General features: G+C 34.6%; 3 protein-coding genes and 1 non-coding gene across 5 annotated transcripts; 1 reads left to right on the plus strand and 3 right to left on the minus strand.

Moving 5' to 3' along the window:
- Positions 1-53,949: 53,949 nt before the first annotated feature.
- Positions 53,950-56,970, minus strand: LOC139876524 (uncharacterized). 2 transcript variants are annotated; one of them, XM_071863861.1, is made up of 3 exons: positions 56,650-56,970; positions 54,699-56,341; positions 53,950-54,557 (listed from the first exon to the last, which is right to left on the minus strand). In XM_071863861.1, the coding sequence occupies exons 2-3, from the start codon at positions 56,211-56,213 to the stop codon at positions 54,225-54,227; spliced, it is 1,848 nt and encodes a 615-aa protein (XP_071719962.1). In that variant the 5' UTR covers positions 56,214-56,341; positions 56,650-56,970; the 3' UTR covers positions 53,950-54,224. The 2 variants fall into 2 exon arrangements, with proteins under 2 accessions (XP_071719962.1, XP_071719961.1); XM_071863860.1 differs by having other exon boundaries at positions 56,631-56,970.
- Positions 56,971-64,316: 7,346 nt separating this feature from the next.
- LOC139874901 (aspartate--tRNA ligase 1, cytoplasmic-like) lies at positions 64,317-195,746 on the minus strand. The gene is made up of 12 exons (XM_071862291.1): positions 195,738-195,746; positions 195,590-195,632; positions 194,544-195,022; positions 66,797-66,907; positions 66,551-66,664; positions 65,922-66,215; positions 65,710-65,820; positions 65,543-65,620; positions 65,022-65,101; positions 64,772-64,887; positions 64,546-64,660; positions 64,317-64,443 (listed from the first exon to the last, which is right to left on the minus strand). The coding sequence occupies exons 1-12, from the start codon at positions 195,744-195,746 to the stop codon at positions 64,317-64,319; spliced, it is 1,677 nt and encodes a 558-aa protein (XP_071718392.1).
- On the minus strand, positions 191,717-194,295 carry LOC139877180 (uncharacterized). Its single transcript, XM_071864592.1, has 11 exons — positions 194,290-194,295; positions 194,156-194,237; positions 193,941-194,062; positions 193,650-193,732; positions 193,101-193,219; positions 192,811-192,975; positions 192,600-192,693; positions 192,317-192,509; positions 192,111-192,130; positions 191,923-191,978; positions 191,717-191,793 (listed from the first exon to the last, which is right to left on the minus strand). The coding sequence occupies exons 1-11, from the start codon at positions 194,293-194,295 to the stop codon at positions 191,717-191,719; spliced, it is 1,017 nt and encodes a 338-aa protein (XP_071720693.1).
- Positions 195,747-265,771: 70,025 nt separating the features above from the next.
- Positions 265,772-265,878, plus strand: LOC139879099 (small nucleolar RNA R71). Its single transcript, XR_011769950.1, has one exon. It is a non-coding gene; the product is annotated as a small nucleolar RNA R71 (small nucleolar RNA).
- Positions 265,879-288,358: the final 22,480 nt, after the last annotated feature.

Genomic DNA, 288,358 nt, shown 5'->3' on the forward strand with positions numbered 1-288,358 from the left:
TATTCTCCTAACTCCTCTAAGTAATTTCTTTCAAAGAGTCACCTTCAACAACTAAATCGTCACCCGCAATTTATCAAAATCCACAAATCCGAGCACTAACACTTGCTCAATTTTCCACATATTGGGAAAACTCCACCAATCTCGTACCGCGATATCAATCTCCTTAGCGTACCCATACCAAGTACAATGCTAATAATCACAAATTTGCATTACCGCAACCAGCGGTATCTCTTGCACTCAACGTCAAAATACGGAAAACTCCATTAACCCTTCAAGTTCTCTCTACTAAATCTCGCAACAAGCTACATCCATAACTATATCACCCAACGCGATCTACTAGGTCCACTATGCCGCGAACCAAGTCTTGCATTAATCCAAATCGAGAAGGATTCATGCCGCGTAAAAACTCCGCACTTCATCGGCTCACAACGCACTACTCAATCGGTCAATCATATATGTCCTCTATTTCAAGAACCAACTTCCCCCATCTTCACAACCGGGTTATTCCTTTAACGAAGGAATCTCAATATCGCCAACTAATCACACCAGGGACGCAAACTTTCCCATTAGTCAATCCGCGCATGATCACCAGTCTCTGGATTAATCCAGGATGAAGATAATACACCACGTGCTAAACCATCATCAACTATCGCCACAGGGTTTCTCCCCTAAACCCAACAACACATCCATACAATACGGCTTCCTAGCACCAGCATGGAAACTATTTGTGTACTAGAATCCTGTCAATAGCGAATTATCATCCCAACAATTCGCAATTCGTCACGCGACCTCCAAAAGTATTCACCAATGTCAGGTGAATCCTCCAACCTAGACCGTCCGTTAAGGATGGTTTTGGCATTTCAATGCGGCTAACGGGTCGCATCACTAGGGAATGCACCCTCGCAAACAAACAAAACCCTCGTGTCTCTATGTGAGACAATCGGAAATAGAACTCCCCGCCTCACAATCATCCATAAAGTGGAATAATCCACTGAAAATTCTCACGGTCACGTTTCCCGACAGGGAAAATACAGTATTCACTACCATCTCAAACTCGTACTCACTCGACAGTACTATCCGAGTTTCACACCAACCCAAATTTATATCACGAGAGTACCCACAATAACAGTTACATTCTCTCACTTCCGTGATCTCAAACTTCACACTTGGTCTCATACCGCACTTCATATTGCACGACCACATTACACAAGAAGACTTACGCTTCACTTGATCTAATACCACCGGAGATTCCTCGGGCGGCAGTAAAAAAATCCCCCACTTAGGATTCAGCTCCACACTTTCACCGCCAAGATGATAACATCCCGCGGAATTGTTATTCCAAAACACACATGACCATTTTCACCATTGGTCATATACTCTGAATCATCACGAATTCGCTTCAGGCTCTCAGAGCCGACATACACATTCGTTGGGAATGTCGTACATGCGATTACATCACACCTTCATACCACAAATCACCATTTACAGCTCTTCATCGTTCGCAAAATGAACTTTACTAAAGTCCCACGTACGCCTCTAAGCAATAGCATATACCACTCTGCTTAATCAGTCATGCATCTCAGTCGAGATCACCCGACCTTCAACGCAATGAACCTTTATCAACAAGTGCTCGCTCTTACGGAGAAGAGTGACCAACCCGACACAATAATTGCATCGACCGTAATATCAACACTTCATCATAACCTTCGGTCTAATCGACCCTTAAGTCCGTCACCGGCTCACCGGTCATCTTTACTCGTCTAACACTTAAAAGCAACAAGATTCGCTCATCCGTCACTTCCTAAGATTATTTATCAAAATGCTCTTAAACTTCGAATTTCGCAACCGTCGAATTACTATCACCCATCGATCACTATTGCAATCTCCGCTGTTCCCAAGGGTATCTCACGGGAACCCTAAGCATAAAGTGATCACACCACTACCGGAGTTGAACATTACACCAGCAGGTATACAAAGGCACCTGTCGCAGTGTCATGCAAACTCCCACCGCAACCTATCGAGATTTAGAAACTCGATCTTTAGGTTCCATACACCCGATGTCACCAACTTCTCCACAATAATGACGCGAAGTCATACCTACCCGACAAACCTTACGGTTTATTGTCTTCTTAAAAGTTCCTAGCGATTACACGTCACCTACAATTCCACAAGGCCAAACGATATAGCCTAATGAGGCCCTTCATCTAATACTAAGGAGATGCTCGGGAACACCAAGTCTTACACCCTTCTACATCTCGATAACACCACTACTACAAGGGTTATTCCATTAGGAATGTTACCATATAATCCATAACACACTAATGCACTAACGCAATCACCGTCATACGGGTCCCACTCCCATGAGTTTAACGACCCAAAGACTCCTCGATTCGCCAATTCCAAGGCGACTCACAACAAGAATCCCAACACGATTCTCTAACCACACACTCTACCGAGCGTAACTCAATGAAATGTCCCATTCTTATTGATTAAAAACGTTCCATATTAATTGATTTCGTTGCGAGGTTTTGACCTCTATATGAGACGTTTTTCAAAGACTGCATTCATTTTAAAACAAACCATAACCTTTATTTCATCAATAAAGGTTTAAAAAGCTTTACGTAGATTATCAAATAATGATAATCTAAAATATCCTGTTTACACGCGACCATTACATAATGGTTTACAATACAAATATGTTACAACGAAATAAGTTTCTTGAATGCATTTTTTACACAATATCATACAAGCATGGACTCCAAATCTCGTCCTTATTTAAGTATACGACAGCGGAAGCTCTTAATAATCACCTAAGAATAAACATGCTTAAAACGTCAACAGAAATGTTGGTGAGTTATAGGTTTAACCTATATATTATCAAATCGTAATAATAGACCACAAGATTTCATATTTCAATATACATCCCATACATAGAGATAAAAATCATTCATATGGTGAACACCTGGTAACCGACATTAACAAGGTGCATATATAAGAATATCCCCATCATTCCGGGACACCCTTCGGATATGATATAAATTTTGAAGTACTAAAGCATCCGGTACTTTGGATGGGGTTTGTTAGGCCCAATAGATCTATCTTTAGGATTCGAGTCAATTAGGGTGTCTGTTCCCTAATTCTTAGATTACCAGACTTAATAAAAAGGGGCATATTCGATTTAGATAATTCAACCATAGAATGTAGTTTCACGTACTTGTGTCTATTTTGTAAATCATTTATAAAACCTGCATGTATTCTCATCCCAAAAATATTAGATTTTAAAAGTGGGACTATAACTCACTTTCACCAAATATCACTTCGTCGAAAATTTGACTTGGCCACGAGTTGATTCACGAACCTATAACAATATATACATATATCAAAATATGATCGAAATATATTCACAATATTTTCTTTATTACGTGTTGTCCAGTTAGCGGTCCGATGTTAGAAGTCCACAATTGATCGTACAGAAAAGAAATCGATATATATTATCTTGAATCAATCCACGACCCAGTGTATACATATCTCAGTATTGATCACAACTCAAACTATATATATTTTGGAATCAACCTCAACCCTGTATAGCTAACTCCAACATTCACATATAGAGTGTCTATGGTTGTTCCGAAATATATATAGATGTGTCGACATGATAGGTCGAAACATTGTATACGTGTCTATGGTATCTCAAGATTACATAATATACAATACAAGTTGATTAAGTTATGGTTGGAATAGATTTGTTACCAATTTTCACGTAGCTAAAATGAGTAGTTTTTACCAATTTTGTTTTGCTCGCCATTTCTTCGTTTCTAATCCGTTTTGAGTGATTTAAGAGGCCACGGTTTCGTATTGAACTTGACTTTATGAAACTAAACAGAAAAGGTATAGGTTTATACTCGGAAATACAAGTTACAAGTCATTTTTGAAAGAGGTAGTCATTTCCGTCGAAAGAACGACATCTTGATGACTGTTTTGAAAAAACATACTTTCACTTTGAGTTTAACCATGATTTTTGGATATGGTTTCATGTTCATAAGAAAAATCATTTTCCCAGAATTATAGCTTTTAAATCAAAGTTTTTCATAGTTTTTAATTATCCAAACCAAAACAGCCCCCGGTTGTAACTATGACGGCGTAAATCCAGTTTTATGGTGTTTATCGTGTTTCTGGGTTTTAAATCATTAAGTTAGCATATCATATAGATATAGATCATGTGTATAGTTGATTTTAAAAGTGTAGTTAGAAGGATTAACTTTATTTGCGAACAAGTTTAGAATTAACTAAACTATGTTCTAGTGATTACAAGTTTACCACTTCGAATATGATAGGTTTTTATGTATGAATCGAATGATGTTATGAAAATCATTACTACCTTAAGTTCCTTGGATAAACCTACTGGAAAAGAGAAAAATGGATCTAGCTTCAACGGATCCTTGGATCGCTTGAAGTTCTTGAAGCAGGATCATGACACGAAAACAAGTTCAAGTAAGATCATCACTTGAAATAAGATTGTTATAGTTATAGAAATTGAACCAAAGTTTGAATATGATTATTACCTTGTATTAGAATGATAACCTACTGTAAGAAACAAAGATTTCTTGAGGTTGGATGATCACCTTACAAGATTGGAAGTAAGCTAGCAAACTTGGAAGTATTATTAATTTTATGAAACTAGAACTTGTAGAATTTATGAAGAACACTTAGAAATTGAAGATAGAACTTGAGAGAGATCAATTAGATGAATAAAATTGAAGAATGAAAGTGTTTGTAGGTGTTTTTGGTCGTTGGTGTATGGATTAGATATAAAGGATATGTAATTTTGTTTTCATGTAAATAAGTCATGAATGATTACTCATATTTTTGTAATTTTATGAGATATTTCATGCTAGTTGCCAAATGATGGTTCCCACATGTTTTAGGTGACTCACATAGGCTGCTAAGAGCTGATCATTGGAGTGTATATACTAATAGTACATACATCTAAAAGCTGTGTATTGTACGAGTACGAATACGGGTGCATACGAGTAGAATTGTTGATGAAACTGAACGAGGATGTAATTGTAAGCATTTTTGTTAAGTAGAAGTATTTTGATAAGTGTCTTGAAGTCTTTCAAAAGTGTATGAATACATATTAAAACACTAGGTTAACGATCTTGTTAAATGTAAGTGTTGTTACATGTAAGTGTTGTTTTGAAACCTTTAGGTTAACGATCTTGTTAAATGTTGTTAACCCATTGTTTATTAAATCAAATGAGATGTTAAATTATTACATTATCATGATATCATGATGTATTAATATATCTTAATATGATATATATACATTAAATGTCGTTACAACGATAATCGTTACATATATGTCTCGTTTCAAAATCATTAAGTTAGTAGTCTTGTTTTTACATATGTAGTTCATTGTTAATATACTTAATGATATGTTTACTTATCATAATATCATGTTAACTATATATATATATATCCATATATATGTCATCATATAGTTTTTACAAGTTTTAACATTCGTGAATCACCGGTCAACTTGGGTGGTCAATTGTCTATAAGAAACCTATTTCAATTAATCAAGTCTTAACAAGTTTGATTGCTTAACATGTTGGAAACACTTAATCATATAAATATCAATTTCATTTAATATATATGTATAAACATGGAAAAGTTCGGGTCACTACAGTACCTACCCGTTAAATAAATTTCGTCCCGAAATTTTAAGCAGTTGGAGGTGTTGACGTATCTTCTGGAAATAAGTGCGGGTATTTCTTCTTCATCTGATCTTCTCGTTCCCAGATGAACTCAGGTCCTCTACGAGCATTCCATCGAACCTTAACAATTGGTATCTTGTTTTGTTTAAGTCTTTTAACCTCACGATCCATTATTTCGACGGGTTCTTCGATGAATTGAAGTTTTTCATTGATTTGGATTTCGTCTAACGGAATAGTGAGATCTTCTTTAGCAAAACATTTCTTCAAATTCGAGACGAGGAAAGTGTTATGTACAGCCGCGAGTTGTTGAGGTAACTCAAGTCGGTAAGCTACTGGTCCGACACGATCAATAATCTTGAATGGTCCGATATACCTTGGATTTAATTTCCCTCGTTTACCAAATCGAACAACGCCTTTCCAAGGTACAACTTTAAGCATGACCATCTCTCCAATTTCAAATTCTATATCTTTTCTTTTAATGTCAGCGTAGCTCTTTTGTCGACTTTGGGCGGTTTTCAATCGTTGTTGAATTTGGATGATCTTCTCGGTAGTTTCTTGTATTATCTTCGGACCCGTAATCTGTCTATCCCCCACTTCACTCCAACAAATCGGAGACCTGCACTTTCTACCATAAAGTGCTTCAAACGGAGCCATCTCAATGCTGGAATGGTAGCTATTGTTTTAGGAAAATTCTGCTAACGGTAGATGTCGATCCCAACTGTTTCCGAAATCAATAACACATGCTCGTAGCATGTCTTCAAGCATTTGTATCGTCCTTTCTCTCTGCCCATCAGTTTGTGGATGATAGGCAGTACTCATGTCTAGACGAGTTCCTAATGCTTGCTGTAATGTCTGCCAGAATCTTGAAATAAATCTGCCACCCCTATCAGAGATAATAGAGATTGGTATTCCATGTCTGGAGACGACTTCCTTCAAATACAGTCGTGCTAACTTCTCCATCTTGTCATCTTCTCTTATTGGCAGGAAGTGTGCTGATTTGGTGAGACGATCAACTATTACCCAAATAGTATCAAAACCACTTGCAGTCCTTGGCAATTTAGTGATGAAATCCATGGTAATGTTTTCCCATTTCCATTCCGGGATTTCGGGTGGTTGAAGTAGACCTGATGGTTTCTGATGCTCCGCTTTGACCTTAGAACACGTCAAACATTCTCCTACGTATTTAGCAACATCGGCTTTCATACCCGGCCACCAAAAATATTTCTTGAGATCCTTGTACATCTTCCCCGTTCCAGGATGTATTGAGTATCTGGTTTTATGAGCTTCTCTAAGTACCATTTCTCTCATATCTCCAAATTTTGGTACCCAAATCCTTTCAGCCCTATACCGGGTTCCGTCTTCCCGAATATTAAGATGCTTCTCCGATCCTTTGGGTATTTCATCCTTTAAATTTCCCTCTTTTAAAACTCCTTATTGCTCCTCCTTTATTTGAGTAGTAAGGTTATTGTGAGTCACTATATTCACAGATTTTACTCGAATGGGTTCTCTGTCCTTCCTGCTCAAGGCGTCGGCTACCACATTCGCCTTCCCCGGGTGGTAACGAATCTCAAAGTCATAATCATTCAACAATTCAATCCACCTACGCTGCCTCATATTCAGTTGTTTCTGATTAAATATGTGTTGAAGACTTTTGTGGTCGGTATATATAATACTTTTGACCCCATATAAGTAGTGCCTCCAAGTCTTTAATGCAAAAACAACCGCGCCTAATTCCAAATCATGCGTCGTATAATTTTGTTCGTGAATCTTCAATTGTCTAGACGCATAAGCAATCACCTTCATTCGTTGCATTAATACACAACCGAGACCTTGCTTTGGTGCGTCACAATAAATCACAAAATCATCATTCCCTTCAGGCAATGACAATATAGGTGCCGTAGTTAGCTTTTTCTTCAATAACTGAAACGCTTTCTCTTGTTCATCCTTCCATTCAAATTTCTTCCCTTTATGAGTTAATGCAGTCAAGGGTTTTGTTATTCTGGAAAAGTCTTGGATGAACCTTCTGTAGTAACCAGCTAGTCCTAAAAACTGGCGTATGTGTTTCGGAGTTTTTGGGGTTTTCCACTTTTCAACAGTTTCTATCTTTGCCGGATCCACCTTAATACCTTCTTTGTTCACTATGTGACCGAGAAATTGAACTTCTTCCAACCAAAATGCACACTTTGAAAACTTAGCGTAGAATTCTTCCTTCCTCAATACTTCTAACACCTTTCGCAAATGTTTACCGTGTTCTTGGTCATTCTTTGAGTAAATAAGTATGTCATCAATGAAAACAATGACAAACTTGACAAGGTATGGTCCACACACTCGGTTCATAAGGTCCATGAACATAGCTGGTGCATTAGTTAAACCAAACGGCATGACCATAAACTCGTAATGACCGTAACGTGTTCTGAAAGCAGTCTTTAGAATATCATCTTCTTTCACCCGCATTTGATGATACCCGGAACGTAAGTCAATCTTTGAATAAACAGACGAGCCTTGTAGTTGATCAAATAAGTCATCGATTCTCGGTAGTGGGTAGCGGTTCTTGATGGTAAGTTTGTTCAACTCTCGGTAGTCGATACACAACCTGAATGTACCATCTTTCTTCTTAACAAACAAAACAGGAGCTCCCCATGGTGATGTGCTTAGTCGAATGAAACCACGCTCTAAAAGTTCTTATAATTGGCTTTGCAGTTCTTTCATCTCGCTGGGTGCGAGTCTGTAAGGAGCACGAGCTATTGGTACAGCTCCTGGTACCAGATCTATTTGAAATTCAACGGATCGATGTGGGGGTAATCCTGGTAATTCTTTAGAAAATACATCGGTAAATTCTTTTGCGACGGGAACATCATTGATGCTCTTTTCTTCAGTTTGTACTTTCTCGACGTGTGCTAGAACAGCATAGCAACCTTTTCTTTTTAGTTTTTGTGCCTTCAAATTACTAATAAGATGTAGCTTCGTGTTGCCCTTTTCTTCATACACCATTAAGGGTTTTCCTTTTTCTCGTATAATGCGAATTGCATTTTTGTAACAAACGATCTCTGCTTTCACTTCTTTCAACCAGTCCATACCGATTATCACATCAAAACTCCCTAACTCTACTGGTATCAAGTCAATCTTAAATGTTTCGCTAACCAGTTTAATTTCTCGATTCCGACATATATTATCTGCTGAAATTAATTTACCATTTGCTAATTCGAGTAAAAATTTACTATCCAAAGGCATCAATGGACAACTTAATTTAGCACAAAAATCTCTACTAATATAGCTTCTATCCGCACCCGAATCAAATAAAACGTAAGCAGATTTATTGTCAATAAGAAACGTACCCGTAACAAGCTCCGGGTCTTCCTGTGCCTCTGCCGCATTAATATTGAAAACTCTTCCGCGGCCGTGTCCATTCGTGTTCTCCTGGTTCGGGCAATTTCTAATAATGTGGCCCGGTTTTCCACATTTATAACAAACTACATTGGCATAACTTGTTCTGACACTACTTGCTCCGCCATTACTCGTTCCGACACCATTTGTTCCTTTCGTTCTGTTAACCCCTGGTCCGTAGACCTCACACTTCGCCGCGCTATGACCATTTCTTTTACACTTGTTGCAAAATTTGGTGCAGAACCCCGAGTGATACTTTTCACACCTTTGGCATAGTTGCTTCTGATTGTTGTTGTTGTTGCGGTTATTATTGTTGTTGGGATGATTATTGTAGTTGCTGTTGTTGTTGTTATTATTGTTGTTGTTGTTGGGCCATTTGTTGTAGTTGCGATTGATGTTGCGATTGTTGGGATAGTTGTTGCGATTATTGTTGTAATTGTTGTTGTTGTTGTATTGGTGATTCTTATCACCATTTTCCTCCCACTTTCTTTTGACTTGCTTCACATTGGCCTCTTCAGCAGTCTGTTCTTTAATTATTTCTTCAATCTGGTTCACTAGTTTGTGAGCCATTCTACATGCCTGTTGTATGGAGGCGGGCTCGTGTGAACTTATATCTTCTTGGATTCTTTCCGGTAATCCTTTCACAAACGCGTCGATCTTCTCTTCCTCATCTTCGAATGCTCCCGGACATAATAGGCATAATTCTGTGAATCGTCTTTCGTACGTGGTATGATCAAATCCTTGGGTTCGTAACCCTCTAAGTTCTGTCTTGAGCTTATTGACCTCGGTTCTGGGATGGTACTTCTCGTTCATCAAGTGCTTGAATGCTGACCACGGTAGTGCGTAAGCATCATCTTGTCCCACTTGCTCTAGATAGGTATTCCACCATGTTAACGCAGAACTTGTGAAGGTATGCGTAGCGTACTTTACTTTGTCCTCTTCAGTACACTTACTTATGGCAAACACCGATTCGACCTTCTCGGTCCACCGTTTCAATCCTATCGGTCCTTCGGTTCCATCAAATTTCAAAGGTTTGCAGGCAGTGAATTCTTTGTAGGTGCATCCTACACGATTTCCTGTACTGCTAGATCCAAGGTTATTGTTAGTATGTAGCGCAGCTTGTACTGCGGCTATGTTTGAAGCAAGAAAGGCACGGAATTCCTCTTCGCTCATATTCAAGGTGTGTCGAGTAGTTGGTGCCATTTCCTTCAAAATAGTCAAATGAAACAAGTTAATCATACAGAATATTAAGAGTAGTCAATAGTATCTCGTAGCATAATATGAACTCATTTATAAAAGCTTTTTCTTCATATTAGCATTTTATAAGTTTAAAGTCGGGTAGTACCTATCCGTTAAGTTCATACTTAATAGCTAATATACAATTCAACTACTACAATTCTATATAAAAAACTGATTATAATAATATTTCGCGTTCAAACTTTTACACAATATTTTTCAAACTTACAATACCGCTTATTTTACATATAGCATGAAATATAGCACACAATAAATTTGATACAAGATGGTTGTGAAGATAATTCTAGCTAGTACACAAGTCGTTCAACAAAGGCAATAAAGACACGTAATTCATATGTCCAGAAACAAGTCATGCATTTTGGTTTTACTAGGACTACTTCCCATCCTTGGTCTTGTGGAACATAACTGTTATGGCCGTTGATAAGATAGCGTGTTGTAACGTCGTCAAAGGAACGAGGGTTACGTAATGTCCAATAGTCCCGTAACAATCTAAAAACCTCATTTCTTACCCCAATTACCGACTCCGTCACTTATGGGAACGTTTTGTTTAATAGTTGTAGCCCGATGTTCTTGTTCTCACTTTGGTGAGAAGCGAATATTACTAACCCGTAAGCATAACATGCTTCCTTATGTTGCATGTTAGCCGCTTTTTCTAAATCACAAAGTCCTATATTCGGATATATTGAGTCAAAATAATTGCTTAACCCGTTGCGTAAAATAGCATTTGGGTTTCCCGAAATATATGCATCAAAGTAAACACATCGTAACTTATGGATTTCCCAATGTGATATCCCCCATCTTTCGAACAAAAGCCTTTTATAAACCAAGGCATTCTTGGAATTCTTCGAATGTCTTACAAACTGATCTCGCCTTAAATAGTTGTGCCGAGGAATTCTGACCGACTCTAGACAAGATTTCATCAATCATGTCTCCGGGTAGGTCTCTTAAAATATTGGGTTGTCTATCCATTTTGTGTTTTTATACTGTAAAATAGACAAGAGTTAGATTCATAAAAAAAAATACTTATTAATACAAGCAATTTTTACATATATCATAAAGCATAAGCACACTATATTACATATATTACACCACACGAATACAACTATCTTATTCCGAATCGCTCGTTTCTTCTTCTTCGGTTTTGGTTCGTTTTGCCAAGTTTCTAGGGATATATGATGTTCCCCTAATACGAGCCGTCGTTTTCCACATTGGTTTAGAAAAACCTGGTGGTTTAGAGGTTCCCGGGTTATTGTCACAACTTAGGAAATACGGGTGTTGACGATACATATAAAGTTCATCGGGTTTGGAATCAAATTTCTCTATTTTTATGCCCTTTCCCTTATTGTTCTCTTTTGCCTTATTAAATTGTGTTGGGGTAATTTCTATAACATCATCGGAATCCTTGTCGGGATCCGATTCATCGGAGAATTGGTAATCCTCCCAATACTTTGCTTCCTTGGCGAAAACACCATTGACCATAATTAACTTTGGTCGGTTGGTTGAGGATTTTCTTCTACTTAACCATTTTATTATTTCCCCCACTGGTTCTATTTCTTCTTCCGGGTCCGATTCTTCTTCCGGTTCCGACTCTTCTTCCGGTTCCTCTTCGGGAACTTGTGAATCAGTCCACGAATCATTCCAATTTACATTTGACTCTTCATTATTATTAGGTGAGTCAATGGGACTTGTCCTAGAAGTAGACATCTATCACATAATATCAAACATGTTAAGAGATTAATATATCACATAATATTCACATGTTAAAAATATATAGTTTCCAACAAAATTTGTTAAGCAATCATTTTTCAAGTAAACACGGTCGAAGTCCAGACTCACTAATGCATCCTAACAAACTCGATAATACACACTAATACAAAATTCTGGTTCTCTAAGACCAACGCTCGGATACCAACTGAAATGTCCCGTTCTTATTGATTAAAAACGTTCCATATTAATTGATTTCGTTGCAAGGTTTTGACCTCTATATGAGACGTTTTTCAAAGACTGCATTCATTTTAAAACAAACCATAACCTTTATTTCGTCAATAAAGGTTTAAAAAGCTTTACGTAGATTATCAAATAATGATAATCTAAAATATCCTGTTTACACACGACCATTACATAATGGTTTACAATACAAATATGTTACAACGAAATAAGTTTCTTGAATGTAGTTTTTACACAATATCATACAAGCATGGACTCCAAATCTCGTCCTTATTTAAGTATGCGACAGCGGAAGCTCTTAATAATCACCTGAGAATAAACATGCTTAAAACGTCAACAAAAATGTTGGTGAGTTATAGGTTTAACCTATATATTATCAAATCGTAACAATAGACCACAAGATTTCATATTTCAATATACATCCCATACATAGAGATAAAAATCATTCATATGGTGAACACCTGGTAACTGACATTAACAAGATGCATATATAAGAATATCCCCATCATTCCGGGACACCCTTCGGATATGATATAAATTTTGAAGTACTAAAGCATCCGGTACTTTGGATGGGGTTTGTTAGGCTCAATAGATCTATCTTTAGGATTCGCGTCAATTAGGTTGTCCGTTCCCTAATTCTTAGATTACCAGACTTAATAAAAAGGGGCATATTCGATTTCGATAATTCAACCATAGAATGTAGTTTCACGTACTTGTGTCTATTTTGTAAATCATTTATAAAACATGCATGTATTCTCATCCCAAAAATATTAGATTTTAAAAGTGGGACTATAACTCACTTTCACCAAATATCACTTAGTCGAAAATTTGACTTGGCCATGGGTTGATTCACGAACCTATAACAATATATACATATATCAAAATATGATCGAAATATATTCACAATATTTTCTTTATTACGTGTTGATGATTTTTAGTTGTCCAGTTAGCGGTCCGATGTTAGAAGTCCACAATTGATCGTACAGAAAAGAAATCGATATATATTATCTTGAATCAATCCACGACCCAGTGTATACATATTTCAGTATTGATCACAACTCAAACTATATATATTTTGGAATCAACCTCAACCCTGTATAGCTAACTCCAACATTCACATATAGAGTGTCTATGGTTGTTCCGAAATATATATAGATGTGTCGACATGATAGGTTGAAACATTGTATACGTGTCTATGGTATCTCAAGATTACATAATATACAATACAAGTTGATTAAGTTATGATTGGAATAGATTTGTTACCAATTTTCACGTAGCTAAAATGAGTAGTTTTTACCAATTTTGTTTTGCTCGCCATTTCTTCGTTTCTAATCCGTTTTGAGTGATTTAAGCGGCCACGGTTTTGTATTGAACTTGAATTTATGAAACTAAACAGAAAAGGTATAGGTTTATTGTGGGAAATACAAGTTACAAGTCATTTTTGAAAGAGGTAGTCATTTCCGTCGATAGAACGACATCTTGATGACTGTTTTGAAAAAACATACTTTCACTTTGAGTTTAACCATGATTTTTGGATATGGTTTCATGTTCATAAGAAAAATCATTTTCCCAGAATTATATCTTTTAAATCAAAGTTTTTCATAGTTTTTAATTATCCAAACCAAAACAACCCCCGGTTGTAATTATGACGGCGTAAATCCAGTTTTATGGTGTTTATCGTGTTTCTGGGTTTTAAATCATTAAGTTAGCATATCATATAGATATAGATCATGTGTATAGTTGATTTTAAAAGTGTAGTTAGAAGGATTAACTTTATTTGCGAACAAGTTTAGAATTAACTAAACTATGTTCTAGTGATTACAAGTTTACCACTTCGAATATGATAGGTTTTTATGTATGAATCGAATGATGTTATGAACATAATTACTACCTTAAGTTCCTTGGATAAACCTAATGGAAAAGAGAAAAATGGATCTAGCTTCAACGGATCCTTGGATCGCTTGAAGTTCTTGAAGCAGAATCATGACACGAAAACAAGTTCAAGTAAGATCATCACTTGAAATAAGATTGTTATAGTTATAGAAATTGAACCAAAGTTTGAATATGATTATTACCTTGTATTAGAATGATAAACTACTGTAAGAAACAAAGATTTCTTGAGGTTGGATGATCACCTTACAAGATTGGAAGTAAGCTAGCAAACTTGGAAGTATTATTAATTTTATGAAACTAGAACTTGTAGAATTTATGAAGAACACTTAGAAATTGAAGATAGAACTTGAGAGAGATCAATTAGATGAATAAAATTGAAGAATGAAAGTGTTTGTAGGTGTTTTTGGTCGTTGGTGTATGGATTAGATATAAAGGATATGTAATTTTGTTTTCATGTAAATAAGTCATGAATGATTACTCATATTTTTGTAATTTTATGAGATATTTCATGCTAGTTGCCAAATGATGGTTCCCACATGTGTTAGGTGACTCAAATAGGCTGCTAAGAGCTGATTATTGGAGTGTATATACTAATAGTACATACATTTAAAAGCTGTGTATTGTACGAGTACGAATACAGGTGCATACGAGTAGAATTGTTGATGAAACTGAACGAGGATGTAATTGTAAGCATTTTTGTTAAGTAGAAGTATTTTGATAAGTGTCTTGAAGTCTTTCAAAAGTGTATGAATACATATTAAAACACTACATGTATATACATTTTAACTGAGTCGTTTAGTCATCGTTAGTCGTTACATGTAAGTGTTGTTTTGAAACCTTTAGGTTAACGATCTTGTTAAATGTTGTTAACTCATTGTTTATTAAATCAAATGAGATGTTAAATTGTTACATTATCATGATATCATGATGTATTAATATATCTTAATATGATATATATACATTAAATGTAGTTACAACGATAATCGTTACATATATGTCTCGTTTCAAAATCATTAAGTTAGTAGTCTTGTTTTTACATATGTAGTTCATTGTTAATATACTTAATGATATGTTTACTTAACATAATATCATGTTAACTATATATATATCCATATATATGTCAACATATAGTTTTTACAAGTTTTAACGTTCGTGAATCACCGGTCAACTTGGGTGGTCAATTGTCTATATGAAACCTATTTCAATTAATCAAGTCTTAACAAGTTTGATTGCTTAACATGTTGGAAACACTTAATGATATAAATATCAATTTCATTTAATATATATATAAACATGGAAAAGTTCGGATCACTACACTCAAAACTACAATCGTTAGACTTATCGCATTCCATTACGGAATTTAAGTCCTCGACACGCACACACGCATACAATAAATCGGTCATCCTAGTTACGATGGGTAACTAAAACCAATAACAAATCTCAATAGTGCTCCCACTACTTAGGGTGACTAAGTACGCACCAAACTCGTGAGTTGGCTCACTCACTTGACTAACCGAATCCACCGTAATACTTCCCGACTCGTAAAGAACTCGATGTGACAACAAGCACATCACTCGAGACTACTATATCCTAGGAACCAATAAAAGATTCCTAACACGTCCCGTTCTACCCCAACCATGCCACGTTTCCTCCGTTCGGTACTTGTCATGTCATGCTTGGTGTTAAAATACACTTTCCTAATAATGGTGATCAGTCACTATTACAAATGCGTACCTTACCATTTTCACATGGTCATGCAAGGTACTTTCCCGGACTGACGCAACATTCACACAAAATAACACGCGATAACTCCTAGTACCCGAATGACCCAAGTCCTTACCGTGAACTTGATCACTCAAACCGCAAAACATGCGAATCTCTCCAATAGATTCGTCACTAGGACACCGCACCAAAAGATACATGTATATATACACCAATATACAATAATAATAAACGTACACAAGTATACCACAACAACAAGTCAACCTACAACCTAGGTGACTATCACTAAAACAACGTCCAAGTTTGCCTACTTACATTAGGCACTAGCGATCTAAGGCACTAATTTACACATGAAATAGGGTCCCACAAAACTCCACATTGGACAAGCACAAGTCCTAGTTAGTCACCTACTCTAAGGCACTAACAAATCTCAATCCGACCCGTAATCCTACAAGTCCCGCAATTAACGCACTACTATCAATAAGTCTAAGACTAGGCACCTATTCCAAGGTCACCAAGGTCACCTAATTCTCTTAGACCATGCTCTGATACCACTTGTAACAACCCAAATCCGTTTAACCAAAAACGGAGTACATTTTTTTTGTTAGGTCCCATTAATATAATACATTTTCAACTCTGTTTTAATCGAAACATAACATCATAATGATACGTTTAACAATCTATCATGACCCTTGGCACACAAATTACACTTTACAAAATCATTTGTAATAATGACCCGATCACAAGAAATACGGGTTAAGACTCAATAACCCAACCCAATACCAAGAGCATAATCCTGGGGACTACCAAATCCCCCATCCGCGTCCAAATATCCAAAAGCTACCCTGTCGAGCCCATGCGCTCCTAAGCATCTAGTCTACAACTAGCTAGCTTCATAATCACAATACATGTAAAAAGGTAAACAACGAGAGGGGTAAGCATAAAGCTTAGTGAGTAGAATAAATATATACATGCATATACAACTTACCTACTCGCAACCACGACATCACATAAATACATATAATCACATACCCTTTCGTATCAATAGCTAGTATCATCGAATCGTACAACTAGCAACCTCATAAGCAATCAATAGCTAGTATCATCAAATCGTACAACTAGCAACATCATAAGCATAAATAATCATAATAATAATTAAATGCTACTAACAACAAATTATGAACCATGGTTAACCAATCTTCGCAAGGGAATGACTTCACGAAACAAGTCATCGATGTTCATAACAACCGTTAGCTTCCAAACACGGCTATGGCATGCTAACCCCCGAGGTGTTCTAAAAACGGCTATGGCATCACCCCCAAGTGTTCCAAAAACGGCTATGGCATCACTTGATCAATGTGTGAGTAAAACACGGCTATTACTCACAATCATGTACACAAACACGGCTATGTGCACAAATAATATGGATAACAACGTGGGAGTAAAACACGGCTATTACTCGCCACTATATGCACAAACACGGCTATGTGCATAATTGTTAAACGTGGACAAAACGGCTATGTCCCACAACTATGGTCACAAAAATGGCTATGTGACACCATTACTACGGGCACATAAATCATATACGTACATACATAGATATTCCACTCACCTCGTGAACTCGAGCATTACAAACCATGCGCGAAATCCCCACCACACGCGACCGAGCAAGATTTTACCTATAATACGCATATAGGTATACACATAATCAACATACAACCTCATTTGAACTCTCGACCCGCCCGAATGAACAACAAGTGCAAAATATACCCTTTTGCACTTTTAACGCTACCCGAAGGTCCAAAACTAACGAGACTAGTTCCCGCGTTCTCGAAATACCCAAATATGTCAACTTTAACCTTTAAACGCATACTAGCTTGTATTTTACACAAAACCCAATCTATGGTTGACCAAGTTTGACTTTATTGCTAAAACACCAAATTTTTAACCTAAAATCACTTCTCGCGAGTAATTACATCAAAAGCATCATTTAACACTTAACAAAAGCGTTTAACATCCAATTAATCCAAATTAGTGTCATCCTCAATTTTGACCCAATTCAAATTGCTCATTTTGACCAAAGTCATAAAACGCCCCAAAATCACTAACGACTAGTGATTATATTTCCAAGACAACCACTAACACTTAAATCAAGTATTTACCTACTTGATTTACCAAAACTTGGCTTAAAACCCATTTTGACACATAAACCCTAATCTTGACCCATTTCAAAATTAGTCAACTCAAATACACCCAAAAGGGTTCCAACGCTTCCAAAATTACTAAACTAAGTGATTACACCCAAAACCAAAGCCTAATCATGGTCAAAACTTCAATCAATCCAAAACCCGCCATGTATCAAAAGTAACTAGTTTCCATAACCCACTTCATCATCTAAATGGGTTTTACAACTAAAAAGCTAAAAACCCTAACTTGAATATCAAATCATAAAGATGAATTTCGGAGTTAGAACTTACCAACACTACCAAAATGTAGCTAAGAACGCAAGGAACAACTTTAAAACTCGCGACTTGACCCGATTCGCCCTTCTTCTTCCTCAATCAAAGCTTTCTCTCACTAAAACCTTATCCTCTCTCTAAAATTGGATGTGATGAAGTTGAGAGAGTGTTTAATGAGTTAGGATAAGCTTGAATCTGCTTTTGAGTCTCCAAAACCGGCCACAAGTGAAAAGACCAAAATACCCAAAAAGATTCCATTAAAATGGGTCAAAAAAGACATTACAGCGACAATTGTCGCGTTTTGCGACACCAGGATGCGACACGCAATACTCAAACGCGACAGAAAGACAGAAACCATGTATCAGAAGTTGTCTCGTTTCGGTCATGTTTGTCAGGGATCACGACAGACCAGAACGCGACAAAACACACCCGAACTCGACAGTTTACCTGATTTTCTCCAATTTCACTTTTAAAACATCCCAAAGTCCAACGTGGTCAACTACTTACATCCAAACCATTAATTAATCATTCTTGGACTTCAAATGATGCCCCGAGCGTCATGTTTAGAAAAACGGGGTGTTACAGTAAGTCCATGAACGCGTAATGCTCATGGCCATTCTTGCAACAGTTTGACACGACATATTTCACTATGTCATACCGAGCTTGAGGAGTGGTAGTATACTATACTAGTATACTTTCTTTCTGGTAAAGCGCATGTAGCATCTTTGGTTTGCGCATATGGTCAAGATCTATTTTGGGATACTCAAAGACCGACTAAATCCTAAACTACAATTATAAACTACGATGACGTTTTCTGTATTACTCGATTATCGATTGCATTCAGGAAACAAATTACGGTAAAAGGTTTTTGGTGAGAACATAAACCCTATAAATACCATCGGCCATTGTTACGGTCAACCCAACGATGGTGGAATTATTTAACCATCCTCTCTAGATCATCATCTAGGTTAGGGTTATTCGGGATAACCGGACCGGAGAGTTAAATTCGTAGAGTTCTTAAACGCTCATTTACTGGAGTCAACATGAATTCAGTCCGTGTTATGTTCAGGCGCATTACGTTTTATCACATAGTGGATGAAATACTCGTTACGCATCATTGTTACGCACAAAACGTGTATTACACATGTATGCTTGGGACATAAGACGCGCGCAACAATTCTGCTCATCATAATGCGTGCATGGCCATATTACATATTGCGTGATTATGGGGCGCGTTATTGCATTGCATTTTATGGCATTACAAATAGTGTAATTGTATGGTGACTCACTATTCAATGTTACTGCTCTTTACGGTTACGCGCGGTGGCATATGCAAAAGTTCAATATGATATCTTTACAATCTATTATACCGAACTTGGGGGACTTGATGATACACCTATTTCCACATTAGGCACTCATGTGTATCACGTGCTTGCACACACTTACTAATTAAAGTCTTGCACTAACCCTGGGGTGCGCCCAGACGATGGTGCGCCCAGATGAGGTGCGCATAGACATGTGCGCAAAGACGAGGGTGCGCCCTGGAAAAGGGTGCGCCCAGAAAGGAGTGCACCGTGCACCCAGACGGGGTGTACCCATGCAATGAGAATGGGTGCACCAGACGACCAAAAGGGTGCATACAGCTTTACTTAGTGCACAAGAAACAATCATATCCTTATTTAACTATGATCCTTTTCTAACAATAGTTTCTTTATTTATGGATATTATTTGGGAAGGATCCATAATGAATTAAGGGGCATTTAGGATTAGGGTTTCACTATAAATCTATAATAATAAGCCCAAATGTCATTCGTTCGATATGTGATATAACAGTTTAACAATCATAATGAACCATCCTCTAAGGAATAAGATCATAACAATTTAATGATCTTCCACAATTTATGAGGTATGGCCTAAAGCCCCTCACCTATTGTTTTTCTTACACCTCGTGTAGGGTTTTTCCCTCGCCGACGATTAGACTCCGGCCTTCAACCATTAACCACCCGCTTGAGATAATCATCTCGACTCGGGTTATCCACGGTATCCGGACCAGAGTGTTGATGTCGCTGTTTCCCAAAACCCATCTCTTGCACTCGGACGTATCTTTGCCCTAGCCGCAGATTTATGTTCGATCAACTCCACAGAGTGAACTGCAGTTTACGAGCAGACTGAAAAACTTTATAAAAATTAAAAAAAATTCTTTTTTTCAGTACGTAAGCACAAACTGAAAAACATGTGCATATGCTAGGTGCATTCAGTCAACATGTGCACATATTGACTTCAGTTTGTGAGCAGACTCGAAAAAATTAAAAAAAAAAAACTTTTAAAAAAAATTAACGACTTTTTTTCAATCTGCTCACATATTGAAGTTCAGTCTGTGGGCAGACAGAAGAACCTTTTTATTTATAGAAAAAAAATCAATCTGTAAGCACAGATTGAGAAACAGGTGCATATGCAATGTGTATTCAGTTTTTGTAGTTCTCTGGTTCTCTCTCACCGTTAGTTCAAATGGGATCCTCACTATATATATATATATATATATATATATATATATATATATATATATATATATATATATATATAAATTAATACACACATATATATATATGTGTGTGTGTGTGTGCGCATGTGTGTATGTATGTCTATGTGTATTTATTTTTTATTAATAACATAATTTATATATAATCAGAAATTACATACTTTTACGTATAGAAGAAAAAGTCATCTTCCCATTATTCCTAAACATAAAATGAGTGTTATTCATTGATGTACTAGAGTGAGATGTTCGAAGTGGATTTTCTCAACCTTTATCTTTTACATAACATGTTCTTCGGGCTTATGGTTGTATTAAGTAAACTTCTTTGATTGTGGGCATGATCCACCACATTTACATGATCTACGGTTTGGCGGGCCTATTGGGTTGTGGGCATGGTCCATTGCATTTACACGTTCTATTGTTTGGTGGGCCTGTACAAAAAGTGCCTTCTTGTTTTGTTATAGTAGGATGATGGTTAAAGCAAAAATTCCTACATTCGTACCGCCATTTGTATTCTGGAGCACACAATCTTTCATAGGAATAGGTTCCGAGAGTACATTGGGGATCTTCGCGATGAGTCCGAATTACTTGTGAAGTGAGTAGCCGTCCTAAGATTAGTCGGGTCGCAAAGCTAGTTAGAAACTCATGTAAAGTTTAAAAAAAAAAAACATCGGGCAATAGACCCTACTCAGTTTATGCCAATAAAAATAATTAATCAAAAATTTAACAAATATCAGCACCTAATTAGGATGCAATATCGCGACGTGTATTTTAGATTATTATTTAACCAATTTAAATAAGCATAATTATAGTAATAACTATAATTAACGTAAATGTTTTTTGAATTATGCGACCAAATTAAATGATAAGTCGACCATATAATGATAAACTGATCATTCTTGCACAATTATTGCTTCCTTATATGTATTGTAGTGAAATTATAATTCAAATTAAATAAATACCTGTATTCAAAAAACTAGCGAGAAGTAGTAGGAATGTTGCTATTGTAACCGAGTTTCTTGTCATATTGAGTTGCTGAGCCCAAAACCAGTTGTTAAATTCACGTGTCGACTAGATTATGATGACCAAGAGAGTTTTATAGGAATTATATAAGAGGTTCAAGAAAATTATATTGTAAATAAAGAAAACATTGTATGATCGATACTATATTGTAAGTTTGGTAGCCAAAAGTCTGGTATTTCAATAGAATCCATGTGCATCAATAAATAGACAAAATTACATGGATAGTCCTCGTGGTTTACTTTTTTGATATGCTGTCCCTGAACTTTTAATTTTACGTTGGTAGTCCTTTGACTTGTAATTTTTCTAATTGCAGTCTCTCCGTCAATTAACCATCTATTTTTCCGTTAAGTCATCGCACATGCATATCATGTGAGGGTATTTTTGGCATCTTACTTTACTTTCCTATAAATGGCAGTGATGGGATTTTGAAGGTTTCAAGGGTGGTGTATCTGGTGGTTAATGTGTAACATCCCGCCTTTTTCCGTTTACTTTCCGTTTAACTATTTTAAAGTCCGTTATATATTTATAACATCTTCCGTTAATAAGTTTTTTAAAATATTTCGTTTAGGTAATTCACGCACCCGCTTCAAACTTGAGGGACTAAACTTGCCAAGAGGCCATAGTCTTGACTAGGTCAACTAGTCAACCATGACCTCTCATCCATTCATTTCACCTCCTCTTTTCTCTAATACTTCAACTTTTCTCTCAAACTTCAATTCAAAGATTCATCATTCATTTTCAAGTTAGCAATCAAACATCAAAACAAATTACATATTTGGAATCCTTGCTTCCTCCTCTTCAATTCCATACCGATTTCATCAAGTTTGGGTAACTTTCTAAAATCACTAGATTCTTTGTTCTTGATGTTTTTAACTTATAAAAGTGTTAATTAGTGTCTATGGCTCAAGTCTAACATGAATATATGATTTATATGCATGTTCTTGTCATTTTGATGTAACTAGCTTAAACTTGAAATGGGTGTGTTTAATCTTGAGATTTGGATACTTAAATGTTGTTAGATGTTAAAATTGCATGTATTAAATGTGTTACTAGCATCACTAGCTTCAATTTGATGTGTGGGTTGATTAAGAAAACTTCACTAACATAATTATTGATTTTGTGATTTTGAGTTAGGATTTGATAAGAGTAGAGTGAACTTTTGATGCATTAAATGCTTTGCATTGTTGTTTGTAAGTGTTTAGTTGTATTGTATGAGTAATTACCTACAAAACGGCGTATCATATGTGTGCATTAAATTCCCGAATCATCTAAGTGCATTTATGAACTTGAAAACATTTATGGTGAGCATTTAATGAGCTTTCAATTTGGTTTTGGTTTTGGTTATTGTAAGTGATGCTTTTGGCTGAGGAAATATGTTTAGTTGTATTCCTCATTAAATTACCTTTTCAACGATGTATGGTATACGTTTTAAGTGTTTACGGATCATTTGTTATGATAAAAAGAAGTTTGGTTCGAGACTTGTCAAGTTTTTTAAGCAGTTTCACTGAATCAGATAGGGATGCGGTGCATCTGCCTTGGATGAGGCGCATCTGCTACTGATGCGGCGCATCACTTGCAGATGCGGCGCATCTGGAGCAGACTGCTCAAAGTGGTCAAAATTCGTTTAATTCCCGCTATGCTACGCACCTCCGATTAACATGTAACTTGTTCTAACATGTTCATATATGATTATGGGACTCAGAAAAATTGTTCGAGACCCGACCCGAACGTGTTGACTTTTTTGTTGACTTTGACCAAATTTGACTTTTTGTCAAACTTAACCAAATGTTTATGCAATCGTTCTAACATGCTTTTATACTTGTATCTTGCATGAAGCTTGACAATTTGATTCACATGCTATATAATCGAGTCGTAACGAGCCATAGGACTAATTGAGCAACTTTGACCAATCGTGTTTACCGTTATTGATACAACCTACTTGTTTAGGTCAAGACTAGCAATTGTCCTTGCACACCTTTACTTGTAAAGTACTTTAATACTCTTGCGCTCAAGGTGAGATCATAGTCCCACTTTTACTCTTTTAAACTTACATTGGGATGAGAAAACATAAACGTTTCATTTTACCAAGTGAACACAAGTACGAAAACAAACATTCTACATACGAGTTAGAACAAAATCCTCAATTCGATTATCATTAGTTACACTTGCCGGGTGTAAGCGAGAACTTATGTTGTATGGCCATACGGGTTTGACAAACCCTCATTCGGACGGTTCGCTACCGTTATTGGATGAAATATATTTTCGAGAAACAGTGTATGTTCTAACACTATTGTGATGGAGTTCTATGGATGGAAAGTTAAGCCTTGATAATTGGGTGCTCGTGATAACAAATTTTAGAATGGTTTACTATTATTTCAATGCTATAAATCTTGTGGTTCATTTGTACTTACTTACTTACTTAAACCTATGATTTCACCAACGTTTTCGTTGACAGATTTCTATGTTTTTCTCAGGTCCTTGAACGTTTTGTGATACATGCTTCCGCTCATTATTTTTGATACTTGCATTGGATGTCGAGTATATATGCATACATGGAGCGTCTTTTGGCTACTTTTAAATTGTGTCGCATAGGTCTCACTTGTACTTATAACGTTGTAACGTAACTTGTGGTTGAACTATTCTTGTAAACTTTGAAACAATCTTTACATTTGAAATGAATGCGACATATTTTTGGTCAAACGTTATTTTAAAGACTTACGACCACGTAATGGGACCTAAGTAGACGGCGCCGTCAATGACGATTTTGTCGGGTCGCTACATAATGTGAGGCTTTGATTTTATAGGTTAATGGTGCTCAATTGGGGTTGCATTTTCATGTTGTATCTTGTTTTGGGAGAGAAGGTTATTTAGTTTGTTCAATTTTCATGTTGTACTTAGCGAGTTGTGTTTGTTGGTCACTGTTAGGCGTATAATTAACAAGTTGTGTTGTTGGTCAGTGTTAGGCGTACAATTAGTTGGTTGTGTTTGTTGGTCAATTGTAGACGTGTATGTTGAACACAGTTTCTAATACAAGAGATCGGTCGAATATGCTCAATTTGTAATCATTTTGATCATTTGATCTTTCTATATATATATATATATATATATATATATATATATATATATATATATATATATATATATATATATATATATATATATATATATATATATATATATATATATATATATATTGTAACAACCTAGTTTTGGGCCTAGTAGGTAATGACCTATTTACCCTTCTAGGTTATTATAGTGATTTTAATAATTATGTGTTTTTATAATTATTGTGTATGGGATAATGTGCGTTTTGTGACAAGGGTCACAGAACATATTTTCTTTTGCGAATCGGACTTAAAATGAATAAGTTATTAAAGATTTTGGGTTTCAGATAACTAATAAATACCCGTGTGTAGTGGGATGTGGGTTTTAAACCCTTTTAATGTATCTGTATCTCATTCATTTGAGAAGTTTCTTCCCAAATACACTTCTCGCTCCTTCATTTCTTCCCCAACTTTAACCCTAATTTTGTAAAGTGAGATTGAGCTTAAATCAGTCACATAATCTTGTTCCTTGTGTTCTCCTGATCATTTTAAGGTAAACATGACTGATTTCATGATCGAAATCAGTTGCAAATTGAGTTTTTGTGTGGTTTTGATAAAAAGTGTATTTGTGAATCAAAAGTAGAGATTTAATGTTGTTTTGAGTGTCAAATTGATGGATTTATAGCTCAAACATAGTAGTGAATGATATACGGTCATTTTTAGTGTCAAAAACAAGTTTGGGAACAAGAATTGAGTGATTGAGTGAAAAAACCCGTAGGTAACCTACTGTTGTTGCGGAAGAACACAACCGTACGGTTGCAGTTTGCAACCGCACGGATACATGATGCAACCTTACGGGTGCATGTGCAACCGTACAGATGCAGTGGTGTTGTGCAACCGGACCATTAACCTGCAACCGCAATGGTATCATGTGCAACCGCATGGATACATGGTGTAACTGTACGGATGCACGTGCAACCGTACAGATGTATATCCAAACATGAATTGTTGTTTAAATGACTGTTTTCTAGTCGTTATGCTGTCCATTTATAAACTAAGGACTATGATACCATGACTGACTTGAGTATGTATTGATTCTCAGGTGATAAACGGAAAGGTGAAGACTCAGTGATATATGACAACTGAGTACTTGTGCTTCCAGGTGAGTGGGATTATCTTTATGGATGTGATTATACAGTGACAAGTATAGTGATAAGTGCCATTTTTATGATTAAACTGTGTAATGAGTCTGTGACCAGTGCAGTGACTATATGTGATTATGTGCGCACCCAGTGCTAACGTCGATGGTGTTTTTCCGACGTAAGAGGTCAACTCTATTTACCATGGTGTCGGGTAATAGTGTTGGGTCCGTGATTACTAATTGGTGGTATAGTGTGAATGACGAGTGCGTCATGTCTGGAAGAATATACCAGTGATTCAGTAATAAGGGCCATCAGTATATTCTAGCTTGATCAGCTATGAGTTGTCGGTCCTCTTGTGTATGACTTTAAGTGATTAGTGACCAGTGCCTTTAAGCTGTGCTTGATGCTTGTAGTGATGTCCACCTAGATATTGTCATACTTAGCGTTATGCTAATTCCCCCACAGTGTTTTGCCCTGCAAGTAGATATTAGCAGCTTTTGGTGAATTTTGCAAGGCAAGCGAAGATGTTTGACACTCTATTACTCTGATGTTTTGTAATAAGCAATATATACAAATGGTTTGTATTAATAACGTAACACCTGTGATTTTGTGTAATCATATAATTATGTAATTAATATATGATGTGTAAATTATAAAGTCTTTCGCTGTGAGTATAAAAAAAGGTAAAAGTACGGTGTTATATATATATATATATATATTTATATATAATGAAGGGATCAGGGCCGGCCCTAAGAGGGTGCAAGGTGAGCAACTGCTCAGGGCACATGATTTTTAGGGGCCCAAAATCAGAGAAACTGATTTTAAGAGTTGAGGTTTGCATTTGAAGAAGAAAGTTGCAGTTTTGTGACTTTGCGTTTGTATCAGTATGAGGAAGACAAAATGTTTTGAGTATCCCCTTAATTACCCTATCTTATTGTATTGTACTATATATAGTTGGGGTCCTTCAAGTTTGTTAATTAAACAATCTAGACCCCTATTTCTTTGTAAGTAAAGCAACGTATAGTCATAGTCAAGTGTTGTCTTGGAATTACAAATATTATTTTTATATTGAAAAAATTATTATAGTTACATTTTTGTTAAACTAACCATTCTAACTGATCAAAATGGGTAATTTGGTTTGGAGTATTTTCCTTTCCATTAGTATATGTTAGAAAACCAATCTCCTTAATAATATTACTCCGTGTTATTAACTCATCATGATCACGTTCTGCATATTATTAAGTCGTTATAAACTAATAAGTTAGCAAAGTAAATTGATATGGAATATGTTATTTCTAATTAAAAAGTAATATTCTGTATTTTTATACTAGTATCTTGATTGACATGAAACGTTTTAATTTAAGCTCATAAAAACAAGGATTTTTCTATTATTAGTCCTTAGGGTCATACTTAAGGAAAAATTTCAAACTTTGATGATTGTATATTTTACGTAGTGGAGTAGTTATTTGATGTGATTTTTAGTTATGTACAAAAAAAATTCATGTCTTGGTTTATTAATCATAGCTTTAAGGGCTTTGTTTAGATAAATCCTAAAAACAATCGGTTGACTTATTACAAAATGCATTAGGCATATTTTCTTATCTCGACGGGGGCATCAAAATCTTGTCTCGCTCAGGGCACCTAAAATCTAAGGACCGGCCCTGGAAGGGATCCAGAGATAATTAAGAGTGAGAGAGAACCCATAGAGCCCTCAGATTGAGTTCAATCTGCTCACAGATTGAGTTTAATTAATTAATTTTATTGGCATAATTTGAGTAGGCTCTATGGGTTCTCTACCACCCTTAGTTCTCTCTGAATCTCTTCATTATATATATATATATATATATATATATATATATATATATATATATATATATATATATATTGGTAGGATCAAAGGAGAAGTAACCAATCGGGGAAAGCTGAGGAAGAAATTTTTTCTTTTTCGTTTTTCGAAAAAACTTTGTTCTAAAACTTAATAAAAAAGATTGAATTTGGTTGTGTACTTTTAACAAATCCAATGGTTTTGTTATATTAATTTCAAATTGTATGCTTTAGTTTCGCATTTGTAATGCATAATTAAGTTTATGCAGGTTAAGTTCATGCTCGTAGGAAATTAATCTGACTTGGATTCCCAAAGTGATTTCTCTAGTGACGACCCAAAATAGTTTGCTGAAAAAGAAGGTTGATGAATGAGAAGGTTGATGAATGAGAAGGCTTCTTTTTCATTGAAACTTCTACCCTTGAGGCCATAAATGTAGAACCTACTTTCTTACGATTGTTGCAGAGATTTATAAAACAGTTAGTAGAGACATCATGTTTTGCAAATGAGGAAGCCGAGGGGGGAGTTCAACCCTTTTAAAAGGGCTGAACTTTATTGTTAAAAGGATCCTGCATCAAGAGGAAGCAAGATTGGTGGTTGCACATCTTCGTAAGACACATATATGTAGCAACGAGTTGTTAAATTATGCTTCTCAAACTAAGGTAAACATATGTACGAAATTGTGTATTTGTGGTCAATGTGGGTGCTAACTTATGCTTCTTAACCTAAGGTAAACATACATAAATCTCTCAAAAGGCTTTCTTCATCGATTTCTTCGGCCGATTATGTTCATCTCAATCCCAATCAATTTAGGATATACTAATTCTGACTGATCATCACCAGTTAATCCATAAGCATCGGTAGGTAATTCACTTCTGACAAATTTGTTAGTGTTCCCGTTTATCAATTTTTGATTTTTATTTAATTGAAATTATTTTTGGAACATTTATGTAATTGACTAATTGAATGAATTTTTCTAAAATATTACGGTGTAATTAATGAGAAGTTAACACGTGGCACGAATAAAGGGGAAGTTGACACGTGTCAGTTGTTAATAAGAAGATAGAATTTATATTACGTGCTTTATATAATGTATAGATAGAATAGATAAATACTTGTATTTTAACGAGGGTTGTCTTTACTTTGTTAAAATACATACAAAGGAAAGAAAAAAAAAAGTATCATTTTACTCCTAATGAATATTAATCAAATGACAACTCAAACAAGGTAAAACGATAGCAAAGGACAATTTGGCAACAACAAAAAAAAGTGTACGGAAGCCAGAGCTGTCTCCGAGACATGTGCGTGCAACCGAACATGGCCCCAAATTTTTAGGGGGCCCAAAATTTTAGAAATGTCTATATAATAAATAATTATTTATATAACGTGAAATAATATCATTGAGATAAATGTTTTAATTTGCAATTCGTTAGTTTCCAAATCATGAACTTAAAAATATTACTAATCATGAACTTAAAAATATTACTATGTATTGAAAGATTTAACGTTTTTGAGATCCATTTTTATTAATTGAACAGGGCCTTCAAAATCAACGGAACGGCCCTGATGGAAGCTACTCTTCACATTCTTTATCTTTTTAGTATAAGGATTAATATATTTGTTATCATATGGTTTACGAAAATTTTATTAGGATATTTCATATACTCATTTTGGAATATGTGATGTAAGAGCAGGGGTTTAAACATGTGATATAGTAACTTGAGCTGGACTCACCAGTGGCTCAAAATGAGCGAAGTTTAAATATTTTTTTTTGAAAGGCAAGCTTGCATCAGTCCGGACCTAAGCTAGTCATCATTTGCACACACACACGCGCTTTCGGGCAGGAAACCCGAACCACACTCTGAGAATCTGACCCTTAAACCGTCCCGAGGGGCAGGCGGGCCGGATCTTAGTCCTGGAGCGGGTCGGTAAAACCTTCCCTTTGGGCCACCTTCAAGGAATAATGTTTCAATTCCTAGAGCGGGTGACGAGGTTCGAACCCGAGACCTCTAGCCCTGCGAGTACACAAGTGTAACCGCGGTACCATTGAAGCAATGCTTCGTTGGTGAGCGAAGTTTAAATGAACCCAAACTCGAGCTTGAACATATGCCGAAGCTTAATTATTAATGACTTTGTTCATACATCATGCTCGAAAGTCTGCAAGTCTAAACGCGTCGTTCATTTATATACATTAATTATTAATTTTTTTTTTTGGAAGGCAATTTTGGCATCGAATCCTTTCATTTGCTACCCACGCACCCGTTAGGAGGAAACTCCTCGCATCCATCGCGCAAAACGTACCCGGAATGCTTTAGGTTAACTGTTTGGCCCGCACAAAGTGAATGATACCAGAGGCACAACTTTTGAGAATACCCCATTACCCCATCCCCCCCCCCCCCCCCCCGCGCCAAAGATTTGAACATGCACATATTTTTTCAAAGATATAGACTCATAACCAACTGAGTCTTTTTTACCATTCAACCAATAGTTCGGTAGTAAATTAATTATTAATATTATTTTTATAACAATATAATTATATAATAATTGCTATAACTATTATATATACAAAATAAAAGGTTGAACTCAAGTCGACCATGGTTCTATAATTTTGAACGAGTTGAGCTCGAACTTAATATATTATACTTGAAACGAACCAAATTTGAGCCGTTGTGAAATGTCCCGTTCTTATTGATTAAAAACGTTCCATATTAATTGATTTCGTTGCGAGGTTTTGACCTCTATATGAGACGTTTTTCAAAGACTGCATTCATTTTTAAAACAAACCATAACCTTTATTTCATAGATAAAGGTTTTAAAAAGCTTTACGTAGATTATTAAATAATGATAATCTAAAATATCCTGTTTACACACGACCATTACATAATGGTTTACAATACAAATATGTTACAACAAAATAAGTTTCTTGAATGCAGTTTTTACACAATATCATACAAGCATGGACTCCAAATCTCGTCCTTATTTAAGTATGCGACAGCGGAAGCTCTTAATAATCACCTGAGAATAAACATGCTTAAAACGTCAACAAAAATGTTGGTGAGTTATAGGTTTAACCTATATATATCAAATCATAATAATAGACCACAAGATTTCATATTTCAATACACATCCCATACATAGAGATAAAAATCATTCATATGGTAAACACCTGGTAACCGACATTAACAAGATGCATATTTAAGAATATCCCCATCATTCCGGGACACCCTTCGGATATGATATAAATTTCGAAGTACTAAAGCATCCGGTACTTTGGATGGGGTTTGTTAGGCCCAATAGATCTATCTTTAGGATTCGCGTCAATTAGGGTGTATGTTCCCTAATTCTTAGATTACCAGACTTAATAAAAAGGGGCATATTCGATTTCGATAATTCAATCATAGAATGTAGTTTCACGTACTTGTGTCTATTTTGTAAATCATTTATAAAACCTGCATGTATTCTCATCCCAAAAATATTAGATTTTAAAAGTGGGACTATAACTCACTTTCACAGATTTTTACTTCGTCGGGAAGTAAGACTTGGCCACTGGTTGATTCACGAACCTATAACAATATATACATATATATCAAAGTATGTTCAAAATATATTTACAACACTTTTAATATATTTTGATGTTTTAAGTTTATTAAGTCAGCTGTCCTTGTTAGTAACCTACAACTAGTTGTCCACAGTTAGATGTACAGAAATAAATCGATAAATATTATCTTGAATCAATCCACGACCCAGTGTATACGTATCTCAGTATTGATCACAACTCAAACTATATATATTTTGGAATCAACCTCAACCCTGTATAGCTAACTCCAACATTCACATATAGAGTGTCTATGGTTGTTCCGAAATATATATAGATGTGTCGACATGATAGGTCGAAACATTGTATACGTGTCTATGGTATCTCAAGATTACATAATATACAATACAAGTTGATTAAGTTATGGTTGGAATAGATTTGTTACCAATTTTCACGTAGCTAAAATGAGAAAAATTATCCAATCTTGTTTTACCCATAACTTCTTCATTTTAAATCCGTTTTGAGTGAATCAAATTGCTATGGTTTCATATTGAACTCTATTTTATGAATCTAAACAGAAAAAGTATAGGTTTATAGTCGGAAAAATAAGTTACAAGTCATTTTTGTAAAGGTAGTCATTTCAGTCGAAAGAACGACGTCTAGATGACCATTTTAGAAAACATACTTCCACTTTGAGTTTAACCATAATTTTTGGATATAGTTTCATGTTCATAATAAAAATCATTTTCTCCGAATAACAACTTTTAAATCAAAGTTTATCATAGTTTTTAATTAACTAACCCAAAACAGCCCGCGGTGTTACTACGACGGCGTAAATCCGGTTTTACGATGTTTTTCGTGTTTCCAGGTTTTAAATCATTAAGTTAGCATATCATATAGATATAGAACATGTGTTTAGTTGATTTTAAAAGTCAAGTTAGAAGGATTAACTTTTGTTTGCGAACAAGTTTAGAATTAACTAAACTATGTTCTAGTGATTACAAGTTTAAAACTTCGAATAAGATAGCTTTATATGTATGAATCGAATGATGTTATGAACATCATTACTACCTTAAGTTCCTTGGATAAACCTACTGGAAAAGAGAAAAATGGATCTAGCTTCAACGGATCCTTGGATGTCTCGAAGTTCTTGAAGCAGAATCATGACACGAAAACAAGTTCAAGTAAGATCATCACTTGAAATAAGATTGTTATAGTTATAGAAATTGAACCAAAGTTTGAATATGATTATTACCTTGTATTAGAATGATAACCTACTGTAAGAAACAAAGGTTTCTTAATCTTGGATGATTACTTGGAATGGATTTAGAAAACTTGGAAGTAAACTTGCAATCTTGGAAGTATTCTTGATTTTATGAAACTAGAACTTTTGGAATTTATGAAGAACACTTAGAACTTGAAGATAGAACTTGAGAGAGATCAATTAGATGAAGAAAATTGAAGAATTAAAGTGTTTGTAGGTGTTTTTGGTCGTTGGTGTATGGATTAGATATAAAGGATATGTAATTTTGTTTTCATGTAAATAAGTCATGAATGATTACTCATATTTTTGTAATTTTATGAGATATTTTATGCTAGTTGCCAAATGATGGTTCTCACATGTGTTAAGTGACTTACATGGGCTGCTAAGAGCTGATCATTGGAGTGTGTATACCAATAGTACATACATCTAAAAGCTGTGTATTGTATGAGTACGAATACGGGTGCATACGAGTATAATTGTTGATGAAACTGAACGAGGATGTAATTGTAAGCATTTTTGTTAAGTAGAAGTATTTTGATAAGTGTCTTGAAGTCTTTCAAAAGTGTATGAATACATATTAAAACACTACATGTATATACATTTTAACTAAGTCGTTAAGTCATCGTTAGTCGTTACATGTAAATGTTGTTTTGAAACCTTTAGGTTAACGATCTTGTTGAATGTTGTTAACCCATTATTTATTATAACAAATGAGATGTTAAATTGTTATATTATCATGATATTATGATATATAATATATAATATATCTTAGTATGATATATATACAGTTAAATGTCGTTACAACGATAATCGTTACATATATGTCTCGTTTCGAAATCATTAAGTTAGTAGTCTTATTTTTACATATGTATTTCATTGTTAATACACTTAATAATATATTTACTTATCATTTAACATAACTAACCAAGTGTATCAATATCTTAATATGATTCATATGTACCTAGTAAGACGTTGTTAATCGTTATATATATCGTTTTCGAGTTTCTTAAATTAATAGTCTCATTTTTATGTATATAACTCATTGTTAAAATACCTAATGAGATACATACTTATAATAAAATCATGTTAAATATATATATAACCACATATATGTCATCGTATAGTTTTTACAAGTTTTAACGTTCGTGAATCACCGGTCAACTTGAGTGGTCAATTGTCTATATGAAACATATTTCAATTAATCAAGTCTTAACAAGTTTGATTGCTTAACATGTTGGAAACATTTAATCATGTAAATATCAATCTCAATTAATATATATAAACATGGAAAAGTTCGGGTCACTACAGTACCTACCCGTTAAATAAATTTCGTCCCGAAATTTTAAGCTGTTGAAGGTGTTGACGAATCTTCTGGAAATAGATGCGGGTATTTCTTCTTCATCTGATCTTCACGCTCCCAGGTGAACTCGGGTCCTCTACGAGCATTCCATCGAACCTTAACAATTGGTATCTTGTTTTGCTTAAGTCTTTTAACCTCATGATCCTTTATTTCGACGGGTTCTTCGATGAATTGAAGTTTTTCGTTGATTTGGATTTCATCTAACGGAATAGTGAGATCTTCTTTAGAAAAACATTTCTTCAAATTTGAGACGTGGAAAGTGTTATGTACAGCCGCGAGTTGTTGAGGTAACTCAAGTCGGTAAGCTACTGGTCCGACACGATCAATAATCTTGAATGGTCCAATATACCTTGGATTTAATTTCCCTCGTTTACCAAATCGAACAACGCCTTTCCAAGGTGCAACTTTAAGCATGACCATCTCTCCAATTTCAAATTCTATATCTTTTCTTTTAATGTCAGCGTAGCTCTTTTGTCGACTTTGGGCGGTTTTCAACCGTTGTTGAATTTGGATGATCTTCTCGGTAGTTTCTTGTATAATCTCCGGACCCGTAATCTGTCTATCCCCCACTTCACTCCAACAAATCGGAGACCTGCACTTTCTACCATAAAGTGCTTCAAACGGCGCCATCTCAATGCTTGAATGGTAGCTGTTGTTGTAGGAAAATTCTGCTAACGGTAGATGTCGATCCCAACTGTTTCCGAAATCAATAACACATGCTCGTAGCATGTCTTCAAGCGTTTGTATCGTCCTTTCGCTCTGCCCATTAGTTTGTGGATGATAGGTAGTACTCATGTCTAGACGAGTTCCTAATGCTTGCTGTAATGTCTGCTAGAATCTTGAAATAAATCTGCCATCCCTATCAAAGATAATAGAGATTGGTATTCCATGTCTGGAGACGACTTCCTTCAAATACAGTCGTGCTAACTTCTCCATCTTGTCATCTTCTCTTATTGGCAGGAAGTATGCTGATTTGGTGAGACGATCAACTATTACCCAAATAGTATCAAAACCACTTGCAGTCCTTGGCAATTTAGTGATGAAATCCATGGTAATGTTTTCCCATTTCCATTCCGGGATTTCGGGTTGTTGAAGTAGACCTGATGGTTTCTGATGCTCAGCTTTGACCTTAGAACACGTCAAACATTCTCCTACGTATTTAGCAACATCGGCTTTCATACCCGGCCACTAAAAATGTTTCTTGAGATCCTTGTACATCTTCCCCGTTCCAGGATGTATTGAGTATCTGGTTTTATGAGCTTCTCTAAGTACCATTTCTCTCATATCTCCAAATTTTGGTACCCAAATCCTTTCAGCCCTATACCGGGTTCCGTCTTCCCGAATATTAAGATGCTTCTCCGATCCTTTGGGTATTTCATCCTTTAAATTTCCCTCTTTTAAAACTACTTGTTGCGCCTCCTTTATTTGAGTAGTAAGGTTATTATGAATCATTATATTCATAGATTTTACTCGAATGGGTTCTCTGTCCTTCCTGCTCAAGGCATCGGCTACCACATTTTCCTTCCTCGGGTGGTAACGAATCTCAAAGTCGTAATCATTCAACAATTCAATCCACCTACGCTGCCTCATATTCAGTTGTTTCTGATTAAATATGTGTTGAAGACTTTTGTGGTCGGTATATATAATACTTTTGACCCCATATAAGTAGTGCCTCCAAGTCTTTAATGCAAAAACAACCGCGCCTAATTCCAAATCATGCGTCGTGTAACTTTGCTCGTGAATCTTCAATTGTCTAGACGCATAAGCAATCACCTTCGTTCGTTGCATTAATACACAACCGAGACCTTGCTTTGATGCGTCACAATAAATCACAAAATCATCATTCCCTTCAGGCAATGATAATATAGGTGCCGTAGTTAGCTTTTTCTTCAATAACTGAAACGCTTTCTCTTGTTCATCCTTCCATTCAAATTTCTTCCCTTATGCGTTAATGCAGTCAAGGGTTTTGCTATTCTGGAAAAGTCTTGGATGAACCTTCTGTAGTAACCAGCTAGTCCTAAAAACTGGCGTATGTGTTTCGGAGTTTTCGGGGTTTCCCACTTTTCAACAGTTTCTATCTTTGCTGGATCCACCTTAATACCTTCTTTGTTCACTATGTGACCGAGGAATTGAACTTCTTCCAACCAAAATGCACACTTTGAAAACTTAGCGTACAATTCTTCCTTCCTCAATACTTCTAACACCTTTCTCAAATGTTCACCGTGTTCTTGGTCATTCTTTGAGTAAATAAGTATGTCATCAATGAAAACAATGACAAACTTGTCAAGGTATGGTCCACACACTCGGTTCACAGGGTCCATGAACACAGCTGGTGCATTAGTTAAACCAAACGGCATGACCATAAACTCGTAATGACCGTAACGTGTTCTGAAAGCAGTCTTTGGAATATCATCTTCTTTCACCCGCATTTGATGATACCCGGAACGTAAGTCAATCTTTGAATAAACAGACGAGCCTTGTAGTTGATCAAATAAGTCGTCGATTCTCGGTAGTGGGTAGCGGTTCTTGATGGTAAGTTTGTTCAACTCTCGGTAGTCGATACACAACCTGAATGTACCATCTTTCTTCTTGACAAACAAAACAGGAGCTCCCCACGGTGATGTGCTTGGTCGAATGAAACCACGCTCTAAAAGTTCTTGTAATTGGCTTTGCAGTTCTTTCATCTCACTGGGTGCGAGTCTGTAAGGAGCACGAGCTATTGGTGCAGCTCATGGTACAAGATCTATTTGAAATTCAACGGATCGATGTGGGGGTAATCCCGGTAATTCTTTCGGAAATACATCGGGAAATTCTTTTGCGACGGGAACATCATTGATGCTCTTTTCTTCAGTTTGTACTTTCTCGACGTGTGCTAGAACAGCATAGCAACCTTTTCTTATTAGTTTTTGTGCCTTCAAATTACTAATAAGATGTAGCTTCGTGTTGCCCTTTTCTCCGTACACCATTAAGGGTTTTCCTTTTTCTCGTATAATGCGAATTGCATTTTTGTAACAAACAATCTCTGCTTTTACTTCTTTCAACCAGTCCATACCGATTATCACATCAAAACTCCCTAACTCTACTGGTATCAAGTCAATCTTAAATGTTTCGCTAATCAGTTTAATTTCTCGATTCCGACATATATTATCTGCTGAAATTAATTTACCATTTGCTAATTCGAGTAAAAATTTACTATCCAAAGGCGTCAATGGACAACTTAATTTAGCACAAAAATCTCTACTCATATAGCTTCTATCCGCACCCGAATCAAATAAAACGTAAGCAGATTTATTGTCAATAAGAAACGTACCCGTAACAAGCTCCGGGTCTTTCTGTGCCTCTGCCGCATTAATATTGAAAACTCTTCCACGGCCTTGTCCATTCGTGTTCTCCTGGTTCGGGAAATTTCTAATAATGTGGCCTGGTTTTCCACATTTATAACAAACTACATTGGCATAACTTGCTCCGACACTACTTGCTCCGCCATTACTCGTTCCGACACCATTTGTTCCTTTCGTTCTATTAACCCCTGGTCCGTAGACCTCACACTTCGCCGAGCTATGACCATTTCTTTTACACTTGTTGCAAAATTTGGTGCAGAACCCCGAGTGATACTTTTCACACCTTTGGCATAGCTGCTTCTGATTGTTGTTGTTGTTGCGGTTATTATTGTTATTGGGATGATTGTTGTAGTTGCTGTTGTTGTTGTTGTTGTTGTTGTTGTTGTTGGGCCGTTTGTTGTAGTTACGATTGATGTTGCGATTGTTGGGATAATTGTTGCGATTATTGTTGTTGTTGTATTGGTGATTCTTATCACCGTTTTCCTCCCACTTTCTTTTAACTTGCTTCACATTGGCCTCTTCAGCAGTCTGTTCTTTAATTCTTTCTTCAATCTGGTTCACTAGTTTGTGAGCCATTCTACATGCCTGTTGTATGGAGGCGGGCTCGTGTGAACTTATATCTTCTTGGATTCTTTCCGGTAATCCTTTTACAAACGCGTCGATCTTCTCTTCCTCATCTTCGAACGCTCCCGGACACAATAGGCACAATTCTGTGAATCGTCTTTCGTACGTGGTAATATCAAATCCTTGGGTTCGTAACCCTCTAAGTTCTGTCTTGAGCTTATTGACCTCGGTTCTGGGACGGTACTTCTCGTTCATCAAGTGCTTGAATGCTGACCACGGTAGTGCGTACGCATCGTCTTGTCCCACTTGCTCTAGATAGGTATTCCACCATGTTAACGCAGAACCTATGAAGGTATAGGTAGCGTACTTCACTTTGTCCTCTTCAGTACACTTACTTATGGCAAACACCGATTCGACCTTCTCGGTCCACCGTTTCAATCCGATCGGTCCTTCGGTTCCATCAAATTCCAAAGGTTTGCAGGCAGTGAATTCTTTGTAGGTGCATCCTACACGATTTCCTGTACTGCTAGATCCAAGGTTATTGTTGGTATGTAGCGTAGCCTGTACTGCGGCTATGTTTGAAGCTAGAAAAGTACGGAATTCCTCTTCATTCATATTAACGGTGTGTCGAGTAGTCGGTGCCATTTCCTTCAAAATAGTCAAATTGAACAAGTTAATCATACAGAATATTAAGAGTAGTTAATAGTATTTCGTAGCATAATATGAACTCATTTATAAAAGCTTTTTCTTCATATTAGCGTTTTATAAGTTTAAATTCGGGTAGTAGCTACCCGTTAAGTTCATACTTAGTAGCTAATATACAATTCAACTACTACAATTCTATATGAAAAACTGATTATAATAATATTTCGCGTTCAAACTTTTACACAATATTTTACAAACTTACAATACCGCTTATTTTACATATAGCATGAAATATAGCACACAATAAATTTGATACAAGATGGTTGTGAAGATAATTCTAGCTAGTACACAAGTCGTTCAGCAAAGGCAATAAAGACACGTAATTCATACGTCCAGAAACAAGTCATGCATTCTGGTTTTACTAGGATTACTTCCCATCCTTGGTCTTGTGGAACATAACCGTTATGGCCGTTGATAAGACAGCGTGTTGTAACGTCGTCAAAGGGACGAGGGTTACGTAATGTCCAACAGTCCCGTAACAATCTAAAAACCTCATTTCTTACCCCAATTACCGACTCCGTCACTTGTGGAAACGTTTTGTTTAATAGTTGTAGCCCGATGTTCTTGTTCTCACTTTGGTGAGAAGTGAACATTACTAATCCGTAAGCATAACATGCTTCTTTATGTTGCATGTTAGCCGCTTTTTCTAAATCACGAAGTCCAATATTCGGATATATTGAGTCAAAATAATTTCTTAACCCGTTGCGTAAAATAGCATTTGGGTTCCCTGCAATATATGCGTCAAAGTAAACACATCGTAACTTATGGGTTTCCCAATGTGATATCCCCCATCTTTCAAACGAAAGTCTCTTATAAACCAAGACATTCTTGGAACGTTCTTCGAATGTCTTACAAACTGATCTCGCCTTAAATAGTTGTGCCGAGGAATTCTGACCGACTCTAGACAAGATTTCATCAATCATGTCTCCGGGTAGGTCTCTTAAAATATTGGGTTGTCTATCCATTTTGTGTTTTTAAACTGTAAAATAGACAAGAGTTAGATTCATAAAAAAATACTTATTAATACAAGCAATTTTTACATATATCATAAAGCATAAGCACACTATATTACATATATTACACCACACGAATACAACTATCTTATTCCGACTCGCTCGTTTCTTCTTCTTCGGTTTTGGTTCGTTTTGCCAAGTTTCTAGGGATATATGATGTTCCCCTAATACGAGCCGTCGTTGTCCACATTGGTTTAGAAAAACCTGGTGGTTTAGAGGTTCCCGGGTCATTGTTACAACTTAAGGACTTCGGGGGTCGACGATACATATAAAGTTCATCGGGGTTGGAATTAGATTTCTTTATATTTATGCCCTTTCCCTTATTATTTTCTTTTGCCTTTTTAAATTCAGTTGGGGTAATTTCTATAACATCATCGGAATTCTCGTCGGAATCCGATTCATCGAAGAATTGGTAATCCTCCCAATATTTTGCTTCCTTGGCGGAAACACCATTGACCATAATTAAACTTGGTCGGTTGGTTGAGGATTCTCTTTTACTTAACCGTTTTATTATTTCCCCCACCGGTTTTATTTCTTCTTCCGGTTCCGATTCTTCTTTCGGTTCCGATTCTTCTTCCGGTTCCGACTCTTCTTCCGGTTCCTCTTCGGGAACTTGTGAATCAGTCCACGAATCATTCCAATTTACATTTGACTCTTCATTATTATTAGGTGAGTCAATGGGACTTGTTCTAGAGGTAGACATCTATCACATAATATCAAACGCGTTAATATATCACATAATATTCACATGTTAAAAATATATAGTTTCCAACAAAATTTGTTAAGCAATCATTTTTCAAGTAAACACGGTCGAAGTCCAGACTCACTAATGCATCCTAACAAACTCGATAAGACACACTAATACAAAATTCTGGTTCTCTAAGACCAACGCTCGGATACCAACTGAAATGTCCCGTTCTTATTGATTAAAAACGTTCCATATTAATTGATTTCGTTGCGAGGTTTTGACCTCTATATGAGACGTTTTTCAAAGACTGCATTCATTTTTAAAACAAACCATAACCTTTATTTCATAGATAAAGGTTTTAAAAAGCTTTACGTAGATTATTAAATAATGATAATCTAAAATATCCTGTTTACACACGACCATTACATAATGGTTTACAATACAAATATGTTACAACAAAATAAGTTTCTTGAATGCAGTTTTTACACAATATCATACAAGCATGGACTCCAAATCTCGTCCTTATTTAAGTATGTGATAGCGGAAGCTCTTAATAATCACCTGAGAATAAACATGCTTAAAACGTCAACAAAAATGTTGGTGAGTTATAGGTTTAACCTATATATATCAAATCATAATAATAGACCACAAGATTTCATATTTCAATACACATCCCATACATAGAGATAAAAATCATTCATATGGTGAACACCTGGTAACCGACATTAACAAGATGCATATTTAAGAATATCCCCATCATTCCGGGACACCCTTCGGATATGATATAAATTTCGAAGTACTAAAGCATCCGGTACTTTGGATGGGGTTTGTTAGGCCCAATAGATCTATCTTTAGGATTCGCGTCAATTAGGGTGTCTGTTCCCTAATTCTTAGATTACCAGACTTAATAAAAAGGGGCATATTCGATTTCGATAATTCAACCATAGAATGTAGTTTCACGTACTTGTGTCTATTTTGTAAATCATTTATAAAACCTGCATGTATTCTCATTCCAAAAATATTAGATTTTAAAAGTGGGACTATAACTCACTTTCACAGATTTTTACTTCGTCGGGAAGTAAGACTTGGCCACTGGTTGATTCACGAACCTATAACAATATATACATATATATCAAAGTATGTTCAAAATATATTTACAACACTTTTAATATATTTTGATGTTTTAAGTTTATTAAGTCAGCTGTCCTTGTTAGTAACCTACAACTAGTTGTCCACAGTTAGATGTACAGAAATAAATCGATAAATATTATCTTGAATCAATCCACGACCCAGTGTATACGTATCTCAGTATTGATCACAACTCAAACTATATATATTTTGGAATCAACCTCAACCCTGTATAGCTAACTCCAACATTCACATATAGAGTGTCTATGGTTGTTCCGAAATATATATAGATGTGTCGACATGATAGATCGAAACATTGTATACGTGTCTATGGTATCTCAAGATTACATAATATACAATACAAGTTGATTAAGTTATGGTTGGAATAGATTTGTTACCAATTTTCACGTAGCTAAAATGAGAAAAATTATCCAATCTTGTTTTACCCATAACTTATTCATTTTAAATCCGTTTTGAGTGAATCAAATTGCTATGGTTTCATATTGAACTCTATTTTATGAATCTAAACAGAAAAAGTATAGGTTTATAGTCGGAAAAATAAGTTACAAGTCGTTTTTGTAAAGGTAGTCATTTCAGTCGAAAGAACGACGTCTAGATGACCATTTTAGAAAACATACTTCCACTTTGAGTTTAATCATAATTTTTGGATATAGTTTCATGTTCATAATAAAAATCATTTTCTCCGAATAACAACTTTTAAATCAAAGTTTATCATAGTTTTTAATTAACTAACCCAAAACAGCCCGCGGTGTTACTACGACGGCGTAAATCCGATTTTACGATGTTTTTCGTGTTTCCAGGTTTTAAATCATTAAGTTAGCATATCATATAGATATAGAACATGTGTTTAGTTGATTTTAAAAGTCAAGTTAGAAGGATTAACTTTTGTTTGCGAACAAGTTTAGAATTAACTAAACTATGTTCTAGTGATTACAAGTTTAAAACTTCGAATAAGATAGCTTTATATGTATGAATCGAATGATGTTATGAACATCATTACTACCTTAAGTTCCTTGGATAAACCTACTGGAAAAGTGAAAAATGGATCTAGCTTCAACGGATCCTTGGATGTCTCGAAGTTCTTGAAGCAGAATCATGACATAAAAAACAAGTTCAAGTAAGATCATCACTTGAAATAAGATTGTTATAGTTATAGAAATTGAACCAAAGTTTGAATATGATTATTACCTTGTATTAGAATGATAACCTACTGTAAGAAACAAAGGTTTCTTAATCTTGGATGATTACTTGGAATGGATTTAGAAAACTTGGAAGTAAACTTGCAATCTTGGAAGTATTCTTGATTTTATGAAACTAGAACTTTTGGAATTTATGAAGAACACTTAGAACTTGAAGATAGAACTTGAGAGAGATCAATTAGATGAAGAAAATTGAAGAATTAAAGTGTTTGTAGGTGTTTTTGGTCGTTGGTGTATGGATTAGATATAAAGGATATGTAATTTTGTTTTCATGTAAATAAGTCATGAATGATTACTCATATTTTTGTAATTTTATGAGATATTTTATGCTAGTTGCCAAATGATGGTTCCCACATGTGTTAGGTGACTTACATGGGCTGCTAAGAGCTGATCATTGGAGTGTGTATACCAATAGTACATACATCTAAAAGCTGTGTATTGTATGAGTACGAATACGGGTGCATACGAGTAGAATTGTTGATGAAACTGAACGAGGATGTAATTGTAAGCAATTTTGTTAAGTAGAAGTATTTTGATAAGTGTCTTGAAGTCTTTCAAAAGTGTATGAATACATATTAAAACACTACATGTATATACATTTTAACTGAGTCGTTAAGTCATCGTTAGTCGTTACATGTAAATGTTGTTTTGAAACCTTTAGGTTAACGATCTTGTTGAATGTTGTTAACCCATTATTTATTATAACAAATGAGATGTTAAATTGTTATATTATCATGATATTATGATATATAATATATAATATATCTTAGTATGATATATATACAGTTAAATGTCGTTACAACGATAATCGTTACATATATGTCTCGTTTCGAAATCATTAAGTTAGTAGTCTTATTTTTACATATGTATTTCATTGTTAATACACTTAATGATATATTTACTTATCATTTAACATAACTAACCAAGTGTATCAATATCTTAATATGATTCATATGTACCTAGTAAGACGTTGTTAATCGTTATATATATCGTTTTCGAGTTTCTTAAATTAATAGTCTCATTTTTATGTATATAACTCATTGTTAAAATACCTAATGAGATACATACTTATAAAAAAATCATGTTAAATATATATATAACCATATATATGTCATCGTATAGTTTTTACAAGTTTTAACGTTCGTGAATCACCGGTCAACTTGAGTGGTCAATTGTCTATATGAAACATATTTCAATTAATCAAGTCTTAACAAGTTTGATTGCTTAACATGTTGGAAACATTTAATCATGTAAATATCAATCTCAATTAATATATATAAACATGGAAAAGTTCGGGTCACTACACGTTGTCAGTTGAGCAGTTTAAATTTTAAATGAGCTATGTTCGAACTTGATCCGACTCGTATACACGTATATGTATGACTAATATGTTAAAAATAGTTGGTGAAAATCCAACCAAACACAACAGTTCAATGAACCATAATACCTATATCTAATTGAGATAGTCCAAATGAATAGTACTATTTGGACTATCTCAATCTCACACTAACGCCCTAATTGAGATAGTCCAAATGAATAGTACTATTTGGACTATCTCAATCTCACACTAACGCCCTCAAACTTTATTCAAAGTACGAATCGGCCCCTTCCCAATTTTCCTAAAAAAACCTCACACCTTCAAGAAAATACCAAATGAATAGTACTACCTCCGTCCCTAAATTATTGTCCAGTATTCCATTTTGGGATGTCTCAAATTAATTGTCTACTTCCATAAATAGAAAGGAAAGGAGATATTTCATTGGTGGATCTGGAGAAAGAAGATATTTCATTAGTGGAGAAATAAAGTTAGTGGGATTTCCTAAAACTGTGTGTTTTTTGTCTGGGGACAATTAATCTGGGACGGAGGGAGTACTATTTGGACTATCTCAATCTCACACTAACGCCCTCAAACTTTATTCAAAGTACGAATCGGCCCCTTCCCAATTTTCCTAGAAAAACCTCACACCCTCAAGAAAATACAAAACACTCCCCAACCCTACCCCTTTACCCCGACCCGACTCGCCTCCCCGTATTATAACTATAATAATATTATATAATATATTTCGTCATTTCACCTTTTTTATTTTTTTTTATTTTTTTTTTGTTTTCACCTTTTTTTTCCTTTTTCCAAAAAAACCTCCAAACTTTGTTCAAAAATTAAAACCTCCCCCCAAAACAGGGGAGTAAAGTGTCAAATAACCATTTTCATAAAAAATCTTAACTAAACTCCACCCAAATATTCAACGGGTCATATCTTCTCGCTCGCAACGAGTTAAATTTTTCCGACACCATCGTTAAACTCGAAATAATTTTAGGAACACAATATCACTAACTATACGCAAAATGGAATCTTTTTAAAAAACGCTAAATATTTGAGGTACTTTTCATACACGTTGATTTTGCGTCAAATTTTTAAAAGTCGACAATTTCATAGTGAAACGCGGATATGCACATAACACATATATTGTTAATTTAAAATAACATTTAAATCTTTCACGGATTATACATTTTAGTTCGACTCGAGTTGCGCTTCAACGACATCATCGTTAGCCACGAAATAATTTTACAAACTAAAAGCATTAAAATACATTAAAAACCGAACCTCCGGCGCGAAGCGAGGGTTCGTAAACTAGTTACAACTATTAACGAAATAGAGGAGGGTTTCAAATTAGAGGCTCGACACCCTTGGCCTAGAACTCTTAACCCTCTCACTATTAGTATTAGTATAAGCTAGTTTAAAACGGTTGTACACTTCGAATTTATCAACTTGTGATATAACTTGACTTAAAAACCACTTGGTCATGAGTATGTCTCATTCCCTTAAATACTACTGTATGTATTCATGGTCCGTTGTTCGTTTGACGTGATATACATTGTCGTTTGCAACTTTTAACTGAGGGTAAATAGGTCTGTTTATTTATTTTTGTTTCTGTCATTTTTAGCAGAAAAAATGGATAACTTTTATAACCAATAGAAAGATCATCAAAAATAAAACCTCCTTGAAACTTACGAAACCAAAAACTAAAACAAGCAACCTAACCGAAGCTCACTACATCAAGTAAGATCGAAACAAACCTATAGCACGAACGCCATATGGTAACACGAAAAAAACAAACCTAACTGAAGACATTCGGCTTATTTGGAGTATTTTGTTTGCAATTTATAGTTTATACTTAGTCACAATATAAGCGTAAACCTCAACTGTTTGTCGAGGGTTGTGACTTGTGTCAACGGTAGCCATATGTTACCGTCTTTCCTCTTAGTTAGAAAGATGTTATTAGCGTTCCCCTCGCGCAGTTAAAAACGGAATGAAGGCAGAGCCGTTTAATCTTTTGTTTTTTTTAATAAGAGTGTCTGGTATGGAGTTTTTGGAGCTTTCAGAGTGTATGAAAAAACTCTTATCTAATAAAAAAAATTCTTTGGGCTAAAAGAGCTTAAATCTTTTAAACAGACGGAAACGTTAAAAACTAAAAACTAGTAGAACTAGAGAAAAAGTTGTTAGCTTTTTGTGAGTTTACTCCTTATTTTAACATTTATAACTACTTTGTCAAACACCTAAATAAATTCAAAAAAAAATAAAAATTATCAGCTACCAGCTAACAGCTAAACATGATCAGAACCTTGTGTTGTAGCTCATGAGATAGTGGCTTGCCTCTCTTAGCGAAAGGTCAGAAGCTCGACTCCCGTTGGGTACAACATTGCACACAGGGTTGCCCCTTAACCCTTGAATTCCACCATAGGGTGACTTTCGCACATTGCGTTGCGGTGGCAATGAGGGAGGGAGTTTTACCGCCCATACCCTCAGATTGGGCCGGGTTTCCTCCTGGGCAGCAGTTGAGGCCGGGTTATACAACTGCGGGAGATGAATGCGTGTGTGGTTTAGTCCCCCTGAGTGATCTCAAACTGCTGTTAAAAAAAGCTAAGCATTATCAGCTACGAACGTTTCTTTAGTTTTCTGATAACAATGTTCAATCTTTTTCTGAACAAGTGTCGATCTTTTGATTTTCTGATAACAACGTTCAGTCTTTCTGAACAAGTGTTGACGTGACAGTTGTTTAGCTTGTGAGTGGTCTAATATACTCCCTCCGTCCCTATTTAATTGTCACCAGACAAAAAACACACAGTTTTAGGAAATTTCACTAACTTCATTCTCAACCAATAAAATATATTCTCTCTCCACTATAACCTCTTTTGATTGGTTGAAATACTAAGTGGACAATTAAAAAGGAACGTCCCAAAATAGTATAGTGGAAAGTAATATAGGGACGGAGGGAGTATAAAAAAACACAAAGATAACTATTTTCATGCTAAAATAAAAATATCACTAGCATTTAATTTTCACCGTAGTAATTATGCATTATATTTTCAATAACTAGCGTGTCTTAACAGCCCATTTCAGCCCATTTGAATATATGAGTACACTACAGAAACACTAACGTTTATCCCACTAATGTTTTTCCCACTAATGTTTATCCCTTCAATGACTATACACCAAGGCTAAGTCCAAACTTCCTTAAAACTGTATAACTTCACCCTCACATAAGTACTAACATATGCATTTGCAATATTCAAAACAGCCATTAAATGATATATTTCAACCTAGTAACGGATCACTTGCACATACAAACACATACTTTCGAGAAGACTTCATACGTTCATGATCTATCGCTTAATGTTCATGATACCAACTAATGACAACAAAATTTCTCATAACATATCAATATCAATTTACTTTATACCATTCGCTTTTTCTACCAGACAAAAGATCTCTTTTTCGCGTCAACCGATAAAAACTAATGGGGAGCAAAAAAAACTACGGTTTTTATAGATGACGGTAATAATTTTGGAAGTGTATAAACTATTACAGTCTAATCAAATCAATATATACAGAGGGATATTCAATTATGTTATTGTTGGAAGCTTCGACGAGCCCAACACACCTACTATAGAGGACCTAGATTATACTACACTCACTACACCAACACTTTGACGTTGGTTAGCCTTTAATTTTATGAATCCTTAGTGCACAATAATAGTGAAGCGAAAGTGTCGACCATATATCATTCAGGCGGTATAACCGACCATATATCACTTAGGCGGCAGAGCCGACCATATAATAAAAATAACACAAGTGCACTAAGAACTCAAACACGAACTAAGGCTTAACCGGAAAACTTAACAAAGAACACTTTTATTAATGCAAAATACAATTACAATATTACTTACTTATAAGTTTTCTCTTCTCTAACTCACACTCTTCTTACTTCCTCACAACTCTCACACCTTCTCTTCTTCACTTCTTACTTCTTCTCTACTTCACACTTCACTTACTCACACCTTACTCACAAATGAAATCACCACCCATATTTATACTACTCCATGAAAACTTCTACACACTAGATTTTTTCATGAATAAATATCTAGATATTTTTACCACATAAAAATATCTAGATTTTTACAATTTAACATCTAGATTTTTCTTCATATATATATTAATATCTAGATATTTCTTTTACATTTTAATATTTAGATATTTATATACATTACGAATTTCATATTATCTAAATTTGCATTGTATTTTAACACTCTCCCTCAATGCAAATTTTCTTCCAATGATGTCTTGCAGACCATTCCAAGTGATTCTCTGAATTTTGTAAACTTTGGTTTACTTAGGCTCTTGGTGAATATATCTGCAACTTGTTCATCTGTCTTTGTTGGCACCATCTTGATCTCCCCTTCAAGGACCTTCTCGCGAACATAGTGATAGTGTACTTCTATATGTTTTGTTCTTGCGTGAAAGACTGGATTCTCTACTAGACGTATAGCTGATAGGTTATCACAGAAAAGCTCTACTTGATAGTCTGTTGATTGATGAAGATCTTCCATTAGTTGTTTCAACCATGTAATTTTTTGTGTTGCTGATGATGCCGATCGATATTCTGCTTCAGTGCTTGATAAGGATACAGTTGGTTATCTCTTGCTGCACCATGATATTACTCCCGATCCAAGACTAAACATGTATCCAGTTGTTGACCGTCGTGTATCATAGTCTCCAGTGTAATCGGCGTCACAATATCCAGTCACGTGACATTCTTTTGTTTTCTTGTATAAAATACCAAAGTTAATAATGCTTTTAACATACCTTAAGATGCGTCGTACAACATCAAAATGAGGCTTCTTCGGATTGCTCATGTATCGACTAGCCACTCCAACTGCATAAGATATGTCTGGCCGGCTTAGTGTGAGATAAATAAGACTTCCGACCAACTTTCGATACATGGTAACATCTTGAAGACTTTTTCCTTCATCTGCTCGTAGTTTTATATTTGGCTCCATAGGAGTTGAGATGGGTTTGCAATTAAGCATCCCGTACTTTTGTAAAAGATCTCTCGCATATTTCTGTTGTCCCAGAAATAATCCTTCTCTTTTCTGCTCTATTTCGAGTCCAAGAAAATGTTTGAGTTCTCCAAGCTCCTTCATATGAAATCTGATAGACAGATTCTCTCTTGTTCTTTGGATCTCCTCATAGTGATCTCCCGTGATGATTAAGTCATCCACATATACTAGCACTATGGTTAGTTTTCCTTGATCTTGTTTCACAAATAAGCTAGAATCTGAAGGAGCAACTGTGAAACCACTTTGTACTAGGAACTCGTCAATCTTCCCGTACCAAGCTCTTGGAGCCTGCTTCAAGCCGTATAGTGCTTTCTTTAATTTGCAGACATGGTCAGGATGGGACTTGTTCTCAAAGCCTCTTGGTTGCTCCATATAAATTTTTTTGTCAAGTTCTCCATGTAAGAAAGCGTTCTTGACATCCATCTGCCACAGCTTCCAAGATTTGCTAGCGGCTAAAGCTAGTAGAGCTCGAATTTTTGTGATCTTCGCTACTGGACTAAACATTTCTTCATAATCCAGCCCATATTGTTGAGAAAAACCTCTAGCAACAAGTCGAGCTTTATACCTTTCAATGGAGCCATCTGATCGAGTCTTCACCTTGTAAACCCATTTACAAGATATTGGTTTTACATCTTTTGGCTTTGGAACTAAACTCCATGTCTGGTTTTCTTTTAGTGCATTAATTTCTTCTTCCATCGCTTTCTGCCATTCTTGACTTTGTGCTGCTTCTTCATAAGTGGAAGGCTCAATAGGTATTGATTCATCCACATGAGCAGCATTGGCATACCTCGGATTAGGTTGCCTCGGCCTTGTTGATCTCCGTAATTCTTGCACATGCTCCTCGGCATCCATTTGGCTTGGACGAACCTCTTCGGATGTAGATTGATGTACCCCAGTTTTCCATGGACTCGTTTTCTTAGAGTACGATCCATCTCCTTCTTTAATTGGATCCGATATTTGCTCTTTATATTCTTCTTTCTCTTTTGGAACTTCTTCTAATCCATGAGATTCTGGAAGCTCTATCTTTTGAGGTGACCACCATGAAGAAGCTTCATCAAATACCACATTTCTTGAAGTATGACACTTTTCAGTATTTGGATCACAACATCTCCATCCTTTTCTTGATTCATCATAACCGACAAAAATGCACCGAATTGCCTTCTTATCAAATTTGCTTCGTAGATGATCTGGTACGAAGACGTAACATACACATCCAAAAACCTTGAGATGGTTGACGGTTGGCTTGATCTTCCATAATTTTTCATAAGGTGAAATATACCCCAACTTTGTTTGTGGGAGTCTGTTAATCACGTACGACGCCGTCCTCATACATTCGGCCCAAAATCTACCTGGTACATTCTTACCATGAAGCATACTTCGACAAGTTTCGGCAAGGTGGCGATTCTTGCGTTCCGCCACTCCATTCTGCTGTGGAGTATTGGGGCAAGTTAATTGCCTTCTGATCTTGTGCTTCTCAAGATAGATATTGAACTCAGTCGATAAATATTCTCCTCCATTATCTGTGCGTAAGCACCTAATCTTATTATTGAGCTCACTTTCTATCTTCTTCTTGAACTCTTTAAACTTCTGAAAAGTCTCCGACTTTTCTTTCATGAAGTAAACCCACACATATCTTGAGAAGTCATCAATGAATGTCACCATAAACTTCATGCCTCCAAGTGATGTTTGTTTCACTGGGCCAAAGACGTCTGAGTGTATGAGCTCTAGTGGTGTCTTGGACTGATGCGCTGACTCCTTGAATGGCAATTGGTGAGCTTTGCCAAATTGACATCCAGCACATATTGTATCTGTTCGGATATCAATTTGAGGAAGCCCATTTACTATGTGTTTCACCATCATCTCCTTTAACTTGTTGTAGCCCACATGCCCAAGACGTTCATGCCAAAGATCAGCCGTCTCATTTTTTCGAGTCTTATCCACATATGCTGTTTCAGCAGATAATACATAGACCGATTCTATTCTTCTTCCATGCATAACTGGATTGCCAACCACCTTCACTCTCTTGAATACGGACACATCTTCTGGTCCAAAGAGCACATAGTTCCCTTCTGCTGTCAATTTTGGTACTGACAGTAAATTCTTCTTTAGGCCAGGGACAAGATACACCTTCTCGAGTTGGAGCTTATGAGAGCCGCCTTCATTTGGAATTATTGTCTTTCCAATGTGAGAAATAGACAACCTTGAATTGTCGGCTGTCAACACGACTCTCTTTCCTTTGTAATCATCCATTTCTTGCAGCTTCGTCTCATCATTGGTCATATGATTTGAGCACCCAGAATCGATGATCCAATCATATTTGTAGTTTATTTTTGACTTTAAAGTTGTTGTAAGAGCTTGATCATCTATGTCAGCTTCAACAGAGAGTCCAGTTTCTGCATCCCATGTTTCTTCATTAATGGTTGCTTCAAATGTGACCTCTTTCTTCTCATCTCTTGTGGTGGCCACATTTCCTTCAAAAATTCGCCTTTTGGGGAATTTACAATCTCGAGCAAAATGACCCTTCTTGCCACAATTGAAGCATTCACCATTCTTTCTCTTATCATTTTCCCCATATTGTTGACGATGATCTCTTCTTCCTTGTTGAGCTCCCCCTGAAGCGTTGCCTTTTGATTTTGGGTGACCCTTCCACCCATATGTCTTACTTTCTTTCATCGCCTCTTGTCTTCGAGATGTTGCTTTCTTCTTATTGGTGAAGAGTGCATCTTCTCCGTCTTTTATGGTTACTTCATTCATCTGCTTGGCTAATGCCTCTTGATTAGCCAATAAATTCTCCAGCTCTATTAATGATGGTTGAGTAGGTCATCCTCTCACAACGGCTATAAATCCATTATACTCGGATCTTAAGCCATGGATGATAATTCTCTTCATCCTTGCATCACTCACTTTCTCTTCAGGAGCAAGTTGAGATATCTCACGACAAATAGATTTCACCTTGGTGAAATATTGAGAAATAGATAGACCTCCTTGTGTGATACCCGCAAGCTCATTTTCCAAGAACTGGAGGCGTGCTTCATTCTTCTTTGAAAATAATTTTTCAAAAGTTTCCCAAGCTGCCTTTGGTGTTTTCTCGTCACGGATGTGCTCCAATAGATCCTCCTCAATTGTAGTCTTCAATATAAATAAAGCCTTCCCGGCCTTGATGTTCCATTTTCTTAAGGCTTCAGCATCTTCTTTCGGTGGAGGCGTTGTGTCACTGCCAGCAACTATTTCCCATAAATCATGTCCTTGTAGGTAGGATTCTATACAAGTCCGCCAATAACCATAGTTGTGGTTATTGAGACTCTTGATACCACTGCTCATACTTGCAAGATCTGCCATTATGACGTCCAACATCCAATAAGCTTGGTCCCTGACCGATGAGCTTTCACAGTTCCTAACTATGCTCCGACAGAATCTCCCTTAGAGCCTTGGTGAAAACAAGTCGATGTAAACGTCCAACGTTTACCGATTTCCTCCACTAGAAACGGTCCTGAACGACCCGCTCTGATACCAATTGTTGGAAGCTTCGACGAGCCCAACACACCCACTATAGAGGACCTAGATTATACTACACTCACTACACCAACACTTTAACGTTGGTTAGCCTTTAATTTTATGAATCCTTAGTGCACAATAATAGTGAGGCGACAGTGTCGACCATATATCATTCAGGCGGTATAACCGACCATATAACACTTAGGCGGCAGAGCCGACCATATAATAAAAATAACACAAGTGCACTAAGAACTCAAACATGAACTAAGGCTTAACCGGGAAACTTAACAAAGAACACTTTTATTAATACAAAATACAATTACAATATTACTTACTTATAAGTTTTCTCTTCTCTAACTCACACTCTTCTTACTTCCTCACAACTCTCACACCTTCTCTTCTTCACTTCTTACTTCTTCTCTACTTCACACTTCACTTACTCACACCTTACTCACAAATGAAATCACCACCCATATTTATACTACTCCATGGAAACTTCTACACACTAGATTTTTCCATGGATAAATATCTAGATATTTTTACCACATAAAAAATATCTAGATTTTTACAATTTAACATCTAGATTTTTCTTCATATATATATTAATACCTAGATATTTCTTTTACATTTTAATATCTAGATATTTATATACATTACTAATTCTATATTATCTAAATTTGCATTGTATTTTAACAGTTATGATCTGCACATAACTAGATATAGATGATGAATCAACATCGGTGTTGCAAAAGTCGGCTGACTTGGCCGGCGCTTCGGCCGATGCGTTGGCCGACGCGACGTTTTTTAGGCATGACCGATGCGTCGTTGCTAAAAAATGGTCAAGAGTACAAAGTCAAAGTCGGAAAAAGTCGGCCAAAGTCGATCAAATTCGGTCAAATTCGGTCAAAGTCGGTCAAATGTGGTCAAAGTCGGTTAAAGTCAAAAATTTTACTATGTTTTTATTTTGTAATATTGTATATAATTGATTGATAATTGATAATTGATAATTGTTCATGTTTATTGTAAATATAGTTTATATTTTAAGATTCGATTTCTATATAATATTATATATATAGATATATATTTAATAAAATTATTTTAAAAAGTCAACGTTGGTGAGCCGCCAGACGCGTCCCCGTTGCGTCCCCGTCTCGACCGACTCCTCCCTCCAAGGTCGCGACCGATGTGTCCCCGGCTCGCGTATTTTACAACCTTGATCAACATAGAGGCTACACTTTTCTAATTTGTAAAAATAATTGTAATGAATACTACAAATCAACAATATATGCAGGCATGTATGAATGTCTATTTTATTTATTTGTAACACTGTATATTGTTAGCTTTACTTCTTTAAAGTTAAACGATTACAACATATTTAAATTATAAAAAATATAACCCAGCACATCTATCATAACTTCATCTGCTTCTTACATGAAGAACTCACGAGTATTTAATGGAACCTAATTTCCCAAACACACAATGATCCCAAACTCTGTTCATATATATTTCTGTAAATTATTAAAGATTAATTGAGCCGATAATTACCAGATTATTAAGATCTTAAAACCGTTACAAGTTTTCACTTCTTGATTTCTTTGCTTTATTTTTCTCTTGCATTTTCTTCTTTTTTTCTTCGGCCGTGATCCAAGTATAACCAGCAGGAATCGCAAACGGATCTTGAACGTTTTCTGGATTTGAAACGCTCGTTGATGAGCTGGCATGTTGATATGGAGCTTTGACCCATTGAAACCAAGACGATGAGCTTGTTGTTGTTGATACTATATTGTTGTCTGTTGCTGTAGGACTTGTCGGTGGGGTCGAGAATTCATCCAACGGTTCTAATTCCTCAAATTTCGTGAACGTAACCAATACTCTTATCGTCGGGATCACCGGAATCGCAACCTGAAAAACATAAATGTTATCACACATTACTACCTACACAAATACTTGAAATGAGGTGAATAGTAACCTGCTGACGTCATCTATTTTGTCCTTTTTTAATTTAAAAAAAATTAAAATTTATTTCTCGAGGATAAGGTATACCTTAACGGGAAACGTGCCCGATGGAAGTTTTGTAGTAAGCAATTCGCGTAACCTTCTTATCGCCTTCACTTTATTCGCCAAAATATCGAGCAAAGGCAATAATTCATCCGTACGTAAAGGAAAATCGGGTGAAAGCCACAAAATGGGTCTCAACCCTTTCTTGTATTCGCTCTCGCGGGTCCCATCTTTTCGCCTAGTCACGGTTTTGACTTTTCTATTCTCATCCCCGTCAGCAACATTCTCCATCGAGTGCCTTCTTGGTACGTCTTGACTTTGACTTTGACCATTCTTAGTATCCGGTTTCCTCCAAATATCAAACCATCCTTTCTTTTTCTTTTCACGCTTAAAAATCTCGTTTTCGTGATTAAACCCATCTTCAATCGGTATTTCTCTACGGTCACTATAACTATGTCTATGCTCGATAATCTCGTTTCCGTTTTCACCGTTTTGATCCAATGAACCAATCTTTAACGCTGCTTCAAGTTGCCTACGTTCTTCATCAGTCAAAACGTCGTTAAGTTCCTCACTATCAGTTTCGTTTTCATTAGAATCAGCAAACAACTCATCATCCGATTTAGCTCCCGGGACTTTACGGGATTTTATACTAACAACCACGTTTTGCATATCGTAAACTTTCGCCTTCCAATTCCCGACAAATTCCGTTTTCTCTAACCGTCGCCACGTCATCTGCGGCACAAGAACCGCTTGGGTCACATCAATCCCGGGTCTAAATATATTGGTCTGAGACATGGCTTGAACCTCGTGTTGCACCTCTGTGTCGGTGGCTAACCCACCCGCACCATCTAACGCGTTCATAACTTCTTTGTCTTTATGTGAAATCATACAAAGGGACCCGGGAGGAACTTTCCCGTCTTCCGAACCTTCACCGAGAAATAAAACCGTTTGATCCGCACGTTGTATTCGAAAACCATCAAAACCGGCTAAAGTCATATCCGCCCTCAAATTCGCACCTCGTTTCCAAATCTTGTAAGTATCCGAAGGGGCAATTCGGGAAATAAACGGGATAACCGAACTTTCAAATTGAAAAGTTATCTCCATGTACAAATCCCGCATTCTTCTCATTGTTGCTAATAAACGAGGTAATCGTCTACACCATTTAGCCCAAGCTTTCGGTTGATAATGCTTAATTATAACCTTAGCTATAACTTCTTCTCGGTTGCATATGGCTTCTTGTAACGCACTCCAACCATGCTCGTTTTGCAAACTCCAATCGGCACCGGCTGACATCAGCATTTCGGTGGCGGTTATATCACTTAATTTGACTGCTAAATGAAGTGCGGTGTCACGATTTGGGACATCACGACGGTCGATGATGCTGGAGATGACATCAGCTTTGGCTTCTTCGGCAATCGAGTCTGCTTCAGTACGAATCTTACACGGATCAATTAAAACTGGGAGACCCGCAATTATGTTCTTTAGACCGGTGTAATCTTTGGCCAATACGGCTTTATGAACAGGACTATGGGAATATAGAGCAACATCTATGCTTTCCATTGGTGCAATTAGGTCAAAAACCTAAACTTTTTTGCTAATTCAATCCTATTCAACCATACGAACCAATACAACTCGAAAACCCTCTTTCGAAAACCCGAATTAACTCGAAGTTGGTATTAGATAGGAACCTAAACGCAACCCAAAAGGTGAAATTAGATTCATCAGGTTTTACCAAGTCAGCTGAAGTCAATTGAAAGTTTCATAATATGTGAAATAAACACACAATTAGCTAAATTGAACAATACCCAAATCAAATTAGATAAAATTATGCAAATGGAATGAATATAAATCAAGCAAGATGCAAGAAATCAAACCTAAAGTGTCATAACAAGAGGAAAAAATGTGTTATAACCAAAATTGAACAATACCCAATTCAATTTACATGAAAATACACAAATAAAATTAAAAAAATCAAACCTTTTTATTGTTCTTGTACCTTCTTTAATTGAACACCACTCAGCTACAAAATCCCCAAATAGCAAATATTAATACTACCGAAAAGTTTATGATCCAAATAAGATCAGACAAAGCCTTGAATACACATGTGGGGAGGTTGGATTTCACAAAGATTTGATTTTTTAATAAAATAATGTTCAAGAAACAAGATTTTTTCAAAGGGGTTTGGTAATCGTGTAAGGGGAGTTAAGAAAGAAAGAAAAAAATCAAAGAATATAAACCCCAAACCCCATCAAGTAAGCAAAAGGAGAAAATTGTTTGTGTTAGAAAGGAATAATAATTTTCAAGAAAGCATCAAGAATATTTTAAGAACTAAAAAAAAAAACTATACTTATATCTTGCAAGATTTTAGACAGAAAATAATCAAATTGTTTTTTTTCTTTTCTAATTTACTTTTAAGCAAAACGGTGGAAAAAGTAACATTTAAGAAGTTCACTTTATTTTTTTCCCGAAAAAAACGATAACATTAATAACGGATCCGAAGATCAACTCATACAACCGATACAATAGATATAAACAACGAGCTCTAACTAAAACTAGACAGACCTAACAAACGGCTCACAAATTGGGTAAGAAATCGCTTTTTACAAGAAAATTATATCAACCGAAGCTATAAGATAGAAAACTAAAATACCAGTTATACTACACATTACGGAAAAAAGAACAAAATAATCAACGGAGGCGATCAAAATAACGCCGATCACTACCAGAAAGATTAATTTTGTTCTCATGTAATGCTTGTTAAACTTTTCTCATACATTGTGGGCCTATACTAACTTGCTCAATGCTCATAACAAATTTGCATATACGCCTCACAAATTGATTTTAGTTTATTTATTTATAGTAAAGTAATAGTATTTTATATGATATATATGATTATATTATAGCAAGGTGATTGTTACATTGTAAATACTCGTATTTAATTTAATTCATCTACACTTCCTACACAATTGACTATTGGATTCTTCATTTTAATTCGAGTTGGAAAATGAAATCGATGTCCTTTAGCGGAAGATTGGTTCTTATCAAATCGGTCCTTTCGAATCTTTCATTGTACGACTTCTCGCTCTTCCGTTTGTGTGATTAAATTACTTGAGAGCGTGAGACGTAATTTCTTTTGAGGGGCTCGGGTTTGGGTTCTAAAATAGCGTGAGTCAAATGGGAAAAGGTCATTAAGTCATTCGAGAATAGAGGGTTAAACATCGGGTCACTAAGAAGCAAAAATCTAGCTTTGTTGGGAAAGTGGTGGTGGCGGTTCAAAACCAAAATCAATTCACTTTGGGTCAAAGTCATTCGAAGCATCCATGGTTCTTGTGGTGGGCTAATGTTGGATAATGATAATAATCATTATTCAACACTTGGCATTTGGCATAATATTATTCTTGCAGGTAAAGCAATCGAAGATTCGCAAGTTCATTTCAAAAATTCCTTCATCGAAACAATTGGAGATGGCGTTTCTACATTCTTTTGGCATGATCATTGGATTGGAGAAGACAAATTGTGCAACTTGTTTCCAAGATTATATAGGCTCGAGCAATCTCCTAATATCACTATCAAAGATTGATTGGTCAATGGGGTGGCCTCTTGGAATTGGAGAATATCACCGTATGGGTGTGCATCAGAAGAATTAAACAACTTAACTTCGATGTTGGCTTCATTTCCTCATTCGGATAGAAACAGTGCCGACAAATGGAGTTCTCAAACGATGGATTCAATAAGTTCTTGCCAATAACCACGTCCACGGAATAAAACATTAAATTAAAAGCCCATACAAAATGAGCACCTAGGAAAAAAAGGCCATATGCGGATAATGAAGAACCATAAGACAGAATTACCTGGGATGCCTGTGCCCATAAGAAATCGCAGAGCCACCCATTAATAGTAATAGAACTCTGCGCAAAGAATGTCCGAGTCCTTCTTCCTTTCATGAACCTGTCAGAACACTATAAGAATATGCCAACAAAGACCTTATTAAATACTTGAGAAATTGAATCCATCATTGGCGTTTTTATGTGGTTGAGTAAGACGGTGTAGCTTCCCAATAATCCAATCTCTATTCGCTTTTCTTATTCACTAGTACAATGCGCGCTACAACTAGCACTCCCTTACTAGTAATGGAAAAGGCTAGCGCGCAAGGGCTGATGAAAAGCCAGCAACTCTTTGGGGATCGAGAGATAGGGCCCCACAAGTTTTGAATTCGCCTCTGGTCTATCGAGAGGGAACGGGGAATTCTCAATGAAAAAGTGCTCTGTGAACCGAACGTGAAAGTCGTTTTCCATAAGACGACTGTTCCCGTAACTCTATAGGCTTTTCCATAGCTGCTAGACAAAAAGACCCAGCAAGCATCAGCTCTTCCAGAGAAGGATTCAATCCAGCCACAGGTTTCCCTGCGACTTCGTCTTCCGCTCATAAGTAAGCTTTTCTCCATGGCATATTTTGACTCTGATCTTCGCTTCCTTCATTCGGTTTCGGCTGAACCAGTAGGTTTCCAACCTTCAGAGCAGCTGCTTTTACGCTCAAATACAAATGAAATCCGTGCCCAGTTTAACTTAGCAGTATCTATCTCTTGAGAAGTAAGCTTAGCTGGTCGGCGGATGGAGTGTTCAAAGTAAAAACTTTAGCTTATGAGATTGATGACAACATATTAGCTGATGGTAATTCAATTCCCGGTACCCTTCATAACAATCTCACTCCGAAAAAAATTGAGATATTTGTTTGGAGGGCTCTTCAAAAAAAGACTTCCCGTTAGACTTGAACTTGACAAAAGGGGCATAGATCTTCATAGCGTCCGTTGCCCCCTTTGTGACGACGACTTGAAATCCATGGAACATTCACTTATCTTTTGTAAATACGCGTTAGGAATTTGGGATCGAGTTTTTAAGTGGTGGAACATGGGCAACTTCACAAATTTTAGTCTTCAAGAAATCTTCAATGGTAGTGGTAACGGTGTAATGTCAAATTTTGGTAATAAAGTTTGGCAAGCTTCGTGTTGGATTTGCGCTTATCTCATATGGAAAAAATGAAATAATATGGTGTTTCAAGGCAAAAATTGGAATGCTCCAGTTGCTCTCAATGAGATACAAGTTAAAACTTACGAGTGCATATCCAATAGATCGAGAGGCAGGAAATTCAATTGGAACGAGTGGCTCACGAATCCAAGCACCTATCTCGCTGTCTCATAGTTTCATTGTTTTGTTGCTTTTGAGTTGCAATCTTTGCAGCCCAAAGTTGTAAATTAGTTCTTGTTTCGGGCATGTTATCACAGTCGAATATGCTTTTCGTGTGGTAGTATGGTATCAATCCCTAATGTAATTGTATCCTTATTCTATTGGTAATAAAATTCTTTGCTGTTTAAAAAAAAAAAAAAAAAAAAAAAAAAATTCTTCATTTTAATATACTCAAAATACCCTCTAATATTTTATCTTAACCATTTTTCTTTCATCTTTGTTTAATACTAAGTATTTATTTTAATATACTTTCACATTTCACACAACTTGATTTTATGACGTATAAAGTAATTGTTCTAATATATAAACCTAATAATTGAAGGCAAATGTTATGACCGGTGTCAATGCTCTTTCTTTCAGAACCGCTCTATGAGCTTTTCTGAAAGCTAAAATGTGAAATAGCGTCAATTATTATACGGTTACCTAGTGGTTGACGATATCTTTACAATAGCTCTTAGATCAACCCCCATTATTATAACATGCTGAAGTTATACAAATAATCACATTATAATTCAATTCACTACAAACTAATGGATGGGGCAAACTCTTCTTTTATGATTTTCTTCTATTCCGGTTTACAAAGTAATTTTAACAAGAAAAACATTATATATTTTGTGATGACCCAGAAATTTCGACTAAATTTAAACTTAATCTTTGTATGATTAACATTTCCGACACGATAAGCAAAGTCTGTAAAACTAAATCTCAAAATTTTTGAATTACTTTTATATATTTAAATACCTTCGGTTGTTTTCGACGATTCGCGAACAATTATATGTAAAAAGATACATATATACTATAACATGAAAAGGTAACAATGTATTAATTGTTTGATACCGTACATTAAACTTATTGGTTTAAATATCTATTTGAATGTATATGATAAGTTGAAATATTTATTATTAAAATTTATTTATAATTAACGTCCAATGTGTATTTAAAAACTGATTTATGTATATTAAAAAGATATATACATATATATAATAAACGATAGTAACATTCGTTTATTGATTCAATTGATATTTAGATAAGTTAACTAAAGCGTTTAAGATGAACCAGTTAAACACTAATTTGCTACAGTGTTTTCAAATTGCCACATTACTCAAAATGCTACAGTGTTTTCGAAAATCACTATTTGCTACAGTGAAATTGACTTTGCTACAATGAATTGCTACAGTAAAAATTGACTTTGCTACAGTGAATTGCTACAGTAAAAATTGACTTTGCTACAGTAACTTTGCTACAGTGGTATATTTTATGGATGATTTAAGACTATATTTTGACAAAGGTACGATTCACGAAACGTAAAGTACACGATATAAAATAGTACGCAAGGACGTCTGAAAATCCGGAACCGGGACCCGAGTCAAGAAGAAACGCCCGACGCAACGGACCAAAAATATCTAGTCTACTATGCACAAGAATAAAATATAATATATAAATAATTATATTAATTATTTATATATTTATATTTATTTTATATTATGTCGACAAGCTAGGAGCCAAAACAATGTGAGCTGTCCCTGGTCCTCATGCGAGTCGCATGGCCAGAAGACCATTTCCATGCGAGTCGCATGACTCCAGATTTCAGGCCAGGTTCTATAAATTGCAACATTTTCTGCCGAGTAAAGAAAGAAAAAAACACACACATACATATTACTCCGTATTTATTTTATTTATTATTTATATTATTATTATTATTATTATTATTATTATTATTAATAAGATTATTATTAATCTTATTATTTTTTATTATTATTAGTGTTATTATTTTTGCGATACAAAAATAATAATGTACATCAAATATTACGACGGAGTGCTGTCCAAGTAATTTTTCAAAACGAGTTTCCGAGAAAGCTAGAGCTAAGGAAAATATGGGTTATTGCCAAGGAGGTTATGGGTAATATTCGGGGGTATTTTTGTGAATCAAACCTCGTACTTATTATCTCCAATGCGTCTACGTGCTTTCCTACAATATTGTATATCAATATTTAACTGTGAGTTTCATATGATCCCTTTTACTCTCTACATTTTTGGGCTGAGAATACATGCAAATGCTTTATTAACCGATATACAATATTTATATGCGTGAGTTTCATATGATCCCTTTTACTCTCTATATTTTTGGGCTGAGAATACATGCAAATGCTTTATTAACCGATATACAATATTTATATGCGTGAGTTTCATTTGCTCCCTTTTTAATTGCTTTTGCAATATATATTTTTGGGCTGAGAATACATGCAATTTATTTTAAACGCAATTGATACAAGTACATACTAAATTCTACACCGAGTTTGAACCGAAAATCCCTTAACTTTGGTAACTAGTAACTGCCGGTTATAAGAACTGGTGGGCGCGAATAGTTGTATATGGATCCATAGGGCTTGACATCCCCGTCCGAGCTAGAGCGCTAGCCTTTTAACGGACGTATGCTATTTGAGAAGCGTACACGTTGGTTTGCGTGTATTATTAAGATGATTATACAAAGGGTACAAATTATATAAACGTTAAAGTTTAGTTACCAGGGTGCTCAATTTTGTAAAACCTATTGATAAACGTTTCGGATGAAACAACTGAAATCTTGTGATTCACCTTTTATGTAAAACCTATTGATAAACGTTTCGGATGAAACAACTGAAATCTTGTGGTCCACCTTTTATTTAAAACATATTGATAAACGTTTCGGATGAAACAACTGAAATCTTGTGGTCTACCTTTTATTTAAAACATAATGATAAACGTTTTGAATGAAACAACTGAACTTTTGTAATACACATTGATATACGGATTATGTGTAATATTAAAACTATGAACTCACCAACCTTTGTGTTGACACTTGAAGCATGTTTATTCTCAGGTTCCCTAGAAGTCTTCCGCTGTTTGCTTAGATGTTAGACAAGCTATGTGCATGGAGTCTTACATGACATATTTTCAAGGAAACGTTGCATTCACCAAATCATCACCATGTATCTTATTTTGACTGCATTGTCAACGGAAATACTGTTGTAAACTATTATTTATGGTGATTGTCTATATGTAAAAATCATCATATGTCGAAAACCTTTGATTTAAATATTCATTTATGGTGCGCCTTTTCAAAAGAATGCAATGTTTATAAAACGTATCATATAGAGGTCAAATACCTCGCAATGAAATCAATTAATGACGTGTTCGTCCATATGGATTTGGAGCGATCGTCACATATTTAATTATGATTACCATCCTTAGACGTATTGTAATTAACCGTGTTTTCAACTCTAGTTGTCCTAAAGTCATTTTCCTTGACTAAATCATGTTTCATCCTAGAAAGTATACAAACACAAGCATTTAATTGACTAAAATCGAGAAAACCAGTTCAATGGCCATAATTGATTGTCTTTGACAACGGAATCGACACATATGAAAGCCATTGTCTTAAATGCATGTGGTGTGTATACTTATAGACCCACAGATATTATGTGAAGACATAGTAAAAAAACCAATATATTACACTGGTCAATCAAGTATTTATAAGGAACTAGTCTTCAAATGACCACAGCCGGAATTGGGTATAATTTGAATAGGTCAAGCATTATTCATGGGTTTAGATCGGCCAATAAATAAATATACCATATACTAAACATAGTTTTCTATTTCAATTTTTGTCTTACAAATTATATAGAGCAAGTCAACAACAATACCCAACCACAAAGATATTCTTGATTTTACATTCCATTTATTAATCTATTGTGCATTATTCGATATTCTTGATTCTTGATTTTAGATTCTTTTCTCATTGAATTGAAGTTTCAGAAAATAAACCTAAGTTCACAAAATCATATAGCTTATCCAAATTTATACCAGTCATCTCTATCTTTTTAAAATTATACCAGCAGTCCCTGTGATTTTAAAAGTGTTTGGTGTTGGTCCAATCCCTAACTGTAGTTAACTTCTTCCGTTAAATAATGTCATGTACGGGGCACATGATGGGCAAATAAGTCATTTAAAATTGCTAGTGGTTCGTTCAATGACATATTTGTCAATTATGTGCCCAACACATGTCATCACTTGGAGTTAAAAATTGAACGTCAAACAAAGTTTTAATCATAGGGACTACCATTTTAATTTTGATAAGATAGGAATGACTAGTATAATTTTAGGTAAAACGCATCGACCAATTACCTCAATAATATAATAAGCACGTTTATGAACTGGTATACTACCCAAAGCAGTACGTTCAATAGTTCAACCATAAGAACTTCAAAGTTAAAAGGTACAAGAGAACCACATAAGGGTTTCCTGATCCCTCAGCCAAGAAATTGCAACAATGTGTCAAAAAAAATATGGTTTTGTTGCTAAAAATTCCAAAAATAGACCTTATACCAATAATATATTTACCAAAAAAGCCAATACCAATATTGCAAAATACTATGAACTTCTATGGCTCTAGCCTTCGTGGGTAACGAGGGAAAAGTGAAGCCTTGCGAATATTGTCGAGGTTAAGGAAAAGCATCACAACACGTTCCAATCCAGCTCCGAACCCACCATGTGGTGGGGCCCCATACCTAAAAAAACAAAGCGATTGCGTCATCCAATATGCCCTCTTGAATTTAGTGCGACCCATTACATATTTATCAAGATGTTTTGTTTCAAAAGAAGATATTTACCTGAAAGAGTCAATATATTTTGATAACGGTTTGACATCAATACCACATTCTCGCGCACGTGACTCCAAAAGTTCAGCTACGTGCACCCGCTGGCTTCCTGAAATAACCTCCTCTCCTGAACATAATGCGTCGGGTAGAACTTAACATCCATACATACATACATAGATACACACATACATGTTCAAACATAAACCTTAAAATAAAACATGTTGACAAAGTAGGTCACCTCTAATGAACACATCAAATGAGTTGCTATAATCCTTGTGGTCACCACAGGGCATGGTATAGAAAGGCCGAACTGCCAGAGGATAACGGTACAATATATAGAACTCCGTTCCATACCTACAATTAATCAATAATACTATTAATATAATATAATATAATATAATATAATATAATATAATATAATATAATATAATATAATATAATATAATATAATAATAAAAAAAGCAATACTTAATATGAAGCTGACTTACTTCTCCTTTACAAGTTTTCCCAATTTTCTTTCTGCTTCTGTGTTAAGATCCCCAAGTGGATCTACCTCAAAACCAGCATCCTGAATGTTTGTGTCGGGAATGTTAAGTGAGAGTGTCGGGAATGGTAAGTGACTAATAAAACAAGTGTGTGATTTGATTATACATGTCACATCGGGTGGGTTGACCCAAATGCATACGTTCATATTCTTAATTACATAATTAGTGATCAATAATTACATTAAGCGTTACAATCTACAATTTCAAAATACTAAGATATGGTTTTTAAATGAAAGACCTTAACAGTTAGTTGTACGCACTATAAAAGCGTTACCTTAATAACCTTGAGTCCTTTACCCATCAAGTACACTTGAACCAAAAATTATACAGTAATAATTGAATAGAACTTGAGTTCACCCCTTTGATCCATTTGAAATAACTACATAGATTTAAGTTGCCATATCTAGATATACTGGTTAATATCACTAGCTAGATTAGTGAAGTATGTTATCTCTTTTACTAACCTTTTGCATTTGAATCCCTTGTTCAAAGGTAAGTCGCAACATCTTTGCGGGCTCATTCCCATTCTCATAGTACTTGTACTGCATTATTAATTAATTAATACTATCAGTATCAAAACACAACCACCAATGTTATACCATCAATGAAAGTAAAAACGGGTTTTAATTACCTTTAGAGGCTCGAAAGGATACTGTTTGTTAATATCTTCAAGCTCTTCTTGGCATGCCAGATTCAACTTGTCAAATATATCAACAAAAAGACGGTCCACTAACTCCATCACCTATATAAATCCACGCATCAAAATTAAAAAAACTTCATATCTTCATATTGTATCAGAATAATTAAAATCTACAAATTTGCATATGTGTTGGTTGTCCATACCTCAGAATAGTGATTCTCAATCTCCATTTCCACATCAAGACCTGTAAATTCACACAAATGTCTATGCGTATCCGAGTCTTCGGCTCTAAAGACGGGACCCACCGTAAAAACAAGCCCAAAATGACCACAAATAGCCATCTGCTTGTAAAGCTGTGGCGATTGAGCCAGGCATGCACGCTGTTGTCTGTTGTATTCAAAGTTAAAAACGGCTGCACCACCTTCACTTGTTCCTGCTGTTATTTTTGGTGTGTAAATTTCACGAAAACCTTCATTATGCAGAAACAGCTTAAACAACTGCAGAAAATTATATCAAAATCTGTTGAGCTTAAAGTGCAAAAGCAAACTGATGGTATTTAGTTTAGCATTTAATCCTCTTTCTATTTCTATTTAAGTTATATTAACACTTAGATCCAAAGAGAACCAAGGGTAGGAGAGAACCCAGAGACTCAATCTGTAGTGCAGATTGACTCAATCTGATTGCAGATTGACTCAATCTGTGTGCAGATTGAACTCAATTTGTGGATTCTATGGGTTCTCTCTCACCCTTAGTTCTCTCTGGATCCCTTCACCACTTACACAAACATAAATACAAGAACATACAAGTACATAAAGTAACTAGAATAACATACGAATGAAACTTTATCGACGAGGGTAAAAATAGCTTGATTTGTTTGTGTTTGCAAGTCCAGAAACCGGTTGTTCAATCGGGTATCCTGATTAACACGAACAGCTTGCTTTCCAGCCTGCATACATGAATTTAATGTTTCAATATAAAAAAATACATGACTGTGTTTTTAAAAGACACAACCTAAACAAGTGTCATATTCAACGATAAGTGGTATAGAACAGGCAAGATTTACAGGTGTATTAAATACCTTCAAAGCTTTCTGAATTTCAGCTTCACTTCTAGAAGCATCATCAACATCGAATGGAAGCACATTGGCAGCCCGGTTAACGCAATAGATCTTCCTCACTTGTATTTCAACCTGCATGCATTAAACAAACACATTACATATCAACATAACATTTTAATTTAGATCCATTCAGATACAGAGGGAATGCATCTTACTTGTTACTTAGTTCTTACAATCCTTAAGTTATATTTAAGAATGTTAGTTAAAAAGTGCATATTAATCTTATTCAAGGTTGTAAAAGATGCATCTGTAGAGACCCTAGAGCGGGGGCAGAAATATGTGGGGGCAGGGTGGGGCACCCGCCCCCCGGATTTGTAATTTTCAATGCAAAAATTTTGGATTTTTCGATTTTGCCCCAGTGGATTTTTTTTTGCGCCCAAAAGTCTCCGTATTTTGCCCCAAAGCTTCCGTATTTTGCCTGAAAACCTCCGTATTTTGCCCAAAAAAACCTCCATACTTTGTTCAAAAACCTCCATATTTTGCTTAAAAAAATTGCTACTTTTTTAGCCAAATTCATGCTTCCGCCACTGCCCTAGAGGGACGAGTCGGTCGAGACAGGGACGCGGGGGACGTGACGGGGGACTAGTCGGAGTTGTCCAACGTTGACTTTTAAATATAAATACATTGAATAGATACATATTTGGGACATAAATACTTTAAATCGATGTCTTTCTCATCGAATCTTAAATTGGTTTGGAGTTTTCTTAAGACTAAAACAAGCCATACAAAAAAAGCCGACTTTTAAGACGTTGACATGACTTTTTTTGACTTTGACTTGACCGTTAGACTATCTTTTCTTCGAGTCAGGACCCACTAGTTGAAATGTCCCGTTCTTATTGATTAAAAACGTTCCATATTAATTGATTTCGTTGCGAGGTTTTGACCTCTATATGAGACGTTTTTCAAAGACTGCATTCATTTTAAAACAAACCATAACCTTTATTTCATCAATAAAGGTTTAAAAAGCTTTACGTAGATTATCAAATAATGATAATCTAAAATATCCTGTTTACACACGACCATTACATAATGGTTTACAATACAAATATGTTACAACAAAATAAGTTTCTTGAATGCAGTTTTTACACAATATCATACAAGCATGGACTCCAAATCTCGTCCTTATTTAAGTATGCGACAGCGGAAGCTCTTAATAATCACCTGAGAATAAACATGCTTAAAACGTCAACAAAAATGTTGGTGAGTTATAGGTTTAACCTATATATATCAAATCATAATAATAGACCACAAGATTTCATATTTCAATACACATCCCATACATAGAGATAAAAATCATTCATATGGTGAACACCTGGTAACCGACATTAACAAGATGCATATATAAGAATATCCCCATCATTCCGGGACACCCTTCGGATATGATATAAATTTCGAAGTACTAAAGCATCCGGTACTTTGGATGGGGCTTGTTGGGCCCGATAGATCTATCTTTAGGATTCGCGTCAATTAGGGTGTCTGTTCCCTAATTCTTAGATTACCAGACTTAATAAAAAGGGGCATATTCGATTTCGATAATTCAACCATAGAATGTAGTTTCACGTACTTGTGTCTATTTTGTAAATCATTTATAAAACCTGCATGTATTCTCATCCCAAAAATATTAGATTTTAAAAGTGGGACTATAACTCACTTTCACAGATTTTTACTTCGTCGGGAAGTAAGACTTGGCCACTGGTTGATTCACGAACCTATAACAATATATACATATATATCAAAGTATGTTCAAAATATATTTACAACACTTTTAATATATTTTGATGTTTTAAGTTTATTAAGTCAGCTGTCCTCGTTAGTAACCTACAACTAGTTGTCCACAGTTAGATGTACAGAAATAAATCGATAAATATTATCTTGAATCAATCCACGACCCAGTGTATACGTATCTCAGTATTGATCACAACTCAAACTATATATATTTTGGAATCAACCTCAACCCTGTATAGCTAACTCCAACATTCACATATAGAGTGTCTATGGTTGTTCCGAAATATATATAGATGTGTCGACATGATAGGTCGAAACATTGTATACGTGTCTATGGTATCTCAAGATTACATAATATACAATACAAGTTGATTAATTTATGGTTGGAATAGATTTGTTACCAATTTTCACGTAGCTAAAATGAGAAAAATTATCCAATCTTGTTTTACCCATAACTTCTTCATTTTAAATCCGTTTTGAGTGAATCAAATTGCTATTGTTTCATATTGAACTCTATTTTATGAATCTAAATAGAAAAAGTATAGGTTTATAGTCGGAAAAATAAGTTACAAGTCGTTTTTTGTAAAGGTAGTCATTTCAGTCGAAAGAACGACGTCTAGATGACCATTTTAGAAAACATACTTCCACTTTGAGTTTAACCATAATTTTTGGATATAGTTTCATGTTCATAATAAAAATCATTTTCTCAGAATAACAACTTTTAAATCAAAGTTTATCATAGTTTTTAATTAACTAACCCAAAACAGCCCGCGGTGTTACTACGACGGCGTAAATCCGGTTTTACGGTGTTTTTCGTGTTTCCAGGTTTTAAATCATTAAGTTAGCATATCATATAGATATAGAACATGTGTGTAGTTAATTTTAAAAGTCAAGTTAGAAGGATTAACTTTTGTTTGCGAACAAGTTTAGAATTAACTAAACTATGTTCTAGTGATTACGAGTTTAAACCTTCGAATAAGATAACTTTATATGTATGAATCGAATGATGTTATGAACATCATTACTACCTTAAGTTCCTTGGATAAACCTACTGGAAAAGAGAAAAATGGATCTAGCTTCAACGGATTCTTGGATGGCTCGAAGTTCTTGAAGCAGAATCATGACACGAAAACAAGTTCAAGTAAGATCATCACTTGAAATAAGATTGTTATAGTTATAGAAATTGAACCAAAGTTTGAATATGATTATTACCTTGTATTAGAATGATAACCTACTGTAAGAAACAAAGATTTCTTGAGGTTGGATGATCACCTTACAAGATTGGAAGTGAGCTAGCAAACTTGAAAGTATTCTTGATTTTATGTAACTAGAACTTTTGGAATTTATGAAGAACACTTAGAACTTGAAGATAGAACTTGAGAGAGATCAATTATATGAAGAAAATTGAAGAATGAAAGTGTTTGTAGGTGTTTTTGGTCGTTGGTGTATGGATTAGATATAAAGGATATGTAATTTTGTTTTCATGTAAATAAGTCATGAATGATTACTCATATTTTTGTAATTTTATGAGATATTTCATGCTAGTTGCCAAATGATGGTTCCCACATGTGTTAGGTGACTCACATGGGCTGCTAAGAGCTGATCATTGGAGTGTATATACCAATAGTACATACATCTAAAAGCTGTGTATTGTACGAGTACGAATACGGGTGCATACTAGTAGAATTGTTGATGAAACTGAACGAGGATGTAATTGTAAGCATTTTTGTTAAGTAGAAGTATTTTGATAAGTGTATTGAAGTCTTTCAAAAGTGTATAAATACATATTAAAACACTACATGTATATACATTTTAACTGAGTCGTTAAGTCATCGTTAGTCGTTACATGGAAGTGTTGTTTTGAAACCTTTAGGTTAACGATCTTGTTAAATGTTGTTAACCCAATGTTTATAATATCAAATGAGATTTTAAATTATTATATTATCATGATATTATCATGTATGAATATCTCTTAATATGATATATATATACATTAAATGTCATTACAACGATAATCGTTACATATATGTCTCGTTTAAAAATCATTAAGTTAGTAGTCTTGTTTTTACATATGTAGTTCATTGTTAATATACTTAATGATATGTTTACTTATCATAGTATCATGTTAACTATATATATATCCATATATGTGTCATCATATAGTTTTTACAAGTTTTAACGTTCGTGAATCACCGGTCAACTTGGGTGGTCAATATTCTATATGAAACATATTTCAATTAATCAAGTCTTAACAAGTTTGATTGCTTAACATGTTGGAAACATTTAATCATGTAAATATCAATCTCAATTAATATATATAAACATGGAAAAGTTCGGGTCACTACAGTACCTACCCGTTAAATAAATTTCGTCCCGAAATTTTAAGCTGTTGAAGGTGTTGACGAATCTTCTGGAAATAGATGCGGGTATTTCTTCTTCATCTGATCTTCACGCTCCCAGGTGAACTCGGGTCCTCTACGAGCATTCCATCGAACCTTAACAATTGGTATCTTGTTTTGCTTAAGTCTTTTAACCTCACGATCCATTATTTCGACGGGTTCTTCGATGAATTGAAGTTTTTCGTTGATTTGGATTTCATCTAACGGAATAGTGAGATCTTCTTTAGCAAAACATTTCTTCAAATTCGAGACGTGGAAAGTGTTATGTACAGCCGCGAGTTGTTGAGGTAACTCAAGTCGGTAAGCTACTGGTCCGACACGATCAATAATCTTGAATGGTCCAATATACCTTGGATTTAATTTCCCTCGTTTACCAAATCGAACAACGCCTTTCCAAGGTACAACTTTAAGCATGACCATCTCTCCAATTTCAAATTTTATATCTTTTCTTTTAATGTCAGCGTAGCTCTTTTGTCGACTTTGGGCGGTTTTCAACCGTTGTTGAATTTGGATGATCTTCTCAGTAGTTTCTTGTATAATCTCCGGACCCGTAATCTGTCTATCCCCCACTTCACTCCAACAAATCGGAGACCTGCACTTTCTACCATAAAGTGCTTCAAACGGCGCCATCTCAATGCTTGAATGGTAGCTGTTGTTGTAGGAAAATTCTGCTAACGGTAGATGTCGATCCCAACTGTTTCCGAAATCAATAACACATGCTCGTAGCATGTCTTCAAGCGTTTGTATCGTCCTTTCGCTCTGCCCATCAGTTTGTGGATGATAGGCAGTACTCATGTCTAGACGAGTTCCTAATGCTTGCTGTAATGTCTGCCAGAATCTTGAAATAAATCTGCCATCCCTATCAGAGATAATAGAGATTGGTATTCCATGTCTGGATACGACTTCCTTCAAATACAGTCGTGCTAACTTCTCCATCTTGTCATCTTCTCTTATTGGCAGGAAGTGTGCTGATTTGGTGAGACGATCAACTATTATCCAAATAGTATCAAAACCACTTGCAGTCCTTGGTAATTTAGTGATGAAATCCATGGTAATGTTTTCCCATTTCCATTCTGGGATTTCGGGTTGTTGAAGTAGACCTGATGGTTTCTGATGCTCAGCTTTGACCTTAGAACACGTCAAACATTCTCCTACGTATTTAGCAACATCGGCTTTCATACCCGGCCACCAAAAATATTTCCTGAGATCCTTGTACATCTTCCCCGTTCCAGGATGTATTGAGTATCTGGTTTTATGAGCTTCTATAAGTACCATTTCTCTCATATCTCCAAATTTTGGTACCCAAATCCTTTCAGCCCTATACCGGGTTCCGTCTTCCCGAATATTAAGATGCTTCTCCGATCCTTTGGGTATTTCATCCTTTAAATTTCCCTCTTTTAAAACTCCTTGTTGCGCCTCCTTTATTTGAGTAGTAAGGTTATTATGGATCATTATATTCATAGATTTTACTCGAATGGGTTCTCTGTCCTTCCTGCTCAAGGCATCGGCTACCACATTTGCCTTCCCCGGGTGGTAACGAATCTCAAAGTCGTAATCATTCAACAATTCAATCCACCTACGCTGCCTCATATTCAGTTGTTTCTGATTAAATATGTGTTGAAGACTTTTGTGGTCGGTATATATAATACTTTTGACCCCATATAAGTAGTGCCTCCAAGTCTTTAATGCAAAAACAACCGCGCCTAATTCCAAATCATGCGTCGTATAATTTTGTTCGTGAATCTTCAATTGTCTAGACGCATAAGCAATCACCTTCGTTCGTTGCATTAATACACAACCGAGACCTTGCTTTGATGCGTCACAATAAATCACAAAATCATCATTCCCTTCAAGCAATGACAATATAGGTGCCGTAGTTAGCTTTTTCTTCAATAACTGAAACGCTTTCTCTTGTTCATCATTCCATTCAAATTTCTTCCCTTTATGCGTTAATGCAGTCAAGGGTTTTGCTATTCTGGAAAAGTCTTGGATGAACCTTCTGTAGTAACCAGCCAGTCCTAAAAACTGGCGTATGTGTTTTGGAGTTTTCGGGGTTTCCCACTTTTCAACAGTTTCTATCTTTGCCGGATCCACCTTAATACCTTCTTTGTTAACTATGTGACCGAGGAATTGAACTTCTTCCAACCAAAATGCACACTTTGAAAACTTAGCGTACAATTCTTCCTTCCTCAATACTTCTAACACCTTTCTCAAATGTTCACCGTGTTCTTGGTCATTCTTTGAGTAAATAAGTATGTCATCAATGAAAACAATGACAAACTTGTCAAGGTATGGTCCACACACTCGGTTCATAAGGTCCATGAATACAGCTGGTGCATTAGTTAAACCAAACGGCATGACCATAAACTCGTAATTACCGTAACGTGTTCTGAAAGCAGTCTTTGGAATATCATCTTCTTTCACCCGCATTTGATGATACCCGGAACGTAAGTCAATCTTTGAATAAACAGACGAGCCTTGTAGTTGATCAAATAAGTCGTCGATTCTCGGTAGTGGGTAGCGGTTCTTGATGGTAAGTTTGTTCAACTCTCGGTAGTCGATACACAACCTGAATGTACCATCTTTCTTCTTGTCAAACAAAACAGGAGCTCCCCACGGTGATGTGCTTGGTCGAATGAAACCACGCTCTAAAAGTTCTTGTAATTGGCTTTGCAGTTCTTTCATCTCGCTGGGTGCGAGTCTGTAAGGAGCACGAGCTATTGGTGCAGCTCCTGGTACAAGATCTATTTGAAATTCAACGGATCGATGTGGGGGTAATCCCGGTAATTCTTTCGGAAATACATCGGGAAATTCTTTTGCGACGGGAACATCATTGATGCTCTTTTCTTCAGTTTGTACTTTCTCGACGTGTGCTAGAACAGCATAGCAACCTTTTCTTATTAGTTTTTGTGCCTTCAAATTACTAATAAGATGTAGCTTCGTGTTGCCCTTTTCTCCGTACACCATTAAGGGTTTTCCTTTTTCTCGTATAATGCGAATTGCATTTTTGTAACAGACGATCTCTGCTTTCACTTCTTTCAACCAGTCCATACCGATTATCACATCAAAACTCCCTAACTCTACTGGTATCAAATCAATCTTAAATGTTTCGCTAACCAGTTTAATTTCTCGATTCCGACATATATTATCTGCTGAAATTAATTTACCATTTGCTAATTCGAGTAAAAATTTACTATCCAAAGGCGTCAATGGACAACTTAATTTAGCACAAAAATCTCTACTCATATAGCTTCTATCCGCACCCGAATCAAATAAAACGTAAGCAGATTTATTGTCAATAAGAAACGTACCTGTAACAAGCTCCGGGTCTTCCTGTGCCTCTGCCGCATTAATTTTGAAAACTCTTCCGCGGCCTTGTCCATTCATGTTCTCCTGGTTCGGGCAATTTCTAATAATGTGGCCCGGTTTTCCACATTTATAACAAACTACATTGGCATAACTTGCTCCGACACTACTTGCTCCGCCATTACTCGTTCCGACACCATTTGTTCCTTTCGTTCTATTAACCCCTGGTCCGTAGACCTCACACTTCGCCGCGCTATGACCATTTCTTTTACACTTGTTGCAAAATTTGGTGCAGAACCCCGAGTGATACTTTTCACACCTTTGGCATAGCTGCTTCTGATTGTTGTTGTTGTTGCGGTTATTATTGTTGTTGGGATGATTGTTGTAGTTGCTGTTGCTGTTGTTGTTGTTGTTGTTGTTGTTGTTTGGCCGTTTGTTGTAGTTGAGATTGATGTTGCGATTGTTGGGATAATTGTTGCGATTATTGTTGTAATTGCTGTTGTTGTTGTATTGGTGATTCTTATCACCGTTTTCCTCCCACTTTCTTTTGACTTGCTTCACATTGGCCTCTTCAGCAGTCTGTTCTTTAATTCTTTCTTCAATCTGGTTCACTAGTTTGTGAGCCATTCTACATGCCTGTTGTATAGAGGCGGGCTCGTGTGAACTTATATCTTCTTGGATTCTTTCCGGTAATCCTTTCACAAATGCGTCGATCTTCTCTTCCTCATCTTCGAATGCTCCCGGACACAATAGGCACAATTCTGTGAATCGTCTTTCGTACGTGGTAATATCAAATCCTTGGGTTCGTAACCCTCTAAGTTCTGTCTTGAGCTTATTGACCTCGGTTCTGGGACAGTACTTCTCGTTCAGCAAGTGCTTGAATGCTGACCACGGTAGTGCGTACGCATCATCTTGTCCCACTTGCTCTAGATAGGTATTCCTCCATGTTAACGCAGAACCTGTGAAGGTATGCGTAGCGTACTTCACTTTGTCCTCTTCAGTACACTTACTTATGGCAAACACCGATTCGACCTTCTCGGTCCACCGTTTCAATCCGATCGGTCCTTCGATTCCATCAAATTCCAAAGGTTTGCAGGCAGTGAATTCTTTGTAGGTGCATCCTACACGATTTCCTGTACTGCTAGATCCAAGGTTATTGTTGGTATGTAGCGCAGCCTGTACTGCGGCTATGTTTGAAGCTAGAAAAGTACGGAATTCCTCTTCATTCATATTCACGGTGTGTCGAGTAGTCGGTGCCATTTCCTTCAAAATAGTCAAATGGAAGAAGTTAATCATACAGAATATTAAGAGTAGTTAATAGTATTTCGTAGCATAATATGAACTCATTTATAAAAGCTTTTTCTTCATATTAGTGTTTTATAAGTTTAAATTCGGGTAGTACCTACCCGTTAAGTTCATACTTAGTAGCTAATATACAATTCAACTACTACAATTCTATATGAAAAACTGATTATAATAATATTTCGCGTTCAAACTTTTATACAATATTTTACAAACTTACAATACCGCTTATTTTACATAAAGCATGAAATATAGCACACAATAACTTTGATACAAGATAGTTGTGAAGATAATTCTAGCTAGTACACAAGTCGTTCAGCAAAGGCAATAAAGACACGTAATTCATACGTCCAGAAACAAGTCATGCATTCTGGTTTTACTAGGACTACTTCCCATCCTTGGTCTTGTGGAACATAACCGTTATGGCCGTTGATAAGACAGCGTGTTGTAACGTCGTCAAAGGGACGAGGGTTACGTAATGTCCAACAGTCCCGTAATAATCTAAAAACCTCATTTCTTACCCCAATTACCGACTCCGTCACTTGTGGAAACGTTTTGTTTAATAGTTGTAGCCCGATGTTCTTGTTCTCACTTTGGTGAGAAGCGAACATTACTAATCCGTAAGCATAGCATGCTTCTTTATGTTGCATGTTACTCTTTCTAAATCACGAAGTCCAATATTCGGATATATTGAGTCAAAATAATTTCTTAACCCGTTGCGTAAAATAGCATTTGGGTTCCCCGCAATATATGCGTCAAAGTAAACACATCGTAACTTATGGGTTTCCGAATGTGATATCCCCCATCTTTCAAACGAAAGTCTCTTATAAACCAAGACATTCTTGGAACGTTCTTCGAATGTCTTACAAACTGATCTCGCCTTAAATAGTTGTGCCGAGGAATTCTGGCCGACTCTCGACAAGATTTCATCGATCATGTCTCCGGGTAGGTCTCTTAAAATATTGGGTTGTCTATCCATTTTGTGTTTTTAAACTGTAAAATAGACAAGAGTTAGATTCATAAAAAAAAATACTTATTAATACAAGTAATTTTTACATATATCATAAAGCATAAGAACACTATATTACATATATTACACCACACGAATACAACTATCTTATTCCGACTCGCTCGTTTCTTCTTCTTCGGTTTTGGTTCGTTTTGCCAAGTTTCTAGGGATATATGATGTTCCCCTAATACGAGCCGTCGTTGTCCACATTGGTTTAGAAAAACCTGGTGGTTTAGAGGTTCCCGGGTCATTGTTACAACTTAAGAACTTCGGGGGTTGACGATACATATAAAGTTCATCGGGGTTGGAATTAGATTTCTCTATTTTTATGCCCTTTCCCTTATTATTTTCTTTTGCCTTTTTAAATTCAGTTGGGGTAATTTCTATAACATCATTGGAATTCTCGTCGGAATCCGATTCATCGGAGAATTGGTAATCCTCCCAATATTTTGCTTCCTTGGCGGAAACACCATTGACCATAATTAACCTTGGTCGGTTGGTTGAGAATTTTCTTTTACTTAACCGTTTTATTATTTCCCCCACCGGTTCTATTTCTTCATTCGGTTCCGATTCTTCTTCCGGTTCCGATTCTTCTTCCGGTTCCGATTCTTCTTCCGGTTCCTCTTCGGGAACTTGTGAATCAGTCCACGAATCATTCCAATTTATATTTGACTCTTCATTATTATTAGGTGAGTCAATGGGACTTGTTCTAGAGGTAGACATCTATCACATAATATCAAACGCGTTAAGAGATTAATATATCACATAATATTCACATGTTAAAAATATATAGTTTCCAACAAAATTTGTTAAGCAATCATTTTTCAAGTAAACACGGTCGAAGTCCAGACTCACTAATGCATCCTAACAAACTCGATAAGACACACTAATGCAAAATTCTGGTTCTCTAAGACCAACGCTCGGATACCAACTGAAATGTCCCGTTCTTATTGATTAAAAACGTTCCATATTAATTGATTTCGTTGCGAGGTTTTGACCTCTATATGAGACGTTTTTCAAAGACTGCATTCATTTTAAAACAAACCATAACCTTTATTTCATCAATAAAGGTTTAAAAAGCTTTACGTAGATTATCAAATAATGATAATCTAAAATATCCTGTTTACACACGACCATTACATAATGGTTTACAATACAAATATGTTACAACAAAATAAGTTTCTTGAATGCAGTTTTTACACAATATCATACAAGCATGGACTCCAAATCTCGTCCTTATTTAAGTATGCGACAGCGGAAGCTCTTAATAATCACCTGAGAATAAACATGCTTAAAACGTCAACAAAAATGTTGGTGAGTTATAGGTTTAACCTATATATATCAAATCATAATAATAGACCACAAGATTTCATATTTCAATACACATCCCATACATAGAGATAAAAATCATTCATATGGTGAACACCTGGTAACCGACATTAACAAGATGCATATATAAGAATATCCCCATCATTCCGGGACACCCTTCGGATATGATATAAATTTCGAAGTACTAAAGCATCCGGTACTTTGGATGGGGCTTGTTGGGCCCGATAGATCTATCTTTAGGATTCGCGTCAATTAGGGTGTCTGTTCCCTAATTCTTAGATTACCAGACTTAATAAAAAGGGGCATATTCGATTTCGATAATTCAACCATAGAATGTAGTTTCACGTACTTGTGTCTATTTTGTAAATCATTTATAAAACCTGCATGTATTCTCATCCCAAAAATATTAGATTTTAAAAGTGGGACTATAACTCACTTTCACAGATTTTTACTTCGTCGGGAAGTAAGACTTGGCCACTGGTTGATTCACGAACCTATAACAATATATACATATATATCAAAGTATGTTCAAAATATATTTACAACACTTTTAATATATTTTGATGTTTTAAGTTTATTAAGTCAGCTGTCCTCGTTAGTAACCTACAACTAGTTGTCCACAGTTAGATGTACAGAAATAAATCGATAAATATTATCTTGAATCAATCCACGACCCAGTGTATACGTATCTCAGTATTGATCACAACTCAAACTATATATATTTTGGAATCAACCTCAACCCTGTATAGCTAACTCCAACATTCACATATAGAGTGTCTATGGTTGTTCCGAAATATATATAGATGTGTCGACATGATAGGTCGAAACATTGTATACGTGTCTATGGTATCTCAAGATTACATAATGTACAATACAAGTTGATTAAGTTATGGTTGGAATAGATTTGTTACCAATTTTCACGTAGCTAAAATGAGAAAAATTATCCAATCTTGTTTTACCCATAACTTCTTCATTTTAAATCCGTTTTGAGTGAATCAAATTGCTATGGTTTAATATTGAACTCTATTTTATGAATCTAAATAGAAAAAGTATAGGTTTATAGTCGGAAAAATAAGTTACAAGTCGTTTTTTGTAAAGGTAGTCATTTCAGTCGAAAGAACGACGTCTAGATGACCATTTTAGAAAACATACTTCCACTTTGAGTTTAACCATAATTTTTGGATATAGTTTCATGTTCATAATAAAAATCATTTTCTCAGAATAACAACTTTTAAATCAAAGTTTATCATAGTTTTTAATTAACTAACCCAAAACAGCCCGCGGTGTTACTACGACGGCGTAAATCCGGTTTTACGGTGTTTTTCGTGTTTTCAGGTTTTAAATCATTAAGTTAGCATATCATATAGATATAGAACATGTGTGTAGTTAATTTTAAAAGTCAAGTTAGAAGGATTAACTTTTGTTTGCGAACAAGTTTAGAATTAACTAAACTATGTTCTAGTGATTACGAGTTTAAACCTTCGAATAAGATAACTTTATATGTATGAATCGAATGATGTTATGAACATCATTACTACCTTAAGTTCCTTGGATAAACCTACTGGAAAAGATAAAAATGGATCTAGCTTCAACGGATTCTTGGATGGCTCGAAGTTCTTGAAGCAGAATCATGACACGAAAACAAGTTCAAGTAAGATCATCACTTGAAATAAGATTGTTATAGTTATAGAAATTGAACCAAAGTTTGAATATGATTATTACCTTGTATTAGAATGATAACCTACTGTAAGAAACAAAGATTTCTTGAGGTTGGATGATCACCTTACAAGATTGGAAGTGAGCTAGCAAACTTGAAAGTATTCTTGATTTTATGTAACTAGAACTTTTGGAATTTATGAAGAACACTTAGAACTTGAAGATAGAACTTGAGAGAGATCAATTAGATGAAGAAAATTGAAGAATGAAAGTGTCTATAGGTGTTTTTGGTCGTTAGTATATGGATTAGATATAAAGGATATGTAATTTTGTTTTCATGTAAATAAGTCATGAATGATTACTCATATTTTTGTAATTTTATGAGATATTTCATGCTAGTTGCCAAATGATGGTTCCCACATGTGTTAGGTGACTCACATGGGCTGCTAAGATCTGATCATTGGAGTGTATATACCAATAGTACATACATCTAAAAGCTGTGTATTGTACGAGTACGAATACGGGTGCATACGAGTAGAATTGTTGATGAAACTGAACGAGGATGTAATTGTAAGCATTTTTGTTAAGTAGAAGTATTTTGATAAGTGTATTGAAGTCTTTCAAAAGTGTATAAATACATATTAAAACACTACATGTATATACATTTTAACTGAGTCGTTAAGTCATCGTTAGTCGTTACATGGAAGTGTTGTTTTGAAACCTTTAGGTTAACGATCTTGTTAAATGTTGTTAACCCAATGTTTATAATATCAAATGAGATTTTAAATTATTATATTATCATGATATTATCATGTATGAATATCTCTTAATATGATATATATACATTAAATGTCTTTACAACGATAATCGTTACATATATGTCTCGTTTAAAAATCATTAAGTTAGTAGTCTTGTTTTTACATATGTAGTTCATTGTTAATATACTTAATGATATGTTTACTTATCATAGTATCATGTTAACTATATATATATATCCATATATGTGTCATCATATAGTTTTTACAAGTTTTAACGTTCGTGAATCACCGGTCAACTTGGGTGGTCAATATTCTATATGAAACATATTTCAATTAATCAAGTCTTAACAAGTTTGATTGCTTAACATGTTGGAAACATTTAATCATGTAAATATCAATCTCAATTAATATATATAAACATGGAAAAGTTCGGGTCACTACACTAGTCACAAAAACGCCGCACTGGCCCCCACAACCGCTGAGGCGGCCGCCGTTAAATGTTCCTAATAAAATTAGCATCACTTAAGTTCTTCAAAACCGACCTAAATCGCAGCATAAATATTAAATATGCATACATACACACACGATAAATTAAATAATTAACATAAACGTATTAATGAAATTTACCTGCTGTGAAGCAAGTTTAATCGGATTAGGGAGAACCTTTACAATTCCTTCCACTTCCACAAATGATAGCTTGGTTATACCAGTAACAAACTGTTGGAAAAATTGGTTAAAAGTGTGTTTTCACCAACATTGGACATTAATTAATATATGATGAGTAGTCAATATTAATGATGATAAAAATGAGTTTTGTAGCCACTAGTGAGGGCTTTACAACGAACTAAAGTGTGTCCAAAACGGGATAAAGGTGAATGAGATATCGAGTCTCAAAGTTGTGCATTTAGTGCAAATTCTATAAGGCTTTTAAGATAATTCCAAATTGAAAGTTGTTGGAAACTAAATGATCGAGCTTCCATTATAAATAGGTGGCCTTAAGACTTTGTGTAACACCACAAATGAAACTATAACACACACTAAGGTTTTCATCTCAATCACAACAAGACCTCCTGTTTCGGTTATCTTTCAGGCAAGTGTTCAAATCCGGCAGTACGCTGCTTCGGACCGGTGTACCCTGGGAACAGACGAAGAATCTGTTTAAGGGAATTGTGTCAAACACAAGCCCGGTTCAATCTCCTAATATCGGTTAGATCGTTTTAACTTTATGCTCTTAATCTGATTATTTGTTATACATATTTGCAATCTTGTTATTACGTTTGTGATAATATGTATACTTGTTTTCAGTTTCGTATAATATTTTCTTACAAACTTAAACAGACTCTTGTTCAACGAAACTGTATAATCGGATAGAAAGAACATATATAAATTATCTCTTTAATTTTCTCGATGATAATTAATTCTGTGTCCTGTTCTTTGCTATTATAAACTGCCTTTATTTGTTGTTTTTTATATGCGGCTAGAAACGACTTATATTTTTTGAGTTTATGATATGTTTGCGTTCATATGTAGCTAATTAAATTGACGTGTTTTGTAAATCCTTTTATAAAGGCTTTATGCGTATTTATTTTGTTTGCTATAGAACATGTTTATATTGTTATAGTTAGATAAGGTCGATGATTATGGACTAGATATAAGAATATGTATATATATAAACTGATTGTTTGATTTCAGTTTCGGGTTATAACATGTGATCTAATATAACTATATGGTGATTTGTTAAACTAACTCGGATGTTGTTATAACATTTGATCTATTCGAAACGGAGATTTCAATCGTGCTGCTATTTTATGTGATTTATGAAAATTATTATAGCTGCTAAAATTGTATGCCGACATACATGTTCTTGAAATTATATTGATTATTGATTATTGATTATATAAATATAAAATTATATGATCTCACTATCCACATATACGGTTATAATTTATAATTGTGGTTTTTTTTTTATATTGATTATATAAATATAATATATATGGGAAGTGATCCTCACACACTATAAATTGATCCATACACACCAAATTATATGAAGTACCCATATTACCCTTATTTCTATTCATCCTTTTGATACTTGCTCTTCCCAATATCCTCCACAGATTTCAAACGACTGTTTCTTTTTTCTTTTTCTCATTCCAAGCTTTTTCTAGCTTTATTTTTATTATTACTCCGTAATTCTCATGGTTTATATTTTCTATTTTCCATGATTTAATCATCAATTAATTATGAAATAACTGCAAAGAATTTTGTTTTGGAAAATTTTAAGATTCCGAGTTTAAATTCGAGAAAACCCAAATTGTTTCAAGAAGTGGGTTAGGCTTATCTTACAATAATTTAAATACTTGAAGTAATATTCAAGAAATTAGAGTTGTTTTTTAAGTGAGTCCATTAGGCTTTGAATGGATACACTTATTGTTGATTCATATCCATGGCTCCTTAAAAACTTTAATTAGCGTAAAATATTGAGATTAAAACCCTATTTTCTGAATAAGAGAAAGGGGCTAGGGTAAGAAGTTGGTCACAACAGTGGAGAATGATACTCAGTATAATATTTTGGTCTAGTGACTCTAATCTATGAGTATATTGCAAAACCCACAGAATAAAAAGATTGATATTTCTCATCAGTTAAATCCACATAGCAAGTAGTTTAGATTATAATTTGTTCATTGTAAAATTGGTGGAAGAATAAGAAACTGACGTATTTTGCAATCCACATAGCAATTAGCAGGTAGTTTACATTACACCTTTTCATTGTAAAATTGGTGGAAGAATAAGAAACGTATTTTGCAGTGGGTTAGGAGTTTTGGGTAGAGCAGGGACTGAAGGATTAATTTAATGTAAGGGTAATAAAGGAATTTCATATAATTTGGTGTGTATGGATCAATTTCTAGTGTGTGAGGATCACCTCCCAATATATATATATATACCTGCTAAGGTGTCTTCCACTGACTACATATATAAGGGTGATTCTGTACATGATTTTTAATATTTGATATCTTGCCTTTTGCTTAATTTGTATGCAAATCTGGTTTACAACTACTTGTTCTCTAATACAAATTATAAAGAATGGACTGAATTGCATAACCTAGTGCTATATGTTGCGATTTATTATTAGCATATTTTTGGACTTAATTTGTGGGATTGAAATAATTTGTGATTGATCAAATTATTTAGGTGTCAATATGTTTATGTTTTGCAAATTATATAGGGACATGTGTACGCTTATACGTAGTAGTATTTACAGAACCCTATCACATATTTTGACACTTGTGTTCTTTAGCAAATAGTCTGCAACTATGTCTTGAATGACATGATCAATGTGTTATTGTAGTTGTTGAATATAGTGCTAATATATAATATATAATTATTTATTCATTATAATTATATTTGTGCCATATTATGTAGTTGTTGAGTATAACTACTATACTATTGTCTATTTCTATATCTATGATTGTAAATATAGCCCATTGATTATAATGCTATCTTACGAATTCTTAACGTTATAGTTTGTTGATTATATATTGTGGTGACATTGCGGATGATATTAAATAATTTAATTTATTATTATCTTTGGGATAATAAATTGTATGAAGTTATGAAGTTAAAAGTTGTGTGAAAATAGATTTGCACCGCAGTCGAATGGGGGTATTTCTCATGTTGAGAAATTTGAAAAGTTTATTGATGTAAACTTTAAACGTTGGTAGTAAAAGATTTTCTTTTAGCTGACCATGTTGAGCCTTTGCGAGGTTCTTGACCGAACCTTGCGAGGTTCTTAAATAAACTGCTTCCCAAGTTGCAGAAGGGTAACATGATGCTCAAATTGTGAGCGCGGTTCAGGTTTGGAATCATTCAGATTACTTGTGTGCAAGTTGATCATTCTATAACGTGTATTCGAAAAGTCTTTCGACCGTTTCCGGACTGATTTCGAACTGTATTTCGATCTGTTTTCAAACAGCATTTGACACTGGTTATTGACTGTCTTCGAGACAGTATTTGAACAGTTTTAGACTGTTATTAAACTGAATTTAAACTTGTTTGTTTAACAATTGGGCTTAAACATATTTGGTTTAATCAGTTTTGTTTAAACGGTTTAGTTTAATCGTTTAGTATAAACCTTTTGGGTTTAACATGTTTGATTACATGTTAGTGTTTAAACCTGCTTGGTTTAACTGTAGGGTTGAAAACTGTTCGGTTTACCCGTTTGAGTTGAAACGGTTTTTTAGGTGATACCTGTTTGGTTACCCGTTTGAGTTTAAACCTGTTTGATTTACTTTTTTGGGTCAAAACCTATTTGGTTTACCCGGTTGGGTTTAAACCTATTTGGTTTACTTGTTTAGGTTGAACCTGCTCGGTTTATATTTGGTTGAAACCTCATTGGTTTAACCTAGTTGAGTTGAAACATGTTTGGTTGCACTCAATTTGTTCATGATAAACTGGAAGTTTTATTTTGAGTTGTAAACTCAAATTAAATCAATTCACGTGATACTTGTTGTTTTGTTAACAACAGTTGAGCCATTGAACTTTATGTTTTGTTAAAACAGTTAGTTTAATTCATATTTTAGATGATCTCTAAAGTTATCTTGGTTGCTTCTAACACCAAGGAATGGTTGATTTATACCGGGGTTATCCGTCATGTATGTGTAATGGAGAAAATCTCTTCATGGATAACTCTGCCTTTGATGATCTCAATGACGTACATTGAACAACGTGCTATATGTTTTTGTGATTCATATGAATACGGTGTTCGAATGGTTGTTGAACAAATTTGACTTCATAATAGAGTTTGAATAAGGTCATGTTGACCAAAGTAGAATGTCTGTTGGAGAGGGTTATGCCCTTAATGGTATATTCAAACTATAGATAGGAAACTTGTGTTGAAGCCAAATTAACAAGATCGTCCTTTAAACGTGTTGAAAGAATAACCGAACACATTCATATGGTCCACACCGATGTGTGTGATTTGAAATTCATTTCAACGAGGAATGGTAACAAGTACTTCATTACGTGTATTGATGATAACACGAAGTATTGTTATGTTTACTTATTTTAAAGTAAAGATGAAGCAATTGAGAAGTTTATTGCTTATAAAACGAAGTTGAGAATCAACTTGAACGGAAAATCAAGGTTGTTCGTAGTGATAGAGGTGGTGAATATGTTGCACCTTTTGCTGAATTTTGTGCGCAAAATGGCATTAAACATTAATTCACTGCACCTTACTCACCCCACTCGAATGAGACTATTGAACGAAAGAATAGAACTCTGGAAGATATGGTGAATGCCAGGTTGGTAAGTTCTGGTGTAAGCCAGTCAATGTGGGGGGATGTCATCCTATCGGCAAACTATCTTTTAAATAAGATATCCCAAAGAAAAAAAAGGATGATACCCCATACGAGTTATGGTGGAAAAGAAAATCATCCTATGAGTACCTCAAAGTGTGGGGGTGCCTGGCAAAGGTAGTTGTTCCTTACCTAAGGCACAAAAGATAAGACTGTTGAATGCATATTGAAATGTCCCGTTCTTATTGATTAAAAACGTTCCATATTAATTGATTTCGTTGCGAGGTTTTGACCTCTATATGAGACGTTTTTCAAAGACTGCATTCATTTTTAAAACAAACCATAACCTTTATTTCATAAATAAAGGTTTAAAAAGCTTTACGTAGATTATCAAATAATGATAATCTAAAATATCCTGTTTACACACGACCATTACATAATGGTTACAATACAAATATGTTACATCGAAATCAGTTTCTTGAATGCAGTTTTTACACAATATCATACAAACATGGACTCCAAATCTTGTCCTTATTTTAGTATGCAACAGCGGAAGCTCTTAATATTCACCTGAGAATAAACATGCTTTAAACGTCAACAAAAATGTTGGTGAGTTATAGGTTTAACCTATATATATCAAATCGTAACAATAGACCACAAGATTTCATATTTCAATACACATCCCATACATAGAGATAAAAATCATTCATATGGTGAACACCTGGTAACCGACAATAACAAGATGCATATATAAGAATATCCCCATCATTCCGGGACACCCTTCGGATATGATATAAATTTCGAAGTACTAAAGCATCCGGTACTTTGGATGGGGTTTGTTAGGCCCAATAGATCTATCTTTAGGATTCGCGTCAATTAGGGTGTCTGTTCCCTAATTCTTAGATTACCAGACTTAATAAAAAGGGGCATATTCGATTTCGATAATTCAACCATAGAATGTAGTTTCACGTGCTTGTGTCTATTTTGTAAATCATTTATAAAACCTGCATGTATTCTCATCCCAAAAATATTAGATTTTAAAAGTGGGACTATAACTCACTTTCACAGATTTTTACTTCGTCGGGAAGTAAGACTTGACCACTGGTTGATTCACGAACCTATAACAATATATACATATATATCAAAGTATGTTCAAAATATATTTACAACACTTTTAATATATTTTGATGTTTTAAGTTTATTAAGTCAGCTGTCCTCGTTAGTAACCTACAACTAGTTGTCCACAGTTAGATGTACAGAAATAAATCGATAAATATTATCTTGAATCAATCCACGACCCAGTGTATACGTATCTCAGTATTGATCACAACTCAAACTATATATATTTTGGAATCAACCTCAACCCTGTATAGCTAACTCCAACATTCACATATAGAGTGTCTATGGTTGTTCCGAAATATATATAGATGTGTCGACATGATAGGTCGAAACATTGTATACGTGTCTATGGTATCTCAAGATTACATAATATACAATACAAGTTGATTAAGTTATGGTTGGAATAGATTTGTTACCAATTTTCACGTAGCTAAAATGAGAAAAATTATCCAATCTTGTTTTACCCATAACTTCTTCATTTTAAATCCGTTTTGAGTGAATCAAATTGCTATGGTTTCATATTGAACTCTATTTTATGAATCTAAACAGAAAAGTATAGGTTTATAGTCGGAAAAATAAGTTACAAGTCGTTTTTGTAAAGGTAGTCATTTCAGTCGAAAGAACGACGTCTAGATGACCATTTTAGAAAACATACTTCCACTTTGAGTTTAACCATAATTTTTGGATATAGTTTCATGTTCATAATAAAAATCATTTTCTCAGAATAACAAATTTTAAATCAAAGTTAATCATAGTTTTTAATTAACTAACCCAAAACAGCCCGCGGTGTTACTACGACGGCGTAAATCCGGTTTTACGGTGTTTTTCGTGTTTCCAGGTTTTAAATCATTAACTTAGCATATCATATAGATATAGAACATGTGTTTAGTTGATTTTAAAAGTCAAGTTAGAAGGATTAACTTTTATTTGCGAACAAGTTTAGAATTAACTAAACTATGTTCTAGTGATTACAAGTTTAAACCTTCGAATAAGATAGCTTTATATGTATGAATCGAATGATGTTATGAACATCATTACTACCTTAAGTTCCTTGGATAAACCTACTGGAAAAGAGAAAAGTGGATCTAGCTTCAATGGATCCTTGGATGGCTCGAAGTTCTTGAAGCAGAATCATGACACGAAAACAAGTTCAAGTAAGATCATCACTTGAAATAAGATTGTTATAGTTATAGAAATTGAACCAAAGTTTGAATATGATTATTACCTTGTATTAGAATGATAACCTACTGTAAGAAACAAAGATTTCTTGAGGTTGGATGATCACCTTACAAGATTGGAAGTGAGCTAGCAAACTTGAAAGTATTCTTGATTTTATGAAACTAGAACTTTTGGAATTTATGAAGAACACTTAGAACTTGAAGATAGAACTTGAGAGAGATCAATTAGATGAAGAAAATTGAAGAATGAAAGTGTTTGTAGGTGTTTTTGGTCGTTGGTGTATGGATTAGATATAAAGGATATGTTATTTTGTTTTCATGTAAATAAGTCATGAATGATTACTCATATTTTTGTAATTTTATGAGATATTTCATGCTAGTTGCCAAATGATGGTTCCCACATGTGTTAGGTGACTCACATGGGCTGCTAAGAGCTGATCATTGGAGTGTATATACCAATAGTACATACATCTAAAAGCTGTGTATTGTACGAGTACGAATACGGGTGCATACAAGTAGAATTGTTGATGAAACTGAACGAGGATGTAATTGTAAGCATTTTTGTTAAGTAGAAGTATTTTGATAAGTGTCTTGAAGTCTTTCAAAAGTGTATGAATACATATTAAAACACTACATGTATATACATTTTAACTGAGTCGTTAAGTCATCGTTAGTCGTTACATGTAAATGTTGTTTTGAAACCTTTAGGTTAACGATCTTGTTAAATGTTGTTAACCCAATGTTTATAATATCAAAAGAGATTTTAAATTATTATATTATCATGATATTATGATGTACGAATATCTCTTAATATGATATATATACATTAAATGTCGTTACAACGATAAACGTTACATATATGTCTCGTTTCAAAATCATTAAGTTAGTAGTCTTGTTTTTACATATGTAGTTCATTGTTAATATAATTAATGATATGTTTACTTATCATAATATCATGTTAACTATATATATAACCATATATATGTCATCATATAGTTTTTACAAGTTTTAACGTTCGTGAATCACCGGTCAACTTGGGTGGTCAATTGTCTATATGAAACCTATTTCAATTAATCAAGTCTTAACAAGTTTGATTGCTTAACATGTTGGAAACATTTAATCATGTAAACATCAATCTCAATTAATATATATAAACATGGAAAAGTTCGGGTCACTACAGTACCTACCCGTTAAATAAATTTCGTCCCGAAATTTTAAGCTGTTGAAGGTGTTGACGAATCTTCTGGAAATAGATGCGGGTATTTCTTCTTCATCTGATCTTCACGCTCCCAGGTGAACTCGGGTCCTCTACGAGCATTCCATCGAACCTTAACAATTGGTATCTTGTTTTGCTTAAGTCTTTTAACCTCACGATCCATTATTTCGACGGGTTCTTCGATGAATTGGAGTTTTTCGTTGATTTGGATTTCATCTAACGGAATAGTGAGATCTTCTTTAGCAAAACATTTCTTCAAATTCGAGACGTGGAAAGTGTTATGTACAGCCGCGAGTTGTTGAGGTAACTCAAGTCGGTAAGCTACTGGTCCGACACGATCAATAATCTTGAATGGTCCAATATACCTTGGATTTAATTTCCCTCGTTTACCAAATCGAACAACGCCTTTCCAAGGTGAAACTTTAAGCATGACCATCTCTCCAATTTCAAATTCTATATCTTTTCTTTTAATGTCAGCGTAGCTCTTTTGTCGACTTTGGGCGGTTTTCAACCGTTGTTGAATTTGGATGATCTTCTCGGTAGTTTCTTGTATAATCTCCGGACCCGTAATCTGTCTATCCCCCACCTCACTCCAACAAATCGGAGACCTGCACTTTCTACCATAAAGTGCTTCAAACGGCGCCATCTCAATGCTTGAATGGTAGCTGTTGTTGTAGGAAAATTCTGCTAACGGTAGATGTCGATCCCAACTGTTTCCGAAATCAATAACACATGCTCGTAGCATGTCTTCAAGCGTTTGTATCGTCCTTTCGCTCTGCCCATCAGTTTGTGGATGATAGGCAGTACTCATGTCTAGACGAGTTCCTAATGCTTGCTGTAATGTCTGCCAGAATCTTGAAATAAATCTGCCATCCCTATCAGAGATAATAGAGATTGGTATTCCATGTCTGGAGACAACTTCCTTCAAATACAGTCGTGCTAACTTCTCCATCTTGTCATCTTCTCTTATTGGTAGGAAGTGTGCTGATTTGGTGAGACGATCAACTATTACCCAAATAGTATCAAAACCACTTGCAGTCCTTGGCAATTTAGTGATGAAATCCATGGTAATGTTTTCCCATTTCCATTCCGGGATTTCGGGTTGTTGAAGTAGACCTGATGGTTTCTGATGCTCAGCTTTGACCTTAGAACACGTCAAACATTCTCCTACGTATTTAGCAACATCGGCTTTCATACCCGGCCACCAAAAATGTTTCTTGAGATCCTTGTACATCTTCCCCGTTCCAGGATGTATTGAGTACCTGGTTTTATGAGCTTCTCTAAGTACCATTTCTCTCATATCTCCAAATTTTGGTACCCAAATCCTTTCAGCCCTATACCGGGTTCCGTCTTCCCGAATATTAAGATGCTTCTCCGATCCTTTGGGTATTTCATCCTTTAAATTTCCCTCTTTTAAAACTCCTTGTTGCGCCTCCTTTATTTGAGTAGTAAGGTTATTATGAATCATTATATTCATAGATTTTACTCGAATGGGTTCTCTGTCCTTCCTGCTCAAGGCATCGGCTACCACATTTGCCTTCCCCGGGTGGTAACGAATCTCAAAGTCATAATCATTCAATAATTCAATCCACCTACGCTGCCTCATATTCAGTTGTTTCTGATTAAATATGTGTTGAAGACTTTTGTGGTCGGTATATATAATACTTTTGACCCCATATAAGTAGTGCCTCCAAGTCTTTAATGCAAAAACAACCGCTCCTAATTCCAAATCATGCGTCGTATAATTTTGTTCGTGAATCTTCAATTGTCTAGACGCATAAGCAATCACCTTCGTTCGTTGCATTAATACACAACCGAGACCTTGCTTTGATGCGTCACAATAAATCACAAAATCATCATTCCCTTCAGGCAATGACAATATAGGTGCCGTAGTTAGCTTTTTCTTCAATAACTGAAACGCTTTCTCTTGTTCATCATTCCATTCAAATTTCTTCCCTTTATGCGTTAATGCAGTCAAGGGTTTTGCTATTCTGGAAAAATCTTGGATGAACCTTCTGTAGTAACCAGCTAGTCCTAAAAACTGGCGTATGTGTTTCGGAGTTTTCGGGGTTTCCCACTTTTCAACAGTTTCTATCTTTGCCGGATCCACCTTAATACCTTCTTTGTTCACTATGTGACCGAGGAATTGAACTTCTTCCAACCAAAATGCACACTTTGAAAACTTAGCGTACAATTCTTCCTTCCTCAATACTTCTAACACCTTTCTCAAATGTTCACCGTGTTCTTGGTCATTCTTTGAGTAAATAAGTATGTCATCAATGAAAACAATGACAAACTTGTCAAGGTATGGTCCACACACTCGGTTCATAAGGTCCATGAACACAGCTGGTGCATTAGTTAAACCAAACGGCATAACCATAAACTCGTAATGACCGTAACGTGTTCTGAAAGCAGTCTTTGGAATATCATCTTCTTTCACCCGCATTTGATGATACCCGGAACGTAAGTCAATCTTTGAATAAACAGACGAGCCTTGTAGTTGATCAAATAAGTCGTCGATTCTCGGTAGTGGGTAGCGGTTCTTGATGGTAAGTTTGTTCAACTCTCGGTAGTCGATACACAACCTGAATGTACCATCTTTCTTCTTGACAAACAAAACAGGAGCTCCCCACGGTGATGTGCTTGGTCGAATGAAACCACGCTCTAAAAGTTCTTGTAATTGGCTTTGCAGTTCTTTCATCTCGCTGGGTGCGAGTCTGTAAGGAGCACGAGCTATTGGTGCAGCTCCTGGTACAAGATCTATTTGAAATTCAACGGATCGATGTGGGGGTAATCCCGGTAATTCTTTCAGAAATACATCGGGAAATTCTTTTGCAATGGGAACATCATTGATGCTCTTTTCTTTAGTTTGTACTTTCTCGACGTGTGCTAGAACAGCATAGCAACCTTTTCTTATTAGTTTTTGTGCCTTCAAATTACTAATAAGATGTAGCTTCGTGTTGCCCTTTTCTCCGTACACCATTAAGGGTTTTCCTTTTTCTCGTATAATGCGAATTGCATTTTTGTAACAAACGATCTCCGCTTTCACTTCTTTCAACCAGTCCATACCGATTATCACATCAAAACTCCCTAACTCTACTGGTATCAAATCAATCTTAAATGTTTCGCTAACCAGTTTAATTTCTCGATTCCGACATATATTATCTGCTGAAATTAATTTACCATTTGCTAATTCGAGTAAAAATTTACTATCCAAAGGCGTCAATGGACAACTTAATTTAGCACAAAAATCTCTACTCATATAGCTTCTATCCGCACCCGAATCAAATAAAACGTAAGCAGATTTATTGTCAATAAGAAACGTACCCGTAACAAGCTCCGGGTCTTCCTGTGCCTCTGCCGCATTAATATTGAAAACTCTTCCACGGCCTTGTCCATTCGTGTTCTCCTGGTTCGGACAATTTCTAATAATGTGGCCCGGTTTTCCACATTTATAACAAACTACATTGGCATAACTTGCTCCGACACTACTTGCTCCGCCATTACTCGTTCCGACACCATTTGTTCCTTTCGTTCTATTAACCCCTGGTCCGTAGACCTCACACTTCGCCGCGCTATGACCATTTCTTTTACACTTGTTGCAAAATTTGGTGCAGAACCCCGAGTGATTCTTTTCACACCTTTGGCATAGTTGCTTCTGATTGTTGTTGTTGTTGCGGTTATTATTGTTGTTGGGATGATTGTTGTAGTTGCTATTGTTGTTGTTGTTGTTGTTGTTGTTGTTGTTGTTGTTGGGCCGTTTGTTGTAGTTGCGATTGATGTTGCGATTGTTGGGATAATTGTTGCGATTATTGTTGTAATTGCTGTTGTTGTTGTATTGGTGATTCTTATCACCGTTTTCCTCCCACTTTCTTTTGACTTGCTTCACATTGGCCTCTTCAGCAGTCTGTTCTTTAATTCTTTCTTCAATCTGGTTCACTAGTTTGTGAGCCATTCTACATGACTGTTGTATGGAGGTGGGCTCGTGTGAACTTATATCTTCTTGGATTCTTTCCGGTAATCCTTTCACAAACGCGTCGATCTTCTCTTCCTCATCTTCGAATGCTCCCGGACACAATAGGCACAATTCTGTGAATCGTCTTTCGTACGTGGTAATATCAAATCCTTGGGTTCGTAACCCTCTAAGTTCTGTCTTGAGCTTATTGACCTCGGTTCTGGGACGGTACTTCTCGTTCATCAAGTGCTTGAATGCTGACCACGGTAGTGCGTACGCATCGTCTTGTCCCACTTGCTCTAGATAGGTATTCCACCATGTTAACGCAGAACCTGTGAAGGTATGCGTAGCGTACTTTACTTTGTCCTCTTCAGTACACTTACTTATGGCAAACACCGATTCGACCTTCTCGGTCCATCGTTTCAATCCGATCGGTCCTTCGGTTCCATCAAATTCCAAAGGTTTGCAGGCAGTGAATTCTTTGTAGGTGCATCCTACACGATTTCCTGTACTGCTAGATCCAAGGTTATTGTTGGTATGTAGCGCAGCCTGTACTGTGGCTATGTTTGAAGCTAGAAAAGTACGGAATTCCTCTTCATTCATATTCACGGTGTGTCGAGTAGTCGGTGCCATTTCCTTCAAAATAGTTAAATGGAACAAGTTAATCATACAGAATATTAAGAGTAGTTAATAGTATTTCGTAGCATAATATGAACTCATTTATAAAAGCTTTTTCTTCATATTAGCGTTTTATAAGTTTAAATTCGGGTAGTACCTACCCGTTAAGTTCATACTTAGTAGCTAATATACAATTCAACTACTACAATTCTATATGAAAAACTGATTATAATAATATTTCGCGTTCAAACTTTTATACAATATTTTACAAACTTACAATACCGCTTATTTTACATAAAGCATGAAATATAGCACACAATAACTTTGATACAAGATAGTTGTGAAGATAATTCTAGCTAGTACACAAGTCGTTCAGCAAAGGCAATAAAGACACGTAATTCATACGTCCAGAAACAAGTCATGCATTCTGGTTTTACTAGGACTACTTCCCATCCTTGGTCTTGTGCAACATAACCGTTATGACCGTTGATAAGACAGCGTGTTGTAACGTCGTCAAAGGGACGAGGGTTACGTAATGTCCAACAGTCCCGTAATAATCTAAAAACCTCATTTCTTACCCCAATTACCGACTCCGTCACTTGTGGAAACGTTTTGTTTAATAGTTGTAGCCCGATGTTCTTGTTCTCACTTTGGTGAGAAGCGAACATTACTAATCCGTAAGCATAACATGCTTCTTTATGTTGCATGTTAGCCGCTTTTTCTAAATCACGAAGTCCAATATTCGGATATATTGAGTCAAAATAATTTCTTAACCCGTTGCGTAAAATAGCATTTGGGTTCCCCGCAATATATGCGTCAAAGTAAACACATCGTAACTTATGGGTTTCCCAATGTGATATCCCCCATCTTTCAAACGAAAGTCTCTTATAAACCAAGACATTCTTGGAACGTTCTTCGAATGTCTTACAAACTGATCTCGCCTTAAATAGTTGTGCCGAAGAATTCTGGCCGACTCTAGACAAGATTTCATCAATCATGTCTCCGGGTAGGTCTCTTAAAATATTGGGTTGTCTATCCATTTTGTGTTTTTAAACTGTAAAATAGACAAGAGTTAGTTTCATAAAAAAAATACTTATTAATACAAGCAATTTTTACATATATCATAAAGCATAAGAACACTATATTACATATATTACACCACACGAATACAACTATCTTATTCCGACTCGCTCGTTTCTTCTTCTTCGGTTTTGGTTCGTTTTGCCAAGTTTCTAGGGATATATGATGTTCCCCTAATATGAGCCGTCGTTGTCCACATTGGTTTAGAAAAACCTGGTGGTTTAGAGGTTCCCGGGTTATTGTTACAACTTAAGGACTTCGGGGGTTGACGATACATATAAAGTTCATCGGGGTTGGAATTAGATTTCTCTATTTTTATGCCCTTTCCCTTATTATTTTCTTTTGCCTTTTTAAATTCAGTTGGGGTAATTTCTATAACATCATCGGAATTCTCGTCGGAATCCGATTCATCGGAGAATTGGTAATCCTCCCAATATTTTGCTTCCTTGGCGGAAACACCATTGACCATAATTAACCTTGGTCGGTTGGTTGAGGATTTTCTTTTACTTAACCGTTTTATTATTTCCCCCACCGGTTCTATTTCTTCATCCGGTTCCGATTCTTCTTCCGGTTCCGATTCTTCTTCCGGTTCCGACTCTTCTTCCGGTTCTTCTTCGGGAACTTGTGAATCAGTCCACGAATCATTCCAATTTACATTTGACTCTTCATTATTATTAGGTGAGTCAATGGGACTTGTTCTAGAGGTAGACATCTATCACATAATATCAAACGCGTTAAGAGATTAATATATCACATAATATTCACATGTTAAAAATATATAGTTTCCAACAAAATTTGTTAAGCAATCATTTTTCAAGTAAACACGGTCGAAGTCCAGACTCACTAATGCATCCTAACAAACTCGATAAGACACACTAATGAAAAATTCTGGTTCTCTAAGACCAACGCTCTGATACCAACTGAAATGTCCCGTTCTTATTGATTAAAAACGTTCCATATTAATTGATTTCGTTGCGAGGTTTTGACCTCTATATGAGACGTTTTTCAAAGACTGCATTCATTTTTAAAACAAACCATAACCTTTATTTCATAAATAAAGGTTTAAAAAGCTTTACGTAGATTATCAAATAATGATAATCTAAAATATCCTGTTTACACACGACCATTACATAATGGTTACAATACAAATATGTTACATCGAAATCAGTTTCTTGAATGCAGTTTTTACACAATATCATACAAACATGGACTCCAAATCTTGTCCTTATTTTAGTATGCAACAGCGGAAGCTCTTAATATTCACCTGAGAATAAACATGCTTTAAACGTCAACAAAAATGTTGGTGAGTTATAGGTTTAACCTATATATATCAAATCGTAACAATAGACCACAAGATTTCATATTTCAATACACATCCCATACATAGAGATAAAAATCATTCATATGGTGAACACCTGGTAACCGACAATAACAAGATGCATATATAAGAATATCCCCATCATTCCGGGACACCCTTCGGATATGATATAAATTTCGAAGTACTAAAGCATCCGGTACTTTGGATGGGGTTTGTTAGGCCCAATAGATCTATCTTTAGGATCCGCGTCAATTAGGGTGTCTGTTCCCTAATTCTTAGATTACCAGACTTAATAAAAAGGGGCATATTCGATTTCGATAATTCAACCATAGAATGTAGTTTCACGTGCTTGTGTCTATTTTGTAAATCATTTATAAAACCTGCATGTATTCTCATCCCAAAAATATTAGATTTTAAAAGTGGGACTATAACTCACTTTCACAGATTTTTACTTCGTCGGGAAGTAAGACTTGACCACTGGTTGATTCACGAACCTATAACAATATATACATATATATCAAAGTATGTTCAAAATATATTTACAACACTTTTAATATATTTTGATGTTTTAAGTTTATTAAGTCAGCTGTCCTCGTTAGTAACCTACAACTAGTTGTCCACAGTTAGATGTACAGAAATAAATCGATAAATATTATCTTGAATCAATCCACGACCCAGTGTATACGTATCTCAGTATTGATCACAACTCAAACTATATATATTTTGGAATCAACCTCAACCCTGTATAGCTAACTCCAACATTCACATATAGAGTGTCTATGGTTGTTCCGAAATATATATAGATGTGTCGACATGATAGGTCGAAACATTGTATACGTGTCTATGGTATCTCAAGATTACATAATATACAATACAAGTTGATTAAGTTATGGTTGGAATAGATTTGTTACCAATTTTCACGTAGCTAAAATGAGAAAAATTATCCAATCTTGTTTTACCCATAACTTCTTCATTTTAAATCCGTTTTGAGTGAATCAAATTGCTATGGTTTCATATTGAACTCTATTTTATGAATCTAAACAGAAAAGTATAGGTTTATAGTCGGAAAAATAAGTTACAAGTCGTTTTTGTAAAGGTAGTCATTTCAGTCGAAAGAACGACGTCTAGATGACCATTTTAGAAAACATACTTCCACTTTGAGTTTAACCATAATTTTTGGATATAGTTTCATGTTCATAATAAAAATCATTTTCTCAGAATAACAAATTTTAAATCAAAGTTAATCATAGTTTTTAATTAACTAACCCAAAACAGCCCGCGGTGTTACTACGACGGCGTAAATCCGGTTTTACGGTGTTTTTCGTGTTTCCAGGTTTTAAATCATTAACTTAGCATATCATATAGATATAGAACATGTGTTTAGTTGATTTTAAAAGTCAAGTTAGAAGGATTAACTTTTATTTGCGAACAAGTTTAGAATTAACTAAACTATGTTCTAGTGATTACAAGTTTAAACCTTCGAATAAGATAGCTTTATATGTATGAATCGAATGATGTTATGAACATCATTACTACCTTAAGTTCCTTGGATAAACCTACTGGAAAAGAGAAAAGTGGATCTAGCTTCAATGGATCCTTGGATGGCTCGAAGTTCTTGAAGCAGAATCATGACACGAAAACAAGTTCAAGTAAGATCATCACTTGAAATAAGATTGTTATAGTTATAGAAATTGAACCAAAGTTTGAATATGATTATTACCTTGTATTAGAATGATAACCTACTGTAAGAAACAAAGATTTCTTGAGGTTGGATGATCACCTTACAAGATTGGAAGTGAGCTAGCAAACTTGAAAGTATTCTTGATTTTATGAAACTAGAACTTTTGGAATTTATGAAGAACACTTAGAACTTGAAGATAGAACTTGAGAGAGATCAATTAGATGAAGAAAATTGAAGAATGAAAGTGTTTGTAGGTGTTTTTGGTCGTTGGTGTATGGATTAGATATAAAGGATATGTTATTTTGTTTTCATGTAAATAAGTCATGAATGATTACTCATATTTTTGTAATTTTATGAGATATTTCATGCTAGTTGCCAAATGATGGTTCCCACATGTGTTAGGTGACTCACATGGGCTGCTAAGAGCTGATCATTGGAGTGTATATACCAATAGTACATACATCTAAAAGCTGTGTATTGTACGAGTACGAATACGGGTGCATACGAGTAGAATTGTTGATGAAACTGAACGAGGATGTAATTGTAAGCATTTTTGTTAAGTAGAAGTATTTTGATAAGTGTCTTGAAGTCTTTCAAAAGTGTATGAATACATATTAAAACACTACATGTATATACATTTTAACTGAGTCGTTAAGTCATCGTTAGTCGTTACATGTAAATGTTGTTTTGAAACCTTTAGGTTAACGATCTTGTTAAATGTTGTTAACCCAATGTTTATAATATCAAAAGAGATTTTAAATTATTATATTATCATGATATTATGATGTACGAATATCTCTTAATATGATATATATACATTAAATGTCGTTACAACGATAAACGTTACATATATGTCTCGTTTCAAAATCATTAAGTTAGTAGTCTTGTTTTTACATATGTAGTTCATTGTTAATATAATTAATGATATGTTTACTTATCATAATATCATGTTAACTATATATATAACCATATATATGTCATCATATAGTTTTTACAAGTTTTAACGTTCGTGAATCACCGGTCAACTTGGGTGGTCAATTGTCTATATGAAACCTATTTCAATTAATCAAGTCTTAACAAGTTTGATTGCTTAACATGTTGGAAACATTTAATCATGTAAACATCAATCTCAATTAATATATATAAACATGGAAAAGTTCGGGTCACTACACATATTTATCAGATATGCTAAACGCAGTAGTGCTTATCGCTTCCTTGTGCATGAATCCAAGATTTCGGATATACACAAAGGTTCGATAATAGAATCGAGAAACGTTTCATTCTTTGAAAATGTATTTCCATACATTACAAAATTACAAATGAACCTTGAAAGTTCGTCTAGGATAGACGTGAAGGTGTTCAAGATGAGACACCTAATGAGCTAGTTCAAGAGGAACTAGTAGATATGAGGAACTTCCTCGGAATGATCTCAATGGAGAGATGCCATCAAATATTTATTTTGTGAATAAGATCATTTGATATGAACCCGAGGGATTTCTAAGGAAAATTCTATCTATACAGAATTAAAGGAACTTTCTCGATAAATAGCATGCACATTATGCTTATAGAAGAACTAATACTGAATGTATGAAAAGATATACATGCTATTTTAAACCCTCTTAAATGGTATATCTAAGGCGATGTTTAAGTATATGATGTCGATTTTGTCATGATACAAGGGATATGGTATGACATCTCTTGTGAGAAAAGCTATGGAGAATATAAATGATGCGTCTTTTATTCTAATGCTTTGAACATAAAGTCTATGGAGTACTAGACTTGGATTTGTTAATGATGATCATCTGCAGAGATCAATTAACAACTAATATTTCATTGTGTTGAATATATTTAAAGACAAAATCGATTTCATTCAGTAATAGAAGGATTTGGTATATTGTGAACATCATTGATGATGTGAATTATTCGCATGTTATGTGAATTATGATATTGAATATAATTATTATATGAAGATGTCAATCTTTATTATATCATTATTATCTTAAGATTTGAATTACCTAATCAGAATTCAGATGTAAAAATATAATTTGAGTGCGAGAACTTTATTAAGTTTTCTAAATTCGACGTCTCTAGGTCAAACCTAGAATATGACTAAGAATTGCTCAAATGTGCTAAAAGATGGATCACAAAATATGCAAATCTTATGTGTGAGCATTTGAACGCTTGATTAATTAAAGTCATATTAGATATATATGATTATGATATCAAGTTGAAAGACATGTGAGGGAAGCTTTGAAAGGATAAGCAGTAACCCTAGTTGGTTTATGTAAAGTGAACACAATAGCTTGTAAATGTAGGGGTGTCTTGCGTTTTCTATTAAGAACAAGGTTCATGATAACGCGTTCTAATGTATCTCTAATGAGTTGTACTCTATACGACTTAGCATATGTTGTAAGCAAGTTAAGTAGATACAAGAGTAATCCAAGTACATCTCATTGGAGTTGTATGATTAGGTTAATTCATTGACAGATATCCTGCAGTGATCGAGGGACACTGTGAGGCAAATTGGATATCTGATAAGATGATTCCAGAGCAACAAGTGCATAGGTATTCACACTTGAAGGTGTTGCTATATCGTGGAAATCGTTTAAACAAGCGGTTATTGCTAGATCCATGATGGAATCATAATTCATCGCTTTAGATAAAGCTGGTGAAGAGGAAAAATGCCTACGTCAATTCGTTAAAGATATACCAGATGGCCTAAGCCGGTGTCGGCCATATGTTTACATTGTAATAGCCAATCGGTTATTGGTAGAGCTCATATTACAATGTGTAATGGTAATAATAAGCATATGAGACGTAGACATAATAAAGTACGACAACTAATCTCTAGAGAAATTATCACTATTGACTATGTAAAGTCAAATGATAATATTGCGGATCCGCTAACAAAAGGCTTAAGCAGAGAGTTAGTTTATGAGTCGTGCGTGGGAATGGGACTGAAGCCCGTGAAAGGCTAAGTTTATATGAAGGAAAACCTAACTCAGTTGACTGGAGATCCCAAGATCTGAGTTCAATAGGACAACCTACTTGTATGAACTGGCGACGGTCACTGTAGGGGAGATAATGACTAAACTAGCATCCCCTACACCTTTTTAAAGGGAGTTTACTAATCATGAGTAGACTTCCTAGTCCATTCCTAAAAGTGACATATAAGAGGATAAGCAAATGGCTTTTAATGATTCAACTAAAATAACCATGCGTGGTTAATCAGTAGCCACGCTGTGGTGAATCACCTATGTGAGAGAGAAGTGGGGTCGCTTCGAAGGGTATTGTTGGGGCACAATACTTGATAAGCTCTCGCAGAACCAGGCTAATGTTCATGACCATAATGAACATAACTATGAGGACTTGACGTTATCAGGGAGAGTGTTGTGTGAAGTGTATTGTCGCCTACACAAACGGCAGACGAGTTCAAAGACATCGCCGTCTACTCAGAGCCAGTAGACTAAGTATGTTTTCATAAGCGAAAGTTCAAAGGGTAACACCTACTTATCGTATGCAAGATTCAACCGCTGAAATTTAATCGGAAGATTGTTGTTTCTGAGATCGATCTCCATTCATGTGGGGGATTGTTGGAAAAATTGGTTAAAAGTGTGTTTTCACCAACATTGGACACTAATTAATATATGATGAGTAGTCAATATTAATGATGATGATAATGAGTTTTGTAGCCACTAGTGAGGGCTTTACAACGAACTAAAGTGTGTCCAAAACGGGATAAAGGTGAATGAGATATCGAGTCTCAAAGTTGTGCATTTAGTGCAAATTCTATAAGGCTTTTAAAATAATTCCAAATTGAAAGTTGTTGGAAACTAAATGATTGAGCTTCCATTATAAATAGGTGGCCTTAAGACTTTGTGTAACACCACAAATGAAACTATAACACACACTAAGGTTTTCATCTCAATCACAACAAGACCTCCTGTTTCGGTTATCTTTCAGGCAAGTGTTCAAATCCGGCAGTACGCTGCTTCGGACCGGTGTACCCTGGGAACAGACGAAGAATCTGTTTAAGGGAATTGTGTCAAACACAAGCCCGGTTCAATCTCCTAATATCGGTTAGATCGTTTTAACTTTATGCTCTTAATCTGATTATTTGTTATACATATTTGCAATCTTGTTATTACGTTTGTGATAATATGTATACTTGTTTTCAGTTTCGTATAATATTTTCTTACACAAACTTCACCATTTGCTCACTAGCAAAACCATGATCAACATCCAACACACATTGAACGGTATAACGATCCCTTTTAACAATCATGAATGCAAATTTCTCCCCCTGTGGACAAATCGACTGTGCAAATCCACGTATTATCACCGACTCACCGATCAATTCTTCAGTTAAGGACCTAATTTTGGTCCGTACGCGTGGGGAAGAAGTTGGTTCAATTTGGAGGTTGATGAGCGGAACATCACCGTAATTCGCAGCCAGTGGATCAGGTCCGTCAACGACGGCGGATGTAGTGGCGGCAGCGGGTACTGGATTAGGTACGTTAACGACGGTGGATGTAGAGGCGGAAGCAGCAGCTGCTGCTTCTTTGCGACGACGGAGCTTCTCTTCTTTTTTGGCGGCCTTTTTGCTTATTTTTTGTTCTGGTTGATGTTCTTCTTCCTCCATTGGAAGAGTGTGTTAGGGTTTTGTGATCGTGTTAGGGTATTGTTTTGTGTATTTGTGAAGATGATAAACAGAACTAGGGTTTAATATCGTGTTATATTGAATGAATTGCCGTTTTTTTATAGCCATTATTATGTTCGCTTGCCATCCTTGGATGACAAGTAATACTTGCCGTTTATTTTAAAAATAAAAAATTACAAAGTAATAAAAAAACAATTACAGTCCCTTGGGTTCTAATCGAATAACGGATACCATGTGAAATGTGCATTGTAGTGTTTAAAATTTGGTTTTACACTAATAATATTTGTTATGATTAAATAAATTAATTTAGTGGTGAAGAAAAGTGTTATAGCTAATAATGTACTGTATTTGTTTTTGTAATTGAAAGGAGAAAATGATGATATGATGTTAATTTGATAGTCAATTATGAAAAAAAATATATGTCATGCTCATATGACAGTCAATTATTAAAAAAAAAATATATGTTGTGAATGAGAACGGTATAAGACTATTCTTAACCATGACGTTATGTTATGGTATCACAGACTGCTACATCAGTGTCACATCAGCACCTTCTTCTCATCACTAACCAAAGACTAACTACTAACAACCATGATGTACCCATCACACAATTCCTCACACCTACTAAATTAATTAACTATTTACGGGTACAAGTTTTAGGGCAAAATGTACAACAAATTAATACAAGTATTTTGTGATCAAATATGCTTTACAACGACAAAATGAATCACGATTAATCAACCACTAGCCAAGCACTAGTTGCTAATATTGAGGTGATAGGAAGACTAACATCAACGGCGGGCCAAGCACGGTACCTATACGAGTGGTCTAAAAGGCATTGCAAAAAATCCTAAACCACTTGTAAATCATGATGCACCAAGCTCAAAATTAAATTAGGTATTAAAATTTCATTATCAAATCAATTTAATTCAATTAAAATCTAACTTTTCTCTTAATCTTTTTTTTCTTCGCAAAATGAAGTAATAACAAAAAAGGTCAACAAATACAATCATACAAGATATCTAAACCTAAAAAAAAAAAAAAACAATGACACAAAAACAAACTTAAATCTAAATTTCAGCTAATAGGGCGGAACACAAAAGACAGAAAGTAAATCATGTCTAACAATCAAACAAGGAATAACCTAAGTACTAGCTGCACTAAACAACAATAAATGATCAAGCGTATTTCAGTTACCATTTTAACAGGTAGTGTCTAGTTCGAACATGAGTGCAAAAAAATGGGGGAAAGTTTGGGGATTTAGTGTTTACTCTCTGATCTGGTAACAGTTAATAACCATGTTAGAGATATCTCAAAAGGGTGGTTCACAATCCGGTCCGGTAGGATTTCGATTGGCTAGAGATCGATTGGGGTTTTCTTGGATATGCTGGCTAACGAGGGTTCTTCTTGGTCTTTCGATTGCGATTTTAAGGCGGATATTCTTGGGCTACCCGGCAGGTGGTTTTGTGGCCCAATACTGGTGTGGAGGGTGGGTGCAGTCATTTGTGGGTCTGTGGAGTGAGGTTTGACTTCGGCTCGAGCTTGGAGGTTTTCTAGATTTAGTTTTTTCTAGCTTGTGGTTACGACTCGTTTAAGGTTGGGCGTTTCAGGGATATGTTTAATTCCATCCATGTATTATCTCAATCTAGGCTTCGGTCCGGACTGATGCAAGCTTGCCGTTCAAAAAAAAAAAATTTATCTCAATCTAATCAATGTAATCAATGCAATAGGTCGTTTGGTGGTCGATTGCGGTTCGTGTTGAACGCGAGTTTATTTTAAGTAGATCTCACAATGAAATCTGTGTCACATATAACATCATTAGATTTTTTTTATGTATATAATATATATGTGTGTGTGTGTATTTTTGAAAAAAAAAAAAAAGCAACATTGAAATTTAAAGTGCCTTTTTTCTCGCACAATTTCCCTCTCAGGTGTTGTATTTAAGATTTAGATTTTTTTTCCGTTAGATAAATTTCTAGAAAAATATACATATAGGTAAACAAGAGTTATTATTTCTTGAATGATTCAACAAGATTTTGAAAAGATGTGTGGTTGGAAGATTCATCTCTTGAATTAAGGTACAATCGATTATTTAAATTTGACGCAAATGGTGATTGTGTGTTAGCTGACAGGTTAATTAACGAAGTATGGCATTAGGAATGGAATCGTCCATTGCGATCAGCTACACATCGAGCTAATTTTGAGGAATTGGCGTATGTGGTCTCACAAGTCGTGCTGATTGATTGTGAGGATTCATGGGTCTGCTCAATTAAGAAAGATGATTTTTTTTAAAGGCAAACACACCCACCCACCTACACTAACTCGAATAAATACACCACGAATTGTCCTAAGCAGGACTCGAACCCTCAACCTCAAGGTTGTAAGAGTGACCTAGATACCGCCAAGATGGGTTTTACTGAGTTTGTGAAGGTATGAAACTCAATGATAGATGCTCACTCCCGATGTGATGACCCGGAAATTTCTGACCAAATTTAAACTTAATCTTTGTATGATTAACGTTTCCGACACGATAAGTAAAGTCTGTAAAACTGAATCTCAATATTTTTGAACTACTTTCATATGTTCAATTACCCATTGACTATTCTCGACGATTCGCGAACAATTATATGTAAATAGATACATATATAGACTATAACTTGAAAGCGTAACAAGTATTAATTGTATGAATAGCTTGCGGCTTATATTTAAAAACGTGTTTATAAATATTGAGAATAGATATTAACTTGGTTATGAAACGTTTGATAAATACTACTATATTAATAAATTACGAGACGATGATTTATAGAAGTAAATGACCAAAACACTCAAATGTATGAGTTATATTTCGAGTGGTATAGTTTATGGATAATTTAAGTCTATATTTTGACAAAGGTACGAGTCACTAAACGTATAGTGCTAGTTTTCTAAGCGTGCGAAGTAACGTTCGAAAAACCAGAACCGGGACATAAGTCGAGTAACGACGTACGACTTATCGGAACAAAAATTACAAATCAACTATGCACGGGAATATAATATAATATATAATTAATTAATTTAAATTATATATATTATATTAATATTTAATTATGTCGACGAGCTAAATTATAAAACAAATGTGAGCTGGCAGGAGCAGCCATGCGATCGCATGGCATATAGGCACAAAACCCATGCGATCGCATGGGGTTTGAATTCAGGAGACATCTATAAAAGCTCGATCAGTTTACTTCACAAACACACACATCTATCTATCTTTACTCCGTATTATTATTTATATTATTATTATTAGTATTTTTATTATTATTATTATTTTTATTATTATTATTATTATTATTATTATTATTATTATTATTATTATTATTATTATTATTATTATTATTATTATTATTAAGATTAATATTATTATTATTATTATTAATCCTATTATTATTATTAGTAGTATTATTATACATAACATACTACGACGAGGTCTTGAACGTGTCACTTTCAAAATGGGTTCTCAAACGGGTTAAAGCTAAGGAAATTATGGGTTATAGCTATGGAGGTTATGGGTAATGTTCATGGGTATTATTTGCAAGTCAAACTAGTGTTTATCATCTCCGTTATGTCTACCTACTTTCCTGCAATATTGAATCACAATATTGATACGTGAGCATTCATATCTTATCTTCTATATATTAATATGCATCCCTGACTAGTGCTTGAGTATATATGTTTATGCATGTTTGTATGTTAAATTTAGTCGTTAATGAATCACGAATTTAATACATATATTACTGATAAAAGCTATATGATATGCATGTTTTTGGAAAGCTGGCGAAAAATCAATAATTTTTATTTAGAAATCGCGTAATTTCGATGAACGAATTAAAAGATATGGTCAACTGAATTATGATTAACGTTAATTGAAATTACTTTTGAATCTGCAATTAAGATTTAAACAACTTGTTTATAAGATTGATTAATTGGATTTTCAAATATTACTAATCGAGTAAATGAATTTCTATATAAGGCACGTCTCGTCTTGTTGAGCAATTGTCAAAATTGATTGTATTATCATATTCTAAAGCCTTATAAAAACTATAGTCTAATTTTACAAGAATTGGAAAACTTTGTGAAATGTTAAAATGTTTCGATTGCCATGATCATTCAACTATAGTATTGAGTCAGATTGACTTTTTGAAATGACTTTTGATAACTTTTGTATGTCGATCTCGAGCATTAGGATTGTGATACACTATGACCAGACCTAGCTTGATAAGACATTTATTGACCAACATATGTTCTATAGGTTGAGATCTACGGTTAATTGGTATTCCGAGTTTCGGTTACGTTTCGGTGAACGACTTTATGTGCTGCTAAGGTGAGTTTCATTTGCTCCCTTTTAAATACTTTTGCAATCTATATTTTTGGGCTGAGAATACATGCACTTTATTTTAAACGCAATGGATACAAGTACATACTAAATTCTACACCGAGTTTGAACCAAAAATCCCTTAGCTTTGGTAACTAGTAACTGCCGGTTATAAGAACTGGTGGGCGCGAGTAGTTATATATGGATCCATAGGGCTTGACATCCCCGTCTGTTCCAGGTATAGAAACCCTGGCCTGAACTATAAAACAGACGTATGTTATTTGAGGTTAGTACACGTTGGATTGCGTGTATTGTACATGTTGGTTGCATGTATGTTAAAACAGGGGTACTTATTATATATACGTTAAAGTTTAGTTAACAGAGTGCTCAATCTTGTAGAATATTTTGATAAACGTTTCTGGATAAAACAACTGAAAACTTGTGATTCACCTTTATGTAAAGATTACGCAAAACATTAAAACTATGAACTCACCAACCTTTGTGTTGACACTTGTTAGCATGTTTATTCTCAGGTTCCCTAGAAGTCTTCCGCTGTTTGTTTTTATGTTAGACAAGCTATGTGCATGGAGTCTTACATGGCATATTTTTCAAGGAAACGTTGCATTCACCAAATTATCACCATGTATCTTATTTTTTCTGCATTGTCAACGGAAGTACTATTGTAAACTATTATTTACGGTGATTGTCTATATGTAGAGATCATCAGATGTCGAAAACCTTTGATTTAAATATTCATTTATGGTGTGCCTTTTCAAAAGAATGCAATGTTTACAAAACGTATCATATAGAGGTCAAATACCTCGCAATGAAATCGATGAATGACGTGTTCGTCCATATGGATTTGGAGCAATCGTTATAGTTGGTATCAGAGCGTTGGTCCTAGAGAACCAGGTCTTGCATGAGTGTGTCTAACTGATAGTTGTTAAGATGCATTAGTAAGTCTGGACTTCGACCGTGTCTGCATGTTAAAAGTTTTGCTTATCATTTCTTGTCGGAAATTACATGCTTATCATTCTTAAGTCTAGACACGTTTTCCTGCATTTATTGCATAAATAGTGTATAGACAAAAATTCATATCTTAGCGTATCTGTTACTGTAAACTTTTCCTGACATCTTCCGAAAATTTCTCCGTGATTTATGGAATTTGGTATTATATATACATATGTAAATTATGTATTGAAGAATACCAAACTAAATTCTATAATCTAATTCATATAAAAAATAATCTCCCTAATTATACAAGATGGATCCCGTATCTAGTTCAAATTCCTTAAACTCCGACAGCTATTCTGATATGGATATTCACCTGAATTCCGAAGATAGTGTAACCGGAATGGATCAACCAATCAGCCATCACCTATTCTGGATGAATTGGGGATGGATTCGTAGTCTGCTTAGTCATTGGAGACAAGAAGAAGGTGATCCCTTCCATCCACCACATTTCCCTCTTGGCGAAGAACCTGAAGCACTTACCGGCGAACCTGTTCGAGACACTATTTTCTCTCTCATTTCCAGAGTATCTCGTCACGATAATATACTATCTCAAATTCTGAATCTTATTCATCCGCTTGTCCGAATCAACAATCATCCCGGTGTAATAGAAGAAGTCAACGAGCTTCGCGCTCGGGTAGTGGTTTTGGAGAATATGGTGTAAAGGTTACAAGCACCAGCAGCATCACCACCATCAACAGTACCACCGACAACAACACCAACAGTACCATTACCACCACCAACAATAACCGCATCACAAACCTCAACTTCACAGTATGTCCCACGAGCATCAACGTCATACGCCCTATAAATACCAAGGAATATCAACAACAACAAACGATGAAGTATTGATTCATAACTTCATCGAAGAAATATTCTGCAGAGAATATGTAGTTTCTAAAAGTTTTAGAGATTATATATTCTAATGCATATTATAAATTAGAAGTGGGCGGATAGAAATAATAAAGTGAAACCCTGACAGGAATAGTGCGCAATTTACAAGCTAGACTTGTTTTACCAGCAGCATCAACAGTACCGTCAGTATCACCAACACCGGCAAAACCTGTAGCACTACAAGTTCCGCCAATTTCATAATCACCAACATCATCACAAATCAACAACGCGTATATTGTATCAACGAGCTATGAAGTATTAACTCATTTCCCCTGAAGAAATTATATGTATATTTTATATATATATATATATATATGTGAAATTTGAAATCAAAATAAATCTTTTCGTACTAAGCTATTACATGTGAATCATAACTGGTAGGTACTACTCAGTTAGTTCATGTTACTAATATGCTATACATCCTTCATTAATGACTTAACAATCGTTAACTATAATCTCTGCTTCGACTTAATAGATTCCATTTCATAATAAATCAAGTGTATTATTCAAATACATGATTGATTTTACACTTTCATTTTTGATGTACTTGAAACTTTCCAGAAAACATCATTTGTACCTTGCGAAGTTAGCAAGAGTTCCATAAGCACCAACATGATTCACTGAGGAAATATCAATAAAACTGAATAACGAAGTATTGATTACATTAGTGAAATACTCCACGAAGATTATGAAATCTTTAATGTTTTAGAGATTATTCATTTCTAATCCAGCCGAAAATTAAATGAGCTTAATATGATATTAACTCATTAAATCTGTATTACATCTGAAGAAAATATTCATACATATATTTTCATAAAGACTGTAGTAAAATTCTTCTGTACAAAATATTACTTGTGAAATTTTTAACTGGTAGGTAATACCCGAGAAAAAGTTCACAATTAATATGTTACACTGTACATTCTTCAATTTTGATTCAAAAATTATTGACTATACCCACTAATTTTACAACGCTATACATTCGTTCATAGAAATCTGAACAACCATTCTTATTCAAATTCAATTACATATTCTGACAGAACAGAATCCAAGTCAAGATTTAACAACTGACATCATTCTTAGATCTCTACATCTTTCAAAGCTATACTTTGACTTCAACACTATGAAAGATCCTTTAGCATTGTTATTATCGAAAATAATCTTGCAATCCTTTTCAAAGTATCCAGTTTTATCACACTTCCAACCAGTCAACTTCAACTTTTCAGATTAGCCTTATTGTAACTTTGACATATACGTTATTGTTACCGGGGAACCTTTCATGTTCCACCACATTAGCAGGAAACTTACCAGCAACTTTATTACTCATTGGTTTAAGTCTCTCTGAAAAACCATTATAATTGTTCATTGAAACCCTATCTTGTACTCATCCACATCTTGTAACAATAATTTCCATACCAACTACCGGGAATTAGCAATCAGTATTTCGAATTTCGCAGCAATTCTACGCCAACAGTTATATATATACATATAATGTCTATCTCCTAGACTTACTTACTTTGAATGTGAAGTTTCTGAAAAACACCCCAAACTGCGAAACTAGTTCTCCGAATTTTGAAAAAATGTTGATGAAGCAGCAAAAACTGTAAACTACTTTAACAGTCGAAAGTTTGATAATAAAGAGTAGTGTGTTGGAAAAGCACAGAAAAAGAGAAAATTTGGTACTGAAAAACGGTTAAACAAACCATGAAGGAGGCTGTGGACAAACCACAAAGACGAAATCTACCTTCAAAGAATCCAAATGATTCAGTGTCTGCTGAAATCATTAGCGAACACCTTACTCCTTATTCTAAACCTTCACAGGCAAATTTTCTGCATCATCCTTTGATTCCAGATATTTTAAAAATTCTAAAACATCATCGAATCTTTCATTATAAATATCCTCGATATTTCTGAAGATATTTTCGTAACTATTATTATCCGAAATTATTTATCTCTTCGCGCTATCTGTGTTACATCATAAAAGAAACTATTTTAGTTTCTAAATTCTGAAAATTTCGAAAAAAATGGATGTTTTTGAAGTAGTGTTGGGAATTGAAGCATAAGTTAGTATAATATAATGACACTTGATCAACGTGATTATATTACAGTAAGTCATGCTGAGTTTCTAATGGAACGTGATAAAGGTTCACAGATCACACCCTCATGATAAACCATGTTACATAACTCTTTCATTCTATCTAATCTTTAAACATATCAATAAAATATTTTTCTTGATGATTCGGTCTTTTCCAGATATTCTGGTAATTTGACAAATCAAGATTGTGCCATTACAATTTTTTTCTTAGAACATTAGCTATGTTCATTCCGAAATGTATAGCTACGAATTCTGGACCATTATTCGCTTGACTTAAGGTTGGGAAGAGAAAATGAAAGCATGAATCTCCGAAATATAATGGAAAATATAAAGCCCTATAACAACCCCAAAATTACAAACCGTGTATATCAATGAGTATAGCAATATAAAGACACGGGAGAATGAAAAACACTATAACCCCAAGGTAATAGTAGAAGAAAATAACTTCCTCTGGTGGCAGATGAAAAAGAAGAATGAAGGATACGATAGCCAGGAAAATATCAAGAATCAGAACTGGATTAAGCATTTTCACAATCTATTAGGAAGTATGAAATAAGGAAGAAGATTATAGGAGTGGTGAAAATAAATGAAACGGAAAAGGTCAATTTATAGCAAAATATCAGACATAGCAATCAAGGCAGATTACGCATTTAATCAAAGAAAATCCTAATTTCCGCAATTACCGAAGAATCAAATCTTATTCAGATTATGAAAAATTTCTATTCCTTAAATTCCGGAAATCAATCGTGACTACGTCAAAAGATAAGACGAATCTCCATTTCACTCTTTTACGATAACTTCTCTCATACGCTTCGAGTAATCGGATTGTTTTATCCATATTATTCAACGGTGATAAAATTCTATTTATCAACTCATATTCGTCATGAAAACATTTTTATTGTTAGCCATGACGACCTCACTCAAATTTCGGGACGAAATTTCTTTAACGGGTAGGTACTGTGATGACCCGGAAATTTCTGACCAAATTTAAACTTAATCTTTGTATGATTAATGTTTCCGACACGATAAGGAAAGTATGTAAAACTGAATCTCAATATTTTTGAACTACTTTTATATGTTCAATTACCCATTGACTGTTCTCGACGATTCGCGAACAATTATATAAAAATAGATACATATATAGACTATAACTTGAAAGCGTAACAAGTATTAATTGTATGAATAGCTTGCGACTTATATTTAAAAATGTGTTTATAAATATTGAGAATAGATATTAACTTGGTTATGAAACGTTTGATAAATACTATTATATTAATAAATTACGAGACGATGATTTATAGAAGTAAATGACCAAAACACTCAAATGTATGAGTTATATTTCGAGTGGTATAGTTTATGGATAATTTAAGTCTATATTTTGACAAAGGTACGAGTCACTAAACGTATAGTGCTAGTTTTCTAAGCGTACGAAGTAACGTTCGAAAAACCAGAACCGGGACATAAGGCGAGTAACGACGTACGACTTATCGGAACAAAAATTACAAATCAACTATGCACGGGAATATAATATAATATATAATTAATTAATTTAAATTATATATATTATATTAATATTTAATTATTTCGACGAGCTAAATTATAAAACAAATGTGAGCTGTCAGGAGCAGCCATGCGATCGCATGGCATATAGGCACAAAACCCATGCGATCGCATGGGGCCTGAATTCAGGAGACATCTATAAAAGCTCGATCAGTTTACTTCACAAACACACACATCTATCTATCTTTACTCCGTATTATTATTTATATTATTATTATTATTAGTATTTTTATTATTATTATTATTATTATTATTATTATTATTATTATTATTATTATTATTATTATTATTATTAAGATTAATATTATTATTATTAATCTTATTATTATTAGTAGTAGTATTATTATACATAAAATACTACGACGAGGTCATGAGCGTGTCACTTTCAAAATGGGTTCTCAAACGCGTTAAAGCTAAGGAAATTATGGGTTATAGCTATGGAGGTTATGGGTAATGTTCATGGGTATTATTTGCAAGTCAAACTAGTGTTTATCATCTTCGTTACATCTACGTACTTTCCTGCAATATTGAATCACAATATTGATACGTGAGCATTCATATTTTATCTTTTATATATTAATATGCATCCCTGACTAGTGCTTGAGTATATATGTTTATGCATGTTTGTATGTTAAATTTAGTCATTAATGAATCACGAATTTAATACATATATTACTGATAAAAGCTATATGATATGCATGTTTTTGGAAAGCTGGCGAAAAATCAATAATTTTCATTTAGAAATCGCGTAATTTCGATGAACGAATTAAAAGATATGGTCAACTGAATTATGATTAACGTTAATTGAAATTACTTTTGAATCTGCAATTAAGATTTAAACAACTTGTTTATAAGATTGATTAATTGGATTTTCAAATATTACTAATCGAGTAAATGCATTTCTATATAAGGCACGTCTCGTCTTGTTGAGCAATTATCAAAATTGATTGTATTATCATATTCTAAAGCCTTATAAAAACTATAGTCTAATTTTACAAGAATTGGAAAACTATGTGAAATGTTAAAATGTTTCGATTGCAATGATCATTCAACTATAGTATTGAGTCAGATTGACTTTTTGAAATGACTTTTGATAACTTTTGTATGTCGATCTCGAGCATTAGGATTGTGATACACTATGACCAGACCTAGCTTGTTAAGACATTTATTGACCAACATATGTTCTATAGGTTGAGATCTACGGTTAATTGGTATTCCGAGTTTCGGTCACGTTTCGGTGAACGACTTTATGTGCTGCTAAGGTGAGTTTCATTTGCTCCCTTTTAAATGCTTTTGCAATCTATAGTTTTGGGCTGAGAATACATGCACTTTTTTTTAAACGCAATGGATACAAGTACATACTAAATTCTACACCGAGTTTGAACCAAAAATCCCTTAGCTTTGGTAACTAGTAACTGCCGGTTATAAGAACTGGTGGGCGCGAGTAGTTATATATGGATCCATAGGGCTTGACATCCCCGTCTGTTCCAGGTATAGAAACCCTGGCCTGAACTATAAAACAGACGTATGTTATTTGAGGTTAGTACACGTTGGATTGTGTGTATTGTACATGTTGGTTGCATGTATGTTAAAATAGGGGTACTTATTATATATACGTTAAAGTTTAGTTAACGGAGTGCTCAATCTTGTAGAATATTTTGATAAACGTTTCTGGATGAAACAACTGAAAACTTGTGATTCACCTTTATGTACAGATTACGCAAAACATTAAAACTATGAACTCACCAACTTTTGTGTTGACACTTGTTAGCATGTTTATTCTCAGGTTCCCTAGAAGTCTTTCGCTGTTTGCTTTTATGTTAGACAAGCTATGTGCATGGAGTCTTACATGGCATATTTTTCAAGGAAACGTTGCATTCACCAAATCATCACCATGTATCTTATTTTTTCTGCATTGTCAACGGAAGTACTATTGTAAACTATTATTTACGGTGATTGTCTATATGTAGAGATCATCAGATGTCGAAAATGCAATGTTTACAAAACGTATCATATAGAGGTCAAATACCTCGCAATGAAATCGATGAATGACGTGTTCGTCCATATGGATTTGGAGCGATCGTCACACCCGACCACCCACCTATAAAGATGGGTTTTACTGAGTTTGTGAAGGTATGAAACTCAATGATAGATGCTCACTCCTGAGTCCCGACAGCTCAAGTGAAGACTAATTGGTTATCGATTCTATCGCGCAAAGTGAACATCTTTTTATGGCGTGTGGCTTTAGATAAACTCCCAACTCGCTTGAATCTGTCGAAGAACGGCTTAGAGATTCAACAAATTAATTGCCCTTCATGTCAATTCACTATCGAGTCTTTAGATCATGCACTGTTTGAGTGTTAAGTTTCTAAACAAGTGTGGTCAAGGGTTCAACAATGGACTAATGTGGGGATTCCTGCGGTGGATTCTTGGTCACTTTGGATTGCTTGGCTCGATACTTGGTCGACTTCAACAACGAAAAAAGAACATGCGTACGTCATTGGAGCGGCTTTCATTGCTTGGCTCGATACTTGGTCGACTTCAACAACGAAAAAAGAACATGCGTACGTCATTGGAGCGGCTTTCATGTGGATTATGTGGCGTTAACGGAATGGTTTTCGGTCCTCGGAAATTGAAGAAATGTGATTTGTTTGACTCTATATGTAATTTTCCATTTTCTTGAATTAGATATAAAAGAAAATGTAATTTATCTAGGACCGATTGGTACCGTAACCCGTTTTAATCGTATGTTTTGTGCGCCTCTTCTAGTGTCTTACTAGTAAGAGGTTGTTAATAAAATTGACGTTCGAAAAAAAACATGAGTTTTTATCTAAGATGGGTTCAGTTACCTATTCATGTTATAACTGTTCACTACCTTTTTCTCAGTCACGTTGGTTTTAGATTGGGCGCGTTTTGGTTGTGGTTTATGTTGCGTAGTTTCGGTTTTTTAGTTTTAGTTTGCTTACTTACCGGTTTCCTTATTGGTGTAGTTAACGTTCGATGTTAGATAGGTATAGCCTGATCTTTCTATCTAGGTTCAAGCCTCTTCGTTCTCAAGTTTGTATCTTTTGATTGAAAACGTTTTCTTTTAGAAAACGTTTTCGTTTCTATGAGGGTTTGCGTTATTTTTGTCAAAAAAAAATATATTCTAAGTGCTCAACCATGAGAAATGTATAACGTGAAAGGTCCATGAGAACCACAAAAAGGTTTCATGATCCCTCAACACCTTAATCAATAAATCACAACAGAAAAATTCAAGTTTTGTTGCTAAATTTACCCAAAAAAATGCATATACCAATATATTACAAAAAATATTATGAACTTCTTTGGTTCTAGCCTTCGTGGGTCATGAGGGAAGAGTGAAGCCTTGCGGATGTTGTTTTATGAAAGACAAAACAACGAAAGTTAATTCATCTAGATGATTCGAGTATATGTGGCCTGCATCTTCGATGAGATGAAGCTTGTGGTTCGGTATGATTTTTGCAAACTCCAATGCCTCTTCTTTTTGAACTACACCATCCTTGGATCCATGAACTGTTAACACAAAATCATGTTTTATTTATGCTTCACTTTATCCAACTTGATTTATTGAACACAAAATTTCACCCGAAGCAGACATAGTTTTTGCTGACGATGGTCGGAACTGGCATCAGCGGCAGACCGAAAGCAATAGATTTTTCTCACTTGTACTTCAACCTACATACATTGAACAAAAACATTCCATATTCCATTTTAACATTATTTCTCAAGTAGACAGACACACATATTCAATTTTAAATACACAAGTACATGGTTATATTTAAGAGTGTTCGTTAAAACTTAAAAAAGTGTATGTGTATGTTTATGTGAGTTAAATACATAAACTTAAAAGTGTATCTATTTTTATGTTTTCTGTTTTTAGCGTTATTGTGTTTTTGAAACCGTCCGATTTTGAGTTTCCCGCACCGTTCCTTGTTGAGTCATCGGGGATTGAAAGTTGCGATTTTGTAAAATTTTTGAGCTTGTTCTCGAGCTCGTTGTTGCTTCATCCATTTTTGATGTTGTTGTTCGGGTGTGAGGGGATGAAATTGAGACATAACGAGTGAAATTTGTTGTAGATTGTTAAAATACAATGCAAATTTGGTATTAGTAGATATATATATGTGTAAAATATATAGATATTAATATGTATAAGAAAATATCTAGAATTTAGAATATGGTAGGAAAAATCTAGAAATTTGTATTTGATAGGAAAAATCTAGATATTTGTATGTGTAAAAAATATCTAAATATTTATCCATGGAAATATCTAGTTTCTAGAAGTTTCCATGGAGTAGTATAAATGTTATACCGCCTGAATGATATATGGTCGACACTGTCGCCTAAGTACTATTGTGCACTAAGAATTCATAAAATTAAAGGCTAATCAACGCCAAAGTGTTGGTGTAGTGAGTCTAGTAGAGTCTAGATCCTCTATAGTGGGTGTGTTGGGCTCGTCGAAGCTTCCAACAATTGGTATCAGAGCGGGTCGTTCGTGTAACGACCAGACTTTTTCGACTTGCTTTTGTGCCTTGTATTTTTGCGAAACTGCGATTTTGTGCGTACTATGCTACTTTATACTCTGGAAGCTTGATATACGTGGTTTACTTCCAATTATATGTTAAAACGTGCTTTAGAGCACACGGAAGCCTTTATAACCGTTAGTGTTACTTAACGTTTCGAATAAACCGCGAAATGCGCGCACGTTTGACTTTTGTCGTAATCGGAATATTATGACTGCGAAATATTAATTATTATTTTATAATAATAATTACCTGAGTTTTTGGATGCTTAATTTTAACTAATTATTTACTAGATCACAATAGTTAGTCTTGTTAGACTTTCTACTTTATTGGACCTTAGCCCACCCTACACTAGCTAGTGGCCCAATTAATTAGCCCAAGTATTATTACTAGTGACCCATAATAAATAAAATAAATAAAATAAATTAATTAGTGAGTCATACAAGCATTTGGATAAGGATTATCCATATTGTTACATGGGATTCTAGCATAAGTACATGCTTTAGACAACCACTAACCAAAAAGCAAAATGGTGTCTCCTCCCCTCTCCCTCAAAACCTACGACCTATATGGCCTTCATGTCATCAATCCTTGTCAAAATTTTGCTTATAAATACTAGCCATCTTCCTCTCATTTTACACATGCTCTCATTTGAATTTCACACACACTTACTCTCTTACTTCCTTTCTAGCATTTCTCACTTGTAAGTTTTTGATCTTTTTCTTCTTCTTTCCCCTTTCTAATTCGTGTATCATCATCATTATGGAAGATCAAGCTCTTTAGCCTTGATCTTGATTATATCTTGTTGATTCAAGCATGAATCCTTCACTAACATGGAAGATTCAAGCTTTCTAGCTTTAAATCTTCACCAACTTTGTAGATCTAGATTATTTTAGCTTTAATCATGTTGTTTTGTTAAAAAGATTCAAACTTTTGTTTGTTATCTTCATATATCTTAAAGATCCAAGCTTTATGCTTCAAGATCTTCAAGAACAACCAAGATGCAAGCTTTCTAGCTTGAATCTTCATATCTTGTTGTTGGATCTAAGTTTTCTAGCTTATGATCTTGTTGTTTTGTTATAAAGATCAAAACTTGTGTTTATGGTCTTCATGAAACTTAAAGATCCAAGCTTTATGCTTCAAGATCTTCAAGAACAATAAAGGTTCAAGCTTTCTAGCTTTGCAACCTTGTAACTTGTGTAAATAGGATCCAAGCTCTCTAGCTTAGGGTTCCATCACCTCATTTGACTTAGATTGTGCTCATACTTGTTTGATTGATGTAAAGTTTGTAACTTTGTTTGTAAATAGGACTTGTATTTGTGTTAAGACTAAGGATATGATGTAACCTTGGTTCATCATCCATCTAAGACTCTTAAATGAGTTGTGTTACCACTTGGTCTTAACATATTGTGTATTGATGGTAGAATCTTGGTCAAAAGTGATGCTAAACCATCAACGAGTTGTACACTTGAAGCTACAAGCATCAAGGATGAGAACCGTGATGAGCATCAAGCACCAAGAACCCCACCGGAGCACTTGTCCACTGATTTTCGTATCTTATCAGGCCACCTGGGCTACTGGAAAGTTGATTTTCAGTTAGTTCGGTTCGAGTAGATGATTTTCCGTTTAGGCCTTGTCTTAATCCGAGTTACGGTTTAGGATTTATGGCCCTCCGAGAGTCACTACACCCTATTAACGTTGTGCTGAAATTTCTGACCTACTCGCACTTAAACCGTCACCACGGTCAAACGAAGACGAGTTAGGTTCTGAAAGGTCAGCGGTTAGGGGACTCATATACGGATCCATAGCCACTGACTATGCGTCTTTCGATTTACGTAGAGGTAATAGCAACTGACCGAAGTCAGCCTATTATTTCGATCTCTATTCATGTCAAACTTACTTAGCTTTTATGATGATGAACGATGATGATGATGACACTTAAACTCATTTTATGCACTATTAGAATTTATAAAGACAACCTACTGACCTAGTAACCCTTGATTTAGGTTGACGACCTTTCAGACCGACTTACTACTTGCGTACTTTCATTACCGACATTACCGCTTTTATCACTGTGAGTTATAGCTTCCCTTTTTACTTTAACTATTTTGGGACTGAGAATACATGCGCTTTTTACGTTTTACATACTAGGCACGAGTACTTAAACTTTATATGTGTGTGGGTTATACAACAGCATAAACATTCCCCTTAGCACGGTAACGTTTAGTCATTGGTTTTTTGAACCGGTGAACGCGAATCTTAGATATGGATCCATAGGGTTTGACATCCCCACTCGGGCTAGTCGCGCTAGCATTTAATGGGTGTTTAATACTTCGTGAACATACGCACTTGCCAAGTGTACTTTCAGGGGGTTATAAACGTTAAGTCTAGTTACCGGGTGCACACAGTTATACATATACTTTTCATATTGTTTTGTTACACTGAAATCTCGTGGCCTACCTTACGTTACTGTTACAACTTAAACTATAGCTCACCAACATTTGTGTTGACTTTTAAGCGTGTATTTCTCAGGTGCCTAGAGGTTTCTTGCTTCCGCTGTTAGATTTGCTGTCTTGCTGTTAAGGACCTGCTGTATTAGTTATCCGCTGCATTACTAGAGATGTCTCATTCATGGAACTTTTCTGTTGCATTTTTAGTTTATGTTAATTTCAAACAATGGCTTTGTAACGACCTTAGGGTCAAGTACTTATGTTTATGCTCCTATTCGTAGGATGCACGTTATCTTTTGTAAAACGCTATCTTTTATGAATGCAAACTGGTTTTCAAACAGCATATAGTGTTTGACCGTGTGAAGATCCTGTTGTTGACGAATCGTACACGATGGTTTTGTACGGGGCGTCACATTTGGTATCAGAGCATTGGTTGTAGGGAATTAGGTTGCATTAGTGAGTCTAGACCGGACCTAAGTAGGATTCACTAATAGGACTAATCTACAACTTGCTAGTTTACTTGTTTCTGCGAAACTTACTGCATGCTTTTGCCTGCTTTTTCAACTGTATGATATTACTGCATGCTATTGCTTATCTTCACTGCCATGCGAACTTGTTGTATGCTTATTTCCGCTATTGCATGATTACTATCTGCTTTCACATGTTATTTCTGTTTAGCACTGTTATTATTACTGTCATGCTAGGTTGCTGTAGTGCCTAATACGTGCTTGCTTTATGACTTACTGACATGGAAAATTTATTTTTCCTTGTTCAGATGTCGGATATTCCACCTGTCATCATTTTGGGCAGCGATTCAGACTCTTCGGCCACTTCACCTACCACTGTTGCCGATCCTCCGATCCCGGTGCTTCATCCTCCGGAACCAGCAGCCATACGCCTGCCCCAGTGGTTACCTCAGGCGGAGTCCAGGACCCCCCGGAGATTCTAGCTCTACTTGCCCCAGGACCCTCGGAGCCACAGCCCCGCTCTGGTGGTGTTGTGATTCCCGGGGAATACGGGGACGTTCCGTTCTGTAATGAGCATAACCATTGGTGCCGACGCCTTCCTGATGGACGTGTCATACCGATCCCACCTTTCAGATACCGGATCATGACTACCGGCTACCGAGCACCGCCACCTCCAGCTGTTTTCGACAATTCATCATCCGACGACTCATCCACAGACGACTCTAGTGACGATGACTCCGACGAGGAGGACCCTGATGATGCACCTGTACAGCCACCCTCCACCCCGCCGAAGAAGCGGTACCGTTTCGATGGCACCGTTATTCCGGGGATCAACGGAGGTCGAGCGTTCACTAACGCACATGGTCAGCGTCGTAGGGTTACCGCTCGTAAGCGGGTTGTGCCTTACCCTGCTGATCCTTTCGTGCGTAAGCCTTACCGCTTTGCAGCCTCTACTTCTGAAGCCGGATCATCTGCACCACCTGCACCACCGGCACCAGCAGCACCGCCTGCTCTGCCAGCCCCTCCCTCTGTCAAGGAACTGACGAGGGAGGTGGAGATCCTCCGTGCTCGGGTGACTGAGCTCGAGGACCAGATGTCCCACGTGATGGACATCCTTTACCCACCGTCACCCTAGGGCATTGTAGTAGATTTCATTATGTAATCTCGTTTGTAGTTTCATGTTTTACCTATGTATTGTACGAACTTATGCGGATGTATGCAACTCTTTATTAATGAATGGAACTTTGTATTGTTTAATTCTTGCACAGTGTTCTATTTACGTTACTGTATGTTGGTTTTGCGGTATTTGTACCTGGTTGCGTTACTTAATTGGCATGCGTTGTGTTGTTCCCCTGTTTACCATATACTGTATTATTATATATATTAAATGCTGGATTTTGACTTAAGTCAAAATTTCTATTTAGAAGAGCAATGGCAAACGGACGAGCAGCACCCACAGCAGCACAGATCGAGGAAATGATTGCGGAACGAGTAGCCGCAGCCATGGTAAATGTCATTCCCCCAGCCCCACCGGTTAACCAGAACGTCCAGAACGGTTGCACTTACAAAGAGTTTCAAAGCTGTAAGCCCCACAACTTTAGCGGCACTGAGGGGCCAGTTGGTTTGGCTAGGTGGTTTGAGAAATTGGAAGCTGTGTTCCGCGTCAGTAACTGCTCAGAAGCGAACAAAACCAAGTATGCCTCATGTACGCTGTCAGACAGCGCCCTAACCTGGTGGAACACACTAGCTCAAGCTAAGGGTATTGATGAGGCTTATGCCATTCCGTAGGAAGAATTCAAGGGGGCCATGATCAAAGAGTACTGCCCCAGGGCAGAGATACAGAAAATGGAGGCTGAGTTCTGGGAGTTAAAGGTTGTGGGCAACGATCTTGATGGTTATAACCGTAGGTATCTGGAATTAGCGCTGATGTGTCCCACGATGGTCACCCCGGAGTTTAAGAGAATGGAGCGATACTTGTGGGGACTTCCCAAGTCCATTCAAGGCAATGTCACCTCTTCTAATCCACCCAACGTCCCGGCAGCTATGCGCATGGCGCATACCCTTATGAACCAAATTATCAGCAAAGAACCGGAAAAGGCTAAATCCGAATCGGGAGCCAGTGGTGAGAAGCGTAAGTGGGACTACAAAAACAATGGAAGAACCTATGATCAAACCCCCGCTAAGAGGCCTAACGACGGAAGGAACCCCAACCCGAACACTAGCTTGAACCCCAACTACAAGGGTACTCTACCGCAGTGTAAGAGGTACTACAAGCACCATACTGGGTACTGTAATGTGGTCTGTGAAAAGTGCAAAAGGACCGGGCATATTGGCAAGGACTGCAAGATTCCCATCCCAGCTGTGAGGACCAACCCCAATGGACCAAGAAAGTGTTATGAGTGTGGACAACAGGGCCACTTCAGGAATGAGTGTCCCAACAAGCGAAAGGATGGCGGACCACCGCATGGAAGAGCTTTCAATATAAATGCAAGGGATGCCCGTGAGAACCCCGACTTGGTTACAGGTATATTCACTATCAACAATCTATTAGCCTCTGTCCTATTTGATACTGGTGCCGATAGAAGCTATGTCTGTAGAAACTTTTGCTCTAAGATAGATTGGTCATTAGTGCCTTTAGAGGAGAATATGCTAGTTGAGGTAGCCAATGGGAAACTTGAGAAAGTTGACCAAATTGGCCGAGGAGCTATTATTAACATAGCTGGCGTGGATTTCGAAATTGACTTGATACCCATCAAATTGGGAAGCTTTGACGTGATTGTCGGCATGGACTGGTTGACTAAAGTAAGGGCCGATATTATCTGTGGAGATAAAGCTCTTCGTATACCACAAGGAGACGGTGAGCCATTGACTATTTACGGAGAGAGATGTAACTCGAAGCTGAACCTCATTAGTTGTATGAAAGCACAGAAGATCATGAAGAAAGGACGTCTTGCTGTTTTAGCACACGTGAAGGCTTTAGAAACAGAGGAGAAGAGTGTGAATGATGTGCGAACCGTGAATGAATTCCCCGACGTTTTTTCGGAAGAACTGCCTGGATTACCGCCACCAAGAGCAGTGGATGTAGTGACCCGAACTTTTCCATGTTTATATATATTAATTGAGATTGATGTTTACATGATTAAATGTTTCCAACATGTTAAGCAATCAAACTTGTTAAGACTTGATTAATTGAAATAGGTTTCATATAGACAATTGACCACCCAAGTTGACCGGTGATTCACGAACGTTAAAACTTGTAAAAAAACTATATGATGACATATATATGGTTATATATATAGTTAACATGATATTATGATAAGTAAACATATCATTAATTATATTAACAATGAACTACATATGTAAAAACAAGACTACTAACTTAATGATTTTGAAACGAGACATATATGTAACGTTTATCGTTGTAACGACATTTAATGTATATATATATCATATTAAGAGATATTCGTACATCATAATATCATGATAATATAATAATTTAAAATCTCTTTTGATATTATAAACATTGGGTTAACAACATTTAACAAGATCGTTAACCTAAAGGTTTCAAAACAACACTTACATGTAACGACTAACGATGACTTAACGACTCAGTTAAAATGTATATACATGTAGTGTTTTAATATGTATTTATACACTTTTGAAAGACTTCAATACACTTATCAAAATACTTCTACTTAACAAAAATGCTTACAATTACATTCTCGTTCAGTTTCATCAACAATTCTACTCGTATGCACCCGTATTCGTACTCGTACAATACACAGCTTTTAGATGTATGTACTATTGGTATATACACTCCAATGATCAGCTCTTAGCAGCCCATGTGAGTCACCTAACACATGTGGGAACCATCATTTGGCAACTAGCATGAAATATCTCATAAGATTACAAAAATATGAGTAATCATTCATGACTTATTTACATGAAAACAAAATTACATATCCTTTATATCTAATCCATACACCAACGACCAAAAACACCTACAAACACTTTCATTCTTCAATTTTCTTCATCTAATTGAACTCTCTCAAGTTCTATCTTCAAGTTCTAAGTGTTCTTCATAAATTCCAAAAGTTCTAGTTTCATAAAATCAAGAATACTTTCAAGTTTGCTAGCTCACTTCCAATCTTGTAAGGTGATCATCCAACCTCAAGAAATCTTTGTTTCTTACAGTAGGTTATCATTCTAATACAAGGTAATAATCATATTCAAACTTTGGTTCAATTTCTATAACTATAACAATCTTATTTCAAGTGATGATCTTACTTGAACTTGTTTTCGTGTCATGATTTTGCTTCAAGAACTTTGAGCCATCCAAGGATCCATTGAAGCTAGATCCATTTTTCTCTTTTCCAGTAGGTTCATCCAAGGAACTTAAGGTAGTAATGATGTTCATAACATCATTCGATTCATACATATAAAGCTATCTTATACGAAGGTTTAAACTTGTAATCACTAGAACATAGTTTAGTTAATTCTAAACTTGTTCGCAAACAAAAGTTAATCCTTCTAACTTGACTTTTAAAATCAACTAAACACATGATCTATATCTATATGATATGCTAACTTAATGATTTAAAACCTGGAAACACGAAAAACACCGTAAAACCGGATTTACGCCGTCGTAGTAACACCGCGGGCTGTTTTGGGTTAGTTAATTAAAAACTATGATAAACTTTGATTTAAAAGTTGTTATTCTGAGAAAATGATTTTTATTATGAACATGAAACTATATCCAAAAATTATGGTTAAACTCAAAGTGGAAGTATGTTTTCTAAAATGGTCATCTAGACGTCGTTCTTTCGACTGAAATGACTACCTTTACAAAAACGACTTGTAACTTATTTTTCCGACTAGAAACCTATACTTTTTTTGTTTAGATTCATAAAATAGAGTTCAATATGAAACCATAGCAATTTGATTCACTCAAAACGGATTTAAAATGAAGAAGTTATGGGTAAAACAAGATTGGATAATTTTTCTCATTTTAGCTACGTGAAAATTGGTAACAAATCTATTCCAACCATAACTTAATCAACTTGTATTATATATTATGTAATCTTGAGATACCATAGACACGTATACAATGTTTCGACCTATCATGTCGACACATCTATATATATTTCGGAACAACCATAGACACTCTATATGTGAATGTTGGAGTTAGCTATACAGGGTTGAGGTTGATTCCAAAATATATATAGTTTGAGTTGTGATCAATACTGAGATACGTATACACTGGGTCGTGGATTGATTCAAGATAATATTTATCGATTTATTTCTGTACATCTAACTGTGGACAACTAGTTGTAGGTTACTAACGAGGACAGCTGACTTAATAAACTTAAAACATCAAAATATATTAAAAGTGTTGTAAATATATTTTGAACATACTTTGATATATATGTATATATTGTTATAGGTTCGTGAATCAACCAGTGGCCAAGTCTTACTTCCCGACGAAGTAAAAATCTGTGAAAGTGAGTTATAGTCCCACTTTTAAAATCTAATATTTTTGGGATGAGAATACATGCAGGTTTTATAAATGATTTACAAAATAGACACAAGTACGTGAAACTACATTCTATGGTTGAATTATCGAAATCGAATATGCCCCTTTTTATTAAGTCTGGTAATCTAAGAATTAGGGAACAGACACCCTAATTGACGCGAATCCTAAAGATAGATCTATTGGGCCTAACAAACCCCATCCAAAGTACCGGATGCTTTAGTACTTCGAAATTTATATCATATCCGAAGAGTGTCCCGGAATGATGGAGATATTCTTAAATATGCATCTTGTTATTGTCGGTTACCAGGTGTTCACCATATGAATGATTTTTATCTCTATGTATGGGATGTGTATTGAAATATGAAATCTTGTGGTCTATTGTTACGATTTGATATATATAGGTTAAACCTATAACTCACCAACATTTTTGTTGACGTTTTAAGCATGTTTATTCTCAGGTGATTATTAAGAGCTTCCGCTGTCGCATACTTAAATAAGGACAAGATTTGGAGTCCATGCTTGTATGATATTGTGTAAAAACTGCATTCAAGAAACTTATTTTGTTGTAACATATTTGTATTGTAAACCATTATGTAATGGTCGTGTGTAAACAGGATATTTTAGATTATTATTATTTGATAATCTACGTAAAGCTTTTTAAACCTTTATTGATGAAATAAAGGTTATGGTTTGTTTAAAAATGAATGCAGTCTTTGAAAAACGTCTCATATAGAGGTCAAAACCTCGCAACGAAATCAATTAATATGGAACGTTTTTAATCAATAAGAACGGGACATTTCAGTTGGTATCCGAGCGTTGGTCTTAGAGAACCAGAAAATTTGCATTAGTGTGTCTTATCGAGTTTGTTAGGATGCATTAGTGAGTCTGGACTTCGACCGTTTTTTTCTTTAAAAATGATTGCTTAACATTTTTGTTGAAAACTATATATTTTTAACATATGAATATTATGTGATATATTAATCTCTTATCGTGTTTGATATTATGTGATAGATGTCTACCTCTAGAACAAGTCCCATTGACTCACCTAATAATAATGAAGAGTCAAATGTAAATTGGAATGATTCGTGGACTGATTCACAAGTTCCCGAAGAGGAACCGGAAGAAGAGTCGGAACCGGAAGAAGAATCGGAACCGGAAGAAGAATCAGAACCGGAAGAAGAAATAGAACCGGTGGGGGAAATAATAAAACGGTTAAGTATAAGAGAATCCTCAACCAACCGACCAAGGTTAATTATGGTCAATGGTGTTTCCGCCAAGGAAGCAAAATATTGGGAAGATTACCAATTCTCCGATGAATCGGATTCCGACGAGAATTCCGATGATGTTATAGAAATTACCCCAACTGAATTTAAAAAGGCAAAAGAAAATAATAAGGGAAAGGGCATAAAAATAGAGAAATCTAATTCCAACCCCGATGAACTTTATGTGTATCGTCAACCCCCGAAGTCCTTAAGTTTTAACAATGACCCGGGAACCTCTAAACCACCGGGTTTTTCTAAACCAATGTGGAAAATTACGGCTCGTATTAGGGGAACATCATATATCCCTAGAAACTTGGCAAAACGAACCAAAACCGAAGAAGAAGAAACGAGCGAGTCGGAATAAGATAGTTGTATTCGTGTGGTGTAATATATGTAATATAGTGTTCTTATGCTTTATGATATATGTAAAAAAAAATTGCTTGTATTAATATGTATTTTTTTTATGAATCTAACTCTTGTCTATTTTACAGTATAAAAACACAAAATGGATAGACAACCCAATATTTTAAGAGACCTACCCGGAGACATGATTGATGAAATCTTGTCTAGAGTCGGCCAGAATTCCTCGGCACAACTATTTAAGGCGAGATCAGTTTGTAAGACATTCGAAGAACGTTCCAAGAATGTCTTGGTTTATAAGAGACTTTCGTTTGAAAGATGGGGGATATCACATTGGGAAACCCATAAGTTACGATGGGTTTACTTTGACGCATATATTGCGGGGAACCCAAATGCTATTTTACGCAACGGGTTAAGAAATTATTTTGACTCAGTATATCCGAATATAGGACTTCGTGATTTAGAAAAAGCGGCTAACATGCAACATAAAGAAGCATGTTATGCTTACGGGTTAGTAATGTTCGCTTCTCACCAAAGTGAGAACAAGAACATCGGGCTACAACTATTAAACAAAATGTTCTCACAAGTGACGGAGTCGGTAATTGGGGTAAGAAATGAGGTTTTTAGATTATTATGGGACTGTTGGACATTACGTAACCCTCGTCCCTTTGACGACGTTACAACACGCTGTCTTATAAACGGCCATAACGGTTATGTTGCACAAGACCAAGGATGAGAAGTAGTCCTAGTAAAACCAGAATGCATGACTTGTTTCTGGACGTATGAATTACGTGTCTTTATTGCCTTTGCTGAACGACTTGTGTACTAGCTAGAATTATCTTCACAACTATCTTGTATCAAAGTTATTGTGTGCTATATTTCAAGCTTTATGTAAAATAAGCGGTATTGTAAGTTTGTAAAATATTGTATAAAAGTTTGAACGCGAAATATTATTATAATAAGTTTTTCATATAGAATTGTAGTAGTTGAATTGTATATTAGCTACTAAGTATGAACTTAACGGGTAGGTACTACCCGAATTTAAACTTATAAAACGCTAATATGAAGAAAAAGCTTTTATAAATGAGTTCATATTATGCTATGAAATACTATTAACTACTCTTAATATTCTGTATGATTAACTTGTTCCATTTGACTATTTTGAAGGAAATGGCACCGACTACTCGACACACCGTGAATATGAATGAAGAGGAATTCCGTACTTTTCTAGCTTCAAACATAGCCGCAGTACAGGCTGCGCTACATACCAACAATAACCTTGGATCTAGCAGTACAGGAAATCGTGTAGGATGCACCTACAAAGAATTCACTGCCTGCAAACCTTTGGAATTTGATGGAACCGAAGGACCGATCGGATTGAAACGGTGGACCGAGAAGGTCGAATCGGTGTTTGCCATAAGTAAGTGTACTGAAGAGGACAAAGTAAAGTACGCTACGCATACCTTCACAGGTTCTGCGTTAACATGGTGGAATACTTATCTAGAGCAAGTGGGACAAGACGATGCGTACGCACTACCGTGGTCAGCATTCAAGCACTTGATGAACGAGAAGTACCGTCCCAGAACCGAGGTCAATAAGCTCAAGACAGAACTTAGAGGGTTACGAACCCAAGGATTTGATATTACCACGTACGAAAGACGATTCACAGAATTGTGCCTATTGTGTCCGGGAGCATTCGAAGATGAGGAAGAGAAGATCGACGCGTTTGTGAAAGGATTACCGGAAAGAATCCAAGAAGATATAAGTTCACACGAGCCCGCCTCCATACAACAGGCATGTAGAATGGCTCACAAACTCGTGAACCAGATTGAAGAAAGAATTAAAGAACAGACTGGTGAAGAGGCCAATGTGAAGCAAGTCAAAAGAAAGTGGGAGGAAAATGGTGATAAGAATCACCAATACAACAACAACAGCAATTACAACAATAATCGCAACAATTATCCCAACAATCGCAACATCAATCGCAACTACAACAAACGGCCCAACAACAACAACAACAACAACAACAGCAACTACAACAATCATCCCAACAACAATAATAACCGCAACAACAACAACAATCAGAAGCAGCTATGCCAAAGGTGTGAAAAGAATCACTCGGGGTTCTGCACCAAATTTTGCAACAAGTGTAAAAGAAATGGTCATAGCGCGGCGAAGTGTGAGGTCTACGGACCAGGGGTTAATAGAACGAAAGGAACAAATGGTGTCGGAACGAGTAATGGCGGAGCAAGTAGTGTCGGAGCAAGTTATGCCAATGTAGTTTGTTATAAATGTGGAAAACCGGGCCATATTATTAGAAATTGCCCGAACCAGGAGAACTCGAATAGACAAGGCCGTGGAAGAGTTTTCAATATTAATGCGGCAGAGGCACAGGAAGACCCGGAGCTTGTTACGGGTACGTTTCTTATTGACAATAAATCTGCTTACGTTTTATTTGATTCGGGTGCGGATAGAAGCTATATGAGTAGAGATTTTTGTGCTAAATTAAGTTGTCCATTGACGCCTTTGGATAGTAAATTTTTACTCGAATTAGCAAATGGTAAATTAATTTCAGCAGATAATATATGTCGGAATCGAGAAATTAAACTGGTTAGCGAAACATTTAAGATTGATTTGATACCAGTAGAGTTAGGGAGTTTTGATGTGATAATCAGTATGGACTGGTTGAAAGAAGTGAAAGCAGAGATCGTTTGTTACAAAAATGCAATTTGCATTATACGAGAAAAAGGAAAACCCTTAATGGTGTACGGAGAAAAGGGCAACACGAAGCTACATCTTATTAGTAATTTGAAGGCACAAAAACTAATAAGAAAAGGTTGCTATGCTGTTCTAGCACACGTCGAGAAAGTACAAACTAAAGAAAAGAGCATCAATGATGTTCCCATTGCAAAAGAATTTCCCGATGCATTTCCGAAAGAATTACCGGGATTACCCCCACATCGATCCGTTGAATTTCAAATAGATCTTGTACCAGGAGCTGCACCAATAGCTCGTGCTCCTTACAGACTCTCACCCAGCGAGATGAAAGAACTGCAAAGCCAATTACAAGAACTTTTAGAGCGTGGTTTCATTCGACCAAGCACATCACCGTGGGGAGCTCCTGTTTTGTTTGTCAAGAAGAAAGATGGTACATTCAGGTTGTGTATCGACTACCGAGAGTTGAACAAACTTACCATCAAGAACCGCTACCCACTACCGAGAATCGACGACTTATTTGATCAACTACAAGGCTCGTCTGTTTATTCAAAGATTGACTTACGTTCCGGGTATCATCAAATGCGGGTGAAAGAAGATGATATTCCAAAGACTGCTTTCAGAACACGTTACGGTCATTACGAGTTTATGGTCATGCCGTTTGGTTTAACTAATGCACCAGCTGTGTTCATGGACCTTATGAACCGAGTGTGTGGACCATACCTTGACAAGTTTGTCATTGTTTTCATTGATGACATACTTATTTACTCAAAGAATGACCAAGAACACGGTGAACATTTGAGAAAGGTGTTAGAAGTATTGAGGAAGGAAGAATTGTATGCTAAGTTTTCAAAGTGTGCATTTTGGTTGGAAGAAGTTCAATTCCTCGGTCACATAGTGAACAAAGAAGGTATTACGGTGGATCCGGCAAAGATAGAAACTGTTGAAAAGTGGGAAACCCCGAAAACTCCGAAACACATACGCCAGTTTTTAGGACTAGCTGGTTACTACAGAAGGTTCATCCAAGACTTTTCCAGAATAGCAAAACCCTTGACTGCATTAACGCATAAAGGGAAGAAATTTGAATGGAATGATGAACAAGAGAAAGCGTTTCAGTTATTGAAGAAAAAGCTAACTACGGCACCTATATTGTCATTGCCTGAAGGGAATGATGATTTTGTGATTTATTGTGATGCATCAAAGCAAGGTCTCGGTTGTGTATTAATGCAACGAACGAAGGTGATTGCTTATGCGTCTAGACATTTGAAGATTCACGAACAAAATTATACGACGCATGATTTGGAATTAGGCGCGGTTGTTTTTGCATTAAAGACTTGGAGGCACTACTTATATGGGGTCAAAAGTATTATATATACCGACCACAAAAGTCTTCAACACATATTTAATCAGAAACAACTGAATATGAGGCAGCGTAGGTGGATTGAATTATTGAATGATTACGACTTTGAGATTCGTTACCACCCGGGGAAGGCAAATGTGGTAGCCGATGCCTTGAGCAGGAAGGACAGAGAACCCATTCAAGTAAAATCTATGAATATAATGATTCATAATAACATTACTACTCAAATAAAGGAGGCGCAACAAGGAGTTTTAAAAGAGGGAAATTTAAAGGATGAAATACCCAAAGGATCGGAGAAGCATCTTAATATTCGGGAAGACGGAACCCGGTATAGGGCTGAAAGGATTTGGGTACCAAAATTTGGAGATATGAGAGAAATGGTACTTAGAGAAGCTCATAAAACCAGATACTCAATACATCCTGGAACGGGGAAGATGTACAAGGATCTCAAGAAATATTTTTGGTGGCCGGGTATGAAAGCCGATGTTGCTAAATACGTAGGAGAATGTTTGACGTGTTCTAAGGTCAAAGCTGAGCATCAGAAACCATCAGGTCTACTTCAACAACCCGAAATCCCGGAATGGAAATGGGAAAACATTACCATGGATTTCATCACTAAATTGCCAAGGACTGCAAGTGGTTTTGATACTATTTGGGTAATAGTTGATCGTCTCACCAAATCAGCACACTTCCTGCCAATAAGAGAAGATGACAAGATGGAGAAGTTAGCACGACTGTATTTGAAGGAAGTCGTCTCCAGACATGGAATACCAATCTCTATTATCTCTGATAGGGATGGTAGATTTATTTCAAGATTCTGGCAGACATTACAGCAAGCATTAGGAGCTCGTCTAGACATGAGTACTGCCTATCATCCACAAACTGATGGGCAGAGTGAAAGGACGATACAAACGCTTGAAGACATGCTACGAGCATGTGTTATTGATTTCGGAAACAGTTGGGATCGACATCTACCGTTAGCAGAATTTTCCTACAACAACAGCTACCATTCAAGCATTGAGATGGCGCCGTTTGAAGCACTTTATGGTAGAAAGTGCAGGTCTCCGATTTGTTGGAGTGAGGTGGGGGATAGACAGATTACGGGTCCGGAGATTATACAAGAAACTACCGAGAAGATCATCCAAATTCAACAACGGTTGAAAACCGCCCAAAGTCGACAAAAGAGCTACGCTGACATTAAAAGAAAAGATATAGAATTTGAAATTGGAGAGATGGTCATGCTTAAAGTTTCACCTTGGAAAGGCGTTGTTCGATTTGGTAAACGAGGGAAATTAAATCCAAGGTATATTGGACCATTCAAGATTATTGATCGTGTCGGACCAGTAGCTTACCGACTTGAGTTACCTCAACAACTCGCGGCTGTACATGACACTTTCCACGTCTCGAATTTGAAGAAATGTTTTGCTAAAGAAGATCTCACTATTCCGTTAGATGAAATCCAAATCAACGAAAAACTCCAATTCATCGAAGAACCCGTCGAAATAATGGATCGTGAGGTTAAAAGACTTAAGCAAAACAAGATACCAATTGTTAAGGTTCGATGGAATGCTCGTAGAGGACCCAAGTTCACCTGGGAGCGTGAAGATCAGATGAAGAAGAAATACCCGCATCTATTTCCAGAAGATTCGTCAACACCTTCAACAGCTTAAAATTTCGGGACGAAATTTATTTAACGGGTAGGTACTGTAGTGACCCGAACTTTTCCATGTTTATATATATTAATTGAGATTGATGTTTACATGATTAAATGTTTCCAACATGTTAAGCAATCAAACTTGTTAAGACTTGATTAATTGAAATAGGTTTCATATAGACAATTGACCACCCAAGTTGACCGGTGATTCACGAACGTTAAAACTTGTAAAAAAACTATATGATGACATATATATGGTTATATATATAGTTAACATGATATTATGATAAGTAAACATATCATTAATTATATTAACAATGAACTACATATGTAAAAACAAGACTACTAACTTAATGATTTTGAAACGAGACATATATGTAACGTTTATCGTTGTAACGACATTTAATGTATATATATATCATATTAAGAGATATTCGTACATCATAATATCATGATAATATAATAATTTAAAATCTCTTTTGATATTATAAACATTGGGTTAACAACATTTAACAAGATCGTTAACCTAAAGGTTTCAAAACAACACTTACATGTAACGACTAACGATGACTTAACGACTCAGTTAAAATGTATATACATGTAGTGTTTTAATATGTATTTATACACTTTTGAAAGACTTCAATACACTTATCAAAATACTTCTACTTAACAAAAATGCTTACAATTACATTCTCGTTCAGTTTCATCAACAATTCTACTCGTATGCACCCGTATTCGTACTCGTACAATACACAGCTTTTAGATGTATGTACTATTGGTATATACACTCCAATGATCAGCTCTTAGCAGCCCATGTGAGTCACCTAACACATGTGGGAACCATCATTTGGCAACTAGCATGAAATATCTCATAAGATTACAAAAATATGAGTAATCATTCATGACTTATTTACATGAAAACAAAATTACATATCCTTTATATCTAATCCATACACCAACGACCAAAAACACCTACAAACACTTTCATTCTTCAATTTTCTTCATCTAATTGAACTCTCTCAAGTTCTATCTTCAAGTTCTAAGTGTTCTTCATAAATTCCAAAAGTTCTAGTTTCATAAAATCAAGAATACTTTCAAGTTTGCTAGCTCACTTCCAATCTTGTAAGGTGATCATCCAACCTCAAGAAATCTTTGTTTCTTACAGTAGGTTATCATTCTAATACAAGGTAATAATCATATTCAAACTTTAGTTCAATTTCTATAACTATAACAATCTTATTTCAAGTGATGATCTTACTTGAACTTGTTTTCGTGTCATGATTTTGCTTCAAGAACTTTGAGCCATCCAAGGATCCATTGAAGCTAGATCCATTTTTCTCTTTTCCAGTAGGTTCATCCAAGGAACTTAAGGTAGTAATGATGTTCATAACATCATTCGATTCATACATATAAAGCTATCTTATACGAAGGTTTAAACTTGTAATCACTAGAACATAGTTTAGTTAATTCTAAACTTGTTCGCAAACAAAAGTTAATCCTTCTAACTTGACTTTTAAAATCAACTAAACACATGATCTATATCTATATGATATGCTAACTTAATGATTTAAAACCTGGAAACACGAAAAACACCGTAAAACCGGATTTACGCCGTCGTAGTAACACCGCGGGCTGTTTTGGGTTAGTTAATTAAAAACTATGATAAACTTTGATTTAAAAGTTGTTATTCTGAGAAAATGATTTTTATTATGAACATGAAACTATATCCAAAAATTATGGTTAAACTCAAAGTGGAAGTATGTTTTCTAAAATGGTCATCTAGACGTCGTTCTTTCGACTGAAATGACTACCTTTACAAAAACGACTTGTAACTTATTTTTTCGACTAGAAACCTATACTTTTTTTGCTTAGATTCATAAAATAGAGTTCAATATGAAACCATAGCAATTTGATTCACTCAAAACGGATTTAAAATGAAGAAGTTATGGGTAAAACAAGATTGGATAATTTTTCTCATTTTAGCTACGTGAAAATTGGTAACAAATCTATTCCAACCATAACTTAATCAACTTGTATTATATATTATGTAATCTTGAGATACCATAGACACGTATACAATGTTTCGACCTATCATGTCGACACATCTATATATATTTCGGAACAACCATAGACACTCTATATGTGAATGTTGGAGTTAGCTATACAGGGTTGAGGTTGATTCCAAAATATATATAGTTTGAGTTGTGATCAATACTGAGATACGTATACACTGGGTCGTGGATTGATTCAAGATAATATTTATCGATTTATTTCTGTACATCTAACTGTGGACAACTAGTTGTAGGTTACTAACGAGGACAGCTGACTTAATAAACTTAAAACATCAAAATATATTAAAAGTGTTGTAAATATATTTTGAACATACTTTGATATATATGTATATATTGTTATAGGTTCGTGAATCAACCAGTGGCCAAGTCTTACTTCCCGACGAAGTAAAAATCTGTGAAAGTGAGTTATAGTCCCACTTTTAAAATCTAATATTTTTGGGATGAGAATACATGCAGGTTTTATAAATGATTTACAAAATAGACACAAGTACGTGAAACTACATTCTATGGTTGAATTATCGAAATCGAATATGCCCCTTTTTATTAAGTCTGGTAATCTAAGAATTAGGGAACAGACACCCTAATTGACGCGAATCCTAAAGATAGATCTATTGGGCCTAACAAACCCCATCCAAAGTACCGGATGCTTTAGTACTTCGAAATTTATATCATATCCGAAGAGTGTCCCGGAATGATGGGGATATTCTTAAATATGCATCTTGTTATTGTCGGTTACCAGGTGTTCACCATATGAATGATTTTTATCTCTATGTATGGGATGTGTATTGAAATATGAAATCTTGTGGTCTATTGTTACGATTTGATATATATAGGTTAAACCTATAACTCACCAACATTTTTGTTGACGTTTTAAGCATGTTTATTCTCAGGTGATTATTAAGAGCTTCCGCTGTCGCATACTTAAATAAGGACAAGATTTGGAGTCCATGCTTGTATGATATTGTGTAAAAACTGCATTCAAGAAACTTATTTTGTTGTAACATATTTGTATTGTAAACCATTATGTAATGGTCGTGTGTAAACAGGATATTTTAGATTATTATTATTTGATAATCTACGTAAAGCTTTTTAAACCTTTATTGATGAAATAAAGGTTATGGTTTGTTTAAAAATGAATGCAGTCTTTGAAAAACGTCTCATATAGAGGTCAAAACCTCGCAACGAAATCAATTAATATGGAACGTTTTTAATCAATAAGAACGGGACATTTCAGTGGAGTTCCAGATCGATCTAGTGCCGGAAGCTGCACCCGTAGCTCACGCACCTTATCGTCTGGCACTTTCAGAACTGCAAGAATTACAGATTCAACTTCAAGAATTGATCGACCGAGGGTTTATCCAACCGAGCTCGTCGCCTTGGGGCGCGCCCGTTTTATTCGTGAAGAATAAGGACGGATCCTTCCGCATGTGTATCGACTACCACGAACTCAACAAATTGACGATCAAGAATCGATATCCTCTTCCCCGAATTGACAATCTTTTTGATCAGCTACAAGGATCGAGCGTGTACTCTAAGATCGATTTGCGATCCGGTTACCACCAGTTGAGGGTGAAAGAGAGTGATGTGATGAAGACTGCATTTAGAACCCGCTATGGTCACTACGAGTTTCTCGTGATGCCGTTCGGATTAACCAACGCACCAGCTGTGTTCATGGACCTCATGAATCATGTTTGCAAGCCTTATATGGATAAATTCGTTATCGTCTTCATAGATGATATCCTCATCTACTCCAAGACCGAAGAAGAACATGAGCAACATCTTCGGTTAGTGCTTGAACTCTTGAGACGAGAGCAGCTTTATGCCAAATTCTCCAAGTGTGAATTTTGGCTGAAGGAAGTCCAATTTCTGGGTCATATTGTGAGTGATCAAGGTATCAAAGTTAACCCCACCAAGATTGAAGCTATCAGCAAGTGGGAGACACCCACTACTCCGACTTACATCCGCCAATTTCTAGGTCTTGCCGGTTACTACAGAAGGTTTATTGAAGGTTTTTCACTGATTGCGCGTCCTTTGACCGCACTGACTCACAAAGGAAAGAAGTTCGTTTGGGAAACCGAACAAGAAGCAGCATTTCAAACCCTGAAGCAGAAGTTAACCACCGCACCTATCTTATCTTTTCCCGAAGGCAGTGACGACTTCGTTGTGTACTGCGATGCTTCGAAGAATGGTTTTGGTTGTGTATTGATGCAGAGAACGAAGGTCATTGCTTATGCATCTCGTCAGCTGAAGATTCATGAGCGAAACTACACTACTCACGATCTCGAACTTGGAGCAGTTGTCTTCGCTTTGAAGTTGTGGAGACACTATCTTTATGGGACAAAGAGTACCATATTCACCGATCACAAAAGTCTCCAACACATCTTCGACCAGAAACACCTGAACATGAGACAACGATGATGGATTGAGACGCTAAACGACTATAATTGTGAACTCCGTTACCATCCTGGCAAGGCCAATGTTGTAGCTGACGCTTTAAGTCGAAAGGAGGGAACGGTACCTCTTCGCATTCGGGCTCTGAACATCACCATTCATTCGAACCTCAACAGCCAGATCCGAGTAGCCCAAGAAGAGGCTCTCAAGGAGGAGAACATATCTCGTGAATACCTGAACATCCTGGTCTCTAAATTCGAGGTTAAGGAGTCTGGACTCCGATGTTATGCCGAAAGAATTTGGGTACCTCGTTGTGGAGATTTACGAAGCCTTATACTTGATGAAGCCCACAAGTCGAGATATTCGATTCATCCAGGAGCCGGAAAAATGTACCACGATCTTAAGGAACAGTATTGGTGGCCAAATCTTAAGAAGGATGTTGCAGCTTATGTTGGGAGGTGTTTGACTTGCTCGAAGGTTAAGGCTGAACATCAGAGGCCATCTGGATTACTCCAACAACCAAAAATCCCACAATGGAAATGGGAAGCAATTACGATGGATTTCATCACGAAGCTACCAAAGACGGTGGGCGGATACGATACAATCTGGGTTATCGTTGACCGTCTTACTAAATCTGCTCATTTCCTAGCAATGAAAGAAAAAGATACAATAGAGAGACTTGCTCAACTGTACATCTAATAGGTTGTATCTCGTCATGGTGTGCCTCTATCAATTATCTCAGATCGCGATCCCCATTTTGCTTCCAGATTCTGGCGTTCTTTGCAAGAAGCCTTGGGAACTCGTCTTGACATGAGCACCGCGTATCACCCCCAGACCGACGGTCAGAGCGAATGAACGATTCAGACTTTGGAGGACATGTTGCGTGCCTGTGTTATTGACTTCGGAAAGTCTTGGGAAAGGCATCTGCCGCTAGCCGAATTCTCTTACAACAGCAGTTATCATTCAAGTATTAAAGCCGCGCCTTTTGAAGCGTTGTATGGCCGCAAGTGCCGTTCTCCTATTTTTTGGGCCGAGTTAGGAGAAGTGCAAATCACCGGACCCGAGATAGTCCATGAAACGACGGAGAAGATTTCTCAGATTCAGGCGAGACTTAAGATGGCCCGCGATCGCCAAAAGAGTTATGCTGATCTTAAACGTAAAGACTTCGAATTCAACGTGGGTGACCGAGTAATGTTGAAGGTCGCACCTTAGAAAGGTGTAATTCGTTTTGGAAAGCGCGGAAAGTTAAACCCGCGATATATTGGTCCTTTTGAAATTTTGGAACGTGTTGGACCCGTTGCTTATCGTCTGGATCTTCCGACTCAGTTGAGTGCTGTTCATCCTACCTTCCATGTATCAAATTTGAAGAACTGCCTTGCTCTACCGGAACTTATCATACCATTGGAAGAACTTACGATTGATGACAAACTCCACTTCGTGGAAGAGTCTGTCAAAATTATGGACCGTGAGGTCAAAACCTTGAAACGCAATAAGATTCCAATTGTCCGAGTTCGATGGAATGCCAAGCGTGGACCTGAGTTTACCTGGTAACGAGAGGATCAAATGATGCAGAAGTATCCTCACCTTTTCCCGACTCCACCACCATCAGCTTAAATTTCGGGACGAAATTTCCAATAACAGGTGGGTAATGTAACGACCCGACTTTTTCGACTTGCTTTTGTGCCTTGTATTTTTGCGAAACTGCGATTTTGTGCGTACTATGCTACTTTATACTCTGGAAACGTGATATATGTGGTTTACTTCCAATTATATGTTAAAACGTGCCTTAGAGTACGTAGGATACTTAACTTGTTCAACGGAAGCCTTTATAACCGTTAGTGTTACTTAACGTTTCGAATAAACCGCGAACTGCGCGCACGTTTGAATTTTGTCGTAATCGGAATATTATGACTGCGAAATATTAATTATTATTTTATAATAATAATTACCTGGGTTTTTGGATGCTTAATTTTAACTAATTATTTACTAGATCACAATAGTTAGTCTTGTTGGACTTTCTACCTTATTGGACCTTAGCCCACCCTACACTAGCTAGTGGCCCAATTAATTAGCCCAAGTATTATTACTAGTGACCCATAATAAATAAAATAAATAAAATAAATTAATTAGTGAGTCATACAAGCATTTGGATAAGGATTATCCATATTGTTACATGGGATTCTAGCATAAGTACATGCTTTAGACAACCACTAACCAAAAAGCAAAATGGTGTCTCCTCCCCTCTCCCTCAAAACCTACGGCCTATATGGCCTCCATGTCATCAATCCTTGTCAAAATGTTGCCTATAAATACTAGCCATCTTCCTCTCATTTTACACATGCTCTCATTTGAATTTCACACACACTTATTCTCTTACTTCCTTTCTAGCATTTCTCACTTGTAAGTTTTTGATCTTTTTCTTCTTCTTTCCCCTTTCTAATTCGTGTATCATCATCATTATGGAAGATCAAGCTCTTTAGCCTTGATCTTGATTATATCTTGTTGATTCAAGCATGAATCCTTCAAGAACATGGAAGATTCAAGCTTTCTAGCTTTGAATCTTCACCAACTTTGTAGATCTAGATTATTTTAGCTTTAATCATGTTGTTTTGTTAAAAAGATTCAAACTTTTGTTTGTTATTTATAATACTAAAAACGAACATATATTTCATAGCATTATCCCTCAAGAAAGACAAGCTTTTAGTTGTAATTGTTCTATTTACAAGTGATATTCGTTTAAATAATAAAAGGTGAAGACAAAAGACAGATTCGAAGAATTGAAGACGCAAACGATCAAAAAGCTCAAAAGTACAAAATACAATCGAAGTGGTTCAAATTATTGATGAGAAACATCTAAAAATTACAAAAGTACAAGACGCGAAACGCAAAGTACAAGATATTAAATTGTACGCAAGGACGTTCGAAAATCCGGAACCGGGACCAAAGTCAACTCTCATCGCTCGACGCAACGGACTAAAAATTACAAGTCAACTATGCACATAAATATAATATAATATTTAAATAATTCTTATAATTATTTATATATTATATTTATTTTTAAAAACCGTCGGCATACAAAGAAACAAAGTCTTGTGAGCTGGAAAAAGTGGCCATGCGATCGCATGGCCTGGAAGGCAAAAAGCCATGCGATCGCATGGCAGTAGGTGACAGCCCACACTTCTATAAATTCACGGTTTTTGCTCATCATATATCCATCATCCTATCTCTCTATCTATCACTCGTATATATATATATATATATATATATATATATATATATATATATATATATATATATATATATATATATATATATATATATATATATTTATATTTTAATTTTAATTTTAAAATTCTAATAATAAGGGTATGTTAGCGAATGTTGTAAGGGTGTAAGTCGAAATTCTGTCCGTGTAACGCTACGCTATTTTTAATCACTGTAAGTTATGGTTAATGTTATTTTTAAATTAATGTCTCGTAGCTAAGTTATTATTATGCTTATTTAATGCCGAAGTAATCATGATGTTGGACTAAAATATTAAGACGGGGTAATTGGGCTTTGTACCATAATTGGAGTTTGGACAAAAGATCGACACTTGTGGAAATTAGACTATGGGCTATTAATGGGCTTTATATTTGTTTAACTAAATGATATTTTGTTAATTTAATGTAAAGATTTACAATTGGACGTACATATAAATAACCATATACACTCGATCGGACACGATGGGCGGGATATTTATATGTACGAATAATCGTTCATTTAATCTGACACGGGAATGGATTAATAGTTAATAGACTTATTAAAACAGGGGTGAATTATGTACAAGGACACTTGGCGTAATTGTTAACAAAGTATTAAAACCGTGGGTTACACGCAGTCGATATCCTGGTGTAATTATTAAACAAAGTATTAAAACCTTGTTACAGTTTAAGTCCCCAATTAGTTGGAATATTTGACTTCGGATATAAGGATAATTTGACGAGGACACTCGCACTTTATATTTATGACTGATGGACTGTTATGGACAAAAACCAGACGGACATATTAAATAATCCAGGACAAAGGACAATTAACCCATGGGAAGAAACTAAAATCAACACGTCAAACATCATGATTACGGAAGTTTAAATAAGCATAATTCCTTTTATTTCATATTTAATTGCACTTTTAATTATCGCACTTTTATTTATTGTCATTTTATTTAATTGCATTTTTAATTATCGTACTTTTAATTATCGAAATTTTATTTTATCACACTTTTATTTATCGCAATTTCATTATCGTTATTTACTTTACGCTTTAAATTAAGTTATATTTATTTTTAATATTTTACATTAGGTTTTAACTGCGACTAAAGTTTTAAAATTGACAAACCGGTCATTAAACGGTAAAAACCCCATTTTATAATAATAATACTACTTATATATATTTTTGTATTTTTACAAATATAGTTTTTAAAAATATAGCGTTAAGCTTGTTTAAAAGATCCCTGTGGAACGAACCGGACTTACTAAAAACTACACTACTGTACGATTAGGTACACTGCCTATAAGTGTTGTAGCAAGGTTTAGGTATATCCATTCTATAAATAAATAAATATCTTGTGTAAAATTATATCGTATTTAATAGTATTTCCTTGTAAAAATATAACTATTTTATACACCACCTCGCACACATCAGTTATCTTCATATATCTTAAAGATCCAAGCTTTATGCTTCAAGATCTTCAAGAACAACCAAGATTCAAGCTTTCTAGCTTGAATCTTCATATCTTGTTGTTAGATCTAAGTTTTCTAGCTTATGATCTTGTTGTTTTGTTATAAAGATCAAAACTTGTGTTTATGGTCTTCATGAAACTTAAAGATCCAAGTTTTATGCTTCAAGATCTTCAAGAACAATAAAGGTTCAAGCTTTCTAGCTTTGCAACCTTGTAACTTGTGTGAATAGGATCCAAGCTCTCTAGCTTAGGGTTCCATCACCTCATTTGACTTAGATTGTGCTCATACTTGTTTGATTGGTGTAAAGTTTGTAACTTTATTTGTAAATAGGACTTGTATTTGTGTTAAGACTAAGGATATGATGTAACCTTGGTTCATCATCCATCTAAGACTCTTAAATGAGTTGTGTTATCACTTGGTCTTAACATATTGTGTATTGATGGTAGAATCTTGATCAAAAGTGATGCTAAACCATCAACGAGTTGTACACTTGAAGCTACAAGCATCAAGGATGAGAACCGTGATGAGCATCAAGCACCAAGAACCCCACCGGAGCACTTGTCCACTGATTTTCGTATCTGATCAGGCTACCTGGGCTACTGGAAAGCTGATTTTCAGTTAGTTCGGTTCGAGTAGATGATTTTCCGTTTAGGCCTTGTCTTAATCCGAGTTACGGTTTAGGATTTATGGCCCTCCGAGAGTCACTACACCCTATTAACGTTGTGCTGAAATTTCTGACCTACTCGCACTTAAACCGTCGCCACGGTCAAACGAAGACGAGTTAGGTTCTGAAAATTGGTCAGTGGTTAGGGGACTCATATACGGAGCCATAGCCATTGACTATGCGTCTTTCGATTTACGTAGAGGTCGTAGCAATTGACCGAAGTCAGCCTATTGTTTCGATCTCTATTCTTGTCAAACTTACTTAGCTTTTATGATGATGAACGATGATGATGATGACACTGATGTTATGCGAGGTGTATATAAAATAGCTTTATATTTTACTAGGAAAAACTATTAAATACGATACAATTTTACACAAGATATTTATTTATTTATAGAATGGATATACTTAAACCTTGCTACAACACTTATAGGCAGTGTACCTAATCGTAAAGTAGTGTAGTTTTTAGTAAGTCCGGTTTGTTCCACAGGGAAATCTTTAAACAAAGCTCAACGCTATATTAGTTTACTTTTATAAAAATACAAATATATATATAAGTAATATTATTATTATAAAGGGGGGTTTTTATCGTTTAATGACCGGTTTGTCGATTTTAAAACTTTAGTCGCAGTTAAAACCTAAGGTAAAATATTACATAAATAAAAGACTTAATTTAAAGCGTAAAGTAAATAACGATAATGAAATTGCGAATAATAAAAGTGCGATAAAATAAACTTGCGATAATTAAAAAGTACGATAATTAAAAGTGCGATTAAATAACAATAAATAAAAGTGCGATAATTAGAAGTGCAATTAAATATAAAATAAAGGAAATTAAATATGAAATAAAAGAATTATGCTTATTTAAACTTCCGTAATCATGATGTTTGACGTGTTGATTTTAGTTTTATGCCCATGGGTTAATTGTCCTTTGTCCTGGATTATTTAATATGTCCGTCTGGTTTTTGTCCATAACAGTCCATCAGTCATAAATATAAAGTGCGAGTGTCCTCGTCAAATTATTATTATACCCGAAGTTAAATATTCCAACTAATTGGGGATTCGAATTGTAACAAGGTTTTAATACTTTGTTTAATGAATACACCAGGTTATCGACTGCGTGTAAACCAAGGTTTTACTACTTTGTTAACAATTACACCAATTACCCTTGAATGTAATTTCACCCCTGTTTTAATTATTCTAGTGGCTATTAATCCATTCCCGTGTCCGGTTAAATGAACGATTATTCGTACATATAATTACCCCGCCCATCGTGTCCGATTGAGTGTATATGGTAATTTATAGGGACGCCCAATTGTAAATCTTTATATTAACATTAACAAACTTTCATTTAGTTAAACAAATATAAAGCCCATTAATAGCCCATAGTCTAATTTCCACAAGTGTCGTTCTTTTGTCCAAACCCCAATTATGGTACAAAGCCCAATTACCCAATTTTAGTAATTAGCCCAACATCATGATTACTTCGTTTTAAATAAGCATAATAATAACTTAGCTACGAGACATTAATGTAAAAAGGTTGAACATAACTTACAATGATTAAAAATAGCGTAGCGTTACACGGACAGAATTTCGACTTACACCCTTACAACATTTGCTAACATACCCTTATTATTAGAATTATAATTAAAATTAAAATATAAATTATAAATATAAATATAAATTTTACGTATGAATGAGGAAGAAAAAGATGATGATTTTGATCAGAATTCGGTTGGCTTTATAGGCAGTTTTCAATTTTGGGGCTCCGCGACTCGCGGTGAAAACATCTTCAAACTCCGCGAGTCGCGGAGGTTACTTTTACAGCTCAGTCCTTGGAGTTTTTCTCTGCCGACGGTTTTTTATTTATAAATATAATATATATATAATTAATATAATTAATTATATATTATATTATATTTATATACATAGTTAACTTGTAATTTTTAGTCCGTTGCGTCGAGCGTTAAGAGTTGACTCTGGTCCCGGTTCCGGATTTTCGAACGTCCTCTCGTACAATTTTATATTTTGTACTTTGCGTTTTGAATCTTGTACTCTTGTAATTTCGAGACGTTTCTTATCAATAATTGGAACCTTTTTGATTGTCTTTTGTACTTTTGAGCTTTTTGGTCGTTTGCGTCTAAAATTCGTCGAATCTGTCTTTTGTCTTCACCTTTTATTATACAAACGAATATCACTTGTAAATAGAACAATTGCAACTAAAAGCTTGTCTTTCTTGAGAAATAATGCTATGAAATATATGTTCGTTTTTAGCATTATCAAATATTCCCACACTTGAGCGTTGCTTGTCCTCAAGCAATATTGTCTTGAAATACTAGAATCACTTCTTTATTCTTCACACTTTGTACATCAGTGATTTCTATACGGCGGTATAAACAATGGTAGTAACGATATGGTTTACAGTCCCACATGACTATAAAAATTTAGATCCATTCAGGAAATTGGATCTTTATGAAAACATTTGATCTTTTGAAATCTAGTTTTTACCCTAGATAAGTTTTCTGGAATAACCCTTTACCGGTGTTTGCAAAATATTTTTGTGGGTTTGGTGGGTTTCAGATTTGAAAATTTTAGCTCAAAACTTGCGGTTTTGTGTCACCCACTTGCTAACCTTGTATTTGGAAAGCAACACGTCCAGTTTACTTGTCCCGTATATTACCTTTCGGTAAACTACCGTCCGGTTGTAAAGGAAAGCGTTGAACAAGCAACTGTTAAGGCAATGTCCCGTGACATGCTTTTGATTATGGTCTATAACGTGTCGGACGCAATTACTATCCTTGGTAGGAGCAATAGTAAAGCTCACCCTTATAATTTTTCGGTCTGGCACAAGGTCCTGTCTTTGACCACTATGCAACCATCGTTCTTACGGTTGACACCCGATTTAGTTCAGGTGACCTAATGAATTCCAGGTGAATTCCTAGGATTTTACGTTCAATGGTAATGAACACATTGAAAATAGGGTTTTCAGAAAACAAATCGGTTTGTAATTTTTGATCAAAATATTTTCTCGTTTAAGCTCGAGTTTAGATATCATCGAATTCCATGAGTTTGTAATTCTCAATCTTTAAGGTCAATCTCTAGGATTGAGTAATATCAGTCTTAAAAGCTGATTTTTAATCTTTAAGGAGATTATCCTTTCTGGAGATCTGATTCATTAGTCTTATCCAGCTAATTTGCATGGTGCCCCCCATTGTACGAGATAAATCCTTCTCATGGTTAGGATAAATCTGACCACTTGGCGACCCTGTTTAATGCTGAGGTCCGTGGATTTCCTGCTGATTTTAGGGATGACTTTTCTAGATTTTTCGTCAACCTACAGCTGGTCTGGACGACAACTTCATGACCTAAATCAAGAAGCGCGTGTCTTTTTCGGAAGACTTTACTTCCTTTTAGTGATGGAATTGATTCATCGTGTAGATCCATCTCTTCTTTTCTTTCATCGGGTAAAACAGTTTAGTTTAGTTCAAAGCAAAAGTATTTTCAGTTATTTGTTACAGATATATGTGACATATGTTTAAAATAACTTGGTAAATTTTCCCGCACTTGGCTTTTATTTTCCTTTTTATCGTTCTCTATGAAATGTCCCGTTCTTATTGATTAAAAACGTTCCATATTAATTGATTTCGTTGCGAGGTTTTGACCTCTATATGAGACGTTTTTCAAAGATTGCATTCATTTTTAAAACAAACCATAACCTTTATTTCATAAATAAAGGTTTAAAAAGCTTTACGTAGATTATCAAATAATGATAATCTAAAATATCCTGTTTACACACGACCATTACATAATGGTTTACAATACAAATATGTTACATCGAAATCAGTTTCTTGAATGCAGTTTTTACACAATATCATACAAACATGGACTCCAAATCTTGTCCTTATTTTAGTATGCAACAGCGGAAGCTCTTAATATTCACCTGAGAATAAACATGCTTTAAACGTCAACAAAAATGTTGGTGAGTTATAGGTTTAACCTATATATATCAAATCGTAACAATAGACCACAAGATTTTATATTTCAATACACATCCCATACATAGAGATAAAAATCATTCATATGGTGAACACCTGGTAACCGACAATAACAAGATGCATATATAAGAATATCCCCATCATTCCGGGACACCCTTCGGATATGATATAAATTTCGAAGTACTAAAGCATCCGGTACTTTGGATGGGGTTTGTTAGGCCCAATAGATCTATCTTTAGGATTCGCGTCAATTAGGGTGTCTGTTCCCTAATTCTTAGATTACCAGACTTAATAAAAAGGGGCATATTCGATTTCGATAATTCAACCATAGAATGTAGTTTCACGTACTTGTGTCTATTTTGTAAATCATTTATAAAACCTGCATGTATTCTCATCCCAAAAATATTAGATTTTAAAAGTGGGACTATAACTCACTTTCACAGATTTTTACTTCGTCGGGAAGTAAGACTTGGCCACTGTTGATTCACGAACCTATAACAATATATACATATATATTAAAGTATGTTCAAAATATATTTACAACACTTTTAATATATTTTGATGTTTTAAGTTTATTAAGTCAGCTGTCCTCGTTAGTAACCTATAACTAGTTGTCCACAGTTAGATGTACAGAAATAAATCGATAAATATTATCTTGAATCAATCCACGACCCAGTGTATACGTATCTCAGTATTGATCACAACTCAAACTATATATATTTTGGAATCAACCTCAACCCTGTATAGCTAACTCCAACATTCACATATAGAGTGTCTATGGTTGTTCCGAAATATATATAGATGTGTCGACATGATAGGTCGAAACATTGTATACGTGTCTATGGTATCTCAAGATTACATAATATACAATACAAGTTGATTAAGTTATGGTTGGAATAGATTTGTTACCAATTTTCACGTAGCTAAAATGAGAAAAATTATCCAATCTTGTTTTACCCATAACTTCTTCATTTTAAATCCGTTTTGAGTGAATCAAATTGCTATGGTTTCATATTGAACTCTATTTTATGAATCTAAACAGAAAAAGTATAGGTTTATAGTCGGAAAAATAAGTTACAAGTCGTTTTTGTAAAGGTAGTCATTTCAGTCGAAAGAACGACGTCTAGATAACCATTTTAGAAAACATACTTCCACTTTGAGTTTAACCATAATTTTTGGATATAGTTTCATGTTCATAATAAAAATCATTTTCTCAGAATAACAACTTTTAAATCAAAGTTTATCATAGTTTTTAATTAACTAACCCAAAACAGCCCGCGGTGTTACTACGACGGCGTAAATCCGGTTTTACGGTGTTTTTCGTGTTTCCAGGTTTTAAGTCATTAAGTTAGCATATCATATAGATATAGAACATGTGTTTAGTTGATTTTAAAAGTCAATTTAGAAGGATTAACTTTTGTTTGCGAACAAGTTTAGAATTAACTAAACTATGTTCTAGTGATTACAAGTTTAAACCTTCGAATAAGATAGCTTTATATGTATGAATCGAATGATGTTATGAACATCATTACTACCTTAATTTCCTTGGATAAACCTACTGGAAAAGAGAAAAATGGATCTAGCTTCAATGGATCCTTGGATGGCTCGAAGTTCTTGAAGCAGAATCATGACACGAAAACAAGTTCAAGTAAGATCATCACTTGAAATAAGATTGTTATAGTTATAGAAATTGAACCAAAGTTTGAATATGATTATTACCTTGTATTAGAATGATAACCTACTGTAAGAAACAAAGATTTCTTGAGGTTGGATGATCACCTTACAAGATTGGAAGTGAGCTAGCAAACTTGAAAGTATTCTTGATTTTATGAAACTAGAACTTTTGGAATTTATGAAGAACACTTAGAACTTGAAGATAGAACTTGAGAGAGATCAATTAGATGAATAAAATTGAAGAATGAAAGTGTTTGTAGGTGTTTTTGGTCGTTGGTGTATGGATTAGATATAAAGGATATGTAATTTTGTTTTCATGTAAATAAGTCATGAATGATTACTCATATTTTTGTAATTTTATGAGATATTTCATGCTAGTTGCCAAATGATGGTTCCCACATGTGTTAGGTGACTCACATGGGCTGCTAAGAGCTGATAATTGGAGTGTATATATCAATAGTACATACATCTAAAAGCTGTGTATTGTACGAGTACGAATACGGGTGCATACGAGTAGAATTGTTGATGAAACTGAACGAGGATGTAATTGTAAGCATTTTTGTTAAGTAGAAGTATTTTGATAAGTGTATTGAAGTCTTTCAAAAGTGTATAAATACATATTAAAACACTACATGTATATACATTTTAACTGAGTCGTTAAGTCATCGTTAGTCGTTACATGTAAGTGTTGTTTTGAAACCTTTAGGTTAACGATCTTGTTAAATGTTGTTAACCCAATGTTTATAATATCAAATGAGATTTTAAATTATTATATTATCATGATATTATCATGTATGAATATCTCTTAATATGATATATATACATTAAATGTCTTTACAACGATAATCGTTACATATATGTCTCGTTTAAAAATCATTAAGTTAGTAGTCTTGTTTTTACATATGTAGTTCATTGTTAATATACTTTATGATATGTTTTCTTATCATAGTATCATGTTAACTATATATATATATATCCATATATATGTCATCATATAGTTTTTACAAGTTTTAACGTTCGTGAATCACCGATCAACTTGGGTGGTCAATTGTCTATATGAAACATATTTCAATTAATCAAGTCTTAACAAGTTTGATTGCTTAACATGTTGAAAACATTTAATCATGTAAATATCAATCTCAATTAATATATATAAACATGGAAAAGTTCGGGTCACTACACTTTATTCCATTTTAAATGAATTTTAACATTTTAGTTTGTTTCTTAATTTATGTCCTTTCCGAGGTAACAATAATTTCGGTGTTAAAACCTAGTTTTATCTTTCATAAATATGTATAAACATGATTTTGAATTCATTTAATTGAAAATTTTGAAAAATTTTACTAGAATTGGGTAGTCAGTATATAAGACTAGGGCTGTTCTTTTTTATCAGAGAGCACTAGATTCTAATACAACTACTGCTTTACTAGTATTTTTAATGGTAACCAAGTGTTTAATATAAAAATTTTAAAATCCGAAAGAATTTAACCCCTTCCCACACTTAAGATCTTGCAATGCCCTCATTTGCAAGAAATCAGTAACAATTTAAATTATTGAGGGTGATTTGTGTGAAAATGATTAAATTTTACCAAAGTTTCCAAATATATTGGCGTTTGTTTGCTGAATGATAAATGGTGCACATCATTTGTTCATTCCGTCTTGTTGTTATTTCACATATATTTTGCATCTTGTCGTCAAAATTAGTTGCTTTTGCTGAACTTAATGCCAGTCTTTGAAAATGCGTTGTTTTACCCTGTTGTGTACATAAGATAAACTGCAAACATATATACATATTTTTGAAGTTTGGTTTATTACCCCACATTCAAAAATTATTAAAATCTAAGAATAAAAGTTAGATAATTATAAAAATGATTACAATATTAACAAAAGTATTAAACGTATCAATAATTACAAATTACAAAATAAAAAAAATAAGTATACTAAGGATGATATTGGTACCAATAGGGGTTCCAGGCATAACCATAAGTGCTATAGAATGCTTCGGCAGGGTCATACGTAGGATATGGTGGCTGCATCTCTATAGACCAAGGAGGGAAGATGGGTTTCGGTGTAGGAATATAGTTTCTACCTATATGTTGGCAATGAGCTATGATCTGGTTCTGATGAACTCAATCTTCAAATGCTCTCTGTCTAGCATTTTCGTATTCCTGAGAAGCTATAAACCTATGCATTTCTTGCATCTCATTCCCCCCTCCTACATTACCTTGTTGCTAGTTTCTCTCCACCTGTGGATGTCTACCATGGTATCGTACTGCGGCGTTATTTCGCCTCTTCAAAACTTTCGCACCATGGTATACATTTAAACCTATAGTATCGCGGGGTTCCGGTTCTTCTACTAATAATCCCCCCCGACTTATATCCACACCGAGATATTCACCAATCAAAGTAATAAAAATACCACCTCCTATTATGCTATGTGGTCGCATCTGTAGTGACCCGAACTTTTCCATATTTATATATATTAATTGAGATTGATGTTTACATGATTAAATGTTTCCAACATGTTAAGCAATCAAACTTGTTAAGACTTGATTAATTGAAATAGGTTTCATATAGACAATTGACCACCCAAGTTGACCGGTGATTCACGAACGTTAAAACTTGTAAAAAAAAAAAAAAACTATATGATGACATATATATGGTTATATATATAGTTAAAATGATATTATGATAAGTAAACATATCATTAATTATATTAACAATGAACTACATATGTAAAAACAAGACTACTAACTTAATGATTTTGAAACGAGACATATATGTAACGTTTATCGTTGTAACGACATTTAATGTATATATATCATATTAAGAGATATTCGTACATCATAATATCATGATAATATAATAATTTAAAATCTCTTTTGATATTATAAACATTGGGTTAACAACATTTAACAAGATCGTTAACCTAAAGGTTTCAAAACAACACTTACATGTAACGACTAACGATGACTTAACGACTCAGTTAAAATGTATATACATGTAGTGTTTTAATATGTATTTATACACTTTTGAAAGACTTCAATACACTTATCAAAATACTTCTACTTAACAAAAATGCTTACAATTACATTCTCGTTCAGTTTCATCAACAATTCTACTCGTATGCACCCGTATTCGTACTCGTACAATACACAGCTTTTAGATGTATGTACTATTGGTATATACACTCCAATGATCAGCTCTTAGCAGCCCATGTGAGTCACCTAACACATGTGGGAACCATCATTTGGCAACTAGCATGAAATATCTCATAAAATTACAAAAATATGAGTAATCATTCATGACTTATTTACATGAAAACAAAATTACATATCCTTTATATCTAATCCATACACCAACGACCAAAAACACCTACAAACACTTTCATTCTTCAATTTTCTTCATCTAATTGATCTCTCTCAAGTTCTATCTTCAAGTTCTAAGTGTTCTTCATAAATTCCAAAAGTTCTAGTTTCATAAAATCAAGAATACTTTCAAGTTTGCTAGCTCACTTCCAATCTTGTAAGGTGATCATCCAACCTCAAGAAATCTTTGTTTCTTACAGTAGGTTATCATTCTAATACAAGGTAATAATCATATTCAAACTTTGGTTCAATTTCTATAACTATAACAATCTTATTTCAAGTGATGATCTTACTTGAACTTGTTTTCGTGTCATGATTTTGCTTCAAGAACTTTGAGCCATCCAAGGATCCATTGAAGCTAGATCCATTTTTCTCTTTTCCAGTAGGTTCATCCAAGGAACTTAAGGTAGTAATGATGTTCATAACATCATTCGATTCATACATATAAAGCTATCTTATTCGAAGGTTTAAACTTGTAATCACTAGAACATAGTTTAGTTAATTCTAAACTTGTTCGCAAACAAAAGTTAATCCTTCTAACTTGACTTTTAAAATCAACTAAACACATGTTCTATATCTATATGATATGCTAACTTAATGATTTAAAACCTGGAAACACGAAAAACACCGTAAAACCGGATTTACGCCGTCGTAGTAACACCGCGGGCTGTTTTGGGTTAGTTAATTAAAAACTATGATAAACTTTGATTTAAAAGTTGTTATTCTGAGAAAATTATTTTTATTATGAACATGAAACTATATCCAAAAATTATGGTTAAACTCAAAGTGGAAGTATGTTTTCTAAAATGGTCATCTAGACGTCGTTCTTTCGACTGAAATGACTACCTTTACAAAAACGACTTGTAACTTATTTTTCCGACTATAAACCTATATTTTTTCTGTTTAGATTCATAAAATAGAGTTCAATATGAAACCATAGCAATTTGATTCACTCAAAACGGATTTAAAATGAAGAAGTTATGGGTAAAACAAGATTGGATAATTTTTCTCATTTTAGCTACGTGAAAATTGGTAACAAATATATTCCAACCATAACGTAATCAACTTGTATTGTATATTATGTAATCTTGAGATACCATAGACACGTATACAATGTTTCGACCTATCATGTCGACACATCTATATATATTTCGGAACAACCATAGACACTCTATATGTGAATGTTGGAGTTAGCTATACAGGGTTGAGGTTGATTCCAAAATATATATAGTTTGAGTTGTGATCAATACTGAGATACGTATACACTGGGTCGTGGATTGATTCAAGATAATATTTATCGATTTATTTCTGTACATCTAACTGTGGACAACTAGTTGTAGGTTACTAACGAGGACAGCTGACTTAATAAACTTAAAACATCAAAATATATTAAAAGTGTTGTAAATATATTTTGAACATACTTTGATATATATGTATATATTGTTATAGGTTCGTGAATCAACCAGTGGCCAAGTCTTACTTCCCGACGAAGTAAAAATCTGTGAAAGTGAGTTATAGTCCCACTTTTAAAATCTAATATTTTTGGGATGAGAATACATGCAGGTTTTATAAATGATTTACAAAATAGACACAAGTACATGAAACTACATTCTATGGTTGAATTATCGAAATCGAATATGCCCCTTTTTATTAAGTCTGGTAATCTAAGAATTAGGGAACAGACACCCTAATTGACGCGAATCCTAAAGATAGATCTATTGGGCTTAACAAACCCCATCCAAAGTACCGGATGCTTTAGTACTTCGAAATTTATATCATATCCGAAGGGTGTCCCGGAATGATGGGGATATTCTTATATATATGCATCTTGTTAATGTCGGTTACCAGGTGTTCACCATATGAATGATTTTTATCTCTATGTATGGGATGTGTATTGAAATATGAAATCTTGTGGTCTATTGTTACGATTTTATATATATAGGTTAAACCTATAACTCACCAACATTTTTGTTGACGTTTTAAGCATGTTTATTCTCAGGTGATTATTAAGAGCTTCCGCTGTCGCATACTTAAATAAGGACAAGATTTGGAGTCCATGCTTGTATGATATTGTGTAAAAACTGCATTCAAGAAACTTATTTTGTTCTAACATATTTGTATTGTAAACCATTATGTAATGGTCGTGTGTAAACAGGATATTTTAGATTATCATTATTTGATAATCTACGTAAAGCTTTTTAAAACCTTTATCTATGAAATAAAGGTTATGGTTTGTTTTAAAAATGAATGCAGTCTTTGAAAAACGTCTCATATAGAGGTCAAAACCTCGCAACGAAATCAATTAATATGGAACGTTTTTAATCAATAAGAACGGGACATTTCAGTTGGTATCCGAGCGTTGGTCTTAGAGAACCAGAAAATTTGCATTAGTGTGTCTTATCGAGTTTGTTAGGATGCATTAGTGAGTCTGGACTTCGACCGTGTTTTCTTTAAAAATGATTGCTTAACATTTTTGTTGGAAACTATATATTTTTAACATATGAATATTATGTGATATATTAATCTCTTATCGTGTTTGATATTATGTGATAGATGTCTACCTCTAGAACAAGTCCCATTGACTCACCTAATAATAATGAAGAGTCAAATGTAAATTGGAATGATTCGTGGACTGATTCACAAGTTCCCGAAGAGGAACCGGAAGAAGAGTCGGAACCGGAAGAAGAATCGGAACCGGAAGAAGAATCGGAACCGGAAGAAGAAATAGAACCGGTGGGGGAAATAATAAAACGATTAAGTAAAAGAGAATCCTCAACCAACCGACCAAGGTTAATTATGGTCAATGGTGTTTCCGCCAAGGAAGCAAAATATTGGGAGGATTACCAATTCTCCGATGAATCGGATTCCGACGAGAATTCCGATGATGTTATAGAAATTACCCCAACTGAATTTAAAAAGGCAAAAGAAAATAATAAGGGAAAGGGCATAAAAATAGAGAAATCTAATTCCAACCCCGATGAACTTTATATGTATCGTCAACCCCCGAAGTCCTTAAGTTGTAACAATGACCCGGGAACCTCTAAACCACCAGGTTTTTCTAAACCAATGTGGATCACGACGGCTCGTATTAGGGGAACATCATATATCCCTAGAAACTTGGAAAAACGAACCAAAACCGAAGAAGAAGAAACGAGCGAGTCGGAATAAGATAGTTGTATTCGTGTGGTGTAATATATGTAATATAGTGTTTGTATGCTTTATGATATATGTAAAAATTGCTTGTATTAATAAGTATTTTTTTTATGAATCTAACTCTTGTCTGTTTTACAGTTTAAAAACACAAAATGGATAGACAACCCAATATTTTAAGAGACCTACCCGGAGACATGATTGATGAAATCTTGTCTAGAGTCGGCCAGAATTCTTCGGCACAACTATTTAAGGCGAGATCAGTTTGTAAGACATTCGAAGAACGTTCCAAGAATGTCTTGGTTTATAAGAGACTTTCGTTTGAAAGATGGGGGATATCACATTGGGAAACCCATAAGTTACGATGTGTTTACTTTGACGCATATATTGCGGGGAACCCAAATGCTATTTTACGCAACGGGTTAAGAAATTATTTTGACTCAATATATCCGAATATTGGACTTCGTGATTTAGAAAAAGCGGCTAACATGCAACATAAAGAAGCATGTTATGCTTACGGATTAGTAATGTTCGCTTCTCACCAAAGTGAGAACAGGAACATCGGGCTACAACTATTAAACAAAACGTTTCCACAAGTGACGGAGTCGGTAATTGGGGTAAGAAATGAGGTTTTTAGATTATTACGGGACTGTTGGACATTACGTAACCCTCGTCCATTTGACGACGTTACAACACGCTGTCTTATCAACGGCCATAACAGTTATGTTGCACAAGACCAAGGATGGGAAGTAGTCCTAGTAAAACCAGAATGCATGACTTGTTTCTGGACGTATGAATTACGTGTCTTTATTGCCTTTGCTGAACGACTTGTGTACTAGCTAGAATTATCTTCACAACTATCTTGTATCAAAGTTATTGTGTGCTATATTTCATGCTTTATGTAAAATAAGCGGTATTGTAAGTTTGTAAAATATTGTATAAAAGTTTGAACGCGAAATATTATTACAATCAGTTTTTCATATAGAATTGTAGTAGTTGAATTGTATATTAGCTACTAAGTATGAACTTAACGGGTAGGTACTACCCGAATTTAAACTTATAAAACGCTAATATGAAGAAAAAGCTTTTATAAATGAGTTCATATTATGCTACGAAATACTATTAACTACTCTTAATATTCTGTATGATTAACTTGTTCCATTTAACTATTTTGAAGGAAATGGCACCGACTACTAGACATACCGTGAATATGAATGAAGAGGAATTCCGTACTTTTCTAGCTTCAAACATAGCCGCAGTACAGGCTGCGCTACATACCAACAATAACCTTGGATCTAGCAGTACAGGAAATCGTGTAGGATGCACCTACAAAGAATTCACTGCCTGCAAACCTTTGGAATTTGATGGAACCGAAGGACCGATCGGATTGAAACGGTGGACCGAGAAGGTTGAATCGGTGTTTGCCATAAGTAAGTGTACTGAAGAGGACAAAGTGAAGTACGCTATGCATACCTTCACAGGTTCTGCGTTAACATGGTGGAATACCTATCTAGAGCAAGTGGGACAAGATGATGCGTACGCACTACCGTGGTCAGCATTCAAGCACTTGATGAACGAGAAGTACCGTCCCAGAACCGAGGTCAATAAGCTCAAGACAGAACTTAGAGGGTTACGAACCCAAGGATTTGATATTACCACGTACGAAAGACGATTCACAGAATTGTGCCTATTGTGTCCGGGAGCATTCGAAGATGAGGAAGAGAAGATCGACGCGTTTGTGAAAGGATTACCGGAAAGAATCCAAGAAGATATAAGTTCACACGAGCCCACCTCCATACAACAGGCATGTAGAATGGCTCACAAACTAGTGAACCAGATTGAAGAAAGAATTAAAGAACAGACTGCTGAAGAGGCCAATGTGAAGCAAGTCAAAAGAAAGTGGGAGGAAAACGGTGATAAGAATCACCAATACAACAACAGCAGCAATTACAACAATAATCGCAACAATTATCCCAACAATCGCAACATCAATCGCAACTACAACAAACAGCCCAACAACAACAACAACAACAACAGCAACTACAACAATCATCCCAACAACAATAATAACCGCAACAACAACAACAATCAGTAGCAGCTATGCCAAAGGTGTGAAAAGAATCACTCGGGGTTCTGCACCAAATTTTGCAACAAGTGTAAAAGAAATGGTCATAGCGCGGCGAAGTGTGAGGTCTACGGACCAGGGGTTAATAGAACCAAAGGAACAAATGGTGTCGGAACGAGTAATGGCGGAGCAAGTAGTGTCGGAGCAAGTTATGCCAATATAGTTTGTTATAAATGTGGAAAACCAGGCCACATTATTAGAAATTGCCCGAACCAGGAGAACACGAATGGACAAGGCCGTGGAAGAGTTTTCAATATTAATGCGGTAGAGGCACAAGAAGACCCAGAGCTTGTTACGGGTACGTTTCTTATTGACAATAAATCTGCTTACGTTTTATTTGATTCGGGTGCGGATAGAAGCTATATGAGTAGAGATTTTTGTGCTAAATTAAGTTGTCCATTGACGCCTTTGGATAGTAAATTTTTACTCGAATTAGCAAATGGTAAATTAATTTCAGCAGATAATATATGTCGGAATCGAGAAATTAAACTGGTTAGCGAAACATTTAAGATTGATTTGATACCAGTAGAGTTAGGGAGTTTTGATGTGATAATCGGTATGGACTGGTTGAAAGAAGTGAAAGCGGAGATCGTTTGTTACAAAAATGCAATTCGCATTATACGAGAAAAAGGAAAACCCTTAATGGTGTACGGAGAAAAGGGCAACACGAAGCTACATCTTATTAGTAATTTGAAGGCACAAAAACTAATAAGAAAAGGTTGCTATGCTGTTCTAGCACACGTCGACAAAGTACAAACTGAAGAAAAGAGCATCAATGATGTTCCCATTGCAAAAGAATTTCCCGATGTATTTTCGAAAGAATTACCGGGATTACCCCCACATCGATCCGTTGAATTTCAAATAGATCTTGTACCAGGAGCTGCACCAATAGCTCGTGCTCCTTACAGACTCGCACCCAGCGAGATGAAAGAACTACAAAGCCAATTACAAGAACTTTTGGAGCGTGGTTTCATTCGACCAAGCACATCACCGTGGGGAGCTCCTGTTTTGTTTGTCAAGAAGAAAGATGGTACATTCAGGTTGTGTATCGACTACCGAGAGTTGAACAAACTTACCATCAAGAACCGCTACCCACTACCGAGAATCGACGACTTATTTGATCAACTACAAGGCTCGTCTGTTTATTCAAAGATTGACTTACGTTCCGGGTATCATCAAATGCGGGTGAAAGAAGATGATATTCCAAAGACTGCTTTCAGAACACGTTACGGTCATTACGAGTTTATGGTCATGCCGTTTGGTTTAACTAATGCACCAGCTGTGTTCATGGACCTTATGAACCGAGTGTGTGGACCATACCTTGACAAGTTTGTCATTGTTTTCATTGATGACATACTTATTTACTCAAAGAATGACCAAGAACACGGTGAACATTTGAGAAAGGTGTTAGAAGTATTGAGGAAGGAAGAATTGTACGCTAAGTTTTCAAAGTGTGCATTTTGGTTGGAAGAAGTTCAATTCCTCGGTCACATAGTGAACAAAGAAGGTATTAAGGTGGATCCGGCAAAGATAGAAACTGTTGAAAAGTGGGAAACCCCGAAAACTCCGAAACACATACGCCAGTTTTTAGGACTAGCTGGTTACTACAGAAGGTTCATCCAAGACTTTTCCAGAATAGCAAAACCCTTGACTGCATTAACGCATAAAGGGAAGAAATTTGAATGGAATGATGAACAAGAGAAAGCGTTTCAGTTATTGAAGAAAAAGCTAACTACGGCACCTATATTGTCATTGCCTGAAGGGAATGATGATTTTGTGATTTATTGTGATGCATCAAAGCAAGGTCTCGGTTGTGTATTAATGCAACGAACGAAGGTGATTGCTTATGCGTCTAGACAATTGAAGATTCACGAACAAAATTATACGACGCATGATTTGGAATTAGGCGCGGTTGTTTTTGCATTAAAGACTTGGAGGCACTACTTATATGGGGTCAAAAGTATTATATATACCGACCACAAAAGTCTTCAACACATATTTAATCAGAAACAACTGAATATGAGGCAGCGTAGGTGGATTGAATTATTGAATGATTACGACTTTGAGATTCGTTACCACCCGGGGAAGGCAAATGTGGTAGCCGATGCCTTGAGCAGGAAGGACAGAGAACCCATTCGAGTAAAATCTATGAATATAATGATTCATAATAACATTACTACTCAAATAAAGGAGGCGCAACAAGGAGTTTTAAAAGAGGGAAATTTAAAGGATGAAATACCCAAAGGATCAGAGAAGCATCTTAATATTCGGGAAGACGGAACCCGGTATAGGGCTGAAAGGATTTGGGTACCAAAATTTGGAGATATGAGAGAAATGGTACTTAGAGAAGCTCATAAAACCAGATACTCAATACATCCTGGAACGGGGAAGATGTACAAGGATCTCAAGAAACATTTTTGGTGGCCGGGTATGAAAGCCGATGTTGCTAAATACGTAGGAGAATGTTTGACGTGTTCTAAGGTCAAAGCTGAGCATCAGAAACCATCAGGTCTACTTCAACAACCCGAAATCCCGGAATGGAAATGGGAAAACATTACCATGGATTTCATCACTAAATTGCCAAGGACTGCAAGTGGTTTTGATACTATTTGGGTAATAGTTGATCGTCTCACCAAATCAGCACACTTCCTACCAATAAGAGAAGATGACAAGATGGAGAAGTTAGCACGACTGTATTTGAAGGAAGTCGTCTCCAGACATGGAATACCAATCTCTATTATCTCTGATAGGGATGGCAGATTTATTTCAAGATTCTGGCAGACATTACAGCAAGCATTAGGAACTCGTCTAGACATGAGTACTGCCTATCATCCACAAACTGATGGGCAGAGCGAAAGGACGATACAAACGCTTGAAGACATGCTACGAGCATGTGTTATTGATTTCGGAAACAGTTGGGATCGACATCTACCGTTAGCAGAATTTTCCTACAACAACAGCTACCATTCAAGCATTGAGATGGCGCCGTTTGAAGCACTTTATGGTAGAAAGTGCAGGTCTCCGATTTGTTGGAGTGAGGTGGGGGATAGACAGATTACGGGTCCGGAGATTATACAAGAAACTACCGAGAAGATCATCCAAATTCAACAACGGTTGAAAACCGCCCAAAGTCGACAAAAGAGCTACGCTGACATTAAAAGAAAAGATATAGAATTTGAAATTGGAGAGATGGTCATGCTTAAAGTTTCACCTTGGAAAGGCGTTGTTCGATTTGGTAAACGAGGGAAATTAAATCCAAGGTATATTGGACCATTCAAGATTATTGATCGTGTCGGACCAGTAGCTTACCGACTTGAGTTACCTCAACAACTCGCGGCTGTACATAACACTTTCCACGTCTCGAATTTGAAGAAATGTTTTGCTAAAGAAGATCTCACTATTCCGTTAGATGAAATCCAAATCAACGAAAAACTCCAATTTATCGAAGAACCCGTCGAAATAATGGATCGTGAGGTTAAAAGACTTAAGCAAAACAAGATACCAATTGTTAAGGTTCGATGGAATGCTCGTAGAGGACCCGAGTTCACCTGGGAGCATGAAGATCAGATGAAGAAGAAATACCCGCATCTATTTCCAGAAGATTCGTCAACACCTTCAACAGCTTAAAATTTCGGGACGAAATTTATTTAACGGGTAGGTACTGTAGTGACCCGAACTTTTCCATGTTTATATATATTAATTGAGATTGATGTTTACATGATTAAATGTTTCCAACATGTTAAGCAATCAAACTTGTTAAGACTTGATTAATTGAAATAGGTTTCATATAGACAATTGACCACCCAAGTTGACCGGTGATTCACGAACGTTAAAACTTGTAAAAAAAAAAAAACTATATGATGACATATATATGGTTATATATATAGTTAACATGATATTATGATAAGTAAACATATCATTAATTATATTAACAATGAACTACATATGTAAAAACAAGACTACTAACTTAATGATTTTGAAACGAGACATATATGTAACGTTTATCGTTGTAACGACATTTAATGTATATATATATCATATTAAGAGATATTCGTACATCATAATATCATGATAATATAATAATTTAAAATCTCTTTTGATATTATAAACATTGGGTTAACAACATTTAACAAGATCGTTAACCTAAAGGTTTCAAAACAACACTTACATGTAACGACTAACGATGACTTAACGACTCAGTTAAAATGTATATACATGTAGTGTTTTAATATGTATTTATACACTTTTGAAAGACTTCAATACACTTATCAAAATACTTCTACTTAACAAAAATGCTTACAATTACATTCTCGTTCAGTTTCATCAACAATTCTACTCGTATGCACCCGTATTCGTACTCGTACAATACACAGCTTTTAGATGTATGTACTATTGGTATATACACTCCAATGATCAGCTCTTAGCAGCCCATGTGAGTCACCTAACACATGTGGGAACCATCATTTGGCAACTAGCATGAAATATCTCATAAAATTACAAAAATATGAGTAATCATTCATGACTTATTTACATGAAAACAAAATTACATATCCTTTATATCTAATCCATACACCAACGACCAAAAACACCTACAAACACTTTCATTCTTCAATTTTCTTCATCTAATTGATCTCTCTCAAGTTCTATCTTCAAGTTCTAAGTGTTCTTCATAAATTCCAAAAGTTCTAGTTTCATAAAATCAAGAATACTTTCAAGTTTGCTAGCTCACTTCCAATCTTGTAAGGTGATCATCCAACCTCAAGAAATCTTTGTTTCTTACAGTAGGTTATCATTCTAATACAAGGTAATAATCATATTCAAACTTTGGTTCAATTTCTATAACTATAACAATCTTATTTCAAGTGATGATCTTACTTGAACTTGTTTTCGTGTCATGATTTTGCTTCAAGAACTTTGAGCCATCCAAGGATCCATTGAAGCTAGATCCATTTTTCTCTTTTCCAGTAGGTTCATCCAAGGAACTTAAGGTAGTAATGATGTTCATAACATCATTCGATTCATACATATAAAGCTATCTTATTCGAAGGTTTAAACTTGTAATCACTAGAACATAGTTTAGTTAATTCTAAACTTGTTCGCAAACAAAAGTTAATCCTTCTAACTTGACTTTTAAAATCAACTAAACACATGTTCTATATCTATATGATATGCTAACTTAATGATTTAAAACCTGGAAACACGAAAAACACCGTAAAACCGGATTTACGCCGTCGTAGTAACACCGCGGGCTGTTTTGGGTTAGTTAATTAAAAACTATGATAAACTTTGATTTAAAAGTTGTTATTCTGAGAAAATTATTTTTATTATGAACATGAAACTATATCCAAAAATTATGGTTAAACTCAAAGTGGAAGTATGTTTTCTAAAATGGTCATCTAGACGTCGTTCTTTCGACTGAAATGACTACCTTTACAAAAACGACTTGTAACTTATTTTTCCGACTATAAACCTATATTTTTTCTGTTTAGATTCATAAAATAGAGTTCAATATGAAACCATAGCAATTTGATTCACTCAAAACGGATTTAAAATGAAGAAGTTATGGGTAAAACAAGATTGGATAATTTTTCTCATTTTAGCTACGTGAAAATTGGTAACAAATATATTCCAACCATAACGTAATCAACTTGTATTGTATATTATGTAATCTTGAGATACCATAGACACGTATACAATGTTTCGACCTATCATGTCGACACATCTATATATATTTCGGAACAACCATAGACACTCTATATGTGAATGTTGGAGTTAGCTATACAGGGTTGAGGTTGATTCCAAAATATATATAGTTTGAGTTGTGATCAATACTGAGATACGTATACACTGGGTCGTGGATTGATTCAAGATAATATTTATCGATTTATTTCTGTACATCTAACTGTGGACAACTAGTTGTAGGTTACTAACGAGGACAGCTGACTTAATAAACTTAAAACATCAAAATATATTAAAAGTGTTGTAAATATATTTTGAACATACTTTGATATATATGTATATATTGTTATAGGTTCGTGAATCAACCAGTGGCCAAGTCTTACTTCCCGACGAAGTAAAAATCTGTGAAAGTGAGTTATAGTCCCACTTTTAAAATCTAATATTTTTGGGATGAGAATACATGCAGGTTTTATAAATGATTTACAAAATAGACACAAGTACGTGAAACTACATTCTATGGTTGAATTATCGAAATCGAATATGCCCCTTTTTATTAAGTCTGGTAATCTAAGAATTAGGGAACAGACACCCTAATTGACGCGAATCCTAAAGATAGATCTATTGGGCTTAACAAACCCCATCCAAAGTACCGGATGCTTTAGTACTTCGAAATTTATATCATATCCGAAGGGTGTCCCGGAATGATGGGGATATTCTTATATATATGCATCTTGTTAATGTCGGTTACCAGGTGTTCACCATATGAATGATTTTTATCTCTATGTATGGGATGTGTATTGAAATATGAAATCTTGTGGTCTATTGTTACGATTTTATATATATAGGTTAAACCTATAACTCACCAACATTTTTGTTGACGTTTTAAGCATGTTTATTCTCAGGTGATTATTAAGAGCTTCCGCTGTCGCATACTTAAATAAGGACAAGATTTGGAGTCCATGCTTGTATGATATTGTGTAAAAACTGCATTCAAGAAACTTATTTTGTTCTAACATATTTGTATTGTAAACCATTATGTAATGGTCGTGTGTAAACAGGATATTTTAGATTATCATTATTTGATAATCTACGTAAAGCTTTTTAAAACCTTTATCTATGAAATAAAGGTTATGGTTTGTTTTAAAAATGAATGCAGTCTTTGAAAAACGTCTCATATAGAGGTCAAAACCTCGCAACGAAATCAATTAATATGGAACGTTTTTAATCAATAAGAACGGGACATTTCAGCATCCCCCGAACCATAGCTGATAAATAATAACCCACACAATATGGTATACTTACAGCGCTTTGTGGGTCTCGAATACACATATGGTAAAACAAATCCTGTTCATTTACTTTTTCTTTGTTCTTACCCCTTTGTGTAATCGAATTAGCTAAAAACCTATGTATCACTCTTAATTCGGCTCTATCTATATCCAAATAAGAGTAATTTCCCCCTTTGAAACGGTGATGGCTTGTCATTTGACTCCACACACCGTGTGTATCAAAATTCTCATCTATCTTTCTACCGTTTAGTATCAATCCTCTACAATCGGCAGACGCTAACTCCTCAGGCGTATATATACGTAAAGCCTGAGCCATGTCTAGTAAAGACATGTGGCGCATCGAACCGCCTAACAAAAATCTAATAAAAGAACGATCGGTTAAACTAGCTACCCGATCATTCAACTCTATACTACATAACAATTCTTCACACCATACTTTATATACAGGTCTACGTATGGTGAATAAATATATCCAGTCATTAAAAGAAGAATTACCATACCTCTGTACAAGTAATTCCCTAATTGGCCCAGCCAATTCTACAGCTTCTAAGGGTCCCCATTCTATGACCCTTGGTACCTCAACAACCTTGGAATGAAGAGTATGCAAACCCCGTTGATATTTTGGATAATCTATCCAAAGTCTGTCAAATCTCAGGTTCGGGTGCAACTCTTCCAAGTGCATATCAGAAAAGGTCATGACTGGATGAGGTATATCCTGCTTGTAGTAGTTATCCACCTCCTGTTGTTCCAAATTCTCAGCAGGAGCATTGCGGGCTTGGGATGAAGATTCACCCCTTTCATTCTGTAAAACACATCAAACACAATTTTTGTGCATCCAAATATGCATTAGTGTCAGCAAAATCATCAATCAAAATAATTACAATGACATTATCAATTTATATCAAACTTAAGCTCATTTTCACATTTTTATCAAATCTACACTTTTTCAAATAAGCATATACGAAAATGTTCGCCAAGTTCATAAGCATTCAACTCAAATAACATGTCAAAATAATCATTACTAGCAATTAAACAAGTCTCAAATGGCATTATCTTTCAAAAATCAAGTTCATGAATTTTAGACTTGAAAAAGTCCACTTTAATTCTCAAAATCATGTTTAGGCTCAAAGTTTGGATCATTTAACTGCCTAGACATGTTACACTACTTAATTTAGCAACAATTCATGACAAAAATCGGCCATAACCTGTTTATATCAAAAAGCCCCAAATTTGCTCAAGAACACAAACCCTAGATTATTCAAAATTTGAAGTTTAAGGCTTCTAATCATGTTAAACAGCATCAATCTAGGTTATACAAGCATAATACATAAACAATTTAAGCTTAATTACACTAAAAAGCATCAAAATCAAATTGGGAAAAAAATAGCTCAAGAACATCAAATTTCGGATTAAATGGTGTTTAGGTGTAGAAATTTACCGTTTTTTTTGAGTAATTCTTAGATAGCATCCTTCTCAACATGATTTTAGCAAAAGATTTGGTGATTAACGGTTAAAAATTGGGATTTTTGGGGTTTTTTCTCGGGTTTTTCGGGTGCAGTTTTCGCAGGTTGTTTGAGTTGAGGAGTATGAAACTGAGCTGTTGCAGCTCTTTATTTTTTTCTGTAATCCGACCTCTCCGCGAGTCGCGGGGATTTACCCTCCAAACTCCGCGACTCGCGGAGTTTGGTATATTTTTTTTTTTTTTAATAATCATTAACTTATTAAAACAATTAAGTAATTAATTTTAAAATTTTGTTTCCCTTGTTATTTAGGACGAGGTCGTTTCGGATCGATGTCCTAGTCCGTCCTTCGACAAAATTTTAAAATTTGTCTTTTTGTAGCGATTGTTTTAAAAGCTAAGATTTTTGGGTTTTTTCAATGTTTTTGGCATACTCTAATTCAATAAGATTAAAAATAATGATAATAAAAGTTCTCGTCCCTCCCTCGGGTAAAGCAATTTCGGTTCAAAGACCCAGTCTTCAACTTACGACGAATTTTAAAAATCATATTCTTAACTTAATGAGATAAAGTAAATTTTTGTTTTTAAATTCACACAACTTAAATATGAAATTCAAAATTAATATTAAAAATTCACACCAAACTTAAAATTTGAAATGCATAAAATTAAAAATTTATATTTTAAAAATTAAAAATTCACACCAAACTTAATTTAAAAATTTATAAATTCATATCAAACTTATATTAATTTTTCAAATATTTACAATTTTAAATATATTGTTTTTACAAAGTTTACAATATTAATTTAAGATTTAAATATTAATTATAAAAACATGGTAAAAAAAAATCTTTTTGTCTTTTTATCCCACTTTAATCAATCAAATATTATCAAAAATATGCACCCCTCTTTTCGGTAAAGTAATTTCGGTTCCAAAACCTAATTTAACTCATGACGAATTTTTGAAATATTTTGGGTTGATTGTTTAAAGATATTTATACCTTAAGAATAAACGTTAAATTTCGCAGTGATGTAATAAATTTTTTGAATGATATCAATAATTTCGGTCGCCAAACCTAATTTTATTTAATACTAATTTAATACTTTTTAGCGAACAAATTAGCGTTTATTATCAAAAGGTTAAAAATAAAAATAAAAACTGTACAGACATACCTGTGGAATAGATTTCTTAGTTATATGATCTATCCCATTCATAAGATAGTCGGTTTAATTGGTTTTCCATGGCTACATAGGCGTAACCTCGAGCATTCAGTGTCTTTTCTTCTAAACATATGAACGGTCCGTCTCTGCATAAAGTAACAAATTCGGTATTTGAATAGGTTTGATTATTTGAACATTTACCTCCATGTGACCATTTTCCGCATTTGTGACATCGTTCTAGGTGTCGTGCTCTTCTTTTCGCTGCGGATTTTGATTTTCCTTTACCAAATTGTAACTTATTATCTTCGCATCTGGATTCTTTTCTAACTCCGTCCATTCTTTCTCTGATTACTGATACTATTTCACTCGGTAGTATGTCATTATTTCTTTTAGTGATCAAAGCGTGTAGCATTAGACCATGGTTTAGTTCACAGGCAGTCTTCATTTCGTAAAAACCTAAAAAAAAATAAAAATTCAGAATGGGGGGAGAAGACTAGTTCTTTAGGGTCTGCTAGGGAAAGACCATTCGGGTTCCATTTTCGAGAACTACACGAAAACAGACAATCTAACTCTAACAGAAATACATATTATCCTTTAAAGATTTGATTCTCCCCACACTTAGTTAGCTGTGGTGTCGAAATTGTGATTAACTTCGTTGTCGACTTCCATCGGACCATGTATGTAATGTTTAACTCTGTGACCATTAACTTTAAATTCAATCCCATTTGAATTTATTAATTCTATCGTTCCGTATGGGAAAACACTTTTGACTATGAATGGTCCAGACCATCTTGATTTCAATTTTCCAAGAAATAGCTTGAATCGTGAATTGAAAAGAAGAACTCTGTCTCCTTCTTTAAATTCTTTTGAACTTCTGATTCTTTTATCATGCCATTTCTTCGTTTTTTCTTTATAGATTAACGAATTTTCGTATGCTTCATGTCTTAATTCTTCTAATTCATTTAGTTGACTTAATCGTAGACGTCCGGCTTCCTGTAAATCAAGATTACATGTCTTCAAAGCCCAAAATGCTTTGTGTTCAATTTCTACTGGAAGATGACATGCTTTTCCATAAACAAGTCTAAAAGGTGTGGTTCCAATTGGAGTTTTGTAGGCTGTTCTAAAAGCCCAGAGTGCATCCTCCAATTTAATGGACCATTCCTTCGGATTTGATCCTACGGTTTTCTCTAGAATACGTTTTAAAGCTCGGTTGGTATTTTCAACTTGTCCACTTGTTTGTGGATGATATGCGGTGGAGATTTTATGAGTTACTCCATATCTTTTAAGAACTTTCTCAAGTTGATTATTACAGAAATGAGTACCCCGATCACTTATTAAAGCTTTCGGTGTTCCAAACCTTGCAAAAAGACGTTTTAAAAAGTTGACTACAACTCGTGCATCGTTAGTTGGGAGAGCTTGTGCTTCCGCCCATTTAGATACATAATCAATGGCTACGAGTATATATAGATTATTATGAGATTTTGGAAATGGACCCATAAAGTCAATACCCCAAATGTCAAATACTTCACATACTTGGATGACATTTTGTGGCATTTCATCACGTTGACTTATTTTTCCGGCCCTTTGACAATCATCACAAGATTTGCAAAGAAGGTGTGCGTCTTTGTAAATTGTAGGCCAATAGAATCCAGCTTCATAAACTTTTCTTGCTGTTAGTTGAGGCCCATAATGCCCTCCTGTTGGTCCTGTGTGACAATGGTTTAAAATTTTACTAGCTTCATCTCCAAATACACATCGGCGTATTATTCCATCGGGACAACTTTTAAACAAATGTGGATCTTCCCAGAAATAGTGTTTTATATCACTGAAGAATTTCTTTCGTCTTTGTTACGATAATCCTTTTTCAAGGAATCTATAAACTAAGTAGTTTGCATAGTCTGCAAACCATGGAATTTCTTTATAATCTAACTTCAATAGATATTCATCAGGAAAGTTGTCTTGTATGGCTGATTCATTCAGAACTTCTAATTCGGGATTTTCAAGACGAGAAAGATGATCAGCGGCGAGATTTTCTGCTCCTCTTTTATCTCGAATTTCAATATCAAACTCTTGTAAGAGTAAGATCCAACGGATTAATCTTGGTTTAGCATCTTGTTTTGAAAATAGGTATCTAAGAGCAGAATGGTCGGTATAGACCACCGTTTTTGCTAGAACGAGATATGATCGAAATTTGTCAAAAGCAAAGACAATAGCAAGGAGTTCTTTTTCAGTAGTTGTATAGTTCGTTTGTGCTCCTTGTAATGTCTTACTAGCATAATATATAGGTTGAAATCGTTTTTCAATCCTTTGTCCTAAAACGGCTCCCATTGCAAAATCACTTGCATCGCACATTAGTTCAAATGGTAGATTCCAATTTGGTGTTATCATGATCGGTGCATTAGTGAGTTTTTCTTTAAGAATATTAAAAGATTTGATACACTCATCTGAAAAGATGAATGGAGCATCCTTTTCTAGGAGTTTATTCATAGGAGTGGCAATTTTAGAAAAATCTTTTATGAAACGTCGATAAAAACCGGCATGCCCTAGAAAACTCCTAACTCCTCTAACATTGGTGGGATGTGGAAGTTTAGCAATTACATCTACTTTAGCTCTATCCACTTCAATTCCTTCTTTTGAAATTTTATGTCCAAGAACGATGCCTTCTTTAACCATGAAATGGCATTTCTCCCAATTAAGTACTAGATTTGATTGTTCGCATCTAATTAGCATTCGTTCCAGATTAACTAGACATGATTTAAATGTATCACCGAAGACTGAAAAGTCATCCATGAATACTTCCATGCATTCTTCTATCATGTCGTGAAAAATCGCCATCATACACCTTTGAAAGGTTGCAGGGGCGTTACAAAGTCCAAATGGCATGCGTTTGTAAGCAAAAGTACCATAAGGGCACGTGAATGTGGTTTTCTCTTGGTCCTCGGGTGCTATTGGAATTTGAAAATATCCAGAAAATCCATCTAGAAAACAATAGTAACTATTTCCGGCTAATCTTTCCAACATTTGATCTATAAAAGGTAAGGGAAAGTGATCTTTTCTGGTGGCGTCATTTAATTTTCTATAATCAATACATACACGCCATCCTGTTACAGTCCTAGTAGGAATAAGCTCATTTTTCTCATTTGTAATGACAGTCATGCCACCCTTCTTAGGTACGCATTGAACTGGGCTTACCCATGGACTATCAGAAATTGGATATATCAAACCTGCATCTAGCAGTTTAATAATCTCTTTCTTAACTACATCTTGCATATTAGGATTTAGTCTTCGTTGGCGTTGCACATACGTTTTATGACCTTCTTCCATAAAGATTTTATGTGTGCAATACGAAGGACTTATTCCTTTAATATCATGAATCTTCCATGCAATGGCTGGTTTATGAGCTTTCAACACAGAAATGAGTTGTGATTTTTCATTTTCAGTAAGAGAAGACGATATTATTACAGGTAATTCAGATTCACCATGTAAATAAGCGTATTCCAAATGGTTTGGAAGTGGCTTTAACTCTAATTTCGGAGGTTCTTCTATCGATGATTTATATCGATATCTGTCATCTTCTTTTAGCATTTGAATTTCTTCTGTTGTTGGTTCATATCCATTAGCTATAAGTGTAGCTAACATTTCAGCTTCATCAATTGGTTCATTACCTTCTCCTAAAGAACATTCTCCTGTTCCTTGTAATTCTGGAAATTCTTCTAATAATTCTGCATGTGCATCTATAGTTTGAATATAATAACATGTATCATCTGCAGATTGTGGTTGTTGCATTGCTCTATCAACTGAAAAGGTAACACTCTCATCCTCTATACTTAGGGTCAATTTCTTACCGAACACGTCTATCATTGCTTTAGCCGTGTTTAAGAATGGTCTTCCTAATATGAGAGGAACTTGAGAATCTTCTTCCATGTCCAAAACAACAAAATCTACTGGAAATACTAAAGTACCAACTTTAACTAGCATGTTCTCCATTATCCCTCTAGGATATTTTATTGATCTATCGGCTAGTTGTATGCTTATTCTGGTTGGTTTCAATTCTCCAAGGTCTAGTTTAGCGTATAGTGAATACGGCATTAGATTTATACTAGCACCTAAGTCTGCCAATGCTTCTATTGAACTAAGACTACCCAGAAAACATGGAATTGTGAAACTTCCTGGATCAGATAGTTTTTCTGGTATCTTATTCAACAGCACTGCTGAACAATTAGCATTCATAGTAACAGCCGAGAGTTCTTCCATTTTCTTTCTATTTGAGATTAGATCTTTCAAGAATTTAGCATATCTTGGCATTCCTGAAATCACATCAATGAAAGGAAGATTTACATTTATCTGTTTAAACATATCCAAAAAATTGGATTGCTCGGCTTCAAGTTTCTCTTTCTTCATTTTACTCGGGTAAGGAAGTGGTGGTTGGTATGGTTTAACATAAGGTTTATCCATAACTGTGTTATTTTCATTAACCTTTTCAACTACCGGTTCTTTTTCCTTATCTTGATCAGGTTGTGGTTCTTGTGGAGTAGGAATAGCTTCATCAGAAGTTACAGGTATTTCAGGTGGTTTAAGTGTTGTACCACTTCTTGTGGTAATGGCTTTAGCTGTTTCATTCCGGGGGTTAGCATTTGTATCGCTCGGTAAACTTCCCGGTTTTCTTTCACCTATCAACCTTGCTAGGTTACTTACTTCTTGTTCCAGATTTTGAATAGAAGCTTGTTGATTTCTAAATGCTTGAGCATTTTGTTCATTAGTTTGTTTTTGAGATGTGAAAAACTGCGTTTGAGTTTCAACTAGCTTTGTCATCATATCTTCTAAATTCGGTTTTTTTATCATCGGTTTGTTGTGGTGGTTTGTTTTGAAAATTAGGTCTTTGCTGATTGTAAGTATTATTGGATACTTGTTGATTGCTAGGACCTTGTTGGTTGTTGTATAGAATATTTCGGTTATAATTCTGGTTTTGATTGTAAATTGGTCTTGGCGGTTGATAATTATTCTGATAATTATTTCCAGGCCTTTGGTTTATGTATGAAATATTCTCTCTTTGTTCCATTGTTAATTCAATACTGAGACAATCTTTTGTCAAATGTGGTCCTCCACACTGCTCACAACTAATTCGTATTGAGTGAATATCTTTAGTCATCTTTTCCATTCGTCTCTCCACAGCATCTATCTTTGCGGAAATGGAATCTAAGGCATGGCTAGAATCGGCTCTAGCTGCTTTAGATGATCTAATAATATCTTTTTCTTGGTGCCACTCATGTGAGTGGGAAGCAGTGTTATCAATAATTTTGTAAGCATCAGTTTCGGTTTTCTTCATAATAGAACCACCAGCTGCTATATCTATGTCTTTCCTTGTAGTGATGTCGCATCCTTGGTAGAATATTTGTACTATTTGACAGGTGTCTAAACCATGTTGCGGACATCCTCTTAACAACTTTCCATATCTTGTCCATGCCTCATATAGAGTTTCATTTGGTTTCTGTGTAAACGTAACAATTTCTGCTTGAAGTCTTACGGCTTTAGATGCAGGAAAGAATTGTTTAAGAAATTTGTCAACTAAAAGTCCCATGTATCAATCGCCCCTTCAGGTAACGATTCCAACCAATCTTTGGCTTCTCCCTTTAAAGTCCAGGGAAATAACATGAGATATATCTGTTCATCCTCCACTTCTCGGATTTTAAATAGTGTGCAGATCCTATTAAAGGTACGTAGATGTTCATTTGGATCTTCCTTCGGCGCACCACTAAATTGGCATTGATTAGTCACCATGTGTAGAATTTGTCCTTTGATTTCATAATCTGGCGCATTAATGTCTGGATGAGTAATTGCGTGACCTTGGCCAGTGCGTTTAGCTCTCATTCGGTCTTCCATACTTAAAGGTTCCAGATTCTCCATAATTGAATTTGTTGAATCGGTATCACTAGATGATTCCGATTTAATGGTTCGTTCCTCAACAATCTCTGTTTGAATGATTGGTGGTTCCGGAGGAAAGTTTAGTGGTTCAGGATCTACGAACCGTTCCTGAATATTCTCCGGATTCTCAATTGTGATGTTGGGTTCAAAAAATGGATTATCGGAAATTTGAACTGAAGTACTTGGTCGACTGGATGACGATTCTAAAGAAAAATCAACGGCGGTTATATTTGCTAAATGTCTTGATCTAGTTACAGGTGGTGAACGTACAAAAGGTGATGAACGTCTTGCTCGGTGCATTCACTGAATATCCTATTAGTTTTTAAAAAGGAAAGAAAAATTATAATAAGTTATCCAATTAATAGACTTTTCTGATTTTGCCCACGTTTCGAATAGCCAAAAGATGCAGCAGAGGGGCAGGATTCGTTTGGTCTCAATATAATTGAGGACTGTTTGGCTCCAATAACCCGGTCCACGTACAAATCCAACTATTACTACGAACCAGAAAATTTTGATGTCTATCAATTTAACCACTTAAAATAAATTTTCGTAATTTTAAGAAATTTAGATAAGAAGTAGAAAAAATTCTAAGTCCTAAAAACTAGAATGGCGAGAAATAAGAGAGAAAAAGAGTTCGTCGAAAAAGGTCGAAAAACGAAAAATGGTTGAAAAATAAAAGGTGACGGAAAAATAAAAGAAACTTATAAAAACTTAAAAATACTTGACTAACCTAACCTTATTACTACAACTAACTTAAAATTATAATCGCAAATTGAAATTACTAATTGGAATGATAATTGATACATAGTAAAAGGTGTCTAAAAATATTAAAGCTTACAAGGAAAAACTAAATCCCAAATGGAAATAACTTAAAAAGAAACTAAAACTTAAAAAGGCGTCGCAAAATTCTAAAGTACCTAAATCTTAGTCTAAAGAAAAAAACACTTAAGGAATTCTACGGCAAAGCCTAAAAATCTAGGAGTAAAAATAACTATGGCAAAAACTAAATTTAAAATTAAATATGAGAGAAAAATACAAATATTATGCTACAATGATTAAAAAGGGACAAAATATAAAAATATATAAAAAGTTGTAAAAAGTACAATTTTTATAAAAATATTATTTTTATATTATTTATTTAATAAAATTACTAATTTTACAATTTAATTAAAACTAATTAATACTAAATACATAAATTAAATAAAAAGTAAAAGTAAAAATAAAACTAATAATAATAATAATAATAATAATTAGGGTTAAATAATAATAATAATTAATTAAAACCCGTAATTAATGCTGAATTAGGGCATCTGTCCGTGTGTCAGAGAAGCTCCGCGACTTGCGGTATATAATGCTTCAAACCCCGCGACTCGCGGGGTTTCAAATTTCAGCTGACAGGTTTCAAATTCGACGCGTTTTTTCTTTATTTTTTTTTTTCTGTTTTTTTCTATAAATAAAAGATATTTAATAAAATTTATATTATTATAAACTAAAATAAAGATAAAGAAACTTATAAAACTTAAATATTAGAAAAAATACTAAAAAATACTTATATTTTTGATGTTCTTTTTATATTTTTGAATAATTAAAACGTATTTTTATAAAAACGAATTTTAATAAAAGTTAACTAAAAATCTTTTTTTTTTTTATATTAGCGTTCCGCTTCCGGCTTTTAAGAGATGTCCCCGGCAGCGGCGCCAAAAATACTTGATGTTATGCGAGGTGTATATAAAATAGTTTTATATTTTACTAGGAAAAACTATTAAATACGATACAATTTTACACAAGATATTTATTTATTTATAGAATGGATATACTTAAACCTTGCTACAACACTTATAGGCAGTGTACCTAATCGTAAAGTAGTGTAGTTTTTAGTAAGTCCGGTTCGTTCCACAGGGAAATCTTTAAACAAAGCTCAACGCTATATTAGTTTACTTTTATAAAAATACAAATATATATATAAGTAATATTATTATTATAAAGGGGGGTTTTTACCGTTTAATGACCGGTTTGTCGATTTTAAAACTTTAGTCGCAGTTAAAACCTAATGTAAAATATTACATAAATAAAAGACTTAATTTAAAGCGTAAAGTAAATAACGATAATGAAATTGCGAATAATAAAAGTGCGATAAAATAAACTTGCGATAATTAAAAGTGCGATTAAATAACAATAAATAAAAGTGCGATAATTAGAAGTGCAATTAAATATAAAATAAAGGAAATTAAATATGAAATAAAAGAATTATGCTTATTTAAACTTCCGTAATCATGATGTTTGACGTGTTGATTTTAGTTTTATGCCCATGGGTTAATTGTCCTTTGTCCTGGATTATTTAATATGTCCGTCTGGTTTTTGTCCATAACAGTCCATCAGTCATAAATATAAAGTGCGAGTGTCCTCGTCAAATTATTATTATACCCGAAGTTAAATATTCCAACTAATTGGGGATTCGAATTGTAACAAGGTTTTAATACTTTGTTTAATGAATACACCAGGTTATCGACTGCGTGTAAACCAAGGTTTTACTACTTTGTTAACAATTACACCAATTACCCTTGAATGTAATTTCACCCCTGTTTTAATTATTCTAGTGGCTATTAATCCATTCCCGTATCCGGTTAAATGAACGATTATTCGTACATATAATTACCCCGCCCATCGTGTCCGATTGAGTGTATATGGTAATTTATAGGGACGCCCAATTGTAAATCTTTATATTAACATTAACAAACTTTCATTTAGTTAAACAAATATAAAGCCCATTAATAGCCCATAGTCTAATTTCCACAAGTGTCGTTCTTTTGTCCAAACCCCAATTATGGTACAAAGCCCAATTACCCAATTTTAGTAATTAGCCCAACATCATGATTACTTCGTTTTAAATAAGCATAATAATAACTTAGCTACGAGACATTAATGTAAAAAGGTTGAACATAACTTACAATGATTAAAAATAGCGTAGCGTTACACGGACAGAATTTCGACTTACACCCTTACAACATTTGCTAACATACCCTTATTATTAGAATTATAATTAAAATTAAAATATAAATTATAAATATAAATATAAATTTTACGTATGAATGAGGAAGAAAAAGATGATGATTTTGATCAGAATTCGGTTGGCTTTATAGGCAGTTTTCAATTTTGGGGCTCCGCGACTCGCGGTGAAAACCTCTTCAAACTCCGCGAGTCGCGGAGGTTACTTTTACAGCTCAGTCCTTGGAGTTTTTCTCTGCCGACGGTTTTTTATTTATAAATATAATATATATATAATTAATATAATTAATTATATATTATATTATATTTATATACATAGTTAACTTGTAATTTTTAGTCCGTTGCGTCGAGCGTTAAGAGTTGACTCTGGTCCCGGTTCCGGATTTTCGAACGTCCTCGCGTACAATTTTATATTTTGTACTTTGCGTTTTGAATCTTGTACTCTTGTAATTTCGAGACGTTTCTTATCAATAATTGGAACCTTTTTGATTGTCTTTTGTACTTTTGAGCTTTTTGGTCGTTTGCGTCTAAAATTCGTCGAATCTGTCTTTTGTCTTCACCTTTTATTATACAAACGAATATCACTTGTAAATAGAACAATGGCAACTAAAAGCTTGTCTTTCTTGAGGAATAATGCTATGAAATATATGTTCGTTTTTAGCATTATCAGACACTTAAACTTATTTTATGCACTATTAGAATTTATAAAGACAACCTACTGACCTAGTAACCCTTGATTTAGGTTGACGACCTTTCAGACCGACTTACTACTTGCGTACTTTCATTACCGACATTACCGCTTTTATCACTGTGAGTTATAGCTTCCCTTTTTACTTTAACTATTTTAGGACTGAGAATACATGCGCTTTTTTCGTTTTACATACTAGGCAAGAGTACTTAAACTTTATATGTGTGTAGGTTATACAACGGCATAAACATTCCCCTTAGCACGGTAACGTTTAGTCATTGGTTTTTTGAACCGGTGAACGCGAATCTTAGATATGGATCCATAGGGTTTGACATTCCCACTCGGGCTAGTCGCGCTAGCATTTAACGGGTGTTTAATACTTCGTGAACATACGCACTTGCCGAGTGTACTTTCAGGGGGTTATAAACGTTAAGTCTAGTTACCGGGTGCCCACGGTTATACATATACTTTTCATACTATTTTGTTACACTGAAATCTCGCGGCCTACCTTATGTTACTGTTACAACTTAAACTATAGCTCACCAACATTCGTGTTGACTTTTAAGCGTGTATTTCTCAGGTGCCTAGAGGTTTCTTGCTTCCGCTATTAGATTTACTGTCTTGCTGTTAAGGACCTGCTGTATTAGTTATCCGCTGCATTACTAGAGATGTCTCATTCATGGAACTTTTTTGTTGCATTCGTAGTTTATGTTAATTTCAAACAATGGCTTTGTAACGACCTTAGGGTCAAGTACTTATGTTTATGCTCCTATTTTTAGGATGCACGTTATCTTTTGTGAAACGCTATCTTTTATGAATGCAAACTGGTTTTCAAACAGCATATAGTGTTTGACCTTGTGAAGATCCTGTTGTTGACGAATCGTACACGATGGTTTTGTACGGGGCGTCACAGTTCGGGACCATTGCTAGTGGAGGTACTCATCGGTAAATGTTGGACGTTTACATCGTCTTGTTAACACCAAGGCCCTAAGGGAGATTCTGTCGGAGCACAGTTAGGAACTGTGAAAGCTCATCGGTCAGGGACCAAGCTTATTGGACGTTGGACGTCATAATGGCAGATCTTGCAAGTACGAGCAGTAGTATCAAGAGTCTCAATAACCACAACTATGGTTATTGGTAGACTTGTATAGAATCCTACCTACAAGGACAGGATTTATGGGAAATAGTTGCTGGCAGTGACACAACGCCTCCACCAAAAGAAAATGCTGAAGCCTTGAGAAAATGGAACATCAAGGCTGGGAAGGCTTTATTTATATTGAAGACCACAACCGATGAGGATCTATTGGAGCACATCCGTGACGAGAAAACACCAAAGGCAGCTTGGGAAACTTTTGAAAAATTGTTTTCAAACAAGAATGAAGCATGCCTCCAGCTCTTGAAAAATGAGCTCTCAGGTATCTCACAAGGAAGTCTATCTATTTCTCAGTATTTCACCAAGGTGAAATCTATTTGTCGTGAGATATCTCAACTTGCTCCTGAAGAGAAAGTGAGTGATGTAAGGATGAAGAGAATTATCATCCATGGCTTAAGATCCGAGTATAATAGATTTATAGCCGCTGTGAGAGGATGGCCTACTCAACCATCATTAATAGAGCTGGAGAATTTATTGGCTAATCAAGAGGCATTAGCCAAGCAGATGAATGAAGTAACCATAAAAGACGGAGAAGATGCACTCTTCACCAATAAGAAGAAAGCAACATCTCGAAGACAAGAGGCGATGAAAGAAAGTAAGACATATGGGTGGAAGGGTGATGTGTGCGAGGTGGGGTACGAAATACTATATATTTTTAATACGAAATACGTTACAAATTACACAAGTTTTAATTATTTATTTACAGATGGGATATACCTAAACCTTGCTACAACACTATAGGCAGTGTACCTAATCGTAGAGTAGTATAGTTTTTAGTAAGTCCGGTTCGTTCCACAGGGAGACGACTTATTTTACACTATATTTTTAAACAATTATATTTGTACAAAATATATTATATATAGTAATAATATATAAAAGGGGGTTTACCGTTTAATGACCGGTTTGTCGATTTTATATTTTAAGTCACAATTAAAACCTAATGCAAAATATAAATGACGATAATTAAAGTAGCAAAAATTAAAATGCGATAAGAAATAAAATAAAGGAATTATGCTTATTTAAACTTCCGTAATCATGATGTTTGACGTTTTGATTTTAATTTATTACCATGGGTTAATTGTCCTTTGTCCTGGATTATTCGATAAGTCCATCTGGTTTTGTCCATAATAGTCCATCGGTCATAATTATAAAGTGCGAGGGTCTTCGCCAAATTAACCTTATACCCGAAGTCAAATATTCCAACTAATTGGGGATTCGAACTGTAACAAGGTCTTAATACTTTGTTTAATGAATACACCAGGTTATCGACTGTGTGTAATCCAAGGTTTCAATAATTTTTTAACAATTACACCAATTACCCTTGAATGTAATCCACCCCTATTTTAACGAGTCCGTTAACTATTAATCCATCCCCGTGTCCGGTCAAATGAACAATCATTAGTATTTATAAATATCCCGCTCACCGTACCCGATCGAGCGTATGTGGTTATATATAGATATGTCAAATTGTAACCTTTATATTAAATTAACAAGATATCATTTAGTTAATTAAATATAAAACCCATTAATAGCCCATAGTCCAATTTTCACAAGTGTCGGTCTTTTATCCAAACCCCAATTATGGTACAAAGCCCAATTACCCAATCTTAATATTTAGCCCAACATCATGATTACTTCGACTTAAATAAGTATAATAATAACTTAGTTACGAGACATTAATTTAAAAAGGGAGAACATAACTTACATTGAGTATTTATCGCGTAGCTTTACACGGACAGAATTTCGACTTTAAAACCCGTAAAATAACTTTTACATAACCAAAACTAACTAATATAAAACTAACCTATATATATATATATATATATATATATATATATATATATATATATATATATATATATATATATATATATATATATATATATATATATATATATATTATATATATATATATATTATATATTAATTATACAGAGGGAGTATTATTGAAATGGTGTAAAGAACTCGGCAGAAGCTCGTGCCTTTTATAGGAAAATTCTGATGTTGGCTGCTCTGCGAGTGCGGAGTTTTGTAGGCAATTTGCTCCGCGAGTGCGGAGGTCCCTGGGCCAGCTCACCAACTTTTAGATTTTTACTTGTCGACATATTATAAATATAAATATAATATATAAATAATTTATATAATTATTTAAATATTATATTATATTTATGTGCATAGTTGACTCATAATTTTGGCTCCGTTGTTTCGTACGTTTACGCCCGGTTTATATCTCAGTTCCGGTTTTTCGAACGTCTTTTCGTATATTTTAATATCGTGTAATTTGCGTTCCGCGACTTGCGTTCTTGTCATTTTTAGACGTTTCTTATCAATAAATTGAACCACTTGGATTGTATCTTGTACATTTGAGCTTTTTGGACGTTTGCGTCTTCAAATCTTCATATTCGCCTTTTGTCTTCGCACTTATTTATTTAAACGAATATTACTTGAAAATAGAACATTTACAACTGAAAACTTCACATATTAGAAGGATATTGATACTAAATATATGTTCATTTGGAGCACTATCAAAGGGTCACCCAAAATCAAAAGGCAACGCTTCAGGGGGAGCTCAACAAGGAAGAAGAGATCATCGCCAACAATACGGGAAAAATGATAAGAGAAAGAATGGTGAATGCTTCAATTGTGGAAAGAAGGGTCATTTTGCTCGAGAATGTAGATTCCCCAAAAGGCGAACTTTCGAAGGAAATGTGGCCGTCGCAAGAGATGAGAAGAAAGAGGTCACATTCGAAGCAACCATTAATGAGGAAACATGGGATGCAGAAGCTGGATTTTCTGTTGAAGCTGGCATGGATGATCAAGATCTTGCAGCAACCTTAAAGTCAACAATAAACTACAAAGATGATTGGATCATTGATTCTGGGTGCTCAAATCATATGACCAACGATGGGACGAAGCTGCAGGAAATGGAGGATTACAAAGGAAAGAGAATCGTGTTGACAGCCAACAATTCAAGGTTGTCTATTTCTCACATTGGAAAGACAATAATTCCAAGTGAAGGCGACTCTCATAAGCTCCAACTCGAGAATGTGTATCTTGTCCCTGGCCTAAAGAAGAATTTACTGTCAGTACCACAATTGACAGCAGAAGGGAATTATGTGCTCTTTAGATCAGAAGATGTGTCCGTATTCAAGAGAGTGAAGGTGGTTGGCAATCCAATTATGCAAGGAAGAAGAATAGAGTCGGTCTATGTACTATCTGCTGAAACAGCATATGTGGATAAGACTCGAAAGAATGAGACGGCTGATCTTTGGCATGAACGTTTTGGGCATGTGGGCTACAACAAGTTAAAGGAGATGATGGTGAAACACATAGTAAATGGGCTTCCCCAAATTGATATCTGAACAGATACAATATGTGCTGGATGTCAATTTGGAAAAGCTCACCAATTGCCATTCAAGGAGTCACAACATCAGTCCAAGACACCACTAGAGCTCATACACTCAGACGTCTTTGGCCCAGTGAAACAAACATCACTTGGAGGAGTGAAGTACATGGTGACATTCATTGATGACTTCTCAAGGTATGTGTGGGTTTACTTCATGAAGGAAAAGTCGGAGACTTTTCAGAAGTTTAAAGAGTTCAAGAAGAAGATAGAAAGTGAGCTCAATAATAAGATTAGGTGCTTACACATAGATAATGGAAGAGAATATTTATCGACTGAGTTCAATATGTATCTTGAGAAGCACAAGATCAGAAGGCAATTAACTTTCCCCAATACTCCACAGCAGAATGGAGTGGCAGAACGCAAGAATCGCCACCTTGCCTAAACTTGTCGAAGTATGCTTCATGGTAAGAATGTACCAGGTAGATTTTGGGCCGAATGTATGAGGACGGCGTCGTACGTGATTAACAGAATCCCACAAACAAAGTTGGGATATATTTCACCATATGAAAGATTATGGAAGATCAAGCCAACCGTCAACCATATCAAAGTTTTTGGATGTGTATGCTACGTCTTCGTGCTAGATCATCTAAGAAGCAAATTTGATAAGAAGGCAATTCGGTGCATTTTTGTCGGTTATGATGAATCAAGAAAAGGATGGAGATATTGTGATCCAAATACTGGAAAGTGCCATACTTCAAGAAATGTGGTATTTGATGAAGCTTCTTCATGGTGGTCACCTCAAAAGATAGAGCTTCCAGAATCTCATGGATTAGAAGAAGTTCAAGAAGAAAAAGAAGAACGTAAAGAGCACATATCGGATTCAATTAAAGAAGGAGATGGGTTGTACTCTAAGGAAACGAGTCCATGGAAAACTGGTGTGCATCAATCTGTATCCAAGGAGGTTCGTCCAAACCAAATGGATGTCGAGGAGCATGTACAAGAATTACGGAGATCAACAAGACCGAGGCAACCTAATCCGAGGTATGCCAATTGTGACGACCCGGAGATTTTCGACCAAATTTAAACTTAATTCTTATGTAATTTTGACACGATAAGCAAAGTCTATTAATCTGAGTCTCAAAAATTTTGAATTATTTACATGGATACATTTAACCTTTGACTGTGCCCAATGATTCACGAGCAATTGTGTGTAACTAAATATGGATATACATATATATATATATATATATATATATATATATATATATATATATATATATATATATATATATATATATATATATATATATATATATATATATATATATATATATATATATATATATATATATGAAACTTGATATGAATAAGTTATTATATTATTATTATTAATTAATATTATCATTATCATAAATAATATTAATATTATTATAACTAATATTATTGAGATTATAAATGATATTATTATCATCTTTATTATCATCATTGTAACTTATTATTATTATTACTCTTATTATTATTTTTATTAATTATTAATATTATATATCACCTATATAATTATATAATCATAGATTAATACACATATCATAATCATCCTTATATCTATTTATTTTTTTTCCTTTTTTCGATTCCTTACTCGTGATATATTGTCGACTGAATAAATTGAGAAGGCTTCTGTGGACGGCTTTACTGTATGTGCCTTTTACTTTAAACATTACATTATCCATCCTTATTACTTTATAGATTAGAGTTACAGATATTTATAGAGATTTATAGGATACATATATACACTACACCCATTTATGTCTTCCTTTCAAATTCCTGTCCATTGACGAACCATTACTACAACCTTGACTCATCACCACCTTGAAACCACTTCACCACCCGTTACCACTTTTCACCACCATGTACAACAACCTTCATATTTCTAAACCGCCACTAAATCCACCATCCATCTATAAATCTATTACACTTTCGTTTTCTTTCTGTTTTCAAAACCAACATCACACAACCCATTAACTGCCACTAACCAAAACCTTGTACAATTCGAAGAAGATCATCAACTAATGAAACCATCGATAATCAAACAAAGATACTTGAATCATTTGAACAACAAGTTGCGGCTACTGTACGCGTATACAACTATCACCTGCAATAACTCTCGTTTTCTGTTCCAGCTTCCTTTCTTCTGTATCATTCGAATAAAAGTTACTGTAGCTCATGTACCTGATTCAACTTTCGAATAACATCACAAAACCACAAGTAAATTTATGTTTTTGTTGTCAACCGGAACCACTACCATCGATCACTTTTCCGTCACTCATATCAACAACCTTCGAACCACTTCAACCGCCAACTCTTCTATCCTTAAACCACCAACTTCATCAAGCAAAAACAAGATCGAAAACCTACTATTGCTACTGTCTTTCTATCCTAAAACCAATACCCTATCACCATTTTTCTTCTTCTTCTATATAGATACATATACATACAATAACAACCCACCTCATCTTTCTAATATTCGATTGATTTGTTTTTCTTCTATTTTTGGCTCGATTGCAATTAACCCATCATCACCCCAGTAATCATCATTGAACTACCATGACAACCGCCGCCATCTACTACACCATCTATGTTTCTATTTCAGTTTCAAAAACCTTTATATTTTTCTGTTTTGGATTCAACAACCCAAACAAGAAACTTTATGCATTTTGTTTTCTTTCTGTTTCGTCCGAGACCCAACAACCTGTTATTCAATCTTTTAATTGTTCCTGCTTCTACTATGGGGTTTCGTCTGCTACTGTTTGAATCAAAGAAGATAAACCGTAGTATTTTACAACAACAGCGATTTAAAAAGATGTACGCGTATGAGTTTGAGAAGAAATAATAGTGGCTGCTATATATTTTTTTTAACCGACAATTATAAATCCATGATTTCACTTGTAGTTATTTAAGATCTATTGTGATGAGCTGTAAAGGAAAGTTAGAGTATCCAAGGAGAGGCAGGTATACGTGCACTATATATAATTTTTTTTAAACCGTTCACTAGCAAAGAAACAGAAACCGGATTATAAATTGCTTTTGATTTGGGCCGTGGACTTTGATGGGATATTGGGCTGATGTAAATTGGACTAGGGAATAGGGATATCGCGGTGTTATGGGTTATAGAGTTATAATTCGATATCAAAACAGAAAAACCAAATGGATCCGGTGGTGTGGGTGTTGTCAGGATGAGCGAGAGGTCGCGGGTTCGAGTCCCGTCTGCAACACTTCTTTTTACAGCAACCTTTAAAGGGTATAAACTTTTTATATTTTTTTATTATTACTATTATCATTTTTATTATTAATATGATTACTATTGTTATTGTTATTATTATTATTATTATCATTTAGGATTAGTATTAGTATCATTTTAGAATTATTATTATTATTATTATTATTATTATTATTATTATTATTATTATTATTATTATTATTATTATTATTATTATTATTATTATTATTATTATTATTATTATTAACAAAGGTATTACTATTAAGACTATCACTAGAAATAAGACTGTTATAATTATTAATATTAGTAGGTATTTGGTATTATTATCAAAATTATTATTTTCATTACCGTTACCATTAAATTATTTATTTTATTATAAACTACTGTTATTATCATTATTATGAGATTCATTATAAAAAGAAAACTATCATTAATAATATCATTCATAGAATTATTAACACTATTATCATTAATATTAATATTATCATCATAATCAAATACAACTTTTATTTACTATATTTAATATTATATATTATTATGTATATAAAAATATACTTATAAGTATATTACATATAAGTATAAATTAGATTATCAATCTTTATATAAATATTCATATATAATAAATTAAGTATTTTATTATATATATATATATATATATATATATATATATAATCATTTTCAAAGATATATACAAATTAATTACATAATATATAAAGTTATAATTGTTCGATTACAAGAATATGCATTAATGAATATACAAATGATATAGGTTCGTAAATCTGAGGCCAACCCTATACTTGTTCAATGTCGTCATATGTATTTTTACTACAAAATACAATAGGTGAGTTCATTTGCTCCCTTTTACTTATTACATTTTTGGGCTGAAAATACATGCAATGTTTTAATAACTGTTTTACAATATTTATATGCGTGAGTTCATTTACTCCCTTTTACTCTTTACATTTTTGGGACTGAGAATACATGTGCTGTTTTTACAACTGCTTTATTAAATGCCTTTGAAATATATTTTGAACTGCGAATACATGAAATGCTTTTATAAATATTTGATGAGATAGACACAAGCAAAACATTCCTCGAATGAATTATTATGCAGACAGAAGTTCTGCGGATTATTATTGAATTATGTGGACATGATAATTGCCACCATTGAATTATGTGGACATGATAATTGCCACCATTGAATTATGTGGACATGATAATTGCCACCATTGGATTATGTGGACATGATAATTGCCACCAGTTGATGTGAATGTTATATATCGAGAGAATGATTTTTATACACAGGTTATGTATATTAGTTTTTGTGCAAGAGATATGTGTACGGTTACTAAGATTTATGAAAAATGTTTTCGTACACGAGAAAGGTGTACTGTATTTAAAAGATATCGCATGTACATTACAGGTGGGTATAGGATTCGGGCCCATTTGTACCATGCAGGATTTAAATCTTGTGGTCTATCAAAATGATGAATTTTATTGTTTTATGATAAACCTATGAACTCACCAACCTTTTGGTTGACACTTGAAAGCATGTTTATTCTCAGGTATGAAAGAAATCTTTCGCTGTGCATTTGCTCATATTACATGGAGTCGTTTATGGCATATAGAGGTCAGAACCTCGCAATGGGACCAACTGTTGAAGACTTCGTCCAGATGGATTAGGACGGGGCATTTCACCAATGCTGCTCATGTGGATGAATCAATACCTATTGAGCCTTCCACTTATGAAGAAGCAGCACAAAGTCGAGAGTGGCAGAAAGCGATGGAAGAAGAAATTAATGCACTAAAAGAAAACTAGACATGGAGTTTAGTTTCAAAGCCAAAAGATGTAAAACCAATATCTTGTAAATGGGTTTACAAGGTGAAGACTCGATCAGATGGCTCCATTGAAAGGTATAAAGCTTGACTTGTTGCTAGAGGTTTTTCTCAACAATATGGGCTGGATTATGAAGAAACGTTTAGTCCAGTGGCGAAGATCACAACAATTCGAGCTCTACTAGCTTTAGCCGCTAACAAATCTTAGAAGTTGTGGCAGATGGATTTCAAGAACGCTTTCTTACATGGAGAACTTGACAAAGACATTTATATGGAGCAACCAAGAGGCGTTGAGAACAAGTTCCATCCTGACCATGTCTGCAAATTAAAGAAAGCACTGTACGGCTTGAAGCAGGCTCTAAGAGCTTGGTACGGGAAAATTGGTGAGTTCTTGGTACAAAGTGATTTCACAGTTGCTCCTTCAGATTCTAGTTTATTTGTGAAACAAGATCAAGGAAAACTAGCCATAGTGCTAGTATATGTGGATGACTTAATCATCACGGGAGATCACTATGAGGAGATCCAAAGAACAAGAGAGAATCTGTCTATCAGATTTCATATGAAGGAGCTTGGAGAACTCAAACATTTTCTTGGACTCGAAATAGAGCAGAAAAGAGAAGGATTATTTTTGGGACAACAAAAATATGTGCGAGATCTTTTACAAAAGTACGGAATGCTTAATTGCAAACCTATCTCAACCCCAATGGATCCGAATACAAAACTACGAGCAGATAAAGGAAAAAGTCTTCAAGATGTTACCATGTATCGAAAGATGGTCGGAAGTCTTATTTATCTCACACTAAGCCAGCCAGATATATCTTATGCAGTTGGAGTGGTTAGTCGATACATGAGCAATCCGAAGAATCCTCACCTTGATGTTGTACGACGCATCTTAAGGTATGTTAAAGGCACTATCAACTTTGGTATTTTATACAAGAAAACAATAGTGTAGTGACCCGAACTTTTCCATGTTTATATATATTAAATAAAATTGATATTTACATGATTAAGTGTTTCCAACATGTTAAGCAATCAAACTTGTTAAGATTTGATTAATTGAATAGGTTTCATATAGCCAATTGACCACCCAAGTTGACCGGTGATTCACGAACGTTAAAACTTGTAAAAACTATATGATAACATATATATGATTATATATATAGTTAACATGATATTATGATAAGTAAGTATCTCATTAGGTATTTTAACAATGAGTTATATACATAAAATTGAGTTTATTGAATTAAGAAACTCGAAACGATATAATAACGATTATCGTTATAACAACGTCTTACTAAATACATATGAATCATATTAAGATATTAATACACTATGTTTAATCATGATAAATGATAAGTAAACATGTCATTAAGTGTATTAACAATGAACCACATATGTAAAAACAAGACTACTAACTTAATGATTTCGAAACGAGACATATATGTAACGATTATCGTTGTAACAACATTTAACTGTATATATATCATACTAAGATATATTAATATATCATAATATCATGATAATGTAATAATTTAACATCTCATTAGATATAATAAACATTGGGTTAACAACATTTAACATGATCGTTAACTTAAAGGTTTCAAATCAACATTTACATGTAACGACTAACGATGACTTAACGACTCAGTTAAAATGTATATACATGTAGTGTTTTAATATGTATTCATACACTTTTGAAAGACTTCAAGACACTTATCAAAATACTTCTACTTAACAAAAATGCTTACAATTACAACCTCGTTCAGTTTCATCAACAATTCTACTCGTATGCACCCGTATTCATACTTGTACAATACACAGCTTTTAGATGTATGTACTATTGGTATATACACTCCAATGATCAGCTCTTAGCAGCCCATGTGAGTTACCTAACACATGTGGGAACCATCATTTGGCAACTAGCATGAAATATCTCATAAAATTACAAAAATATTAGTAATCATTCATGACTTATTTACATGAAAACAAAATTACATATCCTTTATATCTAATCCATATACCAACGACCAAAAATACCTACAAACAATTTCATTCTTCAATTTTATTCATCTAATTGATCTCTCTCAAGTTCCATCTTCAAGTTCTAAGTGTTCTTCATAAATTCTACAAGTTCTAGTTTCATAAAATCAAGAATACTTCCAAGTTTACTAGCTCACTTCCAATCTTGTAAAGTGATCATCCAACCTCAAGAAATCCTTGTTGTTTACAGTAAGATATCATTCTAAATCAAGGTAATACTCATATACAAACTTTGATTCAATTCCTATAACTATAACTATCTTAATTCGAGTGATAATCTTACTTGAACTTGTTTTCGTGTCATGATTCTACTTCAAGAACTTTCAAGCCATCCAAGATCCTTTGAAGCTAGATCATTTCTTGTCACTTCCAGTAGGTTTACCTACTAAACTTGAGGTTCGTGAATCGACCAGTGGCCAAGTCTTACTTCCCGACGAAGTAAAAATCTGTGAAAGTGAGTTATAGTCCCACTTTTAAAATCTAATATTTTGGGATGAAAATACATGCAGTTTTATAAATGTTTTGCGAAATAGACACAAGTAATTGAAACTACATTATATGGGTGAATGATCGAAGCCGAATATGCCCCTTTTGCTTGGTAACCTAAGAATTAGTAAACCGATCTACTAATTGACGCGAATCCTAAAGATAGATCTATTGGGCCTAACGAACCCCATCCAAAGTACCGGATGCTTTAGTACTTCGATGTTGTTTTTATCATCTCCGAAGGATTTCCCGGAATGATAGGGGATATTCTTATATGCATCTTGTTAATGTCGGTTACCAGGTGTTCACCATATGAATGAATTTTATCTCTATGTATGGGATGTATATTGAAATATGAAATCTTGTGGTCTATTATTATGATTTGATAATATATAGGTTAAACCTATAACTCACAAACATTTTTGTTGACGTTTTAAGCATGTTTATTCTCAGGTGATTATTAAGAGCTTCCGCTGTTGCATACTAAAATAAGGACAAGATTTGAAGTCCATGCTTGTATGATATTATGTTAAAACTGCATTCAAGAAACTTATTTTTGATGTAATATATTCTTATTGTAAGCCATTATGTAATGGTCGTGTGTAAACGGTATATTTTAGATTATCATTACTTGATAATCTACATAATGCTTTTTAAACCTTTATCGATAAAATAAAGGTTATGGTTGTTTTAAAAATGAATGCAGTCTTTGAAAAACGTCTCATATAGAGGTCAAAACCTACCGACGAAATCAATTAATATGGAACGTTTATAATCAATATGAATGGGACATTTCAAAAAGAATGTCATGTGACTGGATATTGTGACGCCGATTACGCTGGAGACTATGATACACGACGGCAACAACTGGATACATGTTTAGTCTTGAATCAGGAGTAATATCATGGTGCAGCAAGAGACAGCCAACAGTATCCTTGTCAAGCACTGAAGCAGAATATCGATCGGCATTATCAGCAACACAAGAAATTACATGGTTGAAACAACTAATGGAAGATCTTCATCAATCAACAGACTATCAAGTAGAGCTTTTCTGCGATAACCTATCAGCTATACGTCTAGCAGAGAATCCAGTCTTTCACGCAAGAACAAAACATATAGAAGTACACTATCACTACGTTCGCGAGAAGGTCCTTGAAGGGGAGATCAAGATGGTGCCAACAAAGACAGATGAACAAGTTGCAGATATATTCACCAAGAGCCTAAGTAAACCAAAGTTTACAAAATTCAGAGAAGCACTTGGAATGGTCTGCAAGTCATCGTTGGAAGAAAATTTGCATTGAGGGGGAGTGTTAAAATACAATGCAAATTTGGTATTAGTAGATATATATATGTAAAATATCTAGATATTAATATGTATAAGAAAATATCTAGAATTTAGAATATGGTATGAAAAATCTAGAAATTTGTATTTGATAGAAAAAATCTAGATATTTGTATGTGTAGAAAATATCTAGATATTTATCCATGAAAATATCTAGTTTCTAGAATGTTCCATGGGGTAGTATAAATATGGGTGATGAGTAGTTCATTTGAGTAAGGTGTGAGTAAGTGAAGTGTGAGAGTTGCGAGGAAGTAAGAAAAGAGTGAGTTAGAGAAAGAACGCTTATAAGTAGCGAGTAGAAAGAAAGTGTGGTGAGTGAGTAATATTGTAATTACATTTTGTATTAATAAAAGTGTTCTTTGTTAAGTTTCCCGATTAAGCCTTAGTTTGTGTTTAAGTTCTTAGTGCACTTGTGTTATTTATATTATATGGTCGGCTCTGCCGCCTAAGTGATATATGGTCGTTTATACCGCCTGAATGATATATGGTCGACACTGTCGCCTAAGTACTATTGTGCACTAAGAATTCATAAAATTAAAGGCTAATCAACGTCAAAGTGTTGGTGTAGTGAGTCTAGTATAGTCTAGATCCTCTATAGTGGGTGTGTTGGGCTCGTCGAAGCTTCCAACATAGATTATTTGGGTTTGATGAACTCCCACCTAAATAACTTGTGTATGCCATATAGTCGTTAAAATCATTTGAATTTGGTGGCCTTTGATTCCAGTTAGACATGGTTATTTGTTGAATTGTTTTGATGATAAAGATGAAGCTATAGGAATTTTTTAGAGATAAAGGTGAATGTGAACGACAAAGATGGAGTATGTGTATATATAGAGTTAATATTGTACAAATTTGAATTTAATATAAAAAATAAATATAAAACCATAATAATACCGTTGGAATCGGTCAACAACCACCAACCACAATTCGACACGTGGCCGTGACGAACTTTTTTCCCCTTTAGATTTCTAAATTGACGCCCCTGACGCGTCAGGGGTGATGCCTGGTTACTGGCAACAGGAGGCGTCTGATAGTGCAAGCGTGGGTGAAGGATTCGATTTGACGCCTAGATAACAATAGTCTAAGTATAGTTGGTAATTACACTGCATTTAGTCATGACCCATAATGTATCGCGACTAAATCATGTTTGATCCTAGAAAGTATACAACCATTTTAATCGGCGAAAAGCGCCAAAACTAATTCAACGGCCATAAAGGATACTCCCTCTATCCCATATTAATTGCCCGACAAAAAACAAACAGATTTAAATAAACAAAGTAATACTAGTACATTGTACTTTTTATGCGCTCATTATTTTTTTGTTTATCCTTTTGTCTTACATATAAATTCACCTCTTTATTCTTATCTATTTATGAAAGTTAACAACTAATTTATGATATCTCAAAAAAGAATACTCACAAAAGCCATTGTATATATACATGTGTTGTGTTTATAGCGGTAGAAATATTATGTGACCAACTAATAAGCATCAATAAATCAATCGAAAAGTTAATTTGCCGACTAGTATCAATGGGCATAATAGGTCGTGTTAGGGGTGTGCACCATTTGATTTCAAACTATATAAACCGAATATCGAATCGAATCCAAAACGAATTTTTTAAACGATTTTCGAATCGATCAAAACCGAAACCAAATTTGTAATTAGGTTTTTAGTTTTGAAAATTTTAAATTTGGTTAAGCGAAAACCGAATTAAAAACCGAATTCAAATTAATAACATATTAAAACATACTTATATTTATAATATTTATATTTATATTTATATTATATTTGATGTATTATTTTATTTTTATTAACCAATAAACATGTTATATACCCTGTATACTTAAATTAATTCCACAACCGTTATTCATAATTTATATGTAAGTAATTATATTGGTTAGGATTATTATTTTTAGTGATTTTCGATTTTAACCGAAATCAAACCGAAAACAAATTCGGTTTTAAGGTTCGGTTTTGGTTTCGGATTTGATATTTAAATTTGGTTTCGGTTTTAACTTTATAAGTTTCAAAACCGAAAAAACTGAACTGAATAAACCGGAAAACCGAACCGATGAACACCCCTAGGTCATGTGACAAACTAATAAGCATCCCTTAATCCGTAACCCTTGATCCAAACAACCATCAGATGCAACGTAATCAATCAACATATGAACATCACACCACTCATCACACCATTAACACAGTGTGATGGAGAAGAATTTCGCCAGCGTGATTAAAGGGGTCAAAAGACGAACACGAGCATAATCAATTTCTGGGACAATCATATTCAAGCACATATTAAAAAAAAAAAAAAAAAAAAAAAAAAAAAAAAAAAAAAATAAAAAACTGTCACAAGTTACCACCTCATCCCCATTATTTACCTTTCTCTCGTCGCGTTTACCACATCGCCAATATATCCAATAAAATGCAAGTGTTAAAAGAAATGAAGTTTTGGTGCTAAATTTACCCAAAAAAGCAAATACCAATATTGCAAAATATTACGTAGAAAATTCTACGGTTCTATCCTTCGTGAGTCACTAGAGAAGAGTGAAGCATCACAACACGCCTCCAATCCGGCTCTTAACCCACCTTCTGGTGGGGCCCCAGACCTACAAAAACAAAATGATCGTGTCATACCTTAGCAAAACCCTTATAATAAAGAAAGTCATAAAGATCCGGATGTTACAAATCCAAGGGTCAAATATTTTTTTACCATTAAAGTATTACTACATTCAAAACAAAAACTTATAATGAGTGAATTTCCTTAATTAAAGGTGCATCAATTACCTTTATACACTGTAATTGTGAGATTGTTCTTTAATGAAAGACAAAACAATGGAAGTTAATTCATCTCGATGCTTCTTGTTTTTGTATCCGTGGTCTGCATCTTTGATGATATGAAGCTTGTGGTTCGGTATGATTTTTGCAAACCTCAATGCCTCTTCTTCTCGAACTACACCATCACTGGATCCATGAACTGTTAACACCCTGCATACAAAAAACCACAAATTATTTCTAATCAAACGTGAAAAAGGTTCAAATAAACGTTTGTTGGGACTGTTTGTTGATCTATCTTACTTGCAATCTTTGTCAATTTGCAAACATGCTTCATGCATATTTGTATTCAAACGATCCATCAAACTTTCTTCTGTCACACGATATACGACCTCTCCTGCACAAGATTTTACCCATTTTTTTTTAATAATATTATATCACATTGTAATTATTTTAAAAGGAACTATCAAACACCACCCCTAAAATCAATGGTCGTTGCGAATATTTTAACTACCTGATTCGGATTTAACATCGATAAAACCATCTTTTTCGACTCTTTTCAGATACTCTTTTCCCAAACGCTCTTCCACACCACCCTTTGTCTCGTAACGTCCAGACACATTGATGACTTGGCGTACATCTTGATACTTAGACGCGTACAACAGTACCACATTTCCTCCTTCAAGTAAAATATAGTAGTAACAAACATAAGTAAAATATAACAAACATATGCAGGTAAGAAGGCGCTGGCTGTATATTAACTGATTAGTGAAAAAACTGAAGTCAAACTAGTCAACATTTTACCTTTACTATGTCCAAGGATTGCACTAATTAGACGATTATTTCCATGAAAATGTTGGACTACCGAATGTAAGTCGTCAGCCTCTCTACGATAACCAAAGTGAATAGAGCCCTCACTTTCCCTAAAGTTAAAAAAAAAAAAAAAAAAAAAAAAAAAAAAAAAAAAAAACTAAATGAGATCGAATTCTTGAATTTGCATATACTTCTTTCATAGTTGATGTATTCGTTTAGTTTTGTTTACATTCAAAACATTTTTTTTTTATTAGAAGTAAAAAGGTAGCCCATTACTCCTACGTGCGCACGCACACAGACGCGCGCGCGCACACACACACACGTATATATACACACATACACATACGTATGTATATATATACACATACACATACGTATGTATATATATACACATACACACACACACACATATATATAAATATATATATATATACATACATACATACATACATACATACATACATACATACATACATACATACATACATACATACATACATACATACATACATACATATATACATACATATTATGACTCACCCGGTCCCAGCAAAATCGAAACGAAAAGCACTGATCCCTTCATTCTCTAGTGCGGAAGCAAGTGTCATAATCGTTTGGGTATCCTGTACAACATACATACAAATCAAGAAACATCAACACACATTGACACATAGACAAAAGAGTGAAAAAACAGTTAAAACAAGTTTTTGTGAATATAAAAAAGGATTCTTTACTAATAGAGTTTCAACCAAATTAATTGACCTAAACACGTAAAAGAAATCAACTTTAAAATTGTTTATATCTAAATTAAAATAATTAGCACAAACACACCTTTGATGATAGAAATCCATGACATAAAATTACAATATTTGTAGATCCGGTTTCATGTAACACACCCACAAGTTTTTCTCCATGTTTGTTTTCAATAATAATCCTCTGCTGATTATTAACTCCTAAAACAATTGAAAAACCCAAAATCATGTTTTAATATGCATCACTTTATCCAATTTGATTTATTGAACACAAAATGTCGCCCGAAAACCGACCTGGTTTCTTTTGAGAACGATCGGAACTGGCATCAGTGGCAGCCCGCTCAACGCAATAGATCTTCCGAATTTGTATTTCAACCTACATACATTGCACAAAAACATTCCATATCAACATTATTTCTTGAATAAACACACATATTCACATTTAAATACACAAGTACTTTTAGTTATATTTAAGAGTTGATTAAAAGTACAACCTTAATTAACACAATGTGTGTTACAACATTAGCATCATTCTTCTAGATTAACAAAAAATGTAATCTTTAAAATCAATCTAAATCTAAATTGCAGCATCAATTTGCTCCCAAAAACGCAATAAGCTATAACGGATAAGCATACAAACACTAAATTAAATAATTAACATAAGCATATTAGTGAAATTCACCTGCTGTGAAGCGTCTTTAATCACATTAGGGGGAACTGTTACAATCCCTTCGATCTCAATAAGTGAATCCTTAGGAATTCGAGTAGCAAACTTCACCATTTCAGCACTAACAAGATCAGGGGCAACTATCAACACACATTGAACCGTACAACACCCTTCTCGCACAGTCAAGAACACCATTTTATTCCCACGTGCACGAATTGCATATGCTCGTCCACGTACTAACACAAAGTTATCTTTCAATTCTTCTGTTAACGAACTAACATTGGTCCATACACGCCCTGAACTTGATTCTGATCGAACATCATTGATCGGAACATCGCCGTAATTCTCAGCAAGTGGATCAGGTCCTTCAATTGAAACATCCGCAACAGCGGCGGCAGCAGCTTCTTGACGGCAGCGGAGCTTCTCTGCTTTGGCAGCTTCCTTTTTGGCGGCCTTTTTGCTGGTTACTTGTTGTTGTGATTGAGGTTCTGGTTCTAATGAAGAAGTGTATTATTGTTAGCTATAGTTTTAAAATTAATGTAGGCCAACTGAACCCGACCCTTTCACTCATTTTACTTATTGCATTGTTCCCTAATGTTCCCACCCATCTCGTAATGGTCCATGTATATCATTTATACTTAATCATTAACCACACATACATTTGCAACCGAACAAAATAAAGCTATGAGTGGTTAAATATCTATGTGAGAACAAAATGTACCTAGTTCATGGCAACCAATCAACCATTGCTATTTGTGGTTAAATCTCTATATAAGAAACAGTTTGGTAATTATTCCATGGACTTTAAAAATATGATTATTAAAAGAAAAATACATAAAAAAAATATATATTATATAATAAGCAAAATTGTTACAGATACATTTATCTTCCTAATTTCTGGACAACTACTATTCAATCAATTATATCATTCAATTCTATATAAATATATGCAATTATAAACCAGAGTTGTTACAGGAAGATAGAAACAAATACATACACACAACATATATATTGTATACATGTATAAACGATAGAAACATTAATAGAAAAAAGGACGTTACCTTTCTTCGTTGAATTGGTAGGCTCAGCAACAATATTATTAGCCTGAAACAACATCAAACGAACAAAATTCAATACATATACATACACAGATATATACACATTGAATTAATACACAAATAGGCAGTGATAATTTATTAAAAACAGTACCTCGCCCATTACGGTATAATTTGACGAAAATTAGGGTTTCGGGAAGATAAAGAGAAGTAAAAAGAGCGGATTCAATAGCTTCGGTGGAGAAATCGAGTAATGACTACGTAGACGAAATTAGGGTTTTCAGAAAAGTAAGTTGGAAAAGAGGAATGTTCGACGAATGTATTTAGTTTTGACGGAATGATCGTGATCGGTGAATTTTGCGAATGTTCAGTGCATATATTTATATCTATATATACTTGTAAGCGCACGGCTATAAGCTTATAACTCTCTAGTTATTTATTTTAATTTTTTTTTTTTAGAAAAATAAAGCAAACTCAAAAAAAATTACAGTAAAAAAACGTTATAAACCAAAAATACAACAAGTGAATAAAAAGGCTCGAATCTAAAAAGCGAGAACAAATTATAACTATTTAATACCGAGCTTCAACTACCCTTACAAAGAAATCATTTACAAAGAAATCATGAAGCACACGAATAAACCGAAATTAAACACAAAATAAAACAACTATAACACGTCCAATTAGATAATATAATATAATAATATATGATAATATAATACTCCATAATTATATGGAGTAATTATTATAATATGTTAATATAATAATTAATAATAATAATAATAATAATAATAATAATAACCGAAGATTTTGAAAATGAGTCATTTTAGAGTTGAGGAAAAACGTAAACTTTTGCTCTTACTTGGGAAATGGACCCATGTCCATCTAGCCGGAGATTTTGAATTTCTCATCCCACCACCAAAATCCACCCTTTTCCTCCTTTAACCACCCAACTCCAATCCCTTATCCACCTTTTCTTCCGTTTCCTTTTCAATTTTAATCTTCTGTTCATTTTTTCCACCTCTAAGCCAACACCAATTTCTCCTTTTATGCTCTCAATTTCTTAGATCTATATTTTTTCGCCTAATACCTAGTTTCACTCCAACTCATTTCAGTTACATTTACTCCAAAAATTTCCCAACGACTCCATTAATTTCAGTTCCTTTACACCCTTAACTATATATTTAATATGGCTTTCGATAATTCCAATCAGATGGGGGATTCCATTTTCATTGGAAGGTTAGAGGGAATTTCACACAATTTGCTCCAGGAAACTTTCGGTAGGTTTGGGGAGATTAAAGAAATTAAATCGTGGTCGTTTAGGAGATTTGCTTTCATTACCTTTGTTCAATGTGCTCATGCATCTTTGGCGATTCAAGAAATGAACGGATCCACGGTATTCGGTAAACCGATCTTCGTTGGAAGGCCTTGTCGACGTACTGGTGGAAATTAATCACGTGGTGCTCAATCACGTACTGTTGTGTCAATTACACCAAATCAGGTTGATGTTGGTATTCTTGAACGTTGTGTGCTCTTGGTTGATTCTACTCCTCTTGTAGAATCAAAGGTTAAAGAGTTTCTTGTCAAATGCAATGGGCATTTTTTGAATTTCAGATTGTTGGGATCGTTTGCTAGGGTTGTCGAGTGTGCAGATTTGGAGTCGTTTAACAATGTTCTTGCGTTGGGTACGGGGTCCGATTTCGAGATGGTGGTTCCATTTTCTTCAAAAGCTAAGGAGTTTTTTTAGGTTTGTTCGGGTAGAATTAAGAAGTTTTCTGGTTAGATTTGTTTTCGTGGAAAATATTAAGAAAATCGCAAGCTGTTTGGGTACGGTGGTGAAGGTGGCTAAGCAATCGGCTGATTTAGCAAGCATTGGTTCTTCCTTTGCCTTCATTGAATCGTCTTGTGTTAAGCATATTAATGAGCTCGTCCTGGTGGCATTGATTTCTGATTCACTTGCTAAAGGTCAGATTTGGGTTAACGAACTCTCCGATACATCGGCTATGGAGAAAATTCAGGTTTGCTCTTTTTCTTGTGATTTTGTACAAGAATTAAATGTTTCTGTTGAGAAGGTTTCACTTTCGAGTGACCTTCAAGGGGGTAAAGGAGTTGGTTCTGGTTCCTCGTATTTGGGTGGTAATAGAGGTCAGGTGGATAGGAATGTTAAGGGGGATACGTTTGAGCAGACGGGTCTTGTGGGTCAGGCAGAGCACGTTGATAGAAGTAATGACACTTTTGTGTTTGGTAACTGTGAAGTTGGGTCTTCGTCTAGGGTAAAGACGGGTCCTCCTTCGGGTGGTAAATGCAGTGGGTTGGGTATGGGTAGGTCCCCCTCCGTTACGTTTTCTCTAGACAAGGTTCAAACGGCTTTAGACTCTCATGGGTTTCGTAGTAGAAAAAGGGCTCGATGTTTAAGTTTAGGAGATGAGGTTGTGGTCTCAGAGAATTATAATATGGTTAATGGGGTTGGAGGTTCTATGGAGGTGAATGTTGTTTCGGGTGGTCACACGATGGGTAGTTTGGCGGTGAACGATGAGGTTGTTCCTCAGGTTGATTTGGGTCATAATGGAAAAGGTTTGGAGTTGGGCCGGGAGGGCAGGTTAGGTGATGGGAATATGTCGGGTTTGTTGGGTCAAGAGGTAGGGAAGAATTCGGGCAAAGCTTCTATTTTTTTGAGGAGGTGGCGAAAGAGCTTGAGCTTGAAGGTCGTGTTAGGGTGGAAGGTAAACTACTTAGTTCGAAGGCACTTCCGAAACATAGTGGGCAAAAAGGTTTTAAGGTTAAGAAGAAAGGTAACTTGAAAGGTTAACATCGTTGGTTTTTGATGTTGTGTTGGGGTTTTTTGTTTGTTGTGTATTCCTTTTGTCGTTATTGGTTTTATTGTTTTTTGCTTTCTTAGTTTAGTGGCGTTTAGTTTGTTAGGTTCTTGTTTGTGGATGTTTGTCTTGTGCGAGCCTGGTTGCCTTTGTTGTGTATCCTTTGTTGCGGGTTTTCATCTTTTGGATGAAGCTCGAGTTTTTTATTGTTATAGTTTTTTGCAAAAAAATAAAAAAAAAATAAAAAAAAATAAAAAAAAAAAAAATAATAATAATAATCTCTTTATATTATAATAACAAAATTAAAAATAGATCATTTAAAATTCAAACCACTAATCCTAGCCTTCCATTGTTATTAACATCCATAATCTAGACCATTCAAATTTTCTAATTAAGATTATGACCTTATAATAACCTTGATTAGTTGCTTGATGACTAAATTACCCTTCTAATTACCATTTGTGCAGAATAATCAAACGAACAACACCAAAACTACCCTAATTTCCGCTTAAAAACACGAACAACAATTTACATCACGAAATCTTTCTTTACCTACATCAAATCCGTATAACCCAAAAGCAAGAACTAGATATGCTTTGATTTTGATCGAACAATTGGAGATTCAGATTTGAATTTAGTATGAAATTTGATTAGGGTTTTTTTTTAAACAAAATTTTCGATATCAGGATGTTTTTTTATTGTTTTTTGAATTGACATTGATTTAGGTTTTAGGTTTATCCCTTTGATTTAGATGTATGAATAAATGTATTATATTGGATGAGTTATTCAGCTTTATTAGTCCATATATGATATCTTTTCAGTTAACGTATTTATTTTTCTTATCCATTTGAGGTGGCGATCTAAACCCAATCGAATAAGAATATGTTGGATTGCAGATGTGGGTTCACATTTTTATACAAATACGTGGCTCCTATTTGTAAAAATTGGATCTGTAATTGAAAAAGTTAGTTTGCATAATTGAATCTGTACATTTTGTTTTTATCTTTTGTAACCGTAATTGTTTGAGCTAACAAAATTGCAAATAGTCGTAGGTAGCAAAACCGCAAAACCACAAAACTGGCGACCTGAAGTTTCAGTATTGAAAGCAATATATATTTACAATCTGTAATTGCTGATTGCCACTGGTTGATTTGTTGGTTTTAGGTTTTGGAACATCATTTGGAATCGAAATAAATCAGATGGTGATGATGAGGTATTGATTTTTAAAATGCTATGAGACATTGCTTATTCATTAACATACTCTCTTTATACCATTCAACACCTGGGTTTTTTTAACATCTTATTGTCTTTAAACTTTAAACTATCTATACTCTCTTTATACCATTCAACACTGGGAGTTTTATTCATTTGTTGTTTCTTAAGCATGAAATCGATTTTCGGGATTAGGTTGATTGCTTGGTATCAAACATACGAGGTTTTGACAATGGTTCAGGCAAAGCTCTTGAAGCAGCCAGATGACTGCATAAATTTTTGTGCTTGCTCTAATTTATTATGAGTTGATGATCGAGATGGAATCAAGGATAGCAAGAGGTAGATTATCATGTAAACCTGCTTCATTACTTTTTTTTTTTTGAAATTTTGAGTACTCCTGTACAAATTGCAGCGTCAGGTGGGGTTAACAAATCAAATAATTCAGTCATTGTTTTGAAATTGTCAGCTTATCTTATACCATATCCAAATCTTATCCTTACGATCATGTGGCATGCATGTATTTGCCAGCTTATCTTATCAATAAGTTATTTTTGACTCAAAATGTAATACTCCTCTATGATCATTTGTAACAATCAGTTCTTCTTGGTTTACCTATTAACTGATTCCATTTACATACTTCTCAAATGTTTGAGAAGTATGTACAGCATTTGCTCATTAACGGTGTCGACTCATAATTTTGTAGCTATTGTTTCTAAATGTACATTTCAAGCCCTATGTTCATCATCAACATTGCCACTACTTTTGAAGTACACTCTTATGTACATTCTAGATTTAATAACTGTTACATTACCATTTATATAGTGTTAAAACATACAAAACTCATTTCTTTATTAAGAAATAATGAGTCGATCGAACTAACGGTTTATTCATGTAAATTGGCAGTTTGAGAATTATGTGTAGGTCAAGGCGATAATTACAATAACAATACTATTTAGGATCTAGCTATTAATATATGTTTCTATATCAACTTTATATTCACTGATTACCTTGTGCGTGCAGATACCTGTTGAAACACAGTGGAGAAGATGGAATGTAGTGTAACGACCCGACCTTTTCGACTTATAATTTTATTTGTTATTTTCACGAAACTGCGTATTTGTGCGTACTGAGCTATATTATATTCTGGGATATTTATTCATGTTAATTACTTTCGTTAATATCTTACAACGTGTTATTAAGTGCGTAATCACTTAACTTGATCCTCGAATGCTTTTACGACCGTTAGTGTCACTTGTCATTTAAAACGAGCTATGTACTTTGTACACGTTAAACTTTTGTCATAATTGGAATATTATGACTACGTAATACTAATTGTTATTTTCTAATGACAATTACTTGGCTTATTGGTTGTTTAATTACGCTTAATGTTTGACTAATGCACACTAGTTAGTCTTAATGGACTTTTTACCTTAATGGACTAAGGCCCACTCTACTCTAGCTAATGGACTTTTAAGTTAGCCCAATTTTAATGAATTTATGACCCATTAAGATATAAAACAAAAACCCATTAAGATAAGCCAACATATAAGCACACTTTTGTATTATTTCCTACACTTTGTTGCATGGGATCCCAACACACAAGCACCACCTTTGTACTACCACCATGCAAAAGCAAAATGGTATCCCCCTTGTCCCCCCCCAAACCGTCGGCCACCACTACCCCCACCACCACTATAAATTCAAGCTTGATTCTTCATTTCACACTTCATTTCATTCTCATTTCACACACACACTTTCTCTCTAATTCTCTCTCTAGTCTTTCTCACACTAAAAGCTTAAGAAATTGTAAGTTCTTGAATTTCTTCTTCTTCTCTTTTTCTTCTTAATCACGACATCATCATCATCATCATCATCATCATCATCATCATCATCATCATGAGATCAAGCTTTTTAGCTTTTTGATATTGTTATATCTTGTAGATTCAAACTTTGATTTGAATCCTTCAAGAACATGAAAGATTCAAGCTTTTTAGCTTTGAATCTTCATTACTTTATTGAATCTAAGTTTTAAAGCTTAAGATCACTTTATTTTGTTAAAAGATCAAAACTTGTGTTTATGATCTTCATGAAACTTGAAGATCTAACTTTTTGCTTTAAAGATCTCCAAGAACATTAAAGATCTAAGCTTTCTAGCTTAGGGTTTCATTATTTTGTTTAGATCTAAGCTTTTTAGCTTATGATCTCATTACTTTTACTAGATCTTAGCTTTCTAGTTTATGGTCTCATTAATCTTGTAAAAATTCAAGCTTTCTAGCTTAGGGTTTCTTAACACTTGAGATCTAAGTTATTATTGTAGATCTCACTTACTTGGAACCTTTCTATGATTTTTATGGTGATAAAAATCAAGTCTTCATCATCTCATATGATGAAGATGCATAAAATTTTATCAAAAGGACAAAGGTTGAAGCTTTATTGTGTTTATACAATAAAGAGAAAACTTTGATGTTCAAAACGTATAGAAAGTTAGCTTTTACTTTTAGTTGTGTGTTGATGGTTAAAACTTGGTCATAATGATGCTAAAACATCAAAGAGTTGTACACTTGATGCTTATACGCATCAAGGATGAGAACCGTGATAAGCATCAAGCACCAAGAAACCCACCAGAACACTTGTTTCTGTTTTTCAGGGTCTGATCATACTCCTGGGACTTCTGGAAAGTTGATTTCCAGATAGTTCGATTTGAGTAGATGACTTTTCGTTTAAGACTCGCCTAAATCCGATATACGATTTAGGATTTATAACCTTCCGAAAATCACTACGCCTTCGTAACGACGTGCTGAAATTTCTGGCCGACTCGCACTTGAACCATCGCTACAGTCAAACGACATCTAGTTAGGATCTGAAATTGGACAGCGGTAAGAGGACTCAATGTAACAACCCGACTTTTTCCGTTTACTATCGTTACTTGTCCGTTAAAAATTTAACAGTGATTACTTAGACTTTATGTATTTAATAGTATTAAATGCATACTTGATCCTAGTGGATTACTTGAATTAATATGTTATATTAATTTATGAACTTATTTCGATTAGCGAAATAACTAGAAAACGTTACGATTAAGAAAATCGCCTAGAAAGCTTTTCAGTTTACGGAACTCAGTTAAACGATAAAATAATTATTTTAAATAATTATCAACTTTAAGAAAAAGATATTTAATTTATTATATATGTAATGAATTATACTTGGTGGGATGCATTTTAACGACCGGTTAACGTTCCGGGAACCCGGTACGGTTAACGGCAACTAGAAACGAACCACACTTAGCGTACTAGCAAGCCAAAGCATAATGTAATTTAATTTTAATAATTATATTATATAATTATTATGTTTTAAAAGTACTTTCAATTTATTAGAATTTATATAGATTAAAAACGCGAGAAAAGATTAAAAATGCGAGAAATTGACGTTTAACGTTCCGGTTTGCGTTTTCGGCTAACGACACCTAACGGGCTACACAAGGAATGCATCAACTAGTCAAGACAACCCCACCCATTTTCGGCTAGCCAAATTTCCCCTAACCCCACCCATTTATGTGATTAAATTGAGCCCATGTTGCTAACTAGTGATTTAAGCCCTAACCTAATTAAGGAATTAGTATAAAAAGGCAATTAATCCCAACTCTTTCACTCTGACCCTAAAGCCACGAATTGGGCAGCCCCAAATCCCCTCTCCATCGTCGACTTCATCATCATCATCATCATCATCATCCATTCAATTTTGATTATTTGCTCTTGCGTTCTTACACGAAAGTGATCGTTCTTGTCGTTCTCTACGTGCTTATATAAGTTAATTGATCTCTAGTAATGTATAATCACTAACCCTAATCTTTTTAGATCTGATTTTGCTTAATTACATGGTGTACAAGGGTCTAGTGCTCAATTGATTGCAATTATAGTCGTTGTTAGTCGTTAAATTGCTCGATTGTTGTCGTTACTATGAATCACGAATTTGTATTTTAATGATCTGATAAAATTGACTTGTGGACTGATCATATAATGTATATAGATGGAAAGATATCGAAAAACTATTGAGTTTGGACTTTGATTTTGCTTGATTTCGTTATCGTATGCTCAAGATATGCTTAATCGAAGTTTTCGTTAGGGTTTACATGATATCCGAATTTTATGACTTGTATGATTTGTGATTTAGTTAATGAAAAGTGTACTATTGTATTCCTTGCAAAAAATCATGCATGTTAGACTTAAGATTTACGTTAAACGCTTTCGTAATGCTTCCGTTATGTCAAAACAAAGATTCGTGTTGTTAAGTGAGCTGAATCTGTTTTCGAATGTGAAAGAAAATCTCTAGAGTGAACTAGAAGTTGATTGTGTGGCAATGTGATGACCCGCAGATTTCCGACCAAATTTAAACTTAATATTTATATGGTTTCGACACGATAAGCAACGTCTGTTAAACTAAATCTCAAAAATTTTGAACTGTTTCAGATATCTATTTGACCTCCGACGATTCACGAACCACTATCTGTATATATATATATATATATATATATATATATATATATATATATATATATATATATATATACATATATATATATATACATATATATATATATATATATATATATATATATATATATATATATTTGAAATAGAAACTTATATGAGTTACTTTATTTGTGTAAATAAAATAATACATGACATTACTATAAATCTATCTATATATGAAAAGTACATTGAATATATATAATTTAGAATTTATTTAATAAACGCTCGTAGCACTCGTTTATCATCTTGATGGTTATTAATTAAGTTAAAAACTAATTTATTTGATTTTAAAATAAAAGGTGATCTGAAAATGAGTTATATAAGTTATAGGCTTATTAAAAATATATTTAGGATCTAATTATTTAATTTAACACTTTTTATATTTTACCCATAAATGAGAGAGACAGTTGATGTAATTTTTGTTTATTAAATTAATGACTGAATTTTATACCATAATGACCAAAATAAATAAATATAGTTAAGTTAAAAATCTGAGATTTTTCTGAACACTTTTATCCGTCACTAATTTCGCACGATACACAGTCCGTGGAAACTGTCGGTAGGATACTCCAAATTAAACGGCTGCTAAACTATTTAACTTGTGATCTTCATTTACTGTGTTACTTTTTCAATTGATTGGTGTTTATTCCTTTTTCAAATGAATTATTGACTATAATATTAGTAATTAGTAGTAAGTATTATAATTAAATAATATATAGATAGATATGTGTCGATATATATATGTAAATATATAGATGCATTTACATATTGAATACACCAACCACTATCTAAATTTTTCTCTGCTACTTCTCCTTGCTCCATCCTTGATGAACATCGATCATCCACCACACAATTACTTGTTTCCTGATCGAATTACAAATCAAAACTCGAGTGTTACTTTCTATTTCGAAGATAACCAAATCAACCCACCACCTTTGTGATCTTTCTTCTCAACAACCCACATCAAGTCTTCACAATCCACCATTTTCTTCTCCATGATCACTTCCATCACCATTGCAACCACCTTTGTCTCTTCCTCTCTTCTATTCTCGTCCGATAACCATCATCACCGCTGGTTAACCACCACCTTCTATCAACAAATGACACCACGACCCACTTTTATTTTCTATTTTATTTTTGTCGCAACAGAACATAAACAACCACCATCATCACACAAACCACCAATACCAAACCCCCACCAACGTCAAACTGCTTCTGTTACAGCTTATGTTTCTGTTTCAGTTAAGCTGTACACCGCCACCTTCTAGCTACGTGTTGCAGCTGAACAATATCCCAAAGCAGCCCTTGTTGGCGGTCTACTGTGTTCCTGTTTGTTGGTTCAAGACGTCACCCCAAAACACGACCAAACCACCTTGTTAACCGCTGCAGTACACCTTCTAATTCTGTGATAAAAATGATGAACAATGATCCTGAAAATGATTAAAGACGATGAAACTTGATGAAGAAGATAATGAATAGGGAAACAATGATGATTACGGATGAAGATAAAATGAATTAGGATGATGATGGTTACTCGATTTTCGTTTCTGTTTTAGTGAATGAAGATGATACGATGATGAGGTAATGTAAGATGGTGATACGGTGATGGATAAAATGATCACGATGATGTTGTAATGATTTTGTTTATGTTAGATGATGAGAATAGTAAACGAGTTAGGTGATGATTTGTTAGTTAAAGAGGAAGGTGAATACATAAATCGGGATAAATAAATAAAAAATTAAGTATGGTATTAAAGCAGATAAACAAGGTTGGTCGATTGGTTTGCGAGTGTGGTGATATACAGGAGGTCGCGGGTTCAATCCCCGGCCATGGCAAATTGTTTTTTTTTATTAACAACAGATCTGTTTGGGCCGTGAGTCTATTAATCTTGGGCTTATATTATGCTTTGGGCTGAGATAAAATCGGGTTTGTGAAAGTGTATTGGGCCGAGACCCAATCCCGTTTAGATTATACATGATGAGGTGATAATATGATTTTATGAGGAAGAAGGCTAACGATGAGCAAGTTATATTAATTAGATTAGGTATTAATTCAAAAAAAAAAAAAAAAGAATCAGACAGAGAGATGGTTAAAGGTGTTTATGCTTAAGCTAGAAGTCATGGGTTCGAGCCTGGGCTGGGGCATTATTTTAATCCTTTTTCGTTTTGAGGTAGAATTTCTAGTTATTATTATTTTATTATTATTATTATTATTATTATTATTACTATTATTATTATTATTATTATTATTATTATTGTTATCATTATTATTATTATTATTATTATTATTATTATTATTATTATTATTATTATTTTTATTAATATTATTATTATTATTGATATTATTATTATTATCACATTATTATTAATATTAAAGATAAGTATTATTATTACCATTAACATTATTATCATTGTGAGTATAAGTATTATTATTAACATGATTATTAAAACTATCATTTTTAAAAACTATCATTAGTATTATTATTAGAATTATCATTATTTTTATCATTATTATCTTTATTATTATTTTTATGAATATGATTATTATTATTATTTTTATTATTAGTTTTGTGAATATTATAATTATTAATATCATCATTATTATAATTATAATTTTTAACATTAATATTATTATTAACATTATTAACATTACTATCATTTTTTACTATTACTAGTAACATTATTATTATTATAAGAACTATATTATTATTATTTACAATATTATTATTAATATTATTATTATTATTATTATTACAATAAAAATTGTTATTAAAATACTTATATAAAATATATATAAAAGTATATATATATATAGATATAAAAATATAACCAATTGAAATAATATATATATATATATATATATATATATATATATATATATATATATATATATATATATATATATATATATATATATATATATATATATTAAAATATAACTTGTTCGATTACGAGTATATGTGTTAATGTATATATAAATGATATAGGTTCGTGAATCCAAGGCCAACCCTACTTTTGTTCAATGCCGTCATATGTATTTTTACCAAAAAATACAGTACGGTGAGTTCATTTGCTCCCTTTTACTCTTTACATTTTTGGGACTGAGAATACATGCGCTGTTTTTTATAACTGCTTTATTAAATGCTTTTGAAATATATTTTGAACTGAGAATACATGAAATACTTTTCTAAATGTTTGACGAGATAGACACAAGCAAAACATTCCTCGAATGAATTATTATGCAGACAGAAGTTCTGTGGATTATTATTGAATTAGTTGGACGTGATAATTGCCACTAATTGTTGTGAATATTTTTCCCCTGATTATTATTGCTTGGTAACCTAAGAATTAGAATCGGGTATGGCCCTAATTCACGCGAATCCTAAAGGTAGCTACCGGGTTTAACACCCCCACCCAGAATGTTCACTAGACGGAAGAGCTAGTGGGCGTGGTGTTTAGTACTTCGAAGTTTATATATTATACAGACGAGATGTTCTATTTTGGGGATATTATTGATGCGCATTATATGTTAAGGTCGGTTACCAAGCCAAGTTATGAATGAAAAGTGAATGGTATGTATCGAGAGAATGATTTTATACACAGGTTATGTGTATGTTATTTTTGTGCACGAGATATGTGTACGGTTATTAAAAATTGCGAGGCAACCTACGAGGGAGAAAAGGATACGAACCTACTCTGCTAAGCATTATGAAAAAATGGTTTTGTACACGAGATAGGTGTACTGTATTTAAATCTTGTGGTCTATCAAAATAATGAATTTTATTGCTTATGATAAACCTATGAATTCACCAACCTTTTGGTTGACACTTGAAAGCATGTTTATTCTCAGGTACGAAAGAAATCCGCCGCTGTGCATTTGCTCATTTTAAAGACATTACTTGGAGTCATTCATGGCATATTTCAAAAGATGTTGCATTCGAGTCGTTGAGTTCATCAAGATTATTATTAAGTCAACTATAGTTGGATGTATTATGAAATGGTATGCATGTTGTAATGACCCGGATTTTTCTGATCGTTTTACACTTATAAGATTAATATTTACATAAATTAAACCTTACCAACATGATAAGCAATCTAAATTGTTGAGACTTATGTTTTTGAAAAGAGTTTTACACAACGTTTGACCGTCCAATTTGACCGATGATATCACGAACTATATAACATACGATAATTATACGTTTGTGTATATATATGTATTTTTATATATTTAACATGATCTAAGAATGTTTTAACATCTCATTGTGTACTAATAACAATGAGTTATAAGTATATTTTGAGACTACTAACTTAAGTTTTCAAAACGATAACTATATGTAACGTTCTTCGACTTAAATACTTAAAACTTATAATGCTTATACATGTATCGTATAGATATGTATTTTATCACTTTTAAAGGATTTATATACATAAAACAATATAAGTATATTTATAAAAGATAGCTATATTTGAATCCTTGTTCCGTTTTCTCAAGATTTTTATACGTATATCTAGGGTATATGTACCCGTATCATACCCAGCTTCTATACGTATTTACTATTAGTATATACACATCACAATCACTTTATTAGCAGCCATGAGTCAGCCAATTTTGGATCTTAGCATGCATGATTAATCAATTTGGCATATTACAAGACTTTTGCACAATATTACAAATTTATACATCTTTTCACCACCATTTATACTCCATTCAATTTTCATTTTTACTACACATTTTCTCTAACCAAAAACACACTCTTAGGAACCTTAAGTGTTCTTCATAATCTCAGCAAATAACCATGAAGATCTAGCTTCAAAAACAACCCTTAATCATCATAAGAAAATCCATTCAAGAACACTTCAAAAATCCTTTCAAGTAAACAAGTTTACTTCCAACCTTTCAATCCAACTCCACCACTCTTTTGATTCTAGGATTTTTCTCATCTCTTATAGTAACTTTTTCCAAGTAACTTGAGGTAGTAACCTTATTCATAATCTTATTCAATTCATATTCATATAGCTATCTTATTTTGTGGTATAAAATTTTAACAACAAGAACATAGTTTGAATGATTTCAAACTTGTTCGCAAACTAAATAGATCCTTCTAACTTGACTTTTAAAACACTTCAAGACCTGTAATATATCATAATGATATGCTAACTTAACAAGATATAACTTGGTTTTACAAAGAACACCTTAAAAACTGAATCTACGTCGTCGAAGTGCAACCGGGGGCTGTTTTGGGTTGGATAAATAAAAACTATCTTGAACTTTGATTTGGAAGTTCATGTTTTGGAAAAATGATATTTCTTATGAATATGTTAACACATAAAAATTTCATGGTTTAACTCAAAGTGTAAGTATTTTTAGAAAAATGATTATTAAATATTGTTTTTATGATGGAAAATGATCACTTTCATAAGTTTCACCAAAGTTTGACCTATAACCTGTGATTTCAAATACAAACTAAGGTATTATCAGTTCATATTCTTAAAATTTGACTCGATCCAAGGAAGTGGCAAGTTGAACCAACAAAAACGGAGTTGTAATGAAGAAACTACGACTAAAACAAGATCGGGTATCCGAAGCTAGTTTAGCTACGAAAATATTTGGAGAAAAATTAAATTAATCATATATTTTCTAATTAATATGATATTTCATATATATTTACTTATGATTTGATTTTATATATTTCAGGACCACCCGTAAACAACACGAGAAGATTAATCATAAGACCTCATGATTGTACGCAACACGTCATTTGACAACACGGTACTTTATGTACGTAACATGTCACTTGACAACATGGTACCATGGGTCGAGATTAATTCTGATCAATACGAATACGATGGGGTCTTTATTTATTTTATTTAAGCAACTAATTGTGGACCACTAACATCGGACTGCTAACTACGGACTAAGAAAATATTAAAAGTATTAAAAGTATATATATATATATATATATATATATATATATATATATATATATATATATATATATATATATATATATATATATATATATATATATATATATATAACGATTACTTGAAAAGAAAATATGTTGATATATTATATATATGGTTAGGTTTGTGATATCAATCGGAGACCAAGTCGTGTTTATTACCTTCAAGGCAAAACGTGAGTATATAGTCCCACTTTTAAACTCTAAATATTTCGGGATGAGAATACATGCATTTTATGATTTACGTTATGGACACAAGTGATTAAAAATATATATTCTACGTTGAGTTGTACCACTGGCATACTTCCCTGTAACTTGGTAACTACTATTTACATGAGGTATTGTAAACGCGAATCCTGTTGATAGATCTATCGGGCCTGATAACCCCAACCGGACTGGACGACCAGTATTCAACGATTGCACAGTACTTCATTTCGGTGACTACACTTGGTACGGTGTAGTAAGATTTCATAATAAAGGGAATATGCGACGTTGATTAAATGTTAAGTATGGTTATCAAGTGCTCAACAACTTAGAATATTTTTATTAAAACGTTTATATATGAAATCTTGTGGTCTATATTTATAACGCTGCCGGCATTTAACCTATATCTCACCAACTTTATGTTGACGTTTTAAGCATGTTTATTCTCAGGTGATAACTAAAAGCTTCCGCTGCAACATGTTGAATTTAAGCAAGATCTTGAGTATGCATATTTGTGTCAAAAATAAAACTGCATATCGGAGGATTTGTAATGTAAAATATGTTGGAAGTCGTATTGTTATTATCACATGTAAAGTTTGTAAGTCTAAGATTATCGCTAAACGATAATCATTATTAAGTTGTTTAAACCTTGTATTTGTAATAAAAGCTATGGTTTATATTGTAAAAACGAATGCAGTTTTTGAAAAATGTCGCATATAGAGGTCAATACCTCGTGATGAAATCATATGTTATTGTATTCGTCCTTATGGTTAAGGTCGGGTTATGACATGTGGTATCAGAGCATTGGTCTTAGAGAACCAGAAAATTTGCATTAGTGTGTCTTATCGAGTTTGTTAGGATGCATTAGTGAGTCTGGACTTTGACCGTGTTTGATTTCGAAAACTATTGCTTATCCTTGTTGGTTAAAAAAAAATTAATATGTAAATATTATGTGGTACTAACGTGCTAGTTGTTATGTGATAGATGTCTGGCTTAGAACTTGTTATCACATTCAGCGACTCCGAACCAGAATGTTCAGATGGTGTTCCAGTCATTAACCTGTCCGATGATGAAAACGATACCTTTGGGGAAGACTCACAATTTTCGGATGAATCAATTGAAGAGGAACCGGAAAGTGATCCTGAGGAGGAAAAAATACAGGAAATTACGAAAGATAAGTTTGAAAGAGGAAAGAAACGAAAGGCTACTGAATTGGAAAATCCAAATCCCAAGTTTAGTAAGGATGTTGTGGCACCAACTCCACCAGACACTTCCACCCCTATTCCCGCTATTCCTATTAGTTCTATCCCGGCATCCAGTTCTTCAGCCCCTCTGCCAAAATGCAGAGAGACAGTCAAGATAACCTATAAGCGATTTCTTTGAACACAAACGTTTTGGGTTAAATGATGCGCTGTTGTTTTAAACCATGGGATCATATAACATTTTGTATAATATTACTAGTGTGGTTTGCTTAATGTTTGATGTAAGATAGGCATATGTAAAATAGTGAAGTGTGAAATGCAATAATTTTCCATGGTTGAGTATTATTTGGTTGATAGTAATTGATTTCTGTACTAAGCTATTAAGTATGAACTTTAACGGGTAGGTACTACCCTAGATATAATTATAAAACGCTAATAAGAAGAAAAGGCTTTTATAATAATAACTGGTTCATATTATTAATAAGCTACGATGTACTGTAAATACATACTACATCTATAATATTCCATGTGAATAATTATTTTTTTTCATTCTTATTGAAGATTATGGCGCGATTGAACCGAATGACGGAACAAGAAATCGAGGAACTCATCAATCAGCGAGTGGACGACAGAATGTTATGGGTCGAGGCTGCGAGAGGTGCTGCAGTTAACCCAAATCCTCGTGTGGGATGTACTTACAAAACTTTTCAAGGTTGCAAGCCCTCATCATTCAGTGGAACAGAAGGACCAGTCGGTTTAACCCGGTGGATCGAAAAGATTGAGTCTGTGTTTAAAATCAGTGGTTGTATTGAGAAGGACATGACCAAGTATGCATCGTTCACCTTACAAGATAGTGCACTCACATGGTGGAAAAACTATGTGAAGGCCGTAGGAGGAGATGTAGCTTATGATACTCCCTGGGAAGAATTCAAAACAATGCTAATCAACGAGTATTGTCCAAGGAACGAGGTTAGGAAGTTGGAAGCTGAATTACGAAGCCTGAAAGTTGTTGGTACTGAACTCACCAACTACAATCAGTAATTCATGGAATTAGCTTTGCTATGTCCCGAATTGGTACCAACCGAAGAATGGAAGATAGAACTGTACAAAGATGGTTTGCCTAAAAATGTCAAAGCAAATGTTACAGCATCGAAACCCAAGACTATTCACGAAGCCATCACCATGGCGAACGAGTTGATGGACCAGATTATTCTGGATAAGAACACCGATGTCAAGACATCGGGAAACAAAAGAAAGTGGGAAGGTAATCATCAACAATCCAACAAGAAACAAGAAACCATGCAAGGTGCGGGTAGCGGTTCGAACTCAGGTTACAAAGGACGAAATCCTTTATGTAACAGATGCCACAAACATCACTTTAGTTATTGTAATGTGGTGTGCAAAAATTGTAATCGAAGGGGTCATCTTGCTGAAGATTGTCGGATTCCTGTTACAAATACAAATGGCACCAAGACTCCTGCCACTAATGCAAATAGAACTGCCTTGGCCACTGTTACCTGTTATGGGTGTGGGAAACAGGGTCATTATAAGATCCAGTGTCCGAATCCAGAGAAGAATAATGGATCTACACGTGGAAGAGCATTTGTTATTAATGCTAGAGAGGCGTGTGAAGACCCGGAGCTTGTTACGGGTACGTTTACCATTAATAACTTATCCGCATCTATTATATTTGATACTGGTGCCGATAGAAGTTACGTAAGTAGAGACTTTTACGCTAAATTGAATTGTTCATCATTACCTCTAGATGCTAAGTACACGATTGAGTTAGCTAATGGTAAACTAATTAAAGCCGATAAAATTTGCCGTGATTGTAAAATAAATTTAGCCGGAGAAATATTTAAGATTGATTTGATACCCGTAGAATTAGGAAGTTTTGATGTAATAGTCGGCATGGACTGGATGTCCAAAATAGGAGCTGAAGTTGTGTGTGCCAAGAAGGCAATTCGCATTCCTCGTAAGGATAAAACGCCAGTAATGATTTATGGAGAGAAGGCTAACTCAAAGCTAAAACTCATTAGTTGTTTGAAAGCTCAAAAGTGCTTGAAGAAAGGGTGTTATGCTATCTTAGCACATGTTAATAAAGTCAAAACGAAGGAAAAAGTGAAGAGCATCAATGGCATGCCTGTGGCAAGAGATTTTCCTGAAGTCTTTCCGGAAGAGTTGCCGGGATTACCTCCATTTAGATCTGTAGAATTTCAAATAGATCTTGTACTAGGAGCTGCACCAGTGGCTCGTGCTCCATATAGACTTGCACCGTCTGAGTTAAAAGAATTACTGGATCGTGGATTCATACGACCAAGTACTTCACCGTGGGGAGCTCCGATTTTATTCGTCAAGAAGAAAGATGGATCTTTTAGGATGTGTATAGATTATCGTGAATTAAATAAGTTAACTATTAAGAATCGGTATCCACTACCGAGAATTGACGACTTATTTGATCAACTGCAAGGATCATGTGTGTACTCGAAAATCAACTTAAGATCGGGCTATCATCAACTACGTGTCAAAGAAGAAGATATTCCGAAAACTGCTTTCCGGACACGCTACGGTCATTACGAATTTTTGGTCATGCCGTTTGGGTTGACAAATGCGCCAGCTGTATTCATGGACCTCATGAATCGAGTTTGTAGTCCGTATTTAGATAAGTTTGTTATCGTTTTCATTGACGATATTCTTATCTATTCCAAGAGTGAGCAAGAGCATGAACAGCATTTAAGATTGGTATTAGAATTGTTAAGAAAAGAACAATTATACGCCAAATTTTTTAAGTGTGCGTTTTGGTTAAAAGAAGTGCAATTTCTTGGTCATGTTGTTAGTAGCAAAGGAATTCAGGTTGACCCAGCAAAAATTGTGGCCATTGAAAAATGGGAGACTCCTAAGACACCAACACAGATACGCCAATTTTTGGGTTTAGCTGGTTATTATAGAAGGTTTATTCAAGATTTTTCCCGAATAGCTAAACCATTAACAGCGTTAACGCAAAAAGGGAAGAAGTACGAATGGACTTCTGAGCAGGAAAGTGCATTTCAATTACTAAAGAAGAAGTTGACTACAGCACCTATTTTATCATTACCTGAAGGGAACGATGATTTTGAGATATATTGTGACGCTTCGCGACAAGGTTTTGGTTGCGTCCTTATGCAACAGAAGAAAGTTATAGCATACGCATCCCGACAATTGAAGATTCATGAGCGGAATTATACGACGCATGATTTAGAATTGGGAGCAGTAGTGTTTGCATTGAAGATATGGAGACACTATTTATATGGGGTTAAATGCACTGTGTTTACTGATCATAAAAGCCTTCAACATATTTTTGATCAGAAACAGCTGAACATGAGGCAACGTAGGTGGGTCGAGCTGATAAACGACTATGATTGTGAGATTCGCTATCATCCCGGGAAAGCGAATGTAGTGGCCGACGCTCTAAGCAGAAAGGAACGGGAACTAATTCGAGTACAAGCGATGAACATAAAAATTCGCATAAATCTCAACTCACAAATCAAAGAGGCTCAACGAGAAGCTCTTACTAAAGAAAACATAGGAAATGAAATGATGAAGAAGTATGGGAAACAACTCGTTATACGGGAAGACGGAATTCGATATTTTGCAAACCGTATTTGGGTACCAAAGTTGGGTGGATTAAGGAAGTTGATATTGAACGAGGCACATAAGACAAGATACTCGATACATCTTGGAGTTGGAAAGATATATCAAGATCTTAAGACGCATTATTGGTGGCCTAATTTAAAGACAGATGTTGCAACATATGTTGGGGAATGTTTAACTTGTTTCAAAGTCAAAGCAGAACACCAGAAGCCGTCAGGGTTACTTCAACAACTAGAAATCCCAGAATGGAAATGGGATGGTATTACCATGGATTTCATCACAAAGTTACCTAAGACTGCCTGGGGTTATGACACCATTTGGGTAATAGTTGATCGTCTCACCAAATCTGCACATTTCTTGCCTATAAAGGAAACAGATAGAATGGAGAAACTATTACGATTATACATAAAGGAAATTGTTTCAAGGCATGGAATACCTATTTCCATTAAATCCGATCGTGATAGTAGATTTACATCAAAGTTTTGGAAATCACTACAGGAGGCCCTGGGAACTCGTTTGGATATGAGCACCGCATATCATCCATAAACTGACGGGCAGAGTGAAAGAACAATTCAGACTCTTGAAGACATGCTCAGGGCATGTGTGATCGATTTTGGAAACGGATGGGATAAGTATCTACCATTAGCAGAAGTCTCGTATAATAACAGTTATCATGCGAGCATTAAAGCTGCACCATTTGAAGCACTGTATGGAAGGAAGTGTAGATCCCCTATTTGTTGGAATGAAGTAGGAGATCGACAATTAACTGGTCCCGAGATCATACACGAAACGACTGAGAAGATAGTACAAATCAAGGAGAGATTGAAAACAGCCCGTAGTCGCCAAAAGAGCTACGCGGATGTCCGAAGGAAACCATTAGAGTTTCAGATCGGTGACATGGTTATGCTAAAGGTGTCACCTTGGAAAGGTGTAATACGTTTTGGAAAAAGGGGTAAACTGAACCCAAGGTATGTAGGCCCGTTCAAGATCATCGAACGCATCGGACCGGTAGCTTATCGACTCGAGTTACCACAACAACTCGCCGGAGTACATAATTCATTTCACGTCTCAAACCTCAAGAAATGTCTTGCAAAGGAAGATCTCACCATTCCTCTTGAAGAAATCCAAGTCGATGAGAAACTACAATTCATAGAAGAACCAGTCGAAATCATGGACCGTGAAGTTAAACGGCTCAAGCAGAGCAACATACCAACCGTTAAGGTTCGTTGGAATACTCGAAGAGGTCCCGAGTTTACTTGGGAACGAGAGGATCAGATGAAACAAAAGTACCCACATTTGTTTCCCGAGAACGCAAAATAGGTACAACTTTAAAATTTCGGGACGAAATTTATTTAACGGGTAGGTACTGTAACGACCCGGATTTTTCCGATCGTTTTACACTTATAAGATTAATATTTACATAAATTAAACCTTACCAACATGATAAGCAATCTAAATTATTGAGACTTATGTTTTTGAAAAGAGTTTTACATAACGTTTGACCGTCCAATTTGACCGGTGATATAACGAACTATATAACATACGATAATTATACGTTTGTGTATATATATGTATTTTTATATATTTAACATGATCTAAGAATGTTTTAACATCTCATTGTGTACTAATAACAATGAGTTATAAGTATATTTTGAGACTACTAACTTAAGTTTTCAAAACGATAACTATATGTGACGTTCTTCGACTTAAATACTTAAAACTTATAATGCTTATACATGTATCGTATAGATATGTATTTTATCACTTTTAAAGGATTTATATACATAAAACAATATAAGTATATTTACAAAAGATAGCTATATTTGAATCCTCGTTCCGTTTTCTCAAGATTTTTATACGTATATCTAGGGTATATGTACCCGTATCATACCCAGCTTCTATACGTATTTACTATTGGTATATACACATCACAATCAGTTTATTAGCAGCCATGAGTCAGCCAATTTTGGATCTTAGCATGCATGATTAATCAATTTGGCATATTACAAGACTTTTGCACAATATTACAAATTTATACATCTTTTCACCACCATTTATACTCCATTCCATTTTCATTTTTACTACACATTTTCTCTAACCAAAAACACACTCTTAGGAACCTTAAGTGTTCTTCACAATCTCAGCAAATAACCATGAAGATCTAGCTTCAAAAACAACCCTTAATCATCATAAGAAAATCCATTCAAGAACACTTCAAAAATCCTTTCAAGTAAACAAGTTTACTTCCAACCTTTCAATCCAACTCCACCACTCTTTTGATTCTAGGATTTTTCTCATCTCTTACAGTAACTTTTTCCAAGTAACTTGAGGTAGTAACCTTATTCATAATCTTATTCAATTCATATTCATATAGCTATCTTATTTTGTGGTATAAAATTTTAACAACAAGAACATAGTTTGAATGATTTCAAACTTGTTCGCAAACTAAATAGATCCTTCTAACTTGACTTTTAAAACACTTCAAGACCTGTAATATATCATAATGATATGCTAACTTAACAAGATATAACTTGGTTTTACAAAGAACACCTTAAAAACTGAATCTACGTCGTCAGAGTGCAACCGGGGGCTGTTTTGGGTTGGATAAATAAAAACTATCTTGAACTTTGAATTGGAAGTTCATGTTTTGGAAAAATGATATTTCTTATGAATATGTTAACACATAAAAATTTCATGGTTTAACTCAAAGTGTAAGTATTTTTAGAAAAATGATCATTAAATGTTGTTTTTATGATGGAAAATGATCACTTTCATAAGTTTCACCAAAGTTTGACCTATAACCTGTGATTTCGAATACAAACTAAGGTATTATCAGTTCATATTCTTAAAATTTGACTCGATCCAAGGAAGTGGCAAGTTGAACCAACAAAAACGGAGTTGTAATGAAGAAACTACGACTAAAACAAGATCGGGTATCCGAAGCTAGTTTAGCTACGAAAATATTTGGAGAAAAATTAAATTAATCATATATTTTCTAATTAATATGATATTTCATATATATTTACTTATGATTTGATTTTATATATTTCAGGACCACCCGTAAACAACACGAGAAGATTAATCATAAGACCTCATGATTGTACGCAACACGTCATTTGACAACACGGTACTTTATGTACGCAACACGTCACTTGACAACATGGTACCATGGGTCGAGATTAATTCTGATCAATACGAATACGATGGGGTCTTTATTTATTTTATTTAAGCAACTAATTGTGGACCACTAACATCGGACTTCTAACTACGGACTAAGAAAATATTAAAAGTATTAAAAGTATTTATATATATATATATATATATATATATATATATATATATATATATATATATATATATATATATATATATATATATATATATATATATATATATATATATATATATATATATATATATATATATATATATATATATATATATGTAACGATTACTTGAAAATAAAATATGTTGATATATTATATATATGGTTAGGTTTGTGATATCAATCGGAGACCAAGTCGTGTTTATTACCTTTAAGGCAAAACGTGAGTATATAGTCCAACTTTTAAACTCTAAATATTTCGGGATGAGAATACATGCATTTTATGATTTGCGTTATGGACACAAGTGATTAAAAATATATATTCTACGTTGAGTTGTACCACTGGCATACTTCCCTGTAACTTGGTAACTACTATTTACATGAGGTATTGTAAACGCGAATCCTGTTGATAGATCTATCGGGCCTGACAACCCCAACCGGACTGGACGACCAGTATTCAACGGTTGCACAGTACTTCGTTTCGGTGACTACACTTGGTACGGTGTAGTAAGATTTCATAATAAAGGGAATATGCGACGTTGATTAAATGTTAAGTATGGTTATCAAGTGCTCAACAACTTAGAATATTTTTATTAAAACGTTTATATATGAAATCTTGTGGTCTATATTTATAACGCTACCGGCATTAAACCTATATCTCACCAACTTTATGTTGACATTTTAAGCATGTTTATTCTCAGGTGATAACTAAAAGCTTCCGCTGCAACATGTTGAATTTAAGCAAGATCTTGAGTATGCATATTTGTGTCAAAAATAAAACTGCATATCGGAGGATTTGTAATGTAAAATATGTTGGAAGTCGTATTATTATTATCACATGTAAAGTTTGTAAGTCTAAGATTATCGCTAAACGATAATCATTATTAAGTTGTTTAAACCTTGTATTTGTAATAAAAGCTATGGTTTGTATTGTAAAAACGAATGCAGTTTTTGAAAAATGTCGCATATAGAGGTCAATACCTCGCGATGAAATCATATGTTATTGTATTCGTCCTTATGGTTAAGGTCGGGTTATGACACATGTCGTCAACTTTCGACGTAAAGAAAGTTTGTCTTTTAAAAACGAATGCAATGTTTGTAAAATATATCATATAGAGGTCAAGTACCTCGCGATGTAATCATATGTTATTGTATTCGTCCTTATGGATTAGGACGGGTCGTCTCAGACAACCCAGAAATTTCCGACTAAATTTAAACTTAATCTTTATATGTACCGACACGATAAGCAAAGTCTGGAATGTTGAAATCTCTAAAACTTTGAACTGTGTTCATGTAATCAATTACCCTTTGACTGCGCTTTACGATTGACGAACATTTATGTGTATATAGACATGTATATATAATATACATTTGTATTAATTAAAAACTTTAACAAAGTATTTGATGAATAATACTTTACATAAACGTAAGTTGTTTCAATTATGTTTATCGACGAAAATTAAAAGATAATATCAAATGATTGAATTATCAGATACAATGTGATATGATTACGGATCTCTGTAGTAAGGTCCACTATGATTTAAGAAATCTGCTCTTTTTAACAATATTCGAAAAATGGTAAAGTGATTTACATGTAAGAACAAAAGGGTCAATTAACGAAAACTAGACAAAAGATAGTGGAGATTCCTAATTAACTTTCAATGCATGCTTTACAATGATTGTCTCGTATCTCTGGATAAGTTAATTATTTAGTTTTCATTATATTGGAAACGTTTTACGATATAGATGAAACCTTTTAAAGGATGATTTGGAATATAACTGATTATGGAAAACCAAATTTATAATTACTCGATTTAGTTTCGAACGTATGAAAACCTTTTCTATCTAAAAGAATTTTGTTACAAAAACGTTTTGAATATATAAAAGGAAACAATATTAATTTTCTCGTAATATATATATATATATATATATATATATATATATATATATATATATATATATATATATATATATATATATATATATATATATATAAGGATTTAAAAATATAAATGTCCAGAAGAAGGAACGCATTATAAAACTTTAAGACTATTAAAGTTATTACCATTATCTTTTATGGGTAGAATTTTTAGAAATTATATAAAACGATTTGAGTGCCACGTCTTCTTTAAAACAAATATAATTTTATAAATATCTAGAACCACTTTTGACAAATTGTTACAGAGTGATTACGACAAGGATAAAGGTTTTAACGTTATCTTAAAATTTAGAATCTCTCTAGAAACCTTTTGACAAGTTATAAATAATAATAGTCCGTGAATATAAATATATAGATAACTTGCAACGTGTAATTAAAAACGTGTTTATATATATTTTGAATTATTTAATAAACGATATTAGTATTCGATTAGTGACTCGATTGTTATTTAAATAAGTTAATTAGAATATTTGAGAAGTCAGAGTAAACGATAGTACATAAACGATTCATATCAAATTATGTTATATTATGAAAACGATTTTAAATTATATAATAAACTTTGAAATATAATTAGTTTTGAAAAACTAAATATTATATAGATATTTCTAATATATATAAATTTATATTTCCAAATGAATATATATATATATATATATATATATATATATATATATATATATATATATATATATATACTTTACAAAGTGATAAAATATAATATTAACTCAGTCATAAAACGTTTGATTTAAAATAATATATTTTGATAAACAATGAGCATTGATTTATAGAAGCAAATGACCACAACACTCAAATATATAAGTTACATTTCTTATAATATAATTTATCGATGATTAAGTCTAATTTTTGATAAAGGTACACATCGCGAAACGTAAAGTGCTAGTTTTCTAAGCGTACGAATATGCGTTCGAAAAACCAAAACCGGAACATAAGTCGAGTGACGACGTACGAGTCACCGGAAATTCATACCACTATATTTTGATGATATTAAGTGATTTTTATAAATTTTATTACTTAAGATATATAAAAAATATATTTTTATTATATATAAACTTTAATATAAATTTTTATATTAATAAATGATTTATATTATTTACTTTAATAAAAATCTGTTAAATATATTTAAATATATAAAATGACTATATTTAAGTTATATAATAATCATGTATAGATTTTGGAAGTCATTTTGGGTCAAGTTGACTTTTGTAGACTTTTGCATATTAGTCTCGAGCACTAGGATTGTGATACACTATGACTTGACCTAAATTGCTAGACAGATATTGACCAACATAAATACGTATACTAATATATGTTCATGAATCCGAGGCCAACCTTACAATTGTTCAGTGCCATCATATGCGTAATTACTACGAATTACAGTATTGTGAGTTTCATTACTCCCTTTTTAAATGCTTTTGCAATATATATTTTTGGGACTGAGAATACATGCGCTTTTATAAATGTTTGATGATATAGACACAAGTAATTGAATATACATTCTATGGTTGGATTATCGAAATCGAATATCACCTTTTTTAGCTTGGTAGCCTAAGAATTAGGGAACAGACCCTAATTGACGCGAATCCTAAAGGTAGATCTACGGGCACTAACACCCCCCATACTGGAAAATGGTATGCTTTAGTACTTCGAGATTATTATTATACAGACGAGATGTCTGTGAGGATATTCTATGCATTAAAGTTAATGTCGGTTACCAGGTGTTCAATCCATATGAATGATTTTTATCTCTACGAAAGAGATGTATATTTATGAGAAATGGAAATGAAAAATCTTGTGGTCTATAAAAATGATGGAAATGAATATTGATGATAAACTAATGAACTCACGAACCTTTTGGTTGACACTTTTAAGCATGTTTATTCTCAGGTTTGAAAAAATCTTCCGCTGTGCATTTGCTCATTTTAAAGATATTACTTGGAGTCATTCATGGCATATTACAAAAGACGTTGCATTCAAGTCATTGAGTTCAATAAAGAGTATTATAAAGAAAATGACAGATTAGGTCATTTATAGTTGGATATTACGAAATGGTATGCATGCCTGTCATCTTCCGATGTAATGAAAGTTGTCTTTTAAAAACGAATACAATGTTTGTAAAATGTATCATATAGAGTTCAAATACCTCGCAATGTATCCATATGTTATTGTATTCGTCCTTATGGATTAGGACGGGTAGTCTCATGTAGTATCAGAGCGGTGGTCTTAGCGAATCAGGTCTTGCATTAGTGTGTCTAATGGATAGTTGTTAGGATGCATTAGTAAGTCTGGACTTCGACCTTAGTTGCATGTCAAAAAGTTTTGCTTATCATTTCTTGTCGAAAATTACATGCGTATCATTCTTAGTCTAGACACGTCTTACTGCATTGATTGCATGAATAGTGTATAGACAAAATTCATATCTTAGCGTATCTGCTAAATCATATCTTAGCGTATCTGTTACTGTAAACTTTGCCTGACATATTCCTTAAATTCCTCGGTAATCTATGAAATCTTTTGTGCTATATATATATAGAAATTCTATGTAATTAGAATACCATCCGATAGCCTGAAATCATTTCATATCGAAAAATCCTTTATTCAATCGTACGAAATGGAATTCGCCACTAGTTCAAGTCCCTCGAATTCCGATATGGAGTTCCACTCAAGCTCCGAAAGCAGTGTGATCGGAATGGATCAACCAATTAGCCATCATCTATTCTGGATGAATTGGGGATGGGTTCGTGGTCTACTTGGTCATTGGAGACAAGAAGAAGGTGATCCCTTCCATCCCGCACATTCCCCTCTTGGCGAAGAACCTGAAGCACTTACCGGCGAACCTGTTCGTGATACCATTTTCTCTCTCATCTCCAGATTATCTCGCCATGACTACGTACTATCTCAAATTCTAGATCTTATTCATCCGCTCATCCTAACCGACAATCACCCCGGTGTAATAGAAGAAGTTAACGAACTTCGCGCTCGGGTAGTGGCTTTGGAGAATATGGTACAAAGGTTACAAGCACCAGCAGAAACACCGACAGCAACAGTACCACCACCAACAACATCCGCATCCCACACCTCAACATCACAATCTGTACCTTGAACATCATCAACACACGCACCATAGATACCAAGGAGTACCAGCAACAATAACCGATGAAGTATTAATCTATAACTTCATTGGAGAAATATTCTACGAAGATTATGTAATCTCCAAAGTCTTAGAGATTATCTATTCTAGCCTTTACCATAAATCAGATGTGTGGGCCGAGATGATAGAAAGGAAGAGTAAAACCCTGACAAAGATGGTGCACAAATTACAAGTTAGACTTGTTTACCAGCAGCATCAACAGTACCGTCAGCATCACCAGTACCATTAGTACCGTCAGTATCATCAGCACTAGCAGCATCTATAACATCACAAGCTCCACCAGTTCAAGAATCACCGTGGACATCATTATTAATTAACAACGCGTACATTGTATCAACGAGTTATGAAGTATTAACTCATTCCCTCTGAAGAAATTATATGTGTATATATATATATATATATATATATATATATATATATATATATATATATATATATATATATATATATATATATATATAAATTTTGAAACCATCATAAATCTTTTCGTACTAAGCTATTATGTATGAATTGAAAAAGGGTAGATATTACTCGGTTAAATTCATATTACTAATATGCTATAATGTACATCTTTCGAGTACCGACTTAATCATCGTTAACCACAATCTCTGCTTCAACTCAATGAATTCCGTTTCATAATAAACTAAGTGTATTATTCAATTATATGTTTGATTTTACACTTTCGATTTACTCGAAACTTTCTAAGAAACATCATTCGTACCTTGTGAAGTTAGCAAGACTTCTTTGAGCATCAACATGATTTACTAAGGAAATATCAATAAGAATAAATAATGAAGTATTGATCACAGTAGTAAAATACTCTGTAAAAATTATGTAATCTCTAATGTTAGAGATTATTCATTTCTAATTCCAGCTTAAGATCAAATGAGTTTAATTTAGTATTAACTCATCAACTCTGTACTACATCTGACGAAAATATACATATATTTCATAAAGACTGTAATAAAATTTTCATGCACAAAAATATTATTTGTGAAATTTTTTTAACTGGTAGGTAATATCTGAGGGATATATAAATTCACAATTAATATGTTACATTCCTTGATTTCGATTCAACAAATCATCAACTATACTCACTATTTTCACAACGATAAACATTCTTCGTAAGAATCAAAACAACTGTTCTCATCCAAATTCAATCTCATATTCTGATTTTGATAAATCAAAATCCAAGTCAAGAATTAACAGAAGACATCACTCTTAAATTCCTACATTTATCAAAGCCATACTCTGAATTCAAAATTGTGATAGAACATCACTGTTATTCGTAACACTAAGAAGGATATTGGAATCATTCGAGGTTCATGACGATTTCATCATTTGGATATTGACAATGACAATCTGCATTTAAAACCCTTCAAAATTCCTAAAGACACTTCAAATAATGAACAATTGACATGATGATCCAACAACATGTTACCCATAGTCATGTACCTGAAAAACTCTCAAAACCAAAGTCATAGTTTAACACGTATTCATGTCAGACCCTTTGGCATTTATTAGCTAAAATAACTTTTCAATCTCTTTTCAAAATAGACAGTTTTGTCACAGCTCCATCAAATCACCTTCAATCGATCATTCGAATAAGCCTTATTATAACGATTACCCCTTCATCATTGTTACCGGGGAACCTTTCATATCTCGCCACATTAGCAGTAAACTTATGAACAACTTAGTTGATCTTTAAGCCTCTCCGAAAAATCACGATACTTATTCATTGAAACTTTATCAAGTACTCATCTACAACTTGTAACAATAATTGTCATACCAACTACTGGGAATTAGCAATAAGTAATTTGAATTTTGCAACAATTTTACGCCAACAGTTATATATATACATATAAAGTCTACCTCCAAGAATTACAGACTTTGAATGTGAAGTTTCTAAAAAACACCCTAAACTGCGAACTAGTTCTCCGAATTTTAGAAAAACGATGATGAAGCAGTAAAAACTGTAAACGACCTTAACAGTCAAAAGTTTGATGATAAAGAATAATGTGTTGGCAAAGCTCAGAAAAAGAGAAGATTTAGTACTAAGAAACGGATTGAGCAAACCATGAAGGAAGCTGTGGACAAATCACAAAGACTAAATCTTCCTACAAAGGATCCAAATGATTCAGTGCCTGCTGAAGTCATTAACGGATATCTTACCCCTGACTCTAAACCTTTATGGACAAATCTCCTTCATCATCCATCGATATTAGAAATTCTAAGATATCATCGTATCTTTCATTATAAATACCCTCGATAATTCTGAGGATATCTTCATAACTATCCTTATCTGAAATCAATTATCTCTTCGAGCTATCTGTATTACATCATAAAGGAAACTATTTAGTTTCTATATTCTGAAACCTTTGAGTTTAAAATATGAATGTTTTTGAAGTATTGTTGGGAACTGAAGCATGAATTAGTATAATATAATGACACTTGATCAACGTGATTATATTACAGTAAGTCATGCTAAGTTTTTAAGTGGAACGTGATGATTCACAGATCACAACGTCATCATGTGCCATGTTACACGACTCTTACATTCTACCTCATCTCCAAACACAGTAAGAACATACCTTCTTGATAGTTCTTTTTTTTCCGGATATTATGGTAATTTGACAAGTCAAGATTGTGTCATTACAATTTCCTTCTTAGAACATTAATTATGTTCATTCCGAAATTCATACCTACGTATTGTGGACCATTATTCACTTGATTTAAAGTCGGGAAGATAAAACAAAAGCATGAAGCTTCAAAATATCAATGGGAGTATAAATCATAGTAAATTGGAGAGAGCATTAACTGTGGATGTCAATGATTATAGAAAGACAGAAGCAGAGACATCGAAATATAAGGGAAGATATAAAACCCAACAACAACCCAGAAATTTATAAACCATATATATCGATGCATATAGCAATATAAAGACATGGGAGAACTAAAAACACTATAAAACCAAGAGAATATTATAAGTAAATAGATTCTTCCGGCGGCAGATGAAAAAGAAGAATGACAGATATGAAAGTTATGAGTATATCAAGAAGCAGAACTAGATGTAGCATATTGATGAATGTTTTAAAATATGAGCTGAGGAAGAAAGAATAGAAAGTATGAGCTGTGGTAATAAGGAAACGAAGAGGGTGGATTTATAGTGAAATCTCAGACCGAACAATCGAGACAGATCGTCACATTTAACCGAAGAGGATCCTAATTTCTTAATTACCGAATAATCAAATCTTATTACAAATATTTTCTCCAAATCCCTTGAACTCTGAAAATCAATCCTGTCTACGTCAAAAGATATGATGAATCTACATTTACTTATTTCACTCTATTGTGATAACTTCGCTTGTACTCTTCACATAAACAAGTTATTTTATCACTGATGATAAAACTCTAATTTTCAGCTTGTATGCGTCATGAAAACATACTTATTGTCAGCCATGACCATCCAAATCAAATTTTAGGACGAAATTTCTTTAACGAGTAGGTACTGTGACAACCCAGAAATTTCCGACTAAATTTAAACTTAATCTTTATATGTACCAACACGATAAGCAAAGTATGTAATGTTAAAATCTCGAAAACTTTGAACTGTGTTCATGTAATCAATTACCCTTTGACTGCGCTCGAAGATTCACGAACATTTATGTGTATATAGACATGTATATATAATATACATTTGTATTAATTAAAAACTTTAACAAAGTATTTGATGAATAATACTTTACATAAACGTAAGTTGTTTTAATTATGTTTATCGACGAAAATTAAAAGGTAATATCAAATGATTGAATTATCAGATACAATGTGATATGATTACGGATCTCTGTAGTAAGGTCTACTATGATTTAAGAAATCTGTTCTTTTTAACAATATTCGGAAAATGGTAAAATGATTTACATGTAAGAACAAAAGTGTCAATTAACGAAAACTAGACAAAAGATAGTGTAGATTCCTAATTAACTTTCAATGCATGCTTTACAATATATATATAAGGATTTAAAATTATAAATGTCGAGAAGAAGGAACGCATTATAAAACTTTAAGACTATTAAAGTTATTACCATTATCTTTTATGGGTAGAATTTTTAGAAATTATATAAAACGATTTGAGTGCCACGTCTTCTTTAAAACAAATATAATTTTATAAATATCTAGAACCACTTTTGATAAATTGTTACGGACTGATTACGATAAGGATAAAGGTTTTAACGTTATCTTAAAATTTAGAATCTCTCTAGAAACCTTTTGACAAGTTATAAATAATAATAGTCCGTGAATATAAATATATAAATAACTTGCAACGTGTAATTAAAAACGTGTTTATATATATTTTGAATTATTTAATAAACGATATTAGTATTCGATTAGTGACTCGATTGTTATTTAAATAAGTTAATTAGAATATTTGAGAAGTCAGAGTAAACGATAGTATATAAATGATTCATATCAAATTATGTTATATTATGAAAACGATTTTAAATTATATAATATACTTTGAAATATAATTAGTTTTGAAAAACTAAATATTATATAGATATTTCTAATATATATAAATTTATATTTCCAAATGAATATATATATATATATATATATATATATATATATATATATATATATATATATATATATATATATATATTACCAAGTGATAAAATATAATATTAACTCAGTCATAAAACGTTTGATTTAAAATAATATATTTGATAAACAATGAGCCATTGATTTATAGAAGTAAATGACCACAACACTCAAATATATAAGTTACATTTCTTATAATATAATTTATCGATGATTAAGTCTAATTTTTGATAAAGGTACACATCGCTAAACGTAAAGTTCTAGTTTTCTAAGCGTACGAATATGCGTTCGAAAAACTGAAACCGGAACATAAGTCGAGTCACAACGTACGAGTCATCGGAGCAAAAATTATGATTTAACTATGCACGTAAATATAATATAATATATAATTAATTATATAGATTAATTATTAATTTATATATAATAATAATTTATGAAGTGTCGGTAGCCTTATGTTAAACGAAATGGAATTTCAAAGTGTGGCTCATGCGATCGCATGAGGCCACCCTCACAAACTCATGCGATCGCATGAGTGGTAGATGGGGGTGAAGATGCTATAAATTGGACGATTTCGGTTCTCGTGGTTCATTCCTCATCTCAGTTCTCACATAAATATACATATATAAATTATTAATATTATTATTATTATTAATATTAAGATTATTAATATTAATTTTATTATTATTAGTATTATTAGTAACGTTATTATTAGTATTATACATAAAATACTATGACGAGGTCATGCACGAGTTATTTCAAACGGGTTTTATGAGCAGGATAGAGCTAAGAAAAATATGGGTTATAGCTATGGAGGTTATAGGTATTGTTCAGGGGTATGCTCGTGAGGTCAATTTAGTGTTTATCATCTCCGTTACGTCTACGTATTTTCCTGCAATATTGAATCACAATATTGATACGTGAGCACTCATAACTTAACTTTTTCATATTAATAGTGTATCCCTGACTAGTGCTCGAGTATATAGGATTATGCATGCTTGTATGTTTAATTTTGTTGTTAGATAAGTTATGTTGAATCCTGAATTAGATACATATGCTACCGAGATAAGGTATATGATATGCATGTCGTTGGAAAGCTAGTGAAAAATTAAGAACTTTTCATTTAGAACTCGTGTGATTTCGATGAACGGATTAAAAGATATAGTCAACTGAGTTATTAATACTTTTAATATATTTATTGTTAAAACGATTATTATTACTATCGTCGTTATTATCGTCATTATAATCTAATTATTATTATTATTATTATTATTATTATTATTATTATTATTATTATTATTATTATTATTATTATTATTATTATCATTATCATTATCGTTATTAATAAAAGATATTATCATTAAAAATTGTTATTGTTATTATTATTACTATCGTTATTATCGTTAATGTTATAATTAGTATTATTATTATTATTATTATTATTATTATTATTATTATTATTATTATTATTATTATTATTATTATTATTATTATTATTATTATTATTATTATTATTATTATTATTATCATTATTATGAATGCGATACAAAAGAAGACTAAAAGCTATTAAACAAAACGATTAGGAAATAATGAGTATGAGTATCATGATGAAATTGAAATATAGCAAGATATTGATTTAAGAGAAAAATATCGTTTTTATTATTATTATTATTATTATTATTATTATTATTATTATTATTATTATTATTATTATTATTATTATTATTATTATTATTATTGAAAGAATCATTAATATTAAAACTATCATTTTTATTAAAATTATCATTTTCGAAAGAAATATCATTGTTATTATAAATATCATTATTATTATCATTTTAGTATTATTATTATTAAAAATTATCATTTTGAATAAGATTATTATTTTTCTATAAAATATTATCACAGTTAATATTAAAAAGTATCGTTATTATTAAGATTATCATGATTAGAATTATCATTTTATCATAATTAATATCATCATTAGTAAATATAAATATTTTTATTATTATTAGTAGAATAATAATGATTATTATTATTACAAAATAATACAACTTTCACTTATTATTATTATTATCAATATTATTTTATCAAAGAGTTATGTGATACAAAAATATTTTTACCACACGTAATATAATTACATTAATAATTCATACCACTATATTTTGATGATATTAAGTGATTTTTATAAATTTTATTACTTAAGATATATAAAAAATATATTTTTATTATATATAAACTTTAATATAAATTTTTATATTAATAAATGATTTATATTATTTACTTTAATAAAAATCTGTTAAATATATTTAAATATATAAAACGACTATATTTAAGTTATATAATAATCATGTATAGATTTTGGAAGTCATTTTGGGTCAAGTTGACTTTTGTAGACTTTTGCATATTAGTCTCGAGCATTAGGATTGTGATACACTATGACTTGACCTAAATTGCTAGACAGATATTGACCAACATAAATACGTATACTAATATAGGTTCGTAAATCCGAGGCCAACCTTACAATTGTTCAGTGCCATCATATGCGTAATTACTACGAATGTAACATCCCGTTTTCCTCGATTATGACTTAAGGTGCGTATTTAACCTCGTGTACGATTATTATTGCATCTATGATCGTTTGTTTATAGTTTAAATCCAGAAAATGTGGAAAAATGGTTGATCAGGCCCATCATCGCGTTTTGGTGTGTCTCATCGCATCCTGGCTTGTCGCGATACGCGACAAAGCTGGCTGGGATGCAACAGCTTCTGAAACCCAGTTCCGTCTACCCTATCGTGTCATAGTGTGAGTTATTGCGTTTTCGTTGTCGCGTACCGCGACAGGTTGTCGCGAAACGCGACAGATGTCGCTGTTTGACAATTTTAGCCATTTTAAATGGCATCTTTTGGGGGTGTTTAGGTCTTTTCACTTATGTCCGGTTTTGGAGACCTAAAGGCTGGTTCAAGCTTATCCTAAAACATTAAACACTTTCTCAACCACATCCCATTCAATTTTAGAGAGAGAGAGAGAGCTAGGGTTTAGTGGGAGAAAGCTCACTTGGAGAAGAAGGAGGCCAAATCTCACCCAAGTCCAAGTTTTAAAGTTGTTCCTTGCGTCTCTAGCTACGATTTGATAGTGTTGGTAAGTCTTGACTCTATGTTTTGAGTTTTAATTAGTTTATGCTAGGGTTTTGTTCACTTGGAACTTGTAAGACCCATTTGGGGTAAAATGGGTGAATTTGGGTTATAATGATGTAAGGAAACCCTAATAGCTTTAATCTAGGGTTTGGTCTTATAAATTGAGGTTGTAAGTGTTAAATGGTATTGTTAGTCACTATTACACTAGTTAAATGATGAAAGATTGTTAATGGGTCCAAGTTTGACCTAGTTTGTAAGCCTAAGTATTAAAATGGGTCAAATGGGTAATGATTGACCTAATTGGGTGAAATGGGTATGAAATACCCATAGTTGGTGTTAGTAAGCTTTTAGTGATTAATAATGAGTCTCGACCTTTAATGGGCGGTTTTGGTGTAAATGGGTCATTTAATGCATTTGGGTCATTAAATGCTCAAGAGTTAAGTAATGTGGTTAGTTCCACAAGTTTGTGTATTGAATGTGTACTTAATGTATTAGGTACTTTGCTTTGAAGCATACAGAAGTGTTTGATCATCACCGACGTGTTAAGGTGAGTGGGATAAGTATACATGTACGTATATGATGTGTTTATTTGTATGAATGGATATGTGTTGTCCGAGTTAGTGATATATGTTGTTGTACACTAACGTATTCTATGAATGGATATGTGTTGTCCGAGTTACTGATGAAAGGACCTGTCCTAATCCATCCGAACGAAGTCCATATCGATTATAAATGATTCCTAATAGTTGATTACATCGCGAGGTACATGGCCTCCATATGATACATTTTACAAACATTGCATTCGTTTTTAAAAGACAAATTTGCTTTACATCGAAAGTTGACGGCATGCATATCATTTCATAATATATCCAACTATAATTGACTTAATAATAATCTTGATGAACTCAATGACTCGAATGCAACGTCTTTTGAAATATGTCATGGATGACTCCAAGTAATATCTCTAATATGAGTAAATGCACAGCGGAAGATTTCTTTCGTACCTGAGAATAAACATGCTTTAAAGTGTCAACTAAAAGGTTGGTGAGTTTATTAGTTTACATAAATAATCATTTTCATCATTTTAATAGACCACAAGATTTCATATTTCCATTTCTCATAAACATACGTCCCATGCATAGAGACAAAAATATCATTCATATGGATTGAACACCTGGTAACCGACATTCACAATATACATATAAGAATATCCCCATCATTCCGGGATCCTCCTTCGGACATGATATAAATTTCAAAGTACTAAAGCATCCGGTACTTTGGATGGGGCTTGTTGGGCCCGATAGATCTATCTTTAGGATTCGCGTCAATTAGGGTGTCTGTTCCCTAATTCTTAGATTACCAGACTAAATAAAAAGGGGCATATTTGATTTCGATCATTCAACCATATAATGTAGTTTCAATTACTTGTGTCTATTTCGTAAAACAGTTATAAAAACAGCGCATGTATTCTCAGTCCCAAAAATATATATTGCACAAGCATTTAAAAAGGGATTAATGAAACTCACTATACTGTATTTTGTAGTAAAAATACATATGACAACATTGAATAATGCAGGGTTGGCCATCAGATTCACGAACCTACAACAAGTATATATATATTAACACGTATAATTGTAATCGGAGAAATTTATATATAAAATCAGTGATATGGATTTTGTATAAAAAAAATTATAGGTTTCCCTAATAAATTAAATACATTTATTTTATATAAAGACAATATTAATATTGTGAAGTTATATGTATTGCGTATAGTTTTATTAGTTATTTGTTAAATTGATAATATTAAATAAAAGGTTGTATTATCTTTTAATAATAAATATAGTATTTATTTTTAATAATAATAATTATAGTAACAATAACCATGATAATCATAATATTAATAATGTTAAGTTGTATTATTTTTATAATTTTAAATATTAATAGTTATATGTAGAATAATAATTTTTAATAATAATGATGATAGTAATAATAATAAGATTTTAATAATAATAATACTTCTAATATTTTTAATAATCATGCTGATAATAATATTAATGATAATAATAGTATTAATAGTAATAATCATTTCTATGATAATATTGTAAATAATAATTTTAATAATAATAATAATAAAAATAATAATAATAATAATAATAATAATTATTATTATAATAATAATTATAATAATAATACGGAGTACCTAAAATAAAAAAAAACACGCGGTTTGCTTTTCCCAAATCAGATCGAAGAGTAGAAGAAACACACACAGATGATAACACGATTTTAGGGTTTCTTCGCTTCATCACAAATCAATCAATCTAACAACAATCGTTGGTGTTCAATAGGTCATGGATTTATCATCATCACCGTTCCACCGTCATCATCAATCCTATTCCTCATCGTTATTGATTAACACAGACAATCAAAGCAGTAATTGGAGCTCGATTTGTGTCTGTTCAAATTAGGAAGAATGATTTAAGCATCGCAGTGAGTAGTATCAGTGATTGTATCATCAACAATTTATTATGTTTGGTCCAGTAATTGATCAATTAGGTAACCGATGTTCTTGTTATTTATTTACTTATTTATTTAAATAATTTTTTTATATTTTTCAGCCATTTTCGTTCATTGTAATATAGTATTTAATTCATCCAGGTTTATTATGATGTAAATTATCTGTTTGATTCAATTGTGGATAAAAGAAGAAAGAAAAAATATAGAACCATCAGAGAGCAGTAGAAGTAATCCTTTAGCAGTGACAGTTATAAATTAATTTATTTGGTGTGTTTTATTATAATTTAAATAGAAAGACAGGAATGAATCTAGCGGTTGAAGTGATGAATTTGACAGAAGACAGAGGGTTACCTAACGTAGTAGTAGCAGTAGCAGCTTGTCAAGTGAGTATTTGGTTATTTGAGTAATTTAGGAAAAAAAATGAATCATAGTTGTTTTCAATAATAGGTAACAAGGTTGGGGTTATGTGATTGTAAAACAAAGGTGGGGTTGGTTTGTTTTGACAGGAACCAGGATAAACAATTATAGCAGTATCGTCTGATGATAAAGATTCGATGGATGTTTAATTTTAATGACCGTCTAACTGAACCAGAAACAGGAAGATTCAAACAATAGTTAGGTATGTGTGATATTTGATAATAGTTTAATTGGTAGGGTTGTGGTGGTTTAATTGAGCTGATTATATATATCTATATGTAGAGACTAAGTAATTGGTGGTTTGTTAGTTGGAACAAAACAGAAATGGTGATGGTGATTTCCAGGTGATCGTGGAAGCTGTCATAGCAGTATTAATCGAAAGAAAAGGAAGTATAGCAGCAGTCTTGACAGAAGTAGTACACGCAAATGAGTGATAGCAAGTTGTGAGTTTGCAAGGTGATTGTTAGTGGTGATTTGTCTTGTATTTTGCAAATTGAAACAGAAAGTGACTGCAGCTACAACAGCAGTTTGCAATAGTGAATTTCAATGGCTGTTTGTAAGGTGTTGTGGAGATTGAGGTGGTGGGTTAAAGGTGCTCATGGTTGTAATGGGATTTCAAGGATGATGTTATAGTATTGTCCTAATATGAACCAAATCGAAAAACAGCAAACAGATAGAAGGAAAGCAAGATGATCGTCCACAATGGCTTTGAACAAACAGCTGAGATACTTTGCAGGTTATGATTGTGGTGGTTTGTAGTTTCATGATGGTGTTTTGGGTTGAAATGCACAATCAGGGAAAGAAGAAAATGAAGGAACGAATAAAAGAGGTGGTGGTTTGTATATTTGGTTTTTGTTAGTTAAATATAATATATTAGTAATGCATTTGTTGTTTGTTAGTTGAATAACAAAAGCAAAAAGTAAAATCCTTTACAGTTGTCGAATAGTAGTACAAGTTAAAAGACAAATATTTTGGATCCTAAAATCTTGTGGGTGAAATCTTGTGGGTGCATGAGTCGTTTGTGAAAACTATAACCCAAACAAAAATAGTGTATTTTCATTATCTATCTTTCTCTGCATCTTATCTATATATGTCTATGTATAACAATAATTCAAATTTAATAATTAATAATAATAATATATTAATAATTAATATATACTTTAATAACACTCATGAATTGAGAGTGAATTGACAAGAAACAGAATACACAGTAATTCACATATAAACAATATTCGATTGAAATCAACAATAGTAATATCAATTGCATTGTTTATTAAATAACTTCGAAATCACAGAATATAATTAATATGCTTTTTATGTATATATATAGATCTATTTTATATAATAAATTTTATTATATCTTATATTATTTTATAATTTAAACCATATATTAAATCAACTATATTTCAAAGTATTATATCTATTTATATATTTAAATATATATATGTATTTATTTATATATATATAATAGTTCGTGAATCGTCAGAACTAGTCGAAGTTAATTTGATTGTATGAAAACAGTTCAAAATTTTTGAGACTCAATATTACAGACTTTGCTTATCGTATCTGAAACATATAAGGATTAAGTTTAAATTCGGTCGGAAATTCCCGGGTCGTCACAACTGATATATTTGTTGTACACTAACGGATTTTATGAAAGGATATATGTTGTCCAAGTTAGTGATATATGCGTTGTACCCTAACGGTATTTATGAACGGATATGTGTTGTCCAAGGGTTAGTGATATATGTTGTTGTACACTAGCGGTTGTTATGAACACCGATGGAAAGTTCAAGTACCATCCTTTTGTACGATTGACGAGCAACTAGCCAACGTAGTAAAAGAACAAATTAAGGTTGTCCTTCAAGAGGATAATGTTGGAAGAAGGGACTTCTTTTATAAGAATTTCAAGGATTCAGAACCTCCTACCTTTGATGGCAAACGGGACCCACTTAAGAGTGCCCGTTGGATCTCCGATATGGAGGGCGCTTTTCGTACATGTGAATGCCCTCTCGATAAAAAGACGAGGTATGGTTGTAGCATGTTAAGAGGTGATGCTAAATTATGGTGGGACGCGAAGATCCAACTTTATGGCGAAGAACAATGCATGGAATTCACTTGGGATGAATTCAAGAAGGAGTTTTTCGACGAATACCGAACTTCAGCCGATCTTACTAGACTCAAGGACGAGTTGCGTTCCTTGAGGCAAGGGTCGATGGATTTGAACACTCTCAAATCCGTTTTCTTGTCAAAGACCCAATTTTCCCGGAATATGTCGGGAATGATAATATGTTGAAAGAAGATTTTTACCAAATCTTGAACGATAACTATCAAGAAAAGATTAGTGTAAGTGTGGTAAAAAGCTTTGATGAATTGTTCAACATGGCAAAGGGTTTTGAAGCGCTTATTTTGAGAAAGAGTGACTTTACTTTCGGTAAAAGAAAGTTTGAGGGTTCGAGTCATTCGAACTTCTCAAACAAGAAGAGCAAGAAGGGCTTCAAAAGCATTGGTAGTGTGAAGAGGGGAAATTCCGGTGGTCATGTGGTCACTTGTTACAACTGTGGGCATAAAGGTCACATCTCTTGTGATTTCCTGAAACAATCATCTACACCCAAACTCACTTGTTATAATTGTGGTAAAGAAGGGCACTGAAGGCCGGAGTGTCCCGATTTAAACACCGACAATGTTAAGAAGTTGGAGAAGGCGGTGGGTACGGCTCGGGGACGTAATTATTTGATGACCAATGATGAGGCCAAGCAATCCAACGAAGTCGTCTCAGGTACTTTCATGGTTAACTCTAATCCGGCAAGGATACTATTTGATAGTGGTGCTAATTTATTGTTTGTGTCTCCGCGATTTGTGTCTAAGCTTGATAAACCACTAGCTAAGTTAAGTCATCTGGTAGAAGTTAAAATAGCGGATGGTAAGACGGTGCTAGGGGTTGTTGTTTGTAATGATTGTGATATTGTGTTTGGTTCTGAAACATTTAAAATTGATCTTATCCCAAAGACTTTGGGTGAATTCGATATTATCTTTGGCATGGATTGGCTCGATCATTATAGAGCCGATATCGCATGCCATGAAAAGTCTATCCGTGTGAAGACCCCTAGTGGGGGAGAGTTAATTATTCATGGTGAGAAGCGGAGAAGACTTGTGCCATTATGTACTATTGCACGGGCACGTAGTTTCCTTACTAGCGGTGGTATGGCGTTTCTTTCCCATGTAGTTGATACTCACGAAGAGCCACCATCCATTCGTGAAATTCCTATTGTTAATGAATTCGAAGACGTTTTTCCGGATGAATTACTAGGTGTTCTGGAGGAAAGGCAAGTTGAATTTTGTATCGAGTTGGTTCCGGGGGCTACCCCCATTGCTAAAACTCCTTATCGTTTAGCACCAACAGAAATGCAAGAGTTGTTAAATCAAACCCAAGAGTTGCTTGAGAAGGGTTTTATTCGACCGAGTGCCTCGCCATGGGGTACTCCGGTTTTATTCGTGAAGAAGAAGGATAGTAGTATACGGATGTGCATCGATTATCGGGAGTTGAACAAAGTTACGATCAAGAATCGTTATCCATTGCCTCGGATTGACGATTTGTTTGACCAACTCCAAGGTGCAACGTATTTCTCTAAGATTGACCTACGGTCCGGCTATCATCAAATGCGGGTCCGTGAGGAAGATATTGAGAAAACAGCTTTCCGAACGCGTTACGGGCATTTTGAGTTTGTAGTTATGCCTCTTGGTCTTACGAATGCACCGGCGGCATTCATGGATCTTATGAACCGAGTGTGCCAACCTATGTTGGACAAGTCGGTGATAGTGTTCATTGACGACATACTTGTCTATTCGAAGAGTATGAAGGAACATGAACATCATTTGCGTGGTGTGTTGAAGCGTTACGAAAGGAGAAGTTGTATGCTAAGCTCTCCAAATGTGAGTTTTGTCTAAGGGAAGTTCAATTCCTTGGTCATATTATGAACAAAGATGGTATTCAAGTAGATCCGGGGAAGATAGAAACGGTGAAGAGTTGGGTACAATTGACTACGCCTACGAAAATCCGAAGTTTTCTCGGATTGGCCGGTTATTATTGTCAGTTTATCCAATACTTTTCTAAGATTGCTTCTCCATTGACGAAGTTAACGAGAAAGAACGCGAGATTTAATTGGGAAAACGAGCAAGAAATTGCTTTTCAATTGTTAAAAGAGAAGTTGTGTCAAGCTCCGGTGTTAGTGTTACCGGAAGGTGTAGAAGACATGACGGTTTATTGTGATGAGTCATTAAATGGGCTCGGTTGTGTTCTAATGCAAAGAGGTAAAGTCATCGCTTACGCCTCTCGACAATTAAAGGAACACGAAACGAGATATCCGACTCATGATCTTGAGTTGGCGGTGTTTGTGCATGCGTTGAAAATTTGGCGCCATTATTTATATGGTGTTAAGCGTACGATTTATTAGGATCATAAGAGTTTGAAACATCTTTTCGATCAACGATATTTGAATTATCGTCAACGTAGATGGATGGATGTGGTGAAAGACTATGATTGTGAAATCTTATATCATCAGGGCAAGGCGAATGTGGTCGCGGATGCGTTAAGTCGAAAGAGTCAACATTCGGCAATACGAGTAGGATCGTTACGCATGATTATTACTAACGATTTCCTTGTAAAGCTTGGTGAGGTTCAAATTGAGGCTTTTGTTAACCACAAGCACGAGGAACGAATCGTGGGGAAAATGGAGTCTATTACCTTAGGCCCGCATGGTTTGTTGTCCTTTCAGGGACGCGTTTGGGTGCCTAAGATGGGTGGTAATCGACGAGTACTACTTGATAAAGCACATAAGTCAAAGTATTCCATTCATCCGGGCGCGATGAAAATGTATCTTGATTTAAGGAAGGAGTAATGGTGGCCGGGCATGAAACGTGATGTTGTTAAGTATGTTGAACAATGCGTCACGTGTTTGCAAGTTAAAGCCGAACACCAAAAGCCGTATGGTATGTTACAACCGTTAGAAATCTCGAAATGGAAATGGGAGCACATTACCATGGATTTCATTACAAAGTTACCAAAGACGGCGAGAACCCAATTTGATTCGATTTGGGTGATAGTTGATCGACTGACGAAAAGTGCTTTGTTTCTTCCCATTCAGGAAGCGATATCGTCGGAGACTTTGGCTAAGTTGTTTATCATGGAAGTGATATCAAGGCATGGGGTTTCTATATATATTATTTCGGATCGAGATACTCGTTTCACATCTCGGTTTTGGGAAAAGTTTCATGAAGATATGGGTACACAATTGAAATTGAGCACGGCATACCATCCTCAAATGGACGGTCAAACCGAACATACGAATCAAACTTTGGAGGATATGTTACGGGCGTGCATTATCGATTTCAGTGGTAGTTGGGATGAGCACTTACCTTTGGTGGAATTCTCGTACAATAATAGTTATCATACTAGTATCGGGATGCCACCGTATGAGATGCTTTATGGGCAAAGGTGTCGAACTCCTATATGTTGGGGTGAAGTGGGACAAAGAGAAATCGGGAGTACTGATTTGGTTCTAGAGACGAATAGCAAGATTGATATGATTCGAGCTCATTTGAAAAAGGCTCAAGATAGACAAAAGTCATATGCCGACAAACGAAGGCGACCGATTGAGTTTCTAGAAGGTGACATGGTGATGCTTAAAGTTTCGCCATGGAAAGGTGTTATTCCGTTTCAAAAATGAGGAAAGTTGGCTCTTCAGTTTATTGGTCCTTTTAAGATTTTAGCTCATGTTGGTGAAGTTGTGTATCGTATGGAATTACCCAAAGAGCTTGCGGGGATCCATAATACATTTCATGTTTCCCATCTCCGTAAGTGTCTTGCGGATGATTCTTCGTGGGTGCCATTAGACGAGATTGAACTGAACAATAAGTTAGAGTATGTTGAGAAGCCGATTGCTATACTCGATGAAAAGGTAAAGAGGTTAAGGAATAAAGAGGTGAGAACTTTTAAAGTTTAATGGAGTCGAAGTAAAGGTTCTGAGTTTACATGGGAACCCGAAGAATTTGTATTGGTGTATCTTCTGGCTTGTCATGCGGCTTGGATCGCGAGGATGCGCTCCGATTCAAGTGGGGGAGAGTTGTAACATCCCGTTTTCCTCGATTATGACTTAAGGTGCGTATTTAACCTCGTGTACGATTATTATTGCATCTATGATCATTTTTTTATAGTTTAAATCTTGAAAATGCGGAAAAAATGGTTGATCAAGCCATCATCGCGTTTTGGTGTGTCTCATCGCGTCCTGGCTTGTCGCGATATGCGACAAAGCTGGCTAGGACGCGACAGCTTCTGAAACCCAGTTCTGTCTACCCTATCGCGTCCTAGTGTGAGTTGTCGCATTTTGGTTGTCGCGTAACGCGACAGGTTGTCTCGAAACGCGACAGATGTCGCTGTTTGACAATTTTAGTCATTTTAAATGGCATCTTTTGGGGGTGTTTAGGTCTTTTCACTTATGTCCGGTTTTGGAGACTTAAAGGCTGGTTCAAGCTTATCCTAAAACATTAAACACTTTCTCAACCACATCCCATTCAATTTTAGAGAGAGAGAGAGAGAGCTAGGGTTTAGTGGGAGAAAGCTCACTTGGAGAAGAAGGAGGCTAAATCTCACCCAAGTCCAAGTTTTAAAGTTGTTCCTTGCGTCTCTAGCTATGATTTGATAGTGTTGGTAAGTCTTGACTCTATGTTTTGAGTTTTAATTAGTTTATGCTAGGGTTTTGTTCACTTGGAACTTGTAAGACCCATTTGGGGGTAAAATGAGTGAATTTGGGTTATAATGATGTAAGGAAACCCTAATAGCTTTAATCTAGGGTTTGGTCTTATGAATTGAGGTTGTAAGTGTTAAATGGTGTTGTTAGTCACTAATACACTAGTTAAATGATGAGAGATTGTTAATGGATCCAAGTTTGACCAAGTTTGACCTAGTTTGTAAGTCTAAGTATTAAAATGGGTCAAATGGGTAATGATTGACCTAATTGGGTGAAATGGGTGTGAAATACCCATAGTTGGTGTTAGTTGGTGTTAGTAGACTCTAATCACTAGCTTTTAGTGATTAATAATGAGTCTCGGCCTTTAATGGGCGGTTTTGGTGTAAGTGGGTCATTTAATGCATTTGGGTCATTAAATGCTCAAGAGTTAAGTAATGTGGTTAGTTCCATAAGTTTGTGTATTGAATGTGTACTTAATGTATTAGGTACTTTGCTTTGAAGCATACGGAAGTGTTTGATCATCACCGATGTGTTAAGGTGAGTGAGATAAGTATACATGTACGTATATGATGTGTTTATTTGTATGAATGGATATGTGTTGTCCGAGTTAGTGATATATGTTGTTGTACACTAACGTATTCTATGAATGGATATGTGTTGTCTGAGTTAGTGATATATTTGTTGTATACTAACAGATTTTATGAAAGGATATATGTTGTCCAAGTTAGTGATATATGTGTTGTACCCTAACGGTCTTTATGAACGGATATGTGTTGTCCAAGGGTTAGTGATATATGTTGTTGTACACTAGCAGTTGTTATGAACACCGATGGGAAGTTCAAGTACCATCCCTTTGTACGATTGGTTAACCATGGTTGTGTGTTGTAGTGTAGTATATCATATTGTTCGCATTATATGCTATTGTCGTACTAGCTTGTGTGGTCGGAGGTTTGTAGCATTATACTTGATATTGGTATGCTATTAAATTGCTAGCTTGTATGCGGTATTGTGTAAGTGAATGCAAGTAGATAGATTATATATGCATATGTATAATTATTGCACTCACTAAGCGTTAGCTTACCCCTCTCGTTGTTTATCTTTTTAGATGCAGGTGCGGACAAGGGAAAGGGGGTTGTTGGATACTAGTTCCCCATGTTGGACTATTGTTGAAGCTTTTGGAAGTCGACCTAGCGTTTTTGTTTAGTTTAGCCCCAAACCATGCTCGGGTGTAGTTTGGATTAAAACTATCAGTTTAATGGGTCGAACTTGTATTACATTTAAATCATTGGCCTACATGCCTTTTGTAAACATTAAACTTGTTGAAAGCTTTAACAGGTTGTATTGATTGGTTTACACCTTTTGAATGGCGCGTAAATGTTTTAATTACTTTACAAAAAAAAAATTACTCGTGTTAAATACGGGTTGAGTTGTTTCAACGAATTACAGTATTGTGAGTTTCATTACTCCCTTTTTAACTGGTTTTACAATATATATTTTTGGGACTGAGAATACATGCGCTTTTATAAATGTTTGACGATATAGACACAAGTAATTGAATGTACATTCTATGGTTGGATTATCGAAATCGAATATCACCCCTTTTAGCTTGGTAGCCTAAGAATTAGGGAACAGACACCCTAATTGACGCGAATCCTAAAGGTAGATCTACGGGCACTAAAACCCCCCATACTGGAAAATGGTATGCTTTAGTACTTCGAGATTATTATTATACAGACGAGATGTCTGTGGGGATATTCTATGCATTAAAGTTAATGTCGGTTACCAGGTGTTCAATCCATATGAATGATTTTTATCTCTATGAAAGAGATGTATATTTATGAGAAATGAAAATGAAAAATCTCGTGGTCTATAAAAATGATGGAAATGAATATTGATGATAAACTAATGAACTCACCAACCTTTTGGTTGACACTTTTAAGCATGTTTATTCTCAGGTTTGAAAAAAATCTTACGCTGTGCATTTGCTCATTTTAAAGATATTACTTGGAGTTATTCATGGCAAATTTCAAAAGACGTTGCATTCAAGTCGTTGAGTTCAATAAAGAGTATTCTTAAGTAAATGACATATTAGGTCATTTATAGTTGGATATTATGAAATGGTATGCATGCCTGTCATCTTCCGATGTAATGAAAGTTGTCTTTTAAAAACGAATGCAATGTTTGTAAAATGTATCATATAGAGGTCAAATACCTCGCAATGTATCCATATGTTATTGTATTCGTCCTTATAGATTAGGATGGGTCATCTCAGATTGAGACTTTGATCTTCTGGAATATGTTAGTTTATATTTTACTTGATGTGTTTCATTTGTATACGAACTTGCGAGAACGTGATTTGCCATGAGATATATGCTCATCTAAGTGACATGTCTGTTTGCTATTTAAAGATGGAAGGTCTGTAAAGATTGATTAAACTGTACGAATTGGTTAAAGAGATGTCTTTGATTATTTCATCACTAAAATTATGGGATGGTTTGAGATGATTCCAATTGGCCGTTCTTCAAAATCTATTTTCTATATTTTCTGAGAAATATTTCAAAACTGATGCGCGTGGTGAAACTGATTTAGTAAACCATAACTAGACCTCTTCTAATTTCTGACTTGTAGACATCGTATGAGGCTTTGGCCAGAATTTTTGGAATCAATTTTAAGTCTAGTTGTGATCTGTAGTTGGTCATAATTTTATGAGTTATGTGCTATGAGCTATAGTTGTATCTTTCTACGATATACGTTTTTTGAAGGCATGCGTTGAACTGCGAATGTACAATTTGCTTAACTGTGAACTGTAAAGTGTTACTTGACCTAGGTTTGACATGTTGACCATGTTTACATGACCTACTGAGATGTTTGACTTTAGTTGACCACTTTGACCGAGTTGACTTCTGGTTTGACTTTGGTTGACTTCTGTTGACTTGCTTGGATTAGTTGACTTTTACCTGTTCGTTGAGTCAGTCTGAGCACTAGGACTTTGCGTACACTGTGGGTTGACATAGTATGACCTATATGTGTATACTTAAGATGACTTACGTGATTAGGTTGCGTTGTTTGATCGAGATTGTTCGAATACAGTACATTTTGCTAAGATATTTCAAGTGCTTTTGCAAAGGTGAGTCTACAGTCCCTTTTTCAGCAACATTTTTTGGATGAGATACATGCTGCTTTTGAAACTATTTCTTAAACTGTTTTTACAACTATTTTACATATTAGGCACGAGTAACTTACCAGAATATACATATGAGTTCAGATCAAAAATACCTTAGCTTGATAATATTAGTTACTTTTTAAGCTCGACTTATAGGGACGGTACCGTTAGGTTTGACAAACCTCAATGCAACATAACTGGTGCTTATTTTGTTGTTACTCATACACTTGATCGGTGTATCTCTTAGATAGGGTAAACTGAAGATGTGTAGCTCGGCTATACGCAAAGGTTAAAGCTTTATAATCAAGTGCTCATGATAAGTGTATACTTTTATGAAGCTTTTCAGAAATCTTGTGGCCTAACTTACGAAGAATGTTACTTAAACATGATGTTTACAAACTTGAAACTAGACATGGTAATGTCTACAAACAGATGAAATAAAAAGAACTTTTTGATGTCACTCACAGTTGAAACTTGACATCTTACAAACAGTTTATTACTTAGCATTTGCTATATGCAAACTTTTGAGATTAAACCTTAGCGGTTTATTCAGATAAACGATTTTGAGAAATGATTTTCGACAAACGATTTATGAAAACTGTTTTACAAAACATACGAGAACTATTTACTCAAACCTGTACATTCACTCAACTTTATGTTGATCCGTTTTGCATGTGTTATCTCAGGTATTAGTTGCTTCCATTGTAGAACATTGCTGTTATGTAGAAGTCAAGCCAAGCATTGGGACCAGAGTTAATACGATGTTAGTGGATTCTGACGGGGTATTACACTCACAAACAGAGCCTTGGCCACTGGCCGCGCGTCATTTCAGTTTGTATAGAGGTGGTAGCGGCTGTCCGAAGTCAGCACTTTGTTTCGATCTCTATTCTTGATTGAAAACCTTACTTTATCTTTTACGTATGATGATGATAACAATGATAATGATGATGCTTAAGACTTAACTTACGTACTTTTAAACCTTTTGGGATGATTTACTGACTTAGCAACCATTGACTTAGGTTGAGGACCTTTTGGATCGACCAACTTACTTGTTTGGACCGACTTACTACTTGCTTACGTTTTCATATCAATTTTACCGCACATTCACTGTGAGTTATAGCTCCCTTTTTAATTTAACCATTTTTGGGACTGAGAATACATGCGCTTTTTATGTTTTACATACTAGACACAAGTACTTAAACTTTATATATGTGTGGGTGACATAACGGCATAAAGATTCCCCTTAGCTCGGTAATGTTTAGTCATTGGTTTATGAACCGATGAACGCGAATCTTAGATATGGATCCATAGGGTTTGACATCCCCACTCGGGCTAGTTGTGCTAGCATTTAATAGGTGTTTAATACTTCGTCTGTTTTAACGCACTCGCCAAGTGTACTTTTAGGGGGTGATATATTATTTTAAGTTAAGTTAGTTACCAAGTGCTCACGGTTAAGCATATACTTTTTCATACTGTTTTGAATACGAAATCTCGTGGTCTACATTACATTATTGTTTACAATAAAACTATAGCTCACCAACATTCGTGTTGACGTTTTTAAGCATGTTATTTCTCAGGTGCTTAGATGAAATTGCTTCCGCTGTTATAGACTCGCTGTGTTAGACTTCCGCTGCATTGTTAGAGATGTCTCAAGCATGGACTTTTATTTTTGCATTCAATACTTATGTTATTTTCGAACCATGGTTTTGTAATGAACTTAGTGTCACGTACTTTTGTTAATGCTTTCTATTCGTAGAAGCATGTTGCCTTTGTAAAACTTTTGACGTTGGTAAAAACGTCACCTTTTCATGAATACAAAACTTGTTCAAAAACAGCATGTAGTATTATACTGTGTAATGGACCTGTTGTTGATGATCCGTACATGATGATTTTAGACGGGTCGTCACATTTTTGTATCAGAGCATCGGTTGTAGAGAATTAGGCTGCATTAGTGTATCTTGACCGAGTCGATTAGGATTCACTAATAGGACTGATCTACAACTTGATCGTTTACTTGTTTCTGCAGAACTATTACATGCTACTGCTTACTATTACTGCTATATGTTATTGTCGTATGCTACTGTTTATTCTCACTGCTGCATGCTACAACTATCTGCTTTCGATTGCGTGATACTGCTATAGGACACTGTTATTACCATGCTATGTACTGATGTAGATGATCTAGGCTGTTGTAGTTATTATGCATGATACATGCTTGCTATATGTCTTACTGACATGGAAAAAGTTATTTTTCCTTGTTCAGATGTCGGACATACCGCCTATTATCATTGACTTGGAGAGTGATTCAAATTCGTATGCTACTTCGCCGACTGTTGTTGCTGGCTCACCTATTCTATCACCACTACCCTTCGACAACTCTGGTGATTCATCTTCTGGGGATAGTAGTCACTCACTTGACCTAATGGTCAACTCTAACAGTGATGAGGATCCCGAGGAGATCCCAGCTCCACCCAACCCTAGTCTCCCAGGACCACAGTATCATTCCAGTGGTACCGTGGGAGGCAGTCCATTTCTTAACGAACATGGACACTGGGTCAGATACACCGTTGACGGACGAGTTGTGCCGGTTCCACCTGGTAGACATCGGATTATGACCACTGACCGGACCTATTCTCCTGCACGTGATGTACCTGCACCACCTTCAAACGACTCAGACAGTTCTTTTTCCGACGAGACCAGCGAGAAGGATCCCGAGGAGGATTCTGAGGAGGACCCCGAGGAGAAGCCTGTACCGCCACCCTCTACCATGCCGAAGAAGCATTACCACTATAACGGTACCGTTATTCTCGGGATAAGTGGAGGCAAGCCATTCGTGAACGCGCATGAATAGTTGGTTAGGATCACCGCCCGTAAGTGGGTTGTGCCATTTCCTCCTGATTCATTTATGCGTAAGGTCGCCCGTATTGCACCATCTACTTCTGGTGCTACGCCTGCACCATCTGTAACACCTGCACCACCTGCCCCACCGGCATCTCCCACGAGGAGCTGATGAGGGAAGTGCGTGTCCTACGTGCCCGGGTGACTGAGCTCGAGGACCAGGTGTCCCACATGATGGACATCATTTATCCTCCATCCCCATAGGATTCATGTCTTAGATTCATTATGTATTCCCATTAGTAGTTTCATGTTTTCATTCGAATATTGTACGAAAACTTATGAAGTTGTATGCAACCTTTCTTATTATGAATAGAACTTAATGTTGTTTGATTATTGTGCAATGTTTTCCCTATGAGTATTGCATGTTGGTTTTATGATATCCGTACTAGTTTGCCATGCTTAGTTAACATGTATTGTGTTGGTTGAATAGTGGATTACTATATTACTATAGCGTATTTAACTATTGGATAACGGATTTTGACTTGAGTCAAAATTTTTGATTGGAAGATCAATGGCAAACGGAAGAGGTCCAAGAGAAATGCCCACCGCATCACAAATTGAGGAAATGGTGGCTGCTCGAGCAGTCGCAGCTATGGCGAATGCCGGTCCTGCACAACCTCCACCGGCTAACCAAAACGTTTAGAATGAGTGCACTTACAAAGAATTTCAGAGCTACAAGCCCCACTATTTCAGTGGAACGGAAGGGCCAGTTGGGTTAACAAGATGGTTTGAGAAGTTGGAATTGGTGTTTCGTGTTAGCAACTGCTCTGACGCGAACATGACTAAGTACGCATCATGCACTCTATTGGATGGCACTCTAACCTGGTGGAACACGCTTGCCCAAGCTCAAGGAATCGACAAAGCATATGCAACATCATGGGAGGAGTTCAAGAGGGCTATGATAGAGGAATACTGCCCCAGAATCGAAATTCATAAAATGGAAGTGGAATTTTGGGAATTGAAGGTTGTAGGAACTGACCTTGATGGATATAATCGAAGGTACTTGGAGTTAGCCTTAATGTGCCCCACAATGGTTACTCCTGAGTACAAACGGATGGAGCAGTATCTGTGGGGACTTCCCAAGGACATCTAGGAAATGTCACCTCTTCAAAACCAAGAACGGTCCCGGAAGCTATGCGCATGGCGCACACCTTGATGGATCAAGTTATCCGCCAAAAGCCAGAGAAGGTGCAATCAGAATCTGGAGCAAGTGATGGGAAGCACAAATGCAATGAAAGCAAGGGTAAAGGTTTTGATCAGAATCCAGTCAAGAGGCATGAGCACTTTAGGGGAAGCAATGAGGGGATAATCCCTAACCCTAACTACAAAGGTAGCATACCTTAGTGCAAGAGATGCTATAAGCATCATACTGTATACTGCAATGTGGTGTGTGAGAAGTGTAAGAGGACTGGACACATCGGCAAGGATTGTAAGATCAACACTTCAGATGTGAAGGCGAACCCCAACGCGCCAAGGAAGTGCTTTGAATGCTGCCAGCAGGGTCACTTCAAGAATGAATGTCCTAACAAGAAGAAGGATGGCGGGCTTGCACGTGGAAGATTCTTCAACTTGAACGCCAGAGATGCCCGCGAGGATCCTAACTTGGTTACAGGTACATTCGATGTTAATAAACTATTAGCTTCTGTCTTGTTTGATACTGGTGCCGATAGGAGTTATATGTGTTGACATTTTTGCTCTAAGTTAGATTGGTCATTAGTTCCTTTGGATGAGAATTATCTTTTTGAGGTAGCTAATGGGAAAATTGAGAAAGCTGATCAAATTTGTCGTGGAAGTATAATAAACTTAGCTGGTGTGGATTTTAAGATTGATTTGATACCCATTAAGTTGAGAAGCTTTGACGTGATAGTCGGTATGGATTGGCTGTCAAAGGTGAAGGCAGAAGTCGTCTGTGGAGAGAAAATTATTCATATACCTTGCGAGAATGGTGAGCCGTTAATAGTTTACGGAGAGAGATGTAGCCCAAAGCTGAACCTTATTAGTTTCATGAAGGCACAAAAGGTCATGAAAAAGGGGCGTTTTGCTATCTTGGCACATGTGAAGAAATTGGAAACTGAGGAGAAAAGCGTGAAGGATGTGCCGATTGTAAGCGAATTTCCAGAAGTTTTTCCAGAAGAATTACCGGGATTACCCCCGCTACGATCAGTGGAGTTTTAGATCGATCTAGTGCCAGGAGCTGCACCTGTAGCTCACCACCTTATCGACTTGCACCTTCCGAACTACAAGTGTTGCAGAGTCAACTACAAGAATTGCTAGACCGTGGATTTATTCGACCAAGTTCTTCGCCTTGGGGCGCTCCCATTTTGTTCGTGAAGAAGAAGGACGGATCTTTCCGTATGTGTATCGATTATCCTGAACTAAACAAGTTGACAATCAAGAACCAGTATCCCCTTCCCAGGATTGATGATCTATTCAATCAGCTGCAAGGATCAAGCGTTTACTCCAATATTGATTTGCGATCAGGTTATCACCAGTTGAGGGTGAAGGAGGGTGATGTCCCCAAGACTGCGTTCCGAAATTGTTATGGTCATTATGAGTTTCTTGTGATGCCATTTGGTTTGACTAACGCACCTGCCGTGTTTATGGATCTTATGAACCACGTGTGCAAGCCGTATCTAGACAAATTCGTTATCGTATTCATAGATGATATCTTAATCTATTCTAAAAGCGAAGAAGAACACGAACAACACCTCCGACTCATGCTTGAACTCTTGAGACAGGAGTAACTCTATGCCAAATTCTCCAAGTTTGAATTTTGGTTAAAGGAAGTTCAATTTCTTGGTCATGCGGTGAGCGATCAAGGTATCAAAGTCGATCTCGCAAAAATCGAAGCCATTAGAAAGTGGGAAACCCCCACTACTCCTACTCATATTCGCTAATTTTTGGGCCTCGCCGGTTATTATCGTAGATTCATCGAAGGTTTCTCTTGCACGTCCTTTGACCGCATTAACTCACAAAGGAAAGAAATTCGTTTAGGCGGCCGAACAAGAGTCGGCATTCCAAACCCTGAAGCAGAAGTTAACCACCGGACCTATCTTATCCCTTCCCGAAGGCAATGATGATTTTGTTGTATATTGCAACGCCTCGAAACATGGTTTTGGGTACGTATTGATGCAACGAAAGAAGGTTATTGCTTACGCCTCTTGACAATTGAAGATTCACGAACGAAACTACACGACGCATGATCTCGAACTTGGAGCCGTTGTCTTTACGCTCAATTTGTGGAGACACTATCTTTATGGAACCAAAAGCACCATCTTCACCGACCACAAAAGCCTCCAACACATTTTCGATCAAAAGCAACTGAATATGAGACAACGACGGTGGATCGAGACATTGAACGATTACGATTGTGAACTTCGTTACCATCCTGGCAAGGAAAACGTAGTAGCCGATGCCTTGAGCCGAAAGGAAAGAATGATACCTCTTCGTGTCCGAGCCTTAAACATCACCATCCACACAAATCTCAATAGCCAAATCCGTGTAGCCCAAGATGAGGCTCTCAAAGATGAAAATATTTCTCAAGAACGCTTGAACATTCTCGTCTCTCGATTCGAGGTTAAAGAAACCGGACTCCGATATTTCGCCAAAAGAGTTTGGGTGCCTAGTTATGGGGATTTACGAAGTGTTATTCTAGACGAAACCCATAAGTCAAGGTATTCAATTCATCCAGGAGCTGGTAAGATGTACCACGATCTCAAGGAGCGATATTGGTGGCTAAACCTCAAAAAGGATGTTGCTATTTACATTGGAAAGTGTTTAACTTGTTCCAAGGTCAAAGCCGAGCATCAAAAGCAATCCGGGTTACTTCAGCAACCCGAAATCCCTCAATGGATGTAGGAAAGAATAACGATGGGCTTTATCACGAAACTACCAAAGACGGTAGTCGGTTGTGATACCATCTGGGTTATTATTGACCGTGTCACCAAATCCGCTCACTTCCTAGCCATGAAAGAAACCGATACAATGGACAAACTTGCGCAACTGTACATAAAGGAAATTGTATCTCATCACGGTGTACCCCTATCGATTATTTTCGACCGAGATTCCCGTTTTGCTTCTAGATTTTGGCGTTCCTTACAAGAAGCCTTGGGAACACGTTTAGACATGAGCACCGCATATCACTCACAAACCGACGGACAAAGCGAATGCACGATTCAAACCTTGGAAGACATGTTACGAGCTTGTGTTATAAAACAACCCAACACGTATTCCATACGATAATTTTTTTTTATAATACACATTTACGCGCCAATTAAATATGTAAACCATTCCACAAGTTCCATTTAAAACGTACCACAATTTAAATGTTTACAAGGCACGAAGGCCATTAATTAAGTTTAATACAAGTTCGACCCACTACAAATGATAGTTTATAATCCAAACGACACTTCGAGCATGGTTTGGGACTAAACTACCCAAAACGTTAGGCCAACTTCCCCCTATCCGCACCTGCATCTAAAAAGATAAACAACGAGAGGGGTAAGCTAACACTTAGTGAATGCAACAATTATACATGTTCATATATAACCTACTTACTTGCAATCACTTACCATACCATATACAAGCTAGCAATTCGATAACTATGCAAACATCATGCATAAACTACTATCCACAATTCATAAGAAGCTAGCAACAACAATAGCATGTAGTTCACAATTCAATTATGCTAGATACGAATTCACACAACCATGGTTAACCAATCATACAAGGGAACGGTACTCGTAAAAGACCGTCGGAGTTCATAACATCCATTAGTGTTACTTAAACACCGCGTAATCACTAATCCCCCGGGTGATGTCTTGAACACCGCGACTAACTCACCCCCATGACAATGTGGCATCTTGAACACTGCGACGATTCCACATGTCAATCCAAACAATGAGCGGTGCCTTGAACACCGCGGCATCCACTCCCATGACAATGTGGTGTCTTAAACACCGCGACAATACCACATGTCAATCAAACAATGAGTAGTGTCTTGAACACCGCGACATTACTACTCGTTACGTAGAATGTGGTGTCTTGAACACCGCGACAATGCCACATTCATACAACATAAATAAATACATTATATACGTACACGCATAATTATTCCACTCACCTTGACACAAGGATGATGATTATGCGCTTCCGAACTTCAAAGCAATGTACCTAATACATTAAGTACACTTTCAATACACAAACTAGTGGAACTAGCCATATTACTTACACTTGAGCATTTAATGACCCATTTTGCATTAAATGACTCAACTACACCAAAACCGCCCATAAATGGCCAAGACATATATTAAATCACTAAAGCTAGTGATTTAAAGTCTACAAACATTAACTAACGCAAACTTAGGGTAATTCATACCCATTTCGCCCAAACTAGGTCAACATTACTCTTTTGACCCACTTTAATACTTAAACTTACAATTTTAGTCAAACATGACCCATTTACAATTCTTCCTTCAATTACAAATGCATTAGTGACTAAAAACACCATTTAACACTTACAACCCCAAATCATAAGACCAAACCCTAGATTATGGCTATTTAGGGTTTCCTTTTATCACATAACCCAAAATCCACCCATATTACCCCCAAATGGGTCTTACAAGTTCCAAATGAACCAAACCCTACCACAAACTAATTAAAACTCAAAACATGGAGTTAAGACTTACCAACACTATCCTCTTGTAGCTAAGAACAAGGAGAACAACTTTAATTCTTGCTCCAAGGTTTGATTCACAAATCTCCACCCTTAAATCTTACTTGAAATCAATTGGGTTTTTAAGTTTTGAGAGTAATTAGAGAAAGAAAATGAAAAAGAAATCAATAATAGAGGATAAGTGGCTGAGACTTAAAGTCTCCATCAGATCTATACACGAAAAGATGATTTTGCCCTTGAACCACTTATTTTAAAACAAAAATCTGGAACCAGTTCGCCCAGTGGGTCGCGGCGCGGCACCAATTGTCGCGGCGCGGCAATTAACGTATTTTACAAGCTTTCTTAAATCATTCCTGACTCAGATTCTAGTTATTTGTCGCGGCGCGACCCTCTTCTCCGTGGCGCGACATATAAAGGGAAACTCGACCCTTCTTAACATGCCTCCTGACTTTGCTTTGCGTTCAATGTCGCGGCGCGACAAAGGCTTCCGCAGTGCAGCAATGGCCTTCAACTGAGCCATTCGACAACTTTACACAACTTAACGATTTATCCAACTTGTACACTTTGTTCACGCTTCCTATGCACGTCTAAACCTCATCTTTTAGTCTCACAAGCCTTAACATCAACAAAGACTCATGCATATACCTATACATGCATATATTCTAAACACACACATATATATATATATACATACATATTCATATATATATATATAATTACACCATTACTAACACTTAGGTCCTTTAATCACATAAATGCACACATTATAAGCGTACAATAATTAAGTATGTACCTTTAGACATGTACGGGAAAAACGGGATGTTACAACTCTCCCCCACTTAAATCGGAGCGCGTCCTCGCGATCCAAGTCGCATGACATGCCGGAAGATAAACCAAAACAAACTCTTCAGATTCCCACGTAAACTCGGAACCCTTTCGATGACGCCATTGCACCTTGTAAGTTCTAACTTCTTTGTTCCGCAACATTTTAACCTTCTCATCAAGAATGGCTATCGGTTCTTCAACATACTCTAGCTTGTTGTTCAAGGTAATCTCCTCTAACGGCACCCAAGTCGAGTCATCTGTAAGACACTTACGGAGATGGGAAACATGAAACGTATTATGAATCCCCGCAAGCTCTTCGGGCAACTCTAGTCTATAAGCAACCTCACCAACACGTTCCAAAACCTTGAAAGGACCAATAAATCGAGGAGCTAACTTTCCTCGCTTTTGGAACTGAATAACACCTTTCCATGGAGAAACCTTAAGCATCACCATGTCATCTTCTTGAAATTTGATCGTTCGTCTACCTTTATCGGCATAAGATTTTTGTCTATCTTGCACCGCCTTAAGTCGAGCCCGAATCATCTTAATTTTACTAATCGTCTCTAGGACTAAATCGGTACTCCCAATTTCTCGTTATCCCACTTCACCCTAACAAATAGGAGTTCGACACCTACGCCCATAAAGCATCTCATAAGGTGGCATTCCAATACTAGTGTGGTAACTATTATTGTACGAAAATTCCACCAATGGTAAGTGCTCATCCCAACTACCACCAGAATCAATAATACACGCCTTTAACATATCCTCCAATGTTTGGTTCGTACGCTCGGTTTGATCGTCCGTTTGAGGATGATACGCCGTGCTCATTTTCAATTGAGTACCCATATCTTCATGAAACTTATTCCAAAACCGAGACGTGAAACGATTATCTCGATCCGAAACAATAGATATAGGAACCTCATGTCTCAATATCACCTCCTTGATAAACAACTTGGACAAGGTCTTTGACGATATCGTTTCCCGAATGGGAAGAAACAAAGCACTCTTCGTCAATCTATCAACTATCACCCAAATCGTATCATATTGGGTTCTCGCCATCTTTGGTAACTTGGTAATGAAGTCCATGGTAATGTGTTCCCATTTCCATTTCGGGACTTCTAATGGTTGTAACTTACCGTACGGCTTTTGGTGTTCAGCTTTAACTTGCAAACATGTGATGCATTGTTCAACATACTTAACAACATCACGTTTCATGCCCGGACACCAATACTCCTTCTTTAAATCAAGGTACATTTTTGTGCACCCAGATGAATGGAATACTTTGACTTATATGCTTCATCATGGAGCACTTGTCCGTAACCACCCATCTTAGGCGCCCACACTCTTTCTTGAAAAGATAACAAGCTATGCGGGCCTAACGTAATAGACTCCGTTTGCCCCACAATCCGCTCTTCATGCTTGTGGTGAATGAAAGCTTCAATTTGAATCTCACCAAGCTTCACCAGAAAGTCGTTAGTAATAATCATGCGTAACGATCCTACTCGTATCGCCGGATGTTGACTCTTTCGGCTTAGCGCATCCGCGACCACATTCGCCTTCCCCGGATGATAAAGTATTTCACAATCATAATCCTTTACCACATCCATCCACCTACGTTGACGATAATTCAAATCTCATTGATCAAAGAGATGTTTCAAACTCTTATGATCCGAATAATTCGTACACTTGACACCATACAAGTAGTGGCACCAAATTTTCAACGCATGTACCACCGCCGCCAATTAAAGATCATGAGTCGGGTATTTCTTTTCGTGTTCCTCTAATTATCGAGAGGCGTAAGCGATGACTTTACCCCTTTGCATTAGAACACACCCGAGCCCATTTAAAGAAGCATCACAATAAACCTTCATGTCTTCTACCCCTTCCGGCAACACTAACACCGGAGCTTGACACAACTTCTCTTTTAACAATTGAAAAGCAATTTCTTGCTCGTTTTCCCAATTGAACCTTACGTTCTTCCTTGTCAACTTTGTCAAAAGAGAAGCAATCTGATGTGTGCGAGGTGTACTAGGAAATAGTATTAATTTTACTACGAAATACTATTAAATACGATACAATTTTACACAAGATATTTATTTATTTATAGAATGGATATACCTAAACTTTGCTACAACACTTATAGGCAGTGTACCTAATCATACAGTAGTGTAGTTTTTAGTAAGTCCTGTTCGTTCCACAGGAAATCTTTTAAACAAGCTTAACGCTATATATTTAAAAACTATATTTGTAAAAATACAAAAATATATATAAGTAATATTATTATTATAAAAGGGGGTTTTTACCGTTTAATGACCGGTTTGTCGATTTTACAACTTTAGTCGCAGTTAAAACCTAATGTAAAATATTAAAAATAAATACAACTTAATTTAAAACGTAAAGTAAATAACGATAATGAAATTGCGATAAATAAAAGTGCGATAAAATAAAATTTCGATAATTAAAGAGTACGATAATTAAAAGTGCAATTAAATACAAAGACAATAAATAAAAGTGCGATAATTAAAAGTGCAATTAAATATGAAATAAAAGAATTATGCTTATTTAAACTTCCGTAATCATGATGTTTGACGTGTTGATTTTAGTTTTATGCCCATGGGTTAATTGTCCTTTGTACTGAATTATTTAATATATCCGTCTGGTTTTTTTCCATAACAGTCCACCAGTCATAAATATAAAGTGTGAGTGTCCTCGTCAAATTATCCTTATATCTGAAGTCAAATATTCCAACTAATTGGGGACTTAAACTGTAACAAGGTCTTAATACTTTGTTTAATAATTACACCAGGATATCGACTGCGTGTAACCCAAGGTTTTAATATTTTGTTAACAATTACGCCAAGTGTCCCTGTACATAATTTCACCTCTATTTTAATAAGTCTATTAACTATTAATCTATTCTCGTGTCTGGTTAAATGAACGATTATTCGTACATATAAATATCCCGCCCATCGTGTCCGATCGAGTGTATGTGGTTATTTATAGGTACGTCCAATTGTAAATCTTTATATTAAAATTAACAAACTATCATTTAGTTAAACAAATATAAAGCCCATTAATAGCCCATAGTCTAATTTTCACAAGTATCGTTCTTTTGTCCAAACCCCAATTATGGTACAAAGCCCAATTACCCAATTTTAATATTTAGCCCAATATCATGATTACTTCGGCATTAAATAAGCATAATAATAACTTAGCTACGAGACATTAATTTAAAAATAACAATAACCATAACTTACAGTGATTAAAAATAGTGTAGCGTTACACGGACAGAATTTTGACTTACACCCTTACAACATTCGCTAACATACCCTTATTATTAGAATTTAAAATTAAAATTAAAATTAAAATATAAATATATATATATATGTTTACGTATGAAGGAAGAAGAAAAAGATGTGTTTTTTCGTCCAAAACTCGCGAACTTTATAGGACTACGCCTGGATTTCAGGGCCATGCGATCGCATGGCTTTTGTGCCTCCAGGCCATGCGATCGCATGGTGGTAGGTAACAGCTCACATGATTTTGTTTTCTTGTTTGTCGGCGTTTTAATAAATAAATATAATATATAAATAATTATAAGAATTATTTAAATATTATATTATATTTATGTGCATAGTTGACTTGTAATTTTTAGTCCGTTGCGTCGAGCGTTGAGAGTTGACTCTGGTCCCGGTTCCGGTTTTTCGAACGTCCTTGCGTACAATTTAATATCTTGTACTTTGCGTTTTGCGTCTTGTACTTTTGTAATTTTGAGACGTTTCTCATCAATAATTGGAACCACTTTGATTGTACTTTGTACTTTTGAGCTTTTTGGTCGTTTGCGTCTTCAATTCGTCGAATCTGTCTTTTGTCTTCACCTTTTATTATTTAAACGAATATTACTTGTAAATAGAACAATTGCAACTAAAAGCTTGTCTTTCTTGAGAGCTAATGCTATGAAATATATGTTCGTTTTTAGCATTATCAAATATTCCCATACTTGAGCGTTGCTTGTCCTCAAGCAATATAGTCTTGAAATAAAAATACTAGAATCACTTCTTTATTCTTCACACTTTGTACATCAGTGATTTCTATACGACGGTATAAATAATGGTAGTAACGATGTGGTTTACTGTCCCACATGACTATAAAAATTTAGATCCTTTAAGGAAATTGGATCTTTATGAAAACATTTGATCTTTTGAAAATTCAATCTAGCTTTTACCCTAGATAAGTTTTTCGGAATAACCCTTCACCGGTGTTTGCAAATTATTTTTGTGGGTTTGGTGGGTTTCATATTTGAAAATTTTAGCTCAAAACTTGCGGTTTTGTGTCACCCACTTGCTAACCTTGTATTGGGAAAGCAAAACGTCCAGTATACTTGCTCCGTATATTACCTTTCGGTAAACTACCGTCCGGTTGTAAAGGAAAGCGTTGAACAAGCAACTGTTAAGGCAATGTCCCCTGACATGCTTTTAATTATGGTCTATAATGTGTCGGATGCAATTACTATCCTTTGTAGGAGTAATAGTAAAGCTCACCCTTATAATTTTTCTTCGGTCTGGCACAAGGTCCTGTCTTTGACCATGCTATGCAACCACCGTTCTTACGGTTGACACCCGATTTGGTTCAGGTGACCTAATGAATTCCAGGTGAATTCCTAGGATTTTACGTTCAATAGTAATGAACGCATTGAAAATGGGTTTTCAGAAAACAAATCGGTTTGTAATTTTGATCAAAATATTTTCTTGTTCAAGCTTGAGTTTAGATATCATTGAATTCCATGAGTTTGTAATTCTCAATCTTTAAGGTCAATCTCAAGGATTGAGTAATATCAGTCTTAAAAGCTGATTTTTGATCTTTAAGGAGATTATCCTTTCTGGGGATCTGATTCATTAGTCTTATCCAGCTAATTTGTACGGCGTCCTCCCCATTTTACAAGACAGATCCTCTCATGGTTAGGATAAGTCTGACCACTTGGCGACCCTGTTTGATGCTGAGGTCCGTGGATTTTCTGCTGATTTTAGTGATGACTTTTCTAGATTTTTCGTCAACCTACAGCTGGTCTGGACGACAACTTCATGACCTAAATCAAGAAGCGCGTTTCTTTTTCGGAAGACTTTACTTCCTTTTAATGATGGAATTGATTCATCGTGTAGATCCATCTTTTCTTTCAAATATATTACGGTAAATCGGGTAAAACTGATTAGATTAGTCTAAAGCAAAAGTATCTTCAATTATTTGTTACAGAAATATATGATATATGTTCAAAATAACTTGGTAAATTTTCCCACACTTGGCTTTTATTTTCCTTTTTTATTGTCCTCTATTCCATTTTAAATGAATTCTAACATTTTGGTTTGTTTCTCAATTTATGTCCTTTCCGAGGTAACAATAATTTCGGTGTTAACACCTAGTTTTATCGTTCATAAATATGTATAAACATGATTTTGAGTTCATTTAATTGAAAATTTTGAAAATTTTTACTAGAAATGGGTAGTCAGTATATAAGACTAGGGCTGTTCTTTATTATCAGAGAGCACTAGATTCTAATACAACTACTGCGTTACTAGTATTTTTAATGGTAACCAAGTGTTTAAATCAAAAATTTTTAAAATCCGAAAGAATTTAACCCCTTCCCACACTTAAGATCTTGCAATGCCCTCATTTACAAGAAATCAGTAACAATTTAAATTATTGAGGGTGATTAGCGCAGAAAAATGATTAAATTTTACCAAAGTTTCCAAACATATTGGCGTTTGTTTGTTGAATGATAAATGGTGTACATCATTTGTTCATTCCGTCTTGTTGTTAAATCACATTTGTTTTTCATTTTGTTGTCAAAACTAGCTTTTGCTGAACTTAATGCCAGTCTTTGAAAATGCGCTGTTTTACCCTGTTTTGTACATGAGAAAAACTACAAACATATATATACATATTTTTTATTTTTTTTATTTTTTTAAATTAAAAACCTTTACTTAATAAAACATAAATTAATAAATTTTTAAAAATTTGTTTTTTTAAGAATGAGGGCGTTTCGAATCGTTGTCCTAGTCCGTCCCTCGACAAAATTTTGAAATTTGTCAATTCAAAGCGCGGTTTTTAAAAGTAAAGATTTTTGGGTTTTTTAAATGTTTTTGGCATACTTAGTTCAATAAGATTAAAAATAATGATAATAAAAGTTCTCGTCCCTCCCTTGGGTAGAGCAATTTCGGTTCAACGACCTAGTCTTCAACTCACGACGAATTTTAAAAATCGTATTTTTAACTTAAAATAAAGTAAATTTTTGTGTTTTTAAATTCACACCAAACTTAAATTTAAGATGCATAAAATTAAAAATTCATCTTAAAAATTCACACCAAACTTAAATTATATTTTTGTTTTTATACATACAAACTTATATTAAAAGTATTAATTTTTCAAATATTTACAATTTTAAATATATTAATTTAAAAAGTTTACAATATTATTTTAATATTAATTTTAAAAACAAAGTAAAAATAAAATTAAAAATTTTTTTGGTCTTTTATCCCACTTTAATCAATCAAATATTATCCAAAATATACGCCCCTCTTTTCGGTAAAGTAATTTCGGTTACATAACCTAGTTTAACTCATGACGAATTTTTGAAATATTTTGGGTTGATTGATTAAAGATATTTATACCTTAAGAATAAACGGTAAATTTCGCAGTGATGTAATAAATTTTTGTATGATATCAATAATTTCGGTCATGCATACCTAATTTTATCGAATACCAATTTAATACTTTATAGCGAACAAATTAGCGTTTATTATCAAAAGGTTAAAAATAAAAATAAAAATAAAAATAAAAACTGTACATACTTACCTGTGAGATAGTATTCTTAGTGACATGCTTTAGCCCACTCATAAGATAGTCGGACTAATTGATTTTCCATAACTACATAGGCGTAACCTCGAGCATTCAACGTTTTTTCTTCTAAACATATGAATGGTCCATCTCTGCATAATGTAACAAACTCGGTATTGGAATATGTCTGATTCGTCAAACATTTTCCTTCATGTGACCATTTTCCGCATTTGTGACATCTTTTAAGGTGTCGAGCTCTCCTTTTCGCTGCGGATTTTGATTTTCCTTTACCAAACTGTAATTTATTATCTTCGTTCCTGGATTCTTTTCTTACTCCGTCCAATTTACCTCTGATTAATGATACTATTTCACTTGGAAGGGTGTCATTATTACGTTTAGTGATCAAAGCGTGTAGCATTAGACCATGGTTTAGTTCACAGGAAGTCTTCATCTCGTAAAACCTAAAAAAAAAAAAAAATTCAGAATGGGGGGAGAAGACTAGTTCTTTAGGGTCTGCTAGGGAAAGACCATTCGGATTCCATTCTCGAGAACTACACGAAAACAGAACATCTAACTCTAACAGAAATACATATTACCCTAAAAAGATTCGAACCTCCCTAAACTTAGTTAGATGTGGTGTTAAAATTGTGATTAACTTCGTTGTCGACTTCCATTGGAATATCTATGTAATGTTTAACTCTGTGACCATTAACCTTAAATTCAATCCCATTTGAATTTATTAATGCTACTGTTCCGTATGGGAAAGCTCTTTTAACTATGAATGGTCCAGACCATCTTGATTTCAATTTTCCAGGAAATAGCTTGAATCGTGAATTGAAAAGAAGAGCTCTGTCTCCTTCCTTAAATTCTTTTGAACTTCTGATTCTTTTATCATGCCATTTCTTCGTTCTTTCCTTATAGATTAACGAATTTTCGTATGTTTCATGTCTTAATTCTTCTAATTCGTTTAGTTAATTTAAACGTAGACGTCCGGCTTCATGTCAATCAAGATTACATGTCTTCAAAGCCCAAAATGCTTTGTGTTCAATTTCTACTGGAAGATGACATGCTTTTTCGTAAACGAGTTTAAAAGGTGTGGTTCCAATTGGAGTTTTGTAGGCTGTTCTAAAAGCCCAGAGTGCATCCTCCAATTTAATGGACCATTCCTTCGGATTTGATCCTATGGTTTTTTCTAGAATACGTTTTAATGCTCGGTTGGTATTTTCAACTTGTCCACTTGTTTGTGGATGATAAGCAGTGGAAATTTTATGAGTTACTCCATATCTTTTGAGAACTTTTTCAAGTTGATTATTACAAAAATGAGTACCCCGATCACTTATTAAAGCTTTCGGTGTTCCAAACCTTGCAAAAAGACGTTTTAAAAAGTTGACTACAACTCGTGCATCGTTAGTTGGGAGAGCTTGTGCTTCCGCCCATTTAGATACATAATCAATGGCAACGAGAATATAGAGATTATTATGAGATTTTGGAAATGGACCCATAAAGTCAATACCCCAAATGTCAAATACTTCACATACTTGAATGACATTTTATGGAATTTCATCACGTTGACTTATTTTTTCGGCCCTTTGACAAGCATCACAGAATTTGTAAAGAAGGTGTGCGTCTTTGAAAATTGTAGGCCAATAGAATCCAGCATCATAAACTTTTCTTGCTGTTAGTTGAGGCCCATAATGCCCTCCTGTTGGTCCCGTGTGACAATGGTTTAAGATTTGACTAGCTTCATCTCCGAATACACATCGGCGTATTATTCCATCTGGACAACTTTTAAACAAATGTGGATCTTCCCAGAAATAGTGTTTTATATCACTAAAGAATTTCTTTCATTTTTGGTACGATAATCCTTTTTCAAGGAATCTACATACTAAGTAGTTTGCATAGTCTGCAAACCATGGAATTTCATTATAATCTATCTTCAATAGATATTCATCAGGAAAGTTCTCTTGTATGGCCGATTCATTTAGAACTTCTAATTCAGGATTTTCAAGACGAGAAAGATGATCAGCAGCGAGATTTTCTGCTCCCTTTTTATCTCGGATTTCAATATCAAACTCTTGTAAGAGTAAGATCCAACGGATTAATCTTGGTTTGGCATCTTGTTTCGAAAATAGGTATCTAAGAGGAGAATGGTCGGTATAGACCACCGTTTTAGCTAAAACGAGATATGATCGAAATTTGTCAAAAGCAAAGACAATAGCAAGGAGTTCTTTTTTAGTAGTTGTATAATTCGTTTTTGCTCCTTGTAACGTCTTACTAGCATAATAAATAGGTTGAAATCGTTTTTCAATCATTTGTCCTAAAACGGCTCCCATTGCAAAATCACTTGCATCGCACATTAGTTCAAACGGTAAATTCCAATTTGGAGTTATCATGATCAACGTATTAGTGAGTTTCTCTTTAAGAATATTAAAAGATTTGATGCATTCACCTGAAAAGATGAATGGAGCATCCTTTTCTAGGAGTTTATTCAAAGGAGTGGCAATTTTAGAAAAATCTTTTATGAAACGTCGGTAAAAACCGGCATGCCCTAGAAAACTCCTAACTCCTCTAACATTGGTGGGATGTGGAAGTTTAGCAATTACATCTACTTTAGCTCTATCCACTTCAATTCCTTCCTTTGAAATTTTATGACCAAGAACGATGCCTTCTTTAACCATGAAATGGCATTTCTCCCAATTAAGTACTAGATTTGATTGTTCGCATCTAATAAGCATTCGTTCAAGATTAACTAGACATGATTCAAATATATCACCGAAGACTGAAAAGTCATCCATGAAAACTTCCATGCATTCTTCTATCATGTCGTGAAAAATCGCCATCATGCACCTTTGAAAGGTTGCAGTGGCGTTGCAAAGTCCAAATGGCATGCGTTTGTAAGCAAAAGTACCATAAGGGCACGTGAATGTGGTTTTCTCTTGGTCCTCGGGTGCTATTGGAATTTGAAAGTATCCGAAAAAACCATCAAGAAAACAATAATAACTATTTCCGGCTAATCTTTCCAACATTTGATCAATGAAAGGTAAGGGAAAGTGATCTTTTCTGGTGGCGTCATTTAATTTTCTATAATCAATACAAACACGCCATCTTGTTACAGTCCTAGTAGGAATAAGCTCATTTTTCTCATTTGTGATGACAGTCATGCCACTCTTCTTAGGCACGCATTGAACTGGGCTTACCCATGGACTATCAGAAATTGGATAAATTAAACCTGCATCTAGCAGTTTAATAATTTCTTTCTTAACTACATCTTGCATATTAGGATTTAGTCTTCGTTGGCGTTGCACATACGTTTTATGACCTTCTTCCATAAGGATTTTATGTGTACAATACGAAGGACTTATTCCTTTTATGTCATGAATCTTCCATGCAATGGCTGGTTTATGAGCTTTTAACACAGAAATGAATTGAGATTTTTCATTTTCAGTAAGAGAAGACGATATTATTACAGGTAATTCAGACTCACCATGTAAATAAGCGTATTCCAAATGGTTTGGAAGTGGCTTTAACTCTAATGTCGGTGGTTCTTCTATCGATGATTTATATCGATATCTGTCTTCTTCTTTTAATATTTGAATTTCTTTTGTTGTTGGTTCATATCCATTAGCCATAAGTGTAGCTAACATTTCAGTTTCATCAATTGGTTCAGTACCTTCTCCTAAAGAACATTCTCCCGTTCCTTGTAATTCTGGAAATTCTTCTAACAATTATGCATGTAATTCTATAGTTTGAATATAATAACATGTATCATCTGCAGATTGCGGTTATTGCATTGCTCTATCAACTGAAAAGGTAACACTCTCGTCCTCTATACTTAGGGTCAGTTTCTTACCAAACACGTCTATCATTGCTTTAGCCGTGTTTAAGAATGGTCTTTCTAATATGAGAGGAACTTGAGAATTTTCTTCCATGTCCAGAATAACAAAATCTACTGGAAATACTAAAGTACCAACTTTAACTAGCATATTCTCCATTATCCCTCTAGGATATTTTACTGATCTATCGGCTAGTTGTATACTTATTCGTGTTGGTTTCAATTCTCCAAGGTCTAGTTTAGCGTATAATGAATACGGCATTAAATTTATACTAGCACCTAAGTCTGCCAATGCTTCTATTGAACTAAGACTACCCAGAAAACATGGAATTGTGAAACTTCCTGGATCAGATAATTTTTCTGGTATCTTATTCAACAGCACTGCAGAACAATTAGCATTCATAGTAACGGCCGAGAGTTCTTCCATTTTCTTTCTATTTGTGATTAGATCTTTCATAAATTTAGCATATCTAGGCATTCCTGAAATCACATCAATGAAAGGAAGATTTACATTTATTTGTTTAAACATATCCAAAAATTTGGATTGCTCGACTTCGAGTCTCTCTTTTCTCATTTTACTCGGGTAAGGAAGTGGTGGTTGGTATGGTTTAACATAAGGTTTAGCCTTAACTGTGTTATCTTCATTAACCTTTTCAACTACCGGTTCTTTTTCCTTATCTTGTTCAGATTGTGGTTCTTGTGGAGTAGGAATAGGATCATCAGAAATTACAGGTATTTCAGGTGGTTTAAGTGTAATACCACTTCTTGTGGTAATGGCTTTTGCTGTTTCATTTCGGGGGTTAGCATTTGTATCACTAGGTAGACTTCCCGGTTTTCTTTCACCTATTAACCTTGCTAGGTTGCTTACTTCTTGTTCCAAATTTTGAATAGAAGCTTGTTGATTTCTAAATGCTTGAGCATTTTGTTCATTGGTTTGTTTCTGAGATGTGAAAAACTGAGTTTGAGATTCAACTATCTTTGACATCATGTCTTCTAAATTTGGCTTTTTATCATCGGTTTGTGGTGGTTTATTTTGAAAATTAGGTCTTTGCTGATTGTAAGTATTATTGGATACTTGTTGATTACTTGGACCTTGTTGGTTGTTATATGGAACATTTCGGTTATAATTCTGATTTTGATTGTAGATCGGTCTTGGCGGTTGATAATTATTTCCAGGCCTTTGGTTTAGATATGAAACATTCTTTCTTTGTTCCATTGTTAGTTCAATACTGAGACAATCTTTTGTAAAATGTGGTCCTCCACACTGCTCACAACTAATTCGTATTGAGTGAATATCCTTAGTCATTTTTTCCATTCGTCTCTCGACAGCATCTATCTTTGCTGAAATGGAATCTAAGTCATGGCTAGAATCGGCTCTAGCTGCTTTAGATGATCTAACGATATCTTTTTCTTGGTGCCACTCATGTGAGTGGGAAGCAGTGTTATCAATAATTTTATAAGCGTCATTTTCTGTTTTCTTCATAATGGAACCACCAGCTGCTATATCGATGTCTTTTCTTGTAGTGATGTCGCATCCTTGGTAGAATATTTGTACTATTTGACAAGTATCTAAACCATGTTGCGGACATCCTCTTAATAACTTTTCAAATCTTGTCCATGCCTCATATAGAGTTTCATTTGGCTTCTGTGCGAACGTAACAATTTCCCCTTGAAGTCTTACGGCTTTAGATGCCGGAAAGAATTGTTTAAGAAAATTTTCAACTAAAACGTCCCATGTATCAATCGCTCCTTCAGGTAACGATTCCAACCAATCTTTGGCTTCTCCCTTTAAAGTGCAGGAAAATAACATGAGATATATCTGTTCATCCTCCACTTCTCTTATTTTGAATAATGTGCAGATCCTATTAAATGTACGAAGATGTTCATTTGGAACTTCCTTCGGTGCACCACTAAATTGGCATTGATTAGTCACCATGTGTAGGATTTGTCCTTTGATTTCATAATCTGGCGCATTAATGTCTGGTTGAGTAATTGCGTGACCTTGGCCAGTGCGTTTAGCTCTCATTCGGTCTTCCATACTTAGAGGTTCCAGATTTTCCATGATTGAATTTGTTGAATTTGAATCACTAGAGGATTCTGATTTAATGGTTGGTTCCTCAACAATCTCTGTTTGAATGATTGGTGGTTCCGGAGGAAAGATTAATGGTTCAGGATCTATGAATTGTCCCTGAATATTCTCCGGATTCTCAATTGTGAGGTCGGGTTCAAAAAATGGATTATCGGAAATTTGGATTGGAGTACTTGGTCGACTGGATGATGATTCTAAAGAAAAATCAACGGCGACAATATTTGCTAGATGTCTTGATCGAGTTACAAGTGGTGAACGTACAAAAGGTGGTGAACGTTTTGCTCGGTGCATTCACTGAATATCCTATTAGTTATAAAAATAAGAAAAATTATATAAGTTATCAAATTAATAGACTTTTCTGATTTTGCCCACATTTCGAATAGCCAAAAGATGCAGCAGAGGGGCAGGATTCGTTTGGTCTCAATATAATTGAGTACTGTTTGGCTCCAATAACCCGGTCCACGTACAAATCCAACTATTACTACGAACCAGAAAATTTTGATGTCTATCAATTTAACCACTTAAAATAATTTTTCGTTGAAATTTAAAGAAATTTTAGAGAAGAAATAGAAAAAATCTAAGTCCTAAAACTAGAATGTCGAGAAATAAGAAAGAAAAAGAGCGCGTCGAAAAACGTCGAAAAAAAAATAAAAGGCGTCGTAAAATAAAAATAAGAAATTAGCGCGTCGAAACTTTAAAAGGAACTAAAAACTAAGAATTAAAAGTTGCGTCTAAAAATATTAAAGCTTAGAAGAAAAATTATATCCCAAATGGAAATAACTTAAAAATGTACTAAAATATAAAACGGCGTCGCAAAATTCTAAAGCACCTAAATCTTAGTCTAAAGAAAAAGCACTTAAGGGATTTTACGGCAAAGCCTAAAAATCTAGAAATAAAAATAACTATGGCAAAAACTATATATTAAAACTAAATACGAACGAAAAGTACAAATATTACGCTAAAACGAATAAAAAGAAACAAAATATAAAAATAATCTTAAAGTTGTAAAAAGTACAATTTTTATAAAAATATTATTTTTATATTATTTATTTTATAAAAATATTAATTTTATAATTTAATAAAACTAATTAAACTAAAAATATAAATTAAATAAATAACTAAACTAATTAATTAATTAATCTAACCCTAATTAGGGTTTAAATAATAATAATAAATAATACTCCGTAATTAATGCAGAATTAGGGTAAACTGTGGCGTGTCAGACAGCTTCATGTGATCGCATGAAGTTTTGCCTTCGGGCTCATGCGATCGCATGAGCTAGAGTTTCGGGCCAGGTTACAGGGCTGCTACAGTACGGGCCGAGTAATTTTATTTATTATTTTTTTTTCTCTTTTCTGATTTATATATTTATATAAAATATTTTTATAAATTATATAAAACTTAAATTTTTACAAAATAAACATAAAGAAACTTTATAAAACTTATATGTTTAACAAACTCTTAAAAATATTTATATTTTTGTTTTTCTTTTTATATTTTCGTATATTTAAAACGTATTTTTACAAAAACATATTTTTATAAAAGTAAACTAAAAATTAATAAAAATCTTTTTTTTTATATTTTTATGTATATTAGCATTGCTCTTCCGGCGTTTAAGCAGAATTGTCCCCCGGCAGCGGCGCCAAAAATACTTGATGTGTGCGATGTGTACTAGGAAATAGTATTAATTTTACTACGAAATACTATTAAATACGATACAATTTTACACAAGATATTTATTTATTTATAGAATGGATATACCTAAATCTTGCTACAACATTTATAGGCAGTGTACCTAATCATACAGTAGTGTAGTTTTTAGTAAGTCCGGTTCGTTCCACAGGGAATCTTTTAAACAAGCTTAACGCTATATATTTAAAAACTATATTTGTAAAAATACAAAAATATATATAAGTAATATTATTATTATAAAAGGGGGTTTTTTACCGTTTAATGACCGGTTTGTCGATTTTACAACTTTAGTCGCAGTTAAAACCTAATGTAAAATATTAAAAATAAATACAACTTAATTTAAAACGTAAAGTAAATAACGATAATGAAATTGCGATAAATAAAAGTGCGATAAAATAAAATTTTGATAATTAAAGAGTACGATAATTAAAAGTGCAATTAAATACAAAGACAATAAATAAAAGTGCGATAATTAAAAGTGCACTTAAATATGAAATAAAAGAATTATGCTTATTTAAACTTCCGTAATCATGATGTTTGACGTGTTGATTTTAGTTTTATGCCCATGGGTTAATTGTCCTTTGTACTGAATTATTTAATATGTCCGTCTAGTTTTTGTCCATAACAGTCCATCAGTCATAAATATAAAGTGCGAGTGTCCTCGTCAAATTATCCTTATATCCGAAGTCAAATATTCTAACTAATTGGGGACTTAAACTGTAACAAGGTCTTAATACTTTGTTTAATAATTACACCAGCATATCGACTGCGTGTAACCCAAGGTTTTAATATTTTGTTAAAAATTACGCCAAGTGTCCTTGTACATAATTTCACCCCTGTTTTAATAAGTCTATTAACTATTAATCCATTCCCGTGTCCGGTTAAATGAACGATTATTCGTACATATAAATATCCTGCCTATCGTTTCCGATCGAGTGTATGTGGTTATTTATAGGTACGTCCAATTGTAAATCTTTATATTAAAATTAACAAACTATCATTTAGTTAAACAAATATAAAGCCCATTAATGGCCCATAGTCTAATTTTCACAAGTGTCGTTCTTTTGTCCAAACCCCAATTATGGTACAAAGCCCAATTACCTAATTTTAATATTTAGCCCAACATCATGATTACTTCGGCATTAAATAAGCATAATAATAACTTAGCTACGAGACATTAATTTAAAAATAACAATAACCATAACTTACAGTGATTAAAAATAGCGTAGCGTTACACGGACAGAATTTTGACTTACACCCTTACAACATTCGCTAACATACCCTTATTATTAGAATTTAAAATTAAAATTAAAATATAAATATATATATATGTTTACGTATGAAGGAAGAAGAAAAAGATGTGTTTTTTCGTCCAAAACTCGCGAACTTTATAGGACCAGGCTTGGATTTCAGGGCCATGCGATCGCATGGCTTTTGTGCCTCCAGGCCATGCGATCGCATGGTGGTAGGTAACAACTCACATGATTTTGTTTTCTTGTTTGTCGACGTTTTAATAAATAAATATAATATATAAATAATTATAAGAATTATTTAAATATTATATAATATTTATGTGCATAGTTGACTTGTAATGTTTAGTCTGTTGCGTCGAGCGTTGAGAGTTGACTCTGCTCCCGGTTCCGGTTTTTCGAACGTCCTTGCGTACAATTTAATATCTTGTACTTTGCGTTTTGCGTCTTGTACTTTTGTAATTTTGAGACGTTTCTCATCAATAATTGGAACCACTTTGATTGTACTTTGTACTTTTGAGCTTTTTGGTCGTTTGCGTCTTCAATTCGTCGAATCTGTCTTTTGTCATCACCTTTTATTATTTAAACGAATATTACTTGTAAATAGAACAATTGCAATTAAAAGCTTGTCTTTCTTGAGGGATAATGCTATGAAATATATGTTCGTTTTTAGCATTATCACAATCTTAGAAAAGTCTTGGATAAACTGACGATAATAACCGGCCAATCCGAGAAAACTTCGGATTTCTGTAGGCGTAGTCGGTCATCCCCAACTCTTCACCGTCTCAATCTTCCCCAGATCTACTTGAATACCTTCTTTATTCACAATATGGCCAAGGAATTGAACTTCCCTTAGCCAAAATTCACATTTGAAGAATTTAGCATACAACTTCCCCTTCCGCAACGTCTTCAATGAAATGTCCCGTTCATATTGATTATAAACGTTCCATATTAATTGATTTCGTTGCGAGGTTTTGACCTCTATATGAGACGTTTTTCAAAGACTGCGTTCATTTTTAAAACAACCATAACCTTTATTTTATAAATAAAGGTTTTAAAAACATTACGTAGATTATCAAATAATGATAATCTAAAATATACTGTTTTCACATGACCATTACATAATGGTTTACAATAGAAATATATTACATCGACATATGTTTCTTGAATGCAGTTTTTACACAATATCATAAAAACACTGACTCCAAATCTTGTCCTTATTTTAGTATGCAACATCGGAAGCTCTTAGTATTCACCTAAGAATAAACATGCTTTAAACGTCAACAAAAATGTTGGTGAGTTATAGGTTTAACCTATATATATCAAATCGTAACAATAGACCACAAGATTTTATATTTCAATACACATCCCATACATAGAGATAAAAATCATTCATATGGTGAACACCTGGTAACCGACATTAACAAGATGCATATATAAGAATATCCCTATCATTCCGGGACACCCTTCGGATATGATATAAATTTCGAAGTACTAAAGCATCCGGTACTTTGGATGGGGTTTGTTAGGCCCAATAGATCTATCTTTAGGATTCGCGTCAATTAGGGTGTCTGTTCCCTAATTCTTAGATTACCAGACTTAATAAAAAGGGGCATATTCGATTTCGATAATTCAACCATAGAATGTAGTTTCACGTACTTGTGTCTATTTTGTAAATCATTTATAAAACTTGCATGTATTCTCATCCCAAAAATATTAGATTTTAAAAGTGGGACTAAAACTCACTTTCAAAGATATTTCCTTCCTCGGAAATAAGACTTGGCCACGGATCGATTCATGAACCTATACAAATATGTACATATATATCAAAGTATGATCAAAATATAATTACAACCATTTTTATTATGTTTTAAAGATTTGAGTGTATTAAGTCAGCTGTCCTCGTTAGTAACCTACAACTAGTTGTCCACAGTTAGATGTACAGAAATAAATCGATATATATTATCTTGAATCAATCCATGATCCAGTGTATACACGTCTCAGGCTAGATCATAACTCAAAGTATATATATTTTTGGAATCCACCTCAACCCTGTATAGCTAACTCCAACATTACTGCATAAAGAGTGTCTATGGTTGTTCCAAATAATATATATACATGGGTCGATATGATATGTCAAAACATTTGCATACGTGTCTATGGTATCCCAAGATTACATAATATATTAGAATATATGTATAATACAATATAAGTTAGCTAGGATATGATTTGTATAGATTTGTTAAATATTTAGCTAAAAAGATCAAAAATATCCAATCTTGTTTTACCCATAACTTCTTCATTTTAAATCCGTTTTGAGTGAATCAAATTGCTATGGTTTCATATTGAACTCTAATTTAAGAATCCAAATAGAAAAAGTATAGGTTTATAGACAGAAATTTAAGTTACATGTCAATTACTAAAGAGGTAGTCATTTTCGTCGAAAGAACGACATCTTGATGACCATTTTGAAAAACATACTTTCACTTTGAGTATAACCAAGATTTTTGGATATAGTTTCATGTTCATATGAAAAATCATTTTCCCAGAAGAACAAATTTTAAATCAAAGTTTATCATAGTTTTTAATTATCCAAACCAAAACAGCCCCCGGTTTCACTACGACGGCGTATATCCGATTTTATGGTGTTCATCGTGTTTCCAGGTTTTAAATCATTAAGTTAGCATATCATATAGATATAGAACATGTGTTTAGTTGATTTTAAAAGTCAAGTTAGAAGGATTAACTTTTGTTTGCGAATAAGTTTAGAATTAACTAAACTATGTTATAGGGATTACAAGTTTAAACCTTCGAATAAGATAGCTTTATATGTATGAATCGAATGATGTTATGAACATTGTTACTACCTCAAGTTTTCAGGATAAAACTACTGGAAATGAGAAAAATGGATCTAGCTTCAAAGGATCCTTGGATGGCTTGAAAGTTCTTGAAGCAGAATCATGACACGAAAACAGTTCAAGTAAGATTTTCACTCGAAATAAGATTGTTATAGTTGTAGAAATTGAATCAAAGTTTGAATATGAATATTACCTTGAATTAGAAAGATAACCTACTATAAATAACAAAGGTTCCTTGATCTTAGATGATTACTTGGAATGGATTAGAAAGCTTGGAAGTAGACTTGCAAACTTGGAAGTATTCTTGATTTTTATGAAACTATACTTATGGAATTTATGAAGAACACTTAGAACTTGAAGATGGAAATTGAAAGAGATCAATTAGATGAAGAAAATTGAAGAATGAAAGTGTTTGTAGGTGTTTTTGGTCGCTGGTATATGGATTAGATATAAAGGATATGTAATTTTGTTTTCATGTAAATAAGACATGAATGATTACTCATATTTTTGTAATTTTATGAGATATTTCATGCTAGTTGCCAAATGATGGTTTCCACATGTGTTAGGTGACTCACATGGGCTGCTAAGAGCTGATCATTGGAGTGTATATATCAATAGTACATACATCTTAAAGCTGTGTATTGTACGAGTACGAATACGTTTGCATACGAGTAGAATTGTTGATGAAACTGAACGAGGATGTAATTGTAAGCATTTTTGTTAAGTAGAAGTATTTTGATAAGTGTCTTGAAGTCTTTCAAAAGTGTATGAATACATATTAAAACACTACATGTATATACATTTTAACTGAGTCGTTAAGTCATCGTTAGTCGTTACATGTAAATGTTGTTTTGAAACCTTTAAGTTAAAGATCTCAATTAATGTTGTTAACCCAATGTTTATTATATCAAATGAGATGTTAAATTATTACATTATAATGATATTATGATATATAATATATCTTAGTATGATATATATACAGTTAAATGTCGTTACAATTATAATCGTTACATATAGGTCTCGTTTCGAAATCATTAAGTTAGTAGTCTTATTTTTACATATGTAGTTCATTGTTAATACACTTAATGATATATTTACTTATCATTTAACATAATTAACCAAGTGTATCAATATCTTAATATGATTCATATGTACCTAGTAAGACGTTGTTATAACGATAATCGTTATATATATCGTTTTCGAGTTTCTTAATTTAATAGTCTCATTTTTATGTATATAACTCATTGTTAAAATACCTAATGAGATACTTACTTATAATAAAATCATGTTAACTATATATATAACCATATATATGTCATCGTATAGTTTTTACAAGTTTTAACGTTCGTGAATCACCGGTCAACTTGGGTGGTCAATTGTCTATATGAAACCTATTTCAATTAATCAAGTCTTAACAAGTTTGATTGCTTAACACGTTGGAAACATTTAGTCATGTAAATATCAATCTCAATTAATATATATAAACATGGAAAAGTTCGGGTCACTACAGTACCTACCCGTTAAATAAATTTCGTCCCGAAATTTTAAGCTGTTGAAGGTGTTGTCGAATCTTCTGGAAATAGATGCGGATATTTCTTCTTCATCTAATCTTCATGCTCCCAGGTGAACTCGGGTCCTCTACGTGCATTCCATCGAACCTTAACAATCGGTATCTTGTTTTGCTTTAAGTCTCTTAACCTCACGATCCATTATTTTGACGGGTTCTTCAATGAACTGAAGTTTTTCATTGATTTGGATTTCGTCCAACGAAATTGTGAGATCTTCTTTAGCAAAACATTTCTTCAAATTCGAGACGTGGAAAGCATTATGTACAGCCACGAGTTGTTGAGGTAGCTCCAGTTGGTAAGCTACTGGTCCGACACGATCTATAATCTTGAATGGTCCAATGTACCTTGGATTTAGTTTCCCCCGTTTACCAAATCGAACAACGCCTTTCCAAGGTGAAACCTTAAGCATGACCATTTCTCCAATTTCAAACTCTATATCTTTTCTTTTACTGTCCGCGTAGCTCTTTTGTCGACTCTGGGTGGTTTTCAATCGTTGTTGAATTTAGATGATTTTATCGGTAGTTTCTTGTATTATCTCCGGACCCGTAATCTGTCTATCCCCCACTTCATTCCAACAAATCGGAGACCTGCACTTTCTACCATAAAGTGCCTCAAACGGCACCATCTCAATACTAGAATGATAACTGTTGTTGTAGGAAAATTCTGCTAATGGTAGGTGTCGATCCCAACTGTTTTCGAAAGCAATAACACATGCTCGTAGCATGTCTTCAAGCGTTTGTATCATCCTTTCACTCTGCCCATCAGTTTGTGGATGATAGGCAGTACTCATGTCTAGACGAGTCCCCAATGCTTGTTGCAATGTTTGCCATAACCTTGAAACAAATCTACCATCCCTATCAGAGATAATAGAGACGGGTATTCCATGTCTGGAGACAACCTCCTTCAAATACAATCGCTCCAACTTCTCCATTTTGTCATCTTCTCTCATTGACAGAAAGTGTGCTGACTTGGTGAGACGATCAACTATTACCCAAATAGTATCATAACCACTTGCAGTCCTTGGCAATTTAGTAATGAAATCTATGGTAATGTTTTCCCATTTCCATTCCGGGATTTCAGGTTGTTGTAGTAGACCTGATGGTTTCTGATGTTCAGCTTTGACCTTAGAACACGTCAAACATTCTCCTACATATTTAGCAATATCGGATTTCATACCCGGCCACCAAAAGTGTTTCTTAAGATCTTTATACATCTTCCCCGCTCCGGGAAGTATTGAATATCTGGTTTTATGTGCTTCTTTAAGTACCATTTCTCTTACATCTCCAAACCTTGGTACCCAAATTCTATCAGCCCTATATCGGGTTCCGTCTTCCCGAATATTAATATGTTTCTCTGATCCTTTGGGTATCTCATTCTTCAACTTTCTTCTTTTACAACCCCCTGTTGCGCCTCCTTTATTTGAGTAGTAAGGTTAGTACGAATAATTATATTCATAGCTTTTACCCGTATAGGTTCTCTGTCCTTTCTACTCAAAGCGTCGGCTACCACATTCGCCTTCCCCGGGTGGTATCGAATCTCAAAATCATAATCATTCAATAGTTCAATCCACCTGCGTTGTCTCATATTCAGTTGCTTCTGATTAAATATATGTTGGAGACTTTTGTGGTCGGTATATATAATACTTTTGACCCCATATAAATAATGCCTCCAAGTCTTTAATGCAAAAACAATAACACCCAATTCCAAATCGTGAGTTGTATAATTTTGCTCGTGAATCTTCAATTGTCTATACGCATAAGCAATCACCTTCGTTCGTTGCATTAATACACAACCGAGACCTTGTTTTGATGCATCACAATAAATCACAAAATCATCATTCCCTTCAGGAAATGATAATATAGGTGCCGTAGTTAGCTTTTTCTTCAATAACTGAAACGCCTTCTCTTGTTCATCATTCCATTCAAATTTCTTCCCTTTATGCGTTAATGCAGTCAAGGGTTTTGCTATTTCGGAGAAATCTTGGATGAATCTTCTGTAGTAACCAGCCAATCCTAAAAATTGACGTATATGCTTCGGAGTTTTTGGGGTTTCCCACTTTTCAACGGTTTCGATCTTTGCCGGGTCCACCTGGATACCTTCTGTGATGCCCCGTACTAAATCATCATGTACGGACTATCAACAACAGGATCATTACAAGGTTAAGTACTATATGCATTTTCAAAAAGAGTTTGCATTCATAATTAAAGGTGATGTCAAACCAACATCGAAAGTTTTACATTCCAAAAGCATGCTTCACTAAGTAGAAGCAAATAATAAGTGTATGTGACCACAGTGGTCGTTACAAGTCATAGTTCAAAAGTACTAATGTTTGAATGCAAAGTAAAGTAGTTCATGCGTGGACAACTCTAAGCAGCGGGTGTCTACAGCACAACAAGTAAGACATCGGAAGCAACCTCAAGCACCTGAGAAATACATGCTTAAAAATGTCAACACAAAGGTTGGTGAGCTATAGTTTAAGTATAACAGTATGTAAGGTAGGCCACGAGATTTCAGTGCTACAAAGAGCGTTTCAAAACAGTATGATAAAGTATATGTTAACCGTGGGCACTTGGTAACTAACTTAACGTTTATACCCCCTGAAAGTACACTTGGCAAGTGCGTATATCTACGAAGTATTAAACACTCGTTAAATGCTAGCGCTACTAGCCCGATTGGGGATGTCAAACCCTATGGATCCATATCTAAGATTCGCGTTCACCGGTTCAAAAACCAATGACTAAACGTTACTGAGCTAAAGGGAATGTTTCTGCCGTTATATAACCCACACATATATAAGTTTAAGTACTCGTGCCTAGTATTTAAAACATAAAATCCGCATGTATTCTCAGTTCCCAAAATAAGTTAAAGTAAAAAGGGAATGCTATAACTCACAATGATATGTAGCGGTAAAGTAGTAGTCGGGAAAGGTGTGCAAGTAAACGGTCTGAAGTCCTCAACCTAAGTTAGTAAATCGTCTTAATAGGTTTAAAAGTATGTAATTAAGGTCTTAATGGTCATCATCATTCATCATTAAACAAAAGGCGTAAGGTAGGTTTCGTTTATGAAAGTAGTTTAAAACAAAGTCTGACTTCAGTCAGTCACCACGGCCTCTACCCTTACTGAATTAAGGTGAGACCAGTGGCCATGGATCCGTCTATGAGTCCTTTAAGTGTGGTAAAATTTACAGAAGCAAAATCGTCTTGGTTTGACCGTGGCGACGGTCTAAGTGCGAGTAGGTCAGAAATTTCTGCACAACGTTAAAGGACATAGTAACGATCGGAGGGCCATAAATCCTAAACCGTAACTCGGATTAAGACGAGTCCTATATGAAAAGTTATCTACTCGAAAAGTTCTATATAAAAATAAAGGTTAGAACAGCCCAGGTCTACTGGTCTGTTACAGAAACATCAGACCAGTAGCTTTTGGACAGAAACAGTGAGTTTAAAAGGATTCCGGTGGTCTTGGTGATTGATGTTCATCATGGTTCTCGTCCTTGATGCATATAGCTTTAAGTGTACAACTCATTGATGTATCTACATCATCTTAACCAAGTCTTGAACATCATAACCCTAGTGCAAGTCTAAGACATGAAGCACAACTCACTTAAGAGTTGCATGTAGTTTGATGAACCAAAGTTACATCAAAGTCTTAGGTTTGACACTTACATGAACTATAAGGCTAACAATAAGTTACAAACTTGAAAATAAACTAACTAATCAAGATCTTAAGATGTAGAACATAGTTCTTTAGTTAGATCTTGAAAATCCAAGACCCAAAAGTCTAGATCAAGCATAAGTATACAAAGTTATGTTTAAAGAAAACTTATTTGTGTGTTCTTGAACTTTCAAGTTAATTTTTAGTTACAAGAGATATGAGATCAAAGTTAACTAGTAACATTTGACCAATAACAACCAACAAACATAAATTAAAGTGCATGCAACTAAATAAACAAGTAAATAAGTTCATGGGTTGTTCATACTTTTAAAGATTCAACCAAGGTTTGATCTTTAAGTAAAGTAAACTTTAAGTTTACTTCAAGAACTACAAATATGAGTTACAACACAAGAATTTAATCTTTGAAACATTATATGTAGAACCTAAACTAGAGAGTTTAGTTCTTGAATGTTCTTGTTAATACAAGATAAAGAAGAATAAACTAGGTAGTTTGATTCTTGAAAACATGTAAGTAGAGAAAGAAAAACAACTAGTAAGTAAGTAATAACAACAACAAGTAACAAAACAATAATCAAAGAACAAGAGATGATGATGATATGTGTGTATAGGTTCACGGTTTTGAAGAGGAAAAAGGGAAGAACATTTAATTTTGTTACTTACAATTTGAGAGAGAAAAGAGAGAAAGAAGTTCCCAAGTAAACTCAGGTCCTCGTTTGGCATTCCATCGTACTCGTACAATCGGAATCTTGTTGCGTTTCAAAGTTTTGATCTCACGATCCATAATCTCAACTGGTTCCTCCACAAAGTGGAGTTTGTCGTCAATCGTAAGTTCCTCAAGTGGTATGATAAGTTCAGGTGCAGTAAGACACTTCTTCAAGTTTGACACATGGAAGGTAGGATGAACTGAGCTCAATTGTGCTGGTAGATCTAAACGGTATGCAACGGGTCCAACATGTTTCAAGACATCAAAAGGACCAATGTATCGTGGGTTTAACTTTCCACGTTTTCCAAAACGAATCACACCTTTCCAAGGTGCAACCTATAACATTACATGATCACCAATGTTGAATTCAAAGTCTTTACGTTTAAGATCGGCATAACTCTTCTGACGATCGCGGGCAGTCTTAAGTCTAGTTTGAATCTGAGCAATCTTCTCCGTTGTTTCGTGGACTACCTCGGGTCCGGTGATTTGCTTTTCGCCTACCTCGGCCCAGCAAATAGGAGATCGGCACTTACGGCCATACAATGCTTCAAAAGGTGCAGCATTAATGCTAGAGTGATAACTGTTGTTGTACGAGAATTCGGCGAGTGGCAAATGTCTTTCTGTGATGACCCGGAAATTTCGACTAAATTTAAACTTAATCTTAAATGATTAATGACTTCGACACGATAAGCAAAGCCTATGAAGTTGAATCTCAAAATTTTGAACTATTCAATTACCCTTCGGTTGTTCTCAACGATTCACGAACCATTATATGTAAACAGATACATATATATACTATAACTTGAAAACGTAACAAAGTTTTAATTGCATGATATCGTACATTAAACTTATTGGTTTATATATCTATTTGAATATATATGATTTCAAGTTATTTAGTAAACGATAGTAACATTCGATTATTGATTCGATTGATATTTAGATAAGTTAACTAAAACGTTTAAGATGAACAAGTAAAATACTAATTTGCTACAGTATTTTCAAATTGCTACAGTACCCAAAATGCTACAGTGTTTTCAAAAATCACTATTTGCTACAGTGAAATTGACTTTGCTACAGTGAATTGCTACAGTGAAAGTTTAAGATATACTATGAGTGGTATAGTTTATGGATAATTTAAGACTATATTTTGACAAAGGTACGTGACACGAAACGTAAAATGCAAGTTTTCTAAAGGTACGAAAGGACATTCGAAAAACTGGAACCGGGACATAAGTTGAGTGATGACGTACGACTTATCGGAACAAAAATTACAAGTCAACTATGCACGTGAATTTAATATAATATATAATTAATTATTTAAATTATATATATTATATTAATATTTTATCATGTCGACAAACAAATGGACAAATGATTCTGAGCTGGAAATTGAGGCCATGCGATCGCATGGCCATCATGCCCAAAATCCATGCGATCGCATGAGGCAAAATTTCAGGCCAAGTGCTATAAATTCTCGAGTTTTGGCCAGATAAATCACACACACATATATATTATTTTTACTCCGTATTTATTTATTTTATTATTATTATTATTATTATTATTATTATTATTATTATTATTATTATTATTATTATTATTATTATTATTATTATTATTATTATTATTATTATTATTAATAAGATTATTATTAATCTTATTATTTTTATTATTAGTGTTATTATTTTTGCGATACAAAAATAATAATGTACATAAAATATTACGACGGAGTGCTGTCCAAGTAATTTTTCAAAACGAGTTTCCGAGAAAGCCAGAGCTAAGGAAAATATGGGTTATTGCCAAGGAGGTTATGGGTAATATTCGGGGGTATTTTTGTGAATCAAACCTTGTGCTTATTATCTCCAATGCGTCTACGTGCTTTCCTGCAATATTGTATATCAATATTAAACTGTGAGTTTCATTACTCCCTTTTTATATATATTTTTGGGACTGAGAATACATGCGCTGTTTTACTAAATGGATACAAATACTAAAACTGATTTTGTGTGAGTTTCATAAGATCCCTTTTACTCTCTACATTTTTGGGCTGAGAATACATGCAAATGCTTTATTAACCGATATACAATATTTATATGCGTGAGTTTCATTTGCTCCCTTTTTAATTTCTTTTGCAATATATATTTTTGGGCTGAGAATACATGCACTTTATTTTAAACACAATGGATACAAGTACATACTAAATTCTACACTGAGTTTGAACCGAAAATCCCTTAGCTTTGGTAACTAGTAACTGCCAGTTATAAGAACTGATGGGCGCGAGTAGTAGTATATGGATCCATAGGGCTTGACATCCCCGTCCGAGCTAGAGCGCTAGCCTTTTAACGGACGTATGCTATTTGATAAGCGTACACGTTGGTTTGCGTGTATTATTAAGATGATTATACAAAGGGTACAAATTATATATACGTTAAAGTTTAGTTACCAGGGTGCTCAACTTTGTAGAACCGATTGATAAACGTTTCGGATGAAACAACTGAAATCTTGTGATCCCCCTTTTATGTAAAACCTATTGATAAACGTTTTGAATAAAACAACTGAACTTTTGTAATCCACATTGATATACGGATTATGTGTAATATTAAAACTATGAACTCACCAACCTTTGTGTTGACACTTGAAGCATGTTTATTCTCAGGTTCCCTAGAAGTCTTCCGCTGTTTGCTTATATGTGATACAAGCTATGTGCATGGAGTCTTGCATGCTTTATTCAAGAAAACGTTGCATTCACAAAACCATCATCATGTATCCATTTTGACTGCATTGTCAACGGAAGTATTATTGTAAACTATTATTTACGGTAATTGTCTATATGTAGAAATCATTAGATGTCGAAAACCTTAGAATTAAATATTCATTTATGGTATGCCTTTTCAAAAGAATGCAATGTTTACAAAACGTATCATATAGAGGTCAAATACCTCGCAATGAAATCAGTGAATGACGTGTTCGTCCATATGGATTTGGAGCGATCGTCACAGTTGGTATCAGAGCGTTGGTCTTAGCGAACCAGAATTTGCATTAGTGTGTCTAACTGGTTATTGTTAGGATACATTAGTGAGTCTGGACTTCGACCATGTCTGCATGATAAAAGTTGTTGCTTATAATTTTTTTGTTAGAAATTACCTGCTTATCATTCCTTGTGTGGAAAATTACCTGCTTATCATTTGTAGTCTAGACACACCTTATTGCATGGATTGCATGACTAGTGTATAGACAAAATGAATATCTTAGCGTATCTGTTACTGTTACCTTTACTTGACAGTTTCCGAAAGTTTCTCCGTAATTCGCGGATCCTTTGTACTATATAAAGGTATTCTATGTAATTAGAATATCATCCGATATCCGAAAATCATTTCACATCGAAAATTATTTATCTAACCGTGTAAGATGAATTCTGCAAGTAATTCGAGTTCTTCGGATTCCGATATGAATTTCCACCTGAGTTCCGAAAGCAGTGTAACCGGAATGAATCAACCAATCAGTCATCACCAATTCTGGATGAATTGGGGATGGGTTCGTAATCAACTTAATCAATGGAGACAAGAGGAAGGCGATCCTTTCCACCAACCGAATTCACCTCTTAGTGAGGAACCTGAGGCACTTACCGGCGAACCCGTTTGAAACACTATCTTTACCCTCATTTCCAGGATATTTCGCAACGATTATATGATAACTAGAATTTTAAACTTTATTCATCCTCTCGTACCAACCGCCAATCATCCCGGAATAATAGAAGAAGTTAACGAGCTTCGCGCTCGAGTTGTGGCTTTGGAGAATATGATGCACAATTTGCAGGCATCACAGGCAGCACCGGTAGCACCACCAGAACCAGCAGCACAACCAACAACGGTACCAGTACCGACAACAACAACATCCGCAACGTAAACCTTAACCTCACAATCTGTCCCACGAGTATCAACCTCATACGCACCGTAGACACCGAAGAATACTAATAACCATAAACGATGAAGTATTAATTCATAACTTCATTGGAGAAATATCCTGCGACGATTATGTAATCTTTAATATAGAAGAGATTATTCGTTTCTAGTTCCAACCGAAAATCAAATGAGTTTAATAACTCATTAAATCTATATTACATCCGAAGGAAATATACATACATATATTTTCATAAAGATTGTAATTGAAAATCCTTTTGTACAAACTGTTAATGATGAGAATATTTTAACGGGTAGGTAATACCCTAGAAATATATAAATTCCACATTAATATGTTACACTATACATTCTTCAATTCTGATTCAGCAATCATTAACTATACTGCTCAAACCTATAGATATACGTATCTGTTCATCGCAGAATAACCATTTTCATTCAATTTCATATTCTGATTTCGATAGATCAGAATCCAAGTCAAGATTAAACGAAAAACATCACTCTTAGATTCCTACATCTTTCAAAACCATGCTTCGAAAACCATGCTTTGAATTCAGAACAGTACTAGAACATCATATGATTACATTTTGCGTTCAAACCCATCAAAATTATTGGAAACACTTCAACTAATGAACAAACGAGAAGACAAACCAACTACACAATATCTACGAGAAGAAAGATTTGTACTTATAATCATACATCTGGAAAGCTCTCGAAACCTAAGTAAAACTTTAACACGTATCTGTGATAAATCCTTCGGCATTATTATTACTGAAAATAATCTTACAATTCCTTTTCAAGTATCCAGTTTTGTCACAACTTCAGCAAGTCAACTTCATTTGGATAAGCCTTAATTAAACCTTGACATATAGGATTACCCTTTCTATTGTTGTTACCGGGGAACCTTTTATATCCCATCATATTAGCAGTAAATGTACCAGCGACTCTGTCACTCTGCTATTTAAATCTCTCCGGAAATCACTATATATACCTTGAAATCTGATCATGTACTCATCTACATCTTGTAACGGTAATTGCCATACCAACCACCGGGAATTAACAATCAGTATTTTGAATCTCGCAGTGTTTTCTACGACAACAGTTATATATAAACATATAACATCTATCTTCTAGACTTAGATACTTCGAATGTGAAGTTTCTGAAAAAACACCCCAAACTGTGAAACTAGTCCTCCTAATTTTGGAAAAATGCTGATAAAGCAGCAAAAATGGTAAACGACTTTAACAGTCAAAAGTTTGATGATAAAGAATAGTATGGTGGTAAAGCTGAGAAAAAGAGAAGGTTTGGAATTGAAAAACGGATTGAGCAAACCATAAAGGAGACTGTGGACAAGTCACAGGGACTAAACTTATACATAAAGAATCTAGATGATTCTGTTTTTGATGAAATATTTAGCGAATATCTTGCTCCTTACTTATTTCAAATTCTTGCGGAACATATTCTTCATCATCCTTCGATATTAGAAATTCTAAGATATTATCATATCTTTCATTATAAATATCTTCGATATTTCTGAAGATATCTTCATAACTATTATCATCCGAAATTATTTATCTCTTCACGCTATCTGTGTTACATCATAAAAGAAACTATTTTAGTTTCTAAAATCTGAAAAATTAAAAAAAAAAATGGATGTTTTGAAGTAGTGTTGGGAACTGAAGCATGAGTTAATATAATATAATGACACTTGATCAACGTGATTATATTACAATAAATCATGCTGAGTTTCTAATGGAATGTGATAAAGGTTCACAGATCCCACCCTCATCATGAACCATGTTACATAACTCTTTTAACCTCTAAACATATCAAGAAAATATTTTTCTTGATGATTCGGTCTTTTCCGGATAATTTGGTAATTTGACAAATCAAGATCGTGCCATTACGATTACCTTCTCAGAACAATAACTATGTTCATCCAAAACTCTATACCTACGAATTCTGGACCATTACAAGAGATGCCTAATCGCAAGAAGAAGAAACGAAGGGACAAAGCTCCGAAATAGAAATTGGAGTATAAATCGCAGCAAATAGGAGGGAGTATTAACTGTGAATGACAATGATTATAGAAGACAGGAGTAGGGACATTAAAATATAAGGGGAGATATAAAGCCCGATAACAAACCTGAAATTACAAACCGTGTATATCAATGCGTATAGCAATATAAAGACACGGGAGAATGATAAATACAACAATCCCTAGAGCATAATAGAAATAAACAGATTCTTCTGGTGGGAGCTGGAAAAGAAGGATGATTGTGGCAAACGTCAATATTAGGTCAAGAACCAGAACTGGATTGAGCATTTTCACAATTTTTTTTTAATGTATTAATTGGGGAAGAAAGTTTTAAGGGTGGTGAATATTATGAAACGGAAGAAGTCAATTTATAATGGAAATACCGGACAAAGTAGCCAGGGCAGGTTACCACATTTAATTAAAGTGGATCCTAATTTCCTTAAATCCCGGTGAATCAAATCCTGTATATATTTCAAAGATTTTCTTTTAATTTCCTTGAATTCCGGAAATCAAACGTTACTACGTCAAGAGATAAGACGAATCTCTATTCTCCATTTCACTCTATTACGATAACTTCTCTCATACGCTTCGAGTAATTGGATTGTTTTATCCATATTATTCAACAGTGATAAAAATTCTATTTATCAACACATATTCGTCATGAAAACATTTTTATTGTTAGCCATGACGACCTCACTCAAATTTCGGGACGAAATTTCTTTAACGGGTAGGTACTGTGATGACCCGGAAATTTCGACTAAATTTAAACTTAATCTTAAATGATTAATGACTTCGACACGATAAGCAAAGCCTATGAAGTTGAATCTCAAAATTTTGAACTATTCAATTACCCTTCGGTTGTTCTCAACGATTCGCGAACCATTATATGTAAACAGATACATATATATACTATAACTTGAAAACGTAACAAAGTTTTAATTGCATGATATCGTACATTAAACTTATTGGTTTATATATCTATTTGAATATATATGATTTCAAGTTATTTAGTAAACGATAGTAACATTCGATTATTGATTCGATTGATATTTAGATAAGTTAACTAAAACGTTTAAGATGAACAAGTAAAATACTAATTTGCTACAGTATTTTCAAATTGCTACAGTACCCAAAATGCTACAGTGTTTTCAAAAATCACTATTTGCTACAGTGAAATTGACTTTGCTACAGTGAATTGCTACAGTGAAAGTTTAAGATATACTATGAGTGGTATAGTTTATGGATAATTTAAGACTATATTTTGACAAAGGTACGTGACACGAAACGTAAAATGCAAGTTTTCTAAAGGTACGAAAGGACATTCGAAAAACTGGAACCGGGACATAAGTCGAGTGATGACGTACGACTTATCGGAACAAAAATTACAAGTCAACTATGCACGTGAATTTAATATAATATATAATTAATTATTTAAATTATATATATTATATTAATATTTTATCATGTCGACAAACAAATGGACAAATGATTCTGAGCTGGAAATTGAGGCCATGCGATCGCATGGCCATCATGCCCAAAATCCATGCGATCGCATGAGGCAAAATTTCAGGCCAAGTGCTATAAATTCTCGAGTTTTGGCCAGATAAATCACACACACATATATATTATTTTTACTCCGTATTTATTTATTTTATTATTATTATTATTATTATTATTATTATTATTATTATTATTAATAAGATTATTATTAATCTTATTATTTTTATTATTAGTGTTATTATTTTTGCGATACAAAAATAATAATGTACATAAAATATTACGACGGAGTGCTGTCCAAGTAATTTTTCAAAACGAGTTTCCGAGAAAGCTAGAGCTAAGGAAAATATGGGTTATTGCCAAGGAGGTTATGGGTAATATTCGGGGGTATTTTTGTGAATCAAACCTCGTGCTTATTATCTCCAATGCGTCTACGTGCTTTCCTGCAATATTGTATATCAATATTAAACTGTGAGTTTCATTACTCCCTTTTTATATATATTTTTGGGACTGAGAATACATGCGCTGTTTTACTAAATGGATACAAATACTAAAACTGATTTTGTGTGAGTTTCATAAGATCCCTTTTACTCTCTACATTTTTGGGCTGAGAATACATGCAAATGCTTTATTAACCGATATACAATATTTATATGCGTGAGTTTCATTTGCTCCCTTTTTAATTGCTTTTGCAATATATATTTTTGGGCTGAGAATACATGCACTTTATTTTAAACACAATGGATACAAGTACATACTAAATTCTACACTGAGTTTGAACCGAAAATCCCTTAGCTTTGGTAACTAGTAACTGCCAGTTATAAGAACTGATGGGCGCGAGTAGTAGTATATGGATCCATAGGGCTTGACATCCCCGTCCGAGCTAGAGCGCTAGCCTTTTAACGGATGTATGCTATTTGATAAGCGTACACGTTGGTTTGCGTGTATTATTAAGATGATTATACAAAGGGTACAAATTATATATACGTTAAAGTTTAGTTACCAGGGTGCTCAACTTTGTAGAACCGATTGATAAACGTTTCGGATGAAACAACTAAAATCTTGTGATCCCCCTTTTATGTAAAACCTATTGATAAATGTTTTGAATAAAACAACTGAACTTTTGTAATCCACATTGATATACGGATTATGTGTAATATTAAAACTATGAACTCACCAACCTTTGTGTTGACACTTGAAGCATGTTTATTCTCAGGTTCCCTAGAAGTCTTCCGCTGTTTGCTTATATGTGATACAAGCTATGTGCATGGAGTCTTGCATGCTTTATTCAAGAAAACGTTGCATTCACAAAACCATCATCATGTATCCATTTTGACTGCATTGTCAACGGAAGTATTATTGTAAACTATTATTTACGGTAATTGTCTATATGTAGAAATCATCAGATGTCGAAAACCTTAGAATTAAATATTCATTTATGGTATGCCTTTTCAAAAGAATGCAATGTTTACAAAACTTATCATATAGAGGTCAAATACCTCGCAATGAAATCAGTGAATGACGTGTTCGTCCATATGGATTTGGAGCGATCGTCACACTTTCCCATGCCTTTCCAAAATCAATGACACATGCACGCAGCATGTCCTCCAAGGTCTGAATTGTTCGTTCACTTTGCCCGTCAGTCTGAGGATGATAAGCAGTACTCATGTCAAGACGAGTTCCCATGGCTTCTTGCAAAGAACGCCAAAATCTAGAGGCAAAACGGGGATCGCGATCGGAGATGATTGATAAAGGTACACCGTGTCGTGATACAACCTCCTTAATGTATAATTGAGCAAGTCTTTCCATCGTATCAGTTTCCTTCATCGCTAGGAAGTGTGCAGATTTGGTGAGGCGGTCAACAATAACCCAAATGGTATCGTATCCGCCCACCGTCTTTGGCAGCTTGGTGATAAAATCCATTGTGATCCTTTCCCACTTCCATTGTGGGATCTCCGGTTGCTGAAGTAATCCAGAAGGTCTCTGACGTTCGGCCTTAACTTTCGAACAAGTCAAACACTTCCCAACATAAGTTGCAACGTCCTTCTTAAGATTCGGCCACCAATACTGTTCTTTAAGGTCGTGGTACATTTTTCCTGCTCCAGGGTGAATCGAATATCTCGATTTGTGTGCTTCATCAAGTATCAGGTTTCGTAGATCTCCATAATAAGGTACCCAAATTCTTCCGGCATAACATCGAAGTCCAGACTCCCTAACCTCGAATCGAGAGACAAGTATGTTCAAATGTTCATGAGATATGTTCTCCTCCTTGAGAGCCACAACTTGGGCTACTCTGATCTGGCTGTTGAGGTTCGAATGGATGGTGATGTTCAGAGCCCTAACACGAAGAGGTGCCGTCCTCTCCTTTCGGCTTAAAGCGTCAGCTACAACATTGGCCTTGCCAGGGTGATAGCGAAGTTCACAGTCGTAGTCGTTGAGCGTCTCGATCCATCGACGCTGTCTCATATTCAGTGGCTTCTGATCAAAGATGTGCTGGAGACTCTTGTGATCGGTGAAGATAGTGCTCTTAGTTCCATACAAATAATGTCTCCACAATTTAAGCGCAAAGACAACGGCTCCAAGTTCAAGATCATGTGTAGTGTAGTTCCGCTCGCGAATCTTCAATTTTCGGGAGGCATAGGCAATAACTTTTGATCATTGCATCAGTACACAGCCAAAACCACTCTTCGATGCATCACAATAAACAACGAAATCGTCACTTCCTTTGGGAAGTGATAGGATAGGTGCGGAGGTTAACTTCTTCTTCAAAGTTTGAAATGCTAATTCGTGTGCGGGTTCCCAAATGAACTTCTTGCCCTTGTGAGTCAGTACGATCAAAGGACGCGCAATCAGAGAAAATCCTTCGATGAATC

Source organism: Rutidosis leptorrhynchoides, chromosome 11 (assembly GCF_046630445.1).
Source record: "Rutidosis leptorrhynchoides isolate AG116_Rl617_1_P2 chromosome 11, CSIRO_AGI_Rlap_v1, whole genome shotgun sequence".
Classification (NCBI taxonomy): Eukaryota; Viridiplantae; Streptophyta; class Magnoliopsida; order Asterales; family Asteraceae; genus Rutidosis; species Rutidosis leptorrhynchoides.

What these genes read in the sequence shown, in the direction of transcription:
- LOC139876524 (XM_071863861.1), bottom strand. Translation starts at nt 56,213, where the DNA reads ATGGAAAGCATAGATGTTGCTCTATATTCCCATAGTCCTGTTCATAAA. An exon ending in CGGGCACGTTTCCCGTTAAG is followed by an intron (nt 54,558 to 54,698) that starts GTATACCTTATC and finishes TATGTTTTTCAG; the next exon opens with GTTGCGATTCCGGTGATCCC.
- LOC139874901 (XM_071862291.1), bottom strand. An exon ending in TCGTCGATAAAGTTTCATTC is followed by an intron (nt 66,216 to 66,550) that starts GTATGTTATTCT and finishes AATTTTCTGCAG; the next exon opens with TTGTTTAAGCTGTTTCTGCA. An exon ending in ATTTGATGTGTTCATTAGAG is followed by an intron (nt 64,661 to 64,771) that starts GTGACCTACTTT and finishes CATTATGTTCAG; the next exon opens with GAGAGGAGGTTATTTCAGGA.
- LOC139877180 (XM_071864592.1), bottom strand. An exon ending in TTCGATTTTGCTGGGACCGG is followed by an intron (nt 193,220 to 193,649) that starts GTGAGTCATAAT and finishes TTTTAACTTTAG; the next exon opens with GGAAAGTGAGGGCTCTATTC. An exon ending in CAAATTGACAAAGATTGCAA is followed by an intron (nt 192,510 to 192,599) that starts GTAAGATAGATC and finishes TTTTGTATGCAG; the next exon opens with GGTGTTAACAGTTCATGGAT.